We start from the raw sequence: 245,619 nt of genomic DNA, 5'->3' as shown, positions 1-245,619 counted from the left end.
AAAAAGGAAAAGTTAGGTTTTTAATACTATTAGAATATAATAATGTTGTATGGTGCCAATTTAGAGATAAAATGAACAGCCATAAGTCTTGGAGTTTAAGTTCAACATCAATTCACATATATCCTTTTCAGTTCGGTTGAGGTATGAATGACTCATTAGAGGAAATCCTGGCTGAGCAGCACTTTAAATTGGATTAAGACTAAATATTATGTTTCTTTTGAGCTTTAAGCAAAATCTGTGCCACCGTAAACTTACTGTGAAAGCTAGAACTGAATTCTAATCACAGCAACCCCATGAATTAATGAAGAACTTTACAGCTATAATAAATATATCTCTACTAATTCAGATGTTTTGAAGATTCCTCCATTAATAACATTATCCTGAGAAATGTTACATCCATGCTTACTGTCAATCTCTTGGCAGAAGGCTCCATCTCCTGAATTAAGTCAAAGTAAGACATTTCAAACAATCTTTAGGTAGTTGCTAAAATAATTACCTGAAAAAAAAGTCTGGAAATCTCTGGAAACTGACTGACTGTGTAATAAAAACCTAAAAGGAAGTCAACGTAAGACTTTTAGACTAGTTAGTAATGAATCTATACATGAGAAAGTAGGATTATTTCTCATTGAAAAGTGGAAAAGCTTTAATTTTGGTGATTGACCAAATGCCCATATTGGGGCCCGGTTCTTTTCTGATGGAATGAGGAGTTCTGCACTACTTCTTGGTGAAGGCAATTTGGGGACCACAGAGACAAGATGAGGAATTTCTAAGCAATTAGAGAAATGACTGTTTTCTGCTTTCTTATACTCTGGGATCTCAAACACATGCAGACCCACACATCTATGTGCATATCTATCTATATGAAAGGACCTCGTCACAGTGATAGCTAAAATGAGTCCTGAAAAGCGGTCCTTGGAAGTAAGCACCAATTCTTTATCCCTCCTAATTCTCCATGAGTAACTTAGAAGACGGGATTCATCTGTTCAGTTAGCTCAACAAGTAAGAGTATACAGTGGTCTGCTTTGCTTCTTATAAAAATAGGGGTGCTAACAGTGGCCACACTACATAGTTACAGACCACTCTTACTGTGATGCCTTCTTAAACAACCTCCCAAAATCCTCCTGTCAACGTTAAAGGCATTACTTTGGGTAAAAATAGTAACAGAGTTTCAGTTTATTGAGATGAATGGTATCAAAGAACATGGCAGTTGCACAAGAGTACAGACATTTTGTGGCTGAGTGTCAATGAGAAGCTATCGACATGTTCACTAAAGATGCCACCATTTCCTCAAAAAAAGTCAGTTTCAGACACTTCCTCAGTTGCTGACAAGATGCTTCTCAACACAGGGTTCACATTACAAAAAAAAAAATCCCATTCACAAGGCTTCTTATTTAGCAAATCTTTGTTCATCAGAGCTTACTAAAACCACCTCTGTGCCTGACCTTCTGTATCTAAGATCTGAAATAGTAATGTGGACAAAGTACAGAAGAATCATGCCTTCATTTACCATAGTTAACATTTTGAATTAAATATTTTTGCCTAATATTATACATTCCTAGTGGATAATGTGAATTGTTTTGTGAATCTTCAGACTGACTTAACCTGACCACTTGATGATTGTATAGAGAAGGGCTGTTTTCCTTACCCTTGTACAGAGGCAGTTACAAACAAGCTTATTACAGAGACCATTTTCCTTTACCTCGGCTAGGACATCTTTCACTGTTTTTTCTTTCACTGCTATTATTACTTATCTGTTTATGTCTCTGATGTCTAGGTATTTAAAATATTGGGAATTAAATAAGAAACAATTTATGTTCTTTTTTTATTTTTTACAACTTTGCCGTTGCTACTGATACATATTCCTATTTGTCTACAATAAATCGTATGAAAAAGAATCAATTATGAAAGTGCATTGGATGGCGTTACTCTTTGCAAGTATGTTTGTCAAGCAGATAAGAACTGCAGGCAAAACAGACCAAAACCTAATTAAGAAACATGTTCTCTGTAAGAGGAAAAAAAAAAAAGGCAGCATATTTTCAAAGCAAAAGCTGAATAACTCTAACTCCCTCTGGACTCAGAATAGCATTTCTCCCAGCATGGCCAACAATACATAATTTAATTTCTCCCTTTCCCAACACTTGTATGTGCAATGATGAACCAGCAATAATACAAATTGGTAATTATAATTTGAAGTCATCATTTAGTTGTTCTGATACCAAATAGGGTTTCTGCCAAAGAAAACTTTGCTAGTATTCACATAGCATTGCACTAAGCATTCAAAAGACTTTGAAAACTTGAAATAGCAGACATGTCCCATGAGATTCACAGCTCATTTTGTCAATCTATACCCTGTCCCATGATTATCACCGTGATTTACAAAAATAAATCTAGAAAACAAGCTCTAAAAAACAATATGGGCCAAATAACAGCTCTTCTAAATTGTCCTAGCTTTTTGGAGTCAAGTAAAAATTATGCTGATTTACACCCATGGAAATTCCAGCTCAAACCTTTCATTTTATTTCTTCCAAAATATCAATAAGGATCATAGTAGCAGCCAATGATAGCACATCTTATGTAGTAGCCATATTTTCTTTGTATTTTTCCTCTTAGTATTGTGTACTACACTAGAGTTGCTTTTCTTTTTTCTCCAGACATTTCCTTTTCTCCTTCTTTTATGTCTTTTCCCTTGAGGTATAATTGTTACTTGAACCACAGAAAAAACAGGTTCCATTTTTTTTTTCCCCTGAAGGAGAAACTAGATATATTTAAATGTCTCTTAGCAGCCTGTTCCCCATCCATGGGCAAACCATGGAAGAACCAGCCTCCAGTTGCTTAGTGACAACTCCATTGTTCTAGATATTTGTTGTTGTGGTGGTGTGCCTACATAATGATGACAACTCCAAAAGACTTAGTCTACTGAGAGCTTGGGAAAAAAAAAAAGGTGTGAAGTTGTACCTTATCTCCTTCTCCTCTCTTTGCCACATGAGAGGATTACAAAGGGGCTTGAAACTCATCAGCTGCCAGAACAGAATTTCCTGATTTCCAAGAAAGCCCTATGTTAACAGCTAGCTGGTTTCTTAGATACAATTTGTCCTCCCAGCACAAGAACTGGAAGCTGCATAATCAGGGCATGACTGCTCCAGGATGTGCTAACCTGGCAGATGATTCTTCTGGAGCTACTAGCAGCTGGTGTAGTTTAGAAATGCCTTTTGATTGCTTGAAACTGTTTGTGAGCTGGCATTGGACCAACATGAGGCTCATGCTATTCAGCCGTCCTCCTCCCACACCCCTTTATGTGATTGTGAAGTCCAAATTGAATGCCTCAGAGAATCTGCATCAAGAATTTGGAGTTTAACCCAGAAACCTACTGGATCAGATGCTGTATCTCTACTATCAGAATTTGTATAGTGACAGGCTGTCACATCCTTTACCTTGTGGGAAATTATTCTGGGCCAGATATGGTACACTGCAATAAGGGAGCCTGAAGGCTCACAAGCTCATTGATCATCCTAGCCAAATTTCCATCTGCCAAAACAGACTGTCTCTTGCCAGACACAAAAGATGAGGTACTTTTACCAGCTATTGCTTTTTGAGTACCTAGTAATGATGAAGCATGAAAAGTCTAAGTTTAGAATCAGTCCTAAGGGTCTGAGGTCACTTCTTTCACTTAAGGATGGTATCAGAAAAAGTAGACTGTAAGTGGAAGTTCCAGCATTGGAGATCATGATGTTAATTGTGAATTAGCTAGGAACAATTTGAGAATTTTAGGGCAAAAAAAAATAGACAAAACAAGTAATTGTAATTTGACAATCTTAACAATTATAATTTGACATTGATAGGTCCCACAATCCCACGTCTCCCTTTGAAGCCACCCCATTTAAGGAAAGCAGGCTGATTTGCTTTCTCAACACCTGTCAAGATTAAATTGTCCAACTTCACAAAACTTTTCCAAACATAGGCTGGAACATGAAAGTGGAGAGAATCCTGAAAGCAGAAAAGGAAGGCACAATTAATACAGAAAAATAGGAAACACTCAGGAGAGGTATTATACTGGGTCTAGTGTGAGTGGGTGAGAACTTAATTAGGGCATCTAAGAGGTTTGAGAGTACAGTCAGCAGATCCAGAGACAAAATAAGTCAGAATGGTGTTAACTGCAAGAGAAATATATTCAAGGAATTTCAGGCCATATGAAGTAATTATAAAATGTATTGTTGTTTTGTTGATGAGTACATGTAAATGCCATACTGACATTTATATCATAGAGGATTTTTCCCATGTTTTCTTTTTTTTGGTCTTTTTACATGAAAATCCAATGTCATTGCCAGGGTCAGATTGTTGTTAACCATCTATCCTGACATTACACAGAAATAACACTTGTCCCTGTACTACTGGATAGCTTTTCAATGTCTTATTAACTTAAAGGAAATAGCCAAACATTTCATGTAGTTGAATACGAGGTAATCCTGACCTAGCACTGAAATGTATATCTCTGGCCTTATTCTTCCCCTTGCCAAGTGTTCTCTCAGCCAGCTGCTGTTTTAGATTTAATATCCTTGACTTGACATATCCCTTCTGTTTGCTCTATTTACTGCTTTTCTCTTTTTTTCAGTTCATGTAATTCTTCCGTGTATAACACTAACCAGGGTTAAACAATAAGAACTTTTATTAAGAGTATTGTCAGGAAAAAGCAAATGAAACAACCTCATTTGATCCAAAGTCCTGTGTATAACTACACAGTTAATTGTTGTCCAAATGAAGTGAAAATTTACCTGTGATATCTAATTTCCTTGGGGTGGATATCATTGCAAACATCATGATACATTGAAAATTACCTAATATTCATTAAGTAATTGGATGAAGGTTTCAGGTCAGTTATTGCTGGCTACAGAAACCTCACTATTTTTAAGATTTCAAGGGAAAAAGTAAGTATATACAAAAACATGTAGTTTCTTTGAATTATCCTCCCTTACATTTGCTGAATTTTATTTCACAGTTTCTGAAAATTTTCATGTAATATAGTTCATCATTTTGACATAGCTTTTCAGACTAAACTGCATACCATCGCTAAGCCTATGGTGAAGAGAAGTGGGCCAACTAAGTTTAAAACACTTTTTCCATGTATTTTGCTTTTCTTTTTCTTTTTCTTGTTTTTTTTTTTAAGACATGCAGGGTCCAAAGTGGGATCTCAAAGTGTTGCAGGCCCCCATGCAAAACATTAATTCTGGCTTTACTGAAAAGATGACATGTTTCTATAGTGCAAAAGTCAACTCATTTGACACTCGACCTATGTTTGCTTTTTGCATATCCTGTGAGGCAGATCTGTGCAGTTCAGATCTTTTTGAGGGATTCAGGGAGTGCAACAACTGCTAAACAGAAAATCTTTTATTCGATGTAACTTCTGAAATTAAGCTGTTGTCTCTATTTCAAAAAACAAGACACCTTCAGGTTTTTAGGAATGGGATTAGACTGCAGGTTAGTCCTGAAGTATCAGATCTCTCAGTTCTGCTAGACAAACTGTTTTAAAAAACATGCTTCATTTCAGGGTAGAATAAGGTTAGGCTGTCATTTAATTTTTTTAGATTTAGGAAAGACATAAACTGATGAGACAAAAATGCAGATAGTCAATGGAAGTAGACATTTATTCCACTAAACTGTCATTCTCAAATAAGTTCATCATGACTATGTTTTTGTTTACATGCTTTTGACGTTATCAGGCATGTTCAATGTACCTAATGCAGCCTACATTCTCACACAGCTGCAGTTATAAATATCTATGTGCCTTGTTTAGACAAAGAACATTTCTTAGAACACATATCTTTATGAAGTTTAAGAGAGATAAAAGAACAAGTGGGTATTGTTCAAAGACATAAGTGTTGGAGAAATGCTCACAGATTTGTAGGTACAGAAGTATGAAGGAGCACTGCCATGATAATAACTCTGCTGATAGAATCTGTAATAGGATCAAGCCAGATAAACCTTTCTCTTTATGCATGACAGAACACCTTTATAAGTCAGTGTTTTTCTCAGTTAAAATCTTGGAAGCCCAATTCGTGAAAAGTTTATTATGCAAGGTTTTCGCTCAAGGAGACTAGCACAGACTGAAAAGTAGGGCAGATCTATAATCTCATGTTTGAGCGTGAAAGTAAGTACATTTGTGTTAAAAAGAAAATGTGGTAAATAAAGGACAGAACACCAGACCAAGCTTTTCTTTTGCTGCAATTAATTTTGCTTGTACATAAGAAGAGCAAGCTGTACTTGTGTTCTATGATAAGCTGCAATATTTGAAGACCCTAATGATTGACTACATTGCACATATTGTTATTAGGGATGACAAGAAACAGTAAAATAACTCCTCTCACAGCTCCCCTCCCAAAATGTTGATACTCCTGAGTGTATTGAGGTGTTACAAGCACAGCACAATTTATATACTTTCTGGTCAGCAGTAACAACCACAGCAAACCAGTATTCCTTTGGAAAACAAAAATACAACTATGGAAACTTCACTTGTCTTCTGTGATCACTTTTTCTGAAAGTATAAAATATCCAGTAACATTATCCAAAAAGTCACTCATTGTATCATTCACCATATTCTCCATGAAATTTGTTTCAAAGCAAGACCCGTGAAGTACACAGCCACGACTGGGTTATTACAAACTAGAGAAGAAGCGCTCTCTGTTCACAGGACAGTGGAGAAGACTGAAGGGATAACCAATTAAAGTAGGCAGGCTATAGATGAAACAGGCATTAAAAGGAAGGAAAAGACACCAAATAAAGGACGCATCATAGAAGAACTCAGATCAAGCTTGGGTAGTATAGAGATAAAAATACCCACGTTGTTTTGTGTACCTGCCTTTGACACATGGAATAAGTCTAGATTGAGGCATGGAGGTGTATTTTCTGTTTCTATCATCAAGATTTCCCTCATGCCTCTAAGACTCTGCCATATTCCAGACCTTAAAGCTCTTTGCTTCTAGAAGTCTTAGACAACATGTTTTCTTTGTAAATTATGTCACCGCTTTTGCATCTACAGCTGCAAATTTAATGCAATATATTTTCTCTCTTTTTTTTTTTTTCCCTGTAAAGTTTATCATGCTTCCTCTTTCATATCCATGAAGAAAAGATGAAGAACATTGTCTTTCCTTTGCTGCTGCTGGGCAGTCTTCATTATTTATTTGTAAGGAAAAACATCAAATTTAGCTCTTTTTTATTGGTTTTTTTTTTGTTGTTTCCTACTAAAATCCCTATGTGAATATGTCCATTGTTCAGGTAGTAACTAACATACAATCATTTGCAAGAAGATACTACAGCCAGCAGTTTACCTCTTCAATGTCTCTGAAAGCTGAGAGAGAAATCATTGCCTGGACTTACCTGATGCTTGCAAAGGAGGAAAGGCTTTCTACACAGCAAAGTGGTATCTACAAGCTATTCCTGACCTTTTTAAAGTTATCTTGTTGACCTCTTGCTTTATCTGCAGACATCACTGTTGTAAAGTAGGCAACACCTGCCATTGAGAGTATCATGTAAAAAAACATGGGTTACACAGAGCCAGAGATGCTTTGGTATCACAGATTCTGAAGGAACAAAACATTCAGACCCAGACTGCATCCAGAAATAACAGGCTTTGTTTGAATTCTCGGGGGAAGGAGAGGCGGGTGGAAACCATGAGCTGCTTTGCTTGCTTTTGTGCAACCTAAATTAAATCTATAAGAAGGAATGAAACAGTCAGCATTTCAGAAGCTTACCAAAGAGATTCCTAGTGCCATGTCTATTTGTAATTATAGATCAGTTCTTAATACTGTTGTAAAACACACATTCCAGGGCTTTGCAAGTATTTATAAGCATACATTAGTCTCTTCAGATAAAAGAAGCTGCCATTGATAACAATAAAGGAAATGCAGAGTAAGTCCCTTAGTTCTTCCTATGGAATTATGCATTTTACTGCTTTAAACAACTCCCCCAGCACACAAGCTGTGTGCACTCACATACCACCCACACTGAGCTATTTCTTGTCACGGTTTCAGCTATGTTATGGAAAAATTCAGTGACACGCTGTATCACAGCACCACACTGATAGCACTCTCATGATACCATGTCTGGAGAGTCTGATAATATCAGAGGCAATGTCTCATAAAAGACACTTACTGCTAATGGCTCCACATATGTATCCGACCCAAAAAACCTGCAGGCAGGATATGGTGTCAATAGCAGGGGTTTTGCTTCCTCCAGATATAACGGATCCTTTTGGATTCTGGAAGTTGTTCAAGAGCCATTTTCATTTTACTATAGATGCTACATTCAAAAGTAAGGAAAACCAGTGGCAATTAATTTTAAATTTTAAACCTAAAAGGACAAAAATAATATCCTTAATCCCTGTGTGGATGGATATTTTTATATATATACCATATGAAATTACACCCAAACTGAGATACTTTTAATGCCAATCGTTATGGTACTTAGAATAACAACAGTGACTGGTTATATCGGGGCAAGGTACTGTTATTATTTTCTGGTTTGTAGTGCCTCTGACCCAGCAGAGGCCAGAAGGCCCACTGTGTATCCGGCACAGGGACAGATCTGTAGAGCAAGGTGGAAAAGATGAGAGCTGTAGGAGATGGATGGTATGGGAAGCACGCAGTAACAGCAACAGCTTCCTACCAGCACACTGAGACCTGACTTTTCACTGAACTACCTTACCTTGTAAAGCCAGAGATGGGAGGCCAGAAGGATGTGGCTTCTCTGACTCTGTCAGATGCTACTGTCACTGGTGAGGAGGGAAGGGTGGAAGGTGCTCATTACGCTCACCAGTTTGATAAGGGCTCAGGATCCTCAGCACAGCTTTGTCTGAAACCCTTTCCTAGCGTCAGAGTTCTGTGTCTGTTGCCCAGGTCTGTGGCTGCTCACCTCTTTCTGGTGTGAGGCAGGCTGGGGGTCCCCCTACCCGTGGGCATAGGCATGGTCTTGGCTACCTGGCAGACCCAACCAAGCCCCTCCTTAGGTTTTTTTTGTGTTGAGAGAAAGAAGCTCTAAGCTGATATTCTGGCTTTTATTTAGAGACTTACTGAAGACCCAAACACACAAAATGAAGGAAAAGTTGAACCTTGATACTGTATAGTTAATAACATAATAATAAAAAAGGAAAGTCATAGGTTTTCAACTGAATTCAAGGTCATGCAAAATACAATGGAGAAACAGGAAGCGAAGCAATTTTTTAAATATTTTGTCTTTTTTGTCCTTTTCCTTCCTTTACCATCCTTTTCCCTCAAATATTATATAGATCATTCTGAAATGAGTGAAAAGTTCAGCTTGACACTATTCAGGCAGCAAATAGATTTTAATTTGGGTCCAGCTCAGAAAGGATTTACCAAATGAGAAACTTCATCTTTTCCTGAGAGACTATTCACATTGTATAAAATTCTTCCTTTGCAAAGGAGGACGCAGATCTTGTTTGCATAAATGGATGTGAATGGTTTCCATCCCCACAGGCAGCTGAAGTGACTGAATCTAGAGGTGGAATGACTTGAAGGGTCTTCTGATAATACAGCTGCCATGAAAAATGTATGCTGGCAGCTAGCCCACCCTGTCGTTTCTTCCTGTGTTATTGTGTTTTTTTAAAGTGCTCCAAAATGGAAATCCTTTGTATCTGACAAGTGTGGTATCTTTTAACCAGAGAACACATTCTGAAGTATTAAACATTGAGTATGAAGGGATTTTTTTTCTAAGAAAACTCAAAATATATTTGTCTTTTTCTTGTTTGCTTTGTTTGTCTAATTTAAGTCCATTTGGGCTCTAATTATATTAAGTCTTGACTATCATTCTGTAGGACTAGAAGTTGGTCTTCTGTCAAGCTACAGCAGCTTTGGAGCTGTTTTCTGTCAGTACTTTGATACAAATGAGCTGCAGGACAGGTTTAGTGTCCCATCTTACAGTCTTACTCACTGATTCTGATCACACAAAATGCTGTTGACACTCAAGGAGAAGACAGTAGCTGCATATGTCTTAAATGAGAGTAGTAATATAAATTTTCATGTAGCAATCTTAGAAATGGTTTCCTAATACAAAAATAAAGGGGAGGGGAGGGGAGGGGAGGGGAGGGGAGGGGAGGGGAGGGGAGGGGAGGGAAGGGAAGGGAAGGGAAGGGAAGGGAAGGGAAGGGAAGGGAAGGGAAGGGAAGGGAAGGGAAGGGAAGGAAAGGAAAGGAAAGGAAAGGAAAGGAAAGGAAAGGAAAGGAAAGGAAAGGAAAGGAAAGGAAAGGAAAGGAAAGGAAAGGAAAGGAAAGGAAAGGAAAGGAAAGGAAAGGAAAGGAAAGGAAAGGAAAGGAAAGGAAAGGAAAGGAAAGGAAAGGAAAGGAAAGGAAAGGAAAGGAAAGGAGAAGGAAAAAGAAGTAAATTATTTTTGTGAATCATTTTCCATATAATTATAATTGAAAGCTTTCAAAATAGAGACATTAGTCACAGAACTTTTTGTAACTGGAGTATTGTAACTTATTGTAACTGGAATATTTAAAATATGACAGACTAATGCAGGTGCACAATACTTCAGGATGCTATGACTTCTGCTATTGTAAAAATTGCTTGTGGCTTCGTGACTGAACACAGAGAGAGTACTGCAGAGCTGCATAAATTCAAATCAGAAGAAAGGTTAATCAGGTTGACTGAACAGTGGAATCAGGTACTTTCCACAGAATGTTTATATTTTTATTTTAACATCAAGGAGGATGTTGCCTCCTTGAAAAATGTTACTGTTTGGTTTGCCCACTTGAAGTAAGGACCAAGTGCTGTTACTCTTTGGAAACAAATATGCTTTGGATAAACATTCTAAGAAAGCATAAACACTGTATAAAAATAAAGGGAAAACAAGCCTTATTCTTTTCCAAGGTTTTAGTAAATACAACTCCTAGATGCTCTGGTGAATTAGGAATATAAAAAAGCCTAATAAAAAGGATGAAATTTTACAGACTGGCATGAGTCATACTGGGGTCTCTGATGCACTGGGAGAATGCTGAAAAAATCTTTCACCACTTCTTTTCTTGTTTTGCCCGTTGAAAATTGAGGGTTTTGAAGCTTCTTTTTGTACCACAAAACCATTTTAATACAGACCAGTATTTCACATTTATTCACATAGCACTGAGTCCTTTGTCTGTGTTTTATTACAAAACACTTTAGGGATTATAGCTGTGCAGCATCACCGGTTGTTTTATTCCTCTCCCATGAAGGAGAGAAAATTAATGCACATGAAATATGTTAGGCAAGAAAGAAAAGAAAGGCAGATTGATCAAAGGTACTGAAATAACTCTTCTATAAAATGCCAGAGAATAATTAATATAACTCATCATCTTTTCACAAAGAAAAGAACATGAAATTTTGATTGGATTTGAAAAGAATATGTGAACTGATGCAGCTAGAACCTGAATTTGTGGCTTAAAGGAACAAATTATTTGCTTAGGCAAAAAACTTTACATCAAACCATCCGTCAAGCTAAATAAATTATCTTTTAGAGGTAATTTTTAAGACTCATTGAAAAGATATGGCAAGAAATCTGCCTTCAAATATACCCAGATTGTATGTACTCTTAAGCAGATCTAAAGTATTCATAGAATCATAGAATGGTAAAGGTTGGAAGGGACCTTTAGAGATCATGTAGTCCAAGCCCCCTGCAGAAGCAGGTCCACCTAGATCAGGTCGCATTGGAACATGTCCAGGTGGGTCCTGAAGACCTCCAAGGAAGGAGACTCCACAACCCCTCTGGGCAGCCTGTGCCAGGGCTCCCTCACCCTCACAGTGAAGTAGTTTTTTCTTATATTTAAGTGGAACTTTTTGTGTTCCAGCTTCATCCCATTACCCCTTGTCCTGTTGCTAGCTACAATAGAAAAAAGGGATGTCCCAACCTCCTGACACCCACCCTTTAGATATTTGGAAATGTTCGTAAGATCCCTCTTCAGTCTTCTCCAGACTAAACAGCCCCAGTTCCTGCAGCCTTTCCTCATAAGGAGGATGCTCCAGTCCCCTGATCATCTTGGTGGCCCTGCGCTGGACTCTCTCCAGAAGTTCTCTGTCCCTCTTGAGCTGAGGAGCCCAGAACTGGACACAGGACTCCAGATGAGGCCTCACCAGGGCAGAGTAGAGGGGGAGAACCTCCCTTGACCTGCTGGCCACACTCTTCTTGATGCATCCCAGGATGCCATTGGCCTTCTTGGCCACGAGGGCACATGGCTGGCTCATGGTTAGTTTATTATTAGGACTCCCAGGTCTCTCTCTGCAGAGCTGCTCTTCAGCAGTTCGATCCCCAGCCTGTACTGGTGCGTGGGGTTGTTTTTTTCCCATAATGAGCTGAGACTGTTTTGCAACTCCATACCACAGAAGAAAATAATGACAACTTCTTTGCTAGAAACACAGAATATTATTTTAATGTTCACAGAATAATCGACTAATACAGTTCAAGTCAATTAAAGAACTATGTCAGGTAAATGTCCCTGGATCTTTTGGCCGCAACAAAATCAATGGCAATCTCTAATTGGCCTGTAGGGTCAGGATTTGAACTTTAGGTTTCTTTTTTTTTCCTTCTTTTCTTGCCCTACGTTTGGACTACGTTTGTTATGCTTTGTGACTAACAACAGCAGCACTGTAAACTGAACTTCTGCAATCCCCTCATTAATGTACATGACTGAGACAGTGAATTAATATCACTGGGAAGGCTAAGTAACAGTATGTCACTTGGAAGCCAAAGCAAAGCACTTCATTTCTCTGAAGTTACACGGTGTGCTAGTGACAGAGCTGATACCAGACCCTCCTGGAGTGTTCCAGGCAACCAAAACTCAGCCCAAGCAAACTGTCTTTTGCTTGCCATGGAGCCTTTGTCCTTGTTTTCAAACTACAGTATCCCTTCCCAGCAACAGCATATAGTTTGTGTTCCAATAGGGCAAAAATAAAGTGCAGCTAGTATTGTAAAAATTAATCCCCTGGAGAATGATAATCTTTTGGCTGCCGATACTCTGCAACTTGCCAGGTTTGACCAGTCCTTGTTTTTGATAAAATCCATTCTTGTGGTGTTTCCTGGTGCGATATATCAGCTTTTAAAGAATGAGATATTTGTGTTGTACACAAAATTGTGAGCACATTTCATGTTTTGGGAAAACATAGTAAATTAATTGTACAATAATCAGCCTTGGAGATGCTGAAACAAAAGCCTGTCATAGATATTTCTTATCCTTAGTTTATTTCTGAGGTAATCTTGAGTTTCTCCCTTTCTTTGCCTACAAAAACACACAGAGGCACACTGCTGTGGTGCATTAGCATGTTTATAGGGGTATAACTATTAAGTATGGAAGATGGGTGATTTTCTCTTTAGATATTTACTGGCTTTTAGTAATGATTGATTAATAAAGATGTACATTTTAGGGAAAAATTTATATGACAGTAAAGAAAAAATCTTTCTTAGATATGAGACAGAGAGCAGAATCATGCAGCAAATCAAGGAGGGCCTTAGTTCCTTGGACATGTGGTGAATAAGAACAATATAATCTCCCTAGAGGAGACTTTGGTGTGGAGAAAGAGGCCAGCCATTTTCACCATCAAAAACTGGTGACAGCTTTCAGAAGTGAAGTTGGTTAATGCATGCCTGTCTTCTAACAGCTGAAGCTGTTCTTCGTGGCATTTTGAGACACTGGAAAGGAAGGAAATATGGGAGGACCGGTGGGAATTACTGCTAATCTTATACCTAGTAGTTACTTCTTCTAGCTAGAAACTAATCTAATACACAACACATCCTTCTTCAAAGCCAGGTTCATGGGTTCATGGGTACATGCTCATCTTTTTTAGAAGTTTGCATCAACATTCTTGCAAACAGAGCCTGTGGGGACCTGCACTGGTCCTGACTGTCTTCCAACACATCACAGGAACTACAGCCTCCATTCTTGTCTTCTGTAAGGAAATTTGATAGTTTGGGAAAGCTGCCTTTTAACTTAAAATGTATCTCTCACCACCTTTTAAAATAATGGTCAGTTTAGAGTTTTCCATGGATAGTAGGAAATGAATTGCATTGCCAGGATAAAAATGAACTATCTCTAGGCTTCAGTACAATGCAAACATTTTCTTGTCTTTGGCATTACTGAACAAGACATGCTGTGTTTTCAGTAGTAACTGGATATTTGCAGAAGCAAATATCAGGTGTATACAGGAAACAGTGGAAATGTGGTCATCTTTGATTCTATCCAGTTACTAAAAGAGGACATGTTTCTTTAAATGAACGATGTGCAGTTTTGTACTGGCTTGCATCAAACTGTAGTCTGTCACATCTGATATTTACAGTAGTTTATGTACTGTGAAAGGATGAGGTGAATTCAGGGTCAGTAGGATACTGTAAATGCTATTCCTGCTGCGCTCTGTAATTCTCCATGCATTTGTGGGGAATAGTCCAATTTCTCTTTACACTTGTGAATACTCATACTGGGCCGAACCTAAATTGGTGCTGAGCACCTGCAGACATTTACAGGTGCCAAACATCTTCCTCCAATACATTTCTGCACCATATTAATTAGACGCTGAAACCTTATAACCAAACCTTCTGTCCAAACCTCAACTCTTACAGTGGTGCAGCCTAGACTTGAACTCTGTGTCTCGTTGCTGATTTTGACCATTCATTTCTTTCTCATTACAAAGCAGCACAAAGAGACTGGGAAGTCTGCAGTTCTAGTAAGTCAGATACTTGAGGAGAATAAACACTTGATACAACACTGCACCACCTGCACAGGAAAGGCAGCCTGATGGTTATAAGTGACTGTTATCCTTAAGGTGACTGTAGTCTTCTGCCCTTGACAGAATATATGGCCATAGACAAAGTCTGATAGCAGTTACATAGTGAAATAACAAAAAACCAAATCACTGTATTCACTAATGTAAAAAAAAAATAAGGTTCAGGCTTCAGTTTCTCTTTTATTTTTTCTTCTTTTTCCCTCTCTTTTGTAGAATAGGCATGGTCAGCTATAAAGATAATAAATGAAAATAGGAAGGGAATAAGAGATGAAACAGAAAGGGCTTGAAGAATGCAGTGAAAAGATAAAATCAATACGTACTAGAATCTAAAAGGCTCATCTCTTTGCCCAAATTACTGGTATGTCTATTTTATTAATAGACACCTAGGTTTTTATAAAAAACAAAGGTTGAGCACTGAGAAATTTGAGGCTTGTGACACAACTCCAATGAGCGTGACTTGGATTTCACCTTCTTAGGAAGGGTAACTGGTGGGCTTTGTGAGCCTATGATATATTTCAAAATTTGGGAAGACAAATTTCTCCTGGAGATGTTCATCTGATCTGAGCGACTGCTCACTGTGCAGCCTCCTGAGTGTGGGATTGGCGCCAGGTCTGTGGCAGGCTGTGGGTGCTTGTAAGGGCTGTCAGGGAGACTGGCCTGCCATGGAAATCATTGCTGTCACTGTGCATATCACTTGAGGCTGGGGGTAGCCAAGCAGCGACACAGCAGTGGCAGTTCTGGGCAAGCAACTCCATGCAGTCTGTGGGTGGCATACAGCAGGGAGGACTGATGTGGGAAAGTGCTGGAGGCTGATGACAGTTCCCATACTCCACCCAGCATCCCACAAATGTGCTTCTCCCACCCAGCTCCCACCTTCTCTTTCCTCAGGTTTCCTGCCTGGCTGCTGAGGGCCTACGTTACATCAGATAGTGGGGAAAGGGAGGTGCCCATGCCCAGTTCTTACTGGGTGGCCTTGCCTCTGAGTTGTTTTTATCAAACCCAGATGGTAGTGGTGGGCCAGAGTCCTCGTGCTTTTCTTCCAAATGGGGCTGTGTCCAAAGGCCAGTCCCCAAGGCAAGGGAATCACAGACCATGAGTAGCAGCATGATTCAGTGCTGGCAGGAGACTTTGGCTTGTCAGACTGTGGTCTCTTCCCATGAGAGACTGTCAGACAGTCTGACTTAGAAAAAAGATGGTCTTCCCCTCTCTCACTGTCAGGCCCTCAGCTCTTGGCAGAGCCAGCAGAAACAATCTGCTCAGGTTCCTGATGTTGTCTCTGGGAAGACCTCTTAACTCTAAACCCATGAGTCCTCTTGTGACATAGCTTGGCCAGAGGCAGACAGTGATCTCCTCTGGATCCCATATCTGACTAGGACTTGGATTGGCCCCGAGACAGTGCTTTTTATTTTTTCCTATATCTTTTTCTTTTCTTTTTTTTTTTTTTTCAGAAAAGGGCAAAATAGCCCCCCCCCCCAATAATTAGAGGCAAAAGATCAAATGGCATACCAGAAAGCTAAGGGCCAAATGTCAAGAAAATTGCCGCACATTGTGTCAGGCTGTGTAGGCACAGATGTAGCTTGGACCAGCCAGCTTGAACAAAGATGGTAGGGGTAAGTTAATGCAGCTGGCAAGCTACTTCAGAAACAGGTGCTGCAAGTTAATCAATTGGGCCCTGGGTGATCTCATGGGCAGAAGCAGCATATAAGGAGGTAGCCAGCAAAAGAAGGGTGGTTTTGAGTCAACTCTGGGGGTTGTACTGTGTTGTTTGTGTATGTCTCTGCATGTGCATTACCTAGACTCTCTATGTCTTTGAGTGAATATTGCTTGCACCACTACAACAAGGCTGTAGGTATTTATACTATCCTCTGAGTTTTTCTCATATAGCATAAGGTAACTCCTGGTCTCCCTGGAACATGGTTACTTGGGAAATTATGGAAGAATTCTTTCTTGAGGTGTAGGTGTATCTGGGAGTCAGAAGAAATGTTTGGAGCAGTCTAGTCTCTCCTTTGTACATGGTTTGTCTGCAGTGAAGGTATTATGTGAGTAATACTGAAGAGTAAAGGACCTGTCATCGAGAAGGTTACTCAACACCACTGTGAGCATAAGCAACCGATTCTATTCTCTATAGTCCCTGTTTTTGTCCTTATTTGTGCAGACCTGTTGCTCCTCAACATTATAAAGAATGCCAAAGATTGGTCTATATACATCTTACTTATTCTGGAACTGGTCTTGCAATATTAAATACAGATTTTATGTTCTAGATTGCCTGCTATAGCTCAGAAGATCAGGCTTACAGCAAACCCAGCTTAGTTCCTAGCAAAACAATATAGTCAGAGTCCATTTCTTGGAGGTCAGGGTAAGCAGTGAAAAACAGGACTGGTTCTTAAAGTCACACTACATCAGTCGGTTCTACAACTTTAAAACAGCATTAATGAGCCTCACCAGGCAAAGGCTGTAAGCCTTAACTAACGGCTGGTTTTAGAGTACTTGGAGAGCTCTGAGTGGAAGGTGCAACGGGAGTGCAAAATGTTACAGTTATTAGTCTGTCAGATCTCTTAGCAGCCCTCACAGAGTTCCCAGAGGCTCTCCAGCGCTTTTGGTTCTTAATTTTGCCCTGGGGTACTCTCTAGTTACCTCAGTACCCAGAAACCTGGAAGAAAACTTGTTGGCCACTATGCTTACTTTCTTGATATATTTCTCTAAGCATATAGAGATATTCACATTATTTTAAAACAGTAGTTTGTAGCTACAAACATCTTCTTTAAATATATCCTTTGTAACCTGCATATGCCTTTTTCTTCAAGCTCTTTGTTTAGTCTGTTTAGATGCAAAGCATTCAACACTGATCTCAAGTATTTTTGCTCATCTCTAGACAGTACACGTATGTGTACAAAAGTAACTGGCAATCAGCTATCAGAAGACTTGACCTTGGAGCTGTGCTGGGTGTTTGAAGGATGTTGACCAATTACAGGTAGAGCAAACCTTCTGAAACTTTAACCAGATGAGATTTACTTCATGTGACTCATATATAAAACCTGCTTTGAACAGTATTTCAGGAGAACTCTCTAACTAACTTTGGCAACTTTCAGAAATAAAAAAAAATCTGAGGTGTGTTTCTAGATGTAGTTTGTGCTCAGCAACTTCAAGACACTGTTCCACCTGAGATGAATGTAATAGTACTTGGAAAATCCCAAAGACACAAGAAGGATGCAGAGATGGAAAGAACACCAGACTCTCACGCATGGAATTTGCATTATTATACTGAACAAAATCAGCTTCAGCGTTGGGGCTTATTTTCCACGCAAGCTAGAGCTGTAACTGCCCGAATGATGAAGATGCTGTTAGACGCGAGCGTGCCGGCTCCTCGGAGGGCTTACATTGCCACCTGCTGGGCTCTTCCGACTCGCCAGCCAACGAGCCATAGAAGCGAGCGCCCTCGCAAACAGACGGGCCTTCTCACAGACACTGCCTGGTTAATCATTTAAAGCTGAAGGAACCGACAGAGTCACGGAAAAAAAAAACCCAACCCAACCTAAACCATCAGTGTTAATGGTTGCAACAGACTGCTTCTCATTTTCATGCTTACACTAGCCCCCAAACATCAGTTCCTCCACAAAACTCAAATTATTTTTTATAAAAATGTAAGTATATCCACTTTTAAAATGAATATTGAGCAACTCTTACGAAGTGAAAGCATCTGTTCACAAGAAAGGACATAGTGAACCATGGGCTGTTCTTGCTACAATGCAGTATCTGACACTGCAAAGACAGGGTGAAAACAAGTACTCAAATCTTTCTTCTAGAAAAATTAATGCCTTGTCTATATGAATATTTCAGTCACTTCTGTGGTTATACAAATATTGGAGAGTGTCATGTGTGCCACTGTGAGATTGTATCAATTTCAAACTGTAGCCAGCTGTGTCAATGCAGTTAGTATCGATTTATGCAATGCAGCTGATCTACAAGGTGATGTAACAAACTTGGTGCAAACGTTAAGTGATGGCCAAAGCTGATGACAAATTTACAGCAAAGTGCTTTCTGAACACTTCTTTTCTCTTTAGATTTAGAAAAATCATGAGAGCTTAGACTAGCAAGAAACTGTTGCATGTGGAACTTATGCATTAAAGTGCCATATGGTCTGTAATAATTTCCTTCTTCCACAAAAACAGCTTTTAGGAAATAAGTGAAATTTAATCTAAGGAGACAAAATATTTGGCGAATTTTTAATTTGAAAATCCTTTGGATGAAATAAAAAATATAAGGTAGATTAAGATATTTTTGAAACTCAAAACTGAAGTTGTAGATATGATTCAGTCTCTATTTTTTTATTCTAAACTGATTCTGCTCCCTTCAACGTTATAGTATTGAGCAGGGACAAACAAAACCTCCTAAAACTAGCAGAAGATCCAATCCTAAAAATGTTTGGCTCTCATTTGTGTAATTGCTTTATTCTTCCCACTTCCTCAGGTCAGCGGATTTACAAAAGTTTAAGTTTTTTTGGGATAACATGTAATTGAGAAAAATGTTCCACATATGTTTGACATTCTTCAAAGGGTTCTAGCTTGCTCTTTCTTCTAGGCTTTAGGTGTTACACACTGAGAAATGCAACATGAGTGGAAATATCTGGGGTATTTTTAAAATAGTTCAGATAGGCACAGTTTGGAACTTGAGTTTAAAAGCAAGGAGAATCACTCACGCTCCTGCAACACTCCAGCAATTTCACTCCTGCAAACATAATGTATTAGCCTATTTAGAACATCATGGTTGGTCTGTTTTGGGGGTCAGACCTTGAAAAGTTGAAATTAGTTGGACATTTGAGTACAATATTGCAGACTGTAGCATAGCCATGCTAGTCAGCCTGAGTTACAGCTTTTCCTCTCAGAAAGTCTGAAACCTCCTGATTGGCCCAAGGGGAACTGATTAGAAACATCTGTATAGCCACAACGTGGAAAAGCAGTGGATATGTACTGAACCATGCTCTCAAGAGCTGCCATCCTTTTCCGACTCCACTCCTTTCTCATGACAAATGTCTCGCTTGTATTGGAGACCACCACTCTCCATGCCAGCTAAGCTGGATTTTCATAATTATTTTCACTAATGAGGAGGCTGAAGCTTTGACATACCTTCATATCAGTATACATTATTTTGTCAATAAAAATGTGTGTCTAAGTGGTTTTGCAAGGGCTGGTTCCTTTTACTGTTTTGGTACTGCACCTTTTGGATGCCAAGGAATAACTACTTCATATGGTTGTTTTAAACTTAAGAGCTGTATTGGTGTAATTGTACTGTGCAGAATTTTCTCTGCAAGTTTATTCAAATAAATAAAAATACAGGAAGCAAAACAAATCTGAAAAGAAAACATGAAAGTCTACTCTGTGAGCCAATCAAGTGACCAGCAAAACAACCATCTGTGAAGAGAGGTGTTGTAATTAGATTTTGTGCATGAAAACAACTACAGGACTCAAATGGTAGATGATACACACAGATGGAGGCTATAAACTGAACTAAGGAAACTCTCAAGAAGCAGAGAAAGATAAGGGCTGTGTTGTGTTAAACTTTGGCTTCAGGTAAGTGTGAGTTGATCTTTCCTTGTACCTCAGGCTGCATTGCTGCAACTGTGTTATAAAGAAGTGCCAGCTATTAAGGATGAGAGTCCTTCTCCTTAAGCTTTTTGGAGTGCTGTGAAACCCCTAGGCTCACCTAGAATTCACTGACATTCAGACTGCACTGCAAGCATGGAAATTAGCACTAGTGTTCCCAGTCTGCAGTCATTGACTAGAGATCTTGGGATATATGCACCTCTCCCCAGAGGAGGGGCCTCCCCTTCTCTTCACACAGGTCTTCCTTAGAATAGCCAAGCCTACCGACATTTGAGGGACTCACAGTTAGGAAGAAACCAAACTATAGCTCTGATAAGTCTCCTGGAACTTTTTCTTGCTTCTAATAAGAAACCTCAAGACATCCATGAGTAATATATCCTTCCTGTGAACTCTAGCAGGTAGGACCTCCGTTTATTCTTCACTCTTAGAAACACTATGGTACCTAGCATTCTACTGGTCACATATTCCTTTTCAAGTCCACAGGCAATCTTCAGCTCCTTCCTAACATGTGACAAACCTTTGCAGAAGCCAACAGCTTGCTCAATCATTTAGCTTACAGTTCTCTACTTAAACACACTTGGATCTCCTGAGGTGTGTAAGCACCTATCTTCTCTCACCACAGACTCACAAATGAAGTAGAAAGGCCATTTACATCCCTTGAAAAGAAACTGCCAGTTCAAACCACTTCATATCATAGGCATAGTTTTACCATCTGGCTGGGACTAGTCCCTGTGGCATTCAGGTCAGCCTCATAGGCCATAATGTATGGAAAAAATAGAGGACTCACAGATACTTTCCACTGACTCATTTAGAGGAGTTGATTTAAGCTGGCATTGTCTTTTCAGATGTGTAAACTTTGCTAAACTAGATATTTCAGATATCAGACTAGATATTTTTAGTGAGATATCAGTGAAGAATTTGGTGTCTAGTCAGTTATGTTACCTAAACGAGAGGGGTTGCAGAACATGCAAAGATCCTGGGTGTATCAATGTTAAGCATGCAGAACTGGAATTCTGTGATTGTAGGTGTTTATTTCTGCCCTTAAACTTGGTTTGTTTTTTAAAAGGAGTTGAAATATGTCATGTATGATAGATCAAACAGCATCTCTGTCTTCCCATTGATAAGCCAAGTAGACCAAGTCTCTTTATTTGCACAGCTATAATTGTATTTTTCAAGCTGTGTGTTCTTCTTAAACCTTCTCTTCCCAGTGATATAATGTAAGTATTACATGTCAAGGGGTTGAAAACACTTCATGTAGCTCTGTTATAGTATTTGAGTGCATCCAGCTTACCATTTTGTACAAAGAAGTGTGCAGTGTGATCCATGTTTCTGACTCCTGCTTAGAATCATAGAATCACTACGGTTGGAAAAGATCTTTAAGACCATGAAGTCCAACCTCTAACCTCACACTGCCAAGCCCATCACTAAACTAGACAAAACTGTATCAGTATCTTATCTACGTGTCTATTTAATACCTTTAGGGATGGTGACTCCACCAGCTCCCTGGACAGCCTGTTCCAATCCTCAATAACCTTCTCAGTGAAAAAGTTCTTCCTAATCTCCAATCTAAACCTCCCCTGGTGTAAAAGGAGCCCATTTCCTCTTGTCATTTATTACTGGAGACATCAACCTCCACTTCACTACAATCTCCTTTCAGGTAGTTGTGGCGAGTGATCGTATCTCCTCTCAGCCTCCTCCAGGCTAAACATCACCAGCTCCCTCAGCTGCTACTCAGAAGACTTGTGCTCCAGACCCTTCACTAGCTTTGTTTCCCACCTCAGGTCAGGCTCCAGCACCTCAGTGTTCTTCTTGTAGTGAGACGCCCAGAACTGAACACAGTATTTGAGGTGTGGCCTCACCAGTGCTGAGTACAAGGGGACAATCACTTCCTTGACCCTGCTGGTCACACTCTTTTTGGTACAAGGCATGATTCCATTGGTCCTCTTGGCCACTTGGGCACACTGCTGGCTCACGTTCAGATGGCTGTTGATTATCACCCTGAGGTCCTTTTCAGCAGGACAACAGTCCAGCCACTCTGCACCAAGCTTGTAGTGTTCTTCCATGCTGCATATATTCTGCAACCTCATGGCAGCATATGGAGACATGTATTCACCTGAATCTGGGCTGCAAAGGGTGCATGGGCTTCTCTTTTATGATTAAACTCCACATTGCCCTATGGATTGCATCATTACGAAGGTCTGGCACCATAGTCTGTGCTCTGATCTGAATTATCCTGAAATATTCTGTCTGCCTCCTACACTCTAACAAAGAGGGAGTAGACTGTAGAAAGTGGTCTTGGAAATCTTTTTTTTTTCCCATGCTGCATCTGATAGTGCTCCTTTTTACATCCTTTCTTTAAACCTGGTTTAAATGGACAGTAGTAAGTACAACTTGTTTTAAATTGGATGTATTAAAAAACAATGTGTGAAATCAAGCTGAAAAAGACAGTTTCCTAACCACTTATATTTAAAAGTCCTGTGAGCTAACCTAGGTGACTTTCTCTCTTTAAAGCACCAGAGAAAGCAAGGAAGGCAAAGCACTTCTCAGTCTCCTCTTTCCAATTAGACTGGCAGGTTATTTCCATTTGAGATTGTCTCTGAAAACACAATTTCTATGTGATGCTGTGCATTTACTAGGCTTATGCCATGCAGAGAGAATTCAAAGATCTGTATATTTCGTTTAGGACTAGCTTTAGCTGCACATTTGTAGAAAAATAGATGGAATACCATTGCTTTTGAAGTACAAGAAAACATTTTTCAGCTCTTTAAATTAGGTAACATGGGATTGAGCTGGAAATCACCATGATCCAACAGTGGTTGCAAAAAGGTTAAGTGACAAATCACTAAGGCATGGAAACAAAGGAAGATAGGTAGCTCAACTTCTTACTTCCCTTTCCTCCTCTGCAAAAAAAGTCAGAATGATGAATGCTAAGCAATAATGAGAAATGCTCTTAAGGTCTCATTTTAACTGTTGAGAGCAAACCATGAGGACATTGTTGGTGAACAAATCTTGCCATGGAGCTCACCACTGGCACAAACTAACACAGGGTTGGTAAGCTAAGCTGAAAAACTTGTGATAGAGTAACCCGGAGGTGATTGTGATGACTTGTCAGTGTTAGAAATGTGACAACATGTGCTTCCGTATTTCTACATATTTTGAAAATCATTGTACCCATGATGTTTTGGAGGGAATGGGATGTTACAACCTGTGAGATCATTCTGAGGGCTGTTGCCTCCTGCTGAGTTCCCTCACAGCCTAATGTTGACTTGCATCTGTGAGCAGTAAGGGTCACAGTTTTACGGATGCTATGGTAAGTTCAGAGCCCAGTAGCAATCACATATAAGCAGAGATGGCTCTGAATTTGCCAAATCCTCATTTCAGTCCCTCAAAGGCTGATGTGGAAACCATAGTTCATGCTTGTGTCTTCAGGTGCTCTTATACGGTGGTATTTCTGGCAAGACACAACAGCATATTGGAAGTATGGTAAATAACTTTACTTTTGTGGTTGCTTATAAACACTCTGAGTTCTCAGTTCATCAGGCAGATTTTATTGGTTTTTTGGACAATAATTCAGAAAATAAAAAATAGGCAGCAGTAGATCTAATAGATCTGACAGAAAAACTGTTCTTGGTGAACTTTCTGATAGATCTAAAATCATACGGACTCTGGGTCCAACGTTCAGAATGACACAGGAGCTCTGACATCTGAATCCCACCAAATGGCAGGGGTTAACCTTTAATACCAAAGACTGCAGCGACTCTGCAAAGACTGCTTAGTTTCATTAAAACAAATTTCTGCTCTTGAAGTGACTCTGTAATGAATCTTTATGACTCTGTGAGGCACATGCAAAAAATGCTTATCATGCTTGACAAAAGGAAGTAGGGCCCAAGAAGAGGAAGGGAAGACACAAAGGTGAGATAGTATGACACCCATAATCCTCCAGTTACCAAGCTGCTCGGTGGGGCCAGTACTTGATGGGAATGACAACAGCCTCCAGAGTGTTGCAGTGTGTGTTGCCTGCCAACAGCTTCTAGGAGCCAGTCTAACAGTCATAAACCAGTGCCTCTGTTCTTCTTTCTACAGGCCACATGCCCTTTCCCAGGCAAAAGGAGAAGGGATAGCACCAGTTCAGCTCCACCAGTGACTCTCCCTACATCAGAGACCTTCCCAAGGACAGATCTGCAGGGTTTACACAGCTTTGCACTGTAGAACAGAAACTGAACCTCTGACTCCTGAAGATATCTATCTTCAGACAATACAATCATCACTATGAAGATGAAAGGGCTGCTGAGATGCCATTGATTGTTTTGGAAACTATTTTCATAAAAGAATGCTAGTACCTCTCCCAGTCTGAATTAACAGCCTGCCAGGGCTGGAGCCAGGAGTGTTCCTCTAACAACAGAACAATGACAATACTTCTTATTTCACTTACTCCACAAATAACAAAGCTTGATAGTTTGGAAAAGAAAAGTTGCTGGTACCCATATTTTACTTCAGTGTGTAGGAAGACAGCCAGTTCATCTGATTTGTAAGTGTGAATGCTCTGAGAAAAGTCATGTCGGTCACACAATATGTAACAGCCACCTCCAGGCCTTCAGCCTGAAGGTGAAAACATATATGACATATAGTTTCTTTCTTGATATCAGGAAGCCTATATTGATGGCTAACAACATGTACTGGATTTTGTCATACCTTTGGAATAACGTCACTACTTAATAAAACACTTTGGAGTAAGTAAAATAACAATAAAAATTGCTCTCTGCTATACCTTGTTAAAGCTTTACTTCCTTCAAGTGTTGGCACACAGTGGGACAGAAAAGCATCCCACATTTGACCAAGAAACAAAGGCAGCACAGCGATTCAAGAAAGTGGCCTGGAAAGGTTCTTTACTCAGGTTCCCCTGCACCCAAAAAAGCAGATTATAAGAAGGAAGATGATAGTTAATGTTATTTTCAAGTATTCTTATGCCATCCCTCCCAAACTGTGGCTTCAAGGTGATGCTACTCTAATGACAGAACTGAACTGGCATGTTCCAGTTCTGCTGGGCTACAAAAATGACCATTTTTGACCTTACACTACAACAGCAACTGCCAATTTTACTCTGGAGCCTCTTGTTCAGATCGTGTGATCTGATGACACAATACAGGTTTCATTCCCATAACTCTCCAGTTGGATTTTTTTTTTTTGTGGTTTAGTTGAAAAGTATGGGTGCATATGTGTGTGTGTGTGTGTGTGTGTGTGTGTGTGTGAGTGTGTGTGTGAGAGAGGGCATGCAGGCATATGTAAGCATGCGTGTTACATCCACTTCACATTGCGGGTTTCGGTTTACAGGACTTCTGGTGGACAATCAGTCTGTCTGGAAGAAAAGTACGCCCACAATGGAGCTAGCTGGTTCTGGGCGCTGATCCAGGCAGCCTCATTTAAGGAATGAAGATCATAGAAACCTTTGGCTGGAAAATTAAAAAAAGAAAGTATCAGCTTTCATTCTGGAGACCCACATTCAACTCTTTATGGAAAATATTTTCAGGAAATACCTGTTGACTGAGCCTTTCAGTTTAACCAAACCATATTGCTTTTGCAAATGAAAAAGAAAGAAAAGGAAGAAGTAAAAGAGTGAAGAATATATTGAAAAGGCTCTGCTTTTTGTCCCAAGGGTCAAATTAACTTAACTTCAAACGGAATAATTTTGCACTGTATGAGAGCACAGAGAAAACATCATGCTATGTGCTATGATATGCATTCTCAGCTAATTATTAACATCTTTGCATACATACTATTATCAGCAATATTGGCTTTCCTTCAAGTTCTATTTAATGAGCATGTGTTATCTGACCATGGCAATGGGTGGCAGCGTATTGTACTTGAGAATATGCTCTTTGTACTATTCTGGACAAGGGGTCCAATTTCTTCCCGCTGAAGTCTATGCAAGTATTGCCAATAAATAGAGTAAAGCTTAGGTAAGCCTAAAACCTTACAGACAAAACCTACAGTTCTTCTAAGCCACAACTTCCAGTGAGGTCATTGCACTGGTGCATTTATTGTCATCTGAACACTAATCCAGCCTCTCAGTTATTTTCCACTGCAAGAAGAGTGACTGCTCTGAAAGCTCAAAAGCATTCTTCAAACACTCATAACAGATGTCTTTTCAAGATTTTATTTGAGTATAAAAAACTCTCTTGTTTATTTTCACCTTGAAGTGGACTTTCACATAGTGTTATTTCAAACTGATTCCCAAAAGGCCAGGTAGGTTGCTTAATACCAGGATTTAGATCTTAAGTGTTTTTATTTGAAGAGAAAAAAAAAATCTACCTGTCTCTATTTGAAGACATATTTGCTTCACTGCTCTCAAAAGATATGACAATAGAGAAAAAGAGTAAAAAACCTGGTTTTGTCTTTCAACTGTTAGCAGCAGACAATTTTATAAATAAAATTATTTGTGCATTTTAAAATATTCCATGTTTTTTGTCACTGGCACATGACAGAGCCCTTCATTAGAGGCCCATACAGTTTTAATATGATTCATATCCAATGGTTCACATAACCACAATAAGCCTTAGATCTCTTAATATGCCTGTTCCTAATGTTCTTTTTGTTAGAAGAGCAACCAAGCAGTGTTTCTTTTTTTGGCTGAGACAAATATCCCCTTTGCTTGCAGGAAATGAATGTGTATTTTCTGTACTTTTGAAAGTTTATGAAATATTAAAAAAAAAAAAAGAAAAAAGAGAGAGAGAGATGACTTTCTCCTTGCAGACATGTGTTAGGCATTCCACAAACAAAACACTGTGTAATCAGGGCAGTGGTTGTCTTCCTGTGACACTTGAGTTTTCAGAAAAAGATTTATGTAAGTTATAAAAAGTTTTATGTAAGCAGTTAATATTTCTGAGCTTTTTTTGAACATTGCCTATTCCATTCAACAACAGAGGTAATCCCTCCTCCCTAAATTGAGAAACTGTGAGACATGCAGTACGTGTATGTGGTCTCAAGGTCAGTTATAGCATTTACCAGATGATCGAGAGTAAGTTTTGCAGAAAAAGAACAACACTGACATTATTTTCTTGAGGCCAGGAGCATGAGGCAGCTGCAGAGGGAACAACAACGTTAGCTCAAGCTACAGGACCGATCAGACTTGCCTCAGCAGGCATTTAGGGACAGATGCTGGAAGCAGGTCAGTGTCCTCTGGGGAACTGTAGGCACACATCACCTCAGAGGAGATGCTTGGCGCCTGATATGACTCATTGCATAAATGAGACAATTTTCTGATTCATATCTGGGAGTCTTCTGCTGGATTGTTCTGTCAAAGAGTGGTTGTCTTTCTGCTTCACTCCTTCAAAACAAGAATAGTGTATTTCAAAATAACCTGATTTGTCCTTTTGCAATCTCCTCTTTCAGATGGAATTCTCATTTTCTCCATCTTTTTTTACCACACAACACGTAATAATTAAAAAAAGCTCAATGACAAACACAATGAACAGAAACAAATATAATGAAGAGGTATTTTGAATCTGTCTTTTACCGTAGATTCAACTCTGTTGCTTGGCATGTGTTAATGAAGTCCTGATTTGATATTATTCAAGCTGTGATTATTATTGTTTTGAACAGCTGGTTAGTGTTCTCAGTGATCCTGCTCTCTTCTGTGAGTGTATTCTGGGGACGAATTTGTACTGCTGTAAACTGATCTAGTGTATGACTCTTTCACAGTGAATTGTAGGAGAATTTGTCTACTTTTCCAGACATTAGAGGAAGCTGCAAAAATTATGGGGAATATAAAAAAAAGAAGTGGGTGAATTAACTGCTTGTGAGCAAGTAGTCTGAACTTGGCCTTAAGTAGCTCAGACCAGCTGGCAGAGCCAGGGAAAGAATCCATCTGAAATGGTGAAATTACTTTATGTGGGAACAGGGAAGTCCTGGGAGCAGCTTCCAGGCAAAGCATGGACATGGATTTCCTTCTGGTCCTACAGTTAAGTGCACACTGCTGGGATACATATGGGAGCCCAGCTCTGTTGAGTGCTAGCAGTCTTCGGTTTTCATTGATTTGAAGAAGGGGGTTCTAGGCCTTTTACAAAACAGACCTCACAGCATAAATACATAGAAGTGGCAGAAAGAAAAATGTTTATTTTATACTACAGGCATTTTTTTCCTACTGTGTATATATTAGAAAGTCTCACCAAGAAAGTTTTTAAGGCTTGTAAATAAAAGGGGACCAATAACATCCACTGGACGTTCACTGTAGAAGATACTGCAATCTAAATATATTTTAATAAAAACCTGAAACAACAGTAGAAGTTATAAGTAGGTTTTTAAAATATCATATTTTCTATCAGTCATCATGCATGTAGCATTGTATTTTGTATTTTACCACAAAAATCCTATTTTTGAGGCCACTCACTGTTTACTACTGCTAAGTGCTAGTGCCAGACATCTTTTTATAACCAACACTGTAGGTGCTGGATGAGTATCTATCTCTATGCTGCTTGAAACAGATTTTAATGACCGTGCGTCAAGTCTGCACATTATTCTTGGATGCTTCTGCCCATTTTAAAATATGCCTGTGTACAATGTTGAAAGTAGTCACGAAGTAGTGATGTAGCTGTGAAGCAGGTTGCTAATCTTGGTTGTGTTTTGATTCAGCACATACTGACACATAAAGAGGACTCTCCCAGGAGGCACGTCCCACAAGGAAATGACTTGGAGGAGCCTTGTAAAAGAGGAATGGGATATTTAACAGAAAGTTTAAAGCAAGGCATGATGGCTACCTTCTCTTTGGGGTACAATGGAGAAAGAAGTACTTACAAACCACTTAGCTACTGCTTAAAATTATTTTTTTTTTCTTCCTCTTGTTTCCTCATTTGGTCTGTAGCTTACCTCGTATAGGACTGACTTCAGGCGTTTTGGGCTATGGCCTTCTCAAGTACTTGAGTAGCATGTTATTCTCCTGGCGCCATTTTTTCAAGCATTGTGGCTCATGGATATTAATAGATTTTGTTCCATATGTAACAAATGATTGTCGGTGGCCGTGTTATCACTTGTGCCTGCAAATAACAATTGTGAAGGAAAAAAAATATTGTTTTCAACATTCATTTTGAATCAGAACAACTTTGGATTAAAACAGTCATGTAGATTAAGAAATTGATACATATCTGTAAAATTGGTGTAACCGTTTCTCTGTCACTTTCATTTTGTCTGGATTCCATTTGGAAGCTTCGAATAGATATTGGCTCATTATCTGGCTATCCAGAACCAGTAGGCTCTTTTTGCAGATTCTGAGCTGAAAATTCATGTATGTCACCTAATTAATACTTAGCTATGTAGGTTTATCTCTTTTATTTTTGCAGCATCAAGTTCATGGAAATGCTGAGTCTTCATGTGCAGAAACAACTCCTGTCGCTTGATCAGGTCGCTGCAGCATAGTTTTAATCTTAAATGCTTAAGTCCTTTTTTTATCTACCAAAGAGAATTATATGGAAAGAGGCAACAAAAGTATACACAGCTGAACTGATGATGCCTAGCATGGTAGCAGAAAGACCCTATCTCCAGGCAGAAGACAGTTGTGTTCAGCCTTAGCATCTCTTTCAAGTTGGACAGTGAAGGCAAGCTTGTGATTGCAGTCTCTAACCCTTTGTTACTTCTGCCACAGATCATCTAGCTGGTGGAATTCTTGGCCTTGGGGGATTAAAACTGATCCAGGATATTTCAGGATAGAGAGGTAAAATAGGAATGTAGCTTGTTTATCCTGAAGGCCTTAGTGTGAACTTTGCCAGTGACTGCAGTGGGTCAAAACTGAACTGTTAGCAAGTCATTGCTGATGCACTGCAGATCTACTTTTGTTCTCAGAGAAAAACAGCTCAACAGAAGAAAAAATCCTGCAACCCCAAACCCCACAAATATATTTTATATTCTAAGCTTGAAAAATATGTAATTACTGTGGTATTGCAGATTACGGACTCTACTGTGTCCTTAGGCATGTCCTGGGATAGGTGTGGTGTCAGTACCAATCCTGCTCCATGAGTACCATAACATACTGCAGAAATAGCACTTTAAGGCACGCTGATGGGTCTCACAACTGCCAGCCCTTCCTGCACTCCTGACTGCAGAATACCAGTAAGAGATGAGCTGTTCCCTGCCCTCTTAAGGACAGAGGGGACAGCCATGCCAGATCAAATGCAGAAAGCCTTTCTCACTCAAAGTAGGTAGGGATTTCTTTTTTTTCCCCCTCTGCTGCTGTGTAAGACAAAGTATAACCTGTTCCAGTATTTATGACTCTCTCTGTCAGCTCATTAGTGTACTCAAAAAATTCTGGGCAGCTATTCTTGCACCTATGTTACAGTCTGAAAATGTCATTAGTGAATAATCTGCATAAGCTTTCTTTCCTGTATCACACATGTAAACTCAATTACATGAAGAAATACTACTCTACAAAGTGTATTTTTGCTGGGAAAAGTTGAGCTTAATCCGGAAAGTTCTCATAGTAAATTGAAATATAATTTACTCAATATGGTCTTTTCAAGGGCATTTTTATCTTCTTAACTTTCAAACAGAATTTCCTTAGCCATCTTGGATAACAAGGTGGTTTTCATATATACCTTTTTTTAGATGCGTAAAAAAAACACCTTGTTTTCCTATTCATAGCTGAATATTGCAACACCTGGTTTAAGAATGCCCTCTAATTTTCATTATCAATTTTCACCTACTTCCTTACTTTGGCTCTTGAGATAGGCCTTGTCAGATTTGGAGATAAGACTTTGGGCCCAGACACAAAGTCTTTTGAAGGCAGTGTGTTTCTTTCTAGATAAGGATACTATAGTCTAAACTCTTTAGGTCAGGCAATTCATTTCAGTGTGCTTGCTTGTTTCCATAATGCTTATAGCATTTTAGAAATTTCTAAAACATGCCATGTGCAAAAAAACCCTGGGAACACATTTTCCTCTCTAGTTTCCATCAAGTAGATTTCTGCCATTCAGTAAAATAGTTTATTTTTTGGCTGAAAACTAGGAAAGATAAATTTAATTTACATTCCAGTAGTAGGGACTCTATAGTACCAGAATGGGAAAAAGGAATCCTAGAAAAATGAAAATCATGCTTACTTAGCCTGCACCACCACAATATTTTTCACTGTGTAGCGTAGTGTAATAAAACTAAATAGCTTCAAGGAGACTTAAAGTCCTGATATGACACAGGTGAAAAATCACTTAAAAAATTAAATACTCCCATTAAAATTAAAAAACACACAGAAACAGCATTATAAAAACAAAATCATTTTAGAAATTTAGAAATATTTCCCTGGTGAATATTTATCTCTGAGTGCTTTGTTTGAATCTGTTACACTTGTTCTAAAGTCCTTGTGATGTCCTATTATTGAACAGCTAATAGAGACCTGCAAGACAAAAGTTAATGATCTCCATTCAGTGCAAGATGGATACATTTCCACAGTTCTGAGGTGTTCTTTTTGGGTAGTCTCACCTGAAAAATGTAAGGACTGAATAAGCAGTACTGTGATCCCTCCAGATCCTGACAGAGCATTTGGTGGGCTTTGTGTTGTACCTGAACAAAATCAGGCCTGCAGCTAAATAGAGGATTCTGCTTTCCAAACTTATCAATTGGAATTGATTCACAACTAAATCCTACTTAGTGAATGTTTAAGAAACCTGTCCAAGTAAAAATGTCTCTGTTTTGTAACTTCTGCAGTTAAAAACTGTACAGAAACAATAGTGGAGACCAGAAGTAATTAAAAAAAACCCAGATTACTCTAAAAATGGAACTATTTTTTTCAGAAATGTAGTGAGTTTGAACCATCACCACACACCCAGTTATAGACGCAAATCCTTCTAGGCAAATACACACATGTTAAAAAGCTGAAAAATAAAACTAGGAGAATATCCTTACAAATAGTAAAAAACAACTCTTTTAGTGCTTAACTGTGGAATCTGAGGTATGATAAGCTTGATTTGGAATTTCTGCAGCTGATGATATTTATCCTTCATTTCTTCTTCTTTACAGAATGTGCCTATCCCAAATGTCACATCTGGGTGCCTGCAGTTTGAAACTAAACTATTATTGGAAACACCACAATTTTCCAACCCAAACTACTCACAGGCCAGTGGCAAAGCTGTCTGCTCACTTCTTTGTTTTTCACTTTTAAAAAGGATTGTAGGGAAGGACTGTTTCTGAGGATATGTGTTATTATAAAATTACCTACAAATACCTAACAGTACAGTTAGGCTTCCTCTGGTATCTCAGTATTTTCTTTTCTCTCCAAGACTGCTAAGTATGTCTGCATGACCATGAATTAAGTTATTTAGCTCAGAGGGCTACACAACTATGTATTTTCAATAGACCTGACATTACTTGAGGTTAGCCTACGGCTGCTGTTATGGTGTTACACAAGGTCAAATCCTTCCACACGACACAAAGCTTTTAATTTCTTCTCAAGTACATCAAATAAGACTGAATCCCAAAATTCCCACCATAAATATTTATCAACCAGGATTGCACACCCGTCTTTCTTATTTGTTTAATTATCCATGTATTTTAATGGGAGGAAGGGGAGGCCTCCCACTCTAGGCCAGAGCCCTCATCAGAGGCTTGAATTGCCAAAATAACAGAGGTTCAAGAAGATCAGAAAAAACAGCAACAGCATCATGTTGTATGAAAATATCCCTTTCCACACATTTCTCTCTGGAAAGTAAGAGGGATTTTGCGTAAAGGACAGGGACAAGATGAGGCATGGTGCTCACAAGCATCCAAAGCTGCATTTTGCAGCACCTGGAGTGCTTTCAGCCACTGCCCCAACACAATAGGAGAGTAACTTTAGGACAGGTAATACGCCTGTATATGAAACTCCCTCATTGAACAGCAAGGCAGTTCTGCCAGATGATGTGAGTAAGTAAGGATTTTACTTCACTAGAAGCACTAGAATATCCTGTTTTATCCTGATGCACTATCTTTTAAAATAAATACATCAATAGCATGAACATGGCCTTCATGTAAAATCAGAAAGACCGGAAGCTCTACCATTCCCTTTGATAATAATGTTTCATTCAAAGCATCAATTCACTGTCTGTTCTCATCTAACTTTCCATATTTGCAAATACATTTGTCAATATTCTCCTAAGAAGATGTCAAAAACTACTGCAACTGAGGCAAAGTTTGTCATTTATTTCCCACCTTTCTTAGAATTACATAGCATCTGATTTTTTTATTTTGCCAAGTGATTAGATGACTTTATGCTAGAGCAAAATAAAAAATCAACATTTTGTTGTTACATGAGTTTTCAAGACTTATGCTGGGTTAAAATGTGTTACAACACAGTAAAGGAAGATCATGGAAATCTTATTTTTAGGTAGTTAACTTGATAAGAAGAAAACAGCAGATGGCAGCAGCAGATGCTAGTGACACATCTGATAGGGTTTTAGGATCAGCACTCTCTGCTGTCAAAACAAAATGATACACATATACTCACAGTAAGTCATTAATACTCATGTGTCAGACATTTTTGTCTGTGCAAGAATAAAAATACACTCTGCTCCAGTGCATGTTGGAGTTTCTGTGCTTCCAGACATCACTTCTATTGTCTGGGGTATCACAACAATATCTAAGACAGAATTTCTGAGTTGATGTGATCCTTGAATCTCTTAAGCACTGACTGTTGTTTGTTTTACACACCCAGACATGATTAACTCTGATGTGTTCATGAATTCTGAGTGCAAGAAGAGTTAGTGTAAGAGGTTGCTGAGTCTCCAGCTCTAAATGCATTTAACATCAAACTGAGTGTCAGTAATGATATCAGTCTAATTGATATGGCACTCAGTAAGGAAGACCAAGCTTCAGGACAAAGGTACACAGTCAAAAGTGCTTGCAGTCAAAAGTTAAAATGCTCTTCACATAGTGAATCGGTCAGATCTTTATTTTTTAAATGAGGAAAATCAACCTTCTTAATTTAGTATGTCTTTCCTTGCTGAAATGAATTTGACCGTACCATTACCACAACAACTCTGGGCAACGCTACAGGCTTGGGACCGAGGGGCTTGAGAGCTTTTTTGTGGAAAAGGACCCAGGGGTGTTAATCAACAGCCATCTGAACATGAGCCAGCAGTGTGTCCAGGTAGCCAAGAAGGCCAATGGCATCCTGGCCTGTATCAGAAATAGTGTGACCAACAGGGCCAAAGAAGTGATTGTCCCCTGTACTCAGCACTGATGACGCTGCACCTTGAATACTGTGTCCAGTTCTGGGCCCCTCACTACAAGAAGGACATTGAGGTGCTGGAGCCTGTCCAGAGACGGGAAACAAAGCTGGTGAAGGGTCTGGAGCACAAGTCTTCTGAGGAGCAGCTGAGGGAGCTGGTGATGTTTAGCCTGGAGGAGGCTGAGAGGAGATATAATCACTCTCTACAAATACCTGAAAGGGAATTGTAATGAGATGGGAGCCAATCTCTTCTCTCCAGTAATGAATGACAGAACATGAGGCAATAATGGATTCAAGTTGTGCCAGAGGAGCTTTAGATTGGACATTAGGAAGAACTTTCTCACTGACAGGGTTATTAAGCATTGGAACAGGCTGCCCAGGGACGCGGTAGTCACCATCCCTGGAGTCATTCAAAAGATGCATATATGGGGGTTATGTTTTAGTGTAGTGATGGGCTTGGCAGTGTGAGGTTAGTGGTTGGACTTGATGGTCTTAACAGTCTTTTCCAACCATAACAATTCTGTGATTGCAGTTCTTAAATACACATATCTAAGGGTTTTTTCATTTATTCTTTCCCTGTGATGTTTTCCTGAATCAAGACTTTAAATAAGTACTAAAATAATTTACTATCACAGTGAATAGGTCTGTTAAGTGAGACATGGACTGCCCAAAATGCTTTTCTGCCAGCACAAAAGAAGATTGCCATTTCACTCCACTACCAGTATTTTTTAATAGAATAAAGAACTGAGTATCTGGTGAGGTGAGATTCTGTGATCTTTTCAACATCCTTCAATGCTTTTTGAAAACTTTCAACTAGAGGTGAAAATCTTCACATAGAGAATACAAACTTACGGAAAAGTGGCTTTCTTTTGATCATTTCCTGGAAGCAGTGTGCCAGTCCTAAACTATCCCTGGGATCACAGAATATTTCTTTCACTGTTTCCATTCCTATCTCTGCCTTTAATGTGTACTTATGAACAAAAGGACAACTCCAAAAATAAGTGACCTCTGAGAGGTAAAATCTATTTTTAAAGTCCTTCAGAGTCAATTACAAACTGCAAGAGGTACAGCCTCATTAGTTCTGCTGCAATGGATAAATTGTAACTGCTCAGATGTAAATGAAGAAACCTGTTTTTCACACTGAAGGAAGAACAGATTTGAACACATTTCATTCTGGCTCTGCAGAGCTCACAGAAGTAAAAAGTGGCAATAATGTTGTTCAACAAGTCAGCAGATGTGACTGAATTCACACAGGGAGCAGATATGTTGTGCAACAGGGCAACATTTTTATGGAGTCACTCTCAATGCCAAACCACATTCTAAACTTGGCTTTTAATGACATTGTAACTACGGTCACTTCCCCTTACCTCTTCTGCCGGCTCTTTTTTTCCTAAAGGCACAGAATTACATGTGATGGACAAAACTCTGCTTCACATCCATGCCTTTCATTGAACAATCACCTTTAGAGCAATGACAATTCTTTGGTAAATGGTACAATGTAGAGTAACACAAGAAGAACATCTCCTTTCCTATAGCTAGAGATGCACTTGTGCAGCACTGTGAACTGTTGTGGATTGTTTGAAATTTGCTGATAAAAGTCCTGAGGAGACCTAATTTGCCAGTATCTATCAATTAGGGGCCTCAAATAGCATAATATAAAAATGTCTCACATTGTCTCTGTTCTCATGGTTGTTCGGGTAATGCTCTTGTCTCCATTTTATTCAGCAGCTGGAAAACTGAAGCACAGCATGCACTGACTTTTAAAACATTTTTAGAAATGCTCTGCATAGCATTGCATTCCTTTGGTGACTAAAAGCTAAACCTCATTTTTGAAAGTAATATAGGCAATCAGGAGTTCAACCCCCAGTGAAAAAAAAAAAAGAAAAAGGCCCTTTATTTTAGACACTGGGCCTAAATTTAGACATCTATCTTTTTATTAGACTGCTGGCCAAAAGACAGAAACAAATGCAGAAAAATATGCCATTTTCCAAAACTTTGTAAGTTTTGGATAATGTGAATCAGCTTCTTTATTCTTGGATCTTGAATCCAATTCAGTGGAAAGAAATGTGCAGTCTTATTTTTGTTGTTGTTATACTCCAAGCTGCTGCCTTTGAACATGTAGTCCTCAGTAAACTCATGTTCCATGCCAAGGTTAACAATAATGGTAAAAAATGAAAATCCCTGGAGTACTTACAGGATAATGAAATGTATTTCATATTAACTAAATAAAAATATCTAATACCTGCTAAAACACTCAAAGCTTGCCTAAACTGCTCAATAGAATCTCTCAGGGAATTATAGCACAGAGTTGTCCCTTTTGGGGACATAACTCTCATGGCACCACAGTATGATAAACCACGGGATACCTTTCAATAGGAAAACCAAAATAAACAGGAATAAGTAGGTTCTCACAAACAGAGAGTATTTTCTTTTCCTTTACCTGCTATTCAGCACAGAAACACTTGCATGGAGACAAAAGATCCTTAAGAAGGAAAGTGATTCTAAATTTCATGGGAAGCCCTAGAGTCAGGAGTGCCTATCATCCCACAGTGTCCCTCTCCCCTGGAGTGCTTAGAATGCCTCAGAATGCATCCACAACCTTTCATACAGCACATGCTTAGTAGTTTACCTTCTTTAATACAGCTGGTGCAGCTCCACTCTTTCCTTGATGGCTTTTATGGTTAATCACTTGCTGAGCAAGACTTAGAGCTTGGGCCTCTACCAGATTTACAAGCGCTAGAACTTGGCAGCCCCACAGAGCTTCTACCTCCTCTGCAACACTTTTGGTGCACAACAAGACGGTCAGGAAAGAAGGTTCGGCCACAGTTTCCACAGCGAAGGAGCTGGGCTTGAACACTATGATGAGCTGCCTCATTTTCAGCTGTAACCGTACAGAAACCACCAGTGAGGACCTCAGGTTTCCTGGGCTACACTCTTCTGAGATGCCTCAGTAACTAACTGTTTTCAGTATGCCACTTCTCTAGGCACTGGGGTTCATGTATATAAATAAATAGACTGTGACCCAAATTCTCTGCCACAGATATAGCATACCCTGAAGCAAGGTCTCTTGGGTGGGATGACAGGCCGATGTGGTGGTGTTTGAGACATGTTTGAAAAATCTGACTGTTTTGATATTATTGCAGTGCCTGGTCGCCTTTTCTGGGGTCCAGCTTCTAGACGTACTACTTCAGGCAAAATTCTGGGAAGATCTGACGCGTTAGATGGCAAAACCTGCTCTGAAGGGAAGATACTAGAGACGCTAGCAGGAGCATTTCCAGCACTTCGCAAAGCATTACAGGTCTTGTTCACATTCTTTTTCTTGACTTTTGGTTTCATGAAGGGTACAAGATTTCAAGAAACTTCTCTCTCCACTGCACATAGGAGGCTTGGGAAAGTCTGTTATTCAGCATTTCTCCTGACTCTGAGGCCAGGCTCTGAGGCTTTATCTTCTCAATTCAATTTCACGAGCCAGAATATACTAGGGCCTTCAAAGCTGGAAAATGCACCTAATAGCCATTTCTGTAGGGAAAAGATTTCTGTGCAGCTTTGTTTTTTCCTTGTCGTTTTACCTGAAATAAATCAAATCACAATAACCAGTTTACTTTACTACTCTGTTACATTTTTAAATAGTAGAAAAATATATTTCAGTTTTTCAATTTCAAGTCTACCCTTGTATACAGACAACTTTGTATTCAACCACAAAAATGTTCATTACTCGCAGAAACAATATTTTGTGTTTGTCCTTCAAGGATCAGAAAATAAAATTCAACTTATGGTTGAGGCTACTGTTTTACTGCATATCCAGATAGTTTTAGCTGTAAGCAAGCAAGAGGTTGCATAGGTATGCGACTGCCAAGGACAGCAAGGTCAACATTGTCTACTGTTGTGGTTTAAACCAATCCAGGAACAAAGGACCATGATCAGCCATGAGCACCAAGGGCCTTTGGAACTCCCTAAGGACAGGGAGGGCTCACTTGCCACTTATGGTCTCAGGCAAAACAAACAAGACTACTCAACTTGGGGAAGAAAACAAAAATTAATGTAATCCACCACCAAACAAAGCTATAACAAACAGAAATACTTAACTGAAAACAATACAGAGCAGGGCAAATGATAAAAAGCGAAACCAGCCCCTTTCCCTTTCCCCACCCGTTCCCTCTTCCCGGGCTCAGGAACCTGATTCCAGTCTTTTCATCTTTCCACCCTGAGTGGTGCACAGGGACAGGGAATGGGGGTTTCAGTCAGTCCTTTCGCAATGGCTCTTGGCACTTGTCTCGCCCCAGGGCAGGCAGCCTCCTGACCATTCCCCTGAATGGGCTGCTCTGACATGTGTTAATCCTGAGGGCTGCAGCTACTCTCTGCGTCCTCTGGGTTTGGGGTCTGCAACAATCACTCCCTCTTGCTTTGAGTCCTCTCAGAGCTGACGGCAGTCATTGCCCTCCATGGGCTGCAGGGGCACAGCCTGCACTCTCATTTCAGTCTGCAAGGGAGTCTCTGGTTCCATGCTGCTCTCCTTCCTCTTCCTCTCACCGCAGGGACTGTGTGGTCACCTCCATCTTGCCCTACTCTTCCACCTCATTCTCAACACTACAGATTCCCATTCTTAAATAGTGATGGCAGAGGCACCAGATTGGCCTGACCGGCCAAAACTCAGAGCCAGGAGAAATTTTGGGAACTGACACAGGGACCAGTGCTGCAGCTCTCTCCCCCTGTTACCAAGCACAAGTGGGTCCACACAAACCATCACTTCTACTTTATCTATCATGGAAGAATCAGCCAATTTTGCCATAAAGGATAGAGTCAAGGCATAATGGTCACTGCTCTAGGGTTAGCAACTCTTCCTTTGATTTAAGTCACCTTGCCCCTACCAAATATGTCAAGCTTTATCTCAACTCTGCCAAACTTTCAGAGTGTTCCTGACTCTCAAACTTATCTTCCCAGAGATCCCAGTGACTCAGGTCATTTTCTCTGTTGCCATCAACCAACCTGGATCTGTTCTGAACTGCTCTTTTGCCATATCACCATGGAAAACTTTGCTCCCACTCAACAGCTTCTTCACCCTTAGTACTGCCACCTCTGAACCCAGGAGCTGAATTTTACTACATCCAAGGGCAAGGACACAGTTTTGTCATTGCCCTTTGCCTGTTACACTGAGAAGCACCAAGCTGACTCTGATCTGTCATAAATATTCTAGGGGATACCTTAAGGACATGGGAAACAGTGAAAAAACATGATTAGTCATCCTCTTGCAAGGCATACAAAGATGTTTAGATTGATTCATTCACACTGTTTGCTTAAATATTCACAAAGTTGCATATTCCAGGGTGACTTATGACACTTTCTCATTTTATAAAATCGCCTGTGAAGATCAGATTTGTTTATACTCAAAATGGAAAATGTGAAGACCATCAAAGCCAATCTGTGATTTATACTGGAACAAATCTCTGTGAACAAGTATGTTGCGATCAGCTGTTAAAATTCTTGATGGACACTATACTTAGCACTCAAAGTTAACACGTTCTCTAAAACTCTATTAGATAACTGCAGTCTGTGGAAAAATAAAGTATGGTAGCAATAGTAAAGTACAGGACTGTAGCTTTCTCTCATGTCTGAAGCTATCAGATAAGCATGTAATGTAAGTTAAATACACAAGACCATAGAATTTTTGTTTCAGATATCAAATAAATCTTTTTTTGTTTGACTCCTAAATAATGTATAATTGTGAAATACCCAGTGGAAAAGCATACTACAGTCTAAAAAAGAAACAAAAGTTACAAGCAGTTTGGACAACAGCAATAATAATACTCTGAGAGCTATTTGGCCTTAAACTGGTGCTACTACATTTTAAAGGAATTATTTTCACCCTCACCAGCAATGTTCTCTTAGTGCAAAAAAACTTTGCTAACTGTGTAGAAAGCATTACAAAAGCTATTTGTACAAAAATCCCAAAGCCTTTCTCTTGTTTTCCTTTTAGAAGGCCTAAGTTTTCTGATTTTAACTTTACAGAAGGCTGATTACTTTGTACCACAACTTGTCACTGCAGAAGTTTGCCAGTTTCTAACAGGTCATGCACATGATTCAGTTAGGTGAATGGTTCAACAGTATGTGAAATTTAAATTTGCAAACTAGCATTGAGGCTACTCTACAGCAAGGCCTTTTCAAAGACTGGGAGAGTTTCTAAGGAGGGTGGCCTGTTGGATAAATCCACGTTGGGAAGTGGCCAAGCCCTTTAGGAGAATGAAGGGAAAATAGAGCCAGGGAAACATTAAAGGGTCATGAAGGCAGAGGAGATAGGGTTATTGGAGGGTCACAGGAAGGGAGCATCAGAAAGTTCAGCTACATTTCAGGAAACAGCTGAACTTTGCAAGGTCCTACTTATGTCCTATTTACTGATTTATGTCAGAACAATACTTTCTGCTACCTGAGAGGATTCTTAAAGTAACAGTGGACATTGAACTGCCTGCCACTTGAAGAATGTTAGGTGACTAAATCTGTTACCACTAAAAATGAATCAGTCAAGAAAAGATGCTATAAACAACCTATTAACAGTATAACCTATTGTTGGATTTCCAAGTTTGCTATTGTAAATACTTCATAAGAGAATTATGCTTCCTTGTAGGGATTCACCATTTGGTCTACATTTCTTCCTGCCAAGTTGGTTGTTATTATTTGGAAACTTCCTATAAATTCAGTGGGAAAAAAAAAAAAGGCATATGAGCAAATTAAATCTTGTTTTCTCAAGCTTAGTGGTAAAGATGTGGAGATAAATCAGGACTGGGATACAACCTTTCCTTTCAAAACATAAAACTTTCTAACTTTTTAAATTTTAAAAATGTTGCAATATCTTATTTAATCAAGTGGGAAGGTATCATTGATCACTGTATATAGCTGTGAGAAAGCATTCCTCTCCTCTGCAGTTCCACTGAATATAACACATAAAAACCAGTCTCATGAACTGCAGTGGCAGGGTACTTGTAACTATGGAGTTCAGTTTAATTAAAAGCAAGGGAAATACTACAGCTAGTTCAGCATCATGCAGAGAACTTACCTTATCCAAAATAGAGCAGAATGACAAGACTGCAAATAGCTCAGTACATCTCTTTATTTTCCTGTTCTGTAGAGGGAACTGGATCCTTGCACACTGATTTAAGCTTATCCTAACCAGAAACTGCAACAAAAGTATTATTATCCATGTTTCAGTAACATTGCCTTCTCTTTGCTGCCATGTGTGAGTCAACCTACACAGCCAAGTAGAAATTTCACCCTTGAAATGGCCTTCTTTATGTCTTCTTTCATGTCAGCATTGGAACTTGGAAAGCAAAGTTGACACATACGTTTCCGATTTCCTGTATGCAGCCTGTTTCTGAAGAGTGACCCTCTCTGTTTTTCATCTCTCTTGATTCTCTCATGTCAACAATCCTCAAAACTCATTATAAGGTCATTTTATAAGTCTGGATTCCTTGACTGAACTGAAGAAAACATACTTGTGCTAGCTGGGGGATTTAAATTGGCTGTTTCCAATGAACCCTCAACACTACTGCTTTTGTCTTAGCTAGAATTCCACATGGAGATCTCCCTGCTGAAAAAAATGGAGTTCACCTTGTGGAAGAACATATTGCATGAAACCTCCTGCTGCCAGGACACAATCATGCTTATTCAATGGACAGTACAGGAATAGTTGTGACAATCAGGTTTACGTGCAGTTTATGAATGCTGACTGATACAACTGCCTCTCCATGTACAGCTGTATCAGGCTAAACTATATGGTTGGCTTACTGTCACTGTTCCCAGACACTAGCACAGAAAAGGACAAGATAAATTCTTGTACAAGATAAAATACTGACCTAAAACAAAGATTACTGAGCTTTCAAGCTTACACACCTCAAAGAAACGCTCTTTGAACTTACTTGATTCTCTCTAAAGATAGAGATAATTTTCATGCCTTGATTTAGCAGGGAGGACCACAAATAAGCAAAATAAAGTGTGGGAACAACTGATTTCTTAACTGCTTTTAAAACAGTGGTTGATAAAGCTTTGAGAAGCTTTATATTAAGTACTTGCTTGAGGTGGCAGTGGCTTACATCCAGGGGGCTCTCTGGAGAGGTCATCTATAATCAGAGAGTGCTTACAAAATTAAGACTCACATAACAGAGTTATGAGAATGTCTGTGTGGTTTACTCTGCCTGAGGAAGTGTATGACAGGCCACAGAGATACACTAAATGAAGGGGGAAACATATGACTCCAAAATGGTAGCCTACAAATACAACAGCCTGGTGGGCCCCTGGCTACAGATCAGGTTGTCAGTGTCAAAAAAGAATAAAACTAATTTTAGCTTGCAAAGATTATGGTTAATCCAGTACATAGGATTCAAAAGTTCCTGCCTGTGTAATCCCCTATTTACGCAAACCTCCACTTCCCTCTGAGAAGTTTTCCCTTTGTTTGCCCTCAATATTACACTTGATGTTATATGCTCATTCTGGCTGTCCATCATCCAGAGTCTGAAGCTTTCTGTTTGTGACAACAAAGCTCTTATGTGGGTCATTTAATAGAGGTGATTTGTGTAAATTGGACTAAATGCAGGGGTTTTCTAGAAGAAATGTGATTTCAACTGCAATACTTAGCTTTACTGTTATACAAAATACAAATATCTTAAAATAGCTTTAAACAATGCTTTGAAATGAGAAGCAACAAGCAACAACTTCTTGCACTACAATAGGACCCAGAGATCTTGGTTTCTCAATCTGGGCTGGACTGTCAACAGACAAAGAACAGCATCTTGGTCTAACAGGACAAAAAATATATATAGAGAGATAAAGTGGTTCACCGAGTGTGACACAGAAAGTCAGAAAGAGAATCTAGACTTTCTAGTACCCCAACACTGTCCAGTCACAGGATTTTCTAAGGCTGATGCCTAACTTTACAGTCAAGGTAAGGTAAGCATTTTTTTTGCCCTTTACTTATATTTACAAATAAAAGACGTGGTAGAAAGAACCAAACTGACATCCTGTATTGAGTGCCAAAAACCCTTACTTCAAGCTCTTTCCCAAAAAAAAGTTTTCTATTAGGCTTCCCATTATTCTTTAAAGGAAAGCAAATGAAATTAAACCAACATCTTAAGATGTATTTTTTTCTTGTGCTAAATGTTCTTTTGTACTGCTCAATTATAAATCATTTTAGAAATCTGTTAACACAAAGTATCCAAACATAAGTTGGACTAAAACATTGGATAATTTGTAATATCTTACTGTTGGATCTGTTTTTCAATGAAAGATGAAAGGGAAAAACATTTTTATGTTTCCAGCAATATTTTTAGCAAATTAACCACACATTCAAACTGTCACATTTTTCCAGCTCAGCACTGCATTTCTTCTACAGTTCCTGTCTGGAGGAGTATCCTTTGTTTAGTCCTAGACACTAATCTTTTCCTTCAATCATGTGAAAAGAATAATCTATTATTTCATTACACTTAAATAAAGACCACTGAGATGTAGGAAATCCATTCTTCCATGTCAGGATGCTTTATCTTGTGACAGCTGAGCACGATCCATGTTCTTACCGTTCTTCTATCTCAAGAAATTACTTGCAAGCTCTTAACACAAAATATTGGCATGTAGCCCCATCTCTGGCAGCTTCATGACTTTGTAAGTCTGTAAAACCTAACATTACAGCAGCCTGGCTTAAACGTCTTATGAGTAATGCACACTCCGAAACTTCTGAGAATGAAGACTGTTCCATCAGGAGATCAGCTGCACATATAGCAGTACCTTCTCCCCCATACCATCTGCAGCACGGAGGCTGGTGGTTATGCCTTCACTAAACCTGGTTGCAGCCAGCACCAGTACAGGGCAAGAATGTCCAAAGCCAAACATACCAGATTAAAAAGCTGGTATGAAAGAAATTCTGTTTGAAAGAAAAAAAAAAAAAAAAATAGAAGCCAGTCATGTCAGCTTGTACAAACTGAAACAAGAAAATCAGAAGGAGGATGTCAATGCATATGTGCTGAGAACCTGTCACTAGAGTGCAGAGCGATTCATTGTTGAAAAGATACTTTTGTCAATAATCTACATACATTGTTACATTAAACAGGATAAAATAATCCAAAGGTGTAAATATTATCTTTAACAGTGTAAATTGACCTGAATAATTTTTCAATAGATAGAAAATGCTCCTGCTCCCACACAATTTCATAAGTAAGGTTTTTGGTACTTTTATTATTAAAATAGGATATTCAGCTGGATAGTATGATTACTGTGTCAATTTCTAGGCTCAGTTAATATACAATAGCTATTAAAAGTAACATGGAAACAGAGAATCAATAGAGGAAATCCAGACAAGTAGATTATATGATCTGGACAATTTCTAGAACAACAAATCTCTGGACATTCCATTTTATGAGATGTTGGTAAGCATTACAGGAAGTCATTAAATACCTATCATTGTGTCTTGCATGAACAATGATGAACATCCTACTACTGTGTGGAACATTCATGACGTAGTGGCACAAAAAGAAAATAGCTACCTTATATACCTTTGCTACAGAAGACAGTCCACTAGAAGGACTATCAAAACATTCATCATATCCAGCATGAGACTTGAGGGCATTATAGCACAAAACTGATGATAGCTACTGAGGAGAACTCTAATTTTTAATAGTCATGTTGATAATAAATCTTAAAAGTACCACTCTCTTACCTTATTGATTTTCTCTTCCAGAAGAGGTCAACAGCAATTTATAAGTGGTGTGAGAGGACATGGCCGATAAACTTCAAGATTTATCTAGTACCATAGAGCCTTGGTGATTTTGCAAGTTATGTTTAATGGTGGTCTTTTTCTCACTTTATATTTGAAGTTGATATCTATTTATCTGTCTATATTGTTCTGTTTCCTGCTTTAGAACTCTTTAGTTAACAGAATATTATTAACTTCCATGGACTAATAGAAATAAATATGGAATTACAGCAAGAAATATCTCTAGATAATGTGGGTTAAATGAAGAGACGGATAAAAAGCCATGTATGTCTGAGATCTTTACTGTGTAACTATAATTCCCCCATGTTAGAAGCCCGTGTGTCCTATTGTAAAACAATGTCCCAGGGAATTAATAGAAAAGTAAATTGAAATAAAGAATTTTTTGTACTGATGTTAATTTAAAACATGAGCAATCAGTTCACTGAGAGTATCTTAAGACAGAATTTTGTAATCAGCTTCAAGATAAACCACTTGGAAATGACAGTAAAGTCCTCTGCTTTACTTGTGCTTTCCAGGCCAAAAATAAATTTCTGGTTTTTATAGTAAACCTTCTCATTACCATTGAGGACCATGTATTTTCCAGGAATAGAACTGAAAAGAGTAGTATCTGCTATATGATACAATACAGGTAGGATTACACAGAGTAATGTTTCTAGCTTTCAATACCCAAACAATTGCCCACACCGATTGCAACTGTATATCCAATTCTCCTGCACCTTGAAACACACACATAAATTAACTCAGTCCACTTCCCAAGAAAAGTGAAGAAAATTCCCAAGAATTGGGAAATCAGAACATCTGATCTGGTAAACACTGTTTATTCACACACTGTTTTTGCCAGGCAAATCTCTGCGGAAATGAATTCTGCAGAATAAAACCATTATCCTTGCAGTAAGCGCTACTACACACCCACTTATTACCCGCTAGCTGGTCTGAGGGGACTCTTTCCTCATCAGCCTTACTTATACAACCGGGCTCATGAGCTCTGGAGGAATCAGACATCTGTCAATTCAGTGCCAAGCACTGATGGGATGAGGACAGGACACTGAACTACATTATTTAACTCTCGGCTTCACGAGTTTCAGGCTGGGCCTGTCGTCAGTACCATCACCTGAGTTTCACAAGGAAATCAGCCAAAAAAATGAAAAACTGCAACCCAAGCTCAGATGATCCTACCTGCCTATGCCTGTTGGCTGGGCAGGAGACCTGTCTGGGCTTCAGAGCTGAAGGAGAACCACGGTGCCTCCACACTCAACCACAACTCTGCCTTCTAGACTTGAAAGTGGCCACAGGTGTCTCCAAATTTAATGCCCCACATACTGTGTACGGCATCCCATCACTAATGTCCTCTTAAACGTTACCTTCCATCCACGTGGCAGCTCAAGGCCTCCCAGTTTTCACAAGACCTGGGCCTGTCGGATGTTGGCTTTTGGTTCAGTTTGCCCTTTAGGCACAGCTGAGCGAGGCGGAAGCCCCTGGAACAGCTCTCCCCGCGCACACAGCGTGCGGCCGCGTGCCTGACCCCAGCGCGGAGCCCGCCCCGCGCCGCTCCACAGGCCAGGCCCCGGCGCCCTGCCGCGCGGAGCTCCGCGGCACCGCGGCACGCGAGGACGGCGCCCCGCGGTTGCCACGGCAACGCCTCAACAGATGCAAATCTGCTGCCCGGGCGCCGATTGGCTGTGGCCACGGACAGCCAGCGGGGGCGGAGCCTGTGCGGGCCGCGAGCCCCCGCCCCTCCGCCGCGGGCGCTGGGAGAGGGGCCGCTGGGCCGCGCAGCCCCTACGCTCACCGGCTCTTGCGGGAAAGCCTGCCTCTTCCTGACCGACAAGCAGAGGGAAAGTCAGTACAGTATTAGGAAAATAAGAAAACCTTTGGAAAACCTTTTCCTTTGGAAACACAAAAGTGCCTTCAGATTGTTAGAAATAAGGAACAAACTAAATATTACCCTGACTTTAATCTAAAAGCATCGGCACCCTCCCAAATCCTTAAAAAAGTTCTTAACAAGGTTGATGGAATATATTTTATGTCACAAAACCAGTCAATTAAAAAGACTAAGCCTTTGAACAAATTACAGTGGATATAAAACTTGGTAGATTTTTACATAAATCCACTCATACCAACAATATATTAAAAAATTATAATAAAGTTCCAGCAAAATTCCTAGTTGGCATTTTATATGTGTGTCTAGATGCTTAGACATTCAAAACCCAAAAATTAACAACCCTGAAAAATGTTTCCTGTATTACTTATGCCATATATGTGGTTTACTGCAGCTGACCGGTGCTTCAAATTGTTGCTTTAAATTGCATAGTACCACATTGCTTTTAATCACTTTTGGTTTTATCTTTTCAGTACTCCATCATTAACCCTTGCTGACTAGATAAAAGACAAACAAAATAAACAGGAATTACTGTTATCAGAGGAAGAAAATCATCAGAAGTGAATTGCATTCCACTGTGAATCTTCAAATCACATAATGGACCAGATATTCACTAGAACAAGCTTTATTATATTTATGATATTTGTATATACTATATATTTTTAATATATTTGTTATGTTTATGATCTCAGAGGTGTAAGTGACAAGTTCAGCCTTCACAACTACAGGATCCCCTACCATCCTCTAGCTGGGTTAACAGAGAAGATCTAAGAGATGGAGTGGATTATACACAGATCCCTTCTCAGGGAGGCAGACAGATCCCTTCCCAGCCTCCAGTGTCTCCCTGGTTGCCATTGTGTAACAGGTATGGGGCTTTGGAAGTTGAGAGCCAGGCAATGGAACATGAAGATGTAGGGCCACTTGAGGAGTCTCCCAGGGTGAGTCAGTCACCGTCATGCTTTAAGTCTGCCTCAGTTAAAAAGAAAAGGAAGGTTATAGTAGTAGGTGATTCCCTTCTGAAGGGAACTGGAGGCCCATGTGTTGACCAGATCCATCCCACAGAGAGATCTGCTGCCTCCCTGGCACCCGGCTTACAGATGTTGCCAGGAACCTCCCTGGTCTGGTTCAGCCAACTGACTACTACCCACAGTTGGTAATGACGTATTGGTACTGACAAGGTAACGGAAAATTCTAAAGCTGTTAAAAAGGACTTCAAGGCATTAGGGAGAATGCTAGATGGCTTGGGAGCACAAGTAGTGTTCTCCTCCATCCCTGTCATGGCAGGGAGGAATACTGAACAAATAAGGAAAACTCACCTGATTAACAGGTGGCTCAGAGGCTGGTGCCACCAGCACAACTTTGAGGTTTTTGACCATGGTGAAATTTTCATGACACCTGGTCTGGTGACAGATGGAGTTCATCTGTCTCCCATGAGTTAGTAGGGCTCATAGAAAGGGCTTTAAACTAGTTTTGGTAGGGGAAGAGGATGAAATTAGCCCCCCTGGAGTTGAACCTAAGGGTGGCAAGCCAGTGTCAGGAGTGAATCCTACACAGTTATCTTCCTTCTTGAAATATCTGTAACCTATGCACACAGCATGGGGAATGAACAGGGGGACCTGGAAGCCTGTGTACAGGCAAGGGGTCATGATGTGATGGCACGGTGGGACAGCTTACATGACTAGAATGTGGTCATGGATGGCTATGTCCTTTTTAGGAAAGACAGGCCAACAAGACGAGGTGGTGGAGTTGCTCTTTATGTGAGAGAGCAGCTGGAATGTACTGAATTCTGTCCAGGTGATGATAAGGGTCAAGTTGAGAGTTTGTGGGTTAGAATTAAGGGGCAGACTAGCATGTGTGACACTGTAGTGGGTATCTATTACAGGCCACACTATCAGGCTCAAAATCACAGGCCCTGGTTTTCATGGGGGATTTTAACTACCCAGACATCTGCTGGAAGACCCACATAGCAAGTCACTTACAGTTCTGGAAGTTCCTTCAGTGCATTGATGGTAACTTCTTGATGCAGATGGTGGATGTGCCAATTGGAAGAGAAACACTATTGGATCTTGTACTCAGGAACAAGCAGAGTCCGGTTAAAGTGGTGAATGTTGAGGGCAGCCTTAGCTGCAGCAACCATGAAATGGTGGAGTTTAGGATCTTGTGCAGTAGGAACAGAATACCAAGCAGTATCACAACCCTGGACTTTAGCAGGACCAACTTTGGCCTTTTCAAGCAATTGCTAGGGGATGTTTCATGGGACAGGGTATTAGAGGATAACGAGAACCAAGATAGTTGATCTCTATTCAAAGATCACTTTTTCCAAGCTCAGGATCAGACCATTCCAGCACATAGGAAATCAAGAAAGAGAACCAGGAGACTTGCATGGTTAAACAGGGAACTGTTGGGCAAACTCAAGTGGAAGAAGAGAGTCTATGGAACATGGAAAGAAGGGATAGCTACTTGGGATGAGTATAAGACTGTAATCAGAGGATGCAGGGAGGCAACAAGGAGAGCTAGAGCCTCATTAGAATTGTGCCTTGCAAGGGAGGTCAAGGACAAGAAGAAGGGCTTCTTCAAATACATTGCAGATAAAACTAGTGCTAGAGGCAATGTAGGCCCACTGTTGAATGAGGCAGGTGCCCTGGTGACAGAGAATATAGAGAAGGCAGAGATACTGAATGACTGCTTTGCCTATGTTAATACTGCTAGAGACTGTCCTCAGGAGCCTCAAGCTCCAGAGGAAGTCAAGTTAAAGGAGTTTTGTTTCTTTAATGAGGACTGGGTTAAGGATCAGTTGAGGAATCTGTGCATAAATCATAGATTCATAGAATGGTAGGGTTGGATGGGACCTTTAGAGATCATCTAGTTCAACTCCCTTGCAGAAGCAGGGCCACCTAGATCAGGAACGTGTCCAGGCGGGTCTTGAAGACCTCCAAGGAAGGAGACTCCAAAACTTCTCAGGGCAGCCTGTGCCACTGCTCCCTCACCCTCACGGTAAAATAATTTTGTTCTAGCTCCATCCCATTGCCTCTTGTCCTGTTGATAGATACAATAAAAAAAGGGATGCCCCAACCTCCTGACACCCACCATCAAGATATTTGTAAATATTAATAAGATCCCCCTCAATCTTCTCTTTTCTATACTAAAAAGCCCCAGTTCCCACAGCCTTTCCTCATATGAAAGATGTTCCAGCTCCTTGACCATCTTGGTGGCTCTGTGCTGGACTCTGTCCTGAAGTTCTCTGTCCGTCTTGAGTTGAAGTGCCCAGAACTGGATGTGGTACTCCAGATGAGGCCTCACCAGGGCAGAGTAGAGGGGGAGAAGAACCTCCCTTGACCTGCTGGCCACACTCTTCATGATGCATCCCAGGATACCATTGGCCTTCTTGGCCACGAAGGCACATTGCTGGCTCATGGTTAGTTTATTATCAACCAGGACTCCCAGGTCTCTCTCTGCAGAGCTGCTCTTCAGCAGGTGAATCCCGAGCCTGTACTGGTGCATGGAGTTGTTCCTTTCCAGATGCAAGACTCTGCACTTGTCCTTGTTGAACCTCATGAGGTTCCTCTCTGCCCAAATCTCAAGCTAGGGGAGATCCCGCTGAATGGCAGCACAGCCTTCTAGGGAATCAGCCAGTCCTCCCAGTTTGGTGTCATCAGCAAACTTGCTGAGGGTACACTCTGCCCACTCATCCAGGTCATTGATGAAGATGTTGAACAAGACTGGCCCCAGAATTGATCCCTGTGGAACTCCACTGGCCACAGGCCTCCAACTTGATTCTGTGCCATTGATCACCACCCTCTGGGCTCTGTCATTCAGACAGTTCTTGATCCACCTCACTGTCCACTCATCCAAGCCACACAGCCTGAGCTTTCTGATGAGGATGTTATGGGAGACATTGTCAAAGGGAGACAGTGTCAAAAGCCTTGCTGAAGTCAAGGGAGATGACATCTGCTGCTCTCCCCTCATCTAGCCAGCCGGTTATGCACTCATAGAAGGATATCAGGTTGGTCAAACAGGATTTCCCCTTGGTGAAGCCATGTTGACTCCCCCTGATACCCATCTTATCCTTCATATGTTCAGTGATAACATTCAGGATGAGTTGTTCCATCACTTTTCCAGGGATGGAGGTGAGGCTGACCGGTGTGTAGTTTCCTGGGTTGTTCTTCTTGCCCCTTTTGAAGACTGGAGTGACATTGGCCTTTCTCCAGTCCTCAGGCGCCTTGCCTGTCCTCCATGATTGTTCAAAAATGATAGAGAGAGATTAGCAATACAATCAGTCAGCTCCCTCAGCACTCTAGGATGCATCTCATCAGGACCCATAGACTTTAGAGCCTTAAGCTTGGCCAACAAGTCTTTAACCTCTTCCTCTTCCACCCAGGGCAAGTCCTCTGCTGTCCTGGCCATCCTACTATCCTTGCTGGACTGGGCTTCCCGAGGGTCAGCTTTGGCCTTAAAGACTGAAGCAAAGAAGGCATTCAATACTTCGGCCTTCTCTGCATCCTCAGACACCAGGGCACCCACAGCATTTAGCAGCGGGCCCATATTACTCCTCGCCATCCTTCTGCTGCTGATGTACTTGAAAAATGTCTTATTGCTGTCCTTAACATCCCTGGCTAAATTTAATTCTAGAAGGGCTCTAGCCTTCCTAGTTGCACCCCTGCATGCCCTGGCAATGGTCCTATACTCTTCCCAAGAAGCTAGCCCCTGTTTCCACCTCTCATAGGTGGCTGCTTTCTGCCTGAGTTGTCCCCGCAGATCCTTGCTCATCCATGGAGGCCTCCTACTTCCTTTTCCTCCTTTTTTTGCGCATTGGGACACACTGATCCCGTGTTTGAAGGAGGTGGTGCTTGAAGACTGACCAGCTCTCATTGGCACTTCTGTCTTCTAGAATCATATACCATGAGATCCATCTAAGTAGATCTTTGAAGAGCCCAAAGTCGTCTCGCCTGAAATCCAGGGTCATGGTCCTGCTTTGTGTTCTGCCTCTTCCACACAGGATAATGATGATGGCCTTAGTATTTTCCAAGCAGCTCATCTTGGAACAACAGGGTATGTCATGTAGAAGCCATGAGAAAATATAAGAAATAAGAAGCAAATTTATCACAGGATTTCAATGTGTCTCAAAATTGTACAAAGGGTCTGAGACAAATATTTGTATCTGAGCAAGACAGGGACAGCTCTGATATAATTACTTTGTACATATTTTGTAACCATCCTTCCAACTAATAACTCTTTTGCTTCTTTCACTCTATTTTGCTTCCTGCAAAGCTCTGAGGGGGATCTTATCTGAAAGTCAACTTAGAAGTAGCAGAAGAACAATAAACAAACCAAGAGCATGAAAAATGCCTTAAAAAGCAGCTTGGATGGGATGAGTGTGAGAGGTCATGAATTACTAGGACTTCTTTATTTTTACTGTTTATTATAGCTCATTTGCTCATGGAGATAAAATAAATGAGGGAAGTCCATTTCATTACACATTATTTTTACTTTCTTGCTTGCTCTTAAAGTTTAGAAATGTATGTCATATGGCTTTCCCATTACCACCGTGTTTTTTTCCTCCTGTATTTAAGCAATAATGTTAAGTTCACTGAAAACTTTCTTCTGGCAACTTGTTTTGGTAACTGTAGAATTAAGAAGTTGACTATTCAGCCCATGACAACAAATCTATGTTTAACATGGTTCAGTTGCTGTGAAGGCAAGTAAGGAGTAAGGAGACTGACATATTTATTTTTATGCATTGCCTTGGTTGGTGCCATTCTTTTGCTTTACTTTACAGATTAGCGGGCAGACACTCTAACAAAACATACCTTCAAAGCATGTGAAAGGATCTCAGTAACTTGATTACCTTCTGGGCTGAGGCACCCAGAGAAAGAGAAAGGTTACACATTGAGGCTGAAAAGACCATGTGCCATGTTTTCATTACCATTTTTAATGGAGAGTCAGAGATAGAAAGGATTATGTTGCAGCTAAAAACACAGCTCAGACATGAACAACCAGATTTCCCTTTGAAGCTGGAAGTCTTCCCGGGGAGATGGATATGGCTGCAGCTGAAGCAACAATAGCTTTTAATGCAGTGAAATACTGCCACACATTCCAAGGCTGGAGTACTCCAGGCAAATTACACATCATTAATGCCATTTCACTGTGTGACCACCTGAAAATACCTAGTGCATTTTTTCCTCCCAAACTCTAACATCTCAGTAACAGAGATTGGTAGGAGAAATGTCAAATCCTCTGAATTAGTAGCATTATCAAGGGAAAGAATTTATGAGATTGAATTTTGAAACTCAAAAACACAATAAAGGGGTGGAAAGAATTCTCATGTTTGGACAGAAAAGAAGAAGCAACAGCCAGAACCACTTGTAGCAGGATGACTGTGAGACGAGGAACTTTGTGGAGAAAATCTTTCATGAAGAAGTATTTTAATTAATGCGTTGGATTTCTCTCTCTTGGCAAAAAAGGGGAAAAGTATGATTTATGAGAGACATCTATACGTAAATTTTTCCTATGAATGGTTGTGAAGTGCTTTAGCATTTAGTCATATACTGCTCACTCCATCACAAAGGAGGAAATTTATATTGCCCTGGATACTACCATTAGTTTACACTCCCTCTTCAGGATTGTTGTTGCAGTAACCACGTTTATTGGCCTCCCTTCCCAGAAGGCAGCCTGAGAGTCATCACTCCTCACACACCAGAGTTCTCTGCTGTGAGTTTCCTTTCCTGACTGCCAAGAACATCAGATGAACTGGATTTGCAGAAACCCAAACCCCTCTCCTCCAGCTCAGGGCAGTCCAACACTCCTCTATACAGACTATACATTTCTTCCAGCCCCCTCAGAGTGGCTGACTCATTGCAGCCTCACGCAGTCTGCCATTTCACTCTCTTGCTTCTCGTCACATCCCACACAAGCAGGCACTGTTGCCAAAAAATGTCCCAAGAGCTGGAATCACCTTCTCCAGGGCAGCCTGCTCTACCTTGCTATTGTACTACAGAGCTGATGATGAGTGTCTGCCCTTAGCCTGCTAGTGTCAATAACTAGACAGAAATTGGAAGAGCAACACATCAGGTGTAGAGGAACCTGGCTACACAGAATATACTTCAGAATGAGGTCATTTTCTTGAGAACAGACACCTTTCCAGTCGCTCATATTATGGCAGTGTGGACAGAGCACGTCCTTTCTTTTACACATCTTTTACACATCTGACATACACTCTTCGCTTCATGAGCATCTTTCACATCAAGAAAAACAATAGATAATGAAGGCCTCCAATAAAGTAAAAAAAGCTTAACAAAACAGCAACAATAAAAAAGAGGCCAAAGATGTATAAACCAGAGTTAATATAAACCAAATAGATTTAAACCAACAAGGAATAAACTACCAGAGTACAAACTGTTAACTGATACATTGAGTTAATCCTCTCAAATATCCAAATCAAGTCCACCTGACTTTAGGAAAGACAAAGTTTAGGCTAGCTGCAGAATTATCTTGATGAAATACTATGGCCCATGTGAAACAGTAGGTCAAACTGTTGATCCCTTTTGGCTCTAAAATCTATGAGTCAAGGAATTCTTTGCAAGTGGTCCCCACAGGGATTTAAGCCTAAGTGGCTTAAACCTCTACCATTTCTATTTGCAATTGCATGTTGAAGATTTTTGATTTTTTATCTATTAGCCCCTCACTTCCAATTTATTCACAGTATCCCCTCCCAAAATGGTAGAACAGCTACAAGTGATTCCCTATCCTTTGCCTTTTTCAACTCATTAACTGCACTGGAAATTAAATAAGCCAGGAACTATGCCAGCAGAAAGGACTGATTTCCAGTTCTTCCTTAAAAATCCCTCTTAAACAAGATCCAGAATTTAATTACAGCCAAAAAAGACAAGATCTGCACTTAGACCAGTTTTTATCCCATACTTCCAAGCCAAGATGTCACTAAAACAACAGCTGTGTATTATAAACGTGACATAGGATCTAAAATATCTCTGCACTCAACCAAGAAGGGAAGAAATTCAGAGATTCTTCAGACGGGTCTGAAAGTGCTGGAAGGGCTCCAATGTGCAGTCTATCAAGGCATTGAAGTAAACATATGCCAAACAAGTAAAATACCCTTCAAGGCCTTTCCTTAGAATGTGGATTTATATTCTGAGACACCAAATGAAGTGTTGATCTGAGAAGCAGAGAGGGGGCATTTTGCAAGACCAGTAGTCTCTTTCTATTAATAATAAGTGTAAACATCTGTCACTGTCACATTTATTATTACCTCTCTTTCTCCTATCTGCCTCTTTTTTTCCATTTTTTATTCTTTCCTTATCTCTTCCTTTTTTCTTTATGTCACAGTTTAGGCCCATCCAAGGACAAAAGACCACAAGCAGACTCAAGTACCACAGACTTGAGAATTCCTAAAGGACGGGGAGAGCTTAATTACCGCTTATGGTCCCAGACAAAACAGACCAGGCTACTCTGCTTGGGGAAGAAAACAGAAAATAGTTTAATCCACCACCACAGGTTGCTGAGGGAGTCTCCAGTCAGGCACTCCTCCTTCTCTGACTGTAGGATCCACACAGTCACCTCCATCTCATACCACTCCTATGTCTCCTCCCAAGCACTTCAAATTCCTATCCTTAAATAGTGATGGCAGAGGCACCAGATTGGCCCAGCTGGGCTGGAGGTGGGTCTGAACCCAAGAGCTGGGGGCAAGTCTGAGAACTCTTTATCAGGTCTGCACTGCAGCCCCCTCACCCTGTTACCAAGCAAAAAATATCTCCTCACAAAACCATGACACTTTATTACTTTCCACTTATATTCTATATCCTACTAACACTTGACTTTTCTAATGCTGTTTGCCTCTCCTGTGTCAAACCTGCCGGTGCCAACTTCTTTTTTCATCCTCTTTTCCTCCAGTTTGCTTTCCCTCTCATTTAACATTTCAGCATGTTCTACCTTTGTCCTTAATGCCCAGTGGTGTCATTTGACAGTGGTCTCCCCTTTCTCATCCATTCATCTGTTTCAATCATGTGTTCATGTTCCCAAATATCTACATTTTCCATCCATCTTTGCCAGGGATATTCTTCTAGAAGCCTGTTCTCTTCAGGCACATATCCGTTTACCATTCAATTAATGTAAGCAACCTCTAAAGGAAAGCACAGTGTTGAATTCCTAATTCGTTCATGTGAAAAAACACTTTCAATTCTCCTCTACTATCTCTGCTACTTCCTCTCAGTCATCATCTAGATTTCTCTCAGCCTCTCTAACTGCCATCACAGACCACAACTTCCCCAGGATTTTTCTTCCTTCTCATGGTTTTGTACTCTCTTTCTACTGCTGGAGAGAAGACAAGGAGTTGAAGACAAAGCATGGAAGATAGTTTGAATTGGCATCACCTGCTTAAGTCATCCTGCCTGCCTGCTGAGAAGCAGGAGCAGCAGCAGCTGCACCTTTCTCGTTCTTACAGCCTTACCAGGAGAAGATGACAAATCTGGTTGAGCACAATGTCAGGAAATGCAAATAAATGAGGGCAGGACTGTACAACAAGGTTTCTGAAAAGGTAGGGGAGAGATGACAGGGTCTGCAGTGTACTGCAGACCATGGAGCATCTTCCTTATGAGGAAAGGCTTCAGGAACTGAGGCCATTTAGTCTAGAGAAGAGAAGAGAAGATTGAAGGAGGATCTCAATATTTATAAGTATATAAATGATGGGTATCAGGAGGTTGGGACATCCTTTTTTTCTATTGTATCTAGCAACAAGACAAGGGATGAAGCTGGAACACCAAAAGTTCCATTTAAACATAAGAAAAAACTATTTCACTGTAAGGGTGAGGGAGCAGTGGAACAGGCTGGCCAGAGAGGGTGTGGAGTCTCCTTCCTTGGAGTTCTTCAAGACCCACCTGGATGTGTTCCTGTGCAACCTGATCTAGGTAGACCCGCTTTGGCAGAGCGGTTGGACTAGATGATCTCTAAAGGTCCCTTCCAACCCTACCATTCTGTGATTCTACGAGTCTGTGATTCCATGAAAAGTAGCCACAAAACTCATCTGAAAATGGATGAAATGGTGGATGAAATGAAGGAGTGCATCACTTTCTTGAAGGAGGGGAAGCCTCATGGTACAAACCATCACATTAATCCTGCTGTAAGTGGATTTCAAGCCATAATAATGGAAGACAGTGAAGTTAATCTTCTATCATTTTCCTTCTCTTTAAGTTGATCCTCACATATTGACCCCTTTCAGTACCTGCATGAGTATATTCCCTTCCTGTATTCTCCTCAGCCCTCTGTATGCATATTAAACTAAGCAGCTTGCTTCACATTCCCTAAGCTGAGAGGATTTCCTTGGCCCTTCCAAGTCCTGTATGATGCAAGCATGCCAGACAAACATTTAGCCCTTGAATGTACTTATGTGGCCTCTTGTTTTCCCCTTGTGTGGCTCTGAAGGGTTATGAAAATAAGAGGCCAAACAAATTCATGCCAGCAGTAATTCCAGCCCCACCCTGCAGAATGGGCAGACACCACATGGCCCAAGGAACAGCCAAATTTCATGATTACATTTAAGTAAATGTTGACGGTTGAAAAGGCTGCTCTGTTTCCCCCAGTTTTTTGCTCTGCTCATGTTTCTTCAGTGCAAGGGGCTATCAGCACCTTGGCTAACTTGGCTGCAGCATTGCTAGAGGAGATTTCACTCTGGAGGAACAAGAAGTTCCTTTAAAAACTTGAAAATACTCACGTAACAAAGCAGCATTAGTAAACAGGATTTCAGTAAGCACCACAATGCTTAATGATTTTGGGGTTAAGCAAAGGCACGGATGAGGTGGGAAGAACCAACTGTTTTTCCAAATATTTTAAGTTCAGTATTTGCCAAGAGCTGCAGGAGGGAGATACAAACAGTAATACTAACATCAAAAAATGAAGGATTTAGAAGAGTATTTCACTTCATTTTGGAGGCAGTTTGGGTATTTTGTTTGTTTGTTCTGCTTTTTTTCTGGACTTGGCTGCAGGTACTTGTATTATCTAGACATTCCAGGGAGGAATTTACAGTGGTCTGTTGCTGAATTGTTCGCAAACTGTATAGGTTCCACATTTCTGTGTTTCTTTGTCTCTTTGTAGTTTTTCACATACTTAATTCTATGGCAGACTTCTGTGCTCTGTGTCTGACTGTACATAAGCAGTACTTTTTGGTATTACCAAAATTAAACAGAAACTTCTCTGAGCCATTAGAAGAGTGGAATTTTTGTTAGCTGCTTCAGAAAGGAAGAAGGATATAAATACCAATAAATGAAACATGTTTTCAAAATTATATATTAAGGAAAAATGCAAGACTACACTATTGTTTTCTGAGAACTGGGAATATGAGTTGTTTGCTCAGCCATTTCATTTAGCTTCTCTGTGCACTGTGACATGAATTCTATCAATACAGCATTAAACAAGACGTGTGAGGTTATTTTTAAGGAATATTGCATACTCAAATAACTTAGAAAGTTTACTCCATATTGTTTGGAAATTCAGATGAAAATTTTGCAAATCATGTTTCCCATGGTTTGTTTCATAATTTTCTTAATGGCAAATACTGCATTTAATTGGGTTTTTTGAGTTTTTTTATTATGTTACTTAAGAAACTTACAGTGTAGTTTAGACTTCATTGTAGCTCATTAATATCACTTCATCTTGAGGTTGCTTGTATTATAAAGAATAAAAATATTCACCACCACCTTGTAATAGGTAGCTGCCAGCTGTAAAAAGATTATGACTCAACTGCATTTTCAACTTCAGTGGTTGTTAGAGGTGAGAATGGGGCTCGTGTTCTTTATTGGCTTAGCATCATTTATACTATAAGTGCAATGCCATGATGAAAAATTTTGAATCTATTAATAAAACATGAAACATTGACTGCTAAGGATGGTGTATAAGTTTGTCACCTTTGGATATACTCTCAAGCGAGGTTACTTCTATCTTCCTTTCACATCTGTTTTTTCCATCTCACCTGCCATCATTCTCTCTGCTACTTCTCTTGAGCATGGATTGCCGGGGTGGACTGTTGCATCTTTGCCTTCAAGATGCTTGAGGATGTTGTAAAAGGTAAAAAGAGAACAATAGCACCATGCCAAAGTTTTGTGGACAACACAGTGCTATTTGACTCCCATTTCCTCCTTGAAGGTGGCAGAACAGCAAACATCAAGAAACCAGTTGGCTTGAACATAACACATTTCTCCATATATTCCTCACTTGGTGATTTGTGAGTAGTGAATCTATACAGATAACAACTGTGCCACAGAAGATGAGGCAATGGTTCTGGAACAACCTATCCAGGCTCCTTGAGTTATTATCTTGGGGCAGAGTACAGGAGCAGTGAAGCAGTTTTTACACAGAATGTAGCGTATACTTGGACCAGGCTCGAATCAGTGGAGAGCCAGATCTGTTGTCTCTGTGTCATGTACTCCAAACCAGTACTGTGGAACCCTCTGGAAGTGTATCCAAGGGGATCGTCTTTGCCAATACAAGGCCAGCAAATTTTATGCACTTTTGTTCATGCCATATCAAGCATGATCTGGCTCTTACTATGCTGCAGAGCACTCTGGATTCCTAGAAAGCTCTGTTGCAACGTGGTGCACTCAGAGAGTCAGTTCAGGTCAGGTGCTGTGTCTGGATGAGTAAGTCCTCCAGTTTGGAATGTCAGAGAGGGTGCAGTGCAGAGGTGCTCCTAGGTCTGGCCAGTCTTATGAGAAGTGATTCTGTGACTGCTCCCAGTACTTGCATCATCCATGTTTTTCTGCTCTTGTTAAAATGCTTGTTTCTTTCCATCAGATAGTGGATAACTCACCGTAATTATTTTTGGATGGTGTAATTCTGCTAAGAGTTATTTCAAAGTGGTGTAATACCAAATTGGTTCATGCCAGCATATGGTTCCTTTGTTCTGGAGAAAACAGTGTTACTGAAGGTCAGACTAAGAGATCAGAAACTCCTGTAAAAATCCTTTCAGCCTGAAGCAAGGCAAAGGCTTGAAGAAACATTACCTACTTGTCACATCAGTGTCCTTTCACTGGAGCAAGTAAGTTCAAGTTCTGTCTATTCAGACTTAATGTACTCTGCTTAAAATGCATTGACAGCTTCTAGAACAGAAGGACTTTCTGGCTTGGCAAGGAGCATGATCAATTTCAATATCAAAGCAGTGTCAAGTCAAGAGAATAGAGAGCAATGCCATCTCAGTACTTCATAGCCCACTGAGCAAGGAGCTGCTCTTTGCCTCAGTGTTGAAATGACAGCTCCTGTGACCTGAGGAAGGTATCAAATCTGCATCCTCCATATCACTTATGGCTCTGGACACGTCACTAATGATTAAAACCACTACCACCAGCATTCACTTTTTCAAAATCACCTGTGTGATTTCTTTCATGGAGAGGAGTTTGTGTGCCTGTGGAAAGAAGGACAGAAACAAACAGAAAATCATGAAATGAGATTTGCTCTGAACAACATGTGTATTTGTACTTCTTTTGTTCAACAGAAGGTAGAAACATCTATTATTCACAATATACCATGTTAAAATGGCATGGTAGCTGTTATCTGTTTTTTCTCACATGAATATCCCTACTACTGTATTCTTAAGCCTACATGGAAAGACCTCTGCAATAAGTGCTTACATGCCTCTCTTATGTTATATGCAACAATGAATAGAATTTATTTTTGTCCATTTTGTGAACAAAGGCAAAACCCCATCATTTTCAAAGTCTAGCTACTAGATTCTAGTAAGGTGCTCTGGAGCAGTTCTGTTTCAAAAGAATGTTACTAAGAATGCAAAACCTTCTACACTGGCATAACATAAGAAGACCCTACAGAAATTGAAATACCAGACTAATGAGCTGGAATTTGCCTGCGTTGCTGACTGGGAAGGGAGAAGGGGGAAGAACTACACACATTCCTGTTCCAGAAGAAAAAACCTGGTTGTGACTCAGACAGTGGGATTTTTTTCCAAGAACAGTTCATCCCAGTGAAACTAGGACACTCATGTCATGTTGCCAAGTTCATTGACATTTTTGTTTGTCTGATCCTTAAAGGAAAATTATCAAGTTAAATGTTGTGGGCTATATCCTCCACAGGGCAAGCTGCTGCAGGCCTAGCATAGCCATTGTAGGTCCTTAATGGTACCATGAGTTTCATGCTGTTTCTTATGAGCTCTTTTCTTGCGTTATTTGAGTTTTGCTTTACATCCAGTTTTCCTTATCTTTCCACAATGAACAAAAGTGCATAAAATTTGCTGGCCTTGTATTTCTCAAAGTCAATCTGTGTCACAGTCTGGCTTTGCTATATGTAATAATGTAAATGCATGGTTGCAAACATAACAGTGAAATCCATGCAAGAAAACCTACTTAAGTCAAAACCTAAAGCAGCACCAGGCCATAACTTCCTGCCACTATATATCCCTTGGCTCCTGCCATTCACAATCAGCTTTTGTTAAATGACTGCTTTTTTCCTCTTTTCATGTACCCTCTGAGACACAACAACCATCTAAAGCCTAAAGATAAGACATTTTGCAGTTACTAAATGTCAAGTCTGTGTGAGGTGGTAACCTCCGTACAGAACCAGCTGCACTAAAACATCTTCACACTTTTTACAAAAGTCAGCTCATTGATTCAAGCATTTAAAAATAATTTACTCTAGTAAGTTCCATTTTTATTATCTCAATGTGAGGAGGACTTCCCTCCATAGTTTAAAAAATCATGGGTTTTTTTTGAGCCATCCTTACACACACTCTGAGTTGAAGAATGCTCCTTGCTAGTGATTAAGTTTGACCAATGGCCCAGCATTTCATACTCCCTACTGCTTCAGCATTTTCCAGGCCTACAGTGAGCCAACAAGCCATAATCAAGCAGAGTTCCAGCATCAGAATTTACTTGACTTTTCAATAAAAGCAAAGATCCTCACACTTCCAAACAGCTGGACTTTTAAGAATGTTATTTCTGATGAGAATGCTCTGCTCTTCCCTTCTGTTTCTAACCATACATCTGAACTGTATCCAACTACTCCTTGACTGAAACTTGCCAATGGTATCAATATGCTGCTGTTAGTGAAATATGAAATGGTTACCAATAAGGAGTAACCTTCTTTGCAATTGTTTGCTTGACTAAATCTGTGAAATCTGGATTCACTTTCATGCAGCAGAGATCCTCTGAAAGCATAATCCTCCCATGTATCATCCAAGAACCTGACATATACAATGTAGCTATGGAGAGCTTTATTTACAAACAAATTCCATATTATTAACAGATCAAAATCCCTAGTGTAAGATTGATTATACTCAGTATCTTTGAGTTATTTATCCTACAGAGTGCAGCATGAATGCTCCTGACCATACTCAACAGGAAAACTTTGTGTAGGTTATCATTTCCACATCTTCCTCTCCGCAAGAACAGGGTCCAGTTTCCCTTAACCACATAAAACCAGTTGGTCAGAGCCCCTATCATCTCATGCCTGACCTCACTATTGCTTCATAAAACATTTCCCCTTTAAGTAGCCTCACTGTGAAATATAGCTTGAGGGAAAAAGTATACTGAAGGTTTAACAACAAACATTTAGAAAACAGTAAGTAATCACACCAGAAACCACATATTTCAGCATGTTAGTATATGCAAGATTTTTTGTTACAGAACAATTACTAAATCAAGTGTTTTTTAAGAGTAAGATTTCTTTTATGATTAAAAACTCTTCTTAATAAAATTACACAGAAGACCTATACAATATATAAACTTTATCAGACAACTCTGTCTACAAACACCCTTTGAAAGTCCTTAAAAAAAATCCAATAAATTCTTTTCCAAATTTATTAGAAGGTCATGTTCATTAAGCAGTCAATTTTTGTTGTTCCCCTGAGAAACTGCTTATGGCAAGTTTTACCGTATTTCCTTCCCTCCTGATATTGACTTATAATAAAAGAAAAACATTTTTCCCTGTTTAATGCATTTTCCAAAATTACATCAGTATCCATCTACTTCAAACAATTTCTAACAAAGGCCTTGTCCAGCTGGGTAAACAAAAAGATTTTACATATATTTCATTGAGTATTTTTTACTTTTTTATGATGAAATACTAAGGCAACACCTCTTGCCAAATCCCATCACTAGTCAGATGAATAATTATTAGCATGTTTAAAGTGAGATATAGGTGCTCTTCATGTCACAGCAGAAGCTAAGAAAAACATCCTAGTGTAATCAATTTGCAACCTCACATGAAGATAAGGACATTACTATGCAACAAAATTTAATAGACTTATACAGCAGCCCTGAGGCAAAATGTCTCTGAAGCAATAAAAAATGATTGAACAAAAAGGTAAACTGCTCATGCTGATTCACCTGGCATAAAGAGAAAGATGAGCAGTGTAACCTATCTTAGCTTGTTATCTTTTCAGTAGATTAAACATAGACCATTAAGGAAATCAATGAACGGATTTCCTGATTGCTTAACTATTCCCAAAGAAGTAGCAGCACAGACACAGTGCTCCCTAAGAGAAAACTGTTTTCATCCCCAGCCATTGAGGGCATGGACTTTGAATATGCTTAGAACTAAGCTTTAAGCATAGGCTTTGAGGGTTTTTTTTTTGGTTGGTTTGTTTTGGTTTTTTTTAATTAGAAACATTAAATCCAAGGAAACAAACCCCCTATGAAACATTCTTCTTTTGTGCTTTAAGTAGATTATGTTTAGAGCTGCATTGTCCTCCATTTGATGTTAAGGAAAAGAAACTGTTCCTGAGATCAAGATGAGTAGCAGGCTGGACACGGGAAGAGTGCCACTGTTCATAAATTAATCCCAGCAGCTCAGGTTCCCTTTGGTTTCTTTATAAGGACATAAAGACAGCTGAAAATAAGCTGACAATACAGAGGAAAGACCTCATTTGACTTGTGACATTCTCTTCAAACCAAACCCAGCTTTTGCTTACATTGTCATGATCTGAAAAGAGTCAGATTTTCTTGTGATGTGCTGGTATTCACTAGAGAAAAATTGAAGAGAAAGTACCCTTCCTGAACTGTTTTTTAAAACACACTGGTGAGTGCTCATTGCTGCCAGAGTTATCCTGACCACAGTGTCTCACCACAGAAACTTCACAGAGTCCAGTTTCTTGAAAGTTGCAATGTAAATCAGTAATTACTCTTTACATAAGGTACTAATTAAGATTGCATGGTTCCTTATGTCAAAGTTTCACTTTTACTCAGTGACATGGGTTAGACCATCAGAAAGACTGATGATGCTGTAGTTGATTCACAAGCAGTGGCACAGAAGTTCCAGGTCTTGCTCTGTTTTATTGCCAATTAAAATAGATTAACGTGGTGAAAACCAAAGGCAATCAGTAAAATCACCTTTTCCCTCTCCTAGGCCCACATTCACTTCTTCACTCCTGGTGACTGTATCCCACCCTGGTAGGTAGGAGGATTGCAGCCAGAATGCAGTAGTTGCATCTCTGCAACTACTAGATTGTTTACATCTAGTTTACATCTAGTAGTAGTTGCTCTCTTCTCACAGAGGCTACACTCACAGCCTTGCCATTGAAAAAACCTCACCTTGCACACACAATACAAATGTACACTATCATATTTCTGAACTGTACTAAGACATACTTTCCATAATGGTAATTTTGTTATTTTACTGTGTACTGTGACAGTATGTAATGCAAAATGACAATTGAAACGTGGTATAAAACTTACTTTACTTGTAAAGATATTTTTAAAGAGACTCTTCACGTTCTTTTTTACAGCACATCTCTCTCACTTTTCAGAAATCATTAGTAAACTCAGACTAAACTTGGGGTAAAGATTAAAGAGAAAGCAAATAGAAGAATTGTCTAAAGCAATTTAGAAGTATAAACAAAGACAGCAGCCAGATATGTATAGACATGCAATGTGTGTGTGTGCTTGGTATACGAGGAAGAGTGGGATAAAGAAAGAAAAAGGAGGAGGAGATGAGAGAGTTAGGAGGAGAAAGGGTAACTTGGGCACTTCAACACTTCTGACATTACAAGGCAAAGCAAACAGCCACAGATGCAGTTATTCATGAAGACTGAACTAGGCTCACACAGTGGTTGCCTGCCTGTAACTTATCCAGTCAGACTCTACCATGAATGATCCCTCCATTTCTCTGCTAGAGTGACAAAGCTGGAAGGAACATAGTGGTAAAATGAATTAAGGGAGTTGTACTGCATTTCAGGTGTGAAAGGCAATGTACAGAGTCACATCTTGGCTGCAAATGCAATCTGCTGTTAACAGCGATGGTTAAAGTTTATCAGATTTGATTTGTTACTGCGTATCACAGAAAAATCAGCATCTGTTTAAGATTACACCTACAACAAATATTTTACAGAAAGGAATTCTGAAGGCAACTATGGAAACTACAAACTTTAAACCAAGTTCTGAACTCTTGGGACTTGTAATCCTTCCTGTAACAAGCCCTTAATACTTAATGGTCTGAGCTTTATGCAAACTATGAGCAATAAAACACAGCATATCGTGTGGGCAAAGAAACAGAACAATCTGCTTTTGGGAAACTTCTGAAAGTTAAAAATTACATGTGCAACACAAACACATTGTGGTTGCACTTGACCTTGAAATATGGTGAAGTAAATAGGGAAATGCTTTCACATTTAATTACTTTTTTGAAGCACATTTCTGTTTCCACAAGAAATGGTTTCCAGTCATCTATTTTATTCTAGGAGATATTTCCTTTTCTTAGTATCCTTTTTTCTTGCCTTTTCCGAACTTCTTATTTTCAAAGCAGAACTAAAGTAAAAATTCCTGATGGGAGGAAATAAGAAACAAGTATTTTTTGACAGAGAAAAAGAGGATATTTTTAGTCAATCTGTTTCAAGAGTAGTACTGCTTTAGAGAAACTTCTCTGATGGTTTCCTAGTGACCCGTGATTTTACTGGGTCACGTGATATACATAAGAAAGAAAAGCTTTTCTATTTCTAGTACTTACTGACACACAGAGAGAGATATAGTAGGTCAAATACAAATTACTTTCAGCTTTAGAGAGTGTAGGTTGGGACAGGGGCATTGAGAGAATGCTGCTATGAATTCTTCTGCTGGAGAAAACAATTTCTATGGCTGTCAACCTTTTACATTTCATAGCAGTACAGTTGCTATTTGTCTGTTTTGCCAGAATGTTAAAAAAAAAAATTACTACAATGTGGTGATAATTCCTTAGGTCAGAGATTTTTGTGCCCTTCAACTTTTACTGAAATCGTAACTGAAACACTTTCTAAACACATACAAATAATTAAATTGCTAAGTAGTATGTTTACTTAGCAACTGAATTACTGTCTATTGTATAGAGTGATGATCAAAGCTAATATAACAAGTTGGAAGGGACCTCAAGGATTATCTGGTGCAACCTTCCTTGTCAAAGCATGGTCTAGACAAGATGGCCCAGCATCTCATCCAGATGAATCTTTAAAATGACCCATGCTGGAGAAACCACCACTTCCCAGGGAGATTATTCCAGTCAATGATTGTTCCATATGTGAAAAATGTTCCTCTTGTGTCTGATCACAATGTCCCCAGGAGTGACTTGTATCCATTCATTACCTTTCTTCTTTTCCATGTGACTTCTTCTAAAAAGGGAGTCTCTATCTTTATAGTAGCCACTCTTTAAATACTGGAACATGGTGATGAGGTATCCCCTAAGCCTTCTTTTCTCAAGGTTGAACATACCTTGTTCCCTCAGACTTTCCTTAAATGTCAGGCTTTCCAGTCCTTTCAACATTTCAGTGGTCTTTCTCTGGACCTTCTTCTGCCTGTCCAGTTAACTTTTGTGTAGCAAGATCAAAACTGAATACAATATTCCAGGTTAAATCTGACAAACATTGAGTAAAGCAGGATAATGATTTCTCTCTTTTGGTGATGCCCTTGTTGATGAAATCCAGCATCTTCTCAGCTTGCTTTGACATAGCAGCACACTCTTTACTCATATTGTGATTGTTGTTCATTGCGAACCCCAGGTCCATTTCAACAGATGGGTAGATCTCAGTTTTTGCTGCATTTCTGGATAATGTTTTCCTGGGTGTAAGACCTTATATTTGACTTTGTTAAGCTTCACAGGGTTCTTGTTAGCCCACTCTTCCAGCCTACTCAGTTCTTCTTGCAGAGTGTCTCTCCCAATGTCCACTTTTGCTGTCAGTTTGGTATCATCAGAAAGCTTCATCAGGGTACACATTATTCAGATCACTTACAAAGATGCTAAGCAGATATGGGTCCAATTGTGGTCCCTGGGACACTCCATTTGTAACAAGTTTGTGCTCTCAGCCAGTTCCCTATTCACCACGTAGACCCCTTGTCTAGACTGTAGTACATCAGTTTCTTTAGAAGACATCTGTGGGAAATGAAATTATTTATTCACTTGCCTTAGAAATAATCTATCACCTGCTTTTAATGAAAACTGTTTCAGCTTTCACAGTTTTCCTGCCTCCATATCTCTTTTATCCTTATGCAAAGGATAAAAAATTTAGGAACAAAAAAACCAAAGTAACAAAACTTATCCATACATATATTGTGCTGGAATGAGGCTAGAGCATAACAGCTATGTTAGTACACGACTGTGTGCTCCAACAGTTTTTTCTTCATGTTGCTTATTGGAGAGTTTCCCCATCTCATCCTCATAGATTTAGCTGAAACAGGTGTGTTTTACTTCACAAATAATATTCTATATTTACTTTAACTATAAACCATGAATATATTTGGGAATAACATTCTTTTCCTGAAAAATTGGGCAGCTGGATAAAGCAATTCATGCTTTAGTTTGTACATTGGAAATAGCTCATACTGACTAAAAGTCCTGAATAGCAGGGCCACCATCTGCAGCACTTCATTGTCAAATTGTGGGAAAGGAATTGTCACCAGAGTAGTAGAAAACCATGGAACAAACACATCTATTTAGTCAGGATAAAGTGGGTTTGATAGGATGACTTAACAATGATGCTCACTTGTATTGAGTTATTCAAATGAGTAGCCAGAGAAAGAAGATTTGAAGGAAAAAAATAGAATACACAATACCTTACAACCCAAAATAGATGAAGAGTTCAGAGAAAATTTGTATTTGGGATAACCACAATTGAGCCAAAAGTATAGAATAATCCTGATAAGAAATCATAGACTGTTAGACTGCCAAGAGCTCCAAAATCTATAAGTGCTATTTACCTGTATAATTAAAGCTTTGTACAGAGTTGTGTCCGGTTTTGACTGTATAAAAGTTCTTGAACTTATTTTGGCCTGGGGACATTTCATCATGTAATTATTTGACAATTAAACCTACTATTCTGTTATTAATTTGAATTTGTATGCGTAAGTGGAGAGTATGTGCATTATAAATACTGCTGGCACATCAGCCTTGCAAAATTCTGTTTGTTCACTTATACATGATAAATATGTTGCTTTGATAAGAAATTAAATTGTAAGTAGTTTTTGCATCAATCAGTATGATGCAGTTATGAACGGGAATTTACATGGGTATAGTTGTTACTAATCCATGTTATAACTTAGTTTTTATGCCAAGGCTAACATCCTTTCTTTCATGAAGACTTCTAGATATATAATGGCTGCAACTTATTAAAACCCTAATTCTACCCTCATCTCATGAAACATACTGTACCTTGGGCAGCACGGCACTTCTTGCCTTTGTACTGGACAACAGGGTGAGTTAGCAGTCAGCCAAAAGAAAGATGGCAACTGCTGAGTTATTATTACCATCCAGAGCAGTATTTTATAGCAGAGGATATGCTTTTGCTTGGTAACAGGGTGAGGGGGTTGCAGTGCAGGCCCAGTAAAGTCTTTCTCCCTGCTCTGGGGTTCAGACCCACTTCCAGTCCAGCCAGGCCAATCTGGCACCTCAGTATTTAAGGATGGGAATTTGAAGTGCTTGGGAAGAAGTGTAGGAGTGGTACAAGATGGAGGTGACCATGCAGACTCCATAGTCGGAGGAGGAACGAAGGAGGAGCGCAAGACCAGAGACCCCTCTGCAACCCATGGTGAGAACGCAGCTGTGCCCCTGCAACCCATGGAGGGCAATGGCAGGACTGAGAGCCACCATCAGCTCCATGTGAGTGCACTCAGATATGCAAGAGACTGTGTGAGGAGGTGGCCACGGCACAGGCCGTGCTGGAGAGCCTGTGTGCCACAGAGTGGACCCACATGAGAGGCAGAGAGGAGCTGCAGCCTTTGGGATGAACGCACATTGGAGCAGCCTGTGCAGTGCTGCCGTGTGTGTGAGGTACCCTTCACTGGGGCAGGGAGGACCAGCAAGGAGCCCACTTGCCCTGAGGAAAAACAAATGGCAGAAGCCATCAGGAATAGACTGACTGAAAAACCCCATTCCCTGCCACCATGAGCCGTTTATGGGAGGAGAAGATAAAGACACCGGGATCAGAGCTCTGAGCCTGGGAATAGGGAAGGGGTAGGGAGAAGGTAGTCTTAAAGGGATAGTTATGGTCTTCATCATTGTACCACTCTGTTGTTTTCTGTTTGTTATATTTTGGGGTTTTATGGTTATATTTGGCTGGTGATGGATTAAAGTATTTTATGTTTTCTTCCCCAAGCTGAATAGCCTGGTCTGTTTTGTCTGTGACTATAAGTGGCAATTAAGCCCTCTCTGTCCTCCAGGAGTTCCAAAGCCTGTGGTACTTAAGTCTAATCATGGTCTTTTTTCCCTGGATGGGCTTAAACCACAGCAAGTATACATTCAAAGAGTTGGAGAGACGTGACCATTTATGACCTAATTTCTTCTGGACTTCATTTAAGATACTGCTTCTCACTTATTTTCCTGTACTGTTTTAGTTAATCTCCAGCTCTCCATTAAAAATTGCTTTATATTTATGGTTTCCTAAATGCATTACAGATCTTTTAAAAATAAAAAAAAAAAAGGTCACTTTTCAGTCTCCAGTGGGTTTTCTGATCTTAGTTATATAAGCTACGTTACTTAGAAGCGACCTTGGGGCACAAAATGCCATGAAAAATAGTATGTTTCAGGGCCATCAAGATGATCAGGGGACTGGAACATCTTTCATACGTGGAAAGGCTGTGGGAACTGGGGCTGTTTAGTCTAGAGAAGACGAGACTGAGGCGAGATCTCACTAACATTTACAAATATCTAAATGGTGGGTGTCAGGAGGTTGGGGCATCTCCTTTTTCTATAGTATCTAGCAACAGGGCAAGAGGTAATGGGATGAAGCTGGAACACAAAAAGTTCCACTTAAATATAAGAAAAAACTATTTCACTGTGAGGGTGATGGAGCCCTGGCACAGGCTGCCCAGAGGGGTCATGTAGTCTTCAAGACGTGCTTGGACATGTTCCTATGCGACCTGATCTAGGTGAACCTGCTTCTGCAGGGGGGTTGGACTAGATGATCTCTAAAGGTCCCTTCCAACCCTACCATTCTATGATTCTATGATTCTATGTTTTAAAAGTATAATTAAAAATCTCAGTTTGCATATTAATTTGGTGTTACCATTTGAAATACCAAATTAGTTTACCTTCTCACCACACCCACACACTCTTGAAGGTAAAAGGAGAGAAAATTATTACCTCAGCAAAGAATAAATGGCAAGATGATGATGATAAAAGCGTATCTAATTTATAAACTTTATTCTCAGTACAAACAAAGTGGGAAATAGATGTGAGACCACACAAAGTCTTTAGGTGATGAATTTGAGTTACTTTCACCAGGGTACATTATTGTCTTAGTTGAAATTAAAATTGTGCCCTGAACCTCAGTAAAAAACCTACTGTACAAACACGAAGTTTTACTAAAGGAAAGCCAAAATGATGCTTACCTTTCAAACAGTTTACGTGTGTTACCTCCCCTTAAAAGCCATGATTTTTTTTCATGGATCTGGACCTGTTCAGAAGAAAATGTATAGATATATGAAGAATAATCTAAGTGCATCCAGTTCTGGAATACCTGTTTTCAATTTAAACTACAGAAATCTTACCTTGAACTTAGAAATACTGAGGAGCCTTGGATATTTACTCCTTCTACCTGCCACATGATGTAACCTCTTTTGTAACCTGGTTGCAGATCTACCTAGCACAACACTGGATATGATGCCCAGTGACTAGTGTATGTTTACCTGGTACATCAGTAGCCACTTTATTTCTTTAGCCTTAAGGACAATGAAAAGTTCTAACTACTTATATAAAAACCAGATTCCAGAATGTGGACATTTCCACTAAAACTTACCAGAATGTCTGCTAAATCTGGCAGACAGATTATTTTGGGAGCACTATGAACTTATTTTAGACAATTTCTTTAGTCTAAACACACTGTTTAAATCTCATCCCATTACAAGTTAAAGACTTGTCTTATGGCTGGGAGGTCCCGGAACCACCAACATTCCTTCTGGACATTTTGGGATCTGAATGGAATTATCTTCACTGGAGAAAATTAATAAATAACAAAGCTAGAGGAAAAGTGAAGTTTCAAGAATGTCTCAGTATTCTGGCTTTCAGAACAACACTGTATTGGCATGTTTGTAAGAGTCTATGAATTTGTGAGGTCCAAAAGTTTGCTTTAATAATTGTAGATCTTCATGCAATTGTTCTAACAGATTGAATAACTGAGAATTTGGTAAATCTAAAATGCCACATATGAGAAATTAGATTTGGCATTATAAAACAGAGGGCCTCATATTCAAAACAGGATGATCTGGGATGATTCAAGTACTGTGTCTCAGTTGCACTCCCAGGCTTACTGCTAATGTGACCCTTATTAAGATGTCCTTGCAATACACCTATCTAGCTGACTATCTCTTTGACTTTTTTGGCTGAGAGATGGGCCAGGTACGAGCCTATAAAGCTTCTTTTCCTACTCTACCAGCACTCTCATTTCACAGAAACAGAGGACAGTAGGTCACAGAATAACTTTTAAATAAAATATAGTGATTGTTAAATTTTATGCATACATACACATGTGCATGCATGTGTGATACATTCATGTTCCTCCCAGAATAGAAATTTCACATGTTAGTATCTGTTTGCAGCAGAGGTAAAACAAACATCTGATATATACATCAAGATACACATTCCAGTAAAAAGCTTCAGTCTATATGTGGATAGAAGATAACTTCCCTCAAATTTAAGAATGTGGGAAATCAGATCCCATGATCCTCTATCAGACAGTTTCTGTGGATTCAGACTCAATGCTACTTCTCTCTTGTCTTTTCTATCTTGTTACATTTAGACTGCACTTAAAATTTCTCATTCTTCTGGGCAATAAATGCAGGCCACAGGTTTCCTAATTAAAAATCCTGTACCACATGTGTCACCTGTATGATACATGCTGCTCCTGCTAGCACGCAGCACAGGATTCCTAGGAGGGCATATACCGACAGGCTGTGGCTGTGTCCACCTTGGGAACACATTCCTAACCTGGAGAAGTTAGCCAGCTGCAGCCCTCCTGAGATGAGGTGCTTTTGGACTACTGGGTTAAAAAGACATTTATGGGTTCTGTCTTCCGTTATTTTCTCAATTTGGTCCACAGCTCCTGCTGTGCCCTCTATATTATCCAGAACTAGTGAGTTCACGAGGTAATTATATCCTCATGGAAAAAAAAAAAAAATCCTTTTTTTTTTTTAATATAAACTTGGCAATAGTCACATTTGTGAATACTAATTAATTCCTGGAGATATTCAGAACTTTTTTGGGGATTGCCCTGAAGAAATTGCTAAAACTGGGTCACATCTGCCCTCTGAGATCCCTACCTGTTGCCATCTTTCATCTTATAATGGTTTCTTTTTGTTCTAGGTATTTAAAGCAGGATGTTATCAAAACAATTTTTTAAAAAATTTGAACATTGCCCATATTGCCCTAAGTACATGTCACAGGCAAACAGCACAACAGCACAAGGAGCAAGGAGAGTTCACCAGACACAACCCAAGTGGTGACTCTTAGCCTCTTTCAAGTACAGTGGTGACAGAGATCATTACCACTACCTGAAAAAACATGTTTGTGAGTGACATATTACACAGGGAAAAGAATAAAAAAATCTGTGGGAGGCATGCATGGTGTTCTCAGATCAGTTTTTGCAAATTTTAAACCTCAAAAATTACCATATGAAACCAGGAGAGGGCAATGAGCACACAGAATATTGTTGATAGCTGGTAAGGCCAGAGTACCAGAATGATACAATATTTTCCTCTTTTTAATCAAAGGGTAAATATTCTTTTCCCCCATCACTCGTTTTGAAGAAGCTTCATTTCTGAGGTTAAATAACATCATGTTGCATATGATAGGTGTAAGGGTCTCTCAAAATAACACAATGATTTCCACATCTGTCTTAGTAAAATAAAAAACAATTCAGAATTGCTGCCGACAGTTTCCTCTTGAGCTAAATGGAAGAATGTGTTTAACTGGATAAATTCCCAGAATTAATGCCACAGAAATTTGCATTTAAAAAAAAAAAAAAAAAGCCCAACAATCAGCATTTAGAAGTGGAAAACCATTGCAAAGATCTGTTCTAAGAAATTGCTTTCACAACAGTCTTTACATGAATGCACTCTCTGGCTTGCCTCTTTCCCAATGCACGTTATTTTTAAGAAGCTTATTTAGTGCATTTTGACCTGTTTCAGAATGCTTAACTTTTGGTGAACTTTGAAAAAATTATCTGTTCATTAACAAAATGAGGACAGCATTTGTTTGGTTTTCCCAGAAAGAAAGCTTGCTGCTCTATGTGTGGCTGCTAGGTCCACTGCAGACATAAACAACAATAAATTGAGCTTCTGGACTGAGGCATATAATTTTCTTAGTTTTCTTTAACAGGAAACTCCCTTTAAAAAAACAGGGTAACTTGTAACTTCAAAGATGCTGTGATAAAAATTAAATAAAAAAAGAATTGCTTTGGCTGAAACAAAAATAGCCTCCTCCAAAAGCAAATGAATAAGGTACATCATTATTCTCAGGGGTAAACAAGTGCAGGGGTTTAAACTCGAGGTGGTTTTTTATAGCTGAAGTAGAAATACATTCCATAAAAGAAAAATATTCTTCAGAAACTTAAGTCCTGATTTTTTATTTTTGAACCTTAATAATTTATGTGGTGTGTGTTGGATTCTGGTTTTGTCCTAAAGGTATTTGTTTAACGTTTTATAAAATAATATTTAAAGTCCTGAGGAATTCATAATACTTTCGGTATCCACAGGAGCAAACAAGCACATATTGCCTGCATACCTAATAGTCTAGTGGTTTACCGTACTGAGAAACTGCCCACCAAATTTTATGATTTAACTTCAGTGCTTAAGATTTTTATGGGTTCAAATGAGTTGAGTTTGTGTTTCTCAAGGGTATCACTATGTCACACAACATGCATGGTTTGTTCACTGCTTGAGACACGTTTCTGAAATAATACTTTAAAAATATCTGTATAGTTTATGTAAACATGATTTCTTGTGATATGAATAACAATGTGACCCTTTTCTGTTACAGAAAATGTCTGAATTATATATTGTATTCTTAAAGAGAACAGACTTTATTACTTATGAGAGCCTTACTTGTATAATTGGGATACTGTCACAGTGAGCAAACTAAAAATGAATGCAAAGTTGTCTCAATGGTATTGTAAAACCTAAAAAGATAAGAGATGCTGTCCAAATGCTATATAGCTGCTAATTATTCAAAAGACCAGGAATGAATGTTCCCATAGTCTCATTTTGTTTGCAGGCTTCTTGGGGAAGGATGTCTTGGTAGGATTTGATCAGATAAAGCACAGAAGTGCACCAGACCATCTGGAGTGCATAGGACTTGCTGGGACTGCACAGGTGAGACAGGATTGAGTCACAGTAACCACAATGGAAATGTGTCCTTTCTTTCTGGCTATATTTTAACCCTAAAGAAAGGAACTTGGACAAGTTTCCTCAGCTATGGGATACAGTTTCCCTGATACATTTTAAATCTGGCAAATCACCATGTAGGACTGAGTTCATGCAGCTCTGTGGTCCTCTGGTACCAGGGCTTTTTTGATCAGTTCCTCCTCACTAGTGTGCCTTTTCACTAGAATGTGGATTTTAAACTTAGTTTTATAAACTACAACTATGACCATGTGTCCTGAATGTAAATTTTGAGTAGTGAAAGAGATTTAATTTTTTGAAGTGATGCAGTATTCTTTCTGATCCCAGTGTTTAGAAAGCAAAATTCATGTAGCAAGAGAGAAGACATGGCATTTTCTATTAGTGCTTGTATTTGATGATTCCTTGAGAAAAAGAGTCAGACCATATGCAGCTGCTTGGATATCAGAACTTCCCAAAATGCTTCTGAGAGGTAAACATGTCTCTTCCCCTCAGCTAACACTCACTGCTGGTTTTGTCAGTCCAGTAGCACTCCGTTGTTTGGCACAGAAAATGCAAAGTTAGATAAATACATTTTCTGCACACCAGATGCCACATCCAAAATTGAGCCTTTAACAGCAACACACTCTTTTCTCACTGGTAGGAAACATGTGAAGAACAGTCATTCAGAAGACCAGATAATGGTAAGATTCATTTCAAAAGGTGCTTCAAAGCTGCTGCAGCTCCTCAGGACAACCCTGGCCATCCCTCATGAAGCAAGCAGACAGAAGGGAAAAGGGAGAGATCTTTTCAAAGGTGAGTGAACAAAAACAGTGAACAAATCTTTTTCTTACTTCTTCAGTCACCGCTCTTCATGCTTAATGCATATTCATGCTTGTGTTAGCAGGTGCTTCTTACTACAGGTGCTGCCCTGAATTCCAGTTTCAGTGGAGGTGTCCAATTCAAATGATAAATAAGACATGGTTTTGGTTTGGTTTGGTTTGGTTTCAAAGCAAAAGGAAAAAACCTATTGCATCAGCTGACTTTGGGATGTGGTGTGCTCTCTATCATTTGACCTCTTTAATCCAAGACTGTCTTTCTAAAAATTATGTCTTAGCTCAGCAACTAATTATGACCTTTATGCAGAAATTACTGGGTGAAATTCCATTGCCTGTGTTATACAGAAGATCAGACAGTACAGATCCTTCTTGGCTTTTTTGTAAAATTTTGTAGATCTAAATTCCAATCCAAATTATAACACATGTAATCTTACTTACAGATTTCCCCAGAGGTCTCTATAAAAGAGTATTTAATTTTCTTCCTGTCAAACACTGGTCAGCAACACTGTAACAGAAATTACATGCATTTCCTCAGTGGTGTGCAAAGAATAGTGATGGGAGACATTTCTCGTAACATGCCTTTGAATCTTCCATGATGTAATGCTAACTAAAGTTACTACTTGTTATTGCTCAGTTTTTGGCAATTAATAACCTGTAAGGACAGTCAGCAATGGTAGCAAGGCAAATGGTAGTTTGAGAAAGTATCTTGCCCTTCTTAATGAATTCAAGCATTTCAAATTGTGTCCTGTTCCTCCTTCTTGCCACAGGAGGGTTCTGCTAGATATTGTGTTTTAATGGAAAGAGGAATGAAAAGCCAAAGCTACGACTAAAAAAAAAAAAAAAGGTGAAAAATACAGTATCTGGAGGAATTTTCATGTCTTAAAACAACATATCACAGGACATATACAAACATGTACTCTCAGCTGCCAAATCTTACCCTGGTGTAACTCAGATGATTTCCATGAGATTCGTTTACTAGAATTAAGTATTATCTACAAAAAATTTAAAGAGGGATCCAGACATACTGCATTCCTTCCATGTCTGAGGAGGGAAATGTCTGATTCTGGAACCAGACATTCAGTAAGCTTTCTTCTCATCAAGCAACATCTTTGCTTCTTAAACTCAGCAATGCTTATTCAGGTTCTGTCTTCCTACAGGGTCTCCTCTGCTGTTACGATTCTTAGAAAAGCCCTATAGGAGTTTCTATAGTTTTTTCTCTTTATTCCTCAGGAGGTCCATGACAGTGCATAAAGCAATGCCACCAAGTCAGGACTTTCTTATTGATTTCTCATGGCTTTTTGGAAAAACTATCTTCCTCTGCAAAGCTTGACTTCAGTGGAGCAGTCAGAGTAATCTTCCAATAGGAGAAGCAGAAAACTTAAGAGCAGGCACATCTTCTTATGGTCCTTTCAGATTGTTGTGCTAGAAGGTGTAATTTGTCATACCACAGCAGGTGAAACATCCCATTCTGCAGAACAGGTACTCCCCCATTGAGCTCTCCATTAAAAAGCATGGATACCGAAACATAAAATCTCCTAAAGCTTAGGACAGTATGTATCTGTTTATGACCATCTGTGTATTTGTATAGGTCCAGGAGTCTGGTTTTTTTCAAACTCTACAGGGAAATGTCACTTGTTAGCTAGATATTATGTAGACAGATTGTCGTGGTTTAGGCCCATCAGGGAACAAAGACCACGATTAGCCTCAAGTACCGAAGAGGCTGAGAATTGCTCGAGGGCAGGGAGGGCTTAATTGCCGCTTAAGGTCCAGGACAAAACAGACCAGGCTACTCGGTTTGGGGAAGAAAACAGAAAATAATTTAATGCAACATCAACTAAAACATACCCACAAAAACCCAAAACATAACCAAAACGAAACAACACAGAGGAATACGTCAATGAAGAGTCCAACCAGCCTTTTAAGAACACCTTCCCGCCACACCTCCCCTCTTCCCGGGCTCAGAGCCCTGATCCCGGGGTTTTTACCTTGCCCCTCCCTGAACGGTTCGGGGGGGCAGGCAGTGGAGGTCTCAGTCAGTCTGCTCCCAATAGCTTCTGCCATCTGTCCCTCCTCAGGAGGGGCCAACTCCACACCAGTCCTCCCTGCGAGTCCGTGGGGTAACTCACACGCATGGCAGCCCTGCACGGGCTGCTCCGACGTGCACCCATTCCAAAGGCTGCAGCTCCTCTCTGCCTCTCGTGTGGGGCTGCTCTGCGACGTGCAGGCTCTCCAACACGGCCTGGGCCATGGCCGTCTCCCCACACAGTCCCTCGCCCGTCCGGGCTCACTCACATGGAGCTGCTGGTGGCTCTCAGTCCTGCCACGGATCTCCACAGGTTTCAGGGGCACAGCTTGCATTCTCGCCACGGCCTGCAGAAGGGTCTCCGGTCTACTGCTCCTCCTTCCTTCCTCCTCTGGCTGAAGGGTCCGCGTGGTCGCCTCTATCTTGTATCCCTCTTACACCTCCTGACCCGCATTCCAAATTCCCGTCCCCTAAATAGTGATGGCAGAGGCGCCAGATTGGCCCAGCCAGGCCGGAGGTGGGTGTGAACCCAGGAGCCGGGGGAGAGTCCGCAAACTCTTTACCGGGTCTTCACTGCAACCCGCTCCCCCTGTTACTAAGCCAAAAGCTGCTCCTTGCTAAACCAGAACACAGATGCACAGATAACAGGAATGGAAAGAAATCAGTGTGGTAAAACCAGACTAAAAGAAACACCACTGTGGGTTTAGCTGTAGATTTACTGGGGAAAGTATGTAATGGGTTTAAAGGTTCCTGATTTTCCTCATCTCATGTGCTCACATCCTGCTGTCATGCCACCACACAGATAACTCATAGAAATCCATCCACTGTGTGAACCACAGCTTTTCCCTAGTGCCTCCAAAGCTACAGAGAAGCCAGTGTTGCATCAGAGCCAAGACTGTCATATGTTCTCTCTCATACCATGGCCTACTCTCTTTAGGACCCTACTGTCAGCATCAGCCCATTGCCTGACCTGATGCAGGCACATAGCCCAGACATATATCATCGGGGACAACACAAGTCAGCTGGAGATATGTGGAAGGAGTTCCGCTTTCTCAGATAACGGCAGCAGCCACCACTGTCGCTTCAGTATTCAACTAAAAATAGCACAACTGAGAGTATACATTTCTGAACAATGAAGCAAGTTTCTATTTGGCTTTGTGGCATCAGCTGTTGAGATGATTTTGAATGCTTTGTTATCACACATATGCAGTTCAGTTACTGTGTTAGGCCAACTCAGATAGCATCAACCCAAATCAATCAACCTGGCATGCCATAACAGTTTCTGAGCTTACCCTCAAAGACTGGTCTTCAGTTAGTAGCTGCTTCTACTATTAGTAGTAGAGTCTGTTCATTGTGAGGAGAAAAAAGTATTTATCATCAACTTTTATTTCACTTCATTATAGCCAAATAAGCACCGAGTATACCTCTTTTCTTCTACTCTTAGTTGGTATGGCAAATATTATAGTCATTGCCCTGATATATCTTCATCATCTTTTTGTAAACATTCCTTTCAATCTAAGTGCATGACTTAATGTTTTACTTCATTTATCCAATCATCTGAGCAATGAGAAGACCTAAACTGAAATATGATAATAAACTGTGGATGAAAATAGGAATTAGATTAGGAACATATTTCAAAAAATATCTACTATAGAAAAGAACAGTAATCGAGTTCACATTATTGGTATGTAAGGCAAAATATTATGATGAAATTTAGACCAAAGGGAAAACTTCCATGGCTGTTTTATTTGAGTCAAAATTGCTGAGAGTCATTTTGTTCAATAATTCACACAGCTGCATGAAGTCTTTCACATTCTCTAAATTCTCTTTGTTGAATACAGCATTCTGTATTCAGTGCTGCTCCTCATATTGCAGCAGTGGCCAAAAGTAATAGATTCAGTGCCCTACTGTGGGCATCACTGAGGCTGTACATAGGGATCTGTGGCCCTGGAGAGCTTAAAATTTAGGTTGAGAAATGACCTAACAAATGGAAAAGAACAAGGCAGGGGGAATAAGGAAAGATAATATGACTGAGATCATGTACTTTGATAGGATGAGAATATGAACAACAGTTTCTCAATAGATTTAGTGTTTATTTTACAAGGAAGGTAAATAAAGTCAGATCTTCCCAAGACTCACTCAGATACTACTTTTTCAGTCTTCCCTGAACAGTTACACTTAGCTACGCCTAGAGAAAGAAATTCTCTGCAGCCAAGAAATCCTCACCAGTACAGAACATCAATTTAGGCAAACTGGCTTATCTCAACCATTTCTGTAAGCTGATTTGTTTCAGGATAGGAAATTACCTTTTTTATAGAATCATAGAATGGTTTTGGTTGGAAGGGAACTTCAAAGATCATCTAGTTTGATCTCCTTTGCCATGGACAGGCATGCCTTCCACTAGATCACGTTACTCAAAGCCCCATCCAACCTGCCCTTGAACACTTTCAGGGATGAGACATCCACAGCCTCTCTGGGCAGCCTGCTCCAGTGCCTCACCATTCTCTCTGGAAAAAAATTCTTCCTTATATCTAATCTAAACCTACTTACTTTTGGTTTCTAACCATTGCATCTTGTCCTATCACTACAGGCCCTGGTCTTTCTTGTAACCCCTCCTTAACATATTGAAAGGCTGCAATAAGCTCTCCCCAGAGCCTTCTCTTCTCCAGGCTGAACAACTCCAACTCTCTCGGGCTGTCTTCATAGAAATAGTATTTTGCCTCTCTGATCATTGTTGTGACTCTCTTTCAGACCTGCTCAAACAGGCCCATGTCTTTCTTGCACTGGGGGCCCCAGACCTGCGTGTAGTACTGCAGATGGGGTCTCTTCAGAGTAGATGTGGAGAATCACCTCACTTGACCTGCTCGTCATGCTTCTTTTGATGCAGCCCAGAATATAGCTGGCTTTCTGGGCTGCTAGTGCACATTACTGGCTTGTGTCCAATTTTTTTTTTCTACTGCTGTCCCCAAGACCTTCTCCCATGGGCTCTAAATCCACTCATCACCCAGTCTGTATTTACACTGGGGACTGCCCCAACTCACATGCAGGACCTTGCACTTGGCCTTGCTGGACTTCATGAGATGCATGTGGATCCACTTTTCAAGCCTGCCAAGATCCCTCTGGAGGGTATCCTTCCCTCAAGTGAATCAACAGTACCACTCAGTTTGATGTAATCTGCAAACTTTCTGAGGATACACTCAATCACACTGGGTCATTAATAAAGGTATTAAGCAATACTGGTCCCAATATGGACCCCTGAGGGACATCCCTTGTTACTGATTTCCATTTGAACATGAAGTTTTGACTGCAGCTCTCTGGGTTTTGCCCTTGGTAGAGCTGTGTTGGCTGTCTCTAGCTCTCTGTCATTTATATACCTTGACATAGCTTCCAGGAGGAGGTACTACAACTGTTCACATAATTTACACAGAAAACCTTTTCAGGGTTTATAGATTAAACTTCCTACTCATAACTGTCTGATAAGCAAAACAGAGCCAATGTATCTTAATAATATCAAACATTTACTCATCAGAACCAAGCTGGGAACCAAGACTGAGTGGCGAATGTGAAACAGTTTGTCTCCTGATCAGATATTATGTAAATATATTGCGGTAGGGAAGTTGCCCCTTCCATCTGTTTCTATACTTCTCTCTTTTCAGTACAAACTGCAAACTATGATTTGTAATGTCTTTGATACTGACCTCTAAACTGTTCTCTCTACTGCAAAATGTGTGGGGTTTTGTTTGCTATTTCCCTTGTACATATTCTTCAGTGAAAACAGAGTACCAGGCAATTAAAATCCTAGTATAAAGGATACAGGATTTCCTCTGCCAGTTCTTGATTACTTTTATCATTATCCTACCTTTCATGCATTCACATTTGCATTATGAATTGCAATACTAACTGCTATTTTAATTAAGTCTTTGGATGCACCTAATCAGCACAATACAGAATTATTTTTCAATGTCTATTATGAAAATTCACCTCAGAATTTGAAAGGGATCTCTTCTCTGGTATTTTACCATCAGACATTGATGTTCCACAAACAAAATTACCTGCCTCTGCAACAGCCATGCAAACTCTGGGATGGTGTTGAAGATAAAGGTACTAGACAGAAAACAACTGTAAGATGTAAGTATACAGGAGAGTTGGGAATTATATCTATGTGCAGTTCAGTAGCTCAATCCACAGTGTATACAAACTGCAGATAGGTAATTTTGTAACACAAGGTGCTGCACACGGGCTGAGGTAATCCCGAGCACAAATACATATTGGGCAATGAGTGGATTGAAGAGAAGGACTTCGGGGTACTGGTGTATGAAAAATTGAATATAATCCAGCAACATGTGCTTGGAGTGCAGAAAGTCAACTGTATCCTGGGTTTCATCAAAAGGGTGGCCAGCAGTTTGAGGGAGGTGATTCTCTCCTTCTACTCTGTTCTTATGAGATTCCACTTGCAGTAGTGCATCCAGCTCTGGGGCTCTCAACATAAGAAAGACGTGACCTTGTTGGAATGAGTCCAGAGCTGGGCCATGGAGGTGATCAGAGGGCTGGAGCACCTGTTCTGGGAAGACAGGCTGAGAGAGTTAGGGGCTCTGGGGAGACTTTACTGTGGCTTTATAATACCTAAAGAGCACCTACAACAAAAGGTGGAGAAGGACTTTTTACAAGGGTCTGTAGTGATAGAACAAGGCATACTGGCTTTAAGCTGAAAGAGGGCAGATTTACATATCAGAAATGAGCTCTTTAATGTGAGAGTGGTAAGGCACTACAACAGGTTGCCCAGAGAGGTTGTGGATGCTCCATCCCTGAAAGTGTTCAAGACCAGGCTGGATGAGGTTTTGAGCAAGCATTGGTAATTTCATTGAAGCAACAAAAATCTATGTGTTCTTTTGTAAATTCAGAACAGAAATAAGACTGAAAGCTTACTTTTTCACTTATGGCCATAAGAAGCTGCCTGATTAGAGACTTCAGAATCAGACTTACAAATGGTAGCTAAATTTAACTAGAAGATTAACTTTTGTGGAAATAAATTCTAACAGAGAGCTCCAAAGACTACTGATGTCAGAAAAAAAGTATATATAACCCTGGTCTTTAATTAGGTTGGTTTGTTAAAAAGAACCTCTCATTACAGACCTGAATCTGAAAGTATTCAGTGTTCCTAGTTTCCAGTGAAGTTCACATACTGCAAAGTATATCTCAACATTTTAATTCTATCTATCAAGGGGAATTCATTACCATTAAGAACCTTTTAATCCAATGCACTGTGAGTTTCTAAATAAAGATTCCTGAATCTGCTGTAAAAAGTTCTTCAGTGTAATCCACAGTGTACTGATATGCAACAAAGTTACCCAGTTTCGAATACTGGAATGCAAAAAATGACAAGTCATAAAACTATTAGAAGTAAAATTTGCAAAATGACAAAATTTTGAATAACTTGGTTGCAAATGTGTTTATGTGAACAGAAAAATTAAAGCATGTTCTTTGTCTACTCAAACATAACGGAGATAACCAATTTTCCTCAAACACAGAAAGCCGAAACTAACCACTATTCAAGCTTTTTCTCTCAGTGACTCCTCAATAACCAATCCTTTTATCACAAAAAAATAAATATCAACCTCAAAGAAATCTACTCAATTTATATCCAGTTTGTCTAGTTTCATGTTGGGATTTAATAAAATTATTTATATTACTTGCTTCACTTATATCACTCTAGCTAAGTGTCCAAATTTAACACTAATTAAGAACACAAATTAGTCATCCTATAACAACAAAACTGTTAACTAAAAAACGAAACCAAACATTAAAAGTAACAGCTAACGTGGTTGGTGTAAACTGGCTATCATTTAAAATAACTTCCCCTTTTCCATACTATCAAACATTTTTAATCCACACACTAAATAGTAAGCTTAAGCTTAGAAAACCTTAAAATGTCTTAGGGCATGTGCTAGGACATGCCAAGTTCAAGTAGCTTTGTTTCTGTTTGTTTGTTGTGCTTTTATTTGTTTTGTTGTGAAGAACGGGTTACTTTTTTCCATTTTTAAGACTCACAACTGATAGTGGTGTATGCATAAGGAGGACTACAAATGCTACATGTGCCTTTGAAGACATCTTTCTGTTTGTAATCTTTGAATCAAGACTGCAACAACATACTGATTTAATTTAAATATAAAGCACCTTGTAATCTCAGATTACAGAAATTATTGCAGTTACTTACTGATTCCTGCTTCAATTAGAGTCACTTTCTGGTGAGAGAAAATTTAATAGTAATGGCACAGTAGTGTAAATCAGCATTCACTGTAAATCAGCCCCAACAGAAGAGCATTTGGCAGAATTGTGACTACTAAGTGTAAACCATTTGAAATAATATGCAATTCAAATAAACCACAATACAAAAAGAAAAATCGTTAGGAGAACTGCATCAAGAACATCATAATGCAGTGGCAAACAATCTGCCTGGCCAGTAGCATGTGCACTGTTAACCTGACCTGGAGAGGCTAACAGCAGCAAGAAGGTACCTTGCATCTAGTTTAGAGAATAAAAACTTCCAGCCTAGACTGGCCATTTTTTGACAGGAGTCACTTAAGAAATTTCCTCTCCACCAAAATTTCAGTGAAGGAGAACTTTTGTGTATTCTCCTCCATTCCTTTGCAAGGATTCATAAGCAAACAGCTCTTGGAAAAATACACCCAAAAGGGGTTTTGGCTGAAATCCACAGACCTCAATTCGTTTGCTTTGCTGTGTGATTGGACTTATCAAAACACAGCACTGATGAACTGTTGTAAAAGCAGGAAGGGAGGGAGAAGCTTACGGGCCACAGTCTGCTCCTCTTCTCCAGCATGGTTTTTGGGGAGACACTGCCCAAGACAGGTTTATTTGTTCTGGTGAGAGAGCTAAGCCTCTCCCACGTGAAATTTCACTTTTCAATGAAAACTTACTCCGGGAGGAGCACCGCCAGTATACTTCTCGTGTGACTCATACGCAGAAAACCAAAAAGTCAATAGTCACGAGTTTATTTGATGGAGGTTTTCTCCTAATTAAGAGGTCATTAAGAGGATCCGACTGTTACTCAGCGCAGAGACGAAGGTCCTCAGCAGCTCCTCCAGCCAGCACATTTTCCAGAAACATGTTTCCTCTCTCGCTAGCGGCCTCTTCCCCCTCCCCGCCACTCCGTTTCTAGTCTCTCCAGCTCTGATGAGCTAATAGCATTTTTCCTTTGCATACTTTGGCGCTAGCCCACGGCATACTCTGGCAGCCTACGTGTGTCTGAGCGCGCCCGCCCGCCGCAGGCTCGGCTCGTCCCGGACCGGGGCGCGGGGAGGGGGAGCCGGCGGGGAGGCAGGCAAGGATGGAGGGGGGAGCCCCCGCGGCCGCGCCGGCCCTTGCCGCCCAGTCCCCTCCCCCCGCTCCCCCCTGCGCCGGGCGGGCGGCGGCGGGCGGGGGGCTGCTCTGGGGGAACTGACAGGGCCGCACGTTTCCAGCCGCATTACGTGAACAAATGGCGGGGGCGCAGCCAGCCCAGCCAGCGGGGCTTGTGTAACTTTGCGAGCGTGCCAGCAAGTTTAAAGTCCCTGGTCTCTCCTCCTCCTCCTCCGTCCCTCGCACCAGACACTAGCGCGGGCCGAAGGAGGATGAGAGGCTGATTGTTTGCTCCGACTCCCATTCGCATCCCCTCGCCTATAAATACCGGGGAGAAGAAAAGCCTCTCCTGCCGCCTCCCCCGGGCCGAGTTTCCTCGCCGACGGCCCGACCTGCCCGATGGCACCGCCCGGGTGCCGCCAGGCCTGAGACCCCACAGCCCGCCTAACCTTTCCAGCAGCACAGCCCGCACCCCCTGGACTCTCTGCACTCCCCCTCCACCCCCCGCCCCCCCCGCCCGTCCCAGGCAGGAAGGCGCCCCTCGCTCCCTCTCCGCTCACCCCTCTGTCTCGCCCGTTTCTCTCCCCCTCCGACACCCAGCAAAAAGAAGATGCACTTCGCGTCGCCGGGGCTCCTGCTCGCCCAGCTCCACGCGTTCATCTACTGGAGCTGCCTGCGGCCCGCCGGCTGCCAGCAACCGCCGCGACATGACCCCCCACCGCCGCCCGCCGCCTGGAGGCAGCGGATCCAGTGGGAGAACAATGGGCAGGTGTACAGCCTGCTGAGCCTCGGCTCCCAGTACCAGCTTCCCCGCCGCAGACAGGCGGCGGAGGCGGCGGGCAGCCCCGTCCTGCTGCTGCGGAACAACGGCACGCTGCCGCGGAGAGCCGCCACCCGACCCGCCGCCGCAGCCGCGCAGCCCCAGCCCGCCGGCGGCAGCCGGGGCAGCTCCGGAGCACGGCACTGGTTCCAGGCCGGCTACCAGGCCGCCTCCGCGGGCCGAGCCGCCGCCGGTCAGCGGGATCCGGGGGCCGCCACCCACGTAGCCACCGGCAGCGCCTCCCCGGGGGCGCCGCGGCCCAGCGGCCCCGCCGGCGGCATCGGCACCGACGGCAGCCGCGGCGGCACCGGGCCCGGCGGCCCGCCGCCTCTCAGTAGCTTCCGACCCGGGCGGGAAGATGTGATGGTAGGAGACGACCCTTACAATCCCTACAAGTACACGGACGATAACCCTTACTACAACTACTACGACACATACGAGAGGCCCCGCCAGGGCAGCAGGTATCGACCCGGCTACGGCACCGGCTACTTCCAATATGGTGAGAGCCCTCTTTTCCTTTCTTTTGCCTTCCGTTCCTTTCCCGTCCCGTTCCATCCCGCCCTTCCTTCCCCGAGCCGCCCCGCTCGTTCCTGCGCACGCCGGTGCCAGCGCGGTGCGTCCCGTCTCGTCTTGTCCGTGCCATTCAGTCCCGACGGGACTGCGGCGCAGGGGCGGGCGGCCCTGCCTGACGTTCGCTCGGGGCAGAAACCCGAGCGGGCCGGCGTTTGCGCGGGAATCCCGGCGGCCGGCAGTCCTGGGGCGCGGGCTACACGGAGGTATGCCCACGGCACAGTGACCACGGCGGCCATCCGGGCGTCGAGCCGGTGATGTGATCTTTGAGAAAAATCTGAACAAAAGGGTGAGAGAGTGTAATTGCGGCCAGGGGTCCATAGCAAAACGACGGCTTCTAACTATTGGGCTGGAAGCCAAGTATTTGCAGATGTGTCCTGGGTTGATCTTAATGTTATGTGGTTGGTTTGATGAACTGCAGGTCTCCCTGACTTAGTTCCGGATCCCTATTACATCCAGGCGTCCACGTATGTCCAGAGGATGTCCATGTATAACTTGAGATGTGCTGCCGAGGAGAACTGCCTGGCAAGGTAGGCATCACACTGGCTTTTGCTTGTGGTGGGTTCGTGTGCTCCTGCACCCGGTGCAGAACACCTGCAGATGTGAAGAGTGCAGCAAAAGTGAAGCTGGAGGGCCCAAAGGAAACATAGCCCAGTTTGTAACCTTCTTCTAAGCAAGACTGTGGCACATGGCAGGGTATGCACATAAGAAAACAGTGCCATGATATTAGGAGACACAAACTACTGGTGCTTTGAAGAACCTACATGTTGAGAAAAGCTGCATTACGCATTTTTATCATCAGGGTCATTTGAATGTATCTGAATTTTGCAAAATGGAGGCACCTAAAAAATCTGATGATTTTCATCTTCCTCCTCAAGTCCATCCAGATCATTATAAAAAACAAAACCACTCAAACAATTCTTAACCCATATAAGTTACCATTAAAATTGTAACATGCTAATTGTTTCTGAACCTGTGCCTTCTAATGTCATTGAAAGTAATTTTAAAGTCTTTTACTGTGTTGAAACAGTGGCTTTGCTACAAAGTTAGGTCATGTCCAGTTGGCAAACAGATTTTTCCTGTTTTGTTTGGAAAGAAATCAACATTACTGGTTTTAGCCATTTTAACTTGTTTGATAACTTACCATGCAAAACAGGTTGTTTTGGTTTTGGTTTGTGTTTTGTTTTGGTTTTTTTTTACCAGCATCATTAATTGGTGTCAGACTGTTTCCAGGCTCATGTTCTTTCTTCATTTGCTGGAGAAAAAAAACATAGCATAAGAAGCAGTACTTTTTGTGCTAGCATTACAGTCAAGACTAATTGAAATGTTCTTGCTGACTATCAGTTGATTCAAATGTTCCAGTATTTAACAGATTGTGGATAATATCAATATCACTTCTTGGGGTGGGGGGGGGGGGGGGCAGTTCTTTGTTTGTTTGCTTTATGGTTGTTGGGTTTTTTTGCAACAGAAAAACATCTGTTGTGTGATCTTATGTACACAGTGAGTTACTTGGTTAACAAGAACTAAAAGAAATTGCATTTTGGTACTAGAGTAGTTTTACAGCAAAGCATTGATATGCTACAGAGGCAGAGAGTCAGTGGTCAAACTCCTGTTTGCATTGTTAGAAGCGAATCTGAATCTTACTCTGTTCTTGGTCTAGCACCAGGTCCTTCTGAGCACACCATATGAAATTCTTGTGCATCTCCATTGCGTGAGCATTAAGGGGGCTGATAAGACCTGTGTTATCACTTACTTCTGAGACAATATAAAGTGTTTTCTAAAAGTGTTTGTTGCATACACTTATGATTCTTTTTTGCATTATTACAGTTCAGCTTACCGAGCAGATGTTAGAGACTATGACAATCGTGTGCTACTGAGATTCCCCCAGAGAGTGAAAAATCAAGGCACATCAGATTTTCTGCCCAGCAGACCCCGTTATTCCTGGGAGTGGCACAGCTGTCACCAGTGAGTGAAGTGCTCAGCATGATATCTTCTAATTGTCTTTTTCATTAAAACGTTGTCACCTAGAAGGTGACATTCTCTAAAAAAGCCAATGAAGCACAGGGAAGCCATGAAGAAACTTTACCCTTTTCCTGTCTGATTACAGCAGTTATAATTGCTTTTTATATAGCCATATGAAGCCAAAATGTATATGAAGCACATCTATAAGAATAAAACTCTGAAGCTTTATTTTTATATATATATCTATATTTATATGTTAATTAATTATAAATATAAGCTTCAAATCAGTTTTGACAGTGGCATCTTCTCCCTTTAAGTATATTTTCAATAGGTTGTAGTCCACTGACATTTAGGTGGAACCGGCAAATAAAAGTCCCAGCCGTGTTAAAACTGTGGAAACCCTGAAAAGTGCATTTGCTAGCATGTTCTTTGTAACACATCATTGTCTCGTAATCTTTGACCTGAATTTCATGGGTAAGTTCTTGACTTAAGAATTCCTGGTCTTAAGACTCATCCCATTACCAATATCCTTATCACAATACTTTCACCTAGGAGTATTGCTCTAGACATAGTAAAATTGCTTCCATGTCAAGGCAAGTGTAGTAGAACATTGTCAACATTTTGGGAGTGACTAACACTGCCAACACAACATTTCAGAAAATTCACATGCAACAGTTTGCAGGTTTGTTCCAACTTTTGCTATTTCGAAACAGGACCAATTGTAAAATACTAAAAATCTTACCTTACTTCCACCTTACTTAAACTACGGTTCTGCTGTTGTGAATACATAAGTGATAGATAATATTCCTCTATTAAGACACCTGCATGTAATGTGGGCTTGATATAAAGGCCTCCGGAATCAATGGAATATTTCTCCCTAGCTTCAGAGTCTTTAAGCATTGAATGAAAAGTCAGTATCACTAGAACAAATTCTTTCAAAAAAAGACTTGCGTTATTAGTTTCTAAATCTTCTAAGGATCAAAAAGCTAAAACTAAATCAAACAATCAAACAAAAATGCATCCATAAATGCTTTAATTAACCTCCACCTCTGAAAAAAACCCCACCACTACCACAAAAAATCTCCCAACTGGTGCTTACAAAAATGATAAATGGGTGACATGAATAGAGAGCCATTGCAATCTTCCATCTGTAGAAAAGCAGTTTCTTACTCTGCCGCTGTAGTCCAGCTATTGCTGTACAGATGCAAAGTGTTTCTGATGTTGATTCTGTTCTTGGACAGAGAATACATTGCCTACAAAAAAAATGCATTTCTCGTGATCATTTCCATGACAGTGACACAAACTCATTTGTAAATGAACTAGAACTGCCAATTAGCTTGGCTAGCTGTCAGGCTTTGATGTTAGTCATCATCATCTGTGGACAGGTTTTAGTGTTCTTGACATGAATGCTTGTGAGCCTTGTGTGCTCCTCATTGCCTTAACAGTAAGTTTGAGTTGTACTTTATTATATCTTTTTCGTATACCTCTTGAGCTGAAAGTATTCATATGTAAAGCCAAATGCTGCACAAAGTGCAGGTAGATAGAATCATAGAATGGTAGGGGTTGGAAGCAACCTTTAGAGATCATCTAGTCCAAACCCCCCCGCAGAAGCAGGTTCACCTAGATCAGGTCGCATAGGAACATGTCCAGGTGGGTCTTGAAGATCTCCAAGGAAGGAGACTCCACAACCCCTCTGGGCAGCCTGTGCCAGGGCTCCCTCACCTGAACAGTGAAATAGTTTTTTCTTATATTTAAGTGGAACTTTTTGTGTTCCAGCTTCATTCCATTACATCTTGTCCTGTTACTATCTACTATAGAAAAGAGGGATGTCCCAACCTCCTGACACCCACCATTTAGGTATTTATAAATGTTAATAAGATCACCCTTCAATCTCCTCCAGACTAAACAGCCCCAGTTCCCACAGTCTTTCCTCATATGAAAGATGTTCTATTCCCTTGATCATATTGATGGCCCTGATCTGGACTCTCCAGCAGTTCCCTGTCCCTCTTGAGCTGAGGAGCCTAGAACTGGACACAGGACTCCAGATGAAGCCTCACCAGGGCAGAGTAGAGGGGGAGAAGAACCTCCCTTGACCTGCTGGCCACGCTCTTCTTGATGCATCCCAGGATGCCATTGGCCTTTTTGGCCACGAGGGCACATTGCTGGCTCATATTTAGCTTATTATCAATCAGGACTCCCAGGTCTCTCTCTGCAGAGCTGCTCTCCAGCAGTTTGACCCCCAGCATGTACTGCTGTATGGGGTTGTTCCTTCCCATATGCAGGACTCTGCACTTGTCCTTGTTGAACCTCATGAGTTTCCTCTCTGATAGCACAAGTTTAGTCTTCTGTGTGTTTGGAAAAAATGAAATAATGAGAATAATAGGTGTTTGAATCCACAATTAGAACTAGAACTTACTTTGTGTGAGAGCAAGAAAAATACCTTACTGTGTCCAGACTAAAAGCATACACACTTTTGAAACAGAGACTACATTTAATGTAGACTTCAAAAAATTGTGGTCGAAAAAAATTGGCATTGCCAATACACAGAAGCTGATTTCTTCATTTGATTTTTTCTTTCATTAATGTTATTAATGTGTTAAACTGATTGAGGGTCCTGGAAATGTGAAAGTAAACTGTTGCAAGTAGCAAACTTCCTTGGAATTTATAGTGTGTAAGGTAACCATTCCTAGCCAAACTGCAGCTAAAGGCATATAAGATGTACAATTCAGATATGAACTACTGAATACTTTCTGTTCTGTTGGAAAAGAGCTGAAACATGAAATGTTTGAAAAGTACCTTTTTAAAAAAAAATCTTACGCTTAACAAACAAAAATCTATTATTCCTTTATAGAAGATCTTTTATTTAAAGAGGAAGTCATTGAAAATTAAAAAAATGAAAAAAAACCCCCTCAACTGAATGTCCAGTAATAGAAAAGCATATTAACACAACAAGTTCTGTGTAGTAAGTAAAGTTTGGCCAGATTTACAAGATGGTGGATCGAATAGGAATATGTTAAAAAGTTATTGACAAGATCCAATCCATCTTTAATCATGTATCTATGTTAAAACAGACATTATCACAGCATGGATGAATTCAGCCACTATGACTTGTTGGATGCAAGTTCACACAGAAAAGTTGCTGAAGGACACAAAGCAAGTTTCTGTCTTGAAGATACTTCCTGTGATTATGGATATTACAGACGGTACGCATGTACAGCACATACGCAGGTAACAGTTGGAGACAACTGAGTTTCTAATTTTTCTTTGGATATTTTTTCTACCAATCATCTGATGCTGTAACTGGCTAGGAAATACTGCATCATTGAGGCCAGCGTAGCATCCTGTAGACTTACAGTTTACCTGGGCGCTGCTAAATATTGGTGTCTCATTAAAATGCACGGATGATCATTAACCTAGCATTGTTGGTAACTGAGCTATATTAAAACACATCACGAGTTTTTGTGGTTATAAAATCAGTAAAGAAGTTTGTTTCCAGTGTTCAACCCCCTAAAATGCTCAGGGATGTCTGTCTGTTGTTGAGACATCACAGCTGTTATTTGGTTCCTCAGCGAGTGTAAGGTTGCAAGGTGCTGAATTCCCATAATACTTGTAGTGACCAACTGGCAATCTGGCAAAGAAAACAGTATAGTTTTGTGCACATAGAAGGCTGTTAAAAAGAATGGCAGCCATGTAAACATTACAATGGGTCACAGACAAATGTAAAGAAAGATAGCAGGGCTTATTAAGGGAGTAGATTAAAAAATTGGGTGTACCATTGTGATATTATACAAATCTATGATGGACTCCTACTGTGAGTATTGCACACAGTTCTAGTCATCACCTCTGAAAACTGTTACAGAAAAGCTTGTGAAACCAAATCAACCAACCTCAGGAGAACAAGGATGTTGAGTAGTGTAGTATAGCTCATAGACTATTCAGTTCGGAAAACCAGCAACAATACCAAACCGTGAGCGGTCCTGGGTGGAAAGGGAAAATTGTTCATATTCACTGCTTCTCACAGTATGAGAATTTAAGGGTATCCAAAAGAACTGTCGGACAACAGCTTTAAAACAGAGAAGAGCGTTCTTTTGGCACATGAATAAAGTATGAAATTCCTTGCCATGGCATGTTGCAGAGACCAAAAATATGTACATGGATTCAAAAAAGAATTTAGACAAAGAATAGCCAAATGGTTTAGACAAATAGCCTTCGTCTATTACACTAAAAAATCTGATCATACCTCATGTCTTAAATACATTTAAGTGCCTGGTGGAAGTAATTTGCCTGGGTAAAAGACATTACACATTCCATTTCTTATGTTCTTTTCTCTTCAAGCATCTGCTGCTGACCACTGTCAGAGACATGGCACTGAGCTTAGTGGATCTGTGGTTTAGCTCTGCATGGCCATACTTACACATAAACTTGTGTCGCTTATTCTGCAGTTTTTAATCACAGAGAAATGACAGCTATGCTTCACTGGCTGATGTGTTCCCATCTGAACTTTAAATATAATGAATGAGCTGCAGTGTATAATGGCTTTGAAGAGGTTTTATAAATATTTTTTCTCCTGTAGACTATGACATCTAACTGAGGAACATACATATTTTACAGCTGGAGTATTTGTGTCACTAGAATCATGGCTGTGTCAGCATTTCTACTGGAAGCCCATATTTCAGGGGTTTGTAATTGGACTGTAAAACTTTCCTCCAGCTTCAGACTTGGCACATACATGAAAGAGTGTGAGCTGATCACCAGCTGAGTCAAGAGGGAATTCCTGCAGGAACTTGGGTTTTGTGCTCTCCCTGAGTTGCCAGAACAGATCACTGTGGCCTAGAGCAATCTACGTCGGCCACAGCTAAAGACACCAGATCTGATCCATCAATACATTTGTATTATGTTCATAACAGCAAAGAAGTTTTCAGGAAACATTTATCTGGACAAAAGGCTACATTTTCGATTCTGTGATTCTTGTGTCACTATTTGCCCGAAGACATGCCACTTCTGTGCCAAACTCAATGGCAAAATGTCCCTAGTTTCTTACTCTTCAAAGATGACACTTCTGACTATAGCAGAAAAGTTGTGTCATTCCTAAGGATTCCAACACAGGGATCAATTTTGAACTCAAGGACCTCAGAAGCTATTTAATTGAGATTTACAGGTATTTAGGTGCAGTCTTTGATCAGATATGATTTTACTCTCACCTTTTATAAAGAAGAGTGAGTAATAGCATCAACAATATTTACATAAAAGGAGCACTGAGGCGAGTGATAGTCAAATGCAGATAAAATATGAGTATGTCAAAACTGTTGTCAATAGTATACATGTTTCTGATGCAGTAGTAATACAATGCCTTCTATAACAGTGATATGTTAGAACAATGTGTTCTAGTTTAGGCTTTGAAAGAAAACGTCAAGAAAAATAAGCCTCATTTCCAGAGTTCACTGTTTTAGTAAAATGTGTTGATTAAGCAAACTTCAGGGTGATTGTCCCAAATGTCTAGAATGTTACTATTCCTAATGGCTTTTTTACATCCATCTTCATTTTTAAGGGATTGAGTCCTGGCTGCTATGACACATACAATGCTGATATAGATTGCCAGTGGATTGATATTACAGATGTAAAACCTGGAAATTACATTCTGAAGGTAAGAGTATTGGGAGTGGGGAGGCTTGGGGTTTCCTTGGATGTTTTTTTAAAGAAGCAAATCTTATGCACACATTCTTCTGAATGTGAGTTATCAACTCAAACCTGGATGTAGACAACACTGTGCTTTCTCCCCTTAAGGTGAGTGTAAACCCAAGCTATTTGGTGCCTGAATCCGATTACTCCAACAATATAGTACGCTGTGATATACGCTACACAGGCCACCACGCATATGCTTCTGGCTGTACAATTTCACCGTAAGTACACTCTTTTGTCTTTGCAACTGCTTTACATTCATAGCACTAAAGCTGACAAACAGATTGATAAAGCTGAGATACTCACTTTGTATTGAAAAAATAACACCCACCACTAATTCTAGTGATGTCAGTTCCTGCAGTATGTTGTTTCTTGGGTGTCAGGATCTAGCGTGTTAATGCAAAATTCAGAGCGTACATTTCGAAGATCTTTTTTGTCAGGAGTGAATGGGAAGAGTTTCTTCTCTGTTAATAACTGCATAGCTTTCAAATCCTGACCAGTAATTTATTTCCATAAGGCTAGCACTGATTTTTTTTTTTTTTTTTGTCTTGAAAAGTAATTGCAAGTGAGAACTTTGTTGTTCAAAAGTGCGCCATCAGGACATGTAGCACTTTCAAAATTGCTGCTACGGTCTGGGCTGTGAGATAACTAGCTCTGGCTCATGGATTCTTTGCACTAAAACCTCTCTGTGCTCATTCAGTACCCATTTATAGCATCCACACAGAACTGCTGAGCAGTTAGAGAGCTCTTAATGCATTTTGTAAAATCTCACACATATACGTTACTTCACTATTGCTGCTGACGCAGCAGTCATCCTCCCTGAAATGGTCTTCCAAACACACTTCATATATAGTTTTTTAACAGTTTAAAAGCCACAATTATGCCTTTATTTTTCCCCTTTCCAAAAGGCATAATTAATTTAATGTTCCCATGGTATACCTACTGTAGCTTAATGTCTGTGAAACACACCCACAAAAAATAATCAGTCTTCTGTGATGCAGAGATAAGTAATTCTGAGGATACAATATTATCTGCTCATGTACCAAGTGGTTTCATTTCGATTCAGTAAGGAATGTTTATTAACATTGTATAGATGTTCCTGTAAGATAAATTCAGCAAGTGAAAAGTGATCAGTATAGTCTGCTATAACAGAATCAGTGAAGCAAACATACTGAATTAATGTGACTATTGCTTAATTAGCCTTTAAAATATTAATTCCTTACTTTGTTTTAGGAAGCCAGTAGTTAAATGAGGCTAAAAGGAGAAACATTCTTTCTTGTCATTGTGGAGATCTGTATTTATAGTCATACTTTGGTCATAAACATGAAAAGTTAAATGGCTTCAGCAAAATCCTCTATTTGTTCTCACCATGTGGTGGTCAGACTTTCAGGAAACAGGAAAAAGAACAACAGGCATCCTGCAGGTTGTGAGTGATTATTCTTGGCAGACCTGTGTTCAGGAGCTTTTAAAAGCAGGACTGACTGATTGGTACTTCCAGCAACACCACGTCTGTTCACATTCACGTGGAAGGGAAATCCATGCTTCTTGCCTTTAACTTTTAGTCACTTCATCTTACCTCTGCAAATGCTATTAAGTAAATATATTTATGCAGGGTGAGGAAGCAAAATTTCTGTTTTTGAATTATTTGTTAACCTGTGCCCTCAAGCTGACAAAAGGATGTTTAGCAGATACTCTTTGGATCTGCCTGGTCATCTGCATAAATTCTTTCCTTTCTTTCAACAGATACTGAGAAGGATGCAAGAAAATGGATGAGACGGTGCCAAATGTTTTGAACTGAAGTATCATTATATAAACTTCAATAGGATGTAAACACTATAGAACCAAAAGTAGGAACATGCATACATAACGCCCACACACCTTACGTGATTTTGAAGCGCTTCAGCTGCTTCTCAACCAAATCTATAACTGGATTTTAAGCATTTAAATTGGCATAACTCTTGTTACCATTGAAATGTGTGGAACTGCAAAGATACTTTAAGCTTCAAAAATCTTAACTCATTCATAAAAACATGAGCATTTCATAACTCCTGAAAGTTTGGAGTTTAGGTGATAATAGACTTCAGTGGGAATACTACTGGTCAATGAGCTGAACGTATTTTAAAAGGTAGCAAAAAGTTATGTAAAATTAATTCAATAAAATGCATCAGAAAGTACTAAAGTCAACTATCTCAGAAAATATCAGACTGAAAACCAGCTTCAAAGTAATGCTACAGTGCCATTAAAATAAAACTTGTTAGGACACGTTGATATGAATGAGAAAAGTATGTTCAATTTTCAAGGAATGTTAACATATAGCAGAGAAATACATATATATCTATATCTTAGTTATACCCCTGCAAGAAAAGTTAAGTTTAATTTTTTAGTACATTAAAAGTTTTTCCATTTTCTTTAGTAAAAAACAGATGGAGTTTTGCAGGAAACCTTCTATCCATGGAAATTAATTAAAGAACTTGTCCACCTTTCTATGTTCAAGCGATTTCTTCAAGGTGGGGCTTTTAAAAGACTTCTGCAAACTTAGAGTGGATAAAAATAAATACCTGTCAAGAAGAGGGCTCTTGGAGATGATTAAGAGTACCTCATGTAGTCATCTGTGAAAAGTATCTAATTTGGACAGGTTAACCATCAAAATAACACAGGCTATCAACTCAGGTGGCATTACAAACAGAAGTAGGTCAGAAGCTCTAACCATCATGAAAAAGCCTACTACCTGCTTCCCCCTTAAGTACTGTGTTTGACTTTAAAAATGTGTATCTCAGTATTCAAACAGTGAAGTTTAAAAGATACTATATAGAAAGGGAGAAGAAAAGTATTTAATATCCTACTTCAGGCTGTTCAGGAACCAAATAAAACATTGTTACGGGGAAGGACTTCCAGCCCAAATGAAAGTTTTTGCTGAACTGCTTAACTGGTGCTGGGTACACCACTCCTCCTCCCATCCCCAAATTCTTTTGCTTTTGCAGTGCACCCTGCTGTAAGCTACAGTAGCTGTGATTTTGTTTTTAAACTGTGAAATAACATATCACAAGGGGATCTGGTGGGGGGTTTTTTCAGATTTCTGATCATATAAAATGAAGGATCTACTTTTGAAACAAAGGGACCTAGAAGTAATGATTGGTCTAGGTTAAGTTTAACCAGCAGTTCAAAATGCCTGATGAAATGTAGAAAAGCTCTGTATCCTTTTTTTTTTTTTAATTGAAAAGTACATATGAAAAATACAGTATAGTTAAAAAGAAAAATCTGAGGAGTATGGGGAGGTTTTATTGTCACTATTGAGAATGCTTCAGGCAGTAATTGGAAGTATTTTACAAAACAGAACCCTATGGATTTAATTTGAAAATCTTATGAGTTGTTGTAATATCTGTTAAGGATCAGCTTGTTCTTTATTACGTATATTTAAGCTTATTTCATGTTTATAAACACAACTAGTACATATACTTAAAAACAATCTAAGAACCAGCAGCCCAGTGATGACTGGGAGTGCTTGCAGAATGAATACTGTCTATACCTGCAGGTCCCTTTTTGTTTGCCAAGAGATCGTTTTAGCAGTCAGTCACCAGTGCAGGCAACAAACAGAAGCAAAATTTGGAAACTAGATTCATTGGAAAGCAATGTCTGCAATTATGTCTGCAGAAATGAGGATCCATTTAAAGTCTAGACTTCTGAAATCTCAGCCCGAAGAGTTTTTAAGATTATGAGGTATTAAGGGATGCAACTGCATCCACCTTTCTGTAGACTTAGGTCAAAATTAGGGTGAAAGTCCTGATAGCAGCTTGGGCAATGGACACAAAAGCTACTGTAATGGAAGCTAGGCTGTGGGCAAAGGCTGCTGTAAGGGGTGGTGTGCTTGTACCTCATTGTGCCTGATGCTGAATGTGGGATAAGAGAGCACTAACGGCACACAGAGCAGCCACAGAAATTAAGTTTTCCCTTGGCTTATGAGGCAGTAAGCTGCTCATGTGTCTATACGCAGACTACTTGCAGAACTCCACTGAAGTCAGCAAGGAGACAGAGGGCCTTGAGCATCTGCGTGAGTGGGGCAAGTTGTAATACTGGATTTAGTCCTTTCAATGGGAACGGCCTGGTTCAGAGAGGTGTTGAACGCCGTAATTTTCAATATTGGGGATATTATAGCTACAAAAATGTAGCTTTTTTTTTCCATAGCAAAATATTGTATTTGTTTTGAAATATGTGTTAAGCAACATGAGTGCGATGTACGATAGCACAGAAGTTGCCTAAGACAACATGAACACTCTATTTAGAAAAACAAGGGATTTTAGGATTAAAAAAAATCAAAGAATGTGACTTTAACTTCCCCTGTTTAACTATTGTAAATCACAACGCAGTAGAAGAGTTTATTATATAGCATGTGTAGAAGTAGTTCTAAATAGGGGAGTGCCAACCAGTATTTTCAGTACCTTGGCTCTGCAGTTTTGATCCAGACACCTTAACTTTTTTCATACTGGAATATATTTATGGGGTTACATGCATTTTTGTTGAAAAAGATTTATAAAACATGTTTTGATGAAAGCTTATTTTATACAGCAAATTGTACTTTGGAATCTGTTTTACCAGACATTGGGCTTATTCCCATCATCTTTGAAAAGCATCTTGCCATTGGTCTCAGTGGGAGCAAAACTAGGTTTTGAGAATTCTAGTACAAATTTGTTGTCTTGCAGTCTCAAATTTCCTTCAAAAAGCCAAATTGTAAAAATGTGTGTGAAGCAATTACTTCCAATATTTCAGATCTTTAGATAAAAATTGCACATAAGGAACATATTTCATGTCAGGCTCATTAGAGGAGGGATTCATTATGTATTTTTTTAAATCCTGAAATACATTTGATATTTGCATATTTCTAGACAAAAGTGTAACAAATATGACAGTTTGGTGACCAGTGGAACCAACATACTGTGTAGGTGATGCTTTTGTGTTAGTAAAAGTCTACTCATTTTCTCTCTGCTCCAAAGTTTACTATGCAGTGTCAAATGAGTGCAAACACCAAATGTACCTTCCTGTAGTCACTGATGCGTTGTTTGCATTCAAAACCAGCAGGGTGAATTTTGTAAATGAGACACTGAAAGGTGGTTTATCTTGTGTCTCACGTTTATACTGATAAAGCATTTTCATTTTCACCAAGTCCTGAAAGGTGCTGAAAGATATTAACTTGAATTAAAAACAAAGAGTATGTTATTGGGAAGTTTTTATTATGCAACTAAATGCTACAGATAGTGAAATGCCACTTGTTTTTGCAACTTTCTTGAAGGTTTTTCATTATTTCCTTCACTTTTCTTCCAAGAGTCTTATTTCAATAACTTTTCCTCTTTATCTGAAGAGCTCTAATTTATAATATTCAGGCACTAGCTTTGTATTCTTCATTGCACTTTCATATCCTTGTGTTACATGCCCATATTATGGTTGCAAGTTTATGTGAAAATGACTTGAATAAAATGTTTCAAGCGTTCTACTTGTTGAAGTATTAAACTTAATGCATTGACCAGATCCATCTCTCGACCAGAAAGCTTCAATTAAAGGTGTTCCACCTATATGAAGACAAGGGAGATTCTGTCACATTGACATAGTTATGAAAATAATGTCACAAATTAGAAATACAAAAGTTGCAAGGCATAAATTCTCTCTCGCACTACATGAAGTCTTAACATGTGAAAGCATAACAGGATGAGCTATGGTTCATCTGGATACAAGTTTTCCATACCATATCAGCTATCCCTGTAGGAATGGGAACTTAGAAAATGCTTTCAAAATTTCTGCTCCAAAACCCTTACTTTCATAGAAAAAATAGTTGGGCAGTCTGTGGTAGGAAGTCTATATACTCTAGAAAATTGACTTAACACATTTAACACTCAGTTACTCAAAAAAACATTTTATCCTTTATTTGCATTGTCTGAGCACAAACCAGTGTCTTGCTGCCTCTTCAATATGTATGCTAAACTGATGAAATAGTCTGAACTGTGAAGCATCTCTTTTCCCTTCACTGAGGGATTAATATAGAAGAGCATAGTTAAAAACTCTGGAATGTTCACTTTAGTAAAAGGCTGTCAAACACTTAAATCAACTAGTGGCACTCTTGGCTTTGAGTAAATGAAGGAAAAAAAACAGTAATATATTTAAAAATTCATAGAATGCAGAATTATTTCAGATACAAACAATATTGAGATGTTTCTGTAACTTCAAAAAATTATTCCTGTATTACTACATGTCACAGCTCAAGAGCTTCAAACTGAGAACTGCAAATGAGAACTGCCTATAGCGCAGAACTCAGTGGGGATCATAGTCCATGCCAATACAAAAATGCAGTAAAAAATGCACACAACCTATTGCATAAAGTATATTAAATTTTACTGAAAATAAGGCATCTCCTAGTTTCCAAGTATCTTCTAGTATCTAATTCTCACATTAGATCACCTGCCTAGTATCTCAGAAGGATCTATCTATATTTAGAAAGCAGCGCAACACTATTGGTTAAGAAAGTGTTGCTGCAATTGAGTTTTCTTTCAAGCCCTATTGCTCCTGATCTAATCTGTCCATAAAAACTGCTGAGAGAAATATTTATGCCTGTTTGGAAATCTTCAAAGTGGTGCTATCAACAACACACCTGTTTGTCGTGTTGTGGGTTTTTATATTTTTAATCACATTTAAATTAATATTGACTCTCTTAAAAGATGCTGAAAAATCTGAAGTTGTTTTGACAGTAAGTCTGAAGTTAAAAAATTGTGCAACTGAAGCAGTCTAGTAGAATTTGACAGTATGTATGCTGACTGAGAACGCTTCTTCTGTGGTATGGTAATGACCTGGAAATCGTGGTTCTCTGGATTTTTTAAATCTGATTGTCACAGAATGAAGTAACTTCCCATATCACTGTAAAAACAAATTGGTAGATTTTGTGAGAGGTCTCTGTGTAAACACTGTTATAGATACAGGTCATGCTAACGTCGTGCACATACTGAAAATGTTGTTACAATGCAGAGAAAATGTTCTGAACTGTTCTGAACTTTATCAGCAACCTCCAGGCATTGGGTTTATCAGTTCACAAAAATTGTCTAGTTGTACATACAAAATACTATCAGGTCTCAACCATCACTACTCATTTGTATAGTGCATTAAGGCTGTGATCCAGGTGAGTCACTAAGCACCAGTTATAGTAAAATATGACTTAATATAACTTAATCTCCCTTCTCATTCATGTTCCATGTATGTTATCGTCTTCTTTTCTTTATAGCACTTTTGAAGATGAAAAAGGATGTTTTTATAAGTCAAGCTTCCTTCAGGAAGAATTCTGTGGCCACAAATTACAGCTGTAAGAATGGAATAACAAATTTGCTCAAATGCCAAGAAAAAACAGTGCTTCTATATGTCTAGGCATATGCAGAAAAGCACTTTTGAACACAAACTCCTTGAAGAGTCCTTTTTCCCAAAGTATTTGCAATCTTTAACTTTTCGGTCTTTAATGTGAATTAGTTCTTAAAATAAGGTGCTCATCTGCTAAATGACAGATAAGCTGTCCCTGAGAAACTTACAGCTGATGGCATCTACCAAAATATATTTTTTCTAGGCTTTTGTTGGAACCAGATAAGTCACATAGCAAGCACTTGTTTGGAATAGCATTCAGCTAGGACATTTGTTTAAAGCATTAAGGGTTTGCATTTGCAGCTGGAAAACAAAAAGAGTTTGTATTTAGCAGGTAAATCCGTAGCTTTTTCTACAAAATATGATCCTTCCATAAAAAAACACAGCAAATATGTTTTATTTTGATGCTCCTGGCCTTAAATGTTGTTTTGTATGGTATAGTGAGAATAACAAGAAGAAACAATAGGAAATGGAAGTTTATTTGCATTTCTAATTCTTCTGAATGGCAATGCCCTTCAGGAAGATAGTACCACATATACTGACATTTGCTTAGGATATGGACAAGAAAGCCAACAGACCAGAGCAGACATACCTAGACGATAACAGAAAATGGACCCACAAGTGACCTTCAAGATCTTCAGACAGTTATGGGAGAATGGACAGAAATCACTAGGCTGTAAATCCTAGAGGGACAATGACAGGTGGCCGTACTAGCAACAGAGTAACGCTACCTTAAAAATCCTGAACTTGTTCCTGCCCTTTGATTCTAATGTCATCCCAAGTGGAATACACTGAGGTGTACACAATAGCTAATGCACACACAATGGAACACAGGAAATTCTGCTTGAACACCCGGAGAAACTTCTTTCTTGTGAGTGTGAGGGAGGCCTGGCACAGGCTGCCCAGAGAGGTTGTGGAGTCTCCTTCTCCGGAGGTTTCAAACCTCCCTGGACATGTTCCCATGGGACATGAAGGTGAATCTCCTTTAGCAGGGGATTGGTCTGGACGATCTCCGGAGGTCACTTCCAACTCCTACCATTCTGTGATTCTGTGATACACATTTTACACACATTTAGTAACTTCCCTGTGCCCCTGCTGAGGGTCATTGTTTGACATAGTCTTAAATATAAAAAATTAGATGAGGTAGGAAGAGATCTCTGGATATAATTTAATTCTGGCATTTCATTTTGAGCGCATTGCCTCTTGTCCTGTCATTTGATTGCACTGCCTCGATCTTCTTTACCCTCTGTCTCCATACTTACACATATAAACAAGATGCCCCAAGTCTCTTTTCTGAAATGCCCCAGCTCTCTCAGTCTCTGCTTCTACATCATATACTTCAAGCCCTTGGTCACCCTTTGCTGAACTCATTCCAGTCTGCTCATGTCCTTTGTGTACTGGGGAGCCCAGAACTAGACTCAGCACTTCAGATGTGGCCTCACCAGCGCCAGCTACATGGTTAGATCACCTCCCTCATCCTGCTGGCAACACTTTCTAGTGCAGCCCAGGAGGCTGATGGCCTTCTCTGTTGAGATGTAGAAAGATTGTTTTTCATTTGCCTATAAATGAATTTGCCTCCTAATGCATAGGAGGTGACAGATTCCAGAAGTTTACATTGACTTTAAACCAGACAAATCTGCACAAAAGACATCTACAGAGGATAATCAGGCACAATAAGCTACGGTGTCACAAGATATCCCTGGCTCACAAAACTGGAAGCTCAAGAAGTTGGAAGTTGGATATTACTGTGTGCTCTAGCCCTGTGCTTAAAGCATCCCTTTTTGACTACTGCTGAAGATATGTTAAAGGCTTAGTTGGAGTTCCAAGCTATTTTTAGGCATTACAAAATGCTAAATGGATTGTACAGTGTACTATCTCATGCCTACTGCAGTCATTTACCAAATTTCTGAATTTTTATTACAAAAGATAAAAGATGGTGAAAGATAACTACACTTAAGTAAACAACACTGATAAAGACTCACTACAAGTTCAGAGCTTGTTTCAATTAAGCAGTAGAAAAAAAATCTCTGAAGAAAAACACAATGAAAATTTTACCTCATATCCAAATCAAATAAACTCCCAAGCTCAGAATGGGACTTTAATGCTTCTTAGTGTACAAAGACCTTCCAGATTTTCAGCATTCTTTCAGAATATGCTGGACAGACATGTTGGAGCATCCAGATATATGTAACATATTAAAGAAACTCTTTCAGTTCAAGTCAGTAGTACAATCAAAGGACAGAGAACACGATTTAACAGATTGTTATTTTATTGCTCTCCACAGATTTCCATACCATGCATACTATTGATGCGCTTTTCCAGCTACTCAGTACATTCAGGAATTTGTGAAGTCTGATCAAGTTTAAGAATTGCTTTATCTCAGTTGAGATGTACTTAATGATACAGTCCTAGGATTACCATCTCAGTATTTTCTGTTTTTCCCTCTCCTCTCACAGAACAGCTTGGGTTGGAAAGAACCTTTCAAAGTCATCTGATACAACCCCCTGCAATAAGCAAGGACACCTTCAATTAGATCAGTTCACTCAGAGACCTGTCCAAGCTGGGTTTGAGGGGTTCCAGTGAGGGCAGACCCTGTGTGCGACCAAATCCTCCATCGATGCTGCTTGCCAGGCCTTTGGATAGCATAGCTGAGAGGACGCGCCTGAGGGGATGTGCCTGGCAGCTGCAGTTCCATGGGACATGGAATTCCTATCCTTCCAACTGGTCTGAGCACTGTCTCCAACCAGAGCAGACTGGTTTTGGCCCACAAGTTCTACAGCAGATAAAACTTGATGGGACGACCACATGACTTACTCTCAGGAGTCGGCATTGCTGCAGCCCAGAGACCAGTGTTTACAGCTTTTAAAGAAAACCAACATAATCTTTGGTACAGGTCCCTTGATGAATTCCTCCTCCCAGAAAGCTGGCAGTTAAACTCTCCTTAACTCTGATCACAGAATCACACAGAATCACAGAATGGTAGGGGTTGGAAGGGACCTTTAGTGATTATCTACTCCAACTCCCCTGGAGAAGCAGGTTCACCTAGATCAGGTCACACAGGAACACATCCAGGTTGGTTTTGAAGATGTCCAGGGGAAACTCCACACCCTCCCTGGCAGCCTGTGCCAGGGCACCCTCACTCTCACAGTAAAACAGTTTTTCCTTATGTTTTAAATGGGACTTTTTGTGTTCCAGCTTCATCCCATTACCCCTTGTCCTGTCACTGGGGACAATAGAAAATGTGATGCATCAACCTTCTGACATCCACCATTTAGATATTTGTAAATACTAATGAGATTCCCCCTGAAATCTCCTCTTCTCTAAACAGCCCCAGTGCCTGCAGTTTTTCCTCATAAGACATTCCAGTCCCCTGACCACCTTGGTGGCCCTGCGCTGGACTCTCTCCAGAAGTTCTCTGTCCCTCTTGAGCTGAGGAGCCCAGAACTGGACACAGGACTCCAGATCAGGTCTCACCAGGGCAAAGAGCCCTCATTCCAAGTGCTCTATTCTGAAAACTCGAGCCAAGAGGTGGAAAAGGTCAACATTGCCATATCCAGCAGTGGGAGTTCTTGCCTGGGACCCCCGAGTGGTCAGCCCGACACGTGACTTAAAATGGCACTGCTGGGCAGCACTGCGCCTCACTTTAGTCTGTAGGTGAGCCCTGGTGAGCAGACACAGACACGTAGGAGCAGGCAAACGTGCTGCCATGCACTTGGCACTGAGGGTTTTGAATCCCTGAGCAAAACCTCATCTTTGATTAAGCTCCTTGGAATTGGTTCATCATGCCACAACGCAAGACAGAAGCTGCTCGGTAAGCTGGTCTACAAGGCTGGGCAAGACATTAGAGGAGGGCAGCTTCTCCAAGGTGAAAGCAGCCACCTCCACCAAATATAAGGGCTCCTTGGCCATCAAGGTGGTGGACCAACAGCAAATGTGCTGACACATTGTGCACAAGTTCCTGCCCCGAGAGCTCAACATCATGTGCAAGATCCAACAGTGTGCATCTTTTAGGTTGTCACGATCTGCAATGGAAAGGTCTACATTGTCATAGAGGTAGAAGACAATGACCTGCTGCAACTGGTGATGGAGATGGGGAGGCTGCCCTGTGTCCCTGAGGCCTGAGATGTCTTTGTGCAGATCACCAGAGCTCTGCACTACCTGCATGACCACAACGTGGTGCACTGCAATCTGAAGTGTGAGAATATGCTGCTCAACACTGATGGTTGCCAGGCCAAGCTCAGTGACTTTGGGTTTAGCAAAGAGATCAGCAGCTCCTTGGACCAGAGTAGCATCTTCTGGAGGTCAGTACCCTACTCTGCCCCAGAGGTGCTGATGTGTACTCCCTATGACACCAAGAAAGCAGACCTGTGGAGACTGGGGGTGATCCTCTACATGATGGTGGCTGGCAGGCTGCCTTTTAGCAACACTGACCTCCACTGCACTGTCCAGTGGCAGGAACAGGGGCTAGTGTATCCAGAGGGGCTGCTGAGGCCTTGCCAAGCCCTTATCACCCAGCTGCTCCAGTTCAGCCTGGATCGCCGGCCCAGCGCCAAGTAAGTGGTGAACAACTGCTGGCTGACTGGGTACCTGGGAATGAGGAAGCCCTCCCCAGAGACCCTGGGAGAGCAGTAATGCTGTAGTGTTAGCAACGTTCAGTGATTCAATAGTTAAAACTTTAGTAATGCTGTAGTGGGAAAGTGTTTCTGTGACTTATTGACCATTTTGATCCTGTTTGTATGTGGAGCTGAGTAAACTTCAAGTGCTGGGAAGACCCTCTGCTAGGGTCAGGTCCCCACACAGAAGAGACCCGTGAGCCTGTGGTGAGATGCAACATGCAGCATCACAGCCCTTGCAGTCACTTGCTCCCTAGTACATGTCATGAACATCAAGTTCTCATAAAATACATTTTTACACATACACATACAAACCAGCTCCAAAGAGTCTACCGGGCACAAATGATGTTCCTAAAAACCATCAACTCACATTAGGGTCTTTCATACATGGTGTCACTACATAATGGGACTTAGAAACCAACACCATATGACTGTACTTTTATTAACAGACAGCACACTGAATAAACGAAGGAATCTTCATTACACAGAGACGGCAAATTTTAGCAGTTGCTATTTTATATGTTGCAAAAGACAAGGACACTATAACAAAAATGTTCCAACAGCAGTTGTTACTTCACAAGAAAATACCATTGGATGCAAATCTGCAAGAACCTTTAAAAAAAAAGCAACTCAATTCAGTAGTTTAGTAATCAAATTTAATCTTTTTCCCTTGGAATGCTGTAATTTGAGACATTTGTTCCCGGCGTCTCCTGCTTGCTTCCCATGACGGATGAAGAGGCTGCTCCAAACATGCTTTCTTCTTGTCAGATTTAATACCTGCAGCTTTTGCAAATGGTTGCTTCTTGAGCTGTGGTTCCTTTTTAACAAGAGCTGTGCAAGAAGTGAAAGAGCAAACATTAACTACATCATTGACTTTCATAAGAATACGCTAAAACTACCTTGGGACTGCAGATATTTCAAGAATTTCTGAATTAGCCATGGGGAACACATTTATCTGAATGCTCACAGCAAGACTGCCTCATCTTGCAGCTCAGTATATTGTCACTTGCTAGACTGCAGATAGTTAAGATTTAATATTACTGACCACATTCAAGGTTTGTGTAGACAAATATTCAGCACGGTCTCAACTTTTTCTTCAGAATAAAACACAGAGATATTACACAATGTAACTCAAGGTGACTAAAATGATCCAATGAAATGGATAAAAATGAGACCATATACTGTAAATGGAATGAAATCTTGAAGGCATTATTGAAGGAATTACTCAGAAGAACTACTTGTTAAATATCATTGACACCTTTACTAAAATTAACTGCTAAATAGAAAGACAGATGGAAAAGCATCTTCCTGTGTACACTATACTTTTAAGTACTTCTAATATTCAAACTAGGAAATAGTAAACTATCCACTGATTAAAATGAAAGCTGAATGATCTGACCAAATGTTAAAACAGATGCCTTCAAGCTGAAATGAAACAAAAACTAGCTCATCATGATTATACTGCAGAGGCAACAAGATCTCAAGATGTTTTTACCGTTGTAACTTTAGCACATTAAGTAACGCATACCTGTTTTTCCATTTTTGAGAGGCTGGTCTTTAGTATTTCTAAAAAAAAAACCCAGAATTTAGGATTTTTTGAGACACTTGTAAGAGGACAAACACCTGTCAATAAAGAATTGTCATTAACAAAACACTCATGTAATGACTTTCCAAGCTTGTTTCCTCTTTGTTAATGAAGAAGTAAAAATAGAAGTATTCAGTAATGGTTCAGTTTGGATGCATTCATCTATGTCATATACATATGCTACGTACATGTCAATGCTAATTTGAACATGCAAAATATGTTATGTGTCACGAAAGCACAAGAAGACTTCAGAATAGTTTATGTGAAAATGTTCAATGCTGTAATCGGCTGCAATTCTCCTTGTTTGGGAAGGGCTACTAAAAATCACAACTATTTGCATTACTGAGAAGGAGGGAGAGAATGGAGACCATAACAAGGGAAACGGTTTACCTTCTTGTGTTTTGAGATTTTTGATTAGAAGAAGACAAAGAACTGCAGAACACTGATTCAAGCCTGCTTCCTTTTGCATGTGTCTTCCCTTCTTCCATGATCGAATATTGCACTGTCCCAGGCTCTGCATTCTTTTCTTTCTTTACTACGTTTTTCTGAAGTCTGTCCTTTTCTTTTGCTGAAGAAAGATCAGTATCTGCTGCTATCTTTTTCTTTCTTTTTACTTTGCCAAGGAAGAAATCATCATTGCTATCACTGTCAGAATCTGATGACTGGTTATAAAACCTCTCTTCAGTACTATCATCAAAGTATTCCTCCTCATTAGGACATTCCCTGTCACTATCAGTAATTATTTCTTTTGTCGCATTTAATTTGTTCATGTTCACATTTTCTTTTTTTTTTTGATAGTCAAGTTTCTTTCCTGTTTTATTCTGAGTGGCTGCTTGCATTTCTAACACCTGAAATGAAGATTCTTTTGGAGAATCTGCTTTCTTCATTTCCCCAGTTTTCTGCTTAGGTTCATTCTCACAAAGTTCTTCAGCCACCCTGTCAGTTTCTATTTTCATACTCGCTTTTGTTTTGCGTTCACATCCTTGTTGTTTTTGAGCTAGTTTAACAGCTTCGTCATCCAAATTGCTATTGAAATGTTGTGCTGATGTAGGCTCTTCTTTTGACTTGGCCTGTTTTGAAGGAGTGTCTTTGTCTGGGTTCTTTCTTGCATCTTTAAAAGCTTTTACAGCAGCTGTACAAGGGTCAGATCAAAAATCTTTAGTTGCAGCTACATATGAGTTTACATAAACTACTGTAACACAATAACACAGTTTTGCAAGTTAAGGTATGTTGTATTGAGTAAGCATCTTTTGAATGTTCTTATCAATCATTTACTGAACACGTGGGACAAAAAATACCTTAAGAGTTCAGCATCAGTGAAAGTGAGGAAAAGAACTTGAAACTATCACCAACTGAATACACCATTAAACTTGTGTTTGACTGTGAACTGCTTATTCAGCAAATAATCTCCAGCTGATAATCATGTTCACTCAGGGCATTACTTAGTGTATAAATACAGCAAATGATTTGTAAATTGCTCAGATATCATTAAATGGGTATTTGATGTGCTGTTATTAACAAAGTAAGTTCATTACATTATTAGTCAGACCTTGATCTTTTTAATATCGATTTTAGTAAAAAAATTTGAGTTTAAAGACAATAGGAGGTAACCTAAAGAAACAGGAGAGATTCCCAAAGGATTTTTGGGGCAATTTCCAGGGAATCATTTGCAAAATCTATTGTCTATCTTTGGAAACCTAGTTGTAATGCTCCTTTTACGTTTGTATCTGTATGTTACTGTGCTCATTGCCAGCTTAGTCCTGTTTAATTTAGAGGTTCTCCATTACATCTATTACATTTTTGAAATCCTCATCATAAGTTCTGTTTGTCTACACCTTGTATCTTAAATGTTATGTAGCATACTGTCACAAGCCCACTTCAACCAATATAAATGCCTACAAGCTTGTACAGACACTTGGTTGCTGCAGCTAGTTAAGGTAATTTGAGGAGTTTTCTGCTTTGTTTTGGTTTTTTTTTTTTTTACCTTTCTCTTTACACTAGTTGTTCATGTCAGGTATATACAGGAGCAAAGTAACACACCAGCAAGCTACTAAAATCATAAGCAAGTTAATATAGTGTTTCATACCTTTAAGCTCAACAAATCTGGGTTTCAAGATTGGATGTGTGGCAAGTCTTGCAATGGCTCGCTCAGATGCAGTACAATTTGGCTGTACAAAATAAACACAAAGGCATGAAGTCAATAGAACAGTACACAGGTCTGTACCAGTTATGCTACAGTGCATAGCAATGTGATTCTGGACTACTAACTGATCAAGAGGAAAAGCTTCTGTCAGTACCGTATTTGGTGATTTCTTACTTTCTCTGTAAAGCTGTCACTCTAAATGAGGAAAAATATGATTGCACAAACATTGGCGGCAATTCAATAGAAGTGCAAATCTGCTTTCTCAGGTACTGAATATGGATAACATTTTTTATTTAAAAGCATATCAGACACATTCTGCTTCTGCAGGGGGGTTGGAATAGATGGTCCCTTCCAACCCCTACCATTCTATGATTCTAAGATTCTATCTTTCAGAACTAACATGCTGATTTTACATTCACTACCTTTTACCTGTGCAAAGCAAATTCATGAGCCTACTGAATAAAGAACACAGTATTGGTAGAAGGCATTTTATGTGAAGGAATACACCAGCCTGCAAGTAAGTGCAGTATCGAATACCATAAAAGCAGATGAAATGACACAGCAGGTATTGAAGGAATATAAATGAAATGTGTCTGAGAAGAAAAGTCTAACTTGATCTTAAAGTCAGACAACTTTGTATTTGGTTTGGTAGAATACTGGAATCTGTAGATTGATTCAAGGAACAAATAAGATCTTCAAGCTTTAACTTGAAGAAAAGAGAAAAAAGTACCAGTTGCTTCAATTTCTGACTTCTTCTTTTATATATTAGAAGTCGTAAGTATGATACATTGTAAAAGCTATCTCTAAAACCAAGCCACATTTGAATTACTGCATTTGCCTTCCCAAGTAACCAGTACGTGACATGACGCACTGTTTTCTGAGGAGTGGCTAAACATCTGCCCGCCCACAGGAAGTGCTCAGTAAATTCTGTATTCTTCTTTGCTAGCACACAGAGCTTTGCTTCACTTACTGAAGTGTCTTTATCTTAAGCCAGATAAAGTATTTAGACTTTAACTTTAAGTGAGTATTAACTCATTTAAGTGAGTTTTTCTCACTTTTGCTCTCCTGATGCTATTCCTATTCTGCAGGGATGGGTGGAGCCAATATCTGCTGGGTCCTAAGTTGCTGCTGGGGTTAAACCACACACAAACACTATACATACTGCTACTACATACATCAGCAATGCACATTTAAAATGTCTGATATGTTTGGCCTAAGTGTCTTCAGTAGGGAATCCTACTTGTTTGTATGTCCATTTTCTTCCAGCAGAGTTATGTCATTTAGTGTAAGCAGTTACATATCCATCGCATAAAGATGGATGGATGCTTCATGTCAACTACCAGTCCAGAAGTCACTTTCAGTCCTTTGGTCTATAGGAAAGAGAGAAGATGACACTGTGGCTACAGCAGAGCCCATACTTCTAAACGCAGCAACATTAGTTGTTTTTTAAAGTGTAAACCTTGATCCTAAACCAACACAAAGCAAAGCCCACTTGCATTTTTTTTCCAATAGTTTTGGGTAGGTCTGTTTGAAGCACAGAGCATCTGGCAATTTAGTACCTCCCTTCCCCCCCCCGCTGTAATAGTCTCTGCTATTACAATGTTATTTCTTCAGGTCAAGAAAATCTGGAAAAATATTTTCTCTGTAAATGAGACTTGACTCTGTCAATGACTAAAGAACTATGAACACTGGCCAAGGAAGATGGGTCCATTTCCAAGGTGACATGTTGTCTTACTTTCAGGCTAGCCTAGCTATTGAGAACTTGAAATCTGAATTTCGATATCCACGTGACAGTGCTGCACCCTGCCACCAGATTCCTGGGACAGCAAGCTCACATTTCTGAAGATCAAACACTGTTTTCTTTGGAGATTTTTCTATAGCTGGAAAACCTATTTCTGAACTTAATTAATACACTATTCCCTCAGCTACTTCCTGTGGGTTTTGAAAGAATATACCATGAAGTTCAGAAAGCAGCAGCAGCTTCTGTGCAACATCTGATGTCCCTTAACTATTTATAGAAATAGTTTTAGCATATATATGCCAATCCACATGGAATAACCACATTTTTTCCTTATAGCTCAAAATACTTCATAAATGCTACTCACACTGATAGACAGTAGCCAACAAACATACAATGTGACATTCATATTCTTTAAAATTTCCCATTTTTCTGGCACATCCAATGCTCAATTTGTTTCCTCAAGTATTTTCCATTATATAAAACCTTGGCAAAAAAATCTTAATAGAAAAACATCAACTATATTTATAGCAAGAACATCCTTTCCCCCTCCTGCCCCCACTGAGTTTAATTATGCAGATATGGGAATTGTACACATTCTTTCTCACATGTTGCTGCTACCTTTTGTATTATTTTGTGCTACTCATTCTTTTTCCCACAAGAATGTCCTTGTCTTTTCCATAGGAACACTTTCACTCATTCAGTATGCAACTGAGATGCTGCAAAGTGAACAAAGCAATGGAGCAGTGGATGCTCAATATTTTTCAGTGAGATGCTCTAAGATATGTACAGAACCATCTGAAAGTCATAGCCTCCTCAAACTTTTTGTCCTGGTAAGTGATGAGTTATTCATTCCTGTACATGGTGCCACTGCCATGTGTCATTAAACTTCATGTGGACATTTAACTGAATTAACTGTGTTGATCTCTATATTTGCAAATCTCTTAAAAGAAAAACAAATCTAAACTGCATGAACAAGCATTACCCATCCCGATTGTAACATATGCACAAAGGTGCATAGATCTAAAAACGTCACTTGTCATCATAACAAAGCAGCAGCTGTGTAATTTACACATGTGCATCTGCCACATAAGGAGGGCAGTGATTGGGAAGAGAATAGACATTACAAGCCTGCTAAGATAAAAGCAGATTCACAATGCAAGTTTTGAAATGTACTGGAATAAGGGTGGGAAGGAGTTTAGCAAAGCTTTGAGAGCTGGTAGCATTGGGCAAAAAAAACCATACCCATCAGGAAGAAGTTGAGTGGTTATTATCTGCTTCACACAACACAGATGATACAGTGAGAATGAGAAACTGAGTGTTTCAGGGCCTTGGGGCAGATGGGATTGCAGGAGTTGAAAAAGACACTTTGTTGGCATGATTGAGACAGTACAGCTTCAGGAAGAATTAAAGGGCAGTAATCTTTAAGAGATTAACTCACAAACATGAAATGGATACTTCTGACCATCATTTAATTTAAATTATTCTTCCTGTTTGAGTCTACTCTTGTTCATAACCTTTCTGCTATAATTATAATGAATAATAGGAAAGAGAGGTTATACTCCTGCAACTGACATTTGTACAACTGTGGATCGCCTTGTTACAGGTGACACTACAAACATGACTGATACTGGAAGTGCATACTACTGCAAAGAATACTACTAGAATTTCAACTTGGTGAAAGGACAGTGCTACCCAAGTGGTAATGCTTGGTGACTCTGTATCTGTCCCTTTACAACATATTTCAGTTACTGAAAATAACAAGTGTGCAGCACATGGCAAAGGCCATGCTCAAGTCTGAACTAACTGGAAGTGCAATTTAATATCAGATATAACAACAGCTTGATTTTAATAAAAAAACTATTAGAGGTAATACTAACTAGTGCAGCCATTAAAAAAAAAGTTGTGCAATTCTGGGCCAAAATGAGATGTCATTGCAATACTTTTTGTAGCAACTTAGGAGAAGAGATGCTTTACTACTAAAAAAACCTCAAACCCAGAAAACCTGCTAATCCACACGTTCCTCCCAGAGCTCTAACTAGGTACAGCTGTCCTTCATAATACCAGATGCAGTTAAAACTGGAGTTACAGGGTACTGGAAGGTGCCAGACCATGGCTGCCACCCAAGTCCATCCTATATGATCTCACACCGCTTTGGAGTATGATGTTTGAGAAATGCTACTTTCTGACTGTGAAATGTTGCTAGTTGTTCCTCTTCCTTTATGCCTGTAACACATACAATAGAGGATCTGTGGCTATCAGGCATGGTGAAGATTTTGGTATGTGAGGTAATTTGTTACTGGTATCACTCCTGACAGCATTGTCATCTCTCAGCTCCTCCCTCTTCCTCTCAGGTTTCACTCCAGATTTTCTTTACCTCCTTCCCTTGAGTGGCACAGGAGGGTGAATGGAGGTTGTGGTCAGTTCACCACAGATTGTTTCTGCTGCTCCTTCCTCTTAGAAGGAGGATTCCTCACACTTTTACCCCTGTTCCAGCATGGAGTCCCTTCCACAGGAGACTGTCATCCACAAATTTCGCCAACACAAGTCCTCTCCATGTACTGAAATTCTTCACAAACTGCTCCAGCCTCTTCAACAGAGTACAGTCCTTGAGGAACAGACTGCTCCAGTGTGGTTCCCCCATGAGGTCACAAGTCCTGACAGCAAACTTGATCCAGCATGGGCTCCTCTCTCTCCACAACTTAACAGGCCTGCTCCAGTGTGGGCTTCCCATTTGGTCACAGGCTTCTTCGGGCATACTCTCACTCTGCATGAGGGATCCAGGTGTGGGATACTCCCTGAGCTACAAGTAGACATTTGGTCCACTGTGGCCTCCATGGCTGCAGAGCAACCTCTGCTCTGGGCCTGGAGCACTTCCTTCCCTCCTTTTTCACTGCCCTTGTTGTATGCAGAGTTGTGCTGAATTTTTTCCCTTCCTTTCAAATCTTTTATCCCAGAGGCACTACTGCTGTTGCTGATGGGCTTGGCCTTGGCCAGCAGCGGGTCCATCATGGAGTCAGCTGGCATTGACTCTACTGGACATGGAGGAAGCTTCTAGCAGCTTCTCAGAGAAGCTACCCACATAGCCCTTCTGCTACACAAACCCAATACAGAAGCATTATGGAAGCTGAAGACCCATGGCAATGTAGGGTATTCTGGACAACTTTTTTCACTCATCTGCAGAACTGCACACAACAAAAAGTGGAGGTCTGGAAAACTTTGCTGACCTTGCATGAATGGCAGTAGCACTGTCAACTCATCATTGACTGCCACAGACTCTTGAATCCAGCATCAGGGAGAAGTATGAGATTCTTCTAAATACTATCAAGCTGCTAACCAGCCTCCTAAACTCATTTATATGTCTGGAGCAAACCTATTCTTTTCCTCATTATTTGTTCACTTGAAGATTTAACTTCACCCCTACATCCAATTTGGCTGGTCTTTTATCAAAATGGAGTATGAAGTATAAACTTGTTTCTATCATTGCCTCCTCTTTTAAAATAACAACTACGAAAGATGGCATAAATTAAAACAAAACTGGTTTTCTTGCTGGATGCACGATAAGAAGTACCTACTATGCAACCATTTGAAAGTTTAAAGGCCCTTTAAGAAGCCTACCACTGTAAAAGTGTTGGAAGATATTTAAGTGGTGTATAAAAGAATCAATAAAGTTCCTCTGGATTAACCTATCACTACTAATTTAACCAACTATATGAGTGTAAGGTGAATTCTTATTTTACAGATTGGGAAACAGTCAAAGAGAAATGAAGTGTTTCATCCCTAACTACGACAGTGATCTACAGCAGAGCTTGGCATAAACCCCAGACCTGCCCAAGTACAAATTATGTACTTAATCTTCTACTAATTCATCCCTTCTTCTCTTAAGGCATAAAATAATTCCTATGATCGCTTCATTAAAGAAAAGTAAGAGCAAAAAAATCCAGAATAAAGCAGGCATAGATCCTTAATTATGTTCTCATGGAGAACAAGGTCAGTTCCAGGTGGAAGTTGAAACAGCAAGATTGTGGGAAAATTGAAATGCTGCTAACTCCTCTTCTTCCTGGGCTAGTAAGAATATGTGTCTATAATCCTCTCAGTTTGGCATTCCACACATACAATGCAAACATTTTTAAGAAAAAAATGTTAACTTCTTAAGGTTATGAAAGACAACATAAAGCGAACACTGTGCCAACTCCCTCACACAGTTGGGGTGGTCAAACTCATAGTGACTGCCAACACTGAAACCTCTGTTTGCCTTTAAGAAAATCTAGAAGCATGTTGAACTTTATGCAGAAATGCATCTGCAATGTTGACAAATTAGTGTGTGATGAGACTCATCACCATATTAGATTTAAAAAAAAAAAAAAAAAAAAAAATCTGTAACGCAACTTTTCACATAATTTTCCCATCCAGTACAATTAATCAGTATAAAGTACAGTTCTGACCTATGGCAGTGTAAAATCAAATACATAAAACCTAACAGTATAAAGCATATGTGGTTTTGTTTTTAATATGTAGCTTTGTATAAAATTCACCAAACTGAATAAAAAAAATTGGCACAGAGCACAGCAAAATAGATGCCACCAAAAATCCACTGAAACCATAAAAAAATGAAACACCCCACCCCCTCACTCCCAATCAGGTGTTGAGGAGATAAACTGGAAAGCAAAATATCATGAAATAGAAACCCTGAAAGAAAAAAATGTTCTTCAGGAGGAATACAAATAAAACGTATCTTTGATAACAGGTAGTAGCTGTGAAGAATAAAGACAGAAAGATCTTTGCCACAAAATTAACATAGAGTTCTTCAGAGAATGTAAGGAAATTTGGAGGAAAGGTGATATATAAATTAGTTTGACAGCCACTATATATCAAATCTGAAATGACATCTGACTTTTGCAGAAAAATGAAGGATTGCTTGCTTGTAACTGGCTACCTAGAATGACGGTCTGGAGACTCAAAATAAGGCAGTTGCTCATCAACTCTGAACAGGGAGTTAACCTGACCAATCTCAAATGAAATTTGAAAAAGCCACTATTTGGGACAATAAAAATAGTAAAAAAATTGATTACTTACACTTACATAAAAGTGAGTAGAAATGCAAAGAAGACCAATAACAGAACTGTCTGAGTTCACTACAGCCTGAATACATCTGAGCTCCCATCCATTTGAGCATCACAGACATGTCCAAAGACTGAGTGGAACCAGCTGTGAGCAAATAAACTGGTGAGATACTGGGATGAGCTCCGCAGTATTAAAACTATTTAATAGATCAAGAAATTAATAGTGTTCAGCCTTGGAAGAACCTGAGAAGTTTCAGAACTGAGATATCCACCAGTCCCCTTATGAAGTCAATTTGGTGAGAAAGCTCTGAACTGAACTTTCATAGAGGTAATCTTGAGATATCCTTGCAATATTTCATTGTAAAACAGATCCTCAAACCTCAAATTATCACTTGTCTGATACAGACTGATACAGTAACATATGTATAAGCATATACAAAAGACAGTTTATAACAGAGAAAGCAGTTCAGATCTTCAAATTCAAAACAGATACGAAGATTCAAAACTAGCTATTATTCGAGAAACAAGCTCCAATTAAATCAAGTATATTTCAAATAATCCCTAACATAAAGGTATAAGATTTATCCTGCCCAACAAATCCTGTCCTGCTCAGGCCTTCACATATACGAGCATTTCCACCAGGGAATAAACAAACATATATACATATATTTCTCTCTCTAAAACATTGCCAGCACTGTGTCTCCCTTCGGAGAGATATATTTATGTTCAGAGCTCTACTTAAGGAACTAAATATGAGAGCTGGAGATTTGGAGGCACAAGCAACTTAAAGACTTCATGAATGCTGCATACACTAAACAGGGGTAGGCCATATTATAATGCAGTCTTCAAAACAAGACAGATTTTTTTGGCATACCATGGTACAATCTTCATGCACAACTGAAAGTAGATTTCTTTTAATCTATATGTTTTTCAGCCATTTTCTGAAAAAGACAATGGAAATACAAATTCTGTTCACTGAAAAGATATTAAAACATCTGAGATAAACATACCAGTTCTTTGGCAACAAAATGTAGACTTTCCATCATTAAGTCTATTGAGGGAGTTCATGTATTTGAAACTTACTCTAATAATAAACACGTGTCAGCTATATATGGAAGCTCTGATATTACTTGAGCATGTCAGCAAATGGTGGATGTTAAAAAAAAATGTAAATTGTGGATGTTCACATTTTACAGCAGGTGTTTAACCATATGGCATACAGAACCTTTATGCCTCTAAAGGCTCTTGGGCATCTTCTAGGCCATTACATTATTATTACTGTACTCTGGCATGCAGCATTTTCCTAATGTGTAATCACTCAAACATTTCAATCATCTTGCAGTTACTTGTATTCCAAACCCAAGAAAAACTAGACCATCACTCTGTGAATTTAATGTTATTATACTATCACTAAGTGACTAGTTACCTCATGTTTCCCATACTTTCTCTTACCTACCTAGTAATCTTGCCAGAGAGGCAACATGCAACACACAATATAGGCAGTCTTAGCAGCTTTGTTCATTGACATCCCAATACATAGATTTTCTTTAAACAGAATCCCAATAGTTAAGAATATCTGATTTCTCTCCTTATACATCAAATTTCTAAAAGTTCAAGCAACACCATCTCCAGCACTTTTCACCTATTTTTTCAATGTTAATTCATATTGAGACGAGAGAGTGCCTACAACTTTTCTTTTTTTAGTTTTTAGTTTTATAAACCTCCATTTCTCAACTCTGAGTTGCAGAGTTTTAAAAATTGATCTGGACAGGAAAGTGGGGAAGACTGAAGAATGGTTTTCTGCTTTACCTTTCTATGATATTTAATAAAAATTTGCTAGAATTTCACTTATATATATAAAAAAAGAGTAAAATACAGCAGCAGGTGTTTTTAAATTTTAGAAATATCAGGAATGTCAGCTTTACTTTTTCCTGATTTTTGTACTGCAATTCTGAGTCACACTAGAAAGTGTGAATACAGAAATTGCTTTTCCAGTAATGCGTGAGTAGCTGTCAGTCTTCAACGTAAGCGATTACAATTGTTTATATAACAATAAAAATGCATGAACACTTCACGTTCTTTAAGCAGGAAAAATAATGCAAGATTCCAACATATCTGCATTGTACCTTATGTCCTCTTCTTGTATTTATGTTCTGTGCTAAGTGTACAGTGCTTCCCTAAACAAGACTGAGTAATGAATCAACTGTGGACACCTTTCCCTCTGTGGTTTCTCATACAAAAAAGATGGCAAGACGAGGAAAACATTTTGCTTTCATTTGTTTGAGCAAATTCTTCTCTCTGCCTCTTCATGTGGATCAACTTTATAAACTGATTATTTTTGCTATGGATACATAAATGATGCAATTCAAAGATTCCCTTCTGTAGTATCCAAATGAATTAAAGGTAATTGAAAATTCTTACTAGTACTATATATCCTGAATTTGTTGCTTCTCTAATCTCTGATCCTGTGATCTGTTCACCATCATCTTTTGGATTGGAGGACGTAGCACATTATGAGCACCAAACTTTTACAACACTTGGAACTTTGATTCAAACTTAGTGCTTCTCTTTTCCTGTAATGCATTTGTGCTGTTGGACATAAAATACTGTGCTTCATAACACAGCACCACTCACATGCAACATACAACCTGACCTGTTATCCCTGTCAAGATGGCACCTTTCATTATTTACCTTGAGGATCCAGCGGAAGCAGGATATGTGTTGTATCTGTGATGATACTGTATGTCAGGTATTCCACTTGCCCTCTGTTATTTTCTTTGGTTAAACGATTGGTATGGAAGCATTCATAACTTACACCCTTTCTCTGTACCTTAGTATTGGAGATGTCAATCAACCACCACTGTAGGCAGTGTGATTTAGCTTCATTATTTACAGGATCAAGCTGTTCCATCCTTGGCCTTTAAGAGACATCCTGAGAAGTGGCCACATGTCCCTGTTTTGGTCATGTCATTATGAATGACATGTCCCTCCATTTATATTGTCTTCCCCTGCTTTTAAGTATCCTTTATGACCTCTAAGATTTTCAGTGCCAGTGGCCTGGGACAATTTGATTATGATGCAGTTCATCTTTCCTGTCCAGCTTCCTCTCATCCCAAAGGCTCCACCAATACCTAAATATCTCTTTTCTGTACCATACTGTCACTCATGCATTGAAATTCTGGATCTCTGCCTGCCTCTTGCTTGCTGTATGCAAGTCTGAACAATATTTTGGAGAAGAATACCAAGCAGATTCTAGACATCTATAATTTGGCCATCCTTTACTAAAAATGGAAAACAAAAACAAAGCCAAACCAACTACTGTACCTTGGGAACCTCTTGTTATGGTACAATTTTCCCCTGCATTTTTGTCAAGAAAGCATAAAACAAAGACTACTTCTAACATTTTTCTCCATTGTTTCCATGACAGCTCATATCCAGTAAGATATTTATAGTCATCACTTAAACATTCATTTAAAATAGGAATGAAAGTTGAGAGTTGTTTGTCTTTCATGAGATACAAATCTTTTTGGGACTGAAAAAAAATATAGCCATGTGCATGTGAAACACCATGCATCAGAACATCACTACCACTAGCATACCTGAGCTTAAAAAATCTGCTCTTCTCCACCCGTGTTTTTGTCCATTTGTACTCTTGCAAATGTGTTTACTGTGTCCAAATTACCTAGATAATTCAAGTCAAATATCACTTACAAAAATGTAAATTGACTCACTCTGACCTTTACTGACAACAATATATCTGCCCACATTTTGGTCTGACATACCAAGTGAGTGAAATTAGCACAGTCAAATCAAAAGCAATCACATCACTTCTGAGACTGAGCCTTGACTACAGACAGGAATACACTTTAATGATCTTAAACAATCAGTTCAGCCAGCAACAAAATTAAGTAACAGAGCTTCACAGGAATGCAAATGAGTGGTAGAAAGGTCACTGGACCAGTAACTTAAAATTTGACAGGGACACAAACTTTATATGTCAAAGATAAACATAGTATCTCTGTAACTGCCAAAGTTACTTGCAGTTTATTTCAATACTGAACTTTAAAAAGATTGTTTCCAGAAAGAATGGACAAAATCCAATCTGTAATTAAACTGAGATCACTGTAATTCTTACTCTGCTGTTGAAGAAAATGGTAACTTTAGTCTAGTCTATCTCCTTGCTCTCAGACTGTGACCTTACTGAGGCATAAGTGTGGCAGCCTGGTTTGAATACAAAGTGGCTAATGGAGAAGATATCTACAAACTGGCCCAAAGTAAGTAAGGGTAAGAGTGTGCATGGAGGTAAGGAGTGGCTACCAAAGGACAACAAACAGAATACAGCACAGACAAGAGCCTGAATGTTCTCATTGGAAGCCTGGGAAGGGACTGATAATGACAAGGCTAGTAGACAGATGGACAATTGAGTGGTGAAGTAGGTAGGAAAAGAGTAGAGAAAGATTTTGCAAAAGTTGACAGACTTAGTTTTATACCAACATAAAACTTCAGTTGTAGCCATAGCAATGGACTTCAGGTTCTAAAATACAGTGATGTATACATAAAAGACATGCTAAACAGCTTGTAGTTCAACTGATCAAATTTGGAAGATGAGGAACCTTCAGGAAAAGAAAACAAAAACCAGTCACACAAAGAAAGCATTTACGCCTAAATGTGATATTCATCATAGAATGCAAAATTCTTCATCAGTAGTCTTAGGAAGACCACAGGAATTCTTGTTTAATGTTAACATCTGGTGTATGACATGGAAAATTCTCAGGAAACAGGGGCTTCATAGATTCAGTGTAACTTCCATTCAAACTGAGTAAAAATACTCAGGACAAAAAGAATTCAACTCTGTAACACTGATTATCAGCATCAAACCAATTATTTTATCCAGTGTTACAGGAAATTGTGCTACTAAATCAGTGCAGTACACTCCTAAAAACATAAGATGCTGACAGATGCAACTATAACATAAAGAAAAGTATATTTGTTATCTGATATGCAAAAAAATACTTTGAATTCAACATTGAAATAAGGGATATAACATTTAAACACGTAGGTAGGTTGACAATAATGTTTCTAATAACTGATACCTCAAAAAAATTGAGAGAGGGGAACGAGACTGAGGTTGTAGTAAGTGATCATTAAACTATTTAATTATCTCATATCCTCCTTGTAATTACACTCTGATTACCTACACATGACTTCTAATTTAAGAAGTGTGTAACCAGACCTCAGATACAAAAAGAGAATGAAGCTTTTCATGGGTCCCTGAAAAAAACCAGCCATTTGCCCACACACTGCCAAAAATCAAACCACAAAACAGCAACATACAGAGAAGTAACGATAAGCGTATTACACAAAGCTGATGGACTATCACATCAGTATTACACAAAAGACTGACTCATACAGTAGTCCTCTCCCTATGGTTTACAGATTACAAACAAAATATTTTCATAAGAAAAGAATGCTAAAAATCCTTGTAAGTAATTACCTAGTTATGCTGCTATTAAAGGCAGTAACAGGAGAAACATAAGTTTTATATCAATAATAACATTTACTCTAATCAGAATGTCTTTGTAGTGTGCAGAATGTCTTTGGGGGGGGGGGGGGGTTAGAAAGGGTGGAGGCAGGTTGTGTAAAAAATCCCCCAAAGTCCACATGAAAGACAACAACTATTCTGTGCTTGATCCTAACTCTTTGAAGTTAATAAAGTCTTAACTTCATTCCTATTTTAAATGAAGTTTATAAAGCTGCAAGAGACTTTGCATCAGGCTCTTTTATGATTATTGAATGTCCTCAGATTAAATCCAGAGAGAATACGGAGGTTTTCTTTTTATATATTTTCCACTAGAAAGTACATCTTTAAAATAAATTAAGGCAAGGATCACAAGAATACACTCAGCATTGTCAGCTAAAACAGAGACATTTATATTTCTGAAATCTAGAAAATAAAGATATGAATGTTCCTCCTTGATGCAGATGTGTTTAATCAAAAGTTCGATTCAATTCAGATATCACATCTTCCTTTCCTTCCTGTCAAACACTTAAAAACCTGCCAAATACTTACTAGCACTATGAAGTTTAAAATTCCTCTAATAAATAAGCATATTCATTACAATAAATGTCATGCATATGCATGCTGTCTACCTTGACACTGTCTCCCATTACATCTTCATCGGAAAGCTCAAGCAATGTGGTTTGGATGAGTGGACGGTGAGGCGGATCGAGAGTTGACTGAATGACAGAGCCCAGAGGGTGGTGATCAATGACACTGAATCGAGTTGGAGGCCTGTGGCCAGTGGAGTTCCACCGGGATTGGTTCTGGGGCCAGTCTTGTTCAACATCTTCATCAAACACCTCGACAGAGGGACAGAGTGTACCCCCAGCAAGTTCGCTGATGACACCAAACTGGGAGGACTGGCCAATTCTCCAGACGGCTGTGCTGACATTCAGCAGGATCTTGACTGGCTTGGGAGTTGGGTAGAGAGGAACCTCATGAGGTTCAACAAGGGCAAGTGCAGAGTCCTGCACCTGGGTAGGAACAACCCCATACACCAGTACAGGCTGGGGATTGACTTGCTGGAGAGCAGCTCTGCAGAGAGAGACCTGGGAGTGCTGGTTGATAATAATCTAATCATGAGTCATTGATGTGCCCTCATGGGCAAGAAGGCCAATGGCATCCTGGGATGCATCAAGAAGAGTGTGGCCAGCAGGTCAAGGGAGGTTCTCCTCCTCCTCTACTCTGCCTTGGAGTACTTGTCATCTGGAGTACTGTGTCCAGTTCTGGGCTCCCCAGCTAAAGAGGGACAGAGAAATTCAGGAGATAGTCCAGTGGAGGGCTACCACGATGATCTGGGGACTGGAGCATCTTTCTTACACAGAAAAGCTGTGAGACCTGGGGCTGCTTAGCCTCGAAAAGAGAAGACCAACGGAGGACTTCATCAACATTTACAAGTACCCAAGGAGGGGATGTCAGGAGGATGGGGCAACACTTTTTTCTGTAATGTCCAGTGACAGGACTAGCGGTAATGGACATAAGCTGGAACACAAAAAGTTCCACTGAAACACGGGGAAAAAATTCTTTCAAGTGAGATATTAAGTTCACTAAAGCCTGAAATAATCTATAGAACTTTAACGGTAGCATAACAACTTATAGGTATCTGTTAAAATTACCTGGACCTGAATCTAGAGAGCAGCAATACCATCCCATGATGTTAAGCTGTCTTCATTAGGCAGCTTAAGACTTTTAATGAATAAAATTGTACTGTACACCAGGTTACTCAGTCAAATCCTGGCACATCTCTCTATGGCCATGCATGAACTGTCTAAGATCCTGTTTCTAAAGGCTTCAAATTCCTTTTAAATTCAAAAAAAGCTGGCTCTTGAACATGAAACAATTCAAAATAAACTCACCAGGCCTTACATTAGCCAAAAAAAAACCACCCCAAAAACCAAAACAAACAAAAAAACCCCACCTTCTAAGGCTTACATTTCTGCTGTAGAAGAAATTTCTCAACATGCTTAGAAATTGTGGTAAGCTTTTCAGTAATCTTGAGACTCAGAGGAATGTGGCATTGCCCCAACAAAGTTTGAAGTGTACAATATACTAAAAATTTTCTTCTTTGCAGACAAGCATCTACATGACTCAAACACAACAGGACTGGATAAAATGTGAAAGTATTGGACTTCATAGGAAAAGGTAGTGCCTTTCACAAGAATCACAGATTAGAGATCAGTGCAAAAAAAAGGAAAACTACACTACCAAAACTTTGCGAAGACTGTGGCTGGAAGCAAATAGTAGAGCATGTACCTAGCATCTGTGGATGTTTGTTGGCATTTTTGCAAGTTAGAAGCATGTGATTAATTCAAGCACTGACAAGAATGTGTACTGGTACTCTATCCTTCACTCAAAAGAAAATACAATGGTTCTTTGTAGTATCAGTTTCAATTTCTACCCCTCTAAAAAATCTGAAAGTTGCTGAATTTTGAAGCACACAAATTTTGTCTTTTACAAAAAATTAGAACTATTTTGACTTAAGGCAAGATGTCGCTCTGGATCATTGCTTGTAGCAAAATGTTCCATTATGCCGGAACAGAATTCTGTCATTCTTACTGTTTAAAATACTGTGGGTTTTTTTTTTTTTTCCTCGTGTCCTATATACTAAAGACTTCCTGGAAGAAAAACTAAATCACTGAATCACAGAATCTTAAGGATTGGAAAGGACCTCGAGAAATCATCTAGTTCAATCCCCCTGCCAGAGTAGGACCACCTAGAGTAGGTCACACAGGGACTTGTCCAAGTATGTCCAGGTACTTTCAACCAGTTAACAATCCATCTCATTATCTGATCATCCAGCCCACAGTTTTAGTTTTGCTGCCAGGATGTTGTGGGCGATGGTATCAAATGCTTTACTAAAATTCAGATAAACCACATCCACTGCACTGCCTCCATCTATCCACCTGAGATGCTACAGTCAATACTTGGCAGCACTAGTGCAAAGGCAGCAAAACAAAGTGTGGCCATGAAGAAGATGTTCACAGGCAGACCAATATCTCTTTTCTTGAAGAAGCAGCACAAGTGATATATATAATTCTTTTAATACTGGAAAAGTATTAATATTCATTAATCATTAATTAATATCTAGCCTGCTTATCTTAATGTAAGTTATCTTACACCTATGTTAACAAGAACTTGAAGAGTTAAGACCTCTGTCAGTTGCCAGGTAAATTTCCTGCTCATAATGAACATTTTTAGGATTAGCTTCTGGTTTGTTTTGGTGTGCTGGAGCACACTTACAATGAAAAAGCCTCCAGTAAAAGTTTAGGTACAAATGCGGCAGGGAAACTTCAAAATACCAATCACAAATGGAAATATGAATTTCGAAAACATAAGACAACACATCTGCCACATGTTTCCTAATTTTATTACTAGTTGGCAAGTATAATTGTTGCAGAAAGTGGACAGCTGTGTACAGAAAGTACACAAGAACAGTCAAAAACCTAGTAAACACTACTTTCATTTTTCAACAGCTGTAAGAAAGAATCAACAATATAAAGTGTAAAGTTGCATGGCAACATTCATTTCAGATTCGTGTTTCAATACCCACAATGCCAGCTGCAGCTCTACTAAAATAGTTTCAAAATATTTCAGCAGAGATGGAGAAAGAACTGTTCATCTATTCCTTCTTGTCTTACAGTAACATGGTAAGCCTCGTAACATTTTTCTACATTAGAGAAGGAAGAAGGCTGATGACTCTTGCCAACTCACTCTGCAACTATCATAAATCTGATTTTCTTACTAGCAATCATTACTGTAGCAATATTGACAGCTAAATTATAATAACTCAAGTTAAGAGTGCCACTTGTTAAACACTTAGCATCATTTTTTTGTACTTGACTGAAATCTATGCAAACCCTTTTTAAATACAAAAATATGCTTATCTTATTCTGAAAAATATATAGAGAAACATAGTAATGGAACATAAAATCTCCATGGGCAGAAGGAATTAAACAAATATCTTGACTACATGTCCATCCACTATGCAAAGCTAATATTCAGCATTCCACAGTGAATTAAAAGCAGACTGGCCTTTATCAATGAAAACAAACCTATTCTGAAAATGAAAACAGCCACAGGATGTTTTCCTTCAAATACTTTGAAACTCAAGTTAATGAAAAGGTAAACAGTGTGTTCTGCAGTTCATGTGACCTACTGAATAGGGCTAGAAAATCAATGCTTTTTTTAATTGTATGTTTAATGATGAACTGTGGGAAAAGAAGAAATAATATACTGAAAAAATAACTTTTGTTAAAGCACAGAAGGAATATCTTTAGTTGAGGTTATGCTGTGACCAAGCAATAGCAATCAATAAAGTTATCACAACTTAGCCATCACTTTTCAACAGTGCTGTAACAATTAGTTGTACATGTCTGTAGTGGGTCTGGGATGGTAGTGATTTTCCACAGCAGATCCTGCAGTGCTGTGCTTACTGATGGTATAAATATTATGGCTACTGCTCGCACAGCATCAGGGCTGTCCCTCCAGCATTCCTTCCCCCACCTTCACCAATAGCTGTGGGTGGGCATAATCTTGGGAGGGACCATGGCCAGGACAGCTGACCCAGGCTCACCAAGGAGATATTCCATACCATATGACGTCAGCTCAGGAATATAAACTGGGGGAGAGGAGCAGGAAGGGAGGGCAAGATTCCTTTCTGGCCTTCCCAAAGCAACCACTACGCGTACTGCAGCCCTGCTTCTCGGGAGGTGGCCGGACATCGCTGCTGATGGGAAGTAGAGAGTAACAGCTTTATCTGCTTTTGCTTTGCTTCCTGCACACACAGCTTTGCTGTTTCTTTATTAAACTGCTTTTATCTCAACCCAAGACTCCCATCTTATTTTTCTCCCCTTCCCTGGCTTGCTGAGGAGGTGCGGGATAAAGCGGTGTGGTGGGCACCTGACATCCAGCCAGGCTCAAACTACCACAGCCCTTTTGGCGTCCAATATGATGCGAGATAATCGCAGTTTTACATTAACTGCATTGCAATTACAGTAAGCCAATGAGTGTAAAGTTCCTGTGCTGGTCACGGAGCCTTGCTGCTATGCAGCTTATCTTACACTTTGTAATGTTTGGGAACATGATGCTACTAACACTGACTCTGTGCTGTGCTTTAACCTTAATAGCTTTGCTAAGCTGGCTATATGATTTTGTGAAAAGGATGAAAGGGCCTGGGAACATGATGGCCCAAATAATAGCAAGTGTCATTCTGTTACTGATGAATTTACTGTGCTGTGGGAGCTATCTTGTGGAGGTTGTGGGGCAAAGCACCTCTTTCCCCTCAGCTCGGACTGATCTAGACAATTTTGTTATACAGACTTCCCAGGTCCTTAGTCACCCTTATATGAGAGTTTTAGTATTACTAATTAACATGGCTGGTATATTACATATTTTGTGGAATCAGGACTCAGTTGGGTATCAGAGAGGACAAATTTGGGACGGAAACGTGTTAAAATGCCCCCTGAAGCGGCCAGTCCCTGGGTGGCATGCCACCTGATAGAAGGGTGTCTTACCTACCCCAATGAGGCCCATCAGGTTCAGGCACTATACTGGGGCCTAGCCTCTGCCTACCGAGCTGCATTCCAGTCCTCTCAGAGAACTATGATTGAAGTGGAAACTCAAACGGTACCTGAGACCAACATGGTTGAGTCAGTCGCAGTCCAGTCCTCTCAGAGAACTATGGCCGAGGTGGAAATTCAAACTATACCTAAGACTACCATGGTTGAGTCAGGGAACCAAACAACAACCACAGTGGTTGCCCCAGTAGTGAAAAAGAAGCAGTGGATAAGGAGGTCAAGTCCATATCATCGATTAGTAAGGGCAGAAGAGGAGGAAGAGGAAAGGTTAGAAGAAGAAGCTGGTCCTTTGGTAAAGAGATCAGGAGAAGGAGTGAAAGAAATCGAAAAGGAAATGGAAACGACTTGGTCCCTCACCTCATCAGAACTTAGAGATATGCAAAAAGATTACAGTCGCCAGCCAGGTGAGCGGATTGGTGCCTGGCTGCTCCGATGTTGGGATAAAGGGGCTGACAGTCAGCAATTGGAAGGTAGAGAAGCCCAACAACTGGGATCTCTTGCTAGGGACCGGGGAATTGATAGAGGCATTGGAAAGAAGATCTCAATTTGTAGTCTCTGGAAACGGCTCCTCTCAAGTGTAAGGGCAAGATACCCATTCAAGGAAGACCTTGTAAATGCCCGAGGAAAGTGGACTAGAGCTGATGAAGGCATCCAATACCTAAGGGAATTAGCTGTGTTGGAAGTCATCTACGGTGATCTAGATAATGCTGAGGCCTCCACAGATCCAGACAATGTCCAGTGTACATGGGCCATGTTGAAAAAAGTGATTCAGAGTGCCCCAGTTACATATTCTAATATCTTGGCAATGATGTATCATCCAGACATGGATATACCAACAGTGGAGAGGGTATCTTCTTGGTTACAGAACTACGAAGAGAGCCTCTGCACCTCCTCATCAGTGTGGGATGATGGCCTGACTGTCAGAACTGCCTCAAGAATTCGGTCATCCACTGTCCTGACCAGCGCAAAAGGAAGTCCCAGATGCAGGAGTACACCACGAAACGAACCTGGCTTTTTTTGCGTGGCCAAGGAGAGGATATGAGGAAGTGGGATGGTGAACCCACTTTTAAGCTGGAAGCGCGTGTATGTGAACTAAGCGGGAAGACAGCTGTTGGAAAAGGACCACTCAAGAAGACTGTCAGCATGGTAGCTGCCAGAACAAAAGAGGACAATCAACAATCTCCAAGACATAGAAGAACTGCAACCACTTCCTTCGACGCCAATAAGGAGCCTTCAGGTCTAAAATTGCAAGGATCAGATAGAGGGTCCCTGCCTCCAGCCAGGAGGAGGAAAGGGATGACAGAATCTACTGGACTGTGTGGGTTCGATGGCCTGGCACATCAAACCCACAAAGGTATAAAGCCTTAGTAGACACAGGGGCACAGTGTACATTGATGCCATCAAGGTATAGAGGCACAGATTCTGTCTGGATCTCTGGAGTGACAGGGGGATGTGAAGAATTATCTGTATTAGAGGCTGAAGTGAGCTTAACAGGGGACGAATGGGAAAAACATTCCATTGTGACTGGTCCAGAGGCCCCTTGTATTCTTGGCATAGATTACCTCAGGAGAGGGTACTTCAAAGACCCCAAGGGGTATCGATGGGCTTTTGGTATAGCCTCTGTAGATACAGAGAAAATCAAACAACTCTCTAGTTTACCGGGCCTCTCAGAAGACCCTTTTGTTGTGGGATTGCTGCAAGTTCAAGAGCAACAGGTACCAATTGCTACCAGGATGGTGCACCGGAGGCAATATTGCATGAACCGAGATTCCCTGGCTCCCATCCATGAGTTGATTCATCAACTGGAGGCTCAAGGAGTAATTAGCAAAACTCATTCCCCATTTAATAGTCCCATATGGCCTGTGAAAAAATCTGATGGAGGGTGGAGGCTAACAGCAGACTATTGTGGCCTGAATGAAGTGACACCATCACTGAGTGCTGCTGTACCAGACATGTTGGAGCTTCAGTATGAACTGGAGTCAAAAGCAGCCAAGTGGTATGCTACAATTGACATTGCTAATGCATTTTTCTCAATTCCATTGGCAGCAGAGTGCAAGCCACAATTTGCCTTCACATGGAGAGGTGTCCAATATACCTGGAATCGATTGCCCCAGGGGTGGAAACATAGTCCTACTATTTGTCATGGTCTAATCCAAACTGTGCTGGAAATGGGTGATGCCCCTGAACATTTACAGTACATTGATGACATAATTGTATGGGGCAACAAGGCAGAAGAAGTGTTTGAGAAAGGGAAAAGAATAATACAGATTCTCCTAAAAGGTGGTTTTGCTGTAAAAAGAAACAAAGTAAAGGGACCTGCACAAGAGATCCAGTTTTTGGGCATAAAATGGCAAGATGGGCGTCGGCATATGCCTATGGATGTTATGAACAAAATAGCGACTATGTCTCAACCAACTAATAAGAAACATGAGCTTTCCTGGGCCTTGTGGGATTCTGTAGGATGCATATGCCAGGTTATAGTCAGCTTGTGAGCCCTCTTTTTAGAGTAACCAGAAAGAAGAACTGTTTTGAGTGGGGCCTTGAGCAACAACAAGCTTTTCAACAAATTAAACAGGAAATAGCCCGTGCAGTCGCCCTTGGGCCCATCCGTACAGGATCAGATGTGCAGAATATCCTCTACACTGCCGCTGGAGAGCATGGTCTCACCTGGAGCCTCTGGTAGAAAACATTTGGAGAAACCCGAGGTCGACCATTAGGGTTTTGGAGCTGAGGCTATCGAGGATCAGAAGCCCACTACACCCCAAATGAAAAAGAAATACTAGTAGCATATGAGGGACTTCGAGCTGCTTCAGAAGTCATTGGCACAGAAGCTCATCTCCTCTTGGCACCACGTCTGCCTGTGTTACACTGGACGTTCAAAGGGAAAACCCCTTCTATACATCATGCAACCAGCGTTACATGGAGTAAGTGCATGGCATTGATTACACAACGATCTCGGCTGAGGAAATCTAATCGCCCAGGAATCCTGGAAGAGATCATGGACTGGCCAGAAGGCAGAGATTTTGGAGCATTGCCTGAGGAAGTAGCTTGTGCCCAAGAGGCACCACCATATAATGAACTATCAGAAGATGAGAGGCATTATGCTTTGTTTACTGATGGGTCCTGCCGCGTGGTAGGAAATCATCGTAAGTGGAAAGCTGCTGTGTGGAGTCCCACACGATGAGTTGTTGAGGCCACTGAAGGAGAAGGTGAGTCAAGTCAGTTTGCTGAAGTGAAAGCCATCCAACTAGCTCTAAAGATTGCAGAACGAGAGAAGTGGCCAGTACTCTATACTGACTCCTGGATGGTGGCTAATGCTCTATGGGGATGGCTACAGCAATGGAAGAAGACCAACTGACAGCGCAAGGGTAAACCCATCTGGCTGGTAAACCCATCTGGGTGCTGCATTATGGCAAGACATTGCTGCTCAGGTGGAAAACATGACTCTGAAAGTACCTCATGTAGATGCTGATGTGCCCAAAAGCCGTGCCACTGAAGAACAATGGAACAACCAATAGGTAGACAAAGCTGCCAAAATTGAAGTAGCTCAGGTAGACCTAGACTGGGAGCGTAAAGGTGAGCTATTTATAGCTCGATGGGCCCATGAAACACCAGGACATCTGGGAAGAGATGCAACATATAGATGGGCTCGTGATCGAGGGGTGGACTTGACCATGGAAGCCATTACACAGGTCACCCACAAATGTGAAACATGTGCTGCAATTAAGTGAGCCACACGAATCAAGTCTCCCTGGAACAGAGGCCGATGGCTGGGTTTTCAATATGGTGAGGCCTGGCAAATTGGCATCCAGCCAGGGCCAAACTACCACAATGTTCTACTGCAATGAGGTTAAAAATCCTCTATGGGTTTGAAATGCATCAGCATTAATCTGTATATCTTGATTTGAAACACAAGACCCATTCACTCCAAAGTGCAAGATTAACAGACTTTCGTAGTCCTGATGAACTGGACCAGAAGCATAAAGTCACAGAAATAACGGTATTTCTAAAAATCAAAACAATTTAATGAACATACCTGTATTATCTGTTTTCAAGGACTGCAGCTAAATGAAAGCCTATTTTAAGTAAGTATGGAGAATACACACTCAGTCTCAACTACAAATGCATCAGAAATAATGGGACAAAATAAACTACTAAGATTAACTAATTTCCTTCTGCATTCTTGGCAATATAATTGTCCTCTTACAAAACAAAATTCCAGCTATAAACTTGTTTAAAACAGTAGTATTAATTATTTTATTTTGGAGCTACTGTGCTTTTATGCAATCAGCATAAACCTGACGCCTTTGAATTCTTGGCAGAAGAATCTCCTACTGTGAGTGACAAAATATCTTACTGTTTCAATTTAGCATCCCTACTCCAACCATGAAAATCCTCTCCATACGTCCTTGAGCAACCAAAATCTTCACTTCTGCACAGCTCACCTGACAGCTCACCTTCAGACTAGAAAATCTTGGTCAAGTAAATTTTTAAAAATGTTGCTTTTTAGCTCTATGTCTGTACCTGTGACCTTTTCTCACTCCTATCATGAAGACAAGGAAAAGCAATAAGATGCTTCCATCCAAACTCTTCTCCAGAAATACCAAATTCCTATGATTTCTCTCGCATGAACCATGGAAATCCTGATACACACTATGGTAATTGCTGATCTAGCTGTGCTTTGCAACAGCATAGTTACACTACAGACTACTGATGCCATCACAGAAGGAAATAGACCAATTCTACACTAAAACTTATCCTGTGGACTATAAACACTTAACATTTCAGACAGTGGGCCACCCATAGGAATTTAGGATAATGTGGAGGAAAATATATTATGTCATGTATTGGTACTTCTGCAGCATATCCCTTAAATGGTACTTATTTCTACGCGTCTTTTAGACTGTCCTGTGTGCTCTCAATGTCAAATGCTTATTTCAACAAGCACCTTCCCACTTATTTGTCCAAATCTCTTAAACAAATCACTAGTTAAGACAGTTAATATTTAATGATGTACCATCAGTGAGCTTCATGAGAAACATTGCACTGAAATTAATGAGCAGCAGGTCTGTAAAAATTCCACCTTTATTTCAGGCTCACATTTGTCATGTGTTGTTCACATATGGAAACTTCTCTCTGCATCTAGAAGTATTTAGAGCCCTTTTCCAACTGTTGTTGAAAGCTTGTATTATTTACACTAACTGAGCCATGATTATGTAGTATATAAACACAAAAAGTAATTTTTTAAAGACTGAAAAACCACTATTATGCTTCTTGGTATTCTATTTCAGTTACTGGAGATTAGTCTACCAGACCAGATATCAAGCCACTTGCACTAAAAAGCTATACAATTTTTGTAGATATGTCCTAGCGGATATTATTTCCTTAGAAAAGGAAGCAAGGTCTACACAGAACACACTGTGCAAATGCATGTACTCCCATGTACACGTGCACTTTTTCCCTAAGGACTGCTCTCACACTCACAGAAGTAGGGGAAAAGAAGACTAAAACCAACAAGACTTACCTTTCTGCAGATACTTTCAAAATTAACTTCTGTCCTAAGAGCAAATCTGGTAACTTCATCTGGCTTTACTTCCTGTGGGTAAAAGATGTATTTATTTGACTTTAGAACAGACTTTTTGAAATTGTTCTAAAAGGTTTGCCTTCCTCATAAACAGTCAAACTTCATGGCATCTCCCACTGACCTCTTAAATGAAGAAAGTATATTGATTATATAGAGATTATTTTGTCTGTGTGTGTAAATGCCACATTGACTGACTAGTAGTATATACTACCACCAAGGACAATAAGACACTTTCATCAGCAAACTATGTAGAAGAGTGATTTTGTTTACAGAATTGTTTTAATTGTCTGTACCGAGAGGCTACAAACAAACTTTGGAAGGTTTGATATGTCCCAATCCAAAGTTACATCAGAACTTACCAACACATGTGAATATGTAAGTGTGAGATAACAAAAATGAAGTTGAGATGAAGAATAAAAAAGTAATTCCCTTTTCTGAAGAGACTGACTACACATGCAGTTTTCATTCCTGGATTTAAGCATTTCCACTGGCAGATGAAATACAGGAATGAAAATCCTAGACAAATGGATTTCGTTCAAAGTTTAATACTTTATAAAACATGTCCTCATATCAGATTTCTCTTTATTCTAAAATACATACTTGATATTTGTTGCATTACAAAATATCCTGTTAACTCTTATCAATTGAATGTACTGAATATTGAGTTTTTCCTCCTAGAGCACAGTGTCAAATAAATCATGTTACATACCAGTTGTCTGCCAGATGGCCATTTTAAAAGCAGTTTAACTACTGTTATGCAGAGCCCAAATAAATTCATAGTTCTGAAAAATGAAAAAACTTTGTACAAAAAAACCCTAGTTATTTTGACAGCTTTCATCTAGATCTAGCTTGTAACACAATACTGGCTGATTCAACACCTGAAGAAAATCTTTTTGCTCAATTTCTAGCATGCCAGAAAAACTAACGATTTAAATATAAAATACAATAATTTAGCAACACTTCAAGTCAATACAGAAGAAAAACTAAACTGAAACTGCCCATTATAGTTTGAGAAAACACAACATGTTCGGGTACCTGGGTTGCACTGGTAGTCAACATCAGATCTGGACAAGAAAGATGCTAACTGAAAACCCTTAAATGCAACTATGGTTACTATTAATTCAGAATAATTCACATTATCAGCAGAGATTCAAATGCAAATCAAATTATAGGAAACATGGTAATTTAAAAATGTCTAGAAAGAAGAAGTACTATATAATTCACGTTCAATAAATTAATTAACACTTGTTCCCTTCTCTCTTTTTCCCTATATAACCACCCTTGATAAGTATCCCAACACTTTCATCTAACATATTACTCCAGTGTTACCATTCCATATTCTATCTTGCTTTTGTCCTAAAACTGGAGCAGTCTGCAGACTTCTTTTCAGGAAGAATCAAGTAGCTTACTTTCTCATAGAGGAGGAACTTACTTAGTAAGCTTAGTAGCTTACTTTATGTGTTGTGTTTCAACAGCCTATGTTGTCCTTCCCTCTACGTATTAGATTCCTTACAGAGAGTCTGTATCCTACCTAGATCTTTAAGGTGCTGCATAAACTGCGTATGTGTTAAAACTGTAAGCAAGGGAATAAAGAGAATAATATTAAATTAAGAAAAAAACCACATTTTTTTCGGACTGTCAGAAGAATTTCCTGACAATGAGGTCTAGAAGTCTGCAAAATTGTCTCCCAAAGGTACCAGTGGAGGCCCAGTCACTTGGAGGACAGAATCCAGACTGGAAAAACACTGGTGGATGTCGGAAACAATCTTCTACTGGCAGATAGACAGCTGGATGACCTAACAGAAACGAGAGATGGAAAAGACCTATGATTCAGTTTTCCACGATTTTTCAAAGTGCTTCACAGATGGTAAAAGTAGGGCATGGTGGTTAAGTGACATGCTTACAGTCACACTGTTGGTTAGGGGCTATGAATGAAGCTCTGGAACCCAATACTATTAAATAAATCAAGCTGGTCTTTTATTTAAAAAAAAAAAAAGAAAGATTATATGGTCTTAGTTCCAAATAAAACTGCCTATTTTCTTTCTCTAGAATTTAAGCACAGCAACATAGTTCAGGTAGGAGGCAGGTAAACCTCAGAAATCCCTACATTAGTGTGTTTAAGGTTTAATTTTTATATGATAGTATTGCTGAATTCCCTTAACATTGCAGAATCATGCATAACAACAGGGAAAGAATTAACAGTCTAGAACATGAAGTCATCAATGGTACTTCATTGAAATCCTTAGTATAAAGAATGAGGACAAGAACCTCCTGTAAAGCTGTAAAGGCTTAGACTCCTACATTTATAAAGCATGTCCTTCACTTTTCTTAGACTTAAGAAAAAAAAGCATTTTTGACTTACAAAGTTTTGAGAACCATCCCATTTTTTAAAAAGTAGTTACTGGAATAAACAGACTTTAATTCTGTGTCTATTAATGGTGGTGGTAGACAATAAAATAGAAAAAGGATATAGAGATATTTTTCTGAGGAGTGTTTTATCAGTTTTGAGATGCATATATGTCATGGTTTAGTGAGGATCAGCTTTTGCTCGGTAACAGAGGGATAAAGCTGCAGTGCAGACCTGGTAAAGAGTTGTTGGACCCACCTCCAGCCTGGCTGGGCCAATCTGGCACATCTGCAATCACTATTTAAGGACAGGAATTTGAAGTGCTTGGGAGAAGGTGTAAGAGCTTTACAAGATGGAGGTGACCACATGGATCCCACAGTCAGAGGAGTGCCAGACCAGAGACTCCCCCCCGGCAACTCCTGGTGAGAACACAGCTGTACCCCTGTAACCCATGGCGGGCAACGGCAGGCCTGAGAGTCACCAGCAGCTCCTAGTGAGTGTGCCCGGATGGGTGAGAGACTGTGTGAGGAGGCAGCCACTGCACAGGCTGTGCTGGAGAGCCTGCGGGCCACAGAGCAGACCCACACTAGAGGCAGAGAGGAGCTGCAGCCTTTGGGATGAACGCACATTGGAACTGCCCATGCAGGGCTGCCGATTGTGTGAGGCACCCCGCATTGGGGCAGGGAGGACCACTGAGGAGCCCACCTGCCTCGAGGAGAGACAAACAGCAGAACTCATTGGAAACAGATTGACTGAAACCCCCATTCCCTGCCACCATGAGTCATTTAGCAGGGGAAGAGAAAAAGACACAGGGATCAGGGCTCTGAGCCTGGGAAGATGGGATGGGTGGGGAGAAGGTGGTTTTAAATAGCTGGTTGTGCTCTTCATAACTGTACCACTCTGTTGTTTTCTGTTTGTTCTGTTTTGGGGTTTTATGGTTATGCTTTAGTTGGTGGTGGATTAAAGTATTTTCTGTTCTCTTCCCCAAGTGGAGTAGGCTGGTCTGTTTTGTTTGGGACCATAATTGGCAATTAAGCCTTCCCTACCCTTTAGGAATTCTCATGTGTGTGGTATTTTAATCTAATCATGATCTTTTGTCCCTTGATGGGCCTAAACCACGACAATATAGCACAAGAACTCCTGACTCAACAACAAAAGCTTCATATTTAACATCTACTATCAAATCTTCTTTCGCCAACTATGCTAAGGGATGTTGTGAGTGGCTGCCACCTCCAGCATCTCTGGGACCAGTCCAGGGATTCTTCCTGCCCTGTTGCTAGAGGAAAGACCAGTGTATATAGAGATCTGGAGGTCTCTATCCCAGGTCCACAGATGTAGCAGTTGCTTTCTCACCTGCAGTTTCAACCAGTACTGAAGCTCAGCTATGAGCTAGCTGTCTCAGGAAGGACACTGCCTTTGACAGCACCCATATGTAAGACTCCCAGGTCTCAGATGAACTCACATATAACCCTCGTGAGCTTATGTATAGCCAGACAAGACCTCTTTTGTATAGCCAGACAAGACCTCTTTTTCCTCTTCATCTGGTCAGGATAGAAGCACATTACTGAGTACGCCCCCTCCCACTCACTCTAGATTCATGAGCACACACATACTGATAGATTTTCATGTGCAACCTGCTCTAGGTGAACCTGCTTTGGCAGCAGGCTTAGACGAGGTGATCTCTGGAGGTCTTTTACAATCCCTACCACTCTGTGATTCTCAGATAGAAGCAGAGCATATCCCTCTGTCTGCTTAGGATCCCTCTGTCTGAGCTGTTGTGGTGATTTGACGCTGGCTGGGTGCCAGGAGCCCAACATACTGCTCTGTCACCCCCCTACTCAGCAAGCCAGGGGACAAAATAAGATAGAAACCTCTTGGGTGGAGATAAAAACAGTTTAATAGAGAAATGGCAAAGCCATGTGTGTGAGAAGCAAGGCAGATAAAGATATTACTTCCCATCAACAGTGATATCTGGCCACTTCCTGAGAAGCAGGAACGGTTGCTTTGGAAGGCAAAAGTCAATCACAAATGACTCCCCTTTCCTGCTCCTCTCCCTGAGTTGATATTGCTAAGTTGATGTCATATGGTATGGAATATCAACTTGGTCAGCCTGGATCAGCACTCCTGGCCCCTTCCAGGATCCTGCCCACTCACAGCTACTGGTGAAGGTGGGGGAAGAAATGTTGCAGAGACAGCCTTGATGCTGCGCAGTAGCCAAAACATTGATGTGCTATCAATACACATTTTTAGCTACAAACAGAAAGGCTGCTGTGGAAATCATCACCACCTCAGAATCAATATAGTTGTTTTATCCTTCTGCTTGCTGGCTGCCAGCAAATCACTAGCAGGCAGATGTATGCAGCTCAAGCTCTTCTTCTAACAGGTCCATTCCAAACACCAGCATGGTCCCTCTACCTACCTGATACCCCTGCATGGACCCAGTGCCTCTCACTCACTGCTAGTACAACTAGAAGTTTGCTAGTGAATTACACATGCCACAAAGACAGATACGTGGAGTCCAAACAAAGCAGGTGAAAACACAAACACTCTTGCTTGCCTCCATCAGCAGGAGGCCTCAAGCACAGGAGCTGTGATCTGCAATTGCAGTCTAAGTGTTGCAGCAAGGTTCTTGTTTTACTTGTTCCCATCCCATCCAACACTGTGCCCAGGACACAACCTGTCCCTTTCCTCCCAGATGGGACATGTGCAGCTCCTGTCCCTGTGGCTGGAGCCCAGATCCTCATCTGCTTCTGCTGCTGGCACTGAAGGCTCAAAACACCTACATCCCTGTTCTGACTCAAGTTGCTGGCCCCATACCCACTCATGCTGGTCCTCCCAGAAGCTGGTGCCTAGTCCTTGTGGCACTCATGCACAGCATAAACACATTTATAAAAAGATGACAGACCATGGCAATCAGACACAGAGTTTGGTCAGGTTTGCTTGCTCTTAGCACCTTCCACATGCCCTCACAGATTATGGCTGCTTCCTGAAATCATGATAATACATGGTATTGTAACACCCTGTGCCAATAAGTTTCCAAGACTAATGAGGTGTTATGTTCCAAGTGAAGAAGGAATACAAAAGTTTTAAGTGGGAATTAAGTAAGTATACCACTTTATGAAGTATCCGGTCCATAATAATCCCAGATTAGATAAATATAGACAAAGCCGCCCTATCAACAAACACACACGCTCTCCTCTCCTTGAAAATAACCTGACAAACATTTTAAACAATCCTCAAATACTTAAAAATGAAAAAAGTATAAAAATAAAGTGACAAAAATAAAAAATAAATATAAAAAATAAAGTGTCTGACTACCTCTTGAGGAGTGCTGAAAAACTATTGTGATCAATAGATCCTTTCCCCCTGCACACTGACCACATTTTCTCTGTGGGAGAGACTACAGTTACAAGAAGAGCTACTGACTTTCAGGCACGCTGTCAGAAACGACAGTACCAGTGCCTTAGCTGGCATATGCTGGCACCCTGATGGATAATGAGTAGTAGACAACAATGGAAGATTTCTTTATTTACATTTTTATTTATTGCCTTAGGAGCAACCATGATAAGACTTGAAGGAGGAGATGAAGGCAAAGGGATATCAGCCACAGGACCAGTGTGATTCTCAGAGCTGAGATTTGCAGTTTTTCAACAATTTTCACAATGTGGAGACTGAGGTATTTACTCACTGCTTGAGCAGTGGTGGTGGGATGTCAGATGGACCAACCTGTCAGCCAGCTGGATTTTGTCACAGCTGCAAGCAGATGACTAGGCTTTGGCCTAAGATTAAGCTGAATAAACAGGATATGAAAAACTACTGGATGTAAGGAAACTGTTGAATGTGACAGATAATGAAAGAAGCTGACAGAGCGGTTGGATTTTACAGATCACTGGAGTTTTGTGAAAAAAAGACAAGCTCCATGGGAAGGTGGTGCACAGGCAGCTTTTGGGAAAGGGGACATCTTGCAAAACTGATAGTACAGAAGTAAGCATACTAGGAACAGCACTTGAAGCCAAGACTGCATACAAAGTCACACTGAAATTCTGAATTTGGGGATAAAAGTAACTACGAGTGGGCAAAGACTTGCTTAGGCTGGGAAGAGAGTGCTGGGGCACAGGAAAGGATATGGCAGTGGGCAGCCATGCAGCTCTGAAGCAAGTCCCAGTACCAGAGGCAGCAATCTCACTCCATTACTTACAGAAATTTTGAACAGTAAAGTTTGTATTTATTTTAAATGATTGACTTATTTAGAAAAAAATGGAACTGTATTACACAAAAAGGCAAAACTATATATTCAATAGAAGTATGTAAAGCATAAATAACATCCAAAAAAATATGACTTTATGAGAATATTGACTGTGGTTGCTAGAAGATATTTTATCCAAGTGATACCGAGGAAGACACAGTTTCTGACTCTAAAGGGTATGGAAATGCAATTTATCAGATAGCCTTTGTAAGACAGGAAAGACATAAAAAACCCCTGTCAGATGAGACTTTGACACATCTCAGAAATGCAAGATTATTCACATAAAATTTATTCCCAGCTATTCTGTCTAACGCAATTTAGGTGACTCAGTAGTGGCCTGTAGAAGCAATTTAGGAGTCCTCAATTTTGACTAGTATTTTCTTTCTACCTTGTTGTGGGTTTGTGTGGCCAGGTTTTGGTAACAGGGAGGTTACAAGGGTGGCTTTTGTAAAAAGCTTCTAGAAGCTTTCCCTACATCTGACAGGGCCAGTGCCAGTCAGCTCTAAGATGGAGTTGCCACTGGCCAATGCCAGTTAGCAGTGGAGGTAACATCTCTGTGAATAACATTTTTCAGAAGGCCAAGAAGTCGCTGTGCAGATGCTAAACCACAACAGCTGCAGAAGACAGTAAGAATGTGAGAACATCTCCAGAGACACGAAGGTCAGTGGTGAAGGAGAGGGAAAAGACGTCCAGGCACTGGAAGAGAGATTCCCCTGAGAGCTGTGGTGCAGCCCATGGTGAGACAGGTCCTGCCTCTGCAGATATGGAGGCAACTGTGGAGCAGAGATCCACCTGCAACCCAGGGAGGACCCCATGCTGTAGGAGGTAGATGCCCAAAGAAGGCTGTGACCCCATGGGAAGCTCACTCTGAAGTAGGCTCTGGGCAGGACCTGGGAACCATGGAGAGAGGAGCACATGATGGCATAGGTTTGCTGGCAGGACTTGTGACCCTGTGGGGGACCCAAGCTGGAGTAGTCTGTTCCTGAAGGATCATTTGCCTCATGGATGAGACACACAGTGAGGCAGCTTGTGAAGAACTGCAGGAAGGACTCACACTGGAGAATTTCATGGAGGACTATTTCTGGTGGGAGAGAATCCACACAGTAGCAGTGGAAATCACAAAATGGTAGGGGTTGGAAGGGACCTCTAAAAATCATCTACTTCAACTCCCCTGCTCAGGCAGGTCCACCTAGATCAGGTCACACAGGAACGTGTCCAGGCAGGTTTTGAAAAGCTCCAGAGAATGAGATTTCACACCTCCATGGGCAGTCCGTGCCAGTGCTCTGTCATCCTCACAGTGAAATAGTTTTTCCCTATGTTTAAGTGGAACTCTTTGTGTTCCAGCTTTTGTCCGTTAACCCTTGCCCTGTCACGCGAAACAACAAAGTGCCACCCCATCCTCTTGACACACACTTTTTAGACACTTGTAAGTGTAATGAGATTACCTCTTCAGTCTCCTCCAGGCTGAACAGTCCCAGGTTCTGCAGCCTTTTCTCATAAGGAAGATGCTCCAGTCCCCCAACCATCTCAGTGATCCTGCACTGGAATCTTTCTGGAAATTCCTTGTCCTTCTTGAGCTGAGGAGCGCAAAACTGGACACAAGACTCTAGATGAAGCCTCACTAGGGCAGAAGCCTTGAGTACTGTATCCAGGAAGTGTGAGGAGACCTCCTCCTGAAACTAAACAGTAGCAATGTCCATCTGTGATGAGCTGACTGTAAACCCCCATTCCCTGTTCCCCTGTGCTGCTGGGAGGAAGGAGGTAGAGGCCCAGGAGGAGTCATGGGGGGAGGTGTTTTAAGATTTAGTTTTTTATTTTTCATTTTCTTTACTCTGTTTTGATTGATTGTTAATAACTCAACCATTTCTCCTCAATCTTAGTCTGTTTTGCCCATGACAGTAATTGCTGAGTGACCTCTTTGTCCTTATCTTGACTTGTAAAACTTTTTGTTGTGTTTCTCTCTTCCCTGTTCAATTGAGGTGTGGAATGATAGAAGAAATTTGTGGGCATCTGGTACTCTGCCAGAGCTAAAACACCACATTCCTTTTGCTGAGCCAGGCAGGAGCTTTGGATTAGGAGGAGCTCAATATAAAGACAGCAATTGCGAGAGGTAACAGGCAAAACATGGACTGAACAATGCTAGAAAATGGAAGGATTGTGGAGAATTCGAGTTGTTCTAATTGTAGTGAAGGGATGAGGACTGGATTGTATGCAAATTATTCACTTTAATTCAGTGTTGTGATTATATTATTTTCATTTTGGTGTGGTGAATTTTTTTTTTGAGTGAAAACTGTAAAAATTGTGTGATGAATGTGGATTTATTATGATAATTCTTAAGTATTTGACTCACAGAGGCAAGGAGTGGAATGTAGCAGGTATTATCATGCAATTAATTAATTCCCATTATTTTTCCATCTTTTCTTAGCTTGTATGAGTGTTAAGGTTTTCCTTATGAAATCACTCCAGATATACCATCTTTATAATAAAATTTTTGGAGGAATTTCTAAAAAAAAAAAAAAAAAACCCCTAACAGAATCAAGGTATATATATGTAGACAACAAAACACCCATATCAAAAAAATCAAATATTTTATGTGAAATCTCAACTGGAGTATGTTACCCATTACTGCATTTAAATAATTTATAACATTATCATTTACCCTTGGAACAGGTATTTGAAGCTAGCTTCTTAATAGTTTCTTTTGGTTTTCCACACCCATTCAGTCCTAGTCTGCTCTTTTCTATCATTTTTCTAGGTTCTTTAATGAGGACAAAGAGAAAGGAAAAAAAACCCCTCATTTTAGTACAGTTATTCAGCTTCTCTCTTCTGTAATTTAATCACTGCATGGTTATTTATTCCTCTAAATCTGAAAAAGTTTAGTATTTTATTAATTCAGAGCAAAAGTAGTCTTTGACTGTTAGTGTAAATATCGTCATCATGGAAGTACACAAAAACAGGATCATGCACTTAAAAGCAGAATATCTTCAAAACAGTGAAATAAATCAGCCATGGCTCACCTCAAAGTTTATAAGCTTTTAAAAAAGTAAGTAAATCCATGTTAAGAGCACAAGTTTGTTACACCTATGATGGCCTGTTGTCAAGAAGTGCAGTATTCTAATTGGTTCTACCAAACTGATTACGAAGAAAAAGTGACACTTTTATCCTCTGCTAGATTGAAATGCAAACTCATTGTCAGTAACTATGACCTAAATGTACACACACATATATATATATGTATGTACACATACAAACACAGACGAGATTTTCTACATATGTAAATGGCATTAGTCATTGTAACAAACTAAATGGCACTCTGTCTATGTAAAAAAATGAAAATAAATCCACCGACCAAATTAGTTTCCCCCAAGCCCTCATTTTACCAAATGTGAAATCAAGATGAATATTATTGCCAGCAGAGGCAAAATTAATAAATGGAAATAAACATTTGGGTAAAATTAATAAACAGAAAAGTAGGATGGAAAATTTAAACTGTTAACTAGATGTCTGATGTTGTCTATTTAAATGTGGCTTAAACTTCCTAAAAAGCTTTTTAAATACATAAGTGCTACATTGAGATATCTTTATTGTAAAATCACTATGTAATTTTACCAGCAGATAAAATTAAGCACTTTGAGTGGCTGTCTGCCTTTGTGTCACTACTTATAAACTACGAAGTCAACTCTCAAGCCTCATTTTGATTAACTAAATGCCCTAAATTTCACCTACTACAGAAGGAAAATCTGTTTATAAGTAACCTTTTAAAGTCTTTTCTACATTCGGTCTCATTTTAACCACAATTTAAAAACAGGAATAAAATAGAGATGCAGTAAATGTCTTAGCAATATCATAGAGAATAAGAGAAGCCTCATTCAAGACAAAGAGTCTTACTTCTGGAAATTTAATCTTCCTTTTGGCTTTACTTTTTTCCTCAATGGAATCCAGGCAATCCAGGTCATCCTCATCTCTGTCCATCACCTTTATATTACATAAAATTCTTCCAGACAAGTCTACTGATCTGTAACAAGTTTCTTTAACTGTAACCTGATGTTAGGTGAACTCATAACATTCTATCTGCTACTTGTGTCCCACAACTTATGCAGGAAAGCTTTTAACATCTACAACTCAGACTTTTGTTTTAATGATTTCCTGCTTTGTTGACTATAACTAGTAATCCTAAAATTACATTTATTATCTCCTCTGGCCAAATGACAACATGAAAATAACTAAATGATGCAACTGCACCATTTATTTTACCTGGTGCTGAGAAAATGATTGGATAGTCATTAAAATGTTTAATTCCTATTTAACAAAAATATACAATGACAGACTAAATGCATATAGTAGCACTATTTTGACACTAAAAATTCTGTAGCTAGCAGTCTAGAAACCTCCAGTCTTTGCACACATGTATTTCTACTAAAAATACTGCATAACCTGAAAGTGTGGCAAGTAAAATCTAATTTTTTTTCATCAGGAACTCAATCCAACATTTCTGCATTCCAATTCTAAAAAGACTTGCCATGGCCTCCTGTTGCAGCAGACTGCAAAGAGAAACATCTCTTTGTGAAAGCCTTACACTGCAGTTACCATGAGCTTCAAATACCTGCTGTGAGGGACTGAGGTTTCCAATGCAGTCTGAGAAACCAGCAAGAGCCATTAATGGTCTCGTTAGATGTAGATTAATTCATAGGGAGTCTTGGATGGCTCTGTTAGGTTCCTCCCTTTTACAGGTCTGAACTTGACTGATGCCCAGCATATTAAGACACGTCACTTGTTCACGATATTATTGCCCTTCAGAAGTCAAGTAAGTATCTAACAGCTCTCTGATAAAAGCTTTCCTGACTTCTTTGTTTTGTTTGGAGTTTTTTAAACAGTCATACGGAAAAAAGTCTGCACTCGCCAAATGTAGAAGTGTCAGCTCACTCACTGGCCCCTGCAGATGAAATGGGGATTCATTCTTGGGGTTCTTGAGTGAATCACACTTGGGGCTCAGGGCAGAGGATGTGCTGGAAAACTTCAGTACTTCAACTTGCCCAATTTACAGACTCTTCCCCATACTACACAAAGAGTCTTGCTATGCCTTCCAAGCCATACTCAGTTCACACCAGATTCAAACAAAATGTTGCTAAAAGCATTTATTTGTAATACTCAAAACAGACCTAGAAACACTTATAAAACACTTAGGTAAAGAAATGAAAGACAAAGTATACTTAATTTACTCATACTAAGGTTAAAGGTCTCTCTGCCTTGCTTAGGTTGACTCACTGTTCTTCCTCGACAGGTGACACTCATGATTTTCAATGTTTGTGCATATTTATGCTACAGTCTGCACCTTTCGGCTACTATTGTGGTTTTTTTGCTCACTCACTGGCACCTCACTAGCAAAAACATTTGCTTTTTAAATTATAGATGGACATAAAATCTAAGTGGTGAAAACTTGAAAAGCTTATAAAAAAACAGAACTCTTATAAGGTGCTAGCAGAGACCATAAAATACAATAATTAACCACTGTAAATGAATATGTTTGAGAAGATAGATTCCCTACCCTTTTCCTCTATTATAACATATCACACTGGCAACATGAAGACCACATATTGAAACATAAGTATACTGAAAGTCAGCATCAATAAGACAAATAAATCAGTATATTACTAGTGTACTCTTTTTTTCCTAAGTGAAAATGATATGTCACATAACAATGGTGGTAGGAATGTCTTTCTAATTAACAATACTCTGCATGTTGTGGTAACTTTCCACTACTAAATTATTTCCATACTATCAGTCTGACACATATTTACTAACATTGTTTGAATAAATACCACTTCAGAAGTTTGCACATTTTCACCTTCTTTTAATAAACAACTTCAAAACCTTTAACCTTGATAAGCTTACAGCAAATGTAGTTAAGTTTAATGAAAGTACGTGGATGCACAGATTTAGCCTTTCTTAGAAGTCATGTTTTACTGTAAGTACCTGTGTCATGAAGAACAGAAAACTACAGCAAAGCAAAGCCACAACAAAAAAACCCCACTTCCCAGATCTTTTTTTTCCACTAGTCTGGTAAACAAAGCTTTTCCCAGCAGCCTGACTGGATGACTTGATTCTATATCATCACATACTGAAACCAGAGGTTTTATCCAGCAGAAATGGAGACATTTTCTCTCTAATTGCAGACAAATTAAATGAATTATAATTTAAATACCTTTCCCCTGTATCATTAAGGTTCAAGATTATTATGCCCTACAGTAATGATAGTATTTTTCACTTATGAAATATCTAGATTCTGTATTACAAAGAGGAAGGAAAGCATTAAAAGGTTCTGCAGTTGCTAATTTTCCCAAAATAGACACTAAAGAAAATTTCATGCATTTTTAATGACTTCGCATGTTTCATAGACTGCCATTTTCAAAAGCTTTATAGAAATTAATGTTTTAACTTGTCTTTTAACACATGACTTCAAGATATAAAACATTATTCCTTGAAATAATTAATTTTCACCTTTATTGGATTAATAACAACTTGGTCAGGAATATTACAGACTAGATTGAGGAAAAAAACAGTAAAACTTAATTCTCATTTTAAAACGGTAAAATCAAAGAAGTCACTAAAGGAAATTATCAGAATAGAACTTCCTCAAAAAATCAAAAGCTATACAACCATCTCACTTTAAACAAATATATGGCTTTTGATGTGAGTTAACTACTACCAACCTGCTAAAGAAAACCCTCCAAAATTACAGTTAATCACTAGGAATGTAAGAATGTATTTCATGTGAAACTTGTCTAGCAATTGTTCTTTCTGTAAACTACACTGGTGTCAGGTTTTTGCTGGCACTGATTTCAAACATTACTAAATGTCTACAGTATTGCTGTCTCAGTTTAGATCCAAGTGAAATTCAATGTCAACCTGTAGGCTTTCATCTACTAAGTCTCACACTAAAATTTTGTAATTTTCTGCTTTGTAGCTCTCTAGAGAATTGAAATGACTAAAATAATTGTCAAACAAAACCACACAATGTGCTTATAAACATAGTTTTGTTGAAATGGTTACCTTTCTCTAGCCAAATTTCCTTATTCTGCTATACTGTGAAAAGTCTCAGAGCATGCAGCTGAGGCAAAGACTACTTATTAATGCAGTTTAATAACAAAACAAAATGAAAAAAAACCCAACTCCCCAAGAGTTAACACGGCTAGTTTGTTTAAGCTATTGTAAAACACCCAAACTTTATTTGGCAAGTATAGGTTACTCTTTCTGCCACGTTTATAAACTAATTTAAGATTTCAAGAGGTATGCAAGTCCCATGCCAGGAATTACATCAGTCTACTGAGATGAACACCGTGAACTTGGCATTTTATTTAGCCAATTAGATTAAATTAATTGTTTAATTTTGGAGGTTCCCATCTGATTCAGTAGCCATATTCAGAAAGCAAGAATCAGTGTTTTCACCATAGGATACAGAATAAATTAGCAAGTCTGTAATCTTGTGGCAATTTTGTAGGAAGAATGTACTGTGAAAGTAAACTACAATTACAAGCACTCAAAAGAAAAGTTTAAAAAAAGCGCTCACTGGATTATTCAGTACAGAAAGCAAGATGATGCCAGAGATATGATTATTCGAATAGTCTTTTTCTTCAAACGTCTTTTGGTTATAAGTATCTGCGTTTACTTGCAAGAGTACAATCTGTAATTTCACTCTGTACTGGCAATTTGTTCCATGCTGCTTTTCTAATATTAAAATAACAACCACATGAAATTTCAGGGTTAACACATTTCCAAGCAGTCTCTGTTGGCTGGAACTCTTTGGTTTTGAATTACTATCCCCGGTATTCACAACCACTGCCAGTATTGCTAGTTGCCAGATGAACTGTTTTTGTAAAAATTGAAGAAAACTAGTGTGACCTGCCAGAAGGGGACGCTACGTACAACTCACAAAAAGTCTCCTCTTTCTCAATTTAGCCTCTTTTTTCCCCAGTAGGAGCTTGCGCCAGCAAGGCTGCCACCAAAGCAGCCAGGAAAAAGATATGCTGCATTCTCACAACGTTCCCAACCAAGACCATGAATGACAAATTGGTACAATCCGGGCAATAATATCCACTCACTAAGTTCTGGTTTGAAATAGATATGGAAACAGAAATAAATAATGAAGACAGAAGAACCTGGAGAAACGCAGAAAGAGATAGAAGAGCGTGAATACAGACATATACGCAGCTCCTTTGTCTGCTTTCAGGGAGCATAAAAAGATCAGACGCAATGGAGAAAAAAAGAATTTCCTTTCTACATTCAATTTCCCAGTATGCACTATCTTCAGGAAAAGTAGGCCTTCTCCAGCCTTTCCTTAAAACACCATGAGGAAGAAAATAAATTACTTTTTGTCCTTTCCTAGACATCTCAAAACTTGACCAGGACAAACCTGCTATCTCATTTGCCCAAGGTGAGAGAAGAAGGTTGAAAGAGGAGATCTGGCAACAAAACATGGAAAGTTACATTTTTTTTTCAGTATCTGTGGATTTCCAAACAGGCTGCTGAAGCTCCTGAGCAAAATATTGGTGTACAAAGTGCAAAAGAACTATTCAGGGTAAACCTCCAACATCTGCACTTCACTTTGTATCTTGGAGAATCCTATCCTAATTTTGTTACAGCTTCTGTAGATGCTAGGATATGTCTCTTATCATTGTTGACACTATTCTTTATACTTTTGCTAGTATTAGTTTCCCTTTTTAAAAATATGTAAGGTGACTTATGCAGTAAAACAATTGATTTAAATGAGAACAAACCGTCTTCTGCCTGAAGACAGTGAATAGCAATCAATATAACATTTTCACACAGGTATCTATGGTAATTCCAATGTCCACTTCCCCACTGGTAATAACTGATTGCAAATCAGTGAATGCAAACCACTGAAAATGTAATTACCACCACTACAGGCTCTAGTTTTTAATTTATCCCAACTGAACTTCTTTAGTCATTTTATCATCCATTTACTTTTGTACTATTATTCTGCAGTGTCTTAATGTTAGCATCCTTGCCATCTTGAAATTTTGGATCATCAAGTTATGTCATTCATTCTCTTTTTCTGAATAACTTCCAGCACTGGTCTCCACAGAACTCCGCTGTTAGCTTTCCAACAGTATGAAAGCTAACCATCTATTCCTCCCTCCGACTTACTATATTTAACTCTGTGACTATGAAAAGAAAAGTCATATCCATGAGCATCCTTAAAAAACTCAAAAAACAGCAAAGCCCCCAAAAACAAATCACAAAAAGGAATCAGAAGTTTTGGTGAAAACTGGACAACAGCTTTTCAGAAATTTAAAACAACATACAAAATTAGCAACTTCCACTGCATGTTTGTATTCCTTCAAAGAACTCCCACTTACTTGCAAGTCATGGCTTTCATCTTCTAAAGGTACAATTATTCTGCCTCATCCTATTCATCCATATGTTCACTAATTCGTTCTCAAATAAAAATGCCAATAAATCCATCCTGCACTGAGGTCAAATTTACATTAGTATTACATTCCCAGCACAGACTTTATATATTTTTTTGTAAGCAGGAGGCAACCACGGGGGAAATAAGATATTACACTGAAAAGCATCAATTGGAACAAGGGGTTATTGCAGCTACAGTCACTACTCTGAATTAATTAGTTTCCAAGTGACTATAAAGATATTTATAGCAGGGCTCCAATTTCTTTCTTCCTCTCCCCAGCCAGTTAGATGGAATGAGAAGAAATCCTTTACTACAATATTGAAGAACAATGTCTTTTATAGCTGTGAAGAACAAAAGACCTAATTTCTAAAGGTTTCTCCAGAAGAAAGAGTCCTAAAAAGGTCATTTGATTAAAGACATTGAGATAGTTTAATATTGATCTACCATACTACACAAATTCACTAGTTACTTGAGGTATTACTCTTAGGTTTTCCATAGTACAAAGACCAGCTACTATACAGCAAGATGTTAACTAGAACTGTCTGAGAGATCTCACAAGGACCATCTTATTTGCAAGTATTAGTATATCTCAGGATGGGCTAGCCAAAATGAAAAGAAACGCAGTGCTTACAGAAGCACTCCTTTCTATCTCAAATTCAGAATAATTATGGAGAAGGTTAACAAAGAGGCTCATGTTGATACACTAAAGCAAAATACATGCTGGGATGGTGAAAGAAATCAACAACAAGAAGAAGTATCTATTTGTAATAGGCATAAATATTTTCAAAATGAGCGCACAAACATCTGACACTTCTGTTTTTACTTTGAATAATAAGCATTTTGGTTCACTGGCACTGCTCAATTTTCAAATAAATTAAATCATATGAGATGAAATAATTTGGTTTTAGTACTACTGCAAAGGTTATATCTTTATTAAAATAAAAATTAAAGATGCTTATGCAGAATTCAGAAAGGAGATGGACTCTCATCCACAAGCTTTATTTTTTTAAAAGTGAAAACGGCTTATTCTGCATACTTTATAAAAAAATTAGATACTAAAGTTCTTATGCAAGATTTGAGAAAAAGTTTCATCTGCAAGTCATATTTTTAAGACAGCTGACAACCTTTCTTAGAACCTACTTTAAAATCTTCCTTAAGTTGTCACAAATCCAACAAAAAGCTGCCTTTGTCATCTGTTTTCACTTTGTCATCAAGAATCTAGTGCATAAGAAAAAAAAGCATATGACAACTGCTTCTATTTAAGTAACTTGTCAAAAATGAAGCTCTGAAAATGAAGCTGGTGATATTTTTACTGACTTTTATATTTCCGAAATGCTGCCTGTCTTTTTTTAATGCAATCCAAAGCAATACTTGGTGCAAGAAAAAAATCATTACTTTTGTTATCACAATGAAACAACAGGAATGACTGTCAGTTGTTTTCTCATTCCAAATGAAAATTGTATAGTACAAGATCATATCTCTGCATTTTTCTCTGTCTTCCACACAATTCCAAGTATTCTTTTATGCTCTATGTAGGAAAAAGAAAAATAAATCATGTTCTATAGCTTTCTCATGCTGAGACTGTTAAGCTTGCTCAGTTATGACACATTAACATAGGAAAAAGGGGAAACAGGAGACTGACTTGGGAAAACAGTTATACTAAATATTGAGTTTCTCATCTTGGCATAAACATGAATGGAAGCAATCTATCAGTGAAAATATTATTAAATGCTATGAAGATCAAGAACAGAACTCAGACAGTGAGTATGCCATCACACCTTCACACTATTTTAAGAATCATGACAGAAAAAGGTGGTAAGTAGGAATATTCGAGAAAAGTAGATATATTGAGGAGACATAGTTATGTTTCCTCCTGACAAAGCGTTCCTCCCTCATTCTGAGACAAGTCAGACCTCATAAACACTGAGAAAGGCATCTCAACAGATGGCCATTCAGCTCATCACTCCTTTTCTCTCTTTTCACTCCACCTCGACTATGAAGACCAAAACATTTGTGTTTTGGGTAAAAAACAAACAAACAAATAAAAGTTGCCATCATTTGTTTCTAAGGGTACACATTCGGGTACACATTCGTAGACAGGCGTAAGTGAAACTTCCATGAAGAAAAGTCCATCTGGAAGCAACAACCTTACTGTCTTGACTAGAAAGATATTTGCTCCAGGAATACTTTATATTTGTTCAGACTCTCTTAATTTTCTCTGGAACTGTAGCATTATCCGTGCCCATTATTTCAGTGCTAATGTTATGGTTTTTATTTCAGAAACATATGAACTTTTTTCAACTAATAATTTGTTCAGTATCAAAAGTAATAATACATCTGAAACAAAATGTTCACTAATTACTGAGAAATTCTCTCCTACAAAAGACCACAGAAGAGGGATTCCATGGAACTTCAAAACAAGACAAAATCTATGCCTAATCAGTTGCTTGTCCTTTGTATTTTTGTGGGTTTTTTTTCAATATTATTTGCTCTGTTCAATTCATAATTTACCACTTTGGCAACAGAGGAGAGGCTGCCTGGCCTGAAGTACACCTGATTTTCCATCCTGTCTTTTGTAAAGTTAGGAGTGACATTTGCTTCTTCCCAGTTGTCAGGAATCCTACTCTCACCAAGACCTTCCAAAAATGACTCAGAATGGTGACAGTGGTCAGCTTCTTCATCGACTACTGCTTCTGTAAGTATACCCAGCAAAAGTAAAGCTTTCCAACAGGTCTCATGGACTTATGCACGTCCACTTTGTTTATATGCTCCCTAACCTGGTCCTCTTCCGCCAAGGGTAAGTCTTCCTTTGTCTGCACTTTTCCATTGAATTCAGGGACTCATGATTCTTGAAGCTGCTCTTACCAGTAAAAACTGCAATAAAGAGTAATTGATTACCATGGTCTTTTTAATGTCTTTTATCAAGGAATCACCTGTCTACTCATCACTGGGTTTACATTTTCTTTAGTGTTCCTTTGTCTGTTCATATTCCTGTAGAAACCCTCGGTGTTGTCCTTCATGTCTCTCTCCATGTTCAACTACAGGTGCACGCTTGAAAAGTATCTCTCTGTTCCCACAAGCTATTTGTTGCTGTTTCCACCCCACATGACTCCCTTTTACATTTGAGTTGCTTATCTACAACTACCTGAAAGGAGGTTGTAGCAAGGTGGGTGTTGGGCTTCTCTCCCAAGTAACAAGTGGCAGGACAAGAGGAAATGGCCTCAAGTTGTTCCAGGGAAGGTTTATGTTGGATATCAGGAAAAATTTAATCAATGGAAGTGATGTCAAGTTCTTGAAGAGGCTGCCCAGGGAAGTGGTTGAGTCACCATCCCAATGATGTGTAGACGGGGTGCTGACATAGTTTCGTGGTGGACATGGCAGTGCATTGTTGGACTGAATGATCTCAAAGGACTTTTCCAATCTAAATGATTCTATGATCTCTTTGTTCACCCTGCAGGCCTCCTGTTGTCTTTCCTCAACTTCCTTTGTGTTGCAATGTTTCATTCAACCATTCTTCCCAGACTGCCCATTAGGACAGTTTTTCCACAGGATTCTTCAAGCAGCTGCCTTAAGAGGCCAAATTCTGCTCTCCTCAAGGCCAATGTTGTAATCCTGCTTATTTTATTTTGCTCCCTTCTCTCAGGATCTTGAATTCCATTACCTTGGGATCACTGCTAGCAATGCTGCCCCTTATCTTCATCTTGTTGATCAGTTCTTCCTTGTCTGTGTATATCAAGTCCAGTAAAACATCTTCCATCATTGGCTCCTCAATCACCTGTGTTACTGAGGTATCATCAGTGCTCTCCAAAAATCTTCTGCATAGCTTTACAGCTGTGTTTTATACCACTCCTGCAGACTTCGGGTTGATTCAAGTCTACAAGAAGCTGTGGGCATGGGGAAAGCTGGTGTTGGGGAAAACGCAGCTGGGGCCAGGCAAAGATGCTTAGGCCAGTGCTGGCACCAGTGCTGGCGGGGGACAGTATATGCCAGTCACACTACTTTTACCGTGTTCAGTCTCCGAAGTCAAGCAGGGGTGGGTCTGATTAGTACTGGGATGGAAGACTGGCTGGAGACACACTTTTACCTCTGCCCCTTTCCATTTTGGCTTTTCCCCCTTCCTGTCTTGCCCTGGATTTCATTATCCTTCTCCTAAAGTCTTCTCCCACACACTGTGGAAATTGGCTGGATGCATGGTAACAGGTGTAAGGCCATCCTTCCACCTCTTTTTTTTTGTCTCATTGGCATCATAGTCTGTAGCATCAGTACCTCTGATGCTGGCCTGTAGACTGGGAGATGCATCCTTCACCTCCTTGGCATGGAGCAGATGAGGAGGTCTTTCTGCCCAGCCAAGGTGGTGCCAGGGCTTCCCTCGTCCCCTCTAAAGGGCTAGGGCTGTATGGAAAGAGAGACTGTCACAGGCTCTGCTAAAGTCAAGGTATACAACATCTGCTGCTTCCATACAGTCATCTCACCACAGAAAGTTATCAGGTCAGCGAGGCACAATTTACCCTTGGATAAATCTATTCCAGCTATTCTCAGTTACCTTTCTGTCCTTCCTGTTCCTGGAATAAAATACCATAAAGACTTTCTCCATAACGCTCCCAGAGATTAAGTTGCAAAAGACCAAACTGTATTTTCTTAGATTGCCCTCTTCCTTGCAATTAAGAATCATGTTTGCCTTCTTCCAAATGTCACTAACCCTTCCAAATTACTGTGACCTTCAAAAACAATGAAAACAACCTCATCGTGACATCACTCAGCACCTTCTGCACCCCAAGTACAAAGTATCTAGTTCCATGGACTCCTGTATGTCTAATTGACTTATGCATTCCTTAATGGCATTGCTTTCCCTGTGGGTAACACTTTGTTCCAATAGACTATGCTTATAGGCTTTGGAAACTGAGATGCCAAAGGGCAGAACTAACCAGTAAAAACCAAGAAACAAAAAAAAGTCTGGAATACCTCATCCTTCTTCACATCCTCTCACTGAGCTGTGGAGCCTTATTTTCTTTTAGCTTTACTTTCGCTCACTTACAGAAGCCATTCCCATAGACTTTCACTTTCCTCACCAGGTGGAAATCCATCTGAGTTTTGTATTTTCTAACACTACCCATGTGTATTCAGGTGGTGTCTCTACATTCCTTTAAGGTAGCCTGTTCTTGCTTCTACCTTTGCTGGAATTTGTTTGGGTTTTTTTGGTGTGTGTTTGAGCTCCTGTGTTAAGTACTCTTTAGGGTTACTGATCTGAAATCCAGAACAAAAACCTTACCTACACGGAGATGCTGATAAGCAGGCACTTCTTTATTATGCAGTGCTGGGAAACACTGAGGATATCTCCTCTAATCATGCTTTGGCATTAGGTACAAGCTTCAAGGTTTTTATATATTTCAAACGAACTACATTCATCAACAGAAGTATGCATAAAATGTCCACCTTTTAAATTGCCCTTTATTTTCATTGGTTCCTAACTACCATAAAATTTCTAAATATCATAGTGATTGGTTAAAACAAGATATCAGTCTATTCATTTTGGTAACAGCTAAGGTAACCTAACAAATACATATACCAAGGTCTTAACAGGTCCCAGGGTCTTGTCTTAACAGGCCCTCATCATGTGTGATATGCAACTCTTGCAGTTTGGTCCTCATGTGATTTAAATGGGTACTTACTTAACCATTAGGTGATTGAGCTATTTGCAAGTGCTTAGCTAATTGATTAGACTATTAGCAAATGCTTTATAAGTGCTTAACAAGCGCTTAGCAGGTTATTGTGTTAGGTTATTAACTAAAATAGTTTTGTACCTGCAACATTGACACTATTGTTCCTACTTGGAAGAGCTTTCTGCTTTAGCCCTGACAGAATCTGAGCAATCTCTTATAGTTAATATTCAGAGTTTGTATAATAAAAATAATCTGCCTTACTAGTGTGTGCATTACCTAGAAGAGCCACATAATGCCCTTGACAAAGTAGAATATGCTGTTGAGAACACAAGTAAAATTCAGTGTTTCCTACAGTGCCTGACATCTTGTACATGCATACCTGAGTAATTCACCACTCAAAGCATCCTGTTTCCCACATTACTGGAGAGGAATGCATCATGCATAAGTAAGAAGTTAGACACTTGCCAAAGCGAGGATCTGCACTACTCCACCGAAGGAGGGCTAAGTAACTGAGCTCTACTCCGTCCTTTCCTGAATCATAAAATCATAGAATCATTACAGCTGGAAAAGACCTTTAAGATCACTAACCTCACACTGCCAAGCCCATCACTAAACTAAACCATATGTCTCAGTACTTCACCTATGCGTCTTTTGAATATCTAGGGATGGAGACTCCACCACCTCCCTGGGCAGTTTAATGGATTCCAGTCTGTTCCAATGCTTAATAACCCTCTTTGTGAAAAAGTTTTTCCTCATGTCCAATGTAAACCTGCCATTGTGCAACTTAAACTCATTCCCTTGTGTTGTCAATTGCTACTGGAGAGAAGAGATTGACCCCCACCTCATTACAACTCCCCTTCAGATAGCTGTAGACAGTGACCATGTCTCTTCTCAGCCTCCTCCAGGCTAAACATCCCCAGCTCCCTTACCTGCTCCTCATAAAACCTGTTCTCTAGACTCTTCACCAGCTTTGCTGCCCATCTCTGCACATGCTCCAGCACCTCAATGTCCTTCTTGTAGTGAGGGGCGCAGAACTGAACACAGTATTTGAGAGGTGGCCTCACCAGTGCTGAGTACAGGGGACAATCACTTCCTTGGTTGTGCGGGTCACACTATTTCTGATACAGGCCAGGGTGTCATTGGCCTCCTTGGCCACTTGGGCACACTGCTGGCTTATGTTCAGACGGCTGTCGGTTTACACCTCCCAGGTCCTTTTCTGCAGGACAGCTCTTCAGCCACTCTGCCCCAAGTCTGTCACATTGCATGGGATTGTTTTGGCCCAGGTGCAGGACCTGGCACTTGGCCTTGTTGAATTTCATACAATTGGCCTTGGCCCATCAATGCAGCCTGTCCAGATCCCTTCTGAAGAGCCTTTAAGTAGATCTATGCACCAGCCCTGCTTGGTGTTGACAGCAAATTCACTGGGGGTGCACTCGATCTCCTCATCAAGATCATGGATAAAGATGTTAAAAAGAACATGCTGCAACACTGAACTCTGGGGAACACCACTGATGACCATCTGCCAACTGGATTTAACTCCATTCACTATGACTGTCTGGGCCCAGCCATACAGAGAGTTTTCCACCCATCTCAGAGTAGGTCCATCCAAGCTATAGGCAGCCAGTTTCTCCAGGAGGATGCTGTGGGAGACTGTGTCAAAGGCCTTATTAAAACCCAAGAAGATCACATCCTCAGTCTTTCCCTCATTCACTAAGCAGGTCCTCTAAAGGACATCAGATTGCTCTAACAGGATCTGCTCTTTGTAATGCCACATTGACTAGGCCTGAATGCCTGATTGTTCTGTGTATTGATTGTATGTGTCTCACAATGGCACCGAGGATGATCTGTCCCATAACCTTCCCCATCACTGAAGTCAGACTGAAAGGGCTGTGGTTTCCTTTTTTGTTCTAAGCTAAAGGTAAAATTTATTGCTAAATACACTGTAGAGCAATCATATAAAGTTGTATTAAGGCCCAATTTCAGACAAGAAATTGAAACAACTCAAGATAAGCTACAAATTGCTAAGAAATCACTAAACAATCAATTACTTTTGTGCAAAGAAAGTTTAAGAAGTGACATAGCTTCACAAACACGGTAATAATTACCCTAAAATGAACAATTTATCCACTTTGACAATACTGAAAAATAAGTTAAAAAATTCCTGTAAGTGTACACAAATTTCTATTTTAAAAAAGTAGTATAATTGTACAAGGATTACAAAAGATCATGCTGTTCCTTTTTCACCATCTTTCATGAAATGTCAATTACACAATCTTGGCAAAAGAAAATCTGGAGAACTCAAAAAACAGTATACTACTCCAATAGCTTTGAGAACTCCTGCAAACAATTTACCCAGTTCCTGCATCCACATAGCTGGCATTTTTAACAGCTCTCATTTCCCATAATGTTTACTTCTGATTGTGGTGCTTGAGACATTAATTATATTTGCCAATTAAGTTATTTTTAATCTCCAGTTCTAACAATGAAAACATATAGAATAAAAAATTAAATATAATTCCATCAATAAAACAACACTGTTTGCTATCTGCAAATTCAAATAACAAAACTCATTCTTAATAAAGCCTAGCACCAACACTGGCTAGGTCTTCAAGATATGCAGAACTGCACATGTGTGAGTATGTATAGGATACACAAAATGTAGACACATAGTATTTAACTTGAAAAGTGAGCATCTAATTATGTCCCATTCCTAGGAAGCAGTATTTTAACAGTGGAATTACATCATCAGTGTCTGTTCAGTGTACTTGAAGACAGGAAAAAAGCATACTCAAGAGTCAGAGCTAAGACAAGAATGTCAAGCATTTTCTCATTCCTAGAATATCAGATCGTAACTAGTTTCTAGCAATAGAAATAGAAGTTAATAACCTGTCACTACAAGTTCACAGTTGTATCATTGGGAAGGACAGCAGCTCTTACAAGTCCCACTGAGCTGCAGGCAGTCAGGCTAAAACAACAGGTGCATCATCAGGCAATTGATTTTTAATTTTTTTTTTCAGTTACAGTCTGGGTGAAAGAAAAGATTCGTTTCATGAAGTGGTAGTAGCCAGACTGAAATAGTGTGCTGACCAAGAAACAGATTCCTCATGTGAATAAACCAGTACAAAATATTTCTGGGTTTTCAGGCAGCCAAATTCTTAAGCAAGCAGGGAATTCTCCCTTATTGGAGTTTCAATACCTCAGATTTTTTCCCTGAGTAACAGAAATTTAAACCATTGCATTAAAAACTTCTGTACAAGAGAAAACTGTGTCAAGATCCCAGAATTTTACTCTCTCTTCCCTGAATTTGAAACAAATTCCTTGTAAAATTGAATCTTCCTCTTGTGCCTTGTGAGGTCATCAGGATACATAAGTCCTTCACAAAAGACCCTGTTCATGCCAGCATTCCCCAGGAGACTTTTTTTTTTCCCCTGGATATGCAGTAGAGGAAAGGTGGTCTGTGTCTGTTCTTGACTCATGGAATAAAAATGCATATTTAGGAAGAGGCGTAGTGTCTTTGGCAACTGTGACAATCTCAGAGAAATGTATTTTCTTCAATCTACAGAAACTTTTTGTATCTTTGTCTGATCCATAAATACGTTCTAGAAGTTGTAAGTAGCCAATTCAAGAAATCTTTTATTCTGAAAATACATGCCATCAGACATTTCTTACATAAAACATTATGCAGAAGTTTATGGACTATTTCTGCATGCTACATGGAAAATGATCAGTTTCTGTATTCTGCATCCAGACAGTCAATCAGTAGTGAGAGGATTTGCATCTCCTATGACAAGTGTTTGGGATTTACACACTGAGATTGCTAGAGTAGTCTGGATAATATTAGCATTCTCTAAGTTGCAACTTCATAGACAGCTTAACAACGCATTAACCATTTCTATTCTGTCCATTCTTTCCTAAAAAATCTGAAATATCCCTTCAGCTTATGCAAAGAGATTTTTATGAATCTTACAATCAATAACTTAAGACAGCAGGTTACTGGGAGTGATGTTATATCAATACAAAATTGTGGAGGAATTTCTGTCTGAAAGAGGCCACGGCCCAGTAACAGTTAACAAGCCATGCTTTGAGAACTAATGTGCAAATTATCCTTGAACAGCTCTCGACTGTGAGAAAAGAAGAAGAAAGAATGCCTACATGTTAACAAGCTCGAGCAAGGAGGAGGCTGAACCAGTATCTTAAACCGCAAGGCTTATATAGAAAGGACCAATTAGAAGTAGTGTAAACATGCCAGCTTTGCTGCTGATTATAAAAGTCTGATGCTTGTTAGTAAAATTTGAGTTATGACCTAACCATATTAGTGTCCGTCATTTCTCTGGTGGTGCTCTCTCCGACACAGAATCTCCCACTCTCTCAAATATTATCTATGATTTCTGTGAAAGCCGTTTTGTTACACTTCCATGCTGAGTGAAGAATATTTCTACATCAACTCTAAAAATCTCTCAGTCTAGAAATCAGTGGTGAAAAAATATGCAAAAAACTAGTGCCTTGCATGCTGTGATTAATAAACAGGAACTTTCCTTTCATTTATTAAACAAATACCTTGTACAACTTGTACATGTCTATTTGTTTATTTCAAAACATTAAAAAACCAGGAAAACCAATCTTTTTGCTATGAAAATATTATTAATATCTGGATGCATTTTTTTAAACAGTAAAGACTATTTACAGCACAATTTCAGATAACTGAGCACATTTACTAGCTATTTCCTGAAAAGTAGGAGGGCTTCTCCTCTTTCTCAGACGCTCACTTTGAGGACTTCTCCCTTTCTATAAACTGTTTCAAAGTAAAATTTGTTTGTATTCAGTTCTTCAGTTTACAAATCTATCCTCCCCTGACAATTGCTCCTAAAATTAACACAAGTCCTGCATTTGTTAATGCCAGCTGAAGAAACAGTTTGAATATGCTTGGCCAATTCAGTCCTGAGTGCAAGAAAACCAGAATGGCTCAATATGACTATCATGTTTCTTGACCAACACTTCACCCTTTAATACAGAGCTACGCATTTTCTTTTCCTCTTCATTGATTTGTGATGTTCTTGTTTAGTAAGTACTGTGTTAAAATTTACTCCCTATGATTTCACTCAGTGAATCTGACACAAAGCACTTAGAAATGGGTCACTGAAGTGTTTCCAGTTACTGTTTTTTTCACAGACTAGGATCTGTGCAAGGATCAGACCAGCAAAAAAAAAAAAAAAAAAAAAAAAAAAAAAAAAAAAAAAAAAAAAAAAAGATCAAGATCGAAAAAACTCCATAATACAAAAAAACCCCAAACACACAATGGGTGATTTAATTACTACAGTCATCAAGAAAAAAACCAAATAAATGAGTCATTTTATGCGAAAATGGTTTTCCTGGCCTATACAGGATCAAGTCTTACAATGAAATGTTGTACTTTTCAAGAAATGCATTTTTAAACGGTATCAGTTAAAACTGAAATATATTTAGTACAAAACATTACAAAGTTAATACATTTCTGAAGTGTTTGCTGATATGTCATAATGTACATGATACAAAAACTGTGTCAATTGACAGCAAGACTGAAGATAAAAAAAGCCTGACACAAGCATCACCAGTCCATTGCAGCTAAAACTTCTAAACTGCTACAGAACCTTGAAGTTGAAAGTAAAACAGAAATATCATCATACTGAAAAGCTAAGAGAGTTGACAATAAGGATATTGTGTTGTTAGGCACACAAAATGCCTTCTATACTGCTGAGTGGCATTTGAACTTTAATTTCTCTGCTTTAACTGTTACTGTAAAAACTTGAAGCACCTGCATTTCTAAACAAATATTGTTTAGACTGGCAAGCATAAGATTTTAACTAACACCTTTGCAGTTGCAGCAAACAAACACGGAAATATGCAAATATTCATAATTTTCCAGCTGTGTTACAGTAGTAACCAAGCTAACTCTGGAAATACTTCAGTTAAAGTTTCAGTAATGCAGTCCCAGAAAACAGACAAAGGATTTTGTTACTAAAATTAATTGCCACCAATATTTAAATACCTAAACATGCTATTACCTTCATGGCATGGATTTCCTCTATTAATCTCTCAACTCGTTTTTGGTTCTTTAATTTCAATTCTTCTGAACCCCTGCAAATAAAATTTGTCTTTATTAAAAAAATCTGGCTTTTGTTTATTCTGTTTCCCTGTGGGCAATAGTAAGTAGCAAAATAAAAATACCACAAAATTGAGTATAAACACATTCCCTTGTTGTTAAATGAAGATTTTAGCAAAGAGTTGAACATAATCTAATGCTTCTGCTGTTCTGAACAGAGAAAAAATCACTAAAGATTTACCAGAACAAAGAGATAGATAGGTTTTACTTTATTGGAAAATAGTAACTACTAGGAGACACTGATATCTGAAATCTAATTACATCTTAAGATGCTATATTTAAATATAAAATATCATTGGGCTTGCTTCTTATTTTGCACAATTTGCTAAAATCATGGGAGAAGAGTATGCTTAATTTATACGTTGAACATAGTAACAGTAATCTTACACCATTTTCGATAAGAGCCATGATAAATTACTTTGCGCCAGTTATCTTTAAAAACAATCTACAAAATGTCATTGTTAACTATATACTTAAATATTCATACTAATTATTAAAAATGAAGTGTGATCTGTACATCTACACAAATAGGACAATATTTTTTGTAGTAGAATCTTACAGACAACTGCAGTGAGAAAATATTGCAAAACTTAAATTCAGCAGCAGAATAACATAAGAGATCAACTCTGACACTCACAAAAGTGCTGTAAAAGGTTCTGTAAGATTCAGATTAGCTTTCAAAGCACTAAATCCCTTTAAAAAAAGTTATACCAATTCTAATTTAAGAAACTGAAGTGGTATGAAAATAAGATAAACAGCAGTTATACATCATAGTGCCTTAAGTTCTAAATGTAACACGTTTCTCCAACTTCTCAAAATACTGTCACATTTATAAACACACAAACAAGAACACTGATATTTAAAACTCACTTTTTCAACTTTAATTTCCCAATGTGTCTGGTTAGTCTGCGAATAGTCAGGACTTTGGCCTTCTTCACATCTTTTCTCATCTTCACAACCTGTAAGAAAGATGGAAGATATTATAAAACTTGTTTTCCTTGATTAGTTTCCATACACAATACATTAATTACACTGACCTAAATATAAAATTAGTTCAACAAAAAGAACTGCTTTTGAAAACAAGAGTGCATTCCCCTGCTAACCAAATCTAGTTCAAATGAATGAAGATTTCATTTAAAAATCAAACTGCTTCCATAAACATCAGAGGAAGAACAACCAACAGTCTAAAAATGTGTCTGAGGTCCAAAGAGAAGACAAGACATGCCTAACTAGCCATACTTTAATATTATTCTTAGAGCTAGACTGAGATAGAGATTTGAAAAGACTCACCTTTTACCTTCACTTTGTTTATTTTTGTGCTGGTGAAATAAGCACCAGTACTTTTCCATTAGTACACAATGCATAAAAACATCTTTGCTATGAATTTTTTTTGAAAGATCAAGCAAAGACTCCCAAGCTAAATGCTATTTATTACAGAAAAGGATTTGATATATGATTTGGTATGTATTTGAGTTATTTTTGTTGAAAATAAAATCAATGTGATATTCAAATCACTACAGTCACTTTCAACTTCCCATTCTACCCAGTAATCTGTTCCTAGACAGTATTAAAGAAAACTTTATAATTATGCTTTGGTCTTATTTATCATTACTATTAGATTGACAGTACAAAGAGAGAATTTTTTGTCATCTTTTGCTATTAAATTCCATCATGAGAAACCTTTGGCCTAAGAATTGTCCTGTCAATGACGCATGTTTTGGAGACAGTCAATAGTGACTTACAACCTTGCCTTTTTTACAACTCAGAAGACTCCCTTTTTATTCAGCTATGTCTTACTAACACAATTAAGATACTGTATTTAACAGTTAACTTAAAAATATGAAATATTAAAGCAAACAAAAATCTCAGTCTTTCTGAGAAAAAGTCAAATTTAAGTTTATCCAGTGGGACGAGGTTCAAAATAAGTTGTCACCTTTGTCTCAAGGAAGTTCTTCACCTCATATTTCTAGTTTGTCTTCTAATTTGTCAAAGATTCCACCAGGAATATTAGTATTATAAACGTGTATCAGGCTTAATAAAAAGAAGAAAAAAAAAAAAAGTCAAAGCTCACAGAGGAATATTTAACATCTGCGGTGGGAAGCATACAGTCTCCTGAGCAGAGATCATAAAGTTGAGGATAGACCACTTGCTTTACAAAACAAAAAACCCACCCAAATATTTTGCACACCTGATCATATTTGTAGCTATGCTACTGACACAAGCAATCAGTTAAGACTTGAACTGTACTCAGCAGTGGCTGTACTGAAGGCTGAATAAGTCAGAGCAAAACACTTTCTGTAGAGGGGGGACATGCTGATTCCAAGTCTTCCTCTACCAGGGGAAATTGTTCTTGAGTGGTATTACTGATACATGAACAGACAAGGGAAAAGACAGGTTTTTGTGACAAGAATGAATGACTTAAGATTGGTCTCCTGTTCTAAAACAGGTACAGTAAAGGTCAGTACTATCTATTACTCTACTGAAAATAACTGGACACATAGGTCTATCTACAAGCATTTCTACTTCAGTTAATAGCAGGAATCATGTGCCAAAATGCACCTCTGCCAGCAGCACTGCTCATGTCTCCACATGCTAAGGAAGTAGTCCTTAACATTACCATTTGTCATCTGAGCATGTAAAAATTTCTTTTTATAAGATACTGAGCGGAATTTTCACAGCTCTCTATAATACATCATCTTCTAAACTGAAGAAAGCAAGCAGAACATCTTCTGCTTGAATAACACTTAGATACTATGTGTGTCTTCAGAGTTTGGCACTTCAGATACTACGTATGTTCAAAGAGTTTGGCACTTCAGATGCAAATTGGGTGTGTCTTCTTAGAAAGTGCTGGGAAAGGAGGTTGTTTGCTTTGTTTTGTTTATTTTTTTAAAAATAATCATTAAAAACATCCGCAAGTTACAAACATATCCAAATTTCAATAACTCAAACTTTATATCTTACTGTGTATTCAAACACAAAGTATATTTAAATTTCTCTCAAAAAATATTTTGTAATATATTTTTAAATAGAAATATGAAGGTAGACATAGCAAGCTTCTGGAGTCCTTGACAGCCAAACCCTAGGGTCCCCTGCTGCCAGCCACTGAAGGCTGTATAGACATGACAGCAGGAATGAAGGAAAGTATTAGCTCTTGGCAGGCTAGGAATATCAGTTTATGTAATTCACAGTCACTTCTTTCACACGGGACAGTACGCATCAACTGTATTCTTGGAAGTACTCATAAAGTTCTCAATAAAGCAGTCAGCTCTTTGGGATAGAAATAAAAAAAAAAGGTTTGCTTTAGATTTACAGTGTGACATGAAACGATGGGACTTTTTAGACCACCAAGGTGGCTCCTATGACTTGCTGGCTATCCACTTCTCAAGTTACAAAGTGAGACAGGCAACTTCCTCCAGTTAAAAAAAAAACCAAACAGCCAAACCAGAAAAATCCACAATCAAAACCATTAGTAGATTTTGAAAAAAAAAATACTCATTATAAGAAGATATTTTCTATAAACCAGTTAAGAAAGACAACAAGAAAAGGAGAAGTTTTTGCAATGAAACTTAGAAAGGCTGCAGTAGATGCCAGGGTCAGTCTTACCAATGCTTCAAGAAAACGCAGTAAGGATAGTTAATCTACTTAGAGGTTGCAGTAAACAAAAAAAAGAATAACTATAAACACAGGCAAATCCCAAAATCAACAATTTCTTCTACCAATACGGCACTTTCTAGGATTCCTGGAAATTCAGAAAGTCCACAATTCTAAGTGGAAATAATCACTTCAAGGATTCCTTACAACAAAGACTAAGAGATGCTTTCCTTTGTTGAAGACATTTCTTTATTCCATAAGAAAATATTATCTATGAGGCAATTAAGCCATTAACACTTATAAAGAAATATCAGTGTTTAACACTGTTTCATAGGTATTTATAAATTACCATTCTTAAATAGTAAGAACAGATAAAAGAATAGGTAGTATAAAAGTAAGAACAGACATAAACTATTAGATCTAAACCAATCACAGATGAAATGGACTTACTCTTGAAAACAAGCCTTGGTAGTAACACACACTAGCCTGAAAGCATACAAGCATGTTTCAAAAGCTATGGTTAGGACTAAAAATCACATCCATTCCAGACCGTGTCTTCCACAGTATACTATAAGATCTGTAGTAATACAAATGTTTAAAGATTAAATGCAAATGAAAAGATTCCACCGTTGTAGGTATTCCACAAAGAAAAGCTTCCATCACACCAGCAGCCTACAATATACAGTAAATATTTCCACAAAACATGATGTGTACCAGCCATGAACATAAGCCATTTCAAGCCATAGGCAGACAGTAGCTGCTGCTATTATTTCAGGAGCTAAAGTGCAACCTGCATGGGATCAGCAGGTTACTAGCCAGATAAGAACCAGAAACCCTTTCATGCTATTTACCTTTGCCTAAGGAGCGTACATTACTAAGAGGCATTATAGCAGGAGTTGATGACTTCAGCACAAAGTGGTACTACACTAAAGTAATACCTGGCACCTAGCTCCCACTACTCACTGCTAGTAGTGGCAGTATCTGGCAAGAAAAAGAGTCCCAATTTGGATAGGTAGGTACACCTGGCATGGTACAAAGGAGCAAGAGAGTATATAGTCAAATCAAGAGTGTGACTTCCAGCAAACAATGCATCTAACAAATGTCTGTTTGAAGGCATCGCAAGAACTAATTTAACCCAGAATTTATAGAAAGGGAGACTCAGACACTTTAACAACTTATTTCAAGTTGCACTTGCCTCTGAAGGGCAAATAGCATTTCAAGAGATTTCTCCTCTTGTGTGGTAGTCTAATTAAGCCTTCCATAATCCTTTATGTGCCCAAGCCCTTCTTATGCCCAAGTAAAGGAAAAAAAGGCAGAGAAACTGAAAGGATTGTTTAATCATATCCTTGATCTCTAAGTTTCCTTTGAGGGTTTTTTAGCTTTGGTTGTCGGGGTTTGTTTGTTTTCCAAGAAAATAGACTAGTTTGAATACTGATATTTCAGCCATAGTTACAAATTACTTAATTTCAACTAACAAAAACATTGGAAAGGCTGAATCAGCACCTGAATCAGTTCTGACTTACTGGAAAGTGTTTCCAATCACATACATTCTCCCTTTCAAATAAACGGAACATCGTTATTGTACAGAATACAAGACAAAACATTTAATAGAGTAGATTGTTATTTCAAGAGCCTCTCACACAATTAAGCTGTTGCAAAAAATATTTAATGAAAATATTTAAGTTTCTTGAAGAGAAACTTGAAGTATTTTTAGATGAAAGAATGAATAAAAAAAATTTGGTTTCAGTCCCAAAAACCCTGTACAGCTATAGAATGGTGATGGCATCAAAAACACACTAAGCAATGTGGACAAAATGACAGTATAGACACAATTTTACCTTCAAATTCACACGACTAGTCAAAGGTATTTGCCTTCACATTTTTAAGACAACAGCAGCAAAGTTCTCAAAGGAACACTACATTAGAATAAAATGTTATACTTGGCCATTTCTGAAACTTGTTTTGAGGTCTGTACAGGCAATATGCCTCCAAACTAAGCTAGTGTTCAGCCAAATGGAAAAAAAATAAAAGGAAAGTGTGACGAAAGATTTGTAGATGTATCAAGAAGGGTACGTGTCTACTCTGAACTAATACTATAGTATTAGCTATACTTGAACATAAAAAAAACCCCTGCAAACCATTTTTCAAAAAATACTAACTCAATGGATTAAGAGGGGAAAAAAAAGCAATCATATGCTTCTGACCATGACTTGTTTGATATACTCTATTCGAAACCACTGAAATAGTAGAACTATGTATGTTTACAGTATGAAAAGTGTTTTTTTAATGTTACATGCACAAAAAGCTGGTACTGTGCATGAAAATGTACAGTCTTAAATCCTTAAATATAAGTTTACTTATACAGTCAGCCCCAGCTAGCCAAATTCATGAAAGCAAACAAACTGATGGATGTGTCGTCTTCCTCTGAGAAACCTGAAGCACATACAACTGTTCTCTTTGGGCTTCAGCCCATAAGGTGCTGAACATTTTGGTCCTGACCCAATAATGCACTTAAATTTATTAAATCATTAAACAACCAGCACTAGACAGACTGGAGTTCCTTCATCCACTCCTGCTTTATGCCAGCACACAGTCCAGCCCTAGTTCTTGTCCAAGTAACCAGGAAAATCATTCTGTTCTCCTCAAGGAAGGACACTGCACCTAAGCCGAACCAGTGGAAAAATAATATCTGAAATATCTACAATGTTACACAAACACACCACCATTAAACAGAGGCCTCTCTCCTGTCCTTCAACATAGTGAAGATTCTTCTACATGAATACTATCTTCAAGGTCCAGACATAGTTGCCAAAAAAAAAATCATTTACAGTTTGAAAATATTCTTAAGCAATGACCTGTAATTTTACATAGACACGTCCAAACCCATTTTGCAATAAAATGTCTCATGTCTTTCAATCATTTGATGTCTGAAAAAAGAGGGTAGTTCTGAGTTTGCTTTTCCAATTCAGTTTCTTCCTGTGCTCTCAAGGCTAACAGATTTATCTGACATGATAGCCACAACTGAGAGTGAGATGACAATCAGAAAACATCAAGAATCTATCTTGGAAACTCATTTTCACTAAAGAATCTTTTAAAAAATATACATGATCATACTGCTGCACAAACTGGGTCTGGTAAATGATTGAAAACAATAAATGAAATTGTGGGTAAGAGCTATACCCTAGTCCTCATGGCATCTTGTCATGTCATTAGAACCCTAACAGGTTGAAATTTAGGTCAGATTTGTTAAGATGAAAATGAGTCACAGCAAAAGGAAAGAAATATTTATATGTGCCCTAAGGAATACAGTGGCTTTTTATTTTTACTGCACTAAGCCATTTGTTTCTGAGCTCCCTCAAATTTAAGGAGCTTTGCTGGAGTAGAAAGGAAAAAAGTCATTGAAAACATGACAAAACAAGTTGTATATGTTGCTTAAACTATGCATCAATACCTGGCAAAGCAAGAAAAGAGATAAAAAGAAAAAAGATAAAAAGAAAGTGAAATGTATTTCAATATCCAAAGTTTCGCTAATACCTACAAGAAAAACAGGAAACTAAGTAATGTTTCAGTTCTCACTGATCTTCTTTCCTCTTTTTTGGGGCACATCAAAAGTATTGATTGGTTACATTTTATAGTTACTTGGCAACCTTCTAACCAAGAAATCACCACGACAACAGGGTATTCTAAATGTTAATTTTTGGTGCTATTTGGCAATACAGAGTTTTAAAATTCAAAACACCTGCAGCTGGATCATGTATTAGCCAGAACTAACAATAGTACATAATCTTCTGAGTGAATAATCTAAGCGAAAAAAGTGTTTCTGGAACATCATTACAAATATTTCTCTATTAACCGGAATTTCAGCTTGAAAGACCTAATGATTTTTAGATTCTTAGGAAAAGTTAGGAATGGCCAGGTTATTTTTTTCACTATATTACAGTATATATTTCACACATGTCAAAATATCTGGAAATAGCCAGTCTTAAGACATTCTAATGCTTCTTATATTTGCATTATAAAAACATACATAAGTAAGGAGGTAAGGCTGCAAGAACAATGAAAATGCACCTATGTAGAGTGTCAGGGTTCTGTTGCTCAGTTCCAGGGCAGTTTTACACAAATACATATCTATAAAGTAGAAAAACCTCACACATCCTACCCTTGTAGGAAAACAAAACAAGGTGAATTTTCACACAGGTCATGTTCCTAACTTCCCTTATGGTCATACAAATGCTAGCTAGTTCCAGGGCAAAAAAGCAAAATGAGAATGTACAGAAAGAGACAGGAAGATGGGCTACAACAAACCACCCTACAATAAATGAACTATCCCTAAGTCTCAAATCCCAGCATAAACAGTGCTAAGAAACATACAGTTTCTTCAGTTACTGTCTGTGCCATACCAATGTAGCTTTGATTTTGCCTTCATCATCTTCAGCTACATGCAAAAATGTCTCAACTATACAGACTGAATTATGTCACAAAACATCTAACAAAACATAGACAAATTCATGAAATATGAGACAACCTTTTCTGCATCAAAATCTATCACTCTGCTGCCCAAACCAGGCAGAAGCACAATCACCAGCTGAAGGCACCTACAAAACAAAACACCTGCAGTCTCTCAGGCCTCTGGGCACTCAGGGGAGAGCTGGTAAAGACAAATGGGGAAAAGCACACTGTTCACTTGGGCAAATTTCCACCTCTCTCATGGGAGAAGTAATAATGCATATAGTCCTTGTGATTTACTGTAAAACTCTCTCCACAGCCTGTCCGTTCTGCTTTCTTTGTACTTTCTCAACTGAAGCATTGAAATATGAGTTTCTTCTTTCAATAAAGCACCATATCTCCTCCTTCATGGAGAAGAGTTGTCATTTCTAGCAAGTGGAAACCACAATGAGTACTTGGACTGCTAGCAAAGAACACTTTCATCTAAAGATTTTAAAAATCAATTCCAAATCTCTCAGATAGTTAGCTGGGAGGGAGTAAGACTAGTATACAATTACTTGGTTGTTGCCAAAGACCAAAATGTAACGGATTTACTGCTTCGAAGTTTGTGTATCACTGCATGGAGTCAGCCTCTATGCAGCACTTCAGAAAACATTCAAACTCTCAAGTCCCAACCAGGATCATGAGCTGGCTAGACACATTTCTAAACCCTAAAGAACGGTAGTTCTGAATGTCCAGACAAGAAATAACTGTGATAAACTAGCTAAAAGATGCTACATTACCTAAATGAGTGCCTAGGTCACTACATGGAAATAAAAATGATGCAAGCCTTCCAAAACAGAGAACTACCAGAAACTGGTTTATAATCCCGTATTTAATTGATCAGCTGGACATGAGTGTGAAAACCCCCGGCTGGCACTTTGCTAAAAAATTTCATGGAACGTAGCAGGGGACATGATCAAACAGTCAACACAACCAAGCTCAAATCAATGAATTTCTACATCCAAGAGTTCTTAATTAGACCAGAGCTTTCCCAAGAAGCCACATGTGAATTTCATGGGTCTTACATTTTGATGTCGCAGAAAGACAACAACAGCAGAAGCTACAGTAGTGACGTAAAAATTATCAGGATGAACACATGTGAATAACTAATGAGAGTGGTCAGGGTTTTTTACCCCCGTTTTCTCTTCAAATGGTGAACTTTCTGAAAGCAGATGAAAAAGACAGCACTACTCCCACAGCAAGGTTATTTGCATAATATGAACCAGAACATCTTATGTTATTTATACTGACTCACACTGTATTTTTTCACATTAATTATATGAATTGCAACTATCCAAACACGTAGAGTTGAACTGCTATTATGAAAATAAAACCGTGACAAAACTTAGTATAACACCTTTTGCACAATGAAATCAGAAATGTAGCAACAGTGTTTGCAGTATTACTTTGGGAGAGTTTGGGGATTGCTATTCTTTTTATTTGCCCTTTTAAATATGTATTGTCATGTTGCTACTTTCTCTAATTTCACTTACAGTAAGATCAGCACCTTCAAATAGAAACGGCACAATTGTTACAAGCTTACATCCCTGTTCATAGGACATTTAAAAAAATGTAACGACTCAGGTTCTCACCACCGTTTACAAACCACAGTATTAGCCTAACCTAATGAGGAGCAACAACTCTTTTCTGACCAATTGCCTTGCCTAAAGCATGCCCTTTAAACGCAAGTTAAATTCAGTCTGTTTATCAAAGCCTCAAAGCACAAAGGAATTAGTTTGTCTGACAGAATTGAAAGACACAAGGCTTCTCGCTATGTAAGCCAGTGAGATATGAGTTATGTACCAACTCTTTGCAACAAAATGTGTAACTAAAATATTTGAAGAGATACCACTCCACCTTGCAAGACAAACAGCAGCAGAACAACCAGCTGGCAGCTTAGTGGAATGGACAGACAAATCAGTGCATCAGATAATTTTCCTTTACTTTATCTCATTTCAATTGTCTCAGTCATGGGGTATCAATCACTTGCAAAAAGCACACTGCAGAAATGTTTACACGATGTGAATGGTAAGAGAGTGAACAAACTTTGGCAAACGGTAAACGGAGAAGTTTCACATTCTTCTCTATCTTTCTTCATATACATCTACTTCCTCATAGTACTTAACTTGGATATCCATAGAATCTTAACAGTTTCATCTGGAAGGGATCTTTTAGAGGTCAAGTAATCCAATCCCCCTGAAATAAGCAGGGACATCTTCAACCAGATTGGTCAAAGCCCTGTCCAACCTGATCTCTAATGGTTCCAGGGATAGGGTATCTACCCCCTTCCTGGGTAACCAGTTCCAGTGTTTCACCACCCTCACTGTAAAAAATTTCTTCCTTATATCCAAAGTAGATCTATCTCTTTCAGTTTAAAACTTAGCCTTTGTCCTATCATTTCAGGTCCTGATAAGAAATCTGTCCTCATCTTATAAGCCCCATTTAAGTACTGAAAGGCCATAATAAAGTCTGAAGAGCATCAACTCTTCTCAACCTCATCTCACAGGAGAGGTGTTTCAAACTTTTTATCATTTTTGTGGCCTCCTCTGGACCTGCCTTAAAAGATCCATGTGTTTCTTCTGCTGAGGAATCCAGAGCAGTGGGGTATCACCAGAGTGGAAGAACAGAATCAGCTCCCTCGACCTGGTGGCCACCCTTCTTTTGATGCAGTCCAGAATACATTTGGCCTTCTGGGCCATGAGCACACATTGATCACTCATATTCAGTTTTTCAACCATCAGTATCCATAAGTTTTTCTCCACAGAGTTGCTTTCCATCTTTTCATCCCCCAGCATGTACTGATACTGGGGTTCACATGACCTAAGTGCAGGACCTTGCACTTGGCCTGTTTAAATCTCATGAGGTTCAAAACAACAGGCAGGTAAACTGCACTTGATTAAATGTGTATTTCAAGCATCCTTGTAACATTCTTCTGGCTAACCAGTTGTTCTTTGCATGCTACAGTTCACTTTCAAGGAACTACATGACTTCAGCATTCATGTATCACCCATCCCAAATCAACAGGCCTCCAATATCCTATGGTCAAACGGTCAGCATATCAACTGTCATATCGTCTCTGAGTGTGCTTTGTCTTCAAGTAAAACATGAAGACTAACTTCCGAACCGCAACAAAACTGCGCAGCTCCAGCTCTTGGAACATCAGTCAGTCGCACTAGGTACTAATTGGAGGTGGCACGGGAATGGGGAAATGGCGGTAGTGGCAGTTGTATGCTATTTGGCCCTACAAGAATACATGCTGCCCCTTCTTTTTTGCACTGGTAGAATGGATTTCATATTATTCATGCATTCATTTGTTTTGGAAGTGCTCTCGACAGCATTCACTAAAAGCAATTATTTGTATTCAGAAAGGTGGCATAGTTTATTATGGGTTTTTAAAAGCAATTATAAAATCAGCACCTGAGCTGACTCAGCTTAAGATGGAAATGGAAAACCATCAGCCAAACTAATTCTTCTATGTATAATTTTGCTTTTTAATACTTTTAGACTTCAAGTTCTTTAAATGTTACAGTGATTTGTGTAACTACTTTTATGTAATATTGATGTTATGATAAATTACTTGATGTACATGCTCAAAATTGCCTCCTATGTACTATCCTACATTTAAAATATATTAAGTTCACATAATCTTAAAAGTTCCATTTTTTCAACTTTGTTTCAAAACGTAGTAATTCAAAATTTGTTTCCTCCTCATTGTTTCCCATTGAGTTTAATTAATGATCATTTTTGCAAAGAGATGGTGGTATTGGTCTCCTAAGTCACCAGAGAAAAACCTCAAGAGTTGTGAGAGTCAATATGTTACAACTTTTCTCAGCTAACAATGGAAGATTAAAACTGTGTGTATTCTAGAATTAAATTTGCTAACCTGCTTTTTTGAGGAAATTGAGGTTGTCAGCATATTGTTTGCATGTCAGTATCTCTCCCCAGTAATTTTCAGGCTTACTAAACAGAAATGGAGCTTGACAAATGAGCAACAGCCAGAGTTCCTACATACTTTTTGAAAATTGGTAGCCAAGTAGAAGATAATGAGTAGTATGAGCATGCTTAGCATGGAAAAAATACACAAGCAGAACTGAAGTATTTTTTATTTTGGCTGCCAATTAGTATACACACACTCATTTGCTAGCACATCTGGCTCTGAATCAGCCACAGAGCATCAGTCTCATCTCCTGACTGGCCAAACAGGTGGGAAACATGGGCCACAACTGCAGTTAGTGATTAGTGCTCAAAGAGAACAACTCCAAGGAATACCTACTAAAATAACTGTAGAGATAAAGGAATAACTGAGGACATTAGAATAAAGTTTTAAGGAATACTGCACTCTAAGATGCCAGGTATCATTGATTCTGCACTGGTGACTGAAGCTTCAAGGTAAATTGGAACACCAACAGCTTGCTGAACTGGACAGAAGTAGAGGTTCTTCTGTGAGAAATAACTCATGTAAAAAGATACACTTCTATAGTTACCTCAATGATACTACACTAGTCTGACATGCTAAGAAATCTGGGAAAAAAGAGGAAGCCTCTGCAACATTCCAGCAGTGCAGTATTTGCCAAATATTCATCTTTTATTATTACCAGAATATGTCCTGTTTTTTTGAGTCATAGAGTCACAAAAAAAATTACTCATTTTGTACTAAGACTCATCCACTTAAAAATTTCTATTTCTGTGTCACTCTACAGTTGTTATTATGCAGACATAAAGGAATCATAAAGGAAAAATGGCTTTAAGGTTATTTTACAAATAAAAAAAACCTCAACATTCAGGTCAGTAGTGATTAGGTTGGAGAAACATCTATTAAATCAATTCTCCATAAATCTTAAGGATAAAAAAGGAACTACAGACCACATTTTCCCAATTGTGGTTTAAAGGCTATTTTTTTGTGAAAATTGAAAAAAAATGAAATTGGTCTTACTAGCAAAAGAAAAATAAACTTTTTTGGTTTAAAATCTAAGCTACTTTTCTTCAGAGTCCTCCTCCTTAGACCCCGTCCATACATACAGGAAGAGGAAAAAGCACTAGGAAACTGAAAGGCACAAAGTTTCTTTAGGTATGTGAAAAATCCCATCAAAGAAAGGGGAAAGTCTCAACTACCAACTCCTGCTTCTAAAATGAAACTCAATTATAAAGTTTAATAACTTTTAGATAGAGGCAAGCCAAATATGAAGTTAAATCTTGCAAGTTACAACTAATTTTCATCTTATTAGTAAATATCACCAGTACTGATGCACTTTGGAGGAATAAGTAGCTCTCCCTGTACTACATTCTCCTCACAAGCTGAAGAAATTTCTGTTGTGCAAGTGGACTAGAGACAAAATTTTCTACCGTATCTGATCTGTAACCGCCAACAGTGTCTGCTTTCTTGTCTCACGCCCTGACACTTGTAAAATTTAGACAGAAAAAAAAAAAAAATTAAAAAAATCACACAGGATTTAAGTAGAGAGATATGTCATAGACTGAGAGTATAAGGAAAGCAAGGAATTATGTCTGTCATGGTTTGACATGACAGCCATTTCTGGTAAGGGGGAAGGGGCTGTAAAGATGGCTCCTGTAAGAAGTTGCTCAAAACTCTCCCAAGCTCTGAGTCAGACCCACTTCTGGGGCTGAGTCAATTAGATGCCTTCAAGATCACTTCTTAAGAAGAAGCCAGAAGAGGAGGTTTCTTCCTCCTTCCTATTTCTCCCTTCTTCTGTCCCTTCTTCTTTGGCTGGTGGTGGTGCAAGGAGTAGTAAGAGAGAGAGACAACCATGAGGACTCCAAGATCAGTGATGAAAGAGAGGAAGAGGTGTGCTGGAGCAGAGACTCCCCTGCATTCTAAGGAGAGGATTGGTGAAGCTGAGATTTATTTTCATTTCTTTATAGACCCCATATCAGCGGTAGAGACTCATCTTGATAATGACCCCATATCAGGGGTAGAGACTCACATTGCTAATGCTGACCCCAGGCCAGGGACAGCAATTCACTTCATTAGAGGCCTCATGCCAAGAACAGTAACTATAGCTGGAGGAGGCTGTGACCCATGGGAGGGACCCAACCACTTCACTACAGACCCCGAGCCAGAGGCAGTGATTTTTCTTCTTTAAAACTATGGCCAGAAGAGGCCATGTCCCAGTGGAACCTTTTATTACTATGGTCAGAGCAGGTGGTGTCTTGAGGAAGGGACTTAATATCCACAGCTGTAACTGGGAAAGAACCCATGACAAAGCAGCTCATTAAACCTATGCCCAGAAGGAGCCCTGTACCAAGAAAGGAACCCTGTAACTGCAGAAACTGCAACTGTGGCAAAGAATCCACACCAGAGATATTCACCAAGGACTGTGTCCTATGTGAGGGACCCTGTATCTGCAGAAGCCGCAGCTGTTGCGAAGAACCCACACCAGAGAAGTTCATTAAGGACTGTGTCCCAGGGGAGGAACCCCACATTTGAGCAGGTGAAAAATGCCAGGAGTCATCCTCATCTGAGAAGACAGAAGTGGCAGAGCCCATCTGTGAGAGACTGACCACATCCCCCACTCCCTGCCCCCCGAGCTGCTGAGGGGGGAGGAGGTAGAGATATTGGGAGCAGTGAGTTGGGCCCAGGAAGAAAGTAGGGATGGGGGAGGGAGATCTTAAAGTGCTGGTTGTAATTTTCTGATCATCCTACTCCCTTTTTGCTTTTATTCTGTTCTGTTTCTTGTAGAATAAACTTTCCTACTTTCCCCTCTAAGTTGAGTACTGGAGTCTACCCGGAACTATAATTGGCAGCGAGCCCTCCCTGCCCTTGTCTTAATCCACAACAACCTTGCTTATCTTTTTACTCCCATTTTGCTGGGGCCTCTGCCATCCTAACGGGGTTGGGGGTGAATGGGGGCACCGAGCAAGAGACTGTTGTGGTGCTGCTGTGCTAGCTGGGCCAAACCACAACAATATCTAGTCTAATAAAATAATAAAATAAAAGTTACAGTAAGTGATGCTGTGTCAGGATCATAAACAGTCTTGTACTATGCCTAGAAAAAAAAAACCACACTTGTGGCAATAAACACACATGGATTTAGCATTCATGCTTTCAAAGGAAGAAATCTGCTATAAAGAGAGAACAAGAAACAGCGAAAGAAAGAAAATATGTGTATATAGTTTATACATATTAAAAATATTAGATACCTTTGCATACCTTACAAAAACGCTATCTTTTTCCTTTAAAAATGCTAACAAAAGCAGATTTCAGACTTCTTTGGCTAATGGACTATTAAGTCTGGCATAAGGCTTTTCATGTACTTTGTGCTTTCCCTAACACAAAACTACCTCGTGTGCATATAAATTAACCATATCATAATATATTCCATGAGTACAGCTCCTGTTTAGACCTAAGGTACTTCAGGGACAAGCAAAAGTTATTGACTCAGGGACCACATGGATACTCACTGATTTAAGAGAAAGACAGATTTACATCACAGATTTTTCTGATCTCATATAAGATGAATATTCGGCCTGGGTCAAAGACTACTAAAATTACCAGAATGTGAACTCAGCTTCCATTGGCTTCAAACATGCTTCAATATTATTGGCCTATCAGACTCTAAAATAGTACAGTACTTCCCACAAAAAACCTGCACCTTCAATAAGGTGTCATGTCTTTATGACTTTCTTTTCTGTGGGAAATCTTTCTCACAGTTACAGATTAGGCATGAAAAAAATCTTCAAACTGAGATAATATAACAGCGGTACCACATAATTTACTTTTCAGTCTTTTTTGGAAACACAAGAAAAAACTCTGTCTGGGGGAATGGAGAATTACTTTGCTACACTAGTGTTATTTATTCCCCAAGAACAGGGGAAAAAAAAAAAAATCATGATGACAATTCTTCATAAACACAAACACATGGGAAAGCTGGTGTTTGAAAAAAAAAAAAAAAGAAAAAACCCAACAATAATCTGCATTCTTCCTGGAACTTTCTTCATGACAAATAAAAACTGGGGGAAAGGACAAGCAGGAAAAGTAGAGGAATAAACAGCTTGAAACATCCCTGCCAGATGTCTGACAAACACTATTCTTTTAAGAACTATACCTTCAAGCAATTAATTCTCTATCAGGTAGCCAGCTGCCAAGACTTCAGATCTACAAATCGTGTAACTATACTAACAATTTAGAGCAGCACTCAAAGGTTCCTGCAAAATATTCTTTGTATTAGCAGAAAAAATACAAAACAAGCACTCTCACATTACCTATCCATTTCAGGTACGTTATGTTTATTCTCCAAGCCAATTAGAACCTCTCTCCCACATCTATTGCTGGTTCTGTTCAGGGATTCCTTCTTCTGACACTTGCAACTTCCTTCTTCAGCTTCCAGTTTTTCCACATCAAACGTATGTTTCCCTTCCTTATGAGCTCTCTTCATTCCTTATCCTATTTCCTCTTCTTCAATACACCTCGTTACCCACCTAATATTTTTGACCACTGCAACTTTTAAGGAACTACCAGCTATCTCTCTCTCTTCCTTTCTCCCACCATTCTTGTTATTTCTGAACTGCTCTGTAAGCAAGCAGTTTACCTTAACTGCCCTTTTGCTTGCTTTATATAATCCAGAACTCCTATTTTATCATGCAAATAAGTGTAAGTTATGTTCTCCTACTCCTATGCTACTCATTTCCTTTGCAGCAGTCCCCCAGTGATTTTTGCCTCTGGATGAAATCCCCTATTCACTTCTTTGAACCAGTTGCTATTCAAAACAGTCTAACCAATCTCTCATGCAATCAGTCTCTACTTGCTCATCTCTTCGTACATTACCAAATCAGTACATGACCTCAGACTTTTTCCAATGTGCTCTCATAAAAGAGCAAAGAAGAATCAAACAATTGAATTATTTAGGTTGGAAAAGACTCTTAAGATCATAGAGTCCAACAGTTAACCTAACACTGCCAAGTCCACCACTAAACCATGTCCTTAAACACCATGTCTACATCTCTTTTAAACACCTTCAGAGACTGACTCTACAACTTCCCTGGGCAGCCTAGTCCAGAGCTTGACAATTCTTTTGGTGAAGAAATCTTTCCTAATACCCAATGTAAACCTCCACTGGCACAACTTGATGCCACTTCCTCTTGTCCTGTCACTTGTAACTTTGGAGAAGAGGTTGACATTCACCTCACCACAACCTCCTTTCAGGTAGTTACAGGGAGCACTAAGGGCACCCTTTAGCCTTCTTTTGTGCAGACTAAAAACCCCAACTCCCCCAGCCACTCCACAAAACACTTGTGCTCCAGACCCTTCACCAGCTCCACTGCCCTTCTTTGGACATGCTACAGCATCTCTATATATTTCTTGTAGTAAGGGACCCAGAATGCAACACTATTCAAGGGAGGCCTCACCAGTGCTGCATACAAGGGGATAGTCACTTCCCTGGTCCTCCTAGTCACACTATTTCTGATACAAGACAGAATGCCATTGGCCTTCTAGGCCACCTGGGCACACAGCTGGCTCATGTTCAGATAACTATTGATAAACATTCTCAGGTCCTTTTCTGCAAGACAGCTTTCCAGCCCCTCTGCCCCAAACCTGTACCGTTGCATGGGGTTGTCTTGGCCCAAGTGCAAAACCCAGCACTTGGCCTTGTTGAATCTTATACAATTGGTCATGGCCCATTGATCCAGCCTGTCCAGGTCCCTCTGAAGAGCCCTTCCTGCCCTCAAGCTGATAAAACACACATGCCCAGCTTGGTGTCATCAGCAAATTTACTGAGGGTGCACTTGACCCCTTCATCCAGATCATGGATAAAGATGTTAAACAGAACAGGCTGTAACACTAAGTCCTGGGTACTCATTGGTGACCAGCTGCCAACTGGATTTAACTCCATTCACCAACACTGCTTGGGTCTAGCCATACCTTTTTTTTTACCCAGCAAACAGTACAATGGAAATGACGTAAAAGCAATTTTTTGAATATAAAATCAGTATAGGAACTTAAAATTCCTTTCTCTTACATGACCTAAAGGAGAAGGAAGAAAGCCACTGAATTTAGCAGCTGGCCAAGTTTGTGCTGAAATCCCTAAGGAAAGAACTTTTCTCTTAACTGCTCTTCACTACTGACCTCTACAACATCTGACAAACTGAGAAGAATTTTTTCATTGCCGCATCAATTGACAATTCACAATGAATTCATGACTGATTACTATTCTTCTACGAGGTACAGTTCCTCTCCCAAGTCCCTAAATTCTATTTGGAAAAAATCCAACACCATCCCTTCACTTCTACATCCATTTCAACCTTGCTTGCATACTCAGCAGCATACTTTAGGCCAGCAATGCAAAGTTTGCAAAGGATGTCTGTAATGACAGCAGAAAGCAGCTAAGCATATTTACTGCAACAGAATAATTTTTTTAAAATTGTGTTTTATGCATATGTATATCTCACAATTCCTTTAAAAGTTAACAAAGTTTCCCATGAGTGTGTTTGCATGTTTTTTTCATTACTGTACACTACCACACCAAGGAACCACAGATGTTTTGTTTTATGACAGCATCTTACTAGTCTACGTGGCCTACCACACACACTTTATATAAACCACTTGAACTATGGAAAAGTTTTCATTTCTGTCCTGAAATACAGTAGTTTGATAATGGCTGTATACAATATTGCCAGCAGTAAAAAACTGCATAATTTGCCATGTTTGATTGCTTCAGTAATATGCCGAAACAAAATCTGTGTGAACAGCAGATCAGAATTTGCTGTTAGTATAACTGATGATGTGGCAACTCTAGAAACAGCTGCTGGAACAGTTCCTAGGGGGGGAAAAAAAAAAAGCCACAATTCCTCAGAATTCTATCTCACAGAGTATAAGTTTGGAAATTTCATAAGTGTTCAAAAGACCTTTCCTTAGGACATTTACATGGTCTGTAAAAGAATGTCAGTAATTTAACACTTGAACCGTTTCAAGCAGAATTCAAGCCCGATCTAGCACAATTTTCTTGTCCCTCAAGAAACTGCTGTGTTACTAGTAATTCTAAACACAAGTAATGCAAGAATTTTTACAAAGTTAAACTGACTGCTGCCAAGTATTCCAAAGTTTAAAGAGAAAGTTCTGTTTGCTTTCTAACTTTGCACAGACTTGAAAATTACTGAAAAAAACCCTACTGATTTGCCTGTATACTGAGAAATAGACTGATGGAACAGATTAGCTATTTGGTTTTGAATTATGTAGAAATTTGGGTTTTTTCCCCAGTTCTTGTAATTTGTTTTTATTTCTTTCCAAGACTTTAGACTAATTTCAGTGACATATAAGAGAGACTGTATGACCAGCTTCAGGGAATTATTTAAGACCATGTGCAAATCGGCGACATGCAGGTCTTGGCAGTGCCAGAATTGAGCCAAAGCTTCAATTTTGACCACAGAGCATCCTAGGCACCTGTACTTTTCCAGGAGTATTTAAGTGCTAACTCCTTACCTTAAGAATAATTTTGAAGTGGTCACAGATGAACCTCAAGCTGACTTCATTGCCAAGAGATGGTCTCTGATACAGCTTAGCCATAGGTAAGAACTGATGTCTATCACCTCAGAAATGGTCCAGATCCACCACCTGAGGAATTGTCCAGATGTCTGGCCACTTACCAGACCTCTATAAAGTCTGAAATTACAGACTTTCTTCAATGTGAGGGAGTCTAGGACAAAAGCTTCTACTTCAAGAGAATGGCTTGGCCAGTATGCTGGATGGGTGCTGGAACAAACAAGGCTAGTAAGTCAGAGACAAAATAAAAATAGCAAAAGGGAACTCATTTGTAGACCAGGAAGAAGAATTTGCTCGGCTGTAAAGAGTTCTGAGTTCCAGTATTTCCACTGAGGGAGCTCATGTATTTTATGCTAATTGTTGGACAAGCATCCTTTGGAGCACTGCCAAGAACTTTTTCTACAGAAATGCTCCCACTGTACATGAGTACAGTCCCCTCACCCCATAACATCTCCCTTCCTTACTGGACAGTAAGTAGTCAGGCATTAGCATTTGTCAGTATTTGTGACCAGTGCTCTCTGCTGGTCACGGAGATCATAGGATTCAACTCAGACTGGGGGAACCTATATACCAGTTTTATCAGCCACTGGAAAGTTTTTTAACTAAGCCATTAATTACAAAATACACCAGTTTCTCTATCAGAGGTGTGCCTTAAAGAAAGGCATGATATCTTGAATTATGAGCAGCAAGACCACAGCTCAGTTGAATACCAGATAACTTGTGAGATATTTTACCTCATGCTGCACCTTTCCTTTAGGAAGCTATAAACTCAGCACGCAGGAATATTAATTGCCCTAAAGGAATTCTCAGATTCCTACACAGCCCAGTGGATAGCTTTGGCGGTAGTTAATTTACTTCAAAGAGAAGCCTGGATCACTAGCACCCTGGGCTGGCTGCCCAGTATTTCATACTGCTTTAAACACCTTTAATCCCTACAGCACTCAGTCACTACTATGCTCAGAGTTTCCATCTAGGAAGCTATCTTATCACTGGTAAATAAGGTCCAGAAATGCACTTAAAAATATCAAAACACACCTCACATAATACAACCTATTTGGACATAATCAACTAAAAAATTGAATGCTCACAACACCGTGTTCATTGTAGTGGAAAGCATGTTTAAAAAACATCGAAGAAAGAAGGCTTAAGTGTTAAGTTCTCTAATCACTGTGGTAAATAAAACTTCTATAACTAAAGCTCTACATTTGTAATTCAGTAAGATGTCTGTAACTTTTTTATAGAAGGCAATTTTGTATGTGTGCAGTTCATTATTAAATACAAATTTATGGCAAAAAATTCACGTGATACTGAAGTTCCATATGCAAATGAATTTGGAAAATTGAATTTGTACATCCCACAGACATAAGCAACTCTCCACTCTGAGAGGATTTAAATTTGCTTTACATAATATGATGTCTTATATTAAACTTCTGCCATTACAGTATTTTTGCAGATACATGGTAGAACACTTACTTTTAAAACAATTCATAGAGACATCATTTGCATAAAGAAATTTTTGTATTAGTTTTAAGGGGTTTCTGCAGCTTAAATCCTTAAGGTAGTTGTAAGTAGAATTTCATTCCAAAAACAGAAAAAGAAAGGCAGAGAGGTAACTGTGTTTGCTTTAACCACACAATATCAACATCTGTAAAAATGGAACATAATTTAAGAAGCACAGATGCTGAAAACACCCACAAATATGAGTTGGTCTTCATTCAAAAGCTTCTGTTACTATTATTGTAAACTGTTGATAAACAACGATAATTTTTCACATTAAACATGAGCCATTTCCCTTTAAACTTGTCCTTGTCTGTGGCAGTTGATGATTAAGTGCTGCCATCTAGCAAACACTTCCAGAAAAGTTTAACTGTGGAAGCTCTTCTGTGATAAGACACTTGAAAATTCTTAGAAAGCTTTTAAAAAATGCAAACATACATAAGGAAGAAATTTTTTTTGAAAGATTCCCTCAGCCTGCATGCTTGCAAATTAAACATGAGACAAAAATATAATCAGTTTTAATACAAACCCTGCAAAAGCAAGATCGTATGTACTTGATATATAATAATTGCAAAATTGCAATTTTTTCATTCTACATGTTTCGCCTTGTGTAAGAGAATGTGATGAGTATAAAATGGTAAGAAATATTTGAATTTTCCCATTCTTCTCAAAAACTTGAGTCCTCACTGCTTCACATCGTTGTAACTTTCTGCAGGTTTTACTTTCTTCTCCCTCTTTCTTTGGGCAGAGAAATCAAAATGCAATGATCCTATACAGGAATGGGATGTCTGAATTACAAAAACGTTTGTGCGTTTTAACTCTTTACATAGTCACACTGAATCTGTACCATGTTATTTGCCAGCAGTAAAATGGAAAGTTTTCAACTCCTTAAAGTTACTGGACCATGCTAATTTGCAGATTCTGCCAAGATGTTCATTTTTTTTTATGTTATTATCTAGGTATATCTGTAATCAGAAAAAAAAAAAAGAACAATTATACACTTTCAACATAACATCTATTTGTTAATATTGAAATAATCTGAGTTTCTGAAGCTGTTACACTGATACAAACAACTTTAATTCAAAGAATAAAATAAATGATTAACATAATATCTAAATTAATTATTTGGTGAATAGATGAATAATTACCAGTGATTTCTGATGTTTTTCTGTCTTTATTTCACCTCATTGCAAGAATTGCAATTCCCTTATTTTCATCCAGGATCCTTACCACTGCACAGTAAATTCAAATCTCATATGTAATGTCACCTAAACACTATGGTATTTGCATTCTTCATTCCCTATTAGAACAATTGGGAAGATGTTGTTTCATGGAGGCATTATTCTTTAAACAAATGTTAATTTTTAAAAACCTAACTTTTGAGGTGTCTATTCTCCTTCAAATTCTTTGAAACTAGCCAATGAATTCAAAATATGCCAGAAAGGAGACACACACCACAGCCCTTTATTTGTCTCATTTAGTTGGAGGATTAGGTATTTGTTAATAATAACATTCAAGTTTTGAGTTTCTTCGGTGATTACAAGCTAAAACATCACCCATTTAAATGTCCTTTAATTTCAAAACACATATACACTTTACTTAATTATAACACAGCAAGCAAAGGCTTGATTTTTACACTAACAAATCTTTCTGTTAGGAGTGTGTGGTTTTTGTTTTCACCAGGACAGTAATTACCAGAACAACTCCTGCCACTGAAATAGACTGAACTGAAGCTACTTACTCAAGTGTTAAGTAATCATCCCTCCCATTTAGAATTAAGCTGAACAAGTATATATTATCCATACAAAGTAGGTGGTCTGCAACTTTTACCTGTGAAAATGCAGTTTATGAGATTGCTATGGATAGTCTAGAATAAAGAACTCTTTGCATGTCAATAACTAATAGTTTTCTTGGTTAGCAGTACCAAACTCATAACAGGAAGTAATGAAAACAAAGGTCAATTAACATTAAAAAAGATTCCAGTTTGTGTTACTGAGAAACATTGGTCTTAGACTATTTGTTCTTCACATTAAAAAAAAAAAAAGGTTAAAAACTTTGAAACCTATAATCACAGAATTTCTTAAAACTCCATAATTTATCAGACCATTATAATTTATGTTAATTAATAGCAGAAGTCTACCTTTGCCCGAATTAAAACCTAGAACATATAAGCATAGTACAGCTGAATTTACAAGGCCTTATACGGGAAGTATTGTAAATGTAGCTAAGACAAACAAGTTCATCAACTACACAAGGGTTACAACGTTCTTTCTGCAACATCTACCATCACACCTATTTGATACAGCCTGATGGGAAAAGAAATTTGTATGATCCCTAGCATTGGCTGATTGTTAGATGCCAAAGATATGATGTGTAGAGCTGTTTTGTAGTTACAGATCTTTCCCATAGCAGACTGAAGGAATATACAAGAAAAAATCCAAGAAAATAAGTACTTCTTATCAGTAAACCTTACAAACACATCTTGGTAATAAATATGCAGACAATATCCAGGTATTGGTAACAACATTTTTTATGATTAGTCTACAGTAATCAATACAGGTTTGATGCTTATGAAAAGGCACAGGTGTAGAAACACAAAAACTGTTTTACCTGTTCACATTAGGCCAGCACTCTACTCTTAGCCAGCCTCAGCTTCTGTTCTTGATGAGGTGGCATCCAGGATTTCAGTCTCTATTATTTTATGTCTAGGATGGACAAGCTCTGACGAAAGCTCCTCCCTCCAGTTTCTTCTTAGCATAATATAACGTTTGAATTACAAGGAACAGCATCCTCAGTGTCCTTACTGAAATTTTTCAATCTTTTATACAGAAATTCTATGTATTTTATTTTTTTCTGAAAAACTACTTGGTCACTCCTCAGTTCTTTTATCATTCCTTGTCACATGAGTATCTCTTTGGTGAAAGATCACCTGAACTTCATCAATGAAAAAAATCCCTGCTTCAAAAATGAATTAAATACTCTTCTTTCTTTAGCGATTCATTGGTATATTTCAGCATGATATCATTCAGGTTTGACCTTATATTTGTCACCTTGTAATTATCTATATTGTTTGTAATATGAGAGTAGTTTTTTTCCAATAGACTACTTCTCACTAAATTCTTGGCTTGCAAATCTGCTTCTGTCAGGGTTACTATATGCCTAGAACATAAAGTTCATTTCAAATACAAGTGTAATCTGAGAACACTAGTATAATCTGTCCTTCTGGTTCTGCTGATGACAAGTAGCAACTTTAACCATACTGTGAATAGCTAGGAATCCTGGAAGTGCACAATGCCATCTGCAGATGCCGATACAACACACGTCCAGGAGAACTGTGCTATTCCTTACATGTCGTAGCAACAAAAGAGGCTAGTTTAATTGAGTCAGACTTACTGTACATAATGGCCTGCAAATGTATATTGAAACCTCATCACAAGCTAAACACACCAAACTAACTTAATTCACAGTATAAAGAAGGAAAAAACACTTGAAAGAAACACAAACCACCAACTTCCTACAAAACAAGAGAAAATTAGCTTTAACCCATCAAATTCTCATTCTCAGCTCTCTCCACCTCCAAGAAAAAAAAAGGCAATACAGTAGCTTTGCTATCCAGGAGTTAGATTTCGGTAGGTTTGCTAGAATCACGTGTAAAACTTCACTGCCAACACCACTGCAGAAAGACATGGCAGGACACGACGGTGGAACCACATTCCACGTCGGGATGTTAACGCAAAGCACGCCTGTGAGTAATTGCGTAACGTCCCCCTAAAGGTAATCCACCCTCGCCGTACAGATCTCCGTCGTCGTTCCGCAGCACCCTCGTCGAGGGCCAGCACGGTGCGCCGCGCTCCCCAGGCGGACCGGCGGCAGCAATCTGAGGCCACACGGTGTGACCGCCCTGGGGCCTTCCCCACTGTTCCCGGCAGCCACGCAGGCCCTGGGGAAGGTCGAGTCGGCTGCGTCCCGAGCCGCTCGAATGGTGACACGGCGCTGCTCAGCTCTGCCCGCCTTCCCTCCCCTCCCGGTGCCCCGGCCCCACCGACGGGCGCTGTGTCCACCTGCCTCGCCAGGCCCTCTCACGCCTCCCCATCCGCCACCCTTCCCAGCTTGCTCCGACCGCCGCTGCAGAGGGCGCAGCGTGGGTGGCTCACCTCGTTGTTGAGGTTCAGCACAGGAGCCATGGTGCCGACCCCTACACGCGCCGTCCGTCGTGCCGCGCCGCGCCCCGGCCCCGGCCCGGCCGCCACCGCCACCTCCCCTCCGTGCTCTCCCCACGCCGTCGCACGGACAGCGTAAAACGAAACCGCGCGCATGCGCCGCGTCGCCTCCGCGCCAGGCTGACCCTCGGTGGGCAGAGCCGCTCTAGGCCGCATCTCGCTGGTCTCGGTCCTCCCGCTGCGCCCCGTCCCGCCCCGCAGCGCTCTGCGGGTCGTGAGGCGCGGCGGAGCTCCCGCCTTTAGCACGGGGGGCGCGGCTGGCGCAGGGGCCATTCATTTTAGAACTGGGGGCAAAGAAGGGTGTCTTCTGATTGCCACGGGCGGTCAGCGCCGTGGGCAGGGAGAGAATTCCGGGCCGGACGTGTCTGAGCTGTGCAGCATGCGTAGCTCCTTGAAAAAGGGGTCGGCTGGGAGCTTGGCACTACTGCGTGTCGCTTCAGGCAGCCACATTGTATCGTCAAATGGCTGAATCAGAGACCTGGAAAGAGGTACACCTCTGAGTCCTTAAACTCGAGAGACATCTGCCTCTCCGAAATAATCTGGGGTTCTTGGTTTTCTCACCTTGCTGCTGCCTTTATGGAACTAAGCCTAAAAAAACCATTACATACGCCAATGGTGAACAGTGCCATCTCGCCCCCCCCCCAGCCCCTTCTTTTTCTCTATAACACAAAAACTATTTCCGTTTTCATTTGAAGTTTTTAATTTTTGCAGGAGACACTGGATGGATTTTGCAGACATTAAGTCTAAAGCTTTAGCTTTGTAAAATTTTAGATATACAATTCATTTTAAGTAGTTGTAGTGAGGTGAGGCTGAGCTGGTGGTTTGGACATTGCAAGAGCTCAGTTTGAAAAGTTTGGCAAAGGCTCATCATAACTTTTCCCTGTTATTTCCAGTTTATTGTGCTAGAGGGAATTGTTGATTTAAATACTTAAAAATGTTTTTCATTTTACTGAGACGGAATTTTCACGAAACTCGTACCTAAATGTAAGCAAGTCTTAGCATGTCTAGAGAATGAATCAGTTGTTGTTCCACATTGCTGTTTTTCTGTTGCAATGTTCAAAAGAATTGAGGTCATATTTGAAAATATTTGGGAAATTATTTTAAATACAAAAACCTTTTAACTTCTACAAATAAAATTGGTTTCAGGAAATTCTTTGGAAGCTCACAAACAATTAGCTGGCCCCTGGATGGCACTGTTGTTCCTGGAATTCTGTGTTGAAGTCTGAATATTTAAACAAAATTGTTGTAAGCTGTCTCTGTAGTGCATTTTATCTGCAGGATCTGGCATTTAGATCTTGTTATATTTTAATGCTTGATTTCTAACTGGTGCTCAGGAATCTCCTGTAGGTGAACTGTAGCTAAATCACCTTTGACTGTAATTTTTATCAAGTCTTACATGCAAATGGAATCAGTCCAGGCTAGTCCTTCAAAGTAAAACTCTTGAATTCTACTTCGGATGTTTCAGAAAGCAGTACTGATCAGTGTCAGGCAAGTTTCACTAGGATCCAAAAAAGTCAACTGAAATTCCTTTGAACCTATCTCTTCATAGCTTAGTATTTTGTTCCAAGAGGAGATGAATTTCAGGTTAAACATACAGTTGCTGAGAATGCTTTGCCTCTGACTGCGGTTGAAAGGTGTTCCCCACAGCTGCTTGGAAAATTTCTGACTTGAACAGTTCTATTCACTCTACCTACAGTCAGCTGACCATCATAGAGTATTCTTTGTTTTTTACTACCACTAATGCTGAACTGTAGCAAGCAGCTATAGTGTTCTACATAAGAAATAGCTGTATCTGATTATGTTGGCATATAAAGCAGTCTTGGATGTGATGCACTCAATGCTGTCAATATGTTTTTAAAAGTGTCATGGTTTAGGCCCATCAGGGAACAAAGACCACGATTAGCCTCAAGTACCGAAGTGGCTGAGAATTGCTCGAGGGCAGGGAGGGCTTAATTGCCGCTTAAGGTTCAGGACAAAACAGACCAGGCCACTCTGTTTGGGGAAGAAAACAGAAAATAATTTAATGCAACATCAACTAAAACATACCCCAAAAACCCAAAACATAACCAAAATGAAACAACACAGAGTAATACATTAATGAAGAGTCCAACCAGCCTTTTTAAGAACACCTTCTTGCCACACCTCCCCTCTTCCCGGGCTCAGAGCCCTGATCCCGGGGTTTTTACCCTGTCCCCCCCTAAATGGTTCGGAGGGGCAGGCAGTGGGGGTTTCAGTCTGTTCCTGATAGCTTCTGCCATTTGTCCCTTCTCAGGATAGGTGGGCTCTGCGCCCATCTTCCCTGCAAGTCCATGGGGTAACACACACACGGCAGGCCTGCACAGGCTGCTCTGACGTGCACCTATTCCAAAGGCTCCTTTTTGCCTCTCGTGTGGGGCTGCTCTGCGGCGTGCAGGCTCTCCAACACGACCTGGGCCATGGCCGTCTCCTCACACAGTCCCTCGCCCGTCCGGGCTCACTCACATGGAGCTGCTGGTAACTCTCGGTCCTGCCATGGATCTCCATAGGTTGCAGGGGCACAGCTTGCATTCTCTCCACAGCTTGCAGAGGGGTCTCTGGTCTATTGCTTCTCCTTCCTTCCTCCTTCTCTGGCTGAAGGGTCTGCGTGGTCGCCTCCATCTTGTATCACTCATACACCTCCTGACTCGCATTCCGTGTCCAAAAACTCTTTACCGGGTCTTCACTGCAACCCGCTTCCCCTGTTACTAAGCCAAAAGTTACAGAATATGATCTTTATACCAAGTGTAAAATTGGAATCAGAAACTCAGTAAGGAAAGGTCTTCTGAGGAAGACGAAGAAGTGCTTCCCTTTGGCTTGATCTTTTATGCCAAACTGATTGAAAGACAGAAGTAGGATCAGGAAACCAGCTGCAGTTCTGTGACTCCAACGAGTGCCAGCATGGCCTCACATCAATTAGAATTGTTCGCTGCCTGTATAGCCTGGGTCATAACTTCAATTTTCCATTCCATTTCCTCTGGACACTGAAATAACATGCTTTGAAAATTTCTTGTAGACCCTGATGACATACTTCTGGTCCTTCTTCATCTAACAATTTTGTTTTCTTCTTACTCTGTCACTGATGAAATTTTGTTCTTTTTGTATTTTTGTTACTTTCATCTTTTTAAACCTCAATAGTCTTCTAGAGTTTGAAATCACAATGCCTCACAGCTGGTTCATTGGCTCTTTGTCATACTATTTTTTTACTTAAATTCATTCTAAGTCAAGATTTTTCTTGTCAGCTTGTCACAATCAGGGTGCTTTGAGGCATTGCCCTGTATAACACTTTCATACTTTGATGCTTTGTTATGACCTTTCTTCCTTTTATGTCAGTATTTCACTCAGATATTTTGGCATGCTTTCTCAGTGTTTGAATACATTTTTCTGGACCATCTTCTCAATGTGAGAACAGCTGCCTGTGTGTGGACATGACAAGACAGCATGTATTTGTAGGACATAATATGTTGCAAAACAATTTGAGGGACACAATATGTTGCAAAACAGTACTGAGTGGAAAAAGGGGGTTATGACTGAGTCCAGTTTGCCTCCCATTATCTTGGCGCTCTCCAGTCTTGTGTGATGTGGTAGCAGCGCTGCTGACCATCTTGCAGCTACATGTGGCCTTGATCCTGGAGGCAACTCATGTAAGTCATATTTCTTACTGAAATTTGCAATTATTTGAGACACTTGCACTTGTATGGACAGTAAAGATGCAATGAAATAAGCATTGTGTTTTGTATTGAAAATGATAGTAAGTAAATTTTGCCATTTCAATTAATTGTTGACATTTTGTCAACCAAGTTTAAAAATATAAGAAATTTCACAGGATGAAAGTTGCAATAATATTAACTAGATATTGAGGACAACAAAACCAGAAGGTGTTCTGTGAGATGTAGCTTCCCATATAGCAACTTGTGCACTAAATTCTCACAGAGGAGCTTCCTTTTACTTACAGCAAAGCATCTGTTCTTGGCTTGCTTCCTTTCTTTTTTTTTAAAAAAAAAGGAAAAAAATATTATTTTAAAAAATTTATAGTAAAACTTTAAACTATCTAGCTGACATTAGCATCCTGTTCTTCACTTGTCTCTGTGCATGTCTATAGTAAGAGAAAATACTGGCATCATACAAGAAGAAATTGAAACGGACATATGAGCTAATGAAATTGTTTATAAAAGGATATAGGAAGTACTAAATACTTTGTGATGGAGCGCAGAAGAAAACAATGCTCATTACACATTTCAAATAAATGTCCCACGCTGGAGTTCACCACAAAATCATCTTTCCAGTTTCTGTTTTTCATATACATTAAAATAGACATTAAATTCAGAAATATTTCTGAGATTTAAATGCTCAAAGAGTAGCTGAACACTGAGTCAATTTTAAGTAGGAAGCACTTTCCAAGATCATTCTATTTCACAGAATCACAGAATCACAGAATGATGGGGATTGAAAGGGACCACTAAAGGTCATTCAGTCTACCCCCTCTGTTCAAACAGGTCCATCTAGATCAGGTCACACAGGAACATATCCAGGCAGGCTTTGAAAAACTCCAGAGAAGGAGACTCCATACCCTCCCTGGGCAGCCTGTGCCAGGGCTCCCTCACCCCCACAGTAAAGAAGTTTTTTCTTAAGTGGAACTTTTCTGTTCCAGCTTTTGTCCATTACCCCTAGACCTCTCACTGGGGACTACAAAAAGAAAAAGTGCTGCCCCATCCTCTACATACACATTTCAATTACTTGTAAGTATTAATGAAGGCCCCCCTCAGTCTCTGGAGGCCGAACAGCCCCAGGTCTCACAGCCTTTCCTCATAAGGAAGATGCTCCAGTCCTCTGATAGTCTTGGTGGCCCTGTGCTGGACTCTCTCCAGAAGTTCTCTGTCCCTCTTGAGCTGAGGAGCCCAGAACTGGACACAGGACACCAGATGAGACCTCACCAGGGCAGAGTAGAGTGGGAGCAGAACCTCCCTTGACCTGTTGGGCACACTTTTCTTGATGCATCTCAGGATGCCATTGGCCTTCTTGGCCATGAGGACACATTGCTGGCTCATGTTTAGTTTATTATCAATCAAGACTCCCAGGTCTATAGTAACAGAAGGATGTGATCACCTAGGATTCAAATGCAGTGAACTGCACTAAAGAGCATATTCCAACCTGTTACATAACATGGGCAATAGCCAGTAAGTCTAAAAAATTTAAAAGTACAGAAATAATAAAATAAGTCTGCAGTAAAAGAGCTAATTTTTTGGTTCTGTCTTAAAAGTCAAAATAACTAGTTTCATTAAAGATTTTTAAGGCTACCAAGAAATTCTTTAATATATATTTTTGAGTCTTTATCTTGCATAAATAAGATTTAAAATTTCAATATGATAATGAAATTGTTAACTAGGTTCACTGTATATTCATATATGGGTTGTTAATGTGTGAGAAAGAAGGTCAGCTGTATTTTCTCAGTAATCTTTTTCTAAAGAGTATGTTCTCACTTTTTTTTTTGTGTGTGTGTGAATTAATATCATTAAATCACCCATGATACAGCAACTACATGGCATTCACAAAACACACCACTCCATATATCATGGCACTAGCGTTTTAGGCATGTTAGTTTGACTGGAATAAGGTCCAGCTGTAACTGGACCGCTATAGAGCATTACATACATATATGACATAGTGGATTCTGTGTGTTGAGAATATAGTACAAGAAAGTTAAGTGTAGAGCATTTCACATTTTAAGCATAATCTTTCTTTTTTTTTAATGTAATATGTGATGGGCTAAGATTTTGTAGAAGATTAAAATGCTAAATATGAGAGAGTCTTAGAAACACCTCACCAGAAGAGTAACATAGTCTCATACAACAGTTTTGGCAGCTGCTTTGCAAGTGTTGGATTCTGTCAATGTATCCAGACGAAATTGCTATTAAAGGTATTCTAGAATATTGACAGTAATCTCAAAGACATAGGGGAAATCTTCTTGAGGGAAAGGTGACGGCATTTTAATATAATTTCTAAAACCGTAAAAAGCCTATTTCAAAATATATTCAATGTATTTTTTTTTCAGAAAATACAAAGAAATAAGTATACCTGAAAGTAATTTGACATCTGAGAGAGAAGAATGAACATATAATAATTGTTTTTCTGCAAGAGATTATTGCCTACTTTAATTTACTAGTTTATCGACATTTTAGTGTATCCTTTTCCTCCTTCTCATACTGCCTTGTATTTACACAGTACATTGTGAACGGACACAAAAGGATTGTTTTCCCATTTCAAATAGTGTTTGCTCCTATTTGAAGCAGAGTCCAGCTCATTTTGCTCTGAGTTGTCCAGAATCCACGTGAATGTGAGCTTTATGACAGTATTATTTGCTTGCACTAGCAAACAGCACTGAGAGGCAGACCTCAGGTTTGATACTACTTGCTACCTCACCTCACCTCACCTCACCTCACCTCAGCTCACCTCACCTCACCTCACCATAATAACCATCTATGCACAGTTTTCCATTGCCTCCAATAGCATCTGGGAAAGAATATAAAGTTCTTTAGAGTGAAGATAAGAAGCTTGTATTTAATGTGTAGGGAAGACTGCAAAAGAAGAGTGAAAATTGCTTTCTAGGAAGATGATCTATGCATACAGTTCCAAGGCACAGATCTGTATTAGTCAAGGCCATAGACTACTGTGTGGATATAACTGTAATAGAAAAATGGTAGTAAAAACCTTGATGAGCTTATAAACTCCATCGGTGAGCAGCAGAGACTATATGTTTGAGGCAAAACCATTATATATTAGACAACAAAATTATCTGAATATTTAAGGCCCCATGTATGAGCTCTGATGCCTTGTATATGTCTATTGAAAGAATAGTGCTGCTATCATTGTTAGTTCAGAAAGGATGTGGGAGAAATGACTGGAGGGTAATATTAGGATGGTAGCCTAGTTGATGATTAGACATGACAAGATAGCAGGAAGACAGGCTGAAACACGAGTTTGGCTGAGGGGTGAGTTTGGAGTGGAAAGCTACATCTGCATGTTTCCATCTAGAGATGACTGCTGAATTTGTAATAGCAGAAAAGATTACTCAAAGGTAAGATTCAGGAGGAGAAAAGGACAAAAAAACCCCCGAGCTCTCTCCAGTCCCTTGCAGGAAGATCACTTGAAAATTAAGCTGCAGAAGCTCTCTAAAGAGATTTCATGAGCAGAAGCTGCACGAGCATACAGTATCAAGATTTACAGCGAGTCTTTGTTACAGCACACAAACAAATGACATGCTGGGAAAGATGAGAGTGAAGTTACTCTTGGTGACAGAGAGGTTGTTGGAATTCATAGTAAAAGATGCACCGGTGTTGTATATGGAGTGAAAGCTATATGAGTGCTAATACCGAGTCCCTGGAAGGGAGTTTGGAAGTGTGTGATGAAGCTAGGAAGTGCGTGGAGAAAGGGTCTAAAGTATAGTAAGTGGGTTGACTGATGGGCTCAGTGGGGCTATTTTTTGACTATGTTGTAAAGAAAAAGCTGCAGAGAATGAGTGGACAAGGAAAGCAGAAATTGTAGGATGAAATTGAAAGTAAGTGAGATCAGGAATAGCAGAGTCATTAGTGCAAATGGAGAGTTGTGAACAGGAGAGTAGATAAGAAACTTCTTGGCCAAAACAGAAGAGAATTTAGCGTCCATAGAATAATGTTAGTTACTTACGTGACAGTATAAAGCAAAACATGATAGTGTAATTGTACTCTGAAAATTCAGAAATTAAGTTCTTCCAGAATTTAATTTCTGTAAGCAAAATTCTGTGTGTAGAAAAGTCTGAAGGTCAAAGTTTATCACAGCTACTGTTAGACTTTTAAGCAGGATATTTAATCAGGAGTCAAATCAGCATAATTGTCCCTTCCATTCCCTTCAGAGGGAGACAGAGAGATACGTCCAGAGAGTACTTAGGCTTATGTAAGATCTCTGGAGGTCCCTTCCAACCCTACCATTCTATGATTCTATGATAAGTGAAGGGTGACTAGATACTTAGCTTAAATACTGCAATTAAAAATTAGGTAGGATGACTTTTGACATGGGTATCGTAGTTCTGAAGAAAAGCTCGGAAATGTGAAGTCTCTAGCTGATATTTGCTAACTAAGTCTGAAGTCATAAACAGATGTGATTTTCTCTAGATATCACAAGGTGTTTCTTGAGTGCTCCCTCTTGTAATTAAAAGTCAATGTTTGAGTCAGTATCATCTTTCATCAAATTTATACACAAAAGCCGTTGGGGAACTGGACTCTCATAGTGTATTCCATGGAACATCTGAATAATTAAGCTCATTCTTTTTCTTTCTTTCTTCTTTAAAACTGATCTAGGAGTTATGTCTACAGATCTGAGCAGAATTTAGAGAAATTTCCTCAATCAGAGGAGTCAAGGGAGCTCCTCAGACTCCACAAACCAGAAGATGATCTGGTGGAGCTTGCTCATTTCTTAAATGAAGCCTTAGTCTGGTAGCTCAAATTACTTGAGTTTTTAATAAACAAAGTTTGGAATAGTACTACTTTGAAAATATGTAATTGCATAATATTATCAGGTGTTGATTAATGAGAATCTTGCTTCAGCATTGATAGTAATGGTAGTTTTGATGTATCAAGAAAGATAACAGACACACAAGAACAAATTTGTAATGGTGTCAAATTCTCTGACTTTCTTTTAGTCTACAAATTAACAATTGTTTTTCCCAGAATGTGCAAAGGATTGTTGCATTTTAACCTAAGATTCTTGAAGGGATTGTTTCCCCATATCATGTTCTCAAATTTATATTGGAAAAAACCCCACATTTTTAGAAAAGAAAATAATCTAAACAGAAGCCTGGAATGTACTATAAGTATTCTGAAAGTAGTTATTGAAACAGTTGCTGGCACTTATGAGCACAATTGCAGAAATAAAAAGGGTTCTAGAAAGTTTGGATAGCTAAGAAAAGTAAAATCTGCAATATTAGGCACATACTGTTTTTTATGTTCACAGAATGGTACAGGTTGGAAGGGACCTCTAGAGACCATCTAGTTCATCCCCCCTGCAGAAGCAGGTTAATCTAGATCAGATAACAGAATGCATCCAGTTAGATGTTGAAAATCTTCAGAGAAGGAGAGTCCACAACCTCTCAGGACACACTGTTCCAGTGCTCCCTCACTGTAACGGTAAATAAGTTTCTCTTCATATTCAAGTAGAATTTCCCATGTTCCACTTGTGTCCATTACCCTTGTCCTGGGCACGACAGAAAACAGACTTACCCCAGCCTGTCAACACCCACCCTTCAGGTATTTATAAGTGTTTATGAGGAACCCCTACACTCTGTCCCCTCATCCAGGTGTTTGATGAAGATGTTAAACAAGACTGGCCCCAGAACCAATCCCTGTGGAACACCACTGGCCATAGGCCTCCAAGTAGACTTGGTGTTGTTAATCACCATCCTCTGTCATTCAGCCAGCTCTTGATCCATCTCACCATCCACTCATCAAACTGCCGGAGCTTTCTTGTGGGTATGTTATGGGAAACTGAGTCAAAGGCTTTGCAGAAATCAAGACAGATGACATCCACTGCTCTTCCCTCATCTAGCCAGCTGGCCATGTTGCAGATACACAATTATTTTAGTTAACAACTTATCATCACAATAAGTAGTCAAGCACTTGTTAAGCACTTGTTAATCACCTAGTAATAGTTCAATCAATTAGCTAAGCACTTGCAAATAGCTCAACACCTATTGATTAAGTAAGTATTCATTTGAATCACATAAGGATCAAACTGCAAGAGTTACATACCACACCTGATGGGGACCTGTTACCTTAGCTACAAGACCCTGGTAAATGTATTTGTTAGGTTACCTTGGCTGTTACCTTAGTTGTTACTAAAACAAAGGGACTGATATCTTTTTTTGACCAATCACTGTGATTTTTGAAAGTTTGTGTTTGTTGGGAACCAATCAAGGTGAAGGGCTAAATTGATAGATGGACATTTTATGCATGCTTGTGTTGGCAAATGTGATTCTTTTGTTTGAGCTGTATATCCCCTGTGATTTCCCAGCGCTGCATAATAAAGAAGTGCCTGGCTTATCTGCATTCCTGTGTAGATAAGTTTTTCAGGTCAGTCAACAGCCATAGAAGGCTGTCAGGTTTGTTAGCAGGATTTTCCCTTGGTGAATCCATGTTCAGTTATCCTGGAAACTTTCTTTTCCTTAAGTGTTTAGAGATGACATTGAGGATGAGCTGTTCTATCCCCTTTCCAGGAATGGCGGTGAGTCTGGCTGGCCTGCAGTTTCCTGAGTCCACTTTCTTGCCCTTTTTGAAGACTGGAGTGACTTTGGCTTTCCTTCAATCCTCAGACACCTCGTCAGTAGTCCATGATCATTCAAAAATAATGGAGAGCAGTTTAGCAATGTCAGCCAGCTCCTTCAGCGCTCATGAGTGGATTCTGTCTGGACCCATAGATTTGTGGGTATCCAGCTTGCTTTGCAGTTCATATGTATTTTGTAAACTGCCCTTATACGTCTTCACCTGACCAACCTTAAGAAGAGAGTATGTTACTGGTTGATTTAAAGATATGTATACTATAACAGATGGATTGTAGTAAGTTATTGATGTAGAGCTTTATACTAACGTGTGCTAATAAACCTTATACTAACTTATCACAATAGTATAAAGCTTATTTTTCGGACAGGACAAAATTCACACAAGCTGTAAAAGGTCACGCTTATCTCCTCACACAATACCTCCGGGGTCCTCCAACTTCCTTGAGGGCAGAAACTGGTTCTGCGAAGGGCCAAGGGATATCTGAAGATTAGAGGTGAGAAAGTCTCAGGACTTATCAGCGTTCATCTCCCAAGGCCCCAAAGACCATCACGCAAATGAAAGGAAGGAAAGACCTAATTTACATGCGAAATCGGGGACAGGTTGTGTCTTTGTCTAGGTGGATAATGTCATCATATGATTTTGTAACTTTGTAACAATATAAGTCAAGCAAATTGCCAAGTCGGGTGCGCAGGTTTGTGGTGGAGCGATCCCCCCCCCCCCCCCCCCCCGTGCGCCCGGCGCCGAATAAACATACCTTCTTTATAACTTTGAGTTATAGAGTTTGATTCCGCAAGTCATTATGAGCAGCAAATTCTACTTGTAGGCATGTGGGTCCAATCAATGGATACTCATTCATAGTAACAAATTTTCAAAAGGAATGAATCCTTTTTTTTCATGAAAATGAACAGAAGAATAAAACTAAATTTTATATAGTCTCTCTTCAAAATGTGGTTTATGAAACAGGCTGCTTTTTGTTTTATACAATTTACAGGAACAAACAATGGGGAGACTTTATGCTTATTATTATGCTTATTATTAATTTTTTATTATTTGGTCCTGGCTTAGAGATAGTTTACGGTTAGTCTTAGAAAGCAATCTGAAGCTAATGTTAATACCTAAGCACAACTTTATTGTGTGGTTTTCAGAGTAAGAGTCTGTAATGGAAAGTCAGACTAACGAATCTGAAACTGGAACAGCATTAGCAGAATTGTGTTTTGAAGTTTTTATAAATAGAGTTTAAAAATACAAGGGAAATATTAATGTCTTATTAATTTACAAGTTTGTAAAACAAGCACAGCTGGCAAAAATGGTCTCATATAAAAAAAAGCACTCTTTATTATTGCAAAAGAGTACATTACATGATATACTCAGAGTTTATGTAATGTGATCCTTTGGCAAACTCATTGAGATTTTAAGCCACAAAATGTTAGAAAAAAATCTGCCGTCTTTCTAATGTCAAAGCAAATATTGAATGTTTGCTCTGAAACCAATTAGAACTGGACATTATTTTCTAATTTCTGAAGACTTAAAATATATTGTAGTTAACTTCAAATACATCTTTATTACAGCAATATTTCAAAATAGTCTAAGTGCTTATAAACGAGTTTCTGTATTCACTTTTAAGAGAAGAGGTTTTGGTATGTCATGCATTTGTGTGGAGCCATTTCTGGTAATGGGGAAGAGGCTGCAAAGCTGGCTCCTGTAAGAAGTTGCTTGAAACTTTCCTTATCTCTAAGTCAGACCCACCTCTGGGGCAAAACCAACTAGGCAGCTCCACAATACTTTTTAAGAAGAAGCAGCTAGAGGAGGAGGGTTATTCTTGCAGGGAGGTGTTGGAAGGAGTTGGAGTAGTGAGAGAACAACCATGTGGACACCAAGGTCAGTGAGGGAAGGAAGAGGTGTACTGGAGCAGAGACTCCCCTGCCTCCCATGGTGAGACAGTGGTTGTATCCCTGCAACCCATGGAGGTGAGAGCTGGTGGCAGCTTGTGGAGGACTCCATGGCAGAGGGCATGACTGTGCCCAGAGGGGCTGTGACTCTGTGGGAAAGTGGCACTTGAGCAGAATGTGCTTCAAGTTGTGCCAGCCATGGAGGAGACCACACTGGATGAGTCTGTGAGTAGCTGCAGCCCTTAGGAAGAACTCACTCAGGAGAAATTAGGAATTATATTAGGAACTATATCCTGTGGGAGGCCTTGCCATGTTAGAGTAGGGGGACAATGTGAGGAGTCCACCTCCTCTGATAAGAAAGAATCATCAGAGACTACCTGTAACAGACTGACTACATTCCCCAATTGGTCCCCTTGTGCTGCTGAGGAGGTAGGAGGTAGAGATATTGGGGGCTGGGAGCTGAATCCAGGAAGAAGGGGTGGGAAGGAGGAGGAAACACAGAATCTTAAGGATTGGAAGAGATCTGAAAAGATCATCTAGTCGAACCTCCCTGCCAGAGCAGGACCTCACAGAGCAGGTCACACAGTGTCATGGTTCAGGCTCATCCAAGGACAAAAGACCGCTATTAGACTTAAGTACCACAGACCCTACCATTCTACGATTCTATGATTCTATGACTCTGGAAATTCCAAAGGACAGGGAGGGTTTAATTGCTGCTTATGATCCCGGACAAAACAGACAAGGCTACTCAGCTTGGGGTGAAACTTAATCTACCTCAAACTAAAAAATAATAACAGAAATATTCAACAAAAAAATAATACAGAGTAGGACAAATAATGGAAGTGCAACCAGTTCTTTAAGATCACCTTTCCCACACCCTTTCTCTCTTGGCCCGGTGTCATACTTCCTCCCCCATAAGCAGTGCTGGGGGCAGGGCATGCAGGGTGCAGTCAGTCCTTTCCTGATGTCTCTTGCCACTTCTGAGGAGAAGTACTACTCAACAGTCCTCCATTGCTCAAGCTCGGGGTGTCCCACACACCAAGCAGCCCTGCAGGGGCCACTCCGACAGGCGCTGCAATCCCAGTTCAGCTTCTCTGGATTGGGGTCTAAACTGCTCACTCCCTCTAACTCAGAGTCTCCAGCTCTCATCCCCTCTATCATGCGGTCTCTGCTTATCACAGGCTGCAAGGACGTCTCTGGTCTAGCATCGCACTTTCTATCTTTTCCTGGCCGCAGGTCTGCATGGTTGCCTCCATCTCAGCCTTCCTTTCAGTCTCCAACAAACTTCAAATTCCCTTCCTTAGTGATGGCAGAGGTGCCAGATTGGCCTAACTGGGCTGGAGGTGTGTCTGAACCTTGGAGCTGGGGAAAAGTCCAAGAACTTAGAGAGCTTGCACTGCAGCTCCCTCCCCCAGTTACCAGGCAAAATAGCTCCTCTACAAAACCGTGGCACACAGGAACATATCCAGGTGGATTTTTAATGTCTCCGGGGAAGGAGACTGCACAACCCATGTGGGCAGCCTGTTCCAGTGCTCTGTCACCCGATGGTGATGAAGTTTTTCCTTATGTTTCTTTGGAACCTCTTATAGTCTAGCTTGTACCCATTGCACCTTGTCCTATCATTGGCCATCATTAAGAAGAGCCTGGCTCCATCCTCATGACACCCACCCTTTATGTATTTTTAAATGTTAATGAGGTCACCCCTCAGTCTCCTCCAAGCTAAAGAGCCCCAGCTCCCTCAGCCTTTCATCAGAAGGGACGTGCCCCACTCGCTTCATCATCTTTGTCCTGCACTGGACTCTCTCCAGCAGCTCCCTGTCCTTCTTGACCTGAGGGGCCCAGAACTGGACACAATATTCCAGATGTGGTCTCACGAGGGCAGAGGAGAGAGGGAGGAGAACCCCTCTCGATCTACTTCCCACAGCCCTTCTAATACACCCCAGAATGCCATTGGCCTTCTTGTCCACGAAGGCACATTGCTGGCTCATGGTCATCTTACTGTCTGCCAAGGACCCCCAGGTAGAGTTTCCCTAAATTATTCTCTAAGAGTTCGTTCGCCAACCTGCACTGGTACATGGGGTGATTCTTTCCCAGATGCAAAACTCTACACTTGCCCTTGTTGAATTCCATTAGATTTCTCTCTGCCCAACTCTCCAGCCTGTCCAGGTCTGGTTGAATGGCAGCACAGACTTCTGTTGTGTCAGCCACTCGATCCAGTTTAGTATGGTCAGCAAACATGCTGACAGTGCCCTCTGTTCCCTCATCAAGGTCATTAGTGAATATATTGAACAGTACTAGTCCCAGCACTGACCCCTGAGGGACTCCACTAGATACAGGCCTCCAACTACACCCTGCCCCGCTGATCACAACTCTCTGCCTTCTTCCCTTCAGCCAGTTAACAATCCACCTCACTACCTGAACATCTAGTCCACAGCGTCTCATTGTTGCTGTGAGGATGCTGTGGAAGACGGTGTCAAATCCTTTACTGAAATCAAGATAAATCACATATACTGCACTACCACCATCTATCCACCTGATCACATCTTCATAAAAGGCTACCAGGTTGGTCAAACGTGACTTCCCTTTGGTAAAACCATGTTGACTGCTCCTAATGACTCTCTTGTCCTTTAAATGCCTGGAGACAGCACCCAGGATAAGTTGTTCCATCACCTTTCCAGGGATGGAAGTGAGGCTGACCACTCTGTAGTTACCTGATTCCTCCTTCTTGCCCTGAAGACTGGAGTGACATTTGCTTTCCTCAAGTCCTCAGACACCTCTCCTGTTCTCCACAACTTACCAAAGATGATGGAGAGTGGTTTAGCAATGACTTCTTCAGCTCCCTCAGCACCTGCGGGTGCATCCTATCAGAGCCCATGGATTTATGTACATCCAGATTACTCAACTGATCCTTAACCCAGTCCTCATCAAACAAACAAAACTCCTTTCACCTGACTTCCTCCGGAGTCTGAGGCTTCTGAGGACAGTCTCCTGAAGTACAGAGGCAAAGAAGGCATTCAGTAACCCTGTGTTCTCTGTATCCTCTGTCACCAGAGCACCTGCCTCATTCAACAGTGGGCCTACACTACCTCTAGAGTTAGTTTTATCTACAATGTATTTGAAGAAGCCCTTTTTGTTGTCTTTAAACTCCCTTGCAAGGCACAACTCTAATGAGGCTATAGCTCTTCCTTCCTGCATCCTCTCACAACAGTCTTATATTCATCCCAAGTAGCTATCCCTTCTTTCCATGTTCCATAGACTCTCTTCTTCCACTTGAGTTTGCCCAACAGTTCCCTGTTTAACCATGCAAGTCTCCTGGCTCTCTTTCTTGATTCCCTATGTGCTGGAATGGTCTGATCCTGAGCTTGGAAAAAGTGATCCTTGAATAAAGACCAACTATCTTGGTTCTCGTTATCCTCTAATACCCTGTCCCATGAAACATCCCCTAGCAATTGCTTGAAAAGGCCAAAGTTGGTCCTGCTAAAGTCCAGGGTTGTGATACTGCTTGGTATTCTGTTCCTTCTGCACAAGGTCCTGAACTCCACCATCTCATGGTTACTGCAGCCAAGGCTGCCCTCAACATTCACCACTTTAACCAGACCCTGCTTGTTTCCGAGTACAAGATCCTCTTTGTGACTAGTGCTCCTCTCCTAGTTGGCACACTTACCATGTGCATCAAGAAGTTACCATCGATGTACTGAAGGAACCTCCTGGACTGTAAGTGACTTGCTGTGTAGGCCTTCCAGCAGATGTCTGGCTAGTTGAAGTCCCCCATGAGAACCAGGGCCTTTGATTTTGAGGCTGCTCCCAGCAGCCTGGAGAAGGCATCGTCAGCTTCCCTAGCCTGATCATGTGGCCTGTAATAGACACGCACAGCAGTGTCACACATGCTAGTCTGCCCCTTAATTCTAACCCACAAATCCTCAACTTTCCCCTCATCCTCACCTGGACAGAATTCAGTACATTCCAGCTGCTCTCTCACATAAAGAGCAACTCCACCACCTTGCCTTGTTGGCCTGCCTGTCCTAAAAAGGACATACCCATCCATGACCACATTCCAGTCACGTGAGCTGTCCCACCATGTCTCTGCAATTGCGAGCACATCATAACCCCTTGCCCATACATAGACTTCCTCCTGTTTATTCCCCATGCTGTGTGCATTGATTACAGATATTTCAAGAAGGAAGCCAATTGTGTAGGATTCACCCCTAGCACTGGCTTGCCACCCTTAGTCCTAACTCTAGTGGGCCTGCTTTTATCCTCTTCCCCCATCAAAACTAGTTTAAAGCCCTTTCTATGAGCTCTACTAACTCATTTGCAAGGATCTTTCTCCCTCTGTGAGACAGATGATCTCCATCTGTCCCCAGACCTGGCATCATGAAAATTTCATCATGGTCAAGAAACTCAAAGCTGTGTTGGTGGCACCAGTTTCTGAGCCACCTGTTAATCAGATGAGTTTTCCTTATCTGTTCCTGCCATTTGTTCCTCTCATGTCCCTGCCATGAGATGGATGGGCAGGAACACTACTTGTGCTCCAAGTAGCACTGTGCCAGATACAAGGAAGAATATTAACTCTATCCCAGCAGAAACCAGGACAGTAGCAGTTATTTTATGAAATGCATAGACATAATGATCTTTTTTGGTTTTCTGTCAATGAACTTACAAAATCCCTTCAGCCCATAATAGTATCTTGATTAGTACTTGATTGTAATTCTTTCATTCATGGCAGTCATGGCATTCAGTTTGTTCCAATCAGAAAGAAGCATATTTCAAGAACAATTTTCATGCGATTGTATGAATAAGAAATCCTGTGAAAGAATTTTACATCCTCTGATTTCTTGCTGGCCAATGATGCATACCAACCGCTGGGATAATTTTAGAGAGAAGGACAGCCATAAGAGACATGTTAAGAAGTTCTTTTCAGGGTGCTCAGGATTTAACTTGTTAAGGTCCTAAGTTGCTTGCTCAAAGTTCATGCACAAATCTTTGATCAAGCAAATCAAATAAATTTTGTGTCTCATTTTTTTAATGCTCATGACATATGCACTGAATTAATAGTATTTTAATCACTGGTTTCCAAAGGAAGGCTATGTCTATCCTTCTTCTAGTTCCTCATTCACTTATTCACAGGTGAAAGGCCTGACTCTGTATGACTGTTGTACAGTGCAATAGTTTTGGAAAAGGCTGATATCTTGTCGTGGTTTAGGCCCATCAGGGAACAAAGACCACGATTAGCCTCGAGTACCGAGGAGGCTGAGAATTGCTCAAGGGCAGGGAGGGCTTAATTGCCGCTTAAGGTTCAGGACAAAGCAGACCAGGCTACTCGGTTTGGGGAAGAAAAAAAAAAAAAACCAGAAAATAATTTAATGCAACATCAACTAAAACATACCCACAAAAACCCAAAACATAACCAAAACGAAACAACACAGAGGAATACGTCAATGAAGAGTCCAACCAGCCTTTTTAAGAACACCTTCCCGCCACACCTCCCCTCTTCCCGGGCTCAGAGCCCTGATCCCGGGGTTTTTACCTTGCCCCCCCCGAACGGTTCGGAGGGGCAGGCAGTGGGGGTCTCAGTCAGTCTGCTCCCAATAGCTTCTGCCGTTCGTCCCTCCTCAGGACGTGCCAACTCCACACCAGTCCTCCCTGCAAGTCCGTGGGGTAGCTCACACACATGGCAGCCCTGCACGGGCTGCTCCGACGTGCACCCAGTCCAAAGGCTGCAGCTCCTCTCTGCTTCTCGTGTGGGGCTGCTCTGCGGCGTGCAGGCTCTCCAACACGGCCTGGGCCATGGCCGTCTCCCCACACAGTCCCTCGCCCGTCCGGGCTCACTCACATGGAGCTGCTGGTGGCTCTCAGTCCTGCCACGGATCTCCATAAGTTTCAGGGGCACAGCTTGCATTCTCGCCACGGCTTGCAGAAGGGTCTCCGGTCTACTGCTTCTCCTTCCTTCCTCCTTCTCTGGCCGAAGGGTCCGCGTGGTCGCCTCCATCTTGTATCCCTCTTACACCTCCTGACTCGCATTTCAAATTCCCGTCCCCTAAATAGTGATCGCAGAGGCGCCAGATTGGCCCAGCCAGGCCGGAGGTGGGTGTGAACCCAGGAGCCGGGGGAGGGTCCGCAAACTCTTTACCGGGTCTTCACTGCAACCCGCTCCCCCTGTTACTAAGCCAAAAGCTGCTCCTTGCTAAACCAGAACATATCTTGGCCTCCATGTAACTTCTAGGAGGGTAAAGTATTCTAATGCATTCTGATTGTACTTCTCACACTGACGTGGAAGTTTCTGGAAAAAGGAAGGTAGGTCAGGATAGTCCTTGGCCACTGAATTGTTATCTGCAGTTACTGGCAGCAGGCTATCAGGATGCTGTAACTTATGTGAGGGTCAAGTAAGACAATTGCAGGGCTGCTAGAAGTCCAAAACTGGCAAAAACTCATTGCTGACCATAAGTGAGAACCAGAAAATCTGGTCTGAAATTGGGGTATCTGAAATAAGCAACATGTAAGCACGCATGTGTGTAGGCTTCACAAGTAAAATTTGTCTTAAGCCCATGTTAGTAATTAATCCACTTAGCCAGAGCTTTTTTATACAAATTAATTGCAAGTTTCTTGTTAAATCTCACTAATTAAGATTACTTTACAGTCCTGAGTGGTTTTGGAGGGGCAGAGGTTTTGCCTGATTATAATGATCTGACCAATGGGGATTTTTCTCCTGCCTCTAGGAAATATTTCTTTCTAGAGATGGAGAGTTTGTTTATGGTACCATTTAAATGAAAAATCATTGAAAAAGAGAAGAATCAATTTTCACACTGTTTTTTGAACAATTACACAGTCATTAAAGTAACAGATGAGCCCTTATGCACTATGCAAGTACAGAAAAATGAATACGGAGATTCACCTCGTATACATAACCTAAAAAATGCTGTGTGAATAATTTATATTAGTGGCCTGGTGTCAAGCCTGAAAACTTGAAGGGAAAACGTTCAAAATTATCAGATTATAATTCAAGATAATGGTCACTTTCACCATTTTTCTGCCTCCTATTTATCCCCATCTTTCCTATTGTGTGGAATAGCATTTGGAAGAACATCTAAAAAAGAAAACTATTTCTTGCTGCACTTTTCTTTTTTTAATTGTCTGATAAATTATTAAAAAATTATCAATACATTACCACCACCTTATTCGAAGAATTTGCTATGTAGTCATTGTTAGCCATGTTGTTTTTGCAACAGATATCTGACTGGTTAAATATCCCTAGTTGCTGCCGTATGTGATGCATTGGATTATTCTGTTTCTTACTCAGAAGATGCTTGATCCACCTGAGGTTCATGATTTGGATTGACTGTAGTGGCTTACTTTTGTAATATTGTTACTAGTAAATTTCTCATTTTCTAATCTTATAATATTTTAGGTATTTTCAGTAGGTGTCCTTCCATATCCTGAGTATTAGAGAAGGCAGGTGTGGTTTTGATACACCAAAAGATATGTCCTCACATTCTTTATTAATATTAATTACTTTAATATTCCACTTATTTGACTACTTACATGAAGTCTGTTACAGAAAATTAATTTTAGAATTGACTATGCATTAGGAATTGCAGTTCCTCTTGTTCTTTCCTCATAGATCCTGTATATGATCTTATAAAGTACTCTGTGAATTGATCTTATGTCTGCCTTCTGAAGTGATACAGAACTACAGTTCACTGCAGCAAGGTCCAGAGTGTGGGTTTTAGTATTCTGTGTGTTATATTCCTTAAGGCATAGGTTATAGAATTTTTCTCACTTTCCCTGTCTCTCTGATTCAATAAAAGCATTCACGGAGCAACTTCCAAAAGAAAGAAAAAAATCGCCGTGGAATATACACTAACATGATGTTTAGAATACTCATAGGGAAAAGCTGTTCTAGGAACCGTGGTGAAGGATGAAGTAGAAATAGACCCAAGCATCAGAATTTGAGTAAAAGGTTCTATCTTCTTTTGCTTTGTTTCTGAAATCCAATTTCTATTCCCCTGGTTTTCTTCTGTGAAAAATAAGTTTTACTTCAGTTTTTAATAGCTCTGAGTTGGCTACAACTGGATTTTTCAGGAAACAATTTGGTAAAATTTGCTTGTCCCTGCAGCATAGCATTTAAGAGCCTCTGAAACTAAACCTCTTTCATTCTTACATTTGTCAGTTCAATAGCAAGTAGTGTTCAATGCCATTAGAACACATTCAGTAAATTGATTGTGCTGTCAGAAGTTACTAATGGTTTGAAAGCTGAAAAACTGCACAAAACTTGCAAAAACTTATTTTATATGACTCTCAGAGGCTGATTTGCAATTAGCATAATGCATCTAAATGAAGCAATCCTACAGAGTTTGTTACTGATGATTACCAGTAGGAAGTCCAAAACTCACCAGCATTCATTTACATGGATGTCCATGATATATTTTTAGCATATTTTTAATGATATGTTGCTCAAATGGATTTTTAGTTGGGTTAAGTTAGCAGAGAGAAAGTAGTTTATAATAATTTAAAACTAAGAGTGGATAAGTTCTATCTGCTTTATGAATACAAATCCATAAAAATGTTTGTTAAGGTATGGTAATGAGGTTTTATATCATGTCTCATGTATGGTGATTCTAGTTTCCTGTGAAAACAGCCGTATAATATGGATGATGGGTCACACCACATGTATTGGAGCAGTATGTGTTTACTTTATCTTACAAGAAAGAAAAAAATGTAAAGCTGATATATGTAACTGTATGTGCTGCAACTGCTAATTAAGATGGATATGGAAGGAGAGATTCTCCAGCTTTTAATATCACCGAGCAATGCCTTCAGACATCACTCAACAGTCATATCTAATAATGTTTTACAGCTGTTCTTTCAAGTTTTCCCACTAACAAATAAATAGTCAAAAAACCTGGAACCACCTTTGGGAAGGAAGTAGTCACTGACTGAAGCAGACTTTTAGATGTTTATAAGCATATTTATCCCATCTTTTGTTGTGTTGATACTGAAATCCTTTTATTTATATGATATAAAATTAAGACTACTGCTGGAGATACTTAGGGACTTGGCACTGCTAGAAGGGACAACTCTTTAAAAGTTCACACTATTTTTCAGAAGGTTCATGCTGTATAAGAGAATTATGTCTTTTCAATCTTCAAGAGAAATCTTGACAGCAAGGGTGAGATGCAGAGATCTTCAGATCACAAGAGATCCCTTTTTCAGGATAACAAAACTCTTACACTTGTGTATCAGATGATTTCCTGTCCTGGAATTTTTTCTCTTAACTCTGCTTAATATATGAGCCTCAGAAAATATATGAATAAATTAAAAATCTATGAGTAATTTTTTTAAAGTTGAATTAAATCACAAGATCCTTGATAGTGTTTACGTATAAGAAACTAGTCAGGTGTTTTACTTTGTTTTGAAAGTAAATATTCCCTAGTGTTGCAACACCTTTTCTTTCAAAATATCAGTTCTGGTTTATTTAGAATATATAGTATTTACACATAAGATACATATATAAGCATATATGTATAAAATGCATATAATAAAGATATACACATATAATACATATGTAAAATACATAGATGCATATAATGTAGATATAATCTTAGATATACTTAGATATAATCTTGACTTTAAGGATGTATCAACTATTACTGTTGATTGACTCCAAATTGATTGATACCAGGGTGATTATTGCATCAGCCTTCTGTAGGAGAACTGTCATTATAAATGGTTGTTGCCAACATGGTTTACAGGAAGGATTATGATGGGCAGTAGCTGAAAGCAAAATTGCTACGTCACATTCCAGCATCTGAAGTTTAAAAATTACTCAAATCTTTGAACTCTTTCAGTAAAGGTCTGTTCACTACTGCAGAAAAGATGGCAAAGCTAGCAAAGCTAAAAATTTGTAACATATGAAGCAGTGAGACATATACTCTAATACAGCTTAACCAATACAATAGCTATATGAAACTGTATTTGAGGTAATCAAATATGTAACCATATAGAGCTCAGACAAGGTAAGAAATATGTTTCATCAGTTTTTCTTTTTTACAAGGTATGATAGCAATAATGTGACTAAGGTGGCATTCTCTTCAGAAAAATGTAATTAGACAAAGTGTCCTTGAAAACTCCTTAGCCTAACCAATCACTGGAATTCATCTGGATACAACATAATACAATATAGACCTCTTGCGAAGGAAGAAAACAAAGGAGCAAGTATTCCACAGGGCATGTTTTCCTCTCAGACTCAAGTGTCTTATGGAGCAGGAAGTATATATTACAGTGTGACAGAAAATTTGTCTTGCTGTACATTCTCTGAGATCCTCACTGGAGATGTCACTGTGTTCATCTAACTAAAAAGAACAGTTAACTGGACTGTAGCGATAAAAACTGTGCATGACTATCCTTCATTGGGTCAGCTTACATTGTGACTTTTCACAGAACCACAGAAATGTAGAGATTGGAAGGGACCTCAAGAGATCATCTAGTCCAAACCCCTTGCTAAAGCAGATCCACCTAGATCAAGTCACACAGAAACACATCCAGGTGGGAAACAAAATAGGACTGTCAGTTCAGAAAATCCTTCATGGTCATTAGTGGTTTAATATTATGGTGTTTAGTTTACTTTACAGGTACTAAAACCATGGTAGCCACAAGAGCTCTTGCTTTTAGTTAGCATTTCACTGATAACTATCATTGTAGTTACCATTTTGCCTGTGGATTTAATTTCAGAACAGTTTGGTATTAACTTACAAAGTCATATTAACAAACTTGGTAATGTTAAGTTAGAGTGTGATTATGTAAATAAAAATAATTTAAGTAGCTAATACATAATTAAATATGAAATACTGTTTTCAGTACAAGTTTACTTTTAAAATCTGATGTGTTATTAATTTCTATGACAGTGCTGATATATGCTTTGTTATACTGTATTTTCATTACATTCTTGGAGTAATCAGAATGCTTTTGGGACACAGAGTATTGGTTCAACACTTTTCCCCAACATCTGTTTCTTGTTTGAGCTTTCTATACTCCCTGCCCTCTCTGGGCCTCACTGTGAAATGGAGCTGCCAAAAGGAAAAAGAAATAAAAAGAAGTTTCTGGTCCCCTGAAACAATGTTCTGTAATGTTTTCACCACCAGATATGCTATATACATGCTCATCTTTATTCTCTACTTTTTCTCTCAGGAAAAGCTGTAGTCAACTTTATGATGGAAAACAAGCAGTAAAAAAGGCTGACAAATGAATATCAGGTTCCAAAAGATGTTTTAGAAATTGTTGTCTGCAGATAGATCTACCAGTCTATTGGTTTGGACTAACTCATTCTTCACCAGAAAATCACTTACCAAGACTTAGTGGGCAGCAATCCTTCTTTTGAGAGCATTTACTTCAGAAGAGCCAAAGTGCTCCAAAGAGTTGTCAGGACGTGGCATTCTGCTAGAGCTGATCCAGGTTTCACTGAGAGGAACTTGCCCTACTACCCATCTCCCACCTTGTCATGTGTCCAGTGGAAAGGTTTTAGGAATATATTGTTTCTTAAGGACATGTGGTAAATCTAAAATGTCTCTGGATTTTTTTAATTTAAAAAAAAAGAATTGCCAGAAAATTCTAAATTTTTTGGGGTATAAACTGGGTACGAGAATAAAATAATATATAATATTTTTCTAAAAGAATGATTTTTTTTCTAAGAACTCTCTGAAGACGAAATTTCTCTAGAGAACTTTAGCAGGTCACTCATGGGTTGTCAAGAAAAAGGACGCTGACACTGGGAGTCTGACAATAAGAACACACAGAAGTGATTTAGCTATATTTGCAGCATGATCCAACAAAGAAAGAGAAATTTGTACTAGGAGTTCAAACAGTGTACTATGCAGAAAGTGTGCTAAACAAAGATAAGTGGAGGCTAGATCGAGTTTGTCCAAAACGAAGTTCAGGTAGACGCTGCTCCGAGAGATATCAGTTAGCTCTCAGCTTGGTGTGGATTTGTTTTGGTTTGGTTTGGTTTTTTTTTTTTTTAAAACTATATATATAATGGCGTTTTAGTGTTCCAGTAGTTAACAAGCTAAGAAAATACAAACTTGAACAGGTTATGCAATGAGTTTGCATCCAGGATCCTTTCTGTCTTTTAGTTCCTTCTCATGGAACACCAGCAAGCTTGAACAGAAAGAAATTCATCTTACATTGTGGTAAATTTTATTTCGAGAGCCTAGGCTGAAATGGAATGGCAGCCTGACATATAATTTCTATAATGCAATATAGTGCCCAGAAAATGCTCTTTAATAACTTGTTATTTCAAAACCAAGATTGTCCTTTTGGTGCAGTATAAAATATATGAGTCAGAGAGATCTACAAATAACTTTTGGATTTTTAATTCACATCAGAAAATCGGTTTTTAGGTAAAATAATTCCTGTGGAACATTCTCAATGAGCTTTGGTTTTAATATTAACTAGACAATGGTTTATTCAATAAGCATGTGAAGCTATGGTAGCTATAGTAGCTCTAATAAGTTATTATACAGCAGTCTTTAGGAAAACCAACATTTCAGTAGAAACTAGTAATTTAACATCAATTAGATTATTTCTAATAAAAATTATTGAGGAACTTATTTCTAAAGACTACATAAAATTTCTTTCAGACATATTTATACTATAAACATTGTATGTACTGAATGGAAAAGAGAACAGTTTTGCATGTCAACCATAAACATGCAAAAACAATGAATCACAGTCTTTCTTTTCTCCCCGTCTCTCTATAGAATTTTTGATTATGAATTTTGATCTTGTTTTTAGGCATAATTTCCTCTATGACTGCTTTAGTCTGAAAGTATTTTTAAGTAGAAGCTGATGTTTTCAGACAATAATCAGATTCTGAGTTGCTGCTCCTCAGTTCCACAGATGGCATGTGCCTATTTTCGTTCCCAAGTGTGGATCCATTTATATACCTTCACACTGTGAATCTTTGTTTGTACAATAATGTCTTGCAAGCAAGACAATACTGTCCTGTGTAGAGATATGCCAACAATTGTATGTTAAGTTATCTGCACAGTTTGGAAACCACAGCAGACAAATTATTATAGCAGTAGGCAGTAATCTAATGTTACTGCTATAAAATACAGAAAATCCTGTGGAGAGCAGGTGAGGCCTTAAGATTTTCTGCTCAGAGAAGCAGAGAGCTGAAGTGATACTCCAAAAATTGTTAAAAATGAGAGAAGCCCAGGTGTTAGTCTTAAATGTATGTAGACACAAACCTAGAAGGAAAAGTGATCATCTTGACAGATGTCATGGTTCTTACAGTCCACTCTACATTAAAGAATACTGTAGTGTACTTCATTACCATCTGACAAACACTTCATTGCCCTTATTAGCTCTGAAGAATAAAGCCTTACAAATATTTTCAGAGGCTGATAGGTAATTATTATTGTCATTGTTTTCTGATGTGGAAAATAACCCAAGAGTTCTCGAAGATGTGAGACAGAGCTAGGGAAAAGACTGAAATTCGTTGAGTTCTGGTCCTTTGCTTTAACCAGAAGATGATCTTCAAAGACTGTATGTCCCGTTTCTGGGTATTTTCTTAGTACATGACTAAAAAAAAAGGAGTTGGTTGAATTTAGTTCATTACTTTACACTTGAAGGCAACATGGGGGCTAATTTTCATGTCCTTTGTTACTGGATGGATATTAGGAATAAACATGGGCGGGATATAGTGAAGAATGATTAAAAAGCCTTTTAAAGAGAACTTGCTTCAAAAGTTCAGGTCTCAGTAACTTTTGTGAAAATACTATGTGGTCAAACTGTATGACTTAATACACCACAGACACTAAACTAGTGCCATGTGTGATTGAGGCTACTGTTTTGTGTGCAAGAAGTTCCTTGCTCAGTACTGTAAATATACTGTTGCCAGACTCAGCATCTTCAACTTCTGAATTTTATTACTGCCTAGTGCAGACAGCAGTTCTGCTCAGGGCATTATATGACAACTTTCCAGTTGTATCACTGAAAACAAAAAAATTCTGACACAGGATATGAAACTCAAATGATGACTTTCTAATTTAGCGTTTTGTATGATATGGAGAAGGATGTGATTTTAAAACAAGATCTCTGTTGCAAAGCTAGCTTTTGTGAGGTAGAGCTATGGAAAGAGCTTTAACAGTATCATCTAGAATTTCTCCTGGCCTTCCTCCTGCTGAAGAGCTGCTTCACTAGTTTTTGAAAGGAAATAACTGAGAGCCTTATGCAGAGTCTGAATGAAAAGATGTTGCTGATGTTAGCCAAATGCAGTCTTTTTATTCAGAGAACCTATAGTTTGTGATTTAAGACAAATGAGTGGCTAAAGGAGATTGCCATCTATTTATATTCCTGTGCATTTAATGAGCACAGAAAGTATCACTGAAACAATTTTCTTATATTTGGGTTAAACTGTTGCATAGACCCAGAAGAAACTCTTAGATGCTGTATGCTGAAGTTTTACAGTTTACAGTATATTTCTTCAGCTCTATTATGATTTTAAGTATAAATTTTCATAAAAGCTGTTGAATTGCAAAAAAACAAAAGAACAAATTACAGAAGAACAGAGATGTAGCTGTGCTCCATGGGCTCTAAGTTTTAAGAACGAGAAAACTTGTCTTATTAACTTCTTTAAATGATTGCACATTGCCTGTGTTGGAAAGCTTCCAATTCAGCTAAGAATACTGAACTATTGCTTGAATAACAATAACTTACAGGACGTTTTGAAGACTTACACAGTATTTACATTAATAGAGGCTGTGACTACTGTTGAAGGAAAGAAGACTTTTTACTTCCCTCCCTGCTGGTGTGTAATGATCAACATCAGAAAGCTACATTTTTCTTTAGAAACCAATTTAAAAAAAAACAACAACAAAAAAGAAAGAAATACAGTACTCTCTTGTAGTTACTCTTAGGCTACCTGCTTGTGTTGTTTTGCATGTCAAAAAATCCTTTCATCTAGCACCCATTAGTGTAAAGTTTAGGCAGGCATCTATTGTTTCTGGTGGTGTGTTATTAATAGCTTCAGACAAGCACAGATGGTAAAGTATGTAGTCAGTTTTAATGTGCTCCTAAACTCTTTCTTTTTCTCTCTATCTCAGAGGTGCACCTAATAACCAAAGCAAAAAAAAAAACCCAAACCCCACTAAAAAATATCAAGGCTTCTATTCCCCAAACAAACAATAAGTCAAAAGCCCAATGAATGAGTACTTATTCTGAAGTGTCAAAAATTTCTTGTATTACAGGGTAGTTAGGAAATTATGCTGCAAGGTTTTTCTGCTATAGCCGGAAGAGATCTTTTATGTAGTTGTGTATTGAGATAAAAGTCATCAAGTCTTTGGTTAGGAAATGTAAACAATATTTTATAGAGAGTCCTATAAACAGCTTGATGGGGTAGAAATACTCGTAGTAATACACAGGAAAAAATATAGTTATAAAACGCTGAAAGAGAGGAAACCTAAATATACTTGTGGGGCCGCAAGACTAATTTATTATATTATGGTAAAGTGGTAAATTAGAGACATGATAGAAAAGTTTCCCTGCCATAGTACGTCAGAATGAGTACCTTGTCAGTTTTGGGTAGTTACCATTGCCAGTAGTCCTACAAAGACACTACTTTAAAAAAAGCTGATGATCTCTTGGGTACTTAAGAATTAAAATCCCTTACTGCTGTATCTATTTTTAATTTCTATCTACATGCAATTTGTAAGAAAAGATTAAAATCATTATTTTTTTTAACATAATTATATTATCATAATGATTACATATCTTGCTTCTGGCTGATGAATTTGAACATAGAATTGAGTAGTTCAAAATAAGAAGCAAAAGTCAATACCCCCTCTCCTGCATGAATTTGTTCCCTATGTAGCATGTTCAGAGCCTACAAACTCAGAGAAGACCAAATGGATCTATGTTTAGAAGTTTCTTGTCACATTTTCAGCCTTTGTTTTATTGTTATTGTCATGATTAGGATCTACTGAGTGTATCACTCCTTTTAAAGAACACCTTTCTACAAATGGTAAATCCACAAATTGTTCCCTGTATGTTTGCATTCATTTGGATTATTTTTTTCAACTAAGAAAACTACTGCAAAAAGCAAACATATTAACCAAAATACCATCAAATGTTATTTTGCATTTAAATGAAGCTTTCTCCCTTTGATAGGAAATAATAAAAGGAAAGACTTATTTGGGGAAGGCTTTTCAGTAGCTGCTGGGCAAATAGACTCTTGAACATCAGCTCTCTGTGTTTTTGTTGAACTTGAGTCAAGGAATGTATTGCTAGCTAAACAGAGCCTTGAAAAAGAATATTAAACAGTTTTGAAGTATTAAAAAGAAAATCCAAAACAAATGAAGCAGATTAAAATGAAACAAATAGATAGAAGTCAACAAATGGCATTGCATTGCCAATGAACATTCTGCCTTTATTTAAGTGCGAATGTGTAAAGTGAAGAAGTTATTAAGAAGTCAAGGTAAAATCTAAATTAAATAGAAGGGAACAAAAAGAAATTAAATTATTTCAGTATTACATATAATTTTCCCCAGAGGGAAGACATGGCTAAATTACACTGGCTTCATGAGTAATAAAGCATAGGTGATAAATGAGGTACAGTGAAACAGAGTAAAATAAATGTCATTAAATGCACACTCTTATTAATTGGATCGTTGGTTTTTTTTAAAAAAAATGTATAATATGCACTTTTGGAATTAAAGATTAGTGTTTTAGGCTAGCTTACTGCGATTTAATTAGGTAAATAAGGTAAGGTAAGAAAGAATAAGTAGTTGTAAGAATATCAACCAAGAGAGTGTAAGACATCCTGAATAAAAGTCCATGAAAAATGTAAGAGGCCAAATTCACATTTTGTGAAACAAAGATTTGATGCTAAGAGTAATCTTTTAGCAGTAGTTACAGAGGTTCAGATAGAAAAGGTAGGTTAGAAAACAGCTTAATCTTTATATATCTATAACCAAGTCCAGAACAAAATTAGAGCCAAGTTTTGCACTGCAGCTTAGTGCAAGTGAAATAAGCTTGAAGATCTCACCTAAGACATAAGTAACAACAATCAGCACAACTATATAGAGCCATTCTAATTATACTTTTATCAACATGAGTGAAGTACATGTTTCTTATTCCAAAGATTTTTTCCATTTACACAAGATATGAGAAATAGCTACTACAGCTCAGAACAGCAGTGAAGAGAATCAGGATGTGCAGTCAGTTTCCAAGGCACAGAAGAACCAGCTGACTGTTCTAGGTGCTTGAAAACAGATTTGTTCTCTGGCACGTGTCAAATATGTGGAATGGTTTTAGTGACTAGTTGTTGTGGCAATTATAGATCACCTATGTACTGCTGCACCTGTTTGTCTGAGGTGGCTTTTTTCAGTAGATTAGGTGTTAGGAAGGCATGAAGGCTTAAGCAGTGAAAGATGTAAGACTGAAGAATTTGTAAGATAGTGAGGTTACTGGGTAAAAACAAGAAAAGAAAATAAGGAGGATTACACAGGCTAATGAGAAGTCAGAAATTGTATCACAAGAGATAAGAAGCCAATAAACAAATTAAAGAAGGACAATCTGTGATTTGGAAGCATGAAAGATGATTCTGACAGTGACTCTTTAAACTAAGAAAGGACAAAGTAATAACAACCTAGGCAGGTTTGCTGGTTTTGTCTGGGATAGAGTAAACTTCCTTTATAGTAGCTAGTACGGAGCTATATTTCTGATTGGTGTTGAAAACTGTTGATAATGCAGAGACATTTTCGTTATTGCTGAACAGTGCTTGCTTTTCTTCTTATCACTCACCCCACAAGTGAGTAGACCTGGGGATGCACAAAAATTTGGGAGGGGACACAACTGGCCCTAACAGAGCAAAAGGATTTTCTATGCTATATGAAGTTATACTCAGCACATAAAGCTGGGGAAGAAGAAGGAAGGGGGAGATACTTGGAGTGATAGTATTTGTTTTCCTAAGTAACTGCTAAGTGTGCTGGAGCCCTGCTTTCCTGGAGATGGCTGAACACATGCACACCCATGGAAAGTGATGAATGGATTCCTTGTTTTGCTTTGCCTGTGTGCACAAGCTTGCTTTCCTTGTTACACTATCTTTAGTTCAGCCCGCAAGCTTTCTTACTGGGGAGAGTGAGGAACAGCTGTGTGAGTTTTAGTTGCTGACTGAGGTTAAACCACAACAACATGCAGCATTACAAATGCTATAAGAGAAGAACAACATCTAATGGGAGAATCTTAATCAAAGAGATTACAAAACTCCCTGAATTTTGATAAAGAAAAAAACAAACAGTATTATAGGACAGGATATTGGATAGGAGGAAGCAGAATGATTATAGTTAAGGGGGTCTACAGTCTATTGACTATTGAAGCATGTTAAAACTTCCTGTTTGAATTAGGCATAACACTGCAAACTCTTGCTATATACTGCCTATATACTGTAATATATTTGATATTTTATAGAAGTGTATAAGTGGGACCTTTGGAGAGCTCAAGGAGAGATGATTAAAGTAAAAAATGATGTAAACAACAATGTAATGAGAATATCCAATTATTGTGGAAGCAAATGTTTCTTGGCATTAGCTGTCAAAATTGATAAAGCTGAACAGTTTCTTTCCTGCTTACATAGCTTATTATAATGCTTTAACAGTTCATGATAGGAGACAAAAATGAGCTCTTTTTCCAGTCAGGCACAGGAATTTTATTCAGTGAGAGTGTAGTGACATTTTGTACTGCAATGGTCAGTTAAATCTTTGTGAAGTTATGATTGATATTTATCTGATTTGCATTATTTCACCTATATTAGATTTGTTGAGGCTTTTTTCCCCCACAAATATACTGGGTTTGATTTCGTCTTCTTTGAAGATCCTGGACCCTGACAGCTGACATAGTGGTGACACCATGATTCTGAAAATAGTTACTTATCTGTTTTGGGTAAGCAGAGTGAAAATGTGAAGTAAATAAGAGTACATGAACTATGTACATTAACCCTGGCTCGTTATCATTTGATACTTTGGTAGATTTTGATTTCTAGAGTAGCCTGGTTGACAGTACATTCGAAAAGGTCCACTGTCTGCTTAAGAAGATCTTGTGGCTGTCTTGGGTTTTGAATTATCTCCCAGCTCCTTACAGTGGCATTGTAGCAGTAGCAAAAACACAGTTAAGCACGCATACTAAATTGCTGTGAGCCCTAAGGCTCTTTGGTTCTTTTTATAGTAGATACTGAAAGTGTAAACCAGTTAAAATTGAACATCATTTTTCTATTGACTACAGGACCTGTCTTTAATGTAAACATGTAAGAGATTAATTTAAACCAATGTACTTGCAGTCTATGATTTTCAATTTCATCCTAGTTTGTCAGATCTTTAACAGTCATGAATAAAAAGTCCACAAAATACTTTTGAGCATATAAGAGCATCTGTTTTAAGTACAGGTATCAACAAGAGAGCAGGAAGCTTCAAAAGGACAAGGAGGCTGCCAGTGCTATGCCTCAGAAACAGGGACCTAGGCCAGTTACCCTAATGAGGAGAGTGGTGGGGGATCAAGACCACAACCAGGGGCAGCCAAGGGACCTGTGACCACCACATTACCCCTGGCCAAAAGCCAGATCATGAGGCCAAGCCAGAGGTTTGGGATCAGCAAGGTGCGAGGCTGGGAGCAAGGAGGTTAAGGATAAGGGCCTGAGCCAAAATCCATCTTCTGAGCAAGGACAGAGAGGCACCAGGTATATTCCTTGCAGATGTTTTCTCCCCAGCTCCATTGTATCAGACTGCCCCAAGGCCAGAGGCTGCACCACACCATGGCCAGCCACGAGCATAAACCCCTGGGAGAGGGTAGAGGCTGCTCTATACCTCACCTTGGACTCTAACACTGCAAGCTTAGAAATTCAGATATGATTTCAGAATTTTTGTTCACTGTACTGATTTGAAGAGTGAACTTTAGTATATATTGCAAAAAGAGTGGCGTACAAGCTGTTTTGACTGAAATGTAGACTGATAAGTTTTCATCATTGCTGGTTTTGCATAGTGCTTCAATTTCTGTTTATGGTTCTCCTATATTTGCATGTTTCATGCTCAACACTCAGGTCTGTTTTTTTCCTGCAGCAGTTGCAATTTCCGTTAGATACTGTAGGTGACCCACTGCTGAATAAAGATGACTGAAATAAGTTACTGTTGTGTAGCTTAATGAAACTCCCTGTATGTGAAAAAATCATTATTAGGCCCATTGAGTAGACAACTATAACTCTATTCTAAATTCTCAGTAAAGCAACGTTATGTTATTATCTGCACATGTTTCAAGCTGAGTGCTGAGAGTGCTGAGGGAGCTGGCTGATGTGATTGGTAAGCCTCTCTTGATCATTTTTGAACAATCATGGTGGATGGACAAGATGCTTGAGGACTGGAGAAAGGCCAATGTCACTCCAGTCTTCAAAAAGGATAAGAAGGATGACCCAGGAAACTACAGACTGGTCAGCCTCACCTCCATCCCTGGAAAGGTGATTGAACCCTGAATGTTATCACTGAACATAAGTAGGAAAAAGGAAAAGATGGTTACCAGAGGGAGTCAGCATGGATTCACCAGGGGGAAATCCTGTTTAACCAACCTAATGCCTTCTGTGAGTGCATAACCAGCTGGCTAGATGAGAGGAGAGCAGCAGATGTCATCTATCTTGACTTCAGCAAGGCTTTTGACACTATCTCCCATAACATCCTCATCAGAAAGCTCAAGCAGTGTGGCTTGGATGAGTGGACGGTGAGGTGGATGGAGAGCTGGCTGAATGACAGAGCCCAGAGGGTGATGATCAATGGCACAGAACTGAGTTGGAGGCCTGTGGCCAGTGGAGTTCCACAGGGATCAGTTCTGGGGCCATCTTGTTCAACATCTTCATCAATGACCTGGATGAGGGGACAGAGTGTACCCTCAGCAAGTTGGCTGGTGACACCAAACTGGGAGGACTTGCTGATTCCCCAGAAGGCTGTGCTGCCATTCAGCTTGAGAGTTGGGCAGAGAGGAACCTTATGAGGTTCAACAAGGACAAGTGCAGAGTCCTGCATCTGGGAAGGAACAACCCCATGCACTACTACAGGCTGGGGGTCAAACTACTGAAGAGCAGCTCTGCAGAGAGGGACTTGGGAGTCCTGATTGATAATAAACTAACCATGAGCCAGCAATGTGCCCTTGTGGCCAAGAAGGCCAATGGCATCCTGGGATGCATCAAGAAGAATGTGGCCAGTAGGTCAAGGTAGGTTCTTCTCCCTCTCTACTCTGCCCTGGTGAGGCCTCATCTGGAGTCCTGTGTCCAGTTCTTGGCTCCTCAGCTCAAGACAGACAGAGAACTTCTGGAGACAGTCCAGCACAGGGCCACCAAGATGATCAGGGGACTAGAACATCTTTCATACGAGGAAAGGCTGCAGGAACTGGGGCTGTTTAGTCTGGAGAAGAGGAGATTGAGGGGTGATCTTATTAACATTTGCAAATATCTAAAGGGTTGGTGTCAGGAGGTTGGGGCATCCCTTTTTTCTATAGTATCTAGCAACAGGACAAGGGGTAATGGGATGAAGCTGGAACACAAAAAGTTCCACTTAAACGTAAGAAAAAACATAAGAAAAAACCACAGGCTGCCCAGAGGGGTTGTGGAGGCTCCTTCCTTGGAGGTCTTCAAGACCCACCTGGACCCTTTCCTGTGCAATCTGATCTAGGTGAACCTGCTTCTGCAGGGGGATTGGACTAGATGATCTCTAAATGTCCCTTCCAACCCCTACCATTCTATGATTCCATGATTATATGATAATTTGTTTTATATTTATGTATATATTTTTATTAAATGACAGAATGGTAGGGGTTGGAAGAGACCTATAAAGATCACAAGTTCAATCCCCCTACTCAAGTAAGTCCACCTAGATCAGATCACACAGGAAGGCATCCAGACAGGTTTAGAAAGCCTCCAGAGAGGAGATTTCCCAACCTCCCTGGGAAGTTTGTGCTATTGTTCTGTCACCCTTACAGTAAAGAATTTTTTCCTTAAGGGGAACTTTTTGTGTTCCAGCTTTTGTCCATTGCCCCTAGTCCTATCACTGGACAGAAAACAAAAATGTGTTGTCCCATCCTCTTGATACACACCTTTTGAATACTTGTAAGCATTAATGAGGACTCCCTCAGTCTCCTCTTCTCCGCCATGAACAGTCCTAGATCCCACAGCCTTCCTCTTAAGAAAGACATTCCATTACCCTGATTATTTTGGTGCCCCTGTGCTGGACTCTCTAGAAGTTCCCTGTCCTTGAGCTGGGGCGCCCAGAACTTGACTTGACTCCATTGATCACCACCCTCTGGACCCTGTCAGCTCTCTCTACAGCAGAGACCCCTCACTGAGCTGTAGGTTCCTAATAATTTGTGCTAGGCTGTGCTAGGCTGTGCTAGGCTGCTAGATGAAAAAAAATTTCTCAAAACTGGTTTTGAGAAATCCTCGGGTTAGATATCATATGGGAAGAATTCTGCTGCCTTGATTATGAGAAGAAAGCATTATAAGTACTCATGAAATAAACAATGTGTGGAACAGGTACTATCAATGGGAAGTAAGACTAAAAAAATATGCTGGAATACCAGTCTTATTCAATGGAAAGATATCAGAGTCTAAGTCTTTGTTCAGGCTCATGTTCCCATTTTCTGTTTTTTGTTGGACTCAGATTTTACTTGCAAAATTATCTAGCAGTGCTTTGACACATAAACAGTCACAATCTATTTTTAAAATTTCTTCTAATTCTATGTATTTTCCAGGAATAATAGCTCTTCTGGATTTAGCTTTCTGCATAGCAGTCCTTATGGTGCTGTGTTTTGGAGTCATTATCAAAACAATGTTGATAATACTAATGTTTTGGCTATTGCTCAGCAGGATTTACACAGTGTAAAGACGTTCTCTGTCTCTCACTCTGCCTCACAAGTGAGCAGGTTGAGATAGCACTAGAGATTGCAAGGGGACACAGCTGGGACAGCTGACCCCAAGTGGCCAAAGGGATTTTTCCATACCATGTTATGATATGAGCATCATCTAAACTAGAAAGGACATGAGTTTTGAGTATGTAGCCATTACATAGGGACTGGCTGATCATCAGCCTACTGTCAGAAGGAAGAGTATACCTTTTTATCACCTTTTTTCTTGGTTTTGTTTTTTGATTTATTTTCTTTAATCCTTTTTCCTTTGCTTGTTAAACAGTATTTAACTTATGTTTTTCCGGTTCTCTCCCCCATCTTGCTGAGGAAGTACGTGAGCCATGTGGTGGGGGCTTACGCCAGCCAGGGTCAGCCGAGCACACAGTTTGTTGTTAAGTATGAATGCTGTTTTGGGAGCTGAAGGACCAGTAAACTTCTATTATTAATAAACAATATATGCTATAATATTCAGAACTTAACCAGATTCCTCATATTCCATTGCCAACTTGTAAAATATTTTTTTTACTGTCAATTATTTTTCAAGGAAACAGTGGAAACGTAAAAAAATTCTGTTTTATCCAGCAATACTTATATTTCACTTCAAACTTAGCTAAAACTCTCAAAAATAAGCTGGGGGTTAATATTTGATTCAATGAGAGTGGGATTACTCATAAAGTTAAGAATGCAGCCAACCATACAGCATGTGTTCTATCCAATCTGTGGATCTACAAATAAGAAGGTGACTTTGAAGTACATACATTTTCAGGAGTGAAGGGAGGAATTTTAAGGAACCAGGTGCATTTCACTGTAATTTGATAAAGAACATAGAAAGAAAAAACCTGTCTCTGTGCAGTTATAGCCACTTGGTTGGATTGCAAATGAGTGTCTGACTGAGCTCCATATCTCTTTTCATTACAATTCCAGCACTGTGGGATCATTAAAGAGTAGAGAAGAAACAGCCCGTGTTTAAAGTAATGTTGCTTATATTGCTGCTTAGCCAAGGAATTAATAGCTGACCTCTAGGGAGTGTGGTTGGCATCTGGTTCATGGCACGATTGAAAGCACTACAACAGAGCTACAGTACTAGTTATCTCATTAATAAGTTGCTCTCATATGTGTATTTATTATGTACTACATCTTTTGTCAGAACATTTCTTCCTGTGCAGAAGCTTTGTTTATGGTTTTAAATTGTTTTACATTATTTATCTATAGTGACCAAAGATGAACACTGAAAGGTAGATGTGCTATATGAAATAATGCCTGTCTGACTGACTGAATCAATATTAATATTTATACTATGTATAACACCCAAGGTCCTCTTGGAGCTTTCCTGTAATTACAAGAAATAATAAAATGTTGCCTTAAAAAGCTAAATCCTGAATTTATTAACCTGAGAACTCTGTATCAGCACTCTCTAATCTTAAAAGTGCCAAAGCAAAAGTCGTCACACATCACATAGTTTAGAAATAGCAACCAGGGTTTTTTAACAATCTGGTGGAAAGACAGCGTGGAAAAGCTACATCTATGGAGAGAAAATAGTAATATGACTCTGCTTCAGATTTAATTTGTTTCCAAGAGGAATATTTTTATGACTTCCTTTTAATCTTCGTTTCTACCCCTGCCCATGCTGTCATAGCAATCCATTGGATGTCAGCCCCTTAGTGACAGCAAGTGGGGTAAAATAAACACATTTTTGTAAAATGAGCTTAACATTAGACAATGATCATGTCAAAATCATTAGTTTAGTAGAACTCCACCACTGTAAAACAAATTCACTTTCTCTGAAGCTAGTGAAGTTGTTCTGCTCAAAAATTAGTCAAAATAAAGTCATTGTAAGATCCAAAAAATGAGAAGATTAGGAGAAACAGAAGTAGAACCAGAAAAAGCATGTGTAATAGTGGAGCAAGTTTCGTAATGACAATGGATGCAAAATTGTATCTTGAGTTAGAAGTTCAGATCCAGACCTACATTTTGCAGCTAATTGCATTTAATTCGGTGGTCATTGATGTGTTCACTGCGAGTCCCTACATCTGAGCTGTCTCTCCAGGGAAACAACCAGGCTATCTCAAGTACCAACTTCTTTGGAAGAAAGGAATGTAAGTAGTATAATAGTGACAAAATGAAAAATTGTTCTGGGCTAAGAATTGCAGTTGTGGTTTTACACAACCTGCTTCAGATAGATTTAAGTTGTTTCAGTGGCTGGCTTGCTGGAGAGGTTTGGTATGTCAATAAATGAAATACTGCATTCTCTACTGTAAATGTGGACTTTTTTTCAATGTAGCTACCGATTTTTTCTAAATTGAAAATCTTAGAATCTACTTCACGTTAAATTTTACTCTTCTTGCACACCAAAATTTGTCCTGCCCAATTTTGAATTAATGATATTTATTCTTTATGTGTCTCTCAAAGATGAATACAATTGTCAACATATTACATCTTGTTGCAGAACCATTGACAGAAGTGTCTGCAGGGACTGACTAATCAGGATTGGGAATGTGGTACAAGCTGGCTCTCATGACTTTCTTTATGTACACATACGATCCTTTAAAACTTGTAATACTTAATATGGAGAACTGCCAAGCTATGTCTAATATGCCCATTGGGGCTCATGCAGCCCAATGGCATGTTTCTTGTACCCGACAAACCACTGTATCTCTGATCAAACTGTCAAGTTGTATACAACCAATTTCAGTGAAGAAGGAAGTAATTAGCTCAAATATAATCTTGGACAGCTCAAATGCTGGCAGTGAAGGTAATAGAATCATGGATTAATTTGCAAATTAATGAATTAAGACATGAGCTCTCAATACTGAACATAAAAGCTATTTGGTGATCTCAGTTTTGCCCTGGGATTGAGCACTTTATGGGAGTTCTCACCTTTAACCACAGCCCAGTAGTAGGAAGTATATTTTATTGGGCATTCTGCCCCATGCTTAATTTTTTACCCTTAGGTAAGAAGGGTACTAAATTTTTCTTAGAAGCAATAATCTACCCGTTAACTGTTACCTGCTCTCATCCATCAAATGACATCTAAAGCTAGATATTAAGCTCCTGTATTATCTGCTTTTAAAATGTCATCCACTGGTGTGGATGGACACTAATAAGTAATGAAAAGTTCACAACGATGTGAAAGGCAGACCACTGTACAAATTTATTTTGAGTTCATTATAAACCCGAGGGAGAAAGCAAGGTATTACAAATGATCTGGGACAAATTTAAAATTAGCCTATTTCCAAACTATATGCAATTCTAAAATCACTAACCCGTGAATATGTGAAAACAGTAGAGAAGACCTTTAAAGTACTGTTTTCTTATGTCAGAACTTCAAGAACAGTACTGCAGAAAATAAACAAAATGTCAAAGAAGAGTGGTGCAGATGAGGAACACAGTGAAACACTGAGTGACTTCGTGCAGGAGAGAATAAATTAATAATCACTTGCTGATTGTAGATATGTCATAGTAACAATGATTTCTTGTCCACAAAGTGGTTAGTGGGAACATTTCTGTAACATTACTTCAGTAACATCTATTATTTCTTCTGTAAAACCACTTTGATTCCTTAAAGAATTGTTATCAGTCTTTCACAAAGTATTAATTACTTTAAAGATAATTTCTCTAGTGTAACTTGAAAAGTTTTGAAAGTACTTTGATAGGTATCAAAGCCTCGATCCCACTGAAGTAACTATGTTTTTTGCCGTTCATTTCACTTTAACTAGAATACTGCTAAAATAGATCTTCTTGCCATAGACAGAGGGCTGCATATAAGCAGATCTGGGACAAATTTTGTTTCTGTGATAAATGGCCTCCTTTTTGTTATTGCTATTGTTCGTGTTCAAAGCGTTTTTAAAATGCAGGCATGAAACTAAAGGTCAGACTTTCAAACAGTGAATAAGCAAAGAACCGTAGCAGTGAGAGATCTTACAACAAAATAAAAAATGAGCTAATTAGTGTCTAGAGTAAAAAGGTAAAGCACAAATATTATTTATCATTTTCGACCTTCTACAGAAGGTAGGCTTGTTTTACTAATAAATCATCTTATAATCATGCTGCATATTAAAAGAGTTTTCCCTTTTTTTTTGTAATAACAAAAAAGTGATGTAAACTTTCTTTCTATGAGGATATTATTTTATATGTTTTTTGTGTCCATGTGCTGTTATGACAGATATAAGAAATGTTTAAGAAATAGAGAAGAAAAATGCAGTTTTCAGATATGTCAAAGCTTTAATAAATTCAGTAACAGCAAGCTTTTTAATAAAGAGATCCCAGGATGTTTTATCTAAATTCTGATATTATTTGAAAACTATGTAAACTAATATATGTGTTGTGGTTTTGCTCAGCCAGCAATGAAGCACCATGACAGTCTCTTGCTTGGTGCCCCCCACCCACCCCCACCCTCCTTAGGATGGTGGAGGCCCCAGTGAAGCGGAAGGAAAAAAGATAATCAGGGTTGTTATGGATTGAGACAAGGGCAGGGAGGACTTGCTGCCAGTTACGGTTCTGGGCAAAACAGACTCCAGTACTCGACTTAGAGAGGAAAGTAGGAAAGTTTATTCTACTACCTACAAGAAACAAAACAGAACAAAAAGCAAGAGGGTAGGATGATTGAGAAAATTACAACCAGCACTTTAAGATCTCCCTCCCCCCATCCCTCCTTTCTTCCTGGGCCCAGCTCACTGCTCCCCATATCTGCCTCCTCCCCCCTCAGTGGCTCAGGGGGGCAGGAAATGGGGGATGTGGTCAGTTTCTCACAGATAGTCTCTGCCACTTCTCTCTTCCGAGTTGAGTATGACTCCTGACATTCTTCCCCTGCTCCGACACGGGGTCCCTCCCACTGGACACAGTCCTTATTGAACTTCTCTGGTGTGGATTCTTCCCAGCAGCTGCGGCTTCTGCTGATACAGGGTCCCTCACATAGGACACAGCCCTTGGTGAGTATCTCTGGTGTGAATTCTTCGCCACAGTTGCAGTTTCTGCAGATACAGAGTCCCTCCCTCAGGACATGGCCTTTTCTGGGCATAATTTTAATTAACTTCTTTGGTGCGGGTTCTTCCCCACCGTTACAGTTTCTGTGAATATTGAGTCCTTCACACAGGACCCAGCCTCCTCTGGCCACTCTGGTCACTGCCCCTGGCACAGTGTCTTTAAGGAAGTGAGTCACTGTCCCTGATGCAGGGTCTTTAATGAAATGCCAACAAATCTCAGCTTGACCATGCACTCTGCAGGATGCAGGGGAGTCTTTGCTCCAGCACATATCCTCCTCTCTTCCCACATTGACCTTGGAGTCCACATGGTTGCTTCTCTCTTCCCACTCCTTGCATCACCACTAGCTGGAAAAGAAGATGGGGCAAAAGAAGGAAGGAAGAGGAAGAATCCTCACCTTCTGGCTTCCTCTTAAAAAGTGATGATGGGGGTGCCTAGTTGGCTCAGCTCCAGAAGTCGGTCTGGCTCAGAGCTGAGAGTTTTGAGCAACTTCTTACAGGAGCCGTCTTTACAGCACCTTCCCCATTACCAGATACAGCGTCATGTCAAACCTTGACAATATATCAATGTGTTTAATAAAAGCATACAGATATTCTGTATTGTTATTTGCAGAATTTGAGTGGTTTTGAAAACCTCTTTGTATTCAAATGAGATTTTCTAGTACTTTACTGAAGTTAGATGGAATTTTTCCTTGGACTTAAATGCATAAAGGGATTAACATCTAGGGACAAGGAACTAAAGTTTGTAAACATTTGGTCTGAAAACTGCTAATATAGTTAACTGCATCTATATCTGAGTTTTGAAAGGAAATAGACTCAGTAACTTCTTTCTTCTTTGCACTTAAGAGCTTGTTTTTCATAATTAGACCATGAAGATAAACCTTCAAGATAAAAATCTTGATTTTATGAGCTCTAAAATCAAACATATTAATGATTTAAATAAAGGCAGAAGAGATGCTAATGAGTTACATTTTTTTTTCTATACATTTTATGCTTTAGGAGAATTGCTCCTGTAAAATGGAAATGGATGATGGTGCATTCTCTATTATGGCTACTTTTCATTGTTTTGAAATCTACTGATAGGTTCAAATGCAGAATACTATCATGGCAGTCTTTTGTGTAAAATACACAAACTTAATTTTCTTTTCTTAGCACTGAGAATATTTTAAGGAGGAATATACATGTCAGGGTCTGTTAAAAATTTAAGCTCATACTTTCAGGAAGATTTTCAAGCAATTACTATATATTCTAATAGCTTCTTTTATCCCTGGTAATTATTATGTGACAAAGAATACTGTTAACATGCCTTTACTGATAGAAGGGATGTATGATTATGTTATGCCTCATTGCTCTGCCACTATGATATATGCACCATTTTGACGGATCTTGCCCTTGTCATATCTCCACACAGTACATTGAAAACAGACGTAAATCCCAAATCTGAACTTCACAGCCCTATTTATCACCATATATTACTATTTTTCTGAAAGAATATGCCAGAATTACACAGAATTTTTGGCATGTTTTAAGGTAGATTTCAGGAGAAGTTGCAGATAATGTCTCAATACCCATGTCCTGCTGGGCATCTTTGCATGGACATATGTGACAAGAGAGGGAAGTGTTTGTCAGGCCAATGTCTTCTTAATGGCAATAGGCAGAATTCTCCACATCAAAACTTCATCTGTTCTTTGCCTTGAGCATCACTTAATTCATGTTTCTGAATCACAGAATTACACAAAATAATTTGACATCTAGTGCTTCTGGACATGCCTGTTTAGTTCATTTTGTCTTTTTTAATCAAATATAAAGCTTTCTGTTGTGGTTTAAGCCAGCCAGCAACTTACCACTCTGCAGTCACTTGCTCACTCCTTCCCTTGCAGTGGGATAGGGAGGAATATCAGAAGACAAAGAGTTAAAAACTTGTAAATTGAGCTAAGAACATTTTAATAGGACAACATAAGAATAGAAGAAATAATAAGAATAATACTAATAACAAAGAGCAAAAGTATTAAATAATAAGTGATGCACAATGCAATTGCTCACTCCCCCCAGGAACCTGAATGTTCAGCCTGTCCACAAGCTGTGACCCCTGCTCCCCTTGACCAACTCTCTCAATTTTATAGTGAGCATCATGTCATATGGTATTAAATATCTGCTTGGCTAGTTCATATCAGCTGTGTTGTCTGTGCCCTCTCCTAGCTTTTTTTGTGAAAACTAGCTCTGTTCCAGACAAACCCAGGACACTTTCCACAAATGTCACTGCAAATTTTACCATAGTTGCACAAAGTTGATCATAAAGTATTCAACCCACATTCATGAAGACAACAGCAAATGGGCATCTGAGCTGACAGTTCACACAGTAGCATTTTCCTCTGACACATGAGATGACAGAAGTTGGAAAGTCGTTTGGCCATGCCTTCCTTTCTGAATTGGCTCAGTTCCACTCTGACCACTACAATAGACTAAATCAATATTAGCAGAGAAACTTTCTTAATAAAATGGACATAATATTTCTAAACTCAAATGAAAAGCTAAACTAAAGCTAAACTAAAATGAAAACGACTGTGGTGGGAAACCTCCCAGTGGAGAAACATAAAAATATGGTTTTTCCCACTTGTGAGACAGAACTTCTGATCATCAGAGATAGAAGAAAGATATCTCACTTTGTTAACTTTATTGGTTGTCGTGGTTTAGGCCCATCAGGGAACAAAGACCACGATTAGCCTCGAGTACCGAAGTTGCTCCTTGCTAAACCAGAACATTGGGTACTGAAGTGGCTGAGAATTGCTCAAGGGCAGGGAGAGCTTAATTGCCGCTTAAGGTTCATGACAAAACAGACCAGGCTACTCGGTTTGGGGAAGAAAACAGAAAATAATTTAATGCAATGTCAACTAAAACATACCCCAAAAACCCAAAACATAACCAAAATGAAACAACCCAGAGTAATACATCAATGAAGAGTCCAACCGGCCTTTTTAAGAACACCTTCTTGCCACACCTCCCCTCTTCCCGGGCTCAGAGCCCTGATCCCAGGGTTTTTACCCTGTCCCCCCCTGAACGGTTCGGGGGGGCAGGCAGTGGGGGTTTCAGTTAGTCTGTTCCCGATAGCTTCTGCCGTTTGTCCCTCCTCAGGACGGGTGAACTCCACGCCAGTCCTCCCTGCAAGTCCGTGGGGTAACTCACACACACGGCAGCCCTGCATGGGCTGCTCCGACGCGCACTTATTCCAAAGGCTGCAGCTCCTCTCTGCCTCTCGTGTGCAGGCTCTCCAGCACGGCCTGGGCCATGGCCGTCTCCCCACACAATCCCTCACCTGTCCGGGCTCACTCACATGGAGCTGCTGGTAACTGTCAGTCCTGCCATGGGTCTCCATGGGTTGCAGGGGCACAGCTTGCATTCTCGCCACGGCTTGCAGAGGGGTCTCTGGTCTATTGCTTCTCCTTCCTTCCTCCTTCTCTGGCTGAAGGGTCCGCGTGGTCACCTCCATCTTGTATCACTCTTACATCACCTGCCAGCACTTCAAATTCCCGTCCCCTAAATAGTGATGGCAGAGGCGCCAGATTGGCCCAGCCAGGCCGGAGGTGGGTCTGAACCCAGGAGCTGGGGGAGAGTCCACAAACTCTTTACCGGGTCTTCACTGCAACCCTCTCCCCCTGTTACTAAGCCAAAAGCTGCTCCTTGCTAAACCTGAACATTCCACCCCTCGCCTCTGCGAATCACTTATTCAAGAAAACATAAGGGAAGCTGAACCACCTTCACAAATCAACACACAGTAACTAAGATCAAACAGAATCAAATACTTCCCTGTTAAAATAAATGATATACACATAACACAATAACTATACGTAAATAAAAATCCACCCCGAGACACAAGGTAGCCTCACCCAGTCACCTGTTTTGTCCTTTACCACTCCCAATTCACCATCCTTACCAGAAATTCCAATCTCCAGCAGCTCCAGGGGCCCCAGGTTGGGCACCAAAAATGTCGTGGTTTAGGCCCATCAGGGAACAAAGACCACGATTAGTCTCGAGTACCGAAGTTGCTCCTTGCTAAACCAGAACATTGGTCTGTTGCCCCTTTACTCTACCTTGTCCTCTCATCAGCAGAGAATTCTGAAATGGGAGATTCAGGATTTCAAGTACTTTCATTTTTGCAGATGAATACGAAACACGTTGAATATATTAACTTTCCACATCAGTAGGAGATGAAAAAAACCCACCCCTAAACACTGACAGATTCTGTTGTGCCCTCTGACCAGTGAAAAATATAGTAACACAGAGTCTGACTTTCTCCTTTTACTGTTTTTTTTTTTTTTGGTGTGTGTTGAGATAGCCGATTCTTTTGCTGGGCAAAAAATGTATAAAATATTACTGAAAGTTTTTATGAGGGAATTGACAGGGTTACAGTGCAGTGATAATGGGCTGAATCAATTTTTCTATGGAAAGCCTGTCAGATGCAAGATACTAACTGTGAAGCACTAGGGGAATAATGCATTACAAACTTTGCTCCAGAGACTGCAGCCAGGTTGTGGTTTTTGTTTGCTCCGTGTGTGTGTGTGAAATCATAAAATCATTTTGGTTGAAAAACACCTTTAAGATCATAGAATTGCAATGCCAAGTCCACCACTAAAGTGTCTCTTAGCACTATATCTACACATCTTTTAAATACTGAGTCAAACAAGATAATTAATTTTCAAAAAAACTTTGCCTTTTCAGCTCTAAACCAGTGTGCAACAAAGTATGATACGTCACACTGAAGTAATTTATCACTCATCTCAATCCCTTAAGTGACACCCAGATGGATTTGCAGGTTGGTAATATGCCTCATTGCCTACAGTGATCATGGATCTGACTGTGTAAGAACACGATGTTCTAATTTTATAAATGGCTCTCTGAAAAAAAAAAAGGACCAGTTCTGATGCAAGAAAAAGTTGTAATATAACTCCATATGTAAAATGAACTTAATCATATTTTTACATTCCATTATCCAGAGCAAAACCATTTCTTGTATCCTTCTCTAGCTTCTCAGCCTACTTGAAATAAAGCAACTTAGAGTAGCTTCTCTTCATAGTAATATAATTATTTAATAATTAATCTGATAAATGTTTTTAAAAATCTCACTCCTCATATGCTCTAGTTAGCTGACAGACTGCCCTGTCAGTGGCAGAACAGGACTTGTTATGTTTTTATATCCCTGAAAATTAGTTCACAGAGCTTAGCAATTCATTATTCCGTCTCCTGTCCATTGCTACACTGGACTCCAAATGCTGTTTGGAGCAGAGGCTTACCCCAGCTGTTTTATGAGTGTTTAGTGTTTGGAAATGCAAGACTAGAAGATAGCCTTTTGTTTCCATTACACTGGCAGCATCTTCAGGCAGTATGCACCTTGCTTTTCTAATGGGGGCAACAGATACAAGATGTTCATATCTGCTGTTTTGTACTCTCACTTTGCAAGATAATGTCACTGACTATATTGCATGGTTGCTAGTTCTCTGTTGTCTCACTGGCTCTGCCTTTTCAAAGTCTTGTCTTTAGTACGTTTTGTATGAGTTTTAATTTTTCTATCCTTTTTATATGTCATATACAAAAGGGTTAAGCATTCTCAGCATTTTGTACAGACATTAGTGAGTAAACTTATTGTGGCTAACCTTCATAAATATAGGAAATTTGAAATATGTTACTCAGAACTCTTAGTTGGGGCCAGAAAATTCACACACATACAGTCCAGGATATAGTTGGTTACATAATTCCTGTTCAGTTGTAAAATTAACAGCTCTCCAAATCAAAGACTGTGAAAGTGAATGTATTTCATTTTGGTTTTGTGTGCTATTTTCTGATGTGAGCTCAGTATCAACTGCCTCTTTTTTGTCACTTGTGACTGATCCACGAGTAGATTGCAGCTACTAGGGTAGAGAGGAAACTGGAACAGCCCTGAATCTGCATTGTTGATAGATATATTCCATCTTCATCCAGCTTTGCTGATACATTGGTCAAATAAAACTAGCTTTCTGTGCTCCACTGTCTTGGTAAGTTGATTGGTACACCTAATAATCATGTGTCAGATTACACCAAACGACTTACGGTATGTCCTTTACAGTGGGATAAATTCCTCTCTCATGCCACTTTACGCTAGTATAACTCCACTGATTTTACACTTGTTCTTGATACATGTATAAATGAGAATAAGCCCCAGTATCTCTGTAACATTTCTTTAATTTTTGATACATTCCATTTATATATTTAAACATTTTAATTTTTTAAATTATTAACATAAGGCACGCAAATTTGTGACACTGTATTCTGTTATTATGTTAAAGAAAGCTGTAGTGTACTTGTGCCAGCTCCTGTTAGCTTATAACAGGAACATATTCAAAATATCTTTTTGTACAGATGAGAAACACTGAATAATATTCTGCTCATTTCCATTATATAAATGAAGGATAAATGCAATAACAATGTTGATGGATCCTTTTGAAAAACTTATCTACACAGGAATGCAGATAAGCCAGGCACTTCTTTATTATGCAGCGCTGGGGATAGCTCCTCCATACCTGCTATAGTTACCATTTTCAGGGTTTTTATACAGCTCAAACAAAAGAATCACATTTGCCAACACAAGCATGCATAAAATGTCCATCTATCAATTTAGCCCTTCACCTTGATTGGTTCCCAACAAACACAAACTTTAGAAAATCACAGTGACTGGTCAAAAAAGATATCAGTCCCTTTGTTTTAGTAACAACTAAGGTAACAGCTAAGGTAACCTAACAAATACATTCACCAGGGTCTTGTAGCTAAGGTAACAGGTCCCCATCAGGTGTGATATGTAACTCTTGCAGTTTGATCCTTATGTGATTCAAGTGAATACTTACTTAATCAATAAGTGTTTAGTTATTTGCAAGTGCTTAGCTAATTGATCGAACTATTACTAGGTGATTAACAAGTGCTTAACAAGTGCTTGACTACTCATTGTGATGGTAAGTTGTTAACTAAAATAATTGTGTATCTGCAACAACAGATCTTCCTGAAGGATCTTTGTCTGTGTCAGAATAAGGCTTTCCATTATCTTTCCATTATTATTATTACATTTTGTGCTTCTAGTCACAGGAAGCACAAAAGGTGTTTTTTATGGTGGAAGTTTGGAGCATTTTTGTTTTTGTAATGGTATCTATTATAAGCTGATGGAATTCTAAGTGATCTCTGCAGGACCAGTCATCTGGTTGGGTCGGGAGCACAAAGGAGTACAAAGGTATCAACAGACTCTCTGATGCCTGTTTTTGTGTTGTCAAGGTTGAAGATGTATGTTGCATTAATACAATGTACAGTGGAAATTCATAGCAAAAATACTTTCTGCCTAGTGTGAAGGAATGAGGCTATGCTTCCTTCCATTTTTTTTCCTTTAGATGTGTGCCATGAGAAAAAACGTTTTCCCTAATTTCTAAAAAAGTGAAACTATTTATCTCATTAATTTCAATTACATTATTGTAAAACAATGTTCAATTGAACACTAAATCAACTGCAGATTAATGACAGTTAAAAAGGACCAAGCTTTCTGTCTTTTCAGTGTACAAAAAATGGCATTTGGCTTGCCTTCAGCACAGTTGAAAGACTTCTGTTTGAACTCTGTATAAACAACCTCATAGGGAGTTCTGAAAAATGACAGACATCTGAAAGATTAAATTTTAATTTATTCCTCTCACTCCATGTATCCTCTGGTGTATGACAAGAAGAATGGCATGTGGTACAGTGCTAATCCAGTGTTGGCAGCACTTCCAGTTACTTAGTTGGAGATATTTAGAAATGTTTCTTACTGACTAAATTTGAACTTTCCAAACTCATTTCCATTAATGGGAAATTATAGCCTACAGCTTCATTCCACTTCATCTGGTATTGGTACTTCACAGATATTTAAAATATGGCAAGGAGAGACTTTTCTAGTTATTATGAAGTAGTAATGTCTCACAGGTGGACAAAAAAACCCCTCACCATAGTGACAGGTAAGTTGCTGTCTTTTAGAATTCAGCATTCTTCATGTAAGCCTTCTAGTTAGGTTTCACCTTTCCATGCTAGAGCAGACATTTGCAATCTGATCTTTTGTACATATAACATCTCCTGCGAGTTGTTCTGCTCCTTAAAGAGTAGAAAACATTAAAAGCAATCTTGAACAAACTTAGTGACATCTCATCTTTTTTCATTTGTTTGTTCAGAAAGAAAACCTATCTGCTATCTGTTTGTTTTCCATTGGTATGCTTAATGTTTTGCTTATATAATTCTTTTTTTCTGCAGTACTCCAAGGAGAAGTGTTCCAACTACTTGTTGCTTCTAGGTAATATGACCTTAAAATTACTGTAGAAGTCTTTAAAAAGTAGTAAACTAGATTATTTAGAAACTGGAATTTTATTTAGGTAAAGTTATGCTAGTGAAAGGATATAAAAGTAAGTAGCAAACTGTGTCTCCCCACAAAAAAAAGCCATTAGTTGTTTAGGTGAAAGCATAGTGAGAAACAGAGTAAGAGTAAAAAGAGTTTATTAGGTAAAACAGGCATTATAACTCTAAACTTTTTGGAGTGTGGCCTCTCATATGGAACAGGAGGCCTGGCATTATGCACCTGATCTGGCTGTACTATTTGGGGGATGCAAACTCTAGGAGATCTGGAGCCTCACAAGCTGCTGAGTCAGTGCTGCCTAACAGTCAGAAAATGAGGCAACATAAAGATCATGTTAATCTTCAGTCTTTTCATTTGAATGTCTTTTGCAAAACAGCATCCCTAGCCCTGAACTTTCTCCTGAAACTGTAAACTTTGTAAGAGCTAAACAATCTGCAGCCTTGCAGCATTTACCTTCTATAGCAGCCGTCTTTCTTTGAGGCATGTCAAGTATCACCAGCTGCATCAATGCCCTATTATATGATGCCTCTGTGGAATTTCAAACTTCATATTTCTGTACTAGCATTTAAATCAACAGTCTTCCTAACTGTTCTGACTGAAGATCTTCCATCTCTCTAATCAGCAGTTAACAGTCTGTGGAATTTAATTAATGGGTGAGGTAGCTGAAATTTTGAATATTGGTACCTAATTTCCTGTACCTAAGTCTAGTGCCTTTTTAGATCTCAATCTAGAAGTTTTATTGTATTTCTTGCACTGTAGAGGAGGACCGTATATGGATGCTCTTTGTATCTGTAATGTTTTAAGATGCCTCTGGGCATATTTTTCAGGCATTTTTCTATAAACTGTTGGTTACAGTCAACATCATCATCTTTGTAGATACTGTAATAAAGAAAGAAAATCAACTGATATTATTCATTAAATACCTTTACTTCTTCAGACCTCTCAGCAATCAATGTATTTTTTATCTGTTCAAGTAACTCAAATTTTCTCTTTTTTTCTGCAATATAAAAGCAGTATTTATATGCTTACATTTTTTGATCTATACATCTCTTATAAGGAAATGGTGACAAAAAGTTGCCATCATATAGATTTCCTTTTTCCAAATTTGAGCTGCTGGTTTTTTTTTTAAGATACTCTCCTTCCAACCAACAGCCTTTGAAGTTATTGATTCTGTTCCTCTGTGGTCATTTGGCCGTTCACTTCATGTGATCAATGGAACAAAGATCCATAATGGAGGTGGACTAGAGGATCTCTCTAAAGGTTCCTTCCAACCCCTACCATTCTATAATTCTATGATACTGTGATTTTACCCTTTTTTTAAAATCTTACTAGTAGAGAGTTTCAGAAGAGTGTAATATTACTGTCATTATGAGAGGAGTAAAAAACATATGCTTATTCATGAGGAAGACATTGGTATTTGAGTGCATTAATATCTTCCTTATGCATGCCACCAAGCAGATGATATGTCCTACCATCTTCCTTTTTAGTTGACAAATTCATAGACATTGTGAATTTCATACCGAGTTTGTCAGACACCAGCAAAGGAGAAAAAGTTGGGTGTGACAGGAACCATCTGGAAAGACTATTCATCAGCTCAGGCCATATCCAGTGGTCCCTGAGGAAGGAGACAGCAGCGAGCAGCTCCTGCACATTGCATCTGGTAGATCCAGCACTGGGAGGTAGGGCTGACACCCAGATGGGCACAAACTAGACTATTCTAGTCCATTAGACTACAAGTTGCTACTTTTAGACTATTTTACACTATAGACTCCTTGTTTTTAGGCACATAAATGTCATGTTGGGGTTATATCTTGTCAATATATCATAAAAATAGGATGTATTAATAAATTTCCTTTAAATTATTTTTATTTTCTGAAGAAATTCAATATAAAGATATTTTCCCTCATTCAGAACTGACATAGTAAATTGCAGTTCTTGGGGATTTTTATCTTCAACAATTAAGTTAAGTCTTTGTAGGGGCTTGGAGTTTTGTCTGTCTGTTGTGGTTTAGACACATTCAGGAACAAAGGACCATGATCAGCCACTTGTTCACTCCTTCCCTGACAGGACCAGGAAGAGAAAGGTACTCAGGCCTTTTGGAATTTCCTAAGAACAGGGTGGACTCTCTTGCCATCTATAGTCCTGGGCAAAAAAAGATGAGTCTACTCAGCCAGGGGAAGAATATGAAACTTAATTTAATCCACCACCAACTAAAATGGTAACAGATAAATACCCAACATAAAGCAATACAGAATAGGGCAATGATGTAAAGTACAACCAGTCCCTTTAAGATCTTCTTCCCCCATCCCCTCCCCATTCCCCCATGAATGACACAGAGGTACAGGGAGTGGGAGTTTCAGTCAGTCCTTTCCTGATAGCTCCTGCCACTTGTCTTGCCTCGGGGCACACAGGCTCCCCTCTGGCCCTACCTGCTCCAGTGTAAAAGTCTCTCACATGCCAAGCAACCCTGCACAAGCTGCTTTGATGTGTGTTCATTTCAAGGGCTTCAGCTCCTATTCATGTCCTCTGGGTCAGGGCCTGCAACACTCTCTGGCTCCTCATACAGAGTCACTAGCACTCACCCCCTCAGGCACAAGGTCCTACTGGAGCTCCTGGCAGCCATTAGTCCTACCATTGCCCACCATGTATCACAGGGTGACAGCTGCTGTCTCGCTGCAGATTGCTGCAGGAGAGTCTCTGGTCTGGCACTCCTCCTCATTCCTTTATCTTACTGCAGCATTTGCATGTTCTTCTCCATCTTGCATTACTTTTTCACCTCCTCCTATGGACTACAGACTTCTTCAGTGGGGATAGCAAAGGTGCCAGATTTGCCTAGCCAGGCTGGAGGTGGGTCCAAAATCAGAGCTGGGGGATGTGTTGAGAACTGCTTACCGGGACCAGCACTGCAGCCTCCTCCCACTGTAACCATGAACAAGGGGCACCACACAAATACATCACACTATCTTAAGGACTTCTACTAGCACAGCAACATTTCCTATAATGTCTGCTATAGATATAGCCTCGTTATGATGGGTTTTTTTCCCCTCTCTTCATCAATTATCATCTTTGTCAGTTCAGCTGCAGAGTAGATTTCACTAATTTGTTTCCTCAAGTAACTTTGATAATTTTCCTGGTTTCTTATTTTTCCTGGTCTCGTTTCTTCAATCCACCCTTAGACACATCTTTCTGTCAATAAAAAGAAAGCAATTCATAAGCCATACTTTAACAAAATTAAAGGTTTTTAATAGTGACAGGCAGCATTCACTTCCTTTCCATATCTCTTAAATATTCACCTACCTATTTAGAAATAGAACTGATTAATTGATTTCAGGAAACCTTTTTCCTACACAAGAGCTTGTGCAAAGTTTCCTCAACCATGTCTGTGGCTGCTCAGTGTTTTGATGATCTCCAGTGGAGAAAGAGAAATATTTCATGAGTATTGGGCCCATATTGCTGCTGCTGTCTTTTTGCACAGTTTTTTTAAGGTAATTAAATTTCTTGTTTCATACTACTACTAACTGTATTCAAAAATTTTGATCATCTGTTACATGCAAACTACAAAATTTTCTTGTTAAAAAACAATGAAACACATGACAACTATGAAATATGACAACTCTGGTTCAACACAAAGAATAATATGTGTATGGATTTTCTTTCTTCTGGCAAACAGCCTTTGTGCTTTGATTTCAAACACATACCTAAAAGATTATTAATGAATCATAATCGGAAGACTGGCATGCCCTTGTATGAGTTATGCAAATTACTAACTACACTGTAGTATTTCTTTTTCTCAGAGTATTGATGATCACCCTGTAAAATGAATAAAAGTAACTAGAATGGGATTATGCAAACCAGATTCTCAAAATCAGTAGGTTACAGAGGAGCAACTGAGAGAGGAATCAGACAAGTTTTATTCTAGAAATGCAAAACATTTCTACTTGTTTCTGAGCTAATTTAATTTCAGTATAATAAAAAATGGTTTTATTTGACATCTTCTGATTATATGAGAGGCATTGGGATGCAAAAGAAATTGCATATCAATTGCTGAAATATTTGTCACTACCATGAACAAAAAACAGACTCAAGAATAAAATACCTTACAAATGTTAGGAGGATACAGTTTCCAAGACCCTGAGAAAGTCCTGGTTTGCCTTTCGGGGCTGTCATTTCTGAAGTACTTTTATTCAATATTTAAAGATCATGAGGATTCTAGAAAAAAATTTGCATAATGTTTGCGTCACATGTATTTGCAAACAGAATCCATCAGTACATAGTCAATCAATTTATAGACAATTAATTGAGATATATATGTGCTGACAGATGACTATGAAAAGATAAAAGGTTCAAATTGTATTGTCTCTGTTCACACATACTTTCCCATATCTGTACACAAGATACTTCATTAGTTTCTCTCCTACACATTGCTCTCTTTTCCCACTGCTTAAAGATCACAATTGTAGTAGCAGCTCTTGTGGTTCCCACTTACTTCCTGCCAAAGCATTTATCTTAGGATACCTGCCTTGCCAAACATGAAGTTTTGTATTTCACTCTAGAAGGCTACAATATACTTAGAAAATATTAATGAAGCCAAAGATGGAGAGGGATCTGGAGAAGCTAGCAAGTAGCTAGCTATAATCATACATGAACTTACCTGAAAACATTTTTATGTAGCTGGAAGGCACATAAAACATAGACCTCAATAAGTGAAGGAATTACAAACTGCAGCCTCACCTGACAGATCGAGAAGAGGTCTAGGTGGATATAGTGTCCCAGCACAATTCAGAAAAATACCTTGTAAGACTGACCTTTAGGAATCCCAGACCCTGAGAACAATGGGAAAGTCTTGATCAAGGAAGACATCCCTAGTCAAGAAGGATCGGGTAAGGGAACATATAAACAAATTGGATATATGTAAGTCCATGTTACCTCATGGAAAGTACTTGGAAGTGCTGAGGAAGCTGACCAACATCATTGCAAAGACGTTCTTGATCATCTTTGAAAGGTCCTGGCCATCAGAGGAGATTCCCGATGATTGCAGGGAAGAAAATTCCACTCTAGTTTTCAAGAAGGGAAAGAAGGAGGATCTGAGTACTGTAGGCCAGTCAGTCTGCCCTCATTTCTCAAGAAGCTGAAAAAATAACTTTGCAGGAAAGGGCCTGGTCCTTCTGGTGCTATGGGCCAGCAATGAGTTCTTGTGGCCAAAGAAGTCAACTGCCTTCTGGACTGCATGAGGCAGAGTGTCACCAACACCCTGAAGGAGGTCATAATTCTCCTCTACTGAGCTCTGGTGAGACATATCTGAGGTCCTGGGTCCAGCTCTGAACTCTCAGTTACAAGAGAAACACAGACAGACTACAGGAGGTTCAATGGTGGCCCACATACAGTTAGAGGAGGAAGAGCTGTTCAGCTGGAGAAGGCTCAGAAGGGTCTTTCCCTTTTTAAATGTTATTTTTAAGTGTTCCCAATTTGTTTTATGTACACCTTTCTCAAACTTAATTATCTTTGTATGGTCAGTAGAGAATGTGTAGTACAAGAGTATACTTTGTTGGTCTCTCGTGCTTTATTATTCCTCTGTGACAGAACAGTTTGTATCTCTTAGCGTTGTTTCTTAATGCTATCTTGTACAATTTCTTCAAAGAATTGCTTTTTCTAAATTCTTTATTCACTTACTTTTTCTTTCTGTGAAATTCTGTTTGGCACTTTATTTTAGTTCATTAAAAGAAAAATTCGTATAGATACTTTTATGTTTTCTCTTCTGCATGATCATGAGCTCTGTGGTGTCAGTTGATTTTTTTACTCCACTCAGTTCCTTCTGAGTGGTCACATCCCCTCAGAGAAGGGGATGTCATCTTCTCTTTGGCTTCTTTCTGAAGAGAAGCTAAGTCAGAATTTTGATCACACAGCTCCTTTTGTCTTGTCCTTATATTTCTTTTTCTGCACACAATCAAAGCACTAAGTACTCTCACCTGCTGTTTTTCTTTTTGTCCTTCTTTAGCCCCCTTCAGAAAGAAACCTCGGTCCCTTCTTTATTCCAGTTCTCTGGTGTAGATTTTAATTTTTCATAGTTACATTTTCTTGATCCTCCTAGTTTCTGTAAATAAGGAAATAATTCCTTCCCATTAAGTAATTAGATCTTTACACAGTGATAGGTCCCTTTTTTTCTGAAGTGAATTTTATCATTGACTGTGTGCTTACGATATATCACCCCTTTGTCAGGGGAATCTGAACTGGCAATGGCACTTTCACAGGCACATATTTAGCTGCCTGGATTTTAACTATAAATTAAAAGAATATGAATTTTAGTGCACTCAATAACCAAATCTCTGGCAAAATCGTTCATGATCACAGTTTTAAGAAGCATGTGAGGAGTTATCAAGTGATAGTTGAGTTTTCCTAACCTTGATAATGTCTGGTAGACATTATGTCTGGTATAACTCAGGTCATCACAGAGCTCAGAAATGGAGAGACTTCACGGAGAATTCTTGGAAGCAGACCTGTAAACTGGTAAAGGTCTACACAAAAATCATTATTATGTTAGAGTCTTGTGGCATCTTCAATACTCTCAGTATAAAATGACATGTCAAAATGCTTGACCTCAATAGATTTTCCATTTTCTGGTAACATAGACGTTGACAGATTAATATTCCCATTTTTTCCCCAATATGGAATATTTGAAAGTTCATGTATACCCTTAACAATTTCTGTGCAATCTTTTGCATGCTTTATGATTTCAGATGAAACAGCCTTTTACCAGTTAGTTGAATTATAAATCAATATTAGATTTTAACCTAAGGACACAAACTGACTTCTGGGTATTTTTTAACACAAAATCACATTGCAGACTCACTGATCTATGCTCTTGCGGAAACTGAGCAATCTAGATAGGAAATATTGCAGTAGATATTCTTCATCTGGTGTAAAAGAAAATCACACTGATTTAAATTTCAACAATGAAGGGACAGAATCATCTGTCAATCCTACTGATTTTTCCACACTCTGGGCACACAGATATTGTATTTAATAATTTTCACAGAACATGGGTCTTTGGCTTTGCCAGAGCCTGTCTATTTGGACAAGTTTCCATCACTTGGAGAAGCTGTAATTCAGTCCACTAGTTTTGATCTGTTAATCTATCCTGAGTGAAAGTTCCTGGTGAACAACAGATCTATGACTATTTAAAAAAAATCCTGCTAACAACGTTTTAACGTTTTTACTAAGTTGCACAAGGTAAACTGAAATAATGCAACAGTTATGATCAGAAGTCAAGTGGTAATAAAGCAAAAAAGAGCATCAATCTTTGCCTAGAGTATTAATGATAGATAGTAATAGATTCCATTTTCCAGAATGGATCAATTGGATGCATGTCATAGTAGACAACTCTCCTTCCCATAGGTCAACACTGTGTTAGGTGCCACAGGGTACCCTCACCATTACCTTCCAGTCAGAAGTTGAGGACTATTCTGCCATTCCTGTATAAGAAGGTGGCTTTCTCATTCACAGAACAGTTAGAAAACACTTAAGTTGTTTCAGTGGGACTCTACAAACACTGAAGTTCCTTTATCAATGCATTTCATTGGAAAGAACTCATTCAAATCTCTCCACTACACTTAAGCCCAGCTAGTGTCCTCCACTAGCAAAGCCCTTTAGATTGTAGTGGCAGATAAAGTTGCGGTTTTATTCACCATAATTTTCTCCTTCATTTCAGTTTGTGAACAAAAATGAGGAGGTAAATAGGCACACTTTTAAGATAAGTGAATGAATCAGAAGTGCTAAATTCACTTTCTTGTGTTTAATGGCAATGGGACACAAGCTAGGGATTTCAGGTTGTTATTGAATTAAATTGGTAGCTGGCAGAGCTCTTGCTGAAAGGCTTGTTGAAAGCCTTCTCTGTCATTTTGCAAGCAAATTTGCAGCAAAATTTAGAGAAATGTACACTAAATTCTTAACTAACATCCTTTTCTCATAGAAACCATGTCTGTAATAGTTGCAGTAGCGTAATTAGATTTAGGGAGAGGGAAGTGAGGGAAAGAAATGATTAGGGCTACGGTGTTCTGAAAACAGTTTTAAAAAATGGATTTTATAAGAACTCTTTTAAAAAAAATTGGAATGAGTTAAATTTCCTGTGAAGATGTAGAAGTTCTCACCTTTAAAATGTAATGGCATGCATTATACACTTTTTTTCTGTATTTAAGAGGATTTCCTACTGCATTTTCTAGACTGTAACATCTGCATAGATTCACAGAAGGGCGCAGAACAGAAAGTACTCTGTTCCTGACTATATTAATAACAGTCCTAACTTTTTAATATTATTTTTTTCAGGCAAAAGGATACTGATGCACAAACACAGGGAACTTGTTCTGTCTAGGATCCAGACACATGCTCAGCATTTGCAAATTCAAACTTGCTGATGATAATGGGTTTGTGTAGTGTTTTGGTAGCAATGGGGGCTACAGGGGTGCCTTCTGTGAGAGGCTGATAGAAGCTTCTCTTATATCTGATAAAATCAATGTCAACTGGCTCCAAGATGGACCCACCACTGACTGAGCCAACTAGTGATGGTGGTAGTGTATCTGTGACTAACATATTTGAGAAGAGGAAAAAAAGTTACAGAGGAGGAAGAAAGTGCAGCAGAAAAGAAGAATGAGGACATCAGAGCAACAACTCTGCAGACACCAAGTTCAGAGAAGGGGAGGAGGTGCTTGAAGCCCAGTGCAGATTTTCCCTGCTGTCCATGGTGCAGCCCTGAGTGAGGCCCTGTTCCTGCAGCCACGGGGGAGCATAGATCCACCTGCAGCTTAGGGAGAATCTCACACCAGAGAGGATGTGCTTGAAGAAGGCTGTGACTCTGTAGGAATGTCACACTGGACCAGGCTCCTGGCAGGAATTGTGGGCTCATGGAGCCAGCACTGGATCAAGTTTGCTGTCAGGACTTGTGACTGTGTGGAAGGGACACACACTGCAACAGTTTGTGAAGAACTGCAGTCCATGGGAAGGACCCGTGTTGGAGAAGTTCATGGAGGACTATCTCCCGTGGGAGGGATCCAATGGTGGAGCAGTGGGAATTGCGAGGAGTCCTCACCCTGAGACAAAACAGCAACAGAAACCATCGGTAATGAACTGACCACAACCCTGCTGGCAGGGAGAGGACATGGAGACCTGAGAGGAAGATGTTTTGAAATTTAGTTTTTATTTCTTATTACCTTCTCTGTTCTGATTGGTAATAAATTAAATAATTTTCTCCAAGTTGAATCTGTTTTTCCCTAGACAGTAATTGCTGGGTGTTGTCCTTGTCATTATCTCAACCCATGAACCTTTTGTTATGTTTTCTCTGCCCTGTCCAGCTTAGGAGGGGGAGTGATAGAGTAGGTTTGGTGACCCGACACCCAGCCAAGGTCAAACCACCACACTGTTGTAAATTTTACACTTAAGAACTTACCAGTAAATATGTATGGGCCATTATGTACAACACTGAGATGCACATGCATTTGTGTTTGTTCTATTTTTTTTCCCCCAGGTACGAATCTTCACATGGAAAAGAAAACAGATGTGTTTATTTGTTCACTTATGTCTGAGCTGTGGGGTTGCACAACACACTTACCATGGCATGAGAAAGGGCTCAGAAAAATGCTGTGAATGATCATGTAGGGTGAATGTATGAACTGTAAACTGTGCTTGAATGTGGCATCCAATTATTGCGATGCTTGTTCAGTCCTTCTGCAAGTGCAGTGATAAATTCAGTTGAAATGGCATCTGATATGCAGAATGGTTTTCAATGTTTCTAAATGATATTTTTGTCAAGGATAGTTTTAGACATTCTGTGCAACTAAAAAAATATAGCCTGTGTCTTAGACTGACCAAACTTTCTCAAGTCTGTTCAGTTTAGACTGAGAATTATGTTTTTCCTAAACAACAAGTACTGTACATTTGGTGTCCATGGTAATTTTCAGTTCTGATTTAAGAAATCAGAAGAATCTTACTGAAAGGAGTAAGTTTTGTCTCAAAATAAGTGTTCTTATCAAAGAAAAAAGAATTCCTGTTTTAACTGTTATTCTTCTCAGTTCCAGGTGTCAGCTAGAAGATGATTTGAAAGACAATCCAAAATTTCTGTAGAAATTGAGAAAAAGAAAAAAAGCCAACCAGAATAGTTTGCTTCAATTTTAATTCAGTTGTAGTCATCAGATTCCTAAAGGAATGCAACCAAATGAACTTAGAATAGAAAGGAAGAATGAAGTGAGCAATATGAATGGAATGAAAATAGGAGAAAGAGAGGAGTTAAGAGACAAGGGGTGAACAACATACTAATCAGAAGTAAGGACAAGTAACAGCAACAGTTGTCCTTGTGGAAAACAGAACAGCAATGCAGCAGAGTATTTCTTGATAATTAAATTCTGAAAAGGAATAAGGTTGTGATAAAGATATTAGACTAGAAAAAACCCACAAAATACATTAAGAAAAGAATGTATGTACTGTCAATGTCTATGTTTACTGTAGATCCTTGGTGTTTCTTTTTTGTTTAGTGTTCCAATATTACAGAACAGAAAGGTGAGCAGAAATGTTACAATGTGAAAAAAGAAGGA

General features: G+C 39.4%; 3 protein-coding genes and 1 pseudogene across 8 annotated transcripts; 2 read left to right on the top strand and 2 right to left on the bottom strand.

Moving 5' to 3' along the window:
- Window positions 1-25,653: 25,653 nt before the first annotated feature.
- On the bottom strand, window positions 25,654-37,862 carry ZNF475 (zinc finger protein 475). The gene is given in 7 exon segments (XM_062018810.1): window positions 25,654-25,726; window positions 25,728-25,797; window positions 29,210-29,337; window positions 29,339-29,376; window positions 37,156-37,204; window positions 37,206-37,537; window positions 37,539-37,862. Coding segments are annotated over 7 exon segments (1,014 nt in total).
- A 37,862-nt stretch (window positions 37,863-75,724) lies between these two features.
- LOX (lysyl oxidase) lies at window positions 75,725-99,650 on the top strand. Of its 2 annotated transcripts, XM_062019208.1 has the most exons (8): window positions 75,725-75,744; window positions 85,747-86,465; window positions 86,958-87,066; window positions 88,364-88,501; window positions 91,570-91,726; window positions 94,047-94,142; window positions 94,283-94,398; window positions 95,921-99,650. In XM_062019208.1, exons 2-8 carry the CDS (start codon window positions 85,757-85,759, stop codon window positions 95,925-95,927), a joined length of 1,332 nt encoding a protein of 443 aa, XP_061875192.1. In that variant the 5' UTR covers window positions 75,725-75,744; window positions 85,747-85,756; the 3' UTR covers window positions 95,928-99,650. The 2 variants fall into 2 exon arrangements, with proteins under 2 accessions (XP_061875192.1, XP_061875194.1); XM_062019210.1 differs by lacking the exons at window positions 75,725-75,744; window positions 95,921-99,650 and having other exon boundaries at window positions 85,264-86,465; window positions 94,283-94,402.
- Window positions 99,651-104,355: 4,705 nt separating this feature from the next.
- Window positions 104,356-106,195, top strand: LOC104554938 (testis-specific serine/threonine-protein kinase 6-like; annotated as a pseudogene).
- A 620-nt stretch (window positions 106,196-106,815) lies between these two features.
- On the bottom strand, window positions 106,816-186,588 carry SRFBP1 (serum response factor binding protein 1). Of its 5 annotated transcripts, XM_062019156.1 has the most exons (10): window positions 186,472-186,553; window positions 163,181-163,278; window positions 162,118-162,206; window positions 161,150-161,222; window positions 141,464-141,697; window positions 133,366-133,437; window positions 109,848-109,929; window positions 108,152-108,893; window positions 107,705-107,742; window positions 106,816-107,007 (listed from the first exon to the last, which is right to left on the bottom strand). In XM_062019156.1, the coding sequence occupies exons 3-10, from the start codon at window positions 162,195-162,197 to the stop codon at window positions 106,820-106,822; spliced, it is 1,509 nt and encodes a 502-aa protein (XP_061875140.1). In that variant the 5' UTR covers window positions 162,198-162,206; window positions 163,181-163,278; window positions 186,472-186,553; the 3' UTR covers window positions 106,816-106,819. The 5 variants fall into 5 exon arrangements, with proteins under 5 accessions (XP_061875140.1, XP_061875139.1, XP_061875141.1 ...); XM_062019155.1 differs by lacking the exon at window positions 163,181-163,278 and having other exon boundaries at window positions 186,472-186,588; XM_062019157.1 differs by lacking the exons at window positions 163,181-163,278; window positions 186,472-186,553 and adding an exon at window positions 162,285-162,327.
- Between the last annotated feature and the right edge of the window lie 59,031 nt (window positions 186,589-245,619).

Source organism: Colius striatus, chromosome Z (genome assembly GCF_028858725.1).
Source record: "Colius striatus isolate bColStr4 chromosome Z, bColStr4.1.hap1, whole genome shotgun sequence".
NCBI classification, from domain to species: Eukaryota; Metazoa; Chordata; class Aves; order Coliiformes; family Coliidae; genus Colius; species Colius striatus.
This window is presented reverse-complemented; position numbering and strand designations above follow the sequence as displayed.

Coding starts and splice junctions, on each gene's coding strand:
- SRFBP1 (XM_062019155.1), bottom strand. CDS start 186,501: ATGGCTCCTGTGCTGAACCTCAACAACGAG. Junction 133,438..141,463: donor GCCTGGAGGAGACTGAAGAG/GTAATCTCATTA, acceptor TTTTACCCACAG/GAAGTAAAGCCAGATGAAGT. Junction 109,930..133,365: donor TTGAAAGTATCTGCAGAAAG/GTAAGTCTTGTT, acceptor TATTTTGTACAG/CCAAATTGTACTGCATCTGA.
- LOX (XM_062019208.1), top strand. CDS start 85,757: ATGCACTTCGCGTCGCCGGGGCTCCTGCTCGCCCAGCTCCACGCGTTC. Junction 86,466..86,957: donor CACCGGCTACTTCCAATATG/GTGAGAGCCCTC, acceptor GATGAACTGCAG/GTCTCCCTGACTTAGTTCCG. Junction 88,502..91,569: donor GAGTGGCACAGCTGTCACCA/GTGAGTGAAGTG, acceptor ATGTTAAAACAG/ACATTATCACAGCATGGATG.